General features: G+C 43.1%; 5 protein-coding genes and 1 long non-coding RNA gene across 19 annotated transcripts; 5 read left to right on the top strand and 1 right to left on the bottom strand.

The window, feature by feature from the left end:
- The first annotated feature begins 8,397 nt into the window (after nucleotides 1-8,397).
- On the top strand, nucleotides 8,398-9,862 carry LOC309339434. The gene is made up of 2 exons (XR_014155345.1): nucleotides 8,398-9,150; nucleotides 9,491-9,862. It is a non-coding gene; the product is annotated as an uncharacterized lncRNA (long non-coding RNA).
- Nucleotides 9,863-9,988: 126 nt separating this feature from the next.
- RNASEH1 (ribonuclease H1) lies at nucleotides 9,989-20,369 on the bottom strand. Of its 6 annotated transcripts, none has more exons than XM_081857336.1 (10): nucleotides 20,269-20,369; nucleotides 19,170-19,250; nucleotides 17,808-17,929; nucleotides 16,955-17,023; nucleotides 15,722-15,901; nucleotides 14,005-14,104; nucleotides 12,514-12,568; nucleotides 12,003-12,087; nucleotides 10,903-11,027; nucleotides 9,989-10,408 (listed from the first exon to the last, which is right to left on the bottom strand). In XM_081857336.1, exons 2-10 carry the CDS (start codon nucleotides 19,217-19,219, stop codon nucleotides 10,322-10,324), a joined length of 873 nt encoding a protein of 290 aa, XP_081713462.1. In that variant the 5' UTR covers nucleotides 19,220-19,250; nucleotides 20,269-20,369; the 3' UTR covers nucleotides 9,989-10,321. The 6 variants fall into 6 exon arrangements, with proteins under 6 accessions (XP_081713462.1, XP_081713463.1, XP_081713458.1 ...); XM_081857337.1 differs by having other exon boundaries at nucleotides 20,273-20,352; XM_081857332.1 differs by lacking the exon at nucleotides 20,269-20,369 and having other exon boundaries at nucleotides 19,170-19,489.
- Nucleotides 20,370-21,816: 1,447 nt separating this feature from the next.
- RPS7 (ribosomal protein S7) lies at nucleotides 21,817-28,633 on the top strand. Its single transcript, XM_081857489.1, has 7 exons — nucleotides 21,817-21,889; nucleotides 23,570-23,651; nucleotides 24,071-24,142; nucleotides 25,913-26,056; nucleotides 26,508-26,572; nucleotides 27,121-27,271; nucleotides 28,505-28,633. Exons 2-7 carry the CDS (start codon nucleotides 23,577-23,579, stop codon nucleotides 28,580-28,582), a joined length of 585 nt encoding a protein of 194 aa, XP_081713615.1. The 5' UTR covers nucleotides 21,817-21,889; nucleotides 23,570-23,576; the 3' UTR covers nucleotides 28,583-28,633.
- Nucleotides 28,634-34,701: 6,068 nt separating this feature from the next.
- On the top strand, nucleotides 34,702-55,717 carry COLEC11 (collectin subfamily member 11). Of its 3 annotated transcripts, none has more exons than XM_081857423.1 (7): nucleotides 34,702-34,999; nucleotides 38,271-38,420; nucleotides 42,799-42,870; nucleotides 48,983-49,054; nucleotides 49,356-49,409; nucleotides 50,924-51,019; nucleotides 51,144-55,717. In XM_081857423.1, exons 2-7 carry the CDS (start codon nucleotides 38,291-38,293, stop codon nucleotides 51,551-51,553), a joined length of 834 nt encoding a protein of 277 aa, XP_081713549.1. In that variant the 5' UTR covers nucleotides 34,702-34,999; nucleotides 38,271-38,290; the 3' UTR covers nucleotides 51,554-55,717. The 3 variants fall into 3 exon arrangements, with proteins under 3 accessions (XP_081713549.1, XP_081713551.1, XP_081713550.1); XM_081857425.1 differs by having other exon boundaries at nucleotides 34,704-34,999; nucleotides 51,162-55,717; XM_081857424.1 differs by lacking the exon at nucleotides 34,702-34,999 and adding an exon at nucleotides 37,722-38,172.
- Nucleotides 55,718-59,663: 3,946 nt separating this feature from the next.
- On the top strand, nucleotides 59,664-73,070 carry ALLC (allantoicase). Of its 2 annotated transcripts, none has more exons than XM_081857297.1 (12): nucleotides 59,664-59,738; nucleotides 61,578-61,727; nucleotides 62,643-62,693; nucleotides 63,426-63,513; nucleotides 63,688-63,813; nucleotides 65,127-65,206; nucleotides 67,226-67,358; nucleotides 67,731-67,886; nucleotides 69,670-69,743; nucleotides 70,093-70,201; nucleotides 70,762-70,889; nucleotides 72,148-73,070. In XM_081857297.1, the coding sequence occupies exons 2-12, from the start codon at nucleotides 61,638-61,640 to the stop codon at nucleotides 72,298-72,300; spliced, it is 1,188 nt and encodes a 395-aa protein (XP_081713423.1). In that variant the 5' UTR covers nucleotides 59,664-59,738; nucleotides 61,578-61,637; the 3' UTR covers nucleotides 72,301-73,070. The 2 variants fall into 2 exon arrangements, with proteins under 2 accessions (XP_081713423.1, XP_081713424.1); XM_081857298.1 differs by lacking the exon at nucleotides 59,664-59,738 and adding an exon at nucleotides 60,167-60,312.
- A 2,356-nt stretch (nucleotides 73,071-75,426) lies between these two features.
- On the top strand, nucleotides 75,427-134,947 carry DCDC2C (doublecortin domain containing 2C). 6 transcript variants are annotated; one of them, XR_014155152.1, is made up of 16 exons: nucleotides 75,428-76,199; nucleotides 78,667-78,718; nucleotides 80,007-80,083; nucleotides 84,551-84,682; nucleotides 85,570-85,707; nucleotides 95,295-95,343; nucleotides 100,861-101,014; nucleotides 101,636-101,736; nucleotides 104,268-104,327; nucleotides 106,675-106,713; nucleotides 111,133-111,190; nucleotides 117,348-117,725; nucleotides 122,245-122,382; nucleotides 122,741-122,785; nucleotides 126,947-127,192; nucleotides 134,034-134,947. XR_014155152.1 is itself a non-coding variant. In XM_081857155.1 (14 exons), exons 1-13 carry the CDS (start codon nucleotides 75,901-75,903, stop codon nucleotides 122,343-122,345), a joined length of 1,638 nt encoding a protein of 545 aa, XP_081713281.1. In that variant the 5' UTR covers nucleotides 75,427-75,900; the 3' UTR covers nucleotides 122,346-122,382; nucleotides 134,034-134,947. The 6 variants fall into 6 exon arrangements, 3 of the variants coding, with proteins under 3 accessions (XP_081713281.1, XP_081713280.1, XP_081713282.1); XR_014155153.1 differs by lacking the exon at nucleotides 126,947-127,192; XR_014155154.1 differs by lacking the exon at nucleotides 134,034-134,947 and having other exon boundaries at nucleotides 126,947-129,581.
- Nucleotides 134,948-288,358: the final 153,411 nt, after the last annotated feature.

Here is a 288,358-nt window from a genome sequence, read left to right on the forward strand (position 1 = left end):
ACTTGAACCGTCTGTAACCCGAGGTACCACTGTACTGTCTACACTGATTGGCAGAAGCTCTCCAGACAGGGCATGTTCCCAGCCCTACCAGGAACTGAACCTGGGATCCTCTGCATACCACAGAGATGCTCTTATCATTGAACTGTTGCTTTTGGTGGGTGATTTCAGTTGATAGTCAAGACCTTAGCAGAATTGGATGACTGCAATCAACAGTAGTCTCTGCATGGTCCAGACAGTCACGACACCCTCTACTGAAATAACTGGCACAGTGTTGGATAATACCCTGCCTTTTAATAAGATTGCATTATGCCATGCCACTGTCTTATGGGACATTTTTGGGAGAAGAAAGGGCCAAGGAGTAAACCCTACACCAATACGGAGTGGAGTCCCTAAGACGGTTGGATGATTCCTTTTACTCCTCCTTCCGGCAACTCCTGCAGCCAAGCTCGTGCCAGACGTATTGTTCTGCTTTTCCTTGGATCACATCAGCGAAGCCAAGAAGGGGGACTTGTTGTTTGGGCAGCACTGCCCAGGCTTGCATCCCAGAAAGGTCATTTCGGTGCTGCTAACACAGCAAAACAATGTGGGAGGCAGCAGTCACAAGTAAACCCAGGGCATAGTCAAACTCCAGTCCTCCAGATGTTTGGGACTACAATTCCCATCATCCCTAGCTAACAGGACCAGTGGTCAGGGATGATGGGAATTGTAGTCCCAAACATCTGGAGGACTGGAGTTTGACTATGCCTGGGTTAACCGGTTTCTGCAGCCACAGCAGGTGCTGTGATTCTCCAGTGGTTGGACTTCACCCCCAGAGGCACACGCCATTGTTCCTCAAGACAGACGGATGCCAACAATTGTGCAGTGATTTCTGCCAAAGCAATAACAGCGATTGCAACTCAGTTTTTATTGTAACCATTCTTGGCTATCCTTGCAGTGCCGGCAAATTATACATTGCAGTTTATGAATATGATTTCTATTTCCCCCCTCCCTCCCCGGGAATAGAGTTGAGAGATGACCTAACCTGGGTCCGCAAAAATAATCTCTCAAAGGACCTATTGATGGCATTTTACCATTGTACTGTTGAGAGTGTATTAACTTATGGTCTGTGTTTGTGGTTTGGGAGCTGCACGGTGTGGGGAAAAACAATGCTGTCCAGGGCTGTAAAGACTGTGGAGAGAATAATTGGGTGCACTCTTCCCATCTTGGATCAAATCTATGCTTCCAGGTGTCATAAGAAAGCTGCAGAGATAGTGCAGGATAGTGCGCACCCTGGAAATGATCTCTTTCAGCTTCTGCCTTCTGGAAGAAGGTACAGGGTTATAAAGACTAGGACGAGCTGCCTGAGAAAGTTTCTATTCAAATGTGATTTTGGTTTTAAACGCAGCACAAGGTAGTCTCTATGGGAGTATATTGTATTTTAAAATGAGGTATCAGAGTTTTTAGGGGGCTAACCAGGCTGGGATAGCTGGGATAGCAGGCTTGTTGGCTTTTGAATGTCTGATGTAGATTTTTCCTATTTCATTGTTCTGTATGGGACAATGACAATAAAGATTATCGCATCGTATCATAGTCATTACTGTGTTCTGGGAGTGGGTACACAAACACAATCCCCCACTACCACAGATTATGTAGTCAAGTTTCCTGCATTGGGAGATTGCAGGGGGTCAGTACACCTGGAGTGCAGTAGACAAGCCTCACCTGTGGTTCCCACGCCAGGTAAGTGTTTGTGTTTGTGTGTGTGTTTATTTTGTTAACTGAAATGTCTACAAGTGGAACTTTCATGAAGTGTACTAAGGTGTTATGCAACATACACAAATTTTAATAGAATCAGTAAAAGTATCTCAAAAAGCATAATAAAAAGCATCAGTTAAACAGTAGGTACAGGTGGGTTAGAGAGAAATTCACACTGCGAAAGCCCACCTAAACAGTTACCATTTTCAGAAGACATCTAAAAGAACGTCGGGATGGTTCCTACCAAACCTCTACTAGTTCAGCAGGAAGTAAGTCTCACTTTATTCAGTGGTTCTTAGTTCCAAGTAAGCGTGCATCAGAATGATTCCTCCCACCGAAACACACACACACACACAAAACACTGTGGACTAAGCCTTGCAACCTGTAACATTACAGGCTTTTAGCATGAAGCTAGAAGGCAAGAGCAAAGCTGGAGAGAGACTGGCCTTGCATTTCTGATGCCAGAAGGCAAAGATCAGGTATTACAGCTTCACTGCAGGGCATGTGTGTGCGTGTGTGGCTTATGCCTTTGATTCGGCTGCCACATAGGCAATCCAAGTGGAAAGCTGTCATCATATTGGGCCTGCTTGCACAGAAGAAAAGTCGGGTAGCGTTATTGCCTTTCATCTGGCAGGAGAGAAATAGGGCAGGTTGCCAGTCTGCGCAGGACCCCAAGAATTTATTACGCTCAAGGCTCAATCTATATACACACACATCTCCTTGAACATTAAATTCCAGACGGACATTGCTCACAGCAGGAGCCTAAGGAAACACCAAATGTTGCATCTCGGTGTTGTTGTCGGGGTTTTCCTCCCCTTTCCCTTTTCTCAATTATTTTTAATTCAGCTCCCCTCTCGTTTGCGGATTTCCAAGCATATGCCAAGCACAGCTTGCCACACATCAAATGATTTTTATTTTGCTGGTGTATCCAAAACTGACACAGGGCAGGATCAGAAGCGATCAGCAGGAGTGGGGGTGTTTTTTTTCCTTGTAAAACCCCCTCCCCCAAAAACCTGCCTGCTCCCACGGATGCCTGGAGGCCTGCATTTTCTCCAGCTCCCCGGACTGCTAGAAACGCGCCACGCGAAACACTCTGGCAAATCAATTCTGAGTCAGATGCTTCTCACAATGCTCCCCTCGGTCCCTCTAGGCAAAACTGAAGGTATTTCTTCTAAGCTAAGCAGGCCAGAAGGCTGTCTGAAAAAGACAGATAGGCAGAGAGAAAATGAGCTCTAAAGGTGCAAGTAATGGAGGGCTTTCTTAAATCTCTCGGCTCAAGCTAGAAGGCTGGTCAGGGGGAGCTGAGAAACAACAGTCAGCAGTAGGCCATCTTGAGTTCTTGTTTTCAGGTCTCAGAGCTCAGGTGAAGAAAGTTAAATACTGCAGTGGTAATCTTTTTCTTTTCTTTTCCTGGGCTAACGTTCTTTGAAACTATTGCTGGAGCGCTGAGCTTTTTGGGAAAACAAGGGAGCCTTAATAAAGGTAAAGGGACCCCTGACCATTAGGTCCAGTCATGACCGACTCTGGGGTTGCAGCGCTCATCTCGCTTTATTGGCCGAGGGAGCCGGCATACAGCTTCCGGGTCATGTGGCCCGCATGACTAAGCCGCTTTGGGCGAACCAGAGCAGTGCACGGAAATGCCATTTACCTTCCCACCGAAGGTATCTACTTGCCACCTATTTATCTACTTGCACTTTGACGTGCTTTCAAACTGCTAGGTTGGCAGGAGTAGGGACCGAGCAACGGGAGCTCACCCCATCACGGGGATTCGAACCGCCGACCTTCTGATTGGCAAGTCCTAGGCTCTGTGGTTTAACCCACAGCACCACCCATGTCCCAAGGGAGCCTTATGGCACTTAAAAAAAACTATGGGTGTGATGCACGTAATGAGCCTCATCAGCAGAAGTCCTGCACAAGGACTTCCGCTTGAGCAACAGGGCTTTGCCCCCTCTTCCCTTGTGCATCCCCCAAAATTGAGCAGGGTGCAAGGAGGGATAATCCTGAACAGCAAATGGAAATGCTTGTGCAGATGGAACAATTAGAAGCGCGCAACATTTGATTACCTCCCTAAGAAATTGTGGCATAAGCCAGCGGGTAACGAACATGTTGCCTGGCAGCTATTGTGACATTTCTTATCCCCGTCCTCTGGCCATGCTACCTGATGGCAGATGTAGTCCCATGGCATCTGGAGGGACTGAGGCTCCCTATAAGCTTTTGTGGACCAGAGTCTGCCTCATCAGATGACGGCAAGCGCACGCAGACACACTCATTGTGTTCAGTGAAGCTTTTACCCAAATAAATAGGCATTGAGTTACAGTGAAGTCCTTATTTTATTCAGCATTTTCAGTTACAATGCAGATTTCATCCCTCAGTGGTAACTTTGCAAGAGAGAGCATGGGAAAAATTGCAACCCATTTCCAAAAGATCTTCCACTTTTAAAAATGTTATTTAATAGATGTTTCATGTTCCTTTCAGATATATGTGAACCAAATCCTGTATTATAATACTGTTCCTTGCCTGCCTTTTCCACATGTAAATCTACCATGTGACTAGTGCCTTTTAAATAGCTAGCTATAGTGGCCAAGTTCACATGTTTATCATAAGCTAGGCTTAATAAACCGCAATGTGAATTGGCAGCATGCTGGTGAGCGAAGCCCATTTACATCTCCCTTCATGTGATTGAGTAAACAAACCAGGAATCACTTCTCGTGATGTCCAATCTGGGATTTTGTTGCTCCCCAAAACATCAGGATTTGTAAGCCAACAACCTCTGTTTAAAAGCTGTCCCCCCCCCCCCCAATCCTGCCTTGTTTGGATGCAACAAACCAGAATTTCAGGTTTGGACATTAAGCAAAGTTCTTCACTCTAACTAGTTGCATGAACTAACTACAGCTCCCATCATCCTTAACCATTTGTTCTGCTTCCTGGGGCAGTTGTAGTTCAGCAAAATCTGGAGAAGCAAAGGTTCTCCACATCTAACATTGTTGGCTGACATCCGATAGGTCACATCTAACGTTGTGGTTAATTAAACCAGGATTCATGGCTTGTTGCGTGTGAAAATACCCATTAAGTACACAGGCTTCAATTCAGAGTTTGCTCCTGCTGACAAAAAAGAAAGGAGGCAGCTTTCACCAATTTCTCCTTCCCTTGCAGCCCCTTTGGAAATCTGTTCTGTAAAGTTGAACGACCCTCCAGAATATTGCAGCAGGCTGGAGGGAAATATTATATTAAGAGCTGTTTTCTTCTTCTACCAGCAGGATTCTCTACTAGAACTAAGGCATGGATAGGCAAACTAAGGCCCAGGGGCCAGATCCGGCCCAATCGCCTTCTAAATCCGGCCCGTGGATGGTCCGGGAAGCAGCGTGTTTTTACATGAATAGAATTTGTGCTTTTATTTAAAATGCATCTCTGGGTTATTTGTGGGGCATAGGAATTAATTCTTCCTTTTTTCAAGAGTCTGCCCCCCCCCCCACAAGGTGAGGGACAGTGGACCAGCCCCCTGCTGAAAAAGTTTGCTGACCCCTGATCTAAGGCCAGTGGCGTAGCGTGGGTTGTCAGCACCCGGGGCAAGGCAAGTAATTAGCGCCCCTTAACCCGTGGATTTGCGCCCCCTAACCCTACCCCTAACCCTAACCCCCAGATGTTGCGGCCGGCCCCCCCTGCACCCCCCACGCTACGCCACTGTCTAAGGCCTTCCATGAATGAAAAGAGTCTTTCCATTTGCAGAAGACACACTTACAACCAAAGCCTTAATATTTAGAAGATGTGTCATGTGGATGTTTGCAACTAGTGACATACTAGCATGACGAAAGGCCACAAGCCTCCTGGAAGATGGAATTTCCCCTCAAATCTCTCTGGGAGAAAAACTTAATTGTTTGAGAAAATAAAAGCTGATGAATGCATAGGCAGCCTTATCTCTACTAATGCACACACAGAAAAATCTATTTTATTGCGTATTTTAATTATGTGTGGCCATGTTTTTATAACTGGTTTTATATTTGTGTACTGCTTGGAAGTCATTGTGGCAAGTAAGTAAGTAAACATGAAGGCTATAAACACATTTTTTAGATAGAGTCAAATATACAAGACAAGACAATCGGGAAGCTTGAGGTGCTCTTTTATTTATCACCCACCCTGATTACATACATCCTGATTTTACGCACATGTACTTGGAAGCACATGTACTTTGGGACGCAGGTGGTGCTGTGGGTTAAATCACAGAGCCTTGGACTTGCCGATCAGAAGGTCGGCAGTTCGAATCCCCACGATGGGGTGAGCTCCCGTTGCTCGGTTCCAGCTCCTGCCAACCTAGCAGTTTGAAAGCACAAAGTGCAAGTAGATAAATAGGTACCACTCCGGCGGGAAGGTAAACGGCGTTTCCTTGTGCTGCTCTGGTTCGCCAGAAGCGGCTTAGTCATGCTGGCCACATGACCCGGAAGCTGTCTGCAGACAAACGCCGGCTCCCTCGGCCAATAAAGTGAGAGGAGCACCGCAACCCCAGAGTCGGTCACGACTGGACCTAATGGTCAGGGGTCCCTTTACCTTACTTGGAAGCAAGACCCAGCCTGTTCACTGCGGTAACATGCACAGGACTACAGCCTCAGATCTTGACCAAGGCTGCGATCCTAACCACTGCAATCTGGGAATAAGCTCCATTGAATTCAGTAGGACATCTGAGTAGACATGGTTACGATTGCAGGACAACCTCTAGACTTTGTAGCCGTTCTCTATGGTGTATATCAGGCATAGGCAACCTTCATCCCTCCAGATGTTTGGGGACTACAACTCCCATCATCCCTAGCTAGCAGGGCCAGTGGTCAGGGATGATGGAAGCTGTAGTCCCAAAACATCAGGAGGGCCCAGTTTGCCTATGCCTGGCATATATCCAACCTTTCCTCCCTTGTTCAGATCCATTTCTAATTTGAAGCCATCTTTTGCACTACCTGCAGCGATTGTAAAATAGCCTTAAACCAGGGAGGCTGCACTAATGGGCCATAAACAATGAGAGCAAGCTGCAGAGAACTCCAGCCACTTCTATAGGAAGTGCCTGCCTTTTAGATGTTGGGTTGAGCCACATTTCTGCCTTGACTGCATTACATTCTATGGGGCAAGTCAAAATACAATACTGTGCCCCTTAAGCCTGTGTGACATTAGCTGGAACATAGAAGCTGGTGACTAAAACTGGCGAAACATCTCCTTCCTTCTGCCTGTAGATGTTTGGTTGGCACGAATCATTCCTGGCCACTTAGACATCTAAAAACAAACAGGCCTTTGCAACATCAGTTTCTTTTTATCAGCCAGTATTTCTTATCGACATTTGCAATTTCTATCCTCCATTTTTATGGTAGTGTCGTCTAATTATTTTAAGAAAAAGAAATTAAAGTGTATCAGAAATAGGAAAAAAACCAAACTTTGTGGGTTGTTTCTTGCTTTGCAACACCCAAATAAAAGAACCTTGTAAATATGCAGAAATTAGACCACTACGATCTATTTTGAACAAAAAGCAAAAATCATAGTTATAATGTGGTCTCAGAGGAGATCAGAATTGAGAAAGGAACCAGGCAAGGGTGCCCGCTTTCCCCTCTGCTATTTATTTCTGTTCTGGAGGTTTTGTTAAACATGTTGAGGAAAGAGGAGGAGGTTAAAGGCATTGTAGTAGGATCCAAGCAATATAAATTAAAAGCCTTTGCTGATGATTTGGTTTTAATATTACAAGATCCAGAAACCAGTGCAGTGAAAGCACTGGAGCTGATTCAAGAGTTTGGGCAGGTAGCAGGATTTAAATTAAACAAGAGCAAAACCAAAGTTTTAGAAAAAAAGTTAGATAATGAGGAAAGAAAAAACCTTTTTGAAAGGACAGGCCTTGTTTCGGTGAAAAAAGTTAAATATTTGGGTGTGAATTTATCGGTAAAGAATTTGAATCTTTACAAAGATAACTATGAAAAATTATGGAATGAAATTAAGAGAGATCTTGAGGTTTGGTCAAATCTAAAACTCTCGTTGATGGGCCGAATATCGGTGGTTAAGATGAATGTATTGCCAAAGATGTTCTTATTTCAAGTTTTACCAATCATCGATAATGTCAAATGTTTTAAAGAATGGCAGAAGGTATTGTCTAAATTTATCTGGCAGGGGGGAAAACCTAGAATTAAATATAAATTACTTACAGATATAAAAGAAAGAGGGGGCTTTTCCCTGCCAGATTTGAAGATATATTTTGAAGCTGCTGCATTCTGCTGGATCAAGGATTGGATTCAATTAGAGAATGATGATGTGTTAGACTTGGAGGGACTCAATCGATTTGGATGGCATGCATATCTATGGTATGACAAGGTAAAGGCCCACAGGGGTTTTAAGAATCATGTAATTAGAAAGGCATCATACAATGTTTGGACTAGATACAAAGATCTCTTAGTAAGAAAAACACCAAAATGGATTTCACCAATGGAAGCACAGGCCCCCCAAAAAGTTAAATATGGAAAACAAATGGTTGAGGTATTCAGATTTGTTGTTAGAGAATCAGGAAGGTTTTAAATTAAAACCATTTGAACAAATTAAAGATAAAGTGAATTGGTTGCAATATTATCAAATTAACGAATTATATAAGATGGACAAGAGAAATGGTTTTGCAACAGAAAAAAACAAATTGGAAACGGAGTTGTTAGATACTGATGATAAGAATATGTCTAAAATGTAGTTTGTTGTTGGAGTGGCATAGAAAGGATGAACAAGTTAAATCGGTCATGATTGATTGGGCAAGGGATGTGGGACATAATATAATGATGGAGGACTGGGAGAGGCTATGGAGGAAAGGGGTTAAGTTCACTGCATGTACGATGTTAAAGGAAAATATTATGAAGATTATGTATAGATGCATAGATGAAGTCGTCCACGAATCACAGTGCTTCTCGTGGTTCCAGGTTTCTTGATGACAATACAACATCTCCTCCTCCTGGTAAAATAAGCAATAACCTCAGCAGACGGGGAGAAGCTCTAGGAGGGAGAAGAGTAGCGGAATAAAACATCTGCTGTGTATTCTGAGCCATCACCTCCCAGGGAGATTGGCAAATGACTTCTGCCTTGCCAGTTCAAGGAGAGACAGATCAACAGCACCATGCTCTCTGATGGATGAAGGGGAATTATGAAGAGAGGACTGGTCAGGAGAGGTCATTAATAATCTCAGAGAACCATGAAAACTGTCAAAGTCAAATTGCAGGGTGGAAAAAAATCAAGACTTGGAATGCATTTCTCTGCACTATTATTGTCGATCCATTTGGAGAGGCACAGAGCTAAATAAGCAATGGCCACAATACAGTTGCTGGGATCCAGTTGGTGCCCTTGAATTTCCTGGGGGGCTTTTAAACCAGCAGCGGTCTGCTAACTCTAGAAGGCTATTTATTTACCATCCCCAATACAGTGGTGCCCCGCAAGACGAACGCCTCGCAAGACGGAAAACCAGCTAGACGAAAGGGTTTTCCGTTTTGGAGGCGCTTCGCTAAACGAATTTCTCTATGGGGTTGCTTCGCAAGACGAAAAAATCTTGCAAGTTCCCGCGGTTTTTTTTCGCTTTTTTCCCCTTTCCTAAGCCGCTAATCAGCTGTTCCGCTGATAAGCCGCCTCTCAGCTGATCGCTAAAAGCCGCTAGACCGCTAATAGCGCTAATCCGCTAATGGGCTTGCTTTGCAAGACGAAAAAACCGCTAGACGAAGAGAATCGCGGAACGGATTAATTTCGTCTTGCGAGGCACCACTGTACCCAGTTTGTGCTGGATAGTAACCCGTGAGCAACTTTTCCATGGCCATAAGGAACTGGGGAGGGGGGGGAATCACCCCATCCTCTGTTGGCATAGGTCAAAATGTGACACCCCCCCAGGCCTTTCTTATCAGGCCCTTGGGACTCTCTCTGTATGGCATACACCACCAACCCTACTTTACCCTCTGTGACTGGAGTGTATCTCTGAACTCCAACAATGCCTCTGGGTTGCCTGGTGGACTCTGTGCAGAAACAACTACCTATCTTAAAAAGTCAGAAATGTAGATTTGCTGCTCTTCCCATTTTTGCTTCTGGCCCCACCCACCAACAACTTGGTTAATAACAGGCTCCCCGCATGTGGATTAAAGTATGAATTGGAGCAGTTTTTTGGGCTGATTTGAGTATACTGTCTTGAGTTTGCTACTGATGTGTATTTGGCACATGCTGTTGTAATCTATGATTTTGGTGTTTGTTGTTATTATCTATTGCAGTTGAGATGCCAAGATGAAAAACAAAAACTTTTATTATAATTTTTTATATAAAACACAACTCTTGAATGTACATGTACTGTGAAAGAAATGACAAGCTCTGGCAACGCCTTACGTAAAATTCTGTGGTGTCGTAACTCTTCATAACCAGAATGCATCAAACAAGCATTTTGTTCAAGTATCTCTTGCCGTCTTTCGAATAATCCTAAGTATCCAAACCTGAGGCTTCTCAGTATCAAGAAATTGGATACGAGTCAGTAAAATTCACATTTATCCATCACAATCGCAGCCTGTTAAGTCAGAAATGTTGTTACTCTGCCCCCAAAGTCAATGGATATTTCTAACACATTCTAGGACGAGGACTTTCCAGCTCCTTTTTTTGCTAGTCGATCAGCCGCTTCATTTCCAGCAAAGCCAGAATGACCTGGAACGTGTTTCTGTTAACAGTAAATTGAACCAGTTACTACAACTGTACAATCATCTTCATTTTATGACTATCTCCCCACCCTCCACATCTCACGAGGCAGCTTTCAGTTCAAAGTGCCAAAAATGACTCTTTAAAAATGCCAATACTCAATTCTTGTTTTTATCAAAAGCTAGGGAATAGACATGCAAATAGTTTGCTACTGTTAAGGCAGTGTGTTGGTAAGACATTTTTTCCAGCCCCCCCCCACTCGCAAAGAGTTAGAAAGTAACATTGTATTTTAATTTCCCCCAAAAAAACTGGTGAAGAAAAATACACGGGTCAGAATAAAATGCTGTTTTCTGATTCAAAACATAACAAAACACAGGCCTTCCCCTGGACTAGTACCAAACACTTGCACATTTCCATTACTAAACAGAATTACTTGCATTATTTTGTTAACATTCATTTTTAATAGTATGCACTTGATATTGATGAAGTCTTGCCTTTTCAAACCTCCTAACTTACCCACTGGATATCCATGCCTTCCGAAAGATTAGCAAGCCTTTCAAAGTCCTCTCTGTTTGTTACATCTGTTCCTTTGTATGTTTTCCAGTCATTCTTCTTCCAGTTTTTAACCCAGCTTGTCATACCTATGTAAGAACAAGATGCATCTGTTGAATCGTGACTTTTTAAAAGGACTGCTGAAACTGTCCTCGGATTCTACCGCACATCTGCAAAATGCCATCCAGTTGTGCTGTTCAAAGAAATGCACATGGTGGCGAATCCAAGCTTGGGTCTAAGCAGGCACTGAAAGTTTGCTGTAATAAATTTGCAGCCCATTGTAAGTCATGCATATTCAATTTGACTTTGGGACCACCCATTTTGAGCACCGGTCTTGCCTGCCATAAGTTTGTGGACAGGGACAGGGACCCACTTCAAGCGTAGATAGCGGGTAACATCTGCAGATGTTCAGGTCTCTCTCGAAATAAAAAGTTAAAACCAGATGTGGATTCTACTGTTACCAACCCACTTCTAACCTTTGCTTTTGAGAAGGAAGTCACCTTCTGGGTACATATGGGTATTTATTTATCAGCTGCCAATATGAGTTTTAAACATAGGAAATGGCAGTCCCTAGCTTAGGAACAAATGCTTTAAGTTGACAGAAGATAAATCCAGAAAGGCAACGTTGGCTGGTAAATCTTGGGACTGGGGGGAAAAGAAACAGTATTTGGAGAACAGCCTCCTTTGGCCACAATTCTATTATTAAGTATTCTCCGGAGAGCAGCATTTGTTAGCTTTCAATGCAAACCCTTCCCAAGCCACTAGCTTTTAATAGAAAAACACCCAACACTCATTCACATGCCTGCTTACCACTAGGATCTGCTTAAACATCAAAAGCAAACATTCATTATATATTACATGCTAAATTCCTAGGTCTTGATCATTGGAAAGTTATTTATTTCTAGCCCACCTTTTCCTCAACGGTCTCCCAGAAAGGTGCTGGAAGCATCTGGTAAATAATCAAAATACCAAGTCCCATGCCCTGCACAAACTTATTTTCCTTTCAGAAGGCCATTTCACATGCTTTTTGCCTTATTACTTATTCCCAATACACAATGACTTACCTTCGATGGTGAACTTGCTGTCAGTATAGATTGCCAGTTTATTGATATTTTGACTCTTGGCTTGCTCTATTGCTTTGCAAGCTGCCTACAGAAAACATTTAAAATATACAACTCAGCAGAAAGGAAGTTGAACCATCAATACTGATGCCAAGTTTCAAAACTGTAACACAAAAGCAATGTAATCCAATTCTAGCACTGTTCGTCCAGAAGTTGATGCAAATTATGTTAAAGACAATTGGGGAGGGGGGGAGCCATGGCCAATTACTTAACTAGGTTTTACGAATTTTCATAATAGCTACATAATTGTTCTGCGTCACTAGCCTATCAATCATGCAATCTCTTGTTAGGATTTATGAGATAACTTTTTAAATTGTTCTTTCAATTTCTCCAAACTACGCTCTCTCTCTATATATATCCATGCAGTTCCCCCCTTGAAACAGACGTACATTTCCATTAAAACTAAAAGGCTCAAGCACTCAATTGTGCCAATTCTGTGTTCCATTTAACTTACATGTATTTCAGCCCTTTGATTAGTCTGCCGCCCAGGAAGTCTTTCACTACTATTTCTGTAGGAGTACAAAATACATACAACATTCAAGTAATTTTTCTCATGCATGAAACATTTCAAGGCTAATAAAGGGATCAAAATATATCTGTGACCTGAAAGACAGTCTGCATGTTTATAAGAATAGGAAAACCAATGTTGTTCTTCCTTCAAACCACAGATTTTCAAATTTAGTGCTACGCCATGTTTGTTTCTACCTGAATTGCTCATATTGGATTAAAAGAAATGCCAGAGGAAGGCTATGGCCCTTCTGTCCCCAACAGCCCCTGCCAAAAACCCATCCAAGGGTTAGGAATCCCTGTTGAGTGAGATGGGCTGAGGAACTATGGCACCGAGGGATGAAGTAGAAAGGCCGAAACTTGGACAGAAGCACCTCCTGGGAATGGAAATCCAATCCTTGCTATTTTAAAGTGTTATGTTTTATGTTATTCAGTCAGGCAGACCTCTTATTGCTCCACTTCGGGAGGAAAGTAGGGAGCCAAGTGGGCCACTGCCAGATCTCACATTTCCCCCAAGAGCAACCAGAAGGTTTGAATGGCTTCTCATGCTTTCAAGGCTGCCAGTGCAAGATGTGATGAGTGGCTAGTGCTCTTGGTTCTGAATGATTTAGAGAAAGCCCCTGGGAAGATGACCATGTATTTTTATTATTTTTTTAGCAGCCACTACTTTCCTTTGGTCCACACATTCGTCAAACAAGCCATTTCCTTCAAATGTGACCAAGGAAAGGACAGGATTGGTAGACAACAAATTGCTCCAACTCTGACCATCCACCTGGACAAATGACAGAGGCCATACTTTCCCTCTACATATCACAAGCCCTGAAGATCTTCAGCTGGATAGGAAGATACATTATATTGAATGCTTTGGAAGCGAATTCTGACAGATGCTCCTGGCATTAATTGCTTCTGCCAGGGACATCTCAGCAGCTATTCTGGACACCACTGTGCTAGCCTCCATAATGTGACTTCCTACCGGTCTGGTTTCTGGACATTTGCTTTGGTGGGCAAGGAGGCAGCCATTTTATCCGTCTGAAAAAGCATGAACTCCTTCAAGACAGAAGAAAAGGGATATGTCAAGACGGCACCATGAGGCTGACTCAGGCTCCTCTTTGTTGCTTAGGAAAGCAGTGGACAGTGGCCATGCACACTTTTTCTTCTTCTTACAGCCTGCAGTCTACAACCAATGAAACTATGCTTGGACTGAATTCACCTGGCTGAGTGGATGGGGCCAGGAACCTGCAACTCTTCACAAGAGCCAGAAGATTGGATCAAGCGGGTCCACCCTCTAGCCAAAGGTTTCTTCTGAAAATAGTATTAGTGGAAGGACAGAAAATACCATGTCCAGATGCAAACAACAATAGGGATCACCGCAAAAAAAAAAAAAAAATATTAGAATGGTTTTTATAGCAAGTTATTGGACCACTCATTTCTTACTTACAAAGGATGATCGGGTCCCCAATAGACACCAGTTCCAGCACGGGCTTTACGGCGCCCATTACTTGAGCAACACCCATCAGTATAAACAACTGCATAATCTCCTAAAAATGCAAATGGGACAATTAATTCAGCAGGAATATTGCCAGCTGGATGGACGTCAAGTATTTTAGTTCTGATATTTAAGAAAGGTGATCAGGACAACCCAACACACTACTGCCAAATTAAAATCTTATTGAGGTTCCCACAAAAATACACACAGGACATATTTTAGAACAATGAGTAAAAAACACACCATACAAACAAGCCATGTCCTGTTCCCAATGCAGACTGGCTTTCAAGGGACATAGCACAACTGAGCCACTTTGTTTTGAATTATTGTATTCAGAAAAAGATAGTGAGCTACCAAAATAGCTGTATGTCACATTAACATTATTGTTATTTATTTGATTTATTCATCACAAGATCTCAGGGAGGTTCACAGAATAAAAAGATTAAAAACACAAGTTTTAAAACATTTGTCTCCCATGGGTCTTTGACTCCATCAAAGAGTTATTTCATCTATTTACCAGGAGATATAAAGTGCTTTGTTATACTAAGGGTCATCATCTACTAGAACCTATTACACAAGTTTGTGAATTATTATATATAGTGCAGAAATCTGCAGTAGCTTAAGCAAAGGATAAATTGGATATAATCAAATATAAAATCCTATGTGGACTATTTAAGAGCTCCACACAGAATGTCTGGTACATTACTTTGAACTGTGAAGTAGCTCTCTCTTCTTTAAATGGAGGCATTCATATATCCCTAATTCAGTACAGTGGTACCTCCGGTTGCGGATGGGATCCATTCCGGAGGTCTGGTCAAATCCCAAGGTTTCCGCAACCTGACGACCACTTCTGCGCATGTGCGCAGGGCGAAACCTGGTAAAAAACTTCCGGGTATGCTGCGCGCACATGCCAAAGCTTACATAACCAGAGGTTCGACTGTACTGGAAAAGTTCTCAAGTGTAAAAATTGTTATCGGTCAATGTGTTAAGACCTGGATTCCAAACTCTGTACAGCCACTAATGGTGCAGTTCAAAACCTGGACTACTCTGGTTTAGTGCTGGGGCCACTGCTGAATCCACAAACTTGCTTCACACAACAGCGGGAGTGGAAGGTCATGGGGGAAGCAAATCACTGCACCAGCAAGTGGGCCCAAAGCAGTCATGTGACAACAGTGGGTGCAACTCAAGGGATCCTGGGCAGGTGAAATCCTTCCCTTGGAATACACGTTCCAGCAATTTCTATTAGCTACCGCTGATATGAAACCCACTAGTGGCACTTCTGCTTGCAGGTCGACAGGGACACCTCCATCTACCCACCCCCCAGCAAAGAGGGCTTGGATTGTGTCATAACTCACTAGGCAGAAGCTAAGTCAATTTCAATAGGAGTGACTTGTGCATTTCCAAGAGTAAGAAGACTGCAAAGCTCTTTTGCGTATTAATTATATATATGCAAAGAACTTCCAATGGGGGAGGGGGAGGGCTAATGGTTTTCTTTTTTCCTCTTGTTTTTCTTAGGTATTTTGGGGTTTGTTATCTTATATTTTTTATGTTGTGAACTGGATAGAAGGGCAGTGTACAAATTTAATAAATAATAACAGCTTAAAAGCTCTATTTAAATTTTTTTAGGAAACGACATTGTTTAGTCACCTGCTACAATAAAGCCACTTACCCATATATGAGAATTCATCTTTGCGTTCTGGAGGTGTGTAAGGTACTTCGGTATATTTTACACGCTTTCTCTCACGTTGGTTCTCTGAGGGCTGTTCATATGGTTTCTTGTATGAACTATAATCTGACCACGATGTTGTCTTCTTACCCTTGAACCTATTATTTCTTGGTCTTTCATAAGCTGCATTATTGAAACCGTAGAAGAAACAAAATGCAAAAAATAAAAAATCACATTTAAAGTATAATATTCATGTTCAAGAACCTTATACACCCACAATCACATAAATGAAGTCCCTCTAAAGTAATTAGAAAATAACTCATGAATTAACTGTGAGCAGGACTGCAGAAAAATGCATAACAACACACAGAGAGAGACACAATAAGGGATATATTACAAGGCTAAAGAGTGAGCAGTGCTAACTTGTAGAAGTATGCTTTCAGCGATTAAATGGAGAGCAGCACAGATCCACACAAAAGATGAGCTCATGGAAATCCACTGGCAATTTCTAGAACTACTTAGCTGTATCTACTACAAAACAATTAGGACACGGTCGTTTTTCCACATATTAGATACACATTACAAGTTGTGAGTGGCTTATGTAGATCTGTATTGCCTACTATACAGATAGGCAACCATTGAGAACTCTTGAACAGTGTGCCAGCTTCTCAAATGTACCATAAAGGAATGCCCTATTTGTGCTCTCGTGATACTCTGGATTCTCAACCAAGTAACACATTTAATGTAACTCTTCCGTTGTTTGGTGTAATGTACCTTGTGTTAAGTTGCTTGGAGACCTTTGAGTACCAAATGACTAACAAGTCTAACAAATTGCCATAATCAAGTAAGTTTTGTATACGAAACCTGGGGAATATTTTCATGAATCTGTAATTTGTCCTGACCTATCTGAAGCACTTGCTTATTTTTATACTCCCAACTCCTTCTATGTCCCTTCTCCAAGCACTCAGTCCATGACATTCAGCCACCAACAAAAATATGTGGAAGCACTGAACCAGTATCCTGGGCGAGAGCAATCCAGCGGTGGCACTGAAACACTGAATCTCTCTTTCTGGCAAATACCACACTGAGCAAGAATGAGAGACAGCCAGGTTGCAGTTTAGTAATGCAAAGCACATTAGAAAAGCTCCATCCAGAATGAAAGCAGAGGGGTGTGCAGCCTGGCGCATTATGCATCTGCTACAGCACTACAAACACCAAGACAAGTATGAGGAGCACCTTCTGTAACAACCGCTGGGTCATTAGGTTGTGATGCATCTGCATGTCCTGAATCCCCTGCCAGTGTGCCTAGTTTAAAGGGAACACATTGTATTATGTGACAAAGCAATTGCCAGTACAAGTTCTTCCTGTGCTAGATGATCTGCATACAAAAGTCACATGAACCAAGCTCCAATGCAACTGTAGGTTTATCGAAACTGCAATTTGATCTTACATGTTTCCTCAAAAATAAGTCCCACTGAGTTCAGCAGGACCCATTCCCAAGGAAGTAAGCAACGGAATGTAGTCTTCATTTCCCAGCTTTCTAAAGTAGCCCACGGGAATGCAACCATCTTCAATAGTTAGTCAAGCAGTACACTATCTAAAAATCTTGAACACTCTCATAAAGCAAAGAAATTATTTTAGTTACAAGGTCTTTCAGGCCCCTTATCTGATGCCTTTCAGATGTTGATGGACTCAAACTTGCATCAGCCCCAGACAGCATGACAGGGATGGTTTGAGTTGTAGTCCAACATCTGGAAAGCCGTATTTTCCCCACCTCTGATCTACTGCAAAATGAGATATGCAAGGGTCTAGACTTTCCCTTCTTTCAGCTGTAACTTCTCATCACTATTAATACAAATCCACCACTTTCACTTAAAACCAAGCCAGATCCTAAATCTTCGGTGGAGCAATTAGCCTACATAAAAAATATCCCAGAACTGAGAACTCAGCCTGTGCCATCTGGAAATACAGCCGACCAGTGACAAGTATATCAAGCTTTCTGTGGGAAGCATTTAGCACACCCACACTAATTACCAGAAGGCTACTCTTAAAATTTTTGCCAAGCACCAAGCCTTTACAGAGTGCTTACCACTTGAATGACAAAATGTACCTGTTGATCCATCATTTACGAAGTCCCAAGCATCTTCCTCTGTTGAAAACTTCTTGAAGCTTGCATATTTATATTTGTCAACTTGCTCTTTACATTCCTCCCTATAAAAATATAAAGCTATTATTTTTTTAAAAAGAAACGTGTTAGCTCCAATGCCACCTACTCTTCATTAAAGCAAATCTAGGGACACAAAGCTTTCCCCTATATCAGCTGAAGGGAAATCCTCACACAATTCTTGGAAGGAAAGTTTCCCATCCTCAAGAATCCACCATAGTTTTAGCCCTTCAAAGGAGAATGGTTGGGGTAGGCTATGCGAGCCGCATTGGGGCCTGGAACGATTACATAAATCTAACCATTTTTTGTTTTCAAAGTAACTTAAATGCAAAGCCCCACGAAACTAAGAGCACTGAACTAGTGTGAGGAATATTTGGGTTAAAATCTGCACATAGTTATGAAGCTTGCATGGAGTCAGACACCTGCTCTCAGTACCACCACCTGACAGGGTTGTTAGGAGAATGGGCTTTTTTTTAATATAAAAAAGGGGGGGGTGAAAGATAATGTTTGCTGCCTTGGGCTCTTTGGTACAGGCTCAGTAGGTAGAGAACAAGACTCTTTTAATCTTAGGGTTGTGGGTTCGAGCCCTGCGTTGGGCAACTATGCAACACAGATATAGGTACAGTCATACCTCGGGGTTGAAGTAGCTTCAAGTTAAGTATTTTTGGGTTGCGCTCTGTGGCGACCCAGAAGTAATGGAGCGCGTTACTTCTGGGTTCCGCCGCTCGCGCATATGCTCAAAATGACGTCATGCGCATAAGCAGCGAAACGCGACCCCCGCAGTTGCGTGCTACGTTTACTTCAGGATGCGAACGGGGCTCCGGAACGGATCCCGTTTGTATTCAGATGTACCACTTTTCCTTTCTCCTGTGATGAGGCTGCATTTTAATATTTAAATGTTTCAATATTTTAATGTTGTATTTTAATCGTGTTTTTAAGTTGTATTCATTCAACTTGTTTTTATTATTGCTTGTTAGCCTCCCTGAGCCCGGCTTTGGCTGGGGAGGGCAGGGTATAAATAAAAATTATTATTATTGCATAAATTTGATTCTCTCTGTACTTTCGACAGATCTGTTATTAATTAATATTATTGAGAGGCAACGCACACACTCTTGTAAAGCAAGAAAAAAATTAATACAATTTTTTTTTACTAAAAAGAGAAAAAAAATCCTGCATGGGGGAGGTGGAGCAATGACCCCCGGGGTCCCTTCCAGACTGGGAGGAATACGAAGCTTTTAGGCCCTAGGGAGAAGAGAGATTGGCCACTCCAGGTGTGGCTCCGCTTACCAGGTGCGATACACGCCGGTCCTCCTGCCCTTCCGCACCGCGTAGAACATGTTGCCGCTCCTGACAGTTCCGGGGCCGCTGCTGGGGAGAAAACAAGGATGAGCGAGTAAGGCCAGGATCCGGCGCAGCATAATAACTGCCGACTTCGCCTCTCCTGACCTCCCAGCTCCCCCCCCCCACCGCCCTCTCTCTGCCCGTCTTCGCTGTTCTCCTGCTCTTCCGCTCTCGGGGCAGCCGCGCAGGCGCATAACTAGCCGCGCTGGAGTTTGAGGGTCAGGCTGAAAACAACAACAAAGGCAGCCGACACTTCCGGATCACAAACGGAAGAGGGGGTGGGCAGACGCAGCAAGTAACCTCCTCCGCCCCTCATATGGCAGCTATTTAAAAGACGGATCGACCGGAAGAGTGGTGCTTTTCGAGTCTATTCTCCCCTAGGGTCCAAGCGAGGAAGTGACGACGCGGAGGAAACCGAACAGTGTTGCGCGCAGGCGCGTTTCCACCGCCGCGGTCTCCGCCTTCTCTCCTCAAACGCCTTGCAAAAAGCAATGGATGGTGAGGAAGGAAATCTCAAAAAGAGAGAAGCCTTAAGAGTGCGCATGCGCTGGCGCCGAAGGCGGGAAAATGAAAAGCGCCGGTGTTAACTCAGTGCACCTTACTTAGAAACAGCCAAATGGGACTGGAGACTTTTTTCACCAACAGCAGCTAATGGCTTTATTCTGCAAACACTTGAAAGCCAAACTTTCTAGTTCCTGGATTTATTGAGCCTCTGATGGACAGTAATTCTACACGTGTTTGCCCAGAAAGTAGTCGAAGTTTACTCCTGGGTCAACTCGGAATATATTATAGCCGTGGCTTAAGTGACGTCACACCAAAGGGCAGCAAGAGCACGATAGAAAAAAGGATATGACTGACTGCATGATTCACCAATCTAACCCACTTCTAAGCGCCACTGCGCTGCAATAGTAGAATAAGGCTGAAATCAGCCACGTGCTAGAAATCTTTGCCGATGGCAGGCTCTGGGCTGCAAACCCAGTGGCTTCACTTCGAACTGAAGCCTCCCTCCACCATTTTCGGCTCATCCACCCATGCATTCGCTCACCTGCCTTATCTCGCAGATCAGGATAGGCGTGAACTTCTCTTCCTGCTAAGGCACACAAAACGAATGGCGCTTCCTGGGCTTCCCTCTCTCCCTAAGGAGAGATCGGGAAAAACCACTGGTGAAACAAAAAAGAGGGGGGAACATGCACCAGGGTCTTTGAACGGTCGACTATACTTCCATGCATTACCCCTTTCACCAACAATGGTGCTTTCTTACTACCGATTTAGCAAATGCTGGAGGGCAAAGAGCTTCTATTGAAAAGAGGAAATGGTTCCTCGTCCCATTCTAAAATGTAAATTTGGAATGAGCATAGGATCTCTTGCAACCAGCAGCAAACTTGCATTTTCCGACCCACCAAATACCCTACCTCATCCTGTTGGTTATTGAGGCTCATGGCGATCATTTTAAATCTCCATTTGAGGCTGCAGTCCTTTACAATAAATATACACAGTTACCTTGGGGTTCAGTCCCATTGAACAAAGTGGGGATTATTTTTCTAGCAGGTGTGCATAGGGTTGTGATGCATGCGAATTAATTCATGCCTTCTTGTTGTTGTTTAGTCGTTTAGTCGTGTCCGACTCTTCGTGACCCCATGGACCAGAGCACGCCAGGCACTCCTGTCTTCCACTGCCTCCCGCAGTTTGGTCAAACTCATGCTGGTAGCTTCGAGAACACTGTCCAACCATCTCGTCCTCTGTCGTCTCCTTCTCCTTGTGCCCTCCATCTTTCCCAACATCAGGGTCTTTTCCAGGGAGTCTTCTCTTCTCATGAGGTGGCCAAAGTATCAGAGCCTCAGCTTCAGGATCTGTCCTTCCAGTGAGCACTCAAGGCTGATTTCCTTCAGAATGGGTAGGTTTGATCTTCTTGCAGTCCATGGGACTCTCAAGAGTCTCCTCCGGCATTATAATTCAAAAGCATCAATTCTTCAGCAATCAGCCTTCTTTATGGTCCAGCTCTCACTTCCATACATCACTACTGGGAAAACCAAAGCTTTAACTATACCGACCTTTGTCGGCAAGGTGATGTCTCTGCTTTTTAAGATGCTGTCTAGGTTTGTCATTGCTTTTCTCCCAAGGCCAAATACCCTATGCAGCTCTAATTTTACTTGTACAGTACCACGGATCATATATTATATTTGCAAAGCGCCTAAAGCGGTGTTTTGAAACAGATTGCTCAATTCTACCTCTTACTGAGCAAAAAATCAAACCGTATTCTTACAGGTATAGGCTCAAGCAGGCAACTTCCGACTAGACAACATTGGAGCGCTTTCTTTTTAAAACACCCATTAATGCGTGCGTATTTGTTCCCTTGGTGGATTTGCAACTAGGAAGAAGGAAAGGCATGGAAAGTTTACTTTTATTAATACAGCCGGCACAACCACATACTCCCAGTTCCCCAAATTTGCTCTTCAATACAGCACAGTATTGCCGTTTGGTGAAAGCAGCGCTTTATCCTCTGCCAGGAGTTCCCTCCCGCCGGGAAGCTTCAGAAGGGCGGAAGTACCCTTTCAATCCCAAGCTCCCCGGGACGAGAAGTGGGCGGTGTTGCGGCCCTTCCCGGCAGAGAATCTGTGGTGCTCTCGCGAGAACTCTTCCTCTTCCTTAGGCCGGCGCTGAGAGAGGTAGGCACGGCCAGCCGGGGCCTGCTGGGCTGCGTGGGGGCTTTTTCCCGCGGGGCTCCGGTGATACTACTCCGGGGCGACGGAAGCCCCCGCGCCTGGCCCAAGTGTCCGGAGATGCGTCCGATTCGCCGCCCCTTAATGCCCGATGGCTTCCTGGGACGGCGAAGGAGACGCATTTCGGGGATGGGTCAGGGGACGGTGGAAGGGAGGGGGAAATGACCCCCCAATTCTCTTTCTCTTGGCTGCTGGAGTGTCCACGGCTCTTCCATGTGCGCCTGGCTTTCGCAGAGTGTTGCACCGAGCACACTGCTTGGGACGCTCTGTGTAGTCTTATCAGCAGCTTTAACCACTAGGCAGGACTGTCTTCCGTGCCTTAGCTTTCCCGGGGGAGGGGCGCGGAGGCCGGTTCTCCCTCCCTGTCGTCGTCGTCCCCCCCGCAACCTCCAAAGGCAGCACATGGCCCGTAAGCTCCCAGTATGCCCTGCTCGAATAAGAGAGGGATGCAAAGCAGGAAGCTTTCGCCCCACAGTTGTCATATCTCCCCAATATTGCAGGGGAGGGAGACTTTTGCCTGGGGTGTGTGTGTGTGTATCTGTGGAAGTTGTTCAGACGTGGTCCTGCATGAATCCTATTTAAGATGAGGAGCCTGTGTCCCCCTAGGTGTTAATGGACTATGACTCCCAGCATTGGCCGTGTGTCTAGAAGCTGCTGGGCTGCAGGTTCCCAAAACCTGTGTCAGATGGTAGCTCTGCCTTCCCCCAAAAAACTATTTCAGGTGGTAGTTCTGCCTTGCCACTTAGCAATTCCAGGAAGAACTTTCTGATGGTAAAAGGTGTTTGGCAATGGAACAGACTCTCAGAAGGACTCTCCTTCCTTGGAGGGTTTCTAGCAGATGTTGGATGGCCATGTGTCATGGATGCTTTAGTTAATATTCCCACATTGCAGGGGGTTGAGCTAGAGGACCTAACCGGGTCCCTTCCAACTCTCCAGGTCCATGGTTCTATGACTGTGGCCCTTTGATAAAGCTTTAATAAGATGCTTAAGACTGGGGTCCTCATGCGCTTCTCTAGAGTCACTTTGTAAGGATTCTGTGGTAGCTGGAAAATGCATGTTGCTGCTCGCCTTCTGTGTGTGGACTGTTCTGCATCGTATTAATCTTTCATTTTATTTGTGTGCTTCATATCTTAGTAATTGAGAAAAAGGCCTTGTAATATACACTGCTGTTAATGAGCCTATATTGTAGATGTGGGGGCTGCAGTTCTGAGATTATGTCCTCCCCACAGACCTCCAATAAGATCCTGGCTAAACTTAAACAAGAATGTTATTTTGCTCATAGTAAATACTTTTAACCACTACACTTCTCTTTGTGGTACTTCTGCTAAGGGTGCATACAACATTTTAAAATGTGTACAAAGACTAAATCTTTCACTGCTTTTTTCTTAAGTAATATGACTGAGCCAGCCTTTAGAATTGGCTTCTTCCACCATCAAGGTTTTTCCTAATTTGATCAAAACAAAACAAATTCCTTCCAGTAGCACCTTAAAGACCAACTAAGTCAGTTCTTGGTATGAGCTTTCGTGTGCATGCACACTTCTTCATGTCATTGATGTCATTGTGATAGGTGGAAATCATTCTTTAAATCAGTACATTGAGATATTGATTGTTTCCTTTGAAATGCAGAAAGGCCATGTTCAGTTCCAGCGCAAAGATTGTGAAGCCCAATGGCGAAAAGCCAGATGAATTTGAGTCTGGTATCTCCCAGGTAAGTGCTCCTTTGAGCTGGTAATATAGGCTGTATTGCTTACAGAACATGTGAGGGTTGGAATCTGGAGGCTCCAATATGATGTCATAGCCCTATATTTTAGTATAGATGTTGTGCTAATTAACATTCAGCAGCTACAACCAGAGTATCTTTGTAAGCTGTTTGCAAACTCCTCTACTGTTGACCAATGTTTATGGGAACATTTGAACTATATGTATTTGATATGTAACTGAGGTAGTTGTTGCAGATCCTGCTACATCAACTTGTTAAATGTGACTTTGACAGAAGTCAAAGGAACATAGGTATTCAGTGATTTCCCCCCTCAAAACATTTTTTACAGCCAAGAACAACTATAGTTATTTTAGAATTGGTTTGTTGAAGATATTTGTTAACTTTCCTTTTAACTTTCCTCCCTCAAGGCTCTCCTGGAGTTGGAGATGAATTCTGACTTAAAGGCTCAGCTGAGAGAATTGAACATCACAGCAGCAAAGGTAGCTTTAAAAATGGTGTTTCTCAATGGTGCAGGCTCATTTTATAGGATGCTTGGTGTATATAAGCTACCATGTTGGTATTTAAAGTGATAATTGCAGTGTGTGTTAAGTTCTACAGCATTTTTCCGCCTGGAAATGTCTTTAGCGGACAGATGTGTAACTTCTTGTTGTCTCAGAGTCCAACATGGGCATCCATTGAGGTGGCTCTCGCATGGCTCTGCCCAGGTGGCGTATGGGAGCTTAGCTCCGTAAGGGGCAATGTCCACAATGTCCACAATGTTGGACATAAAGCTTTTTCCCCCCCAGACTGAAAAGGCTGGTGTGGGAGGCATCCTGTATATTCCTATAACTTCCCAGCTTTTACAGTTGCTGTGAAGACAAACCATGCAGGACACAAGTGATCAAACTAATTGGATGTGTTCAGGATGAGCTGCATTCATTCATTCATTCGGTTCATGGAAACCAGGAATGTTGTTAGGTGCACTGTAGTAGTTGTGTTTGCAGAAATTAGGGAAGCTGTGCTTCTCACAGAAAACAGGTATGGAAAATCAACACGCCACTCAAAAGTTAGGAATTTAAAAATACCTTAGAGGCCTGGTCATGTGCAGTATAAGCTATTATAAGCTTTCTTTCAGATGAGGAATCTGAAATAATGGCTATTTCATGAAGTTATGGCCAGGCCCTCATGAGTTCAGTGAGCTGTGTTGTTTTTCCATCCGTTGGATATATCACATTACACTGTTATTTTTCCTTTGGTGATGTACACTAAAAATGCACACAATCATCGCTAATGTTCCAGTTTTGAGAATCACTGGAGATTATATCTGGAACTGAACAATTATCTTTTTCTTAAACAGGTAAATTGGACTTCCATCCTATACCTGCTTGCTTGTATAAAAGTAAAGATGTGTAGGGTTGTGGTAAAGGCTGCCTTAAAGGATTCTGGAATAGGCTACACCGGGTTTGATACTTACTAATAAGCCAAGTGGATGTTGGTCTAACTTTTTGTTGGAGTTTATACAACACCTGAGGTGTTTGTAACCTGAGGTACCACTGTAGTTTGTTGGACAAGCGCTTAAAACACTTGGAGGTTTTCAGGTGTGCTTTCCTAGTTGATATATATATATATATATATATAAACAAGTGCCACTAAGTTTTATGGAAGAAAAGCACCACATTTATCAATATTAAATGCATGAATATATATATATATATATTCATGCATTTAATATTGATAAATGTGGTGCTTTTCTTCCATAAAACTTAGTGGCGCTTGTTTCTATTGGTCTGGCCTTAGGTCTGCTGCAAAATGGTGATACTTAGAAGTGCTTCTTAGGTTGTTGCCTTAAGAGCCAAAGAGTTTTTCCAAAAAAATAAAGATTTCATTATTGATCCTTTTATTTTTATTATTTCTTTCTTTCTTTTATATACCATCTTTATCTTCTAAGGATCTCAAGGTGTGGCTTACATGGTTTTCCTCCCCATCTCATTCTCACATCCACCTTTGGTAGTTTAGCCAAGAGGGGACATAATGTAATGGTAGAGCCCATGCCTTGAATGCAGAAACTCCAAGGTTCAGTCTGTGGTATCTCCAGCCGAATGACCAAGCTTATCTGTGACCCACCGCTGGTCAAGAGCAGATCATAACTGAGCTAGATAGACCAATGGTCTAAAGAAGATCCGTGTTTCATGACTGGAAGTAATCCTGCAAACGCTGGATGATATTTAAAAACTTAAACCATGTTCATTCCCAGTTCTGTTCTTGCTTAGGAAATTGAAGTGGGTGGCGGTAGGAAAGCAATCATCATATTCGTGCCAGTCCCTCAGCTGAAATCTTTTCAGAAGATTCAAGTGCGGCTAGTTCGTGAGTTGGAGAAAAAATTCAGTGGAAAGCATGTGGTGTTCATTGCTCAGGTAGGTGGCAGCTTGTCATAACTTTCTACAAAATGCTGGGTTGGTGGGGGGAGTGTTAATGGAGGTAGAACAATTATTTGTCTGTGAAAGGTGTGCTAAATTGAATCAGAACCCTGCAGTCTTGTACATACTTGGACACAAGTCTTGAACTGACTCCTACTTCCAGCTCTGTATATGCAGCATAGCATCACACAGGAACTAGGATCACAAGAGTCATAGTCGTATGTTTTTATAATTGTCCTCCATGAATTTGTTCCTGTCAGTGTTGGAGGCAGTATTCCTCTGAATACCAGTGGGTGGGGAGAGCACTATTGTGTTCAAGTCCTGCTTGTGACCTTCCCATGGTATCTGGTTGGCTCTAATACTCTTCATCTTAAATCTGGTTTGTTAATTCCATTCCTAAACACAAGAGAAATGTGCTGATATATGTCATGCTATTGTCTTTTAACAGAGAAGAATTTTGCCGAAGCCAACAAGAAAAAGCCGCACAAAAAACAAGCAAAAGCGCCCCAGGAGGTAATCTCAAATTTATATTATATGTGTAATAATCATGCCTTAATCCATTCAGTTCCGTTTGCCATGAGTGCACATTTTAAACCTTGAAGACTCAAGGAAGAAGACTGTTTTAATCTGACACTTGTGGGTCTCTGATCCTTGCCAAGCATTAATCTTGGGTAGACCCATAGTTCACTGATAGATGACATGTTTTGTGTGTAGAAATTCCTAGCCTCCTGGACTAGGTGGGGCAGTGGTTAGCCTCAGTATAAGGTAGCTCCATATTTATTTATTTTATACCTAAAACCTAAATGCTGCTAGATTTTGTTCACTACCTTATTACTGGCACTTCATAAGGTTTAGTCACCAGATCTGTCTGCTGTACCCCTGGGATTGGGTGAGGGTAGAAGAATTCATCCTGTGGGTGTTTACATGCTACCTACTGTGTTAGTATCCAGTCCACAGAAGTATCCAGTCTTTCTGCTTCTCTAATGATTCTCTGTGGTGCAGATGAAGGGAAAGTTGGCATTCGTAAAAGCATTTTAATTGTACATAATATTTCTGTTTAGCCGTACACTCACTGCGGTGCACGATGCCATTCTTGAAGATCTGGTTTTTCCAAGTGAAATTGTGGGCAAGAGAATCCGCGTAAAACTGGATGGCAGCCGGCTCATAAAGGTTCACTTAGACAAAGCGCAACAGAACAATGTTGAACACAAGGTAAGAAAGGGCATCTCTGTGGCGCGGTGGGTCAGTGTGTCTACCTGCTAACCAGAAGGTTGGTGAGTTTGAGCCCACCCAGGGATGGCTTGTGGGCAGGATTCCTGCATTGCAGGGGTTTGGACCCAAGCACTTCACGAAGCAAGCAGAGTTGAAACTGGCAAGGTAAAGGTAAAGGTGACCATTAGGTCCAGTCATGACCGACTCTGGGGTTGTGGTGCTCATCTCGCTTTATTGGTCGAGGGAGCCGGCGTACAGCTTCTGGGTCATGTGGCCAGCATTACTAAGCCGCTTCTGGCGAACCAGAGCAGTGCACGGAAACGCCGTTTACCTTCCCGCCGGAGCGGTACCTATTTATTTACTTGCACTTTGACGTGCTTTCGAACTGCTAGGTTGCCAGGAGCAGGGACCGAGCAATGGGAGCTCACCCCATCGTGGGGATTCTAACCGACCTTCTGATCGGCAAGTCCTAGGCTCTGTTGTTTAACCCACAGCGCCACCTGCGTCCCTTTTTGAAACTGGCAAAGATTACTGCTATTCCGGCTGCTGTGATTAATCTGTGTTCAAGCTGTTTGACAGCCCATCCCCTTGGGGTGCTCAAACGAGCCAGGTTTTCCACCAGCAGTATCTTCAAACAGGAAGCAAAAACTTGGGGAAATGTGCAGCTTTCCTTGGGTGTTCAGCGCTGTCCTTGCTGACTCTGTAGTACACTGCAGTACCGCATGAGAATTTGCAGTTTTAACAACCGGCATGCTGGCACATCTGTACTACCTGATTGTTAGTAGAAAAAATAGTATTGGTGTGTGCACCTGGCATCACAAGATGGAGCCATTTACGATGAACGATGGAACACAAATGGCAGAGTGATACTGGTCCACTTATTTATCAACACAGGCATTGTTCAGATTTTCTCATAATTTTGTCTGGAGTTTAAAATGCTGTGCTTCTATACAAGTGGAGTGACACAGTTCCATTTCACAGTACGGTATGGAAGAGGGACTTCACCTCCAAAATTCCATATGGCAGTGCCATATCTTTTCTATGGCTTCGTGAGCTCTTTTGGGAGGAAGAATGGGATAGAAATTCAAAGAATAAACATTTTCTAAGAAGTAAAGCCATGTACAGCACCGTTTTGAAACTCGCTGTGTATATTTGTACATGAACTATTGTGTCTGTAGAAAACGATAGTTTTCTGTTTACCACTTTTATGACTTCTGTTCCTTCCCTTTGCAGGTAGAAACATTTTCTGGTGTCTACAAGAAACTCACAGGCAAAGATGTCGTCTTCGAGTTTCCAGAATTTCAGCTGTAAAGTACAACAAATGATTGAATAAAACAGTTCAGTTGTTCATATATCATAAAAGTAATGTGTTTTTATTAAAACATTTGGAGAGAAAGAAAGGGGAAAAAAACATTTGGAGAGAATGGGAGTCTCTGCTAGGGTTTGGTTGTAGAAGGTTTAATGTCCCACACAACAATCTTACTACTGCCCAAGGTAGGTAACTGAAAAAGAGTTCTGGTATAATCTTTAAGACCCTTTATCCCTGGCTTTTCTGATAGAAAAAGGAACCAGAACAGTTTCTGATCCAGTGTTTCTGTATGAAACGACATTGAGCATGTCTTGATCTGTAGACCTTAGACCTGCCTGACTGTATTTCTGATATACAGCAGGATGCCAATGTACTTTTAAATGTTTACTGATTTTTAGTCATTTTGGCATTTTAACAGTAAGCAAATTGTTCAGCAGCACTAACAAGATTTCTGCTTCAATGGCTTGGGTAAAGGGAGAACTCTGGGTACCTAGGGTAGAGTTGAGCTGTCTTACCTTATTCACTGCATCACATTATTCCTTATAAACTTTGATACTGACCTGAGCCAGTTTTGCTACACAAACTTCACAGAAGAATGTTGACCTGTGAGCCATTTTTACAGTTCGGAATGGCAAATAGCTTTAGGTTTTAACTATTGAACTGATGCTGTAATGAATTTGAGGCTGCAATCCTGTACCCACATACCTGGTAATATGCCCCATTGAACTCAATGAGACTTGAAATAGACATGTTTAAGATGATCCATGAATGTAGTTCATGTAGGGGGAATGTCTCTTTATAGTAATGAAAATTGCCTTTTAAAAGTGTGAAGTCTATAGCCTGTTCGCATATATTCTGCATCCCATAAATGTCAAAACAATATAACATAGATCTCATCTATGGCTAGATGTACTTAATTCTGAAGTAATTTTAGTAGAATGGGATATATCAACATTCTGTTCTACACACTTTTGTAGAAGAGGAGTTTGGATCTGATATCCCGCTTTATCACTACCCTAAGGAGTCTCAAAGCGGCTTACAATCTCTTTTCCCTTCCTCCCGCACAACAGACACTCCGTGAGGTGGGTGGGGTTGGGAGACTTCAGAGAAGTGTGACTAGCCCAAGGTCACCCAACAGCTGCATGTGGAGGAGTGGGGACACAAACCCGGTTCACCAGATTACGAAATAGTGGCTGCTATCCAAAGGCGCACACCAATGAGGTTTTTTATGCTTTATATTTTAACGTCGGACCTCTGTATTGTATCACAAGCTACTTTCGAAAGGCAGCTTAGAATTGAAAGCGAGTTGTGTGCGTGGGGGGAATTACTATTTAAAAAGGGCAAGACAAACCCCTCCTGGCACATAGAATTAGCAGGCTATGATCCAAAGAGCTGTCCTGTGGGTTTAGTGTCTTCAAAATTTTGGTGAATATCAGCAGTCTCTTAAGTCTTTAGACACCCACATAATAAATTGGATTGTGAATTATCTCAAGGTCATCACCATTCACTGATATATGCTTAGTAAGACAGGAATACTTTGGACACTAAGATTTATGTTGGGATTGTCAATATGGAGGATTTGCATCTCTCTAAAGTTCCCAGGCACCCTTTTCTGTATATAGGATCTTCCTAAACTCTCAGCTCTGTAGCTACCCTACCACACTTTTCTCAGGCCTTTACTAAATATTCTACTTATATTGGACATGAATTTAGATAGGTTACAGCAAAACTTACCATAGAGCTATCCAAAACTAGCCAATCTACTCCCCTTGTGATGCTTCTGCTATATTCTTTCCAGGAATGTTCTATTAAGAATGTGAGAGGACTTTGAACTTCAACTTGGGTTCTGCTAATCGTTCTAATAGGGTTAGCTGGCCATGTTTTCTCCTGCTCTCTGCACTGGGTGATCAAAGAATTTCAGATCCTGGGTATCTGAATTGGAGAAGGAAAGATGCATGCAACATGAACTTGTCATCTTTCCCAGAATCGCTGCCAAAAGAAACTCTTCCAACCCAGCTGGCTGGTGTTTTTTTAGACTTCTTCAGTGGGAACCGTCGAGATACATCTTTGAATAAAAAACATGTTGCAAAAGAATACATCATGGACAGTCTCTCAGTCTGTAAAACTGCTTGTTTTGTGATCAGATGGGGTAAAGGGTTATCTTCCTACTTGGATGGTTGTAGTATTACCTGCTGCAAATATTCATAGTCTTAAAATCTGCTGTGAAGGTTCATGGTGGCGCTGTGGGAAGTCAATTATCTGCCCAAGTTTTTAATGAGTCTTCTGGGAATGCTGCTGTTCTGCAGAACCCTAGAGTCCATTACATAGCTGTGCCTTGACCTTACCCTTTTTAAAATAAAATCTTTAGGCACAAAATCAAGAATCTGCAGGAAAGCAATTGGATTCTTGGCACATGGGTGGTTTGAGCAACTTTATAATGACATCCCGTGCAAATTCTGCATTTCAGAATTATCAGTCGGTGCTGTTTGGATAGTGTACATTATAAAGAGGGGTTGAAATGCACAGGATTGTCAAAAGTATTACTTCATGATAGGTTCAAGTGATTGGTGGAAGAGTTGTGTGTAACCTCCAGCTACCTCTTGTTCTCACATTAACAGTTAATACGCCCTACTGAAGATTCTTTTCTTTGAAGGTGGTTGTGTTGAAATATGTCCTGAACCTGTAACAATTTTATTTCAACTTGTTAGGCTTTAAATAGAGGTATCAACTCTACCTCAACTTTGGGTGGTTAATAATAAGGGTTGTTAATAATAAAAGTTGTTTTTTATCCCTCTCTTGAGGGATAAAACTAGTCCACCTGGAATGAGACACTCCTTCAAACAAAATGTGATACTTGACTGTACTCATACTTGTGAGTAGACTCACTCATTTTTCTTGGTTGAGTGTCACCCAGATATTCTCTTAAGTTTCTTAAACTTATCCAAAGTATATCCATTTTAAAAATACAATATGCATTACTTTGAAAATGCCAAGCTGTTTATTTGGTTCCCTCTACATTTTTTAAAAAAATATTTTTGTCTCAGTACTATTGCACCGTTTATGGGCAGAGAGATCAATGCACTGGCGATTTGTATGTAACAGAGTCTTCAAAGGGGGGGGGGAGTGGGGACTGAAATAACCCAGTCACATTCTGCACATCAAACAGATTTATTGGTTGGTTGTGAGTGTCTTCTGATTCTTTAGGAACTACTTATATGAGTAAAGGGAAATTGTTGCTTTCCAGCTTGGCTCAGAGTTCCTGTGTATTTGAAACTAATTGCTGGAAAATACAGTAGCTCCCAAGCGAATGCTTCCACTAAGCTGATGCATATGGTTAACAAGTATTCATACTACAGTGGTACCTCGGGTTAAGTACTTAATTCGTTCTGGAGGTCCGTTCTTAACCTGAAGCACCACTTTAGCTAATGGGGCCTCCTGCTGCTGCTGCCGCGCCGCCAGAGCACAATTTCTGTTCTCATCCTGAAGCAAAGTTCTTAACCTGAAGCACTATTTCTGGGTTAGCGGAGTCTGTAACCTGAAGTGTATGTAACCCGAGGTACCACTGTATTTGATTCCTAATTGAGGAATCAAATCAAAGTCTGTCTTTGACCAGACTTGCAACCACCAGCTACCAGACAAATAAAGACGGCAAGGAAGAGTTTTTACTTGCTTTCAGAAGCTATTTCTATTTATTGTAACATCCTTTTTCTAATTCCGCATTGCTGCAGATACGATTCAACCGATCTGCATGAATCCACATGGGCAGATAATAGCTTTCTTGGGCCAACAAGCAATGGACCTGATTCAAAAATTTCCTGAAGGCTCGTGAGAAAGAAGAGTGCTGAGGTGTCTGTTCCTCTTCCATTTCACCGGCTGTTATATCTTGGATGTTCTGCACTGGCCCCAAACAAGACAGATGGAGACTTGGGACTTAAGCCCCTGGGAGGGTACCCCCAAACCAAAGGCACCTCAATTTTATCTTAGCAGTTCAAATCCTTCCAGAATATCATTACTATTAATCCATCTACTCTGAGAGATGAACTACTGGAAACTTTGTTCATCAAGAGAACATGTATAATAAGGCCTTTTTCTTACGTAAGTCTCTCCTATGATCAATGAATACCACTCAGGAGAGTCTCCAAACAGCAGCTGCTGACAGGACAGTAGCTCCTACTGATAATAGCCTACTATAATTTGGCTGTGCTCGTGGTGGAATATGAGCTGCTATAATCAGTTGCTTCTGGGAGTTTCTTGGTGCATAACGGGGGTTTTTTTCCCTACTGTGCTCTTTCAAGATAAGGAGAAATGGGAATGGGTGGGGCATCATTTTAATGGCCCAGTGTGGTTTATTAAAGGGTCAAATAGTAGTTTTCCACAAATATTTTGTGTCTTTATTTTTAGATGGCCGCAGCAAGAGCCTTAGGCTCCGGTCCAGAGGTCCTAGAGCAGTTAGTGCTAGGGTTATATGAATAAGCTGTGGCCTTTTAAAACATTTTCTCCCAGCAGTTGCCATTATAGTAGTACACCCTCCAAGTACACAAAGGGATCTATCTATTCTAGGTTATATTAAAGCTTGTGAAGACCTGGGGGCTTCAGCATTGCTTATTGGTTTTTAATCCCATGCAAATTGCACTGTGGGGAGCACACCTTTATTATAGTATAGAACAGGGTTTCTCAAACTTTGGGTCTCCAGCTGTTTTTGGACTGCAGTTCCCATCATCCCTGACCACTAATCCTGCTAGCTAGGGATGATGGGAGTTGTAGTCCAAAAACAAATGGAGACCCAAGGGCCTGCTGGAACCTGTCAGTGGCCCATCTAGTCCACCATCCTGTTCCCGCAGCAGCCAACCAGATGCCTTTGGGAAACCTGCAAGTTTGACCCGAGAACAAGAACCCTCACCCTGAGATTTCTAGCAACTGGTATTCAGAAGCATTACTGCTTTCCAACTGTGGAGGCAGAGCAAAGCCATCGTGGTTAGTAGCCACTTGATAGCCTTAACGTCAGGAATTGGTCTAGTCCTCTTTTAAAGCCGTTTTGAGTTTGTGGCCGCCGCTGCCTCCTGTGGGAATGAGTTTCACAATTTTGACTGTGCAGTGGTACCTCAGGTTACAGACGCTACAGGTTACAGACTGCTAACCCAGAAGTAGTATCGCGGGCTAAGAACTTTACCTCAGGATGAGAACAGAAATCGTGCGGCGGCGGCAACGGGAGGCCCCATTAGCTAAAGTGGTGCTTCAGGTTAAGAACAGTTTCAGGTTAAGAACAGACCTCCAGAACGAATTAAGTTCTTAACCTGAGGTACCACTGTAGTTTGTTTTATCTGTCCTGAGCATTCCAAAATTCAGGAAGACAAGACACATTCATGGCACCATATTGGTTCCAGGGCCTGTACCCAATACATAAGACTCGTAACCTCATGTCAGTACTCTTCTCCACTGTGTTGGAGGAAGGGACTGATTAGGACAGTGGCTTTCATCTCGGGAGGTGAAAAGGCTTTGACTGGCCTTGGAAAACGCAGCTACAAGTGGTGTGTTCGCAGGTGGCACAGAACTAACAGCTATTCCCACAGGAAGTGCCTTCTCTTAGCAGCCAAGACAAGCTTCAGTGGTGATATGATTATTGCACTTGATTAGGTTTTATCCTTGCTATTGCCTTGTCTTAGCTGTTGTTGGGAGAAGGCAGTCTGAATACAGTTACAATGTGCTGCAAGCAACATGGGAAACAGCAACTGCCAAGTGTCTGTGGCCAGGCAGAAGTGGTGCTGGTCAAGAGTTGCAGATGAAGTACAGCCTTCCCCACAATTCAGTTATCTCCAGTTTCTACACTATAGGGCCTTTTTAACACCCCTACCTATGGTCTGAAGTGGTACAGTCTATAATTCCACTACCTCGCTGTGTTTAATGTGTAGAATGTCTCTAAGCCACGTGCCAGGATTTGATGAGAACCACGGCCACGATGCATTTCTAAATATCCCGTCCGAAAACTAAAGGGAGACAGCAGAAGCTTTGCTCTAGCTGGATCCTGTTTACATTACTGCAACTGGCCAGACCTAAATGGTTAACCAAGGATTTCTCTTCATGGGAAGGAGAGTTGTGAACGGGGAGGCATTCTGCATTCCCCGAAAAAAGCGCATTGCCAAAAGAAGCAGCTTACATCATGGGTCGCTGTAGCGTTCCCACACATTTTGCTCCTAATTACTGTCCTGCTGGACAGCTGAGCTGTTTCAAACAGGAAGCTGTTTATAGATAACGCTTGCAACTGTTGGGTCTGATTTGCTGGATGTCGAAGAGCAGGAGACAAGTTCGCTTCAAATTAAAAACTATCAGGCTTTTGTAAATAGTAGCAATGAGGTTCATCTGCGCAGTGTCCCTCCAGGCAGAGGTTGTGCTACGGTGCCTGTTTTCTCCTCAACTGTAAGGTAGGTGATGCTTTGAAAGCCTGAGATAAGAAGATACTGTAGATTGTGGGGCCACATACACTTGCTCAGTGGAGTGGGTGGTAAACTTAAGGCTGGATTAACAGTGGTGTAGCGTTTTTGTTTTTTTTTTAATGGAAGCTAAGCTAAAGAGAGAGCATATTATGTTCAGTAGAGGAGTATAGTTTCTGGATTTAGTTTTTAACAGTTTTTGAAAAGCACGCATGCTGCAGTGTCTTTTTACAGATGGCGTGGTAGTCACTTGAATATTTACTGCAGTCTGTAGAGAGTGTAAAGTAAGCTCATAGGGTGGAGTTTGTGTTGAGGGGTAGCAGACCAAAAATGAGCTGTCTTCACAGCAGCTAACTAATAAATCTAAGGGGGAAATAGCACAGATAAATGCTAAGCAAAACCTTTCCCAACTCGTAATATGTCTTTCTAGCGTTGCAAAGGGATGGCAGCAATGTTCTCCACATTGCTGAGCTGCAAAAATTATACTGTTTGATTTTCTTTTTTCCTTTTAAAAAAAGAGTAAGGCATACTGAATATGCTCGGCTTAATTTTTTGCCTGCCACGCTGATGTTAAAGACAGCTAAGTCTTGCCAGGAAAAAAAGGTGGCAGTAATTAAAAAGGCATTGGCCAACATCTTAGAGGAAGGCGTGGTGTGATCTGCATGGGTGCAAAAAACATTGGAAACTTTTGGAACCGCTGAGATTTTCTAAGAGTCAGATTGGAGGGAGAGCGAGAGATGGAAACGAAGATGGAAAATGCTCTTTCCCATTGGTGGGTTCTGGTGGGTTCCCTTCCTGACCTGGCCTCTACACACCATCTTCCAGGCAGTACTTAATTAAAAAGTGACAGGCTTCAAGCCTGCCTATAAAATTATAGCCTCTGACTGGGAAATGATTCCAAGAGTGGTTGCTGGCTGTGAAGAACTATCTGGGACTGAGGGAGAAACTCTCACAGTCATCCGGCTCATTTTCCAGAATGGAGCCCAATGCTTGAAAGGAGCTCTGGAGGTGGTTCTAGGAAGCCCTGACTTGAATTAAGCTCTGCTTCTGAGAAATACCTATGGAAACAACAACAAAAAAGGGGGAGGGGATGAAAGGCCTGGTAGAAACCCCCCAAAAACAAGATTTAAAAAAAGAGTAAAAGAGGAAGGATGCTGGGTGATTAGGGTTGGTGGTGGTGTCAAGTCAAAGGAGAATAAAAAAGAATAATGGCCGTGGCAAGGGGGGGGGTGGTTAGTTGTGGAGAACTGAAAAGTGGAAGGAGAGGAGGACAAATGTATGTGGAAACAGGAAAAAAGACATATAAAGATCCCTTAAATGGTATCTGAGGTGTGTGAGAGATGCTGCGATGGCACTGTATTTCTGAGGTACCCAAGTCACCTCAGAATAATCTTCCAGTTCTGGGCGCTGTCTAGTAGCCACTGCTGATGGGAGCTACCTGGACTAGGAAGACTATAAAGGAAAGGAGGTAGGATCCAGGGCTCTGCTCCTAGCAATCTTCTCCTCACCTCACATTTGTAGAAAGCAAGCATGATATGTTAAGCTGCTCTGGAAGTGCCGTGGGGCCGAGGGAACTAACAGACCCGGGGGAAGGAATGAAGTTGGGATTAATCCATCTTTCCCCCAGCCTGGTGCTCTGCAGATGTTTGGCTTGCATTTCTCTTCAGCCCCAGGCAGTGCATCAATACTTGCTGGAGTTGTAGTCCAAAACATCTGGAAGGCACCAGGTTGGGAAAGGATGCATTTAAAGAAGGCAGTGGTCAGCTCCTACAAAAGCAAGGAGGTAAAGTAAGTTGCTTCTTGCTCTTTCCAGCCATTTCATGGCCAGGCCTAATATTAGGTACCAGTGGTTATTGGACACTTTGAGCCCTGCAGCCATGATGCTGAGTCAGTAGCCCCATTATTCAACCACCTGCGCCATCTATATTTTTGTGGACAGTCTTAACCATCCTGGATGGGCAGCAGTGCAGCTTCCCATATGTACTCCTCACATAATATTTCAGCTGCGTGCAAACAATATTTTAAGCCACTATTCTTCAACCTTGGGTCTCCAAATGTTGTTTTTCAACTCCCATCATCCCCAGCCAAGGATGACAGGAGATGTAGTCCCAACAACATCTGTTGACAGGTTGAAGAACAATGGTTAAAGCAATGTAGGAGGTTTAGTAGGAGGCAGAGTTTAGTCCTGAAGCCTGTTTCAGTGTCAGGGTTCAGACCTTAAAGCAAATTTATCAAGAAACTGCCACAGTAGTGAGTAACTGCACTGAGCCCTCTGCTGATCTCGGATTAGCGAGCTGGGCCTCTCTAGAAGAGATAGCAGTCCTCAGGAATATACACTACCTAAATGCACACCAGGTTTGACAGGTGGAAGCAGAACAGCGAGTTCCAGTCCTTTCCCCCAAACCCTACTCCATCTTCGTTCCCTTTAGTGGTGCCAGTGCCTCTTTTATCTCATAGAATTCAGTGGAGGCCACCTAGAACCAAGACAGCCCCAATCCATTTTCCCATGCTAATTCAGGAAGAAATTGATATTTGTTCTTCCTCTTGAGCTTGCAAACAAGAAAAGCAGTGGAAAACAAAACAATTTAAGGCAGTTTTTTCATTAGGTTCATCTCGCCCAATGCATTTGTACTTGGGATCTGTTCCTAAGCGGCTTTCATTTCCCTCAGTTGAACTCTCATAGCGGTTTTGAAAACGCAATTCGGGCCTCCCTAAGGGAACCGTGAGCTGACCTCTCCCACCGTATGCATTGATTGGGCTTGGAGACTGGCTGCCAGCCTTTTCCTCCCAATCAGTGCAGTATAGGACTCTGTGACTGCCTGCTGTGTTGTCTGTAGTGTGCGAGTCCCCCTCTCTCTTCGCCCTCCTTCCCTGGGGAACCTTAAACCTCTTCAGCCTTGCATTTCCATTTCTTTTGATCTGTTAGTCTGAACTTTTTTCCTGGGCTGAGGACAAGAGTGAGCTTTGGCTTGGCAAAGGCCCCTTTTCTCAGTTGCACTTGGGAGGTTTTGAATATTTCTTTGCTTTGCAAAGACTCTCTGACGAAGTCTGAGAACCCCCGATATAGCTTTCCTGCACAGTTAAGCAAATGATGTCCTGTGGAACTCTATATACCGGTACCACATAACACAAGGTACATGATAAGCTGCTTACATGCTGCAAAGGTAGGAGGCATTGGACTGTAGAACTCTGCAAACACCGCCTGGAACTACTGGAAGTCTTTGGAATTCCTTTTAACTGTTTATTCATTCTTTCCTTTTAGGAGTAAGGGACAAGCTCATTATGAAGGGTGATCTGGTTTTCTTTGTCTCTGTAATTAGCCTTGCCTTCCTGTCTCTGCCAACATCTGGATATGCTCAGCATATTGCAGAAGAATCCTGCTCTGTTCAGATTCTGGTTCCAGGCCTAAAAGGTAACGGGTGTATCTATTTTCATGACCAATGAAGTTTCCCCGATCCCACCCAGTCATATTTTTGTTTGCCGAGGTTGCTTTTGGGATTGTTAGGTGTTTTCCATTGGCTAAATGGAAAATGGGTTGTACCTCACAGTGGCTGGCAAGAATGCGTTTACTAGGAGTTTCACAAACTTGATCAGGAGAGTGTTAAACTGAATCCTGAAAGTGGGAGATAATATTTTAGAGGACAGGGGACACACCAAGTACTGGGGACAATAGCTTCATTGGTGTACAGGAAACTGGGTCAGTAGTGCAGAAACTTGCTAATGGGCAGGAAAAACCAATAAGGAAGCAGCTGGAGGAAATGATTTGTGGTTTTAGTTGTCTTTACACTAATGCACAGAACATGGGGAATAAAAAAGTTGAACTTGAGCTCAGAAGGTGGTAGACTCTCCTTCACTGGAGGTTTTTTATTAAACGGGTGGTGCTGTGGTCTAAACCACAGAGCCTAGGGCTTGCCGATCAGAAGGTCGGTGGTCCGAATCCCTGCGACGGGGTGAGCTCCCATTGCTTGGTCCCTGCTCCTGCCAACCTAGCAGTTCGAAAGCACAAAGTGCAAGTAGATAAATAGGTACCGCTCCGGCGGGAAGGTAAACGGTGTTTCCGTGCGCTGCTCTGGTTTGCCAGAAGCAGCTTAGTCATGCTGGCCTCATGACCCGGAAGCTGTATGTCGGCTCCCTCGGCCAATAAAGCGAGATGAGCGCCGCAACCCCAGAGTCGGCCACGACTAGACCTAATGGTCAGGGGTCCCTTTACCTTTATATATTTGAAGTGAAGTTGTCACTTAGATCACTGCTGATCAGCTGATGCATTCTTTAATTCCACCAGATCCTGGACTGCATCTCTGGTGATTTAAAGTTGCCCACCGACTAGGAAAAAAATAAATAGATGCCTCCTACATGGCGGTTTCAGTGCATTTAAGAATAGCCTGACATGCATAAATCAGTAGATGAAGCTACATGGAAACAAGCACCATCTTCTAAAGGTTGTGCAGTGAGCTGCTGATAAAGACACAGCTGCAGTCACCTGTAGAAAAGAACGACAACCTATTATGATGGTGCAACGCAAGGAATGAGAGTCTCTCTGAAGCATCCTTTTGGATCAACAGTTGTAGTGCTTGTGGAACATGTTTTTCAGAGAAACTACTTGGCATGTCTCTTGACTTCATTCTCCCTAGGGTTAGTTAGTATGGCCTACCAACCCTCCTTTTGCCCTTCTTTTAACATTTCCAAAACATTTTCTGGGAACTGTCGTGCCTGAACATTCTGCCTCTGACCTTAAGGCCACTACACTCAAAAAAGAGGGAAAGTAAATAAAGGGCCAGTTGGAATTAAACTGGAATTATTTTAAAAATGTGATGCCAGATCCCATGCTTTAAGCATTATGGCTTAGTGCTTTTTTTTTACCCAGCCAGATGGGTGGGGTATAAATAATAAAAATATTATTATTTATTATTACTACTACAAGAAGTAAACACACCTAACTAGCGTTGCAGCAGTTGTTAAATATTCATGCTTTGGTATTTTAGCAAATGAAGGAAATTTACATTTTGATTGCTTAATGTCTTCAACATTTCATTCTCAAAGTATAAGGACATCATTTTTTTGCATTGCTATTCTTGCCAATTGCCACCTAGTTTAATTTGTTGTCCCAGTGTACGTAAGCATTAATGCCTTCACATGCAAATGATAAAACAAATTCAAGCCAATAAAAACGCAGCACACAAAAAGGCAGCTTACATCTGCGGTGTGCACCCCTTGGGCATATATGTGCTTTAAGCTTATATCGCTGTTATGCCATCGTTACGGATTTGCCACAAGGGATCTTTGGAATTGCAGTTTGAGGCAGAGTTTTGCTCGAGTTGCCGTACTCCTTACAGATCTACAGTTCAAGAGGGAAGGATTATTCAACCAAATTTAAGCCAGTAGTATACAGTTGTGCCACGTGTACAGTCCGCCTGCAGAAATAGGCCCTAGTTAATGTGTAGCATGTGGTTGTTGGCATCATGGCACATGCGTTATATAGGTATGAGAAAGGCCCCTAAAGCACTATGCAGTGGAAGACAAATGTCTTTTGCAGTGAAGACAGGGAAAGGTAGAGAGGAATATAATGTGGCTGCTCCTTCTGTAGGAGGAAAAGGTGGCAGTACTCTGTCCCTGCCTACTGTGCATAAACTGGGCTGGGGTATGAGCCACTCTTGTGAAGGAAGAATGGTATATACTGAAATTGTGTGTGTGGGTGACAGAGAGACAGAGACCTTGCCCATTCTGCCTTTATATTCCAGAATGCCATTGCCCAAGCCAAAATGCTGATTTCTACACCTTGGGGATGAAACTATCCAAATGTAATGTCTGAATTTGTTGTTGTTGTTTAGTCGTTTAATTGTGTCCGACTCTTCGTGACCCCATGGACGAGAGCACGCCAGGCACTCCTGTCTTCCACTGCCTCCCGCATGTCTGAATTTAGTAGGATGCTTTTATTCAAACAGGTAGCACAGCACTTTAGAGAAAATGGAGAGCAGTGTTAAATTGGGACTAGTTGTCTCTTAACTAGATTTAATACAGTGCATATTTATAGAAAGGAATAGTCTATTCTGCAGAGCACAGACTAGGTAGATGGGGGCATTAATCTTGATCTACTGATGCCTCCTTTGACCTTGGAAGAGCATCTTAACTACTCTATCTTAGTTTCCCTGTTTGTAAAGTCAAAGCATTACCACTAGATAAAACTACAAAACCACACAGAGTATGAACAGTTAGCTTACGTTTCGGGGGGAAAGCCCTTCTATATATTGTCTATATAATGCTAAAAATGATGGTTGTTAGCATGCACAGGTCTGACTGTTTAATGAGTTCCAACAATCTCATATTCCTCAAATGATCAGAAAACACTGAACTATCTGTCTATCTCTGCCTGAGAAAGAAAGAAAGAAAGAAAGAAAGAAAGAAAGAAAGAAAGAAAGAAAGAAAGAAAGGGAGATGGGTCCCAAATCTGCTCATGGTTCCACATATCCTACCTAATTAGAAGCTATAATCATAATAGTGAAGGAGATTGATGAAGAAATTCAGTGAAGCACAAAATGGCCTGCGAAGGCCACAGCTAATATAAAATCTCTAAAAAGCCATCAGTGCCTGATCTAAACTGTCAGGGGGGTAGCTGGCTAGCTTAGAGGAGTGCTAATGAGATTTGGAGCCTTTCATCTGTTGGCTGAAATCCAGCTCATGCCCTCAGCTTCTCCGCAGCCTTGAGTCTTAGTACTTTGGAGCAATCATATTTCTTTTTCTGGAGGATGTCAGCGAGGTGCCTTTGATGCTACAGCAAAGTTCAAAAAAGTACCCACTTCACATCTGGAATTGCCCTGTGGCAGAGGCTGCATTCACACAAAGGCAAAAGGTGTCAGGCAACCTTGTTGGAGCCGTAGCTAAGGGCCTGGCTAGTTTTTCTAAGGCCTTGTACTGTATACACAGCAGTACATTATCCACATTTTCCTTCACAAGGAGGGCTATTGATCAATGAAGACATCTGAGAACATCCCAGAGTTTCCACTGCTACATTTTCTAGTGACCTATGGTACCATTTAAATGTTGCATTTCTCTAATGGTTAGTGCTTTATATTAGTTTGTTTGTGTGTGTCTGAATGTCTTATCATGTATTATTGTTGTTGTTTTGAAGTTGATAATAGAATGGAAACCATGACTAAATGCAGAAGCTCTGTCCGAAATTCACTAACTGCATTCCCATTGCATGGGTAACATGTATCTGAATGTTCTGTGACCATGCTGTTCTTGTTTTCCGAAACGGAACTTTCTGCATCTTTTTTTCTATTCTCTTTTGCCGTTCTCAAGACCTCATTAGGTTCTGAGAAGCCAGTTCTTTTCCTCTTCCATTTGTACTCTCTCCCTTTACCTTTGGCCTTTTCCCATTGACCAGGCTTGAAAGTAATTACCTTAGGGAAGAGACCTACGCTTCATTATATCTTTTTAACTCTTATCTGGAAAATCCCTCTGAAAACTTAAAAAATGGTGGAGTTCAAAAGCCGAGGTTGCTGAGCAAACACAACCAACCAGACCCGACACCAGGTTCTTCTTCTTCTTATATCTAGACATACATGCACACACTGACACCCAAATGACATTGAGTGATCTCATACTCAGTTATGCTCAGAGTGGGCCCTTTGGTATCAATTGCAAAATTATTTCAGTGGATCTGCACTGAGTTTGAATGCCGTCCACTCCCTATTACTTATTGTAATTTTCACTACAAATCAAGAGGCTTGTTCATATTGAGAATTCAAGCATGTTGTTGTTATTGTATCTCCTTTTTAACTACAAAACAGGGGATGCTGGAGAAAAGGGGGAGAAAGGTGCCCCAGGCCGCCCAGGAAGAGTTGGACCTCCAGGAGAAAAAGGTCAGTATTTTTTAAAGAGGGAGGTGATGGAGGTTACTCTTCACAAAACTGTTTATTTCCTAGTGCTGAGTAGAGGGTAATCATGTATATCAGGCTTTCTGGCAGTATTGTCAGGTCCAGTGTTCTCAAAAGAGAAGAAATGGCTCATAGCATCAGGAAATGGAAGAATTGAGAGCCAGGAACCTAACATTTCTTCTGCCTTAAGTTTTCCTGGCATCATAATTCCATCTTCTGTGATGCAATCAAAACCATGGGAATCCCTGCCCTGTCCTCCATCACTAGAGGAAGTGCTGCTAGATAAAGCGGCTTATACCTGTAGAAGCTATAAAATACAGTGGTACCTCGGGTTAAGTACTTAATTCGTTCCAGAGGTCCGTTCTTAACCTGAAGCCGTTCTTAACCTGAAGCACCACTTTAGCTAATGGGGCCTCCCACTGCCGCCACACCGCCAGAGCACAATTTCTGTTCTCATCCTGAAGCAAAGTTCTTAACCCAAGGTAATATTTATGGGTTAGCGGAGTCTGTAACCAGAAGCGTATGTCACCTGAAGCGTATGTAACCCGAGGTACCACTGTATGTGGAAATGATGCTGCTTTCCCTTGCAGCAAATATTTCTTTGTTTGAATACGATTCCTATCTACATTTTTTCCTGGAGCATATGGGAATTACGGCTGTTCATCATGAATCCTAAATATTTGTGATGAGAGCTTGTTCAGAGATAGTCTGAATACCAGTCGTGGAGAACAAACCACCTGCTCAGTGGCGTAGCTTGGCGGGGAGCCACAGGGGAGGTTGCCCCGGGCACAAAATTGATAGAGGCACAAAATTTCAACACCCAGTGCTGCCTCAATACAGCTGTCACTAGGCTCCATTGAAAACTGCTTCTCCATGCGAACCAGGAAGCGATCTCTCCAGAATGACTCTCTTCTGATTTCTGCGGCTGCAATCTCCTGGGCAACACGGATGCTGTTAGGCAGTTGAACGCACATGCATACTCCATTTTGTTTCCCTCCCTCCACATGGCCCTGCGTGCTGGCAACCCATGCTATGCCACTGCCCTGCTTGTTGGCTTCCTGGATGCATCTGGCTTGCCACTGTTGGAATCAGGATACTGGGGAAACCTCTGGTCCACAGACCAATTTGGCCTGGCAGGCTGTTGCTTAAAAAACACACCCCACCTGATGTCAGTTGAGTGACATGAGTGGTCCCACCCACCTATCAAAGTTGACCTATAGGTGTGGTGGGAGATAGTGACCAAGCAGAACTGAACTTCCAGTGGATCTGTGTGCATCAACTGATTGAGCAGGTACAGTGGTACCTCAGGTTAAGTACTTAATTCGTTCCGGAGGTCCGTACTTAACCTGAAACTGTTCTTAACCTGAAGCACCACTTTAGCTAATGGGGCCTCCTGCAGCCGCCGCACCGCCGAAGTCCGATTTCTGTTCTTATCCTGAAGCAAAGTTCTTAACCTGAAGCACTATTTCTGGGTTAGCGGAGTCTGTAACCTGAAGCGTATGTAACCTGAAGTGTATGTAACCTGAGGTACCACTATACTTCAGTTGTGCTTTTTGCAGAGTTCTGGCATGAGAGAGGGTTCTCAAAACCAAGATCCAGCAGGACCCTGCTTTCTTGTAATACCAGACTTAGCTAAGGAAAGGTATTTTTCACATTCAGGAAGCAGCCAGAGTGAACAGACTGTATTGCGGGGGGCCAGTAATGCCTGGAGCAAGGGGAGGGGTGTGTGAAAGTAATTCCTTGGCCGATCCGGCAATGGTTTATGTTTATAATGATGCTTTGGGACTCGCACAAGCATTTCTGTAATTCCATTTGTGCCAGGCCTGTAAGTTCTAAAATACTTAGGCTCTTTGTGAGTATTATTAAAAAGACATAAGAGGCTATTTTCATTGTAAAGAAATCTTATGAGAGAACAATTGCACACCAGAAACCAATTTATCTGACCCCTTTTATGTGACCTTTCTTCTGGACTTAGAGCACTGGGAGCTCTTTAAGAGAGACCTGGAAGGAGTAGTTAGAAAATAAATACAAAAACTAAATGTGGCATTTGGCTTTAGAGAAGGTATAAAGTTTCTGCCCCCCCCCCCACACTCAAGCTCACCATGACAACGGCAAATAGCTTTGCAAGAAACGAAAGAAATAGTTATGAACCTCTGAATACCAGTCAATGTTATACTTGTCAATTTTGTTGCATTATGATTTTTTTTTTTTAAGAATACACATACAATAATTGTTCCATTTTTAAAAAGAAATTGGATAAAACAGTAAATAGCAATCTTAAAACACAGGGCATCTAATTTCACCACCTTCAATAATAATGATATTGTTTGTTTATTTATTTATTTATTTATTTATTTATTTATAATTGCAAATTTAACAACTACTGTTGAGTACTATTCCTAAGAAAAGTTAAGGTTGCTTCTGCATAGAGTTCCAATGTAGAGAATGTCAGGTGACCCTCTGACAGGTCTAAGGATGGGATAATCTTCCTACCTTCCTCCTTTTGAATTTCCATTGCACATTTCAGCTTGCAAGAAGAGAGAAGAGCTGTCTAGGCTTAAATCAATAAGTGATACTAGCTGTAAGTGCTTTATGTTGAGACCCAAAGACGTGAGTGAACCTCAAGGATCAGAAAACACAGGACTACTGAAAAACAAGTCCTTTATTAAGATCAGTCACAGTTCAGAATGCATGATGCAAATTCTCAGGTTGGACAGAACTCTTCTTCAGGCAAGATATTTCTATAATGGTTTTTGTTTGTTTAAAGAGGGGGGTGTTTCTAAGCCAGAGATCCATGAAGGATCATGTTAGCTGGAAGTATATTGTTCTATTGTCTAATGCAGAGGTTTTCAACCTTTTTGAGACCACAGCTCCCTTGACCAACTACATGGTACCTTGGGTTAAGTACTTAATTCGTTCTGGAGGTCTGTTCTTAACCTGAAACTGTTCTTAACATGAAGCACCACTTTAGCTAATGGGGCCTCCTGCTGCCGCCGCGCGATATCTGTTCTCATCCTGAAGCAAAGTTCTTAACCTGAGGTACTATTTCTGGGTCAGCGGAGTCTGTAACCTGAAGCGTATGTAACCTGAAGCATATGTAACCCAAGGTACCACTGTACATTCTTTCTGCAGCACCCGTGTGGGGCTCAGGAGCCCAGTTATTTCATCTCTCGTCTGCAGAGATGGCAGCTTCTCACACTTTTTCAAACATCCTCCCTTGTGGAGTGTTTCCTCAGCCTCCTCTCCCCTCTCCTTGGGAGTCCTCTGGGCAGCCGCTGCTGCTGCCCCTGGTCTCTGAGCTGCCCCAATGAGAGGTGCTTCCTCACACTGCCCCACAGGGGCCTGGGGCTTGTCTGTCTAATCTCAACTGCAAGTGCTGGCAGACTGGCTGGCTGGGCTCCCTCGCCCGCTAGCTTGCTCTCTCTGAGGCGACCTCAGCTCCTGGCAACCAGCACCCCCTGACCAGCCCCAGAAGCAGCATTTGCCTGGGGAACTTTAGCCAAGGCTGCTGCAACAAACAGCTGTGCAAGCCTTTGGGAGGCAGAGATGCGAGAAGGAATCAGAGGAGAGAGGGAAGGAAAGAGAGACAGAGGCCAGTGTTGCCCATGGCACCCCGACCATCATTCAAGGCACCCCAAGGTGCTATGGCACACTGGTTGAAAACCACTGGTCTAATGCACTGAACCCTTTCACACAACTCAATTTTGTATTGAATATAGGGATTATTTGGTTGCATCTGTTATAAGAGCTTCCATCTTCCTACATGCAACTCACCCTGTCATATGTACACAAGCGTCCTATATAATCACTCTAATTTTTCCACGCATGGATGAGAGCTTCAAGCTGGGTTCCAAAATGTTGGCTGACGAGACTGCTGCTTCTGTTATCTAGTGACAGAAGACTGTTGTGAATTTTTCCTGCGTTCATGATGAGCATTATAGCAGCCTCAAATATGCCCACCAGAAGATGCCACAAAATTGGTATTGGTATCTCACAGCAGGAACCGAGATGGCTTTTCAGTTTTAATGGCAATGCTGTACAGCATTTTTACAGCAGAGTTGTGACAAAACAAGCCTCTTAAAAAATTGGCTGTCTCAGCTATTTGTCATGAATAAGGGACATACGTACAATAAGGCACAAACTGGATACAAATATTGCTAGCAATGCTTAAGTATTTGTTTTGTGTCCTTTTCACCGTTTTTTTCCAGGTTGACTCAGGGCCTGAGGTTGCAACCCTATACATGGTTACTTGGCAATGAACCCCATACTTCTGAGTAGACGTGTACAGGATTGCATTATAAAACAATTCGAGACTGAGGAGGGAAGCGTCCATGCACCCAGAAGCCTCCGGATTACTGTAGCAGCTACTGGTCAAGTGGAAAAACCATTCAGGCTCTCTGTTTGCACGTTCCGCTTGTTCACTTAAATCTGCCACTACAGGTCTTCTGCCTGCAGCACCAAATAAGAAACAAGATGGTTGTAATGGGGGTTCTTGGAATATAGCTCACCAGAATCCATGGTTGCTACAGCCTGCTGGGAGCTTCTGAGCAGGCGGAGGTTATTCTTAGGCAACCTGTGTAAACTGGCTACCTCCGTACCAGTGTGTGCTCTTCTTGGAATGAGATATACACAAAACAATCCATGTTTTTTCATTCTTCTGCTCACTTTTTGGGTGCTATTGAACTATGTTGTTGTTTAGTCGTGTCCGACTCTTCGTGACCCCGTGACCAGAGCACGCCAGGCACTCCTGTCTTCCACTGCCTCCCACAGTTTGGTCAAACTCATGTTGGTAGCTTTGAGAACACTGTCCAACCATCTCGTCCTCTGTCGTCCCCTTCTCCTTGTGCCCTCAGTCTTTCCCAACATCAGGGTCTTTTCCAGGGAGTCATCTCTTCTCATGAGGTGGCCAAAGTATTGTAGCCTCAGTTTCAGGATCTGTCCTTCCAGTGAGCACTCAGGGCTGATTTCCTTCAGAATGGATAGGTTTGATCTTCATGCAGTCCATGGGACTCTCAAGAGTCTCCTCCAGCACCATCATTCAAAAGCATCAATTCTTCGGCGATCAGCCTTCTTTATGGTCCAATAACATACATTAAAGGTGCACACACACACACAGTGAATCTAAACTCCTGCAACCATTTCTGTTGCATGCATAATAGAAAACCTGGGCAAATAATGAAAAAGATGGCCAGATACTGAAGTGTTGTTGACAATATTTATATCTGATTTGTGCTGCAATGTGCATATTTATCTCTTATTCATTAGAATTTGCTGAGGCAGCCAATTTTTAAAAGAGGCTCGTTTTGCCACAGCTCCATTGTAAAATGCTGTATAACGCTGCCATTAAAACTGAAAAACCTTCTTGTTTCCCGCTGTGAGGCTCCAGATAGTTATTTCGTGGTATCTTCCTGAGGGCTGCTGTGCACTCCTCGTTAATAAAGACTTTGAATGCATACAGGGAAAAGATCAGCCGTGTAGTCTGCTTAGCATAGATGAAATGAAAGGGCTGTAATCTCAGACCTGTGGTTGTGAGGGCATGATCTATTCAGTGGGGCTTGAACTAATTTTAGTCTCTGGCAACTCTGACTGAGGACTACATGATGCTTTCGGGTATTTTTTGATACATCAGTGAGGCCAAGAGGGGGGTATTGTTTTCTGGGTAGCCCAGGACCCCTATGTTATGTACTGAAGTTCTCACCTTGGGCCAGCAGGGGGATACTGTAGATAGTTATGCAAATGAAGGATCGAAAGTGACGTTCTGTGATTGGATAGTTTTAGAAAATGGCAACAGTTACATTGTTCTGGAGCTCTATATAAGCAGGCTGACTGAGCTCCTCAGATCAGTTCTGTTCCAGCTTACAAATAAAGAGCTGCTTGGAAGAATCGCTGTGTCGTCTGATATGTTCGCCCACAACTTAACACCCTATACATACTGCCCAAGCTTGGGCCCCAGGGAGATCACTTCTGTGTTGCTAACACAGCAGTTTGATTTCACCCCTCGAGGCACACTCCATTGTCTCTTAAGACTCTCTGACTACTGAGGGTATATGTAAAAATTTACATTAACTTTGTCTTTTGTTTTGTCCGTCCCCCCCAGGAGAAACAGGGGACAAAGGACAGAAGGGGAGCATAGGGAGACATGGAAAAATTGGCCCCATTGGTTCAAAAGGTATGTTTTCTTTCAATATTTGTTAGGCGGTTATTTATGAAAAGTTGTTTAAATTACATGTACAGTATTTTGAGTTTTTTTCTGCAAGGAACAAGAGATGATTGACCATGATTACGACAAAACCATATGCGACGATCATGACAAATAAATGAAGTTGAGTTTCCTTCACATAGGTCAGCATTGGGAAGGCTTAAAAAAAAACCATCCAACTAGTGTTCTGGTGTCAGTGTATAAGATAAAGGCTATTGTTTCTACTTGAAGCTATCTGCTGAGAAGCTTAACTTTATTTTCCCTTTCTTAGGAGAAAAAGGAGATAATGGGGATGCAGGCCCACCTGGTCCTAATGGAGATCCAGGTAAACCAACCATATTAGCACTGGTTTTAATGTATTAACATCCAATTTAAGGTCCTAATTAAAAAAATGTGTAATTATGTATAGTTTGTATAAGCTTGTATAATACGGTTTTTTAAGACAGAATATTTCAGCAGCCATAATATTAGATTAACCACTGAACTCCAGTGATATGCATACAGATGTGAATTAGCCCTTAGCAGTCCAAGTCATCTTTTTTGTACCAATGTGTACTACACTCTCTCAAATTCAGCTCATGTCTATGAACCAGTCACTCCCCCACCCCCACCCCAGCATAATTCCTACTTTGTATGGGATGACACTGCAGAATCTTAGTTTGAACACAATTGTGAATGGATATGAATGTCAATAGCCATTTCTATGATCTTAAATAGTTGCAGGAAACTGTGGGCTCTGTTTGAGTGCAGCCAAGATTTTCCTGGCTTACTACACGTGGTTGTTCAGGAGAAACAAATGATGGTTTGCATATAATGCTAAGAGCAGGCCTTGTGGTTTATATTGCTTGGCTGCAAAGTGAGAGCAACTGAGCAGCATCTACCAGCAAGGTGTTCGTTCATAGTCTGTCATGGTTTATTGCATACTATGGTTTACTGTGACTTACAGACCATCCCCTGTGATCCCTTTGTGTTGAGATGGACCGTGTTGAACACAAACAACTGTTTTATGTGTATGTACCAGCAACCAGTCGGGGGGGTTCAATACCTGCATGCTTACCGGGCATGGGCCGGATCACTCCCACAGAGATCCCCTGTGCGCTGGACCAGCACAGTGCAACGCTGGAAATCGTGTCTGCTCATGCCCAGATGCCGAAAACCACGCCTGCGCAGAAGCGATTTTCGGCGACTGGGCATGCGCAGAAGCAATTTCTGGAGCCCCAGAAGAGAGTCCCCGCGCCACGCTGCACCAGTTTAGTGCAGTGGGCGGCTTGGTTCAGGGGTGGCTCGTGGGTTGGCTAAATAGCCTCCGTAGGCTGATTCCGGCTCATGGGCCTTAGGTTGCCTACCCTTACTCCAGAGGGCTGGAGTAAGAGGATAGTAAGTTAATGGATAAAAGCTGTGAAATATGCACTATTTTGGGACACGGGTTAAACCGCAGAGCCTAGGACTTGCCGATCAGAAGGTCGGCGGTTCGAATCCCCGCGACGGGGTGAGCTCCTGTTGCTTGATCCCTGCTCCTGCCAACCTAGCAGTTCGAAAGGACGTCAAAGTGCAAGTAGATAAATAGGTACCGCTCCGGCGGGAAGGTAAATGGCATTTCCATGCACTGCTCTGGTTCGCCCAAAGCGGCTTAGTCATGCTGGCCACATGACCCGGAAGCTGTACGCCGGCTCCCTCGGCCAATAAAGCGAGATGAGTGCCGCAAGCCAGAGTCAGTCATGACTAGACCTCATGGTCAGGGGTCCCTTTACCTTTACACACTATTTTGGGTGGGCAGCAAACAGAGCGAGATGTTTTGTGCAAATGCCCATATGTAACTTGCACACGGATTTTCTGCAGGCATTCCTTGTGAATGTGGCCAGCTACGAACAGCCATTGGTAAAATGGATAATCAAGTGACCTTGCTGACGACTGAGTTGAAGTTCATTAAAAAAGGTAAGAATGTCCAGACAAACATTCTCCCCTTCCTTGCATGTGGGGCAATCTTGCTTGCTTAATCACTGGTTGATTGTGCTATGCATTAAGTTGGTTTATAGAAATGCAAGTGCTCACTTTTCAGCACTGCCCTCCCCCGCAGCTGTTGCTGGTGTGCGTGAGACAGATAATAAGACTTACTTGCTGGTGAAAGAAGAGAAGAGGTATATGGACGCCCAGCTCTACTGCCAAGGAAGGGGAGGAACGCTAAGCATGCCCAAGGATGAAAACACCAATAGCCTAATTGCTGCTTACATCAATCAAGCTGGCCTCAGCCGAGTTTTCATTGGCATTAACGACCTAGAGAAAGAGGGCCATTTTGTTTACTCCGACCGGTCCCCAATGCAGACCTTCAACAAATGGAGCAACGGAGAGCCAAATAATGCTTATGATGAGGAGGACTGTGTAGAAATGATAGCCTCTGGGGGATGGAATGATGTCGCCTGTCATATTACAATGAATTTTGTTTGTGAATTTGACAAAGAAAATGTGTAGAAATATGATTCCTGCCCCCCATTCCCAGCTCAATTTTTGAATCAAGCTTTGTGTGCAGGTTAGGCTGTGTGTCTGCACTATCAGTTTTTTTATGTACCGGAATAAGCTGGTGCAGTCCACAAATCCTGAACTGCTATCTGTTTATGGGTGGTTTTTGTGCGTGTGTGTTTGCACATAACACTAAGCTATGGTTGGTTTTAACCATGATTTATTTAATAAGCCATGGGTTGTCTCAGTTTCTTTTGTTTCTCCAAAGCTTGGCTTGTTTCCCAGCCTCTCCTGCCTTGTGATTTGTAGCCAGATGAGCATTTGGGGTGGGGTGCCCAAGCAAGCCATGCTTAAGCAAGGTTTTCACATAAAGCAAACCATAGTTAAAATGAGTCACGGGTTCACAAGCATATCATGTTTGTTGGCAGAAAATAAACCAGGGTTTGATTGCTGGGTTGGGTTCACCTGTTCAAACAAATTTATTTAGGCTAAACAAATCATGGTTTAGCAGTATGTGCAAATCAGCCTTTTATTTGAAAGTTAGTACCTTGTTGATGAGGTGCTAATCTTTCAACAAGCTTCATATTAGTCTGGACAAATATCCCAGAACACCCTCACCTCTGTCAGTGTTACAAAGCTCTTCTATCACTAAAAAAAAAAAGCAACATGACATTTTTATGTGTTTAGTTCAGGTTATGTGGATATCAATCCTGCAAAAAATCCTCATATCTGATCTGTGTGTGTGTGAGCGAGAGAGTGAGTGAGAGATCAGATATGAGGAGTTTTTGTAGGATGGATATCCACATAACCTGAACTAAACACATAAAAATCTCTCTCTCTCTGTGTGTGTGTGTGTGTGTGTGAGAGAGAGAGAGAGAGAGAGAGAGAGAGAGAGATGCATACACATTCCAAGATTAAGCCATGGCGTATGTCAAGCTTCCCATTCCATTTGTGTGTGTGTCTGTGTGTGTGTATTCTTAGCAAGGGTTTTCTTCACTCATATTCAGCACAGCTTTTTCTTTCTTTCTTTCTTTCTTTCTTTCTTTCTTTCTTTCTTTCTTTCTTTCTTTTAAGCCCTGTTTCATGTATTATCTTTGCAGTGCTCCCTCCCTTCTGTCATGAGGGTGACCTCAAGTACAAAGTGGAAATTCACAGCACAAGCTTCTTTTTCTTCCACAAAAAAGGAATTCCAATACAGTTTGCTTGTTTTAGCTTTAAGGATAGCTACCTTGTGGAAGGAATAGGTGCATGCCCACTTCTATACCATGCAATGAGGAATGCCTCCTAGCGCAACCTTTCACTGAAAGGATGAGACTCATTCATTTTAACTGGGCTGGCACAGGAAATCTTCCCAACAGATTAAAGAACAGCACATCGTCCTGGATAGTAGCAGGCACATGTGAACATGAAATATGTTAAGAATAGGACACAGGAATTAATGAAGGACAAACTTCAACATTAAGATCTATAACACGGGGTGCTGGTGTCAATCAACTCCAAGACCTACCCTAGTTACTTTTGTTGATAAAGTATTATAGTGGTATTTTTAGAAGTATATTATATTAGTATTGTACAGCTGTAAATATAATCTAGGTATTTCAAATATCAATATTCACCCTTCAGAAGGGAAGAGCAGAGTCAACAGAGACATGGTTTAAAGAAATATGGCTGTAATCCAACACAGAATTAAGCATAGTTAAATTGCTTGGAATCAGTGGCTTAAACTCAGTTCTGCGCAAGATCCCTAGGCAGAAAATATCCATCAAATCGCTTGTTGAGATTAATGGAGATCTACAATGAAAATGGAAGGTATAAATGTAGATTTTAGGAAGATATTTTTGAAGACCTATAGCCACCATTTCTATCTTTTAAAAAGCCTACCCTTCTATTGCTCACATTAAGTTCTGTGCTGGTTCATAATGATAAAATGTAAACTTTATCTTTTATCACTTTCTGAATCCTAATGAACTAGTTCCTTAGCTCTTCCATTACACAGTTGCTAAAGTGGGAATACAGCACTGATGTAAACCAGTTTAACTCTTTAGGCAGTGTTTAATAGATTATAAATTGAGTATTGCAAAATTATTTACAGAAAACACGAATATTACATTTTCCTTATGTACCCTTTGGCACAGAGTGGATCTGAGCATTGTGGCTTGATGGCCAGAATAATTTAGCAAAGTTAATCAAGTCCCAGCCTGTTGCAGTTTAAAGCAATCTCAGTAGCCATAATGCTACTCTGAATTACACATGAATCAGGTTGTTCCATTAAATCAGGAGTACATTTTGCACAGAACTGCACCCTAGATAGCTGCCATGATTTTTTTTTAGATATTTGCATGCTATTACTGTTTTCTTAAAAATAATAATAATTATCCAAGCAGGTCTTTGTAAGTTGTCATGCAACTCACGAAAACTTTTAAGTTATTCATATTCTGAAAGATGCTATAAAATTCATTTGCCCATCCTTCCGTTTGCCACTGTAGGCACATAGCTAAATGAATGCTAAGATTTTGTGGGAGTAAGTTGACTCTACAGACTTAATGAATGTTATCCATTTACAACAGAGGATGCAGCTGGTTGCACCTGACGTTTGGCCCTTCATGAAGTTCTATAGTTTTAATTATTATTACTGAGGCCTTAATCCCATGATAGAGTCAATCCAATTGAATTTCTTCTAGCCTGGTTGCAAATCAAGGGAGGTAGCACATGAAACAGTTGAAGTTAAAATTAAATTTGCATTTTATTTCCCAGTTCATCTGCACAAACAAATCCACCTGAAGCCAGATACAAATCCCAGCACTCAAGCAGTGGGTATTAATTCAGCTGGCTTCTCAAGATTGCTGGCATTGGAATTAAACTGAGAAGTTCATTAATAATGGGTGAACTACAAGACTGAGTCCAGTACATGAACAAGAGTTAAAATTGGATCACCATCTCTATTTGACTTTAGGAACAAGATTTATGCTGCTGTTCCCCACAGAGATAGTCATTGGTTTAAAACAGGCATCCCCAACCTTCGGCCCTCCAGATGTTTTGGATTACAATTCCCATCATCCCTGACCACTGGTCCTGTTAGCTAGGGATCATGGGAATTGTAGGCCAAAACATCTGGAGGGCCACAGGTTGGGGATGCCTGGTTTAAAACTTTACAGAAGCATAGGACAGCTGTTCACTTAACAAATCTATATTGCCAATCCTGCCTATGCATAAACAACTGCATCCACTTATTTAATAGATATAAAAATGTGGCTATTTGTTATGACTAGTTCACTTCTGCATTAGGCTTGCATTGCTGTGCTGGTAGAGTGCTTTCTAAATCTGTTCCCCCTTGTTGGGATGTTGTAACTTCTGTGCAGCACAGAGCTATTCCAGAATTTGCTAGCCGACCATCCATCACTAAGTCACTTATGATTCAAGCCCTTTTCCCTTTCTCGTTGAGGTTTGTAGCATTTCAAGTAGGGGTAAATAATCTTTCCCCATCCAGACATTGTTGGATTTCACTCCCATCACTCCCAGCCAGCAGGAATGATGGGATTTGCAGCCCAACACCATTTTGGAGGGCCACAAGTTCCCCATCCCTGGTTTAAAGCTCTCTGCTGCTTTGCTCATTAGAAATAACTTGGATACAAAAATGAATGTGGGGGCATGCATAAAATAGTGAATACTGGCCCATGTGATAACTTGGAATAACTGCAGTCTTATGCATAGTTGGTAGTGTATTCTGCTGAAGAAAGCAGGAGTTCCTTCACAGGGGATCAGACTGTAAACCTAATCTTGCCAATGTTGATTCAATAGGATTTCTATGTAAGCAAAAACAACAGGGTTGGGTGTATAATAGGTTTCCTGAAGCTGTAACATCCCAGAGACTATGACAAAAACAAGAGTGGATGATTACCTGTAACTTGATACTGACCCATTGATTTAGTTCCCAACATTTAAAGCTTTGAGGGTATACGTTTTCTGTTGCGTTCTTCAATATTTATGTTTAATCTAACCATAAGCTTCCTGGTAGCACACAAATGCAAGTACGTAAATAATTTATAGCGACTGGATTGATAAAGGATTTTTTGTTTGTAGCAATTTTGCTCTCAAAAATAAAAGTACGGCAAGCATTTGAAATTATTGTGTATCGTTTTGCGTTTAGGGGAAATAAATAAATAAATTTTATCCCAACTTTTGTTTCCTCTGAGCTTAATTTCTTTTCACTTGTTTCTACCAGCTTCCCCAAAGAGGTGGAATCCCTACAGTTTAATTACAACCCTAGAATTTTAAAAGAATTTAAGGAAAGAAAAAAATAACGGTAACATGTTTGACTCTACATAGAGTGTTTTTCTCCGTTAAGATGTAAATTGGCTGCAGATATACAGGTACCATGCCTTGGGACCTCAGATAAAGTTAAACTGAAGAAATTAATGGGAGGAAGTTCTCACTGCTTCCAGGAAGTTATCTGCGGACTCACCCACCCTGCCAATTTTGGGTGTTTCAACACCCCTGTGTTGCACCCCAACCCTCTAGAGAGGTGCAGTGTTCATCACTGTGCATAGGTTGCCATGTCTGAAATGTGTTTGTCTAGTAGACCAGCAGTTCTCAAACTTTTTTCTCTGGGCCACGCTTTCAGAATAAACATTTGCTCGTGCCACAACAAGTTTTTAATTGACAAGAAGCACAATGGAAAACAAAAAGGAACAACTCCTAGCAGTCACTTGATTTATAATGTAGAGCACAACTACTTTGTCATATAATCATGGGACACCCAGAAAATTTAAAACAATGCAGCAACATAAGAAATCATCACTCCCAACAACAACAGCAGACAACAACAACAACATTTGTACCCCACCCATCTGACTGGCTTCTTACATGCATACCTTAAGAATGTATATAAGATCAATGAGAGATATGAACTTGATTTTGCTGGGTAATTAATTTATATTAGGTCTCAGCTCTTCATAAACACAAAGAAGCCTTTCTTTTTCTGATCTTTCATATCTGTCAGAAAAGATATCTACCCATTTTTCTGCAAATAAATAAAAAATATTTTGATACTACACTACACTAAAATGTTCATCGTATTTTTTGCTCTATAAGACGCACTTTCCCCCTCCTATCCTAAAAAGTAAATGGAAATGTGTGTGCGTCTTATGGAGCGAATGCAGGCTTCGTGGGCTAAGCCAGAAGCCAGAACAGCGAGAGGCAGCGCTGCGCAGCGGTCCCTCTCGCTGGTCTAGCTTCTGGCTTAGCCACATGAAGCCTCCGCAGGGCAGCGGGGAGCTTTCATCTCGCTGCCCTGCGGAGGCTTCGTGTGGCTACCTGTGGCTTTTGCAGGAGGTGGGGGAAGGGACAGAGCGCGGCTCTCTCACTTCCCCCACCTCCTGCAAACCCCCCCAAGAGCCGCGCTCCCTTTAAAGAGCTGCGCAGAGTGTATGTATGGCTCTTGGGGGCTTCTCCCTCCTCGGGGAAAAGCCTGCAAGCGCCGCACACATGCTCCATGCAGCTCATGAAAGGGAGCACTGAGCAGAGCCTGGGATGCATACAGGCTCTGCTCAGTGCTCCCTTTAAATAATATTTTTTTTTCTTGCATTCCCCCTTTAAAAGCTAGGTGCGCCTTATGGTCAGGTGCATCTTATGGAGCGAAAAATACAGCAAAAGTTTCTTTGATTGCCCCTGAACGTTTGCTACCTTCCTCTGCCACATCAATGCAGCTTGCAACACGCTTTTGAGAACCATTGGTCTAGAAAAGCTTTGATAACATTCCAAGAGATAATGCACTACTGAAAAAACGTTCCTTTAGAAGTTATATGGCAGAGGGTTTTCTAGCAATGCCTGTGCAATGCAAACCACCGTGTTTCAAAGTGAGATGTGGATACATGGTGGTGGACACGCACCACGGCTCTGTAGCCAATTGCGTCTTCCCAGCACACCAGTACTATGTGTCCCTGTGTGTCCCTGCTCCCACCCCCATAGAGACTATAATGTTGTCACAACACATCTGTCTTATATGCTACAAACATGTCAGCAGTGCCAGCCCTGACTTAATCATTTTTGTCCAGCATGCAGTTTAATCATCTCTGCGTTACCATGCTGCCCTCTAGTGCCGTACTGGAAACAGTTGCTTTGAGTTTGCTATTTTGCACACAAGGCAGCCGGAACACTGATCTGAAATGTGGTGTTAGCCTTGTGTCACTGTTTTTCACATTGTAAGTACCACTTGGACTGGCTGCTAATGCATTATGCTGTCTGTCTGGCCAGTACCGTATTTTTCGCCCCATAGGGCGCACCGGCCCATAGGACGTACCTAGGTTTTTTGGGGGGGAAATAAAGAAAAAAAATTTATTCCCCCCCAGGTGCGGGGCTGGGGCGGGGGAAGCCCGAGCTTCCCCCGACCCCAGCCCCCAGAACAGGCTGCTATCCGCTAGCCATGGGAGAGTTGCGTGAAGTCGCGCAGCTCTCCCACGGCTAGCGGAGAGCTGCACGAAGCCCGAAGCTTGGGGTGTGCTGAGCTCAGCGCGCCCCAAGCTTCTGGGTGCAGGCAGAATAACCAAATTCAGGTAACGGGCTTGGATTCAGAGATGTCCTCCGTTGGCAGAAAAGCACTTCCACTTGCGCAAGCCTGGTCCCTCTGAATTCGTTCGGCATAGGCCCCTACTCCACCTCATTCCACACCATTCGAGTGGCAGTGGATATAATGGGCAGAGGGAGTCAGGAAAACCCTTTTTCATGAGAGCTTATTTGTCTCTGGATTCACCACACTGGCTCCTTTGCAAGATGTCACCCTAAAACAGTTCTGGAAGACCTTTGGCAGGTTTAAAGAATTGAAGTAAAGCCAAGAGTCACCTCCCAAAAAATCACAGTTAACACTAAACTAATATTTGGAAATTAGTTTTAATATAATATAAAATAGATTTAGGAGCCCATTTGTACCCGTTGCGGCAGTTCAGGAGATCTGTTGGCGCACGATAGAGAGTACCTATGCATGGCTTATTACTGAGGAGGATGCCATAAAAATAAGGATGAATTAAAGGCAAACACTCAGCAGGAAGGAGCAGAATTAAATAAGCCCATTATTATGCATAGGTGTTGCCTTGAAAAGAGGAATGAAAAAGAAATGCAATACGATAAGCTGTTTAGTTTAGCCATTTTTCATTTAAAACAGGCAGTGGAGGATATAATTGACTTAATATTTCGTATTTCATCAAGTGGTTGGATTTTACCTTTAATGGCTCTTAGCTAGCTTCTGATGGAATTTTGTTTGTGTTAAATTTTTCATTTTATTTATTTCCGGATTTTTTTAAACATGCAATTAAATTTTATAGGCACATGTGAATAGAGAAGAGAAAATAGAAGTATGAAGACTTCTCTTTTCATAGCTCCTGGACAATTTTTGGTTTTATGTCAGTAAAACGTAAGTCTCTCCCCCCCTGCCCCAGCCTTTTTTTAAAAAAAGCTGTCTGCTTTAGAGGCAAACTCGGAATAAATAAAAATATATATAATATAACATTAATAAATTCAAAGAACCTTGGATAAATCTTGGAAGAAATAAGGAAGAGCGCAGCAAATCAAGAGGGATTGCTCGTTGCAAACTGAATGGGAGCATGCGGGGAACCATTTGCAGTGCTGATGGTCTTAGGGACCTGGCAACTGACCAGCTTCTGATGCTGTCAATTTGCTATTAGGAGAAAAACCACCCAAGCCTCCTGTTTCAGCAGATGGGATATGTTGTTCATATATACACTCACGCAGTATTACTACAGGCTTTCTGCCAAGGCAAGTCCACGCTACATGAGAATGATCATCCTCTGGCTGTTGTGCTGCTAATACTGCAAAAGAGACCTTCCATTCCAGGAATGGTTCCAGGAGCAAAGTTTGTGAAGGCCAGGATCGTGGTAGAAAATATGAGTTTAAAATGTGTCAAAAACACCATGCTTCGTGCAATTTGCGAGGTTAATTTAAAATACGCTGCTTAAGTAAAAAAAATATTTTAGATTCATAAAGAGACTGCACATTCTTTTTGTATGTTTGTTTGAGGAAGGGGGTGGGCGTTTACATAGATCCTTTACAGAATCAATATAGTCTAATGATTGTCTACTGGTTGTGTAACCTGCTTATTGGGGATTGTCCACCAATCCGTTTGAAACACTAGTCTCTTCACAGTGCAGATTATTTACGGCTGTCGTGGACCAAAACTACTAATAGAGTAAGACTAATTGATTTTTATTCATTTCTCTTAAGATGTTATGGCAAATATATTTTAGACTGAATTATTTAAAAATATCCACAGGAATGTCCATATTTCATGTTTTTCAGTGAACTGTGCAAAGTTTCAATTCAGTATAATTTAACTATTTTGTTCCCATTTTTGCTACTGTGCCAAGACGACACAACTTGGCTATTTTACCTGTAACTGATTAGCATATAGTTATTAGAATATATAGCACTAGCTTTTACAACTGAACTGCCATTGCTCTGCATTGAAATAATTATGGTAGCACAATTAAACACATCTTATTTGCAGCCTTGTAATTAAAAACAAAAATCAGCATGGTTTTATATTAATAACTGAATAAAAGTAATCTTTTAACTGTTTTTACAAAAAAGAAATTGCAACCTTTCAGCAGTTCCACTTGGTCAGGAGGACGTCCAAGTATATAAACATAATATGCTTGGACTTCGAAAAAAGATACTGACAAAAGACTCATGAGTAACTCTGAAACAGTAATAATATCTTCTCAGAAGTAAGTCCTATTGAATTCTGAGGCGCTTACTCCCAGGTAAGTGGGGTTGGGTTGCAGGCTAAACCTAGCAAATATGGTAAATAGGGCTGGTCCGTTTTAGTTCAGTAACTGGCTAAACATAAAGCAGATGGAAGGAATAAACTTGTTTCAAAATGGAGGCAAGTAGACAATGAACAGTACAAGGATCTGTATTGTGGATGTGGACCAGTGTTTTTATTTAACATCCAAAAATGAGTTGGGGGTAAAGAGTGAACAGTGAGGTAGCCAATTTGCAGATGACACTTGATTATTCAGGTGAATACTCAAGGAAAGAGATCCAACATAATTTCTCCAAACTGAATAATTGGGCAACAAAATGGCAAACAAGATTCAGTGCCAGTAAGTACGTAGCACTCATTAGGGGGAACGATTTCCAACTTCATATATACACTGATGGGATGTAAGAAAGCTGTGAAAAAGGGAAATTCCATACTTGGGATCATTAGGAAAGGGATTAAAAATAAAACTGCCAGCATCGGAAGACATTTATATAAATCTATTGAGTTGCCAAATTGTGGAATGCTGGGCACACTTAAATTAAATATAATTGAGCTGGAAACGGTGCAGAAAAGGGCAAACCCAATGAGCAAATGTTAGAATTTCTTTCATAGGAGGAAAGCCTTTTCTTAAAAGGCAACAAATAGATGATCATGAATAGAATTTTAGAACATTACACATGGTTTTGACGAAGTAGGTAGAGAAAATACTGTTCTCCCTCTCTTTTAAACCTAGAAAGTAGGGCGTCACCCTTTAAACCAGTGTGCCATAGATTCAGAACTGCTGTTAAATTACAATAAATGTACAGAATTTGCTGCCACAAGATATGGCGACACAGCCCACTGGCTTAAATGGGTTTCAAAGAAGATTTAAATCCATGAGGTGAAATGATACTTCAGTTCTAATGGCCACAGCTAAAAGGGAACTCCAGAACGCCAGCCACATGGGGCCATTCTGCATTTACCATTTATAGTGGTGTAGTTGCTGTTTGATCCAGCGTTTGCCTGCTCCTTTTGGTCGCATATCGCTGTTATGAGCGAGTGAGTATGCTGCTTTCCTTTCCACACAAATTGTGGGTTGTGCCTGTACTGAGAAAATATCCGTACCTGTAGTAGCCTTGTGTTCCTCCAGCCAGTAAATTCTGGAGTTATTTATTTGATCACTATTATTTATTTAATCAAATTACAAGTTTGCTTTTAAGAAAGGGGGAGCTTAATGTGATAAGGTGGGGGTTTTTGATTTACTTTATTTCTCTTCCCTTTTAGAAGAGTAATATCTTTTTAACAACAACAACAAAAAATTTCAGTGTGATCTTTTGAAGAAAGATGACCGTTCATCTCTCTGAAAAAAAAGGCAATGTTTTACCTGACTTCCTGCATTTGAATGACTTGGGATGTGAATCTGTAGGAGGGAAGGTAAATTCAAAGAAATTCACCGAAACAAGAGAGGTTCATAAAAGTAGATGATGTTTAGCTTTTGTGCAGGGATTTTGAATTTTTTTTTTTTAAAAAATCTAACTTCTAGAGCTATAAAGTTGTTATCCTAATTATTAGGATGCCAAGATGTGTTTGTCTGTTTGAAAATATTTTGGTAAAAAACAATAGATTTCCATAATTAATTTTGATAACATTTTCAAATAAAAGTGCTGCATAAAATATTAAATCAAAAGCAGCTCCTTCCTGCAGGGCTACAAACACAATTGCACACTTTCAAGTGTAATGTTGATGTTCTTGTGCAAATGGTATCACAGGTGCACAAGTTTAAGTGTTATTGAGGCTATAATAATAGCAGTTGAACTAGGATTTGTGTAGCCTCTTTCTCACATACAAGACACCCATTGGATTTGCTTTTTGTGTTATGTGGCGTGAGCAAACTCGTGCAATTGGATATCATCCTACAGCACCTTAAGCAATTTAAAACCATATCAAATATAGAACACGATAAGTATAATAGCAATAATAATAATAATGATAATAATAATTCATCTGTAGCATTTGATTCATTTCAAGATATCCAATGTATCCAGCAAGCCATTCTGGTAAAGATTAAAAAACAGAATTCACTACTCATTGACCCCCCCCCCCCGGGCACTAAAAGTCATTGTGAACAAATGCAGTTTTAGAGCTCACATAAAAAACCAAGGTGAGGGCTGATAGTATGTCTCAGGGAAAGGAATTCCATAACTTGGGGGGCCATCACTGAGAAGGCCCTGTCCCTCATACCAGCCTGCCTAATCTCAAAGAGAGATTTCCAATGTTGCATGTAAAATAAAATTAGTAGTTACATGTAAATTGCAGCTGTAATTCATGCTTCTTTTTTATTTTGTAAAGGTTTTATTTGCAACGGATGACTTTTTTGCTCCTGCAGAAAATCTCTTAAAGGTAGGTATGCAATATCTATATGGCTCTTCTTTGGATTGCAGATGTATTCTGGTGATAAAGGCCACTGCGATCCACTGATGAAGGGTGGTATATAAATTTAATAGATAAATAAAGGCCAATTAACATTCTAACGCTTAAGGTATTGTTGCACAATTGCCTTTTCCAAGCTGTGAAAAGTTTTTTTGGGGGGGCCACACACTACAGAGTTTCCTTTCCTTTGTATAAGAATAAGCATTTGGCCAATTGTGGTAGTGATAATATACAGTAGTTAGATATTTTCAGACTCTGGCCTTAATGACTGTACATGGAAGAGTGTCTCTTAGGTGGTACTGGTGTGCAACATCACTTATTTCAAATGGCCTTACATTACAAGGGCTCCCCTTATAAACTAGCTCTGCTTCATTTGGGGTTGTAGCCCACCACATTTCTGAATTGAATTCCGTCCTCAATGGCACCACTATATGGTAGCTGCTGTTCATGTGCTAGGCCTTTTTCAGACTGACACCAATCTCAAGGGAATGGACACAGGCGTCTAGCCAGCCCACTAGCCCTCCTCTTGCCCAGTTTACTTTTAATTTGGTTCATTTCACATAACGAACACAAAACCCCCGAATCAAGGCATTCTGAAGCACCTACTATAAACATATAAACATTCTGTCAGCTTTAAACCTTATTAAAATGAAGGGCATAATGCAAGCACTACCTTGATCTTTTTTATATATGTTTGTTTAGAAACAAAGACCAGCATATCATGCAGACCTATTCACTGAGTTTGGGAAGTGGAGGGATGGATGGGAAACCAGGAGGAAGCGCATTCCAGGTAAAACAGCTGAACCGACATTTATTTATTTTTAGAAGACTTTTCTTTTCTGAGAGAATTTCTGAGATTATGGTAAGGAATCTTGTAAATAAATAGGATGGAAAATTTCCTAAATCTACATATATTAACTTTGGTTGGGTGTTGCAATTTAAAGGTTCTTCCTTTGCCTCTTAGGTCATGATTGGTGCATCATTCAACTGGGGGTGCCAGGTACGATTTATGGGTTTGAGGCAGACACATCTTACTTTGCTGGAAACTGCGCTCCTCAGATATCAATCCAAGCTGCTTGCTTGAAGCCAGGTAAGTTAAGATCTCAGGAACATTGTAGAGGTTCTGATTATGCTGTATCAGAACACGGAAAGGTGACAGGAAAGGGATCCTAGTCACGTTGCCTGAAACCCAGTGGGAGATGAGCATCATTGAGAGAGACCATACTTTTCTTCAAGGCCTAGGGCCATAGCTGTCAACTTTCAGATTTGAAAATAAGGGATCAGCAGCCTCACCTGTCCCGGGGACAGTCTACGGGTTATCTAACAATCCAGGATAGCAGCGGGAAGCAGTGCTGGAATATGGGAATTTCCCGCAAAAAAGGGGAAGGTTGACAGCTATGCCTAGGGCTAGAGCAGGCATAGGCAACCTTGGCCCTCCAGATGTTTTGGGACTACAACTCCCATGATCCCTAGCTGACAGGACCAGTGGTCAGGGATGATGGGAATTGTAGTCCCAAAACATCTGGAGGGTCGAGTTTGCCTTTGCCTGGGCTAGAGGTTACGAAAAGTCATGGAGGGGGCAAGGGAAGCCCAACATGGACCCTCAGCAGGAGGGCTTGGCTATTGGGAAAGTGTGAAGGAGACTTTTTCAGGTTTAGCTACCAGGCACAGGATATCTAGGGGCTAATACAGGCGCTGGAGATCAAAAAGCCATAGTAATGTTTCACCATTCATGACTCTGCTTGTTTCTAATCTTCTATGTGGATAGTTACTGGCACAGAGCTATGCTGACTATAAATGAACAGCAAGGGTATCCAGATATCTCAGTTGGTAGAGCATGAGATTATTAATCTCAGAGTTGTGGGTTCGAGCACCACGTCGGGCAAAAAGATTTCTGCATTGTAGAGGATTGGCTAGATGGTCCCTTCCCACCATACAATTCTATGATTTAATGTCTGAAATGGCACAAATGTGACTAGGAGAGTGTGCACTGATTATGATGCATTCATCCCACGTGCTGCTACATTGTGCTAATCCCAACCTCATCTGCATCACAGGGACATCCTGACAGAAGCTTTCTTTACCCCAACAATATCAATGTAGTAAACGGCAATGGTCGTGTTGGCAATGATGGAAGGGGGTTTGTCTCTCACATATCAGCAGCTTTTCATTTTTTCATGTTTCTGCACGTGGTGTTCAAGGTCATGTTTAGTTTGCTCTTTAGTCTCCCCAAAGGACCCCTGCCCCCTTTGCCCTACAGTAGATACCCTGTTGCTAATATAATATTTTACGAGATAAAATAGTGAATCTAAACAATTAGCTTTTCGGAAGTGGATGTGGAAGAGGTTTTGATTATGCCCATATTATCTACTTAAATTTCTGTTGGGCATATTGTCTTTGCAGAGGAGGTACCAGCGCTGCCAGCAAGAGGGAACAGAATAGGAACAGCCGCTTCGGATGAAGAGCTGAGGATTGTCAAGGAGGTAACTGGGATGCCTGTGTAGGAAAAGCACCAGATAACACTAAAATTACTGTGTTTTATCAAAATGTTAAGGCACATTATTTTAGACTACCTTCACCGCCTATTAGTGTGGAGCAGTACCTATTTATCTACTTGCACTGGCGTGCTTTCGAACTGCTAGGTTGGCAGGAGCTGGGACCGAGCAATGGGAGCTCACCCCGTCACGGGGATTCGAACCACTGACTTTCTGATCGGCAAGCCCTAGGCTCAGTGGTTTAGACCACAGCACCACCCGTGTCCCAATGAAATTGCCTCTTGGCATCTGCAAAATATGAAGGCGGGGAAAGGGGATAGGCTGCACCATGCAGATGCCACATATAGGGAGTGACTAGCAGCAACCAATGGTGATAAAGGCCTATTATGCTTCTTAACTCTATACTACCTTCTGCTTCTCTGAACCATCTCCCACATATCCCCTCTTTCTCAATTTATTTACCCACAGCTCTCTCTGCAGCTCTAATCTCTAAAGCCTACTTTACAAATAATGATAAGAAATGAGTTGTTAAACCACAAGTTAACTATGAGTTATCCCAGACCACCAAACAAGCCATGGCTTGTTTCTCCAAAGAGAGCCAGTGTGGTGTAGTGGTTAAGAGCAGTAGACTTGTAATCTGGTGAACCGGGTTTGTGTCTCCGCTCCTCCACCTGCAGCTGCTGGGTGACCTTGGGCTAGTCACACTTCTCTGAAGTCTTTCAGCCTCACTCACCTCACAGAGTGTTTGTTGTGGGGGAGGAAGAGAAAGGAGAATGTTAGCCGCTTTGAGACTCCTTAGGATAGTGATAAAGCGGGATATCAAATACAAACTCCTCCTCCTCCTCCTCCTCCTCCTCCTCTTCTTCTTCTTCTTCTTCTTCATGGCTTGTTTCTCCAAAGTTTGGGCTGTTTTCTAGCTGCTCTTGCCTCATGGCTTTTATAATTCAGTGAGCGCCTGGAGTGCCAAACAAGCCAAGGTTAAGGAAGGGTGATGGGTCCCTACATATCACCAAGCCATAGTTAAAACAAACCAAGGTTAGTAAGCCACCAACAAACCATAGATTCAGATTGTTGGCAGTAAACAAACCATTGTTAAAGCTGCTGGCCTGGGTTCACACATAACACTATGCCATTTTTTAATTAATGCAACATTTGTAAAGGGGAATATACAAGAGTTTGTGATAGCGTATAAGCCTATGTGCATACAATTGTTGTATGTGCAAAGGCTCTGCTTCAATCTGTGGATATCAGTGGTGGGGCTAACACAGAGAGCAATGCAGGGGAGTCCAGCAACATTTCTCACTATGCACAGAATACATAAAAGAGAGCATGTGAATTGTGATGAAAACATTCTCCTATCACCGCTCCTGCTTTTGATGCACTTAGGTAGATCTTAGATATTTCTATACTTGTCAAATGGCTATAAACAACGGGTATTTGGAATTTCCCTGGAGTAAACAAGTAAACACGATGGGGACCACAAGTGGCCTATGGGGTTGTGCTATGAATGGCTGGTTTACCAGATCACACCTATCTACAAGTTTGTAACATTAGTCACCTACTAAGCTTGCTCGAAAGCACATCAAAGTGCAAGTAGATAAATAGGTACCTCTCCGTCGGGAAGGTAAATGGCATTTCCGTGCACTGCTCTGGTTTGCCAGAAGCAGCTTAGTCATGCTGGCCACATGACCCGGAAGCTGTATGCCGGCTCCCTCGGCCAATAAAGCAAGATGAGCGCCGCAACCCCAGTGTCGTCCCCGACTGGACCTAACGGTCAGGGGTCCCTTTAACTTTACCTTTAAGCTTGCATTAAAGAGGCCAGTTTTAGTGGCACTGCGCATTTCAAAAGTTTTACATCTGAGTTACGTAAGCACCCTAAATATTTTAAAGGTAGTCTTATTATGGGCATGGGGCCACCTCTATACCAGCTCAGGTGTATTAAAAAGAAATCTAAGTAAAGTTATAATTTCCTTGAAAGTTAACCAGCTAATGAATATTTATTTTTAGATGAGGTCAGATGAATGGACTTCCTTAGTTCCCATCTCAAAGATAAAATCAGGAAACCTTGATGCTGCCCACAACTATTTTGTCGCAACTTCGAAGCAAAAATGGACACACTTAAGACTCAACATATATCCAGGTAAGATCCCTGTCAGAGGAAAGGAACTTGTGACCTTGTTGCTGAGTGGCAAGTCCAGTTATCCCTGACTATTGGCCATGCTGGCTGGTACTGATGGGAGTTGGGAGACAATGAACATCTGGAGAACCACAGCGATGGAGCTGCACCACAGCTGTATATGTAACACCATTTGCTTGCATTCTTTCCTTGTTATTTCTGTCTCTCCCTTAACAATCATCATAGCATATATTAAGTTATATTCGTCGTATATTATTGTAAAATGTAACTACTAAAAATATAGAAATGTGCATATGCATTATTTTCTCTAATCAAAATATGTGCATCCTTTTCTTCTGGCGTGAAACCAGAATTAAAACGCTTTCCCCTTCCCAGATGGTGGAATTGCACGTTTAAAAGTGCACGGTACAATGCAGAGAGAATGGCCACTCTCTGGCCTGAACCACTTGAGTGATTTGGTGGCAATGGTGAACGGAGGTGTCTGTGTTGGATACAGTGATGCTCAGTTAGGCCATCCTGGGAATATTTTAGGTAAGAATCACACCAGGCTTTGTTTATAGCCACTGATTTGGTTTCATGTAATGCAGTGTGAGCATGATGTTTTCGTGAAATTAAGCTGTCAACTTTTTAGTGAACCGCTAAACAATCCCTCACAATTGTTGTTTATGGGAATAATCCATAAAATACTACGCCCATTAATGGCATGTATGCTCAGTAAACCCAGGTGAAATAAACAGGCATGGTGCAAGCAGTAGTGTTTGGTGAATTCCATTCTGTTTTAGCTGAGAGTCCAATGACATTGGTTAAGCATGATATTTTGCCCAGCTGAAAATAGTTTCTCCAGTTTATAGGTGCAATAGATGAATGGGCAGAGCAAGGCAGAGAATTTTGGATATAATTTTTCAGATATATTTTTTCATACTCATTTCCCCTAGCATCAGGAAATTGCAGTGGGTAGTGGTTCACACAGCTTCCTTCTGAGGAGAATGTAATTTCTGGTATTTCTTTTTTCCAAGACTTATTACAAAACAGGGGAACAGAGAACCACTAGTCTTTAACACAGTATTGGTTCCCCTAAACAGCCCGTTCTTGGATTCCTCTTGTTTCCCAAGACAGCTTTTTGCCTGGCAGTTATAAATCTTCAGCCTCCTTTGCTATTTATAGCAGAATTCCAAACACATGGTCATGGAAAATGAAGGTATATATATATATATATATATATATATATGAACAGAGTAAACATCATGTCTAGATGAAGGATTTATTAGAAAGACCCAGCTAAATAAGGTATTAATATATATCTGCAATATGGATGCAAATCAAATGTGATCTACCATGAACACTAAATTCTGGGTTGCAATATTTAGTTATTGAATTAGTTTGATTAATTAATTGAAAACGGTTTTGTCAGCTACAAACATGCCTGCAATGGTTCTAGGGGTTGCTCGTGCGTAAGTCGGCGCCACGCTTGGCTGAGTTACCTGGGTGAACCCTTTCTGTCCGGACAACCACTCACCCGTGGCTGTCTCAATCGCTGGCAGAATCCATCAGTGGGCGTTTCTTGAACTTCTTCCAGCAAAGAAGCTCTTTGATGCCTAGTCTCCGCCTACTCTCCCTGCGCGGAAGCCTTCTGCACAGGGAGGGTGTGGGCAGCGGAGGACCCGTGCTCTCCCCGCTGGTCTCTGGCGAAGAGTCATGGAGCCACCTCGCCAATTCCCCCATCTGCCCCCCTTCTCCACTAGTGTTACGCTGATTTCCTTCCCCAGAAGATGGGCTGCTTCTCTCCCTCCCGGTACGCTCTCCGGAATCCCTCTGGAGCCCTCCCTCTCCCTCTGGCTCCGATGGCAGTTCCCTGACAATGCCACTTATTAATTAGGGAACCCATAAGCACAGGAATGTGCTTAATGAAAAATTTGACACCCTTGTATTTGAACAGCAGATCGATATGCCATATCAGAAACTCATTTTGAAACTTCACTCGAATTAATGTTTAATATGTACAAGTCCAAATCCCTATTGGGTATGCAGAACTAATTGTGTGGTTCTTTGGAACCTGGCTAAAGCATTTTTCCCCCTTGGAAACTGTTGTTTTATTGTTAAAGAAATTTAATTAAGAAATCATCATTAAGTGACCAATTACATTATTTACAGTTAATTAGCTGAGGTTTATCTCATCAATAGATAGCCCTACTAAATTCAGAAAAAAATCACTTTAGAACATATAAAATTGAGGAATAAGGTGATTCATAGTTAAGACTTTTGAGTTATTCTCTCTATATAGTGTCTCTACTCTTTTGTTTTGGTGACTGGTTAGGACCAGGAAGAGCAAAGTCCATGAAAGATGGATGGGAAACAGGCAGAAGTCTGCAAAGGCCACCCATTTTAAAGGTAAGAAACAAATTATTTATAACAACTCCTATCCAATTCCTAAACATAATTCATACATGGAAGAATACTGATCTTTAGAAGCTGCAATGAATGTAAGATTTTCAGTATTCTTCAGCTATTTCTTGTCATTAAAGTGTTTTATTGATCTTTATGATGCCTCCCACAACAAGAAACACAAACAACAGTATATTGAAACAATACGTTTCCAGACAAAATGCAGTTTTTTGAGCGAAGGAGCTAACATGGAAACTGCTGCGTATTGGAATCCCCCACAAATGGATATTAATATATGAGTGGATTACGAGGGGGAATCAACCACTAAAAAAAAGAGTCTTCCTTTTAATTCCAGCTTGGTGACAAAGGGATCTTACTTGTACCAGGAAGTGAATGGGCAGTCTTTCGATTGGGACATTCAGGTGTTATAACGCACATAGAAATAGACACCAGTCACTTTAAAGGTACAAATTTCTTGTTATGTTAGTCTTATGTCAAACCCTCTTTACCTAAATAACTCTGTGAAAAGTTTACTACTATTCAATGTGTTTCCAAAGATTTTGGTCCAAACAGATAGATAGATAGATATGGAAGATTTTGTTAAAATTCAGCAGATTTTGTTATACTAAATCGAGCATAATGAATGTTTTAAAATTTTGTCCCTCCTTTCAAGCTGTAAGAGTCAGGCAGATGTTTTAAGAAGCAGGCTGTAGTGGGTAATATTCATATTTCACCTTTGAAAATGCCACAGGGTACTACTATATAATCTGTGCAGTATGATCCTAAGCATGTTTATTTTTTTGGGGGGGGGGCCTCTTATCACTGAATTCAGTGGAGTTTTACCTCAGCAAGTGTGCATAGGGTTCCAATCTTAAAATGCAACCATATATCTCTTTACTCAGAAGTAATACTTACTGAGTTGAATGGGACTTCTTCCTGGGTAAGTGTATATAAGATTGCAGCCCTAATTTATTTGGAAGGAACTATTAGTATATCACATTCAATTATTTTATTTTACTACTAGGAAACTTTCCAGATACGTTTAAACTTGAGGCCTGTATTTTGAATACAGAAGAAGAAAATGAATATAATGCACAAAAGTGGACTTTGAAGCAAGGTCCAAAATGGAACACACTGGTACCTGCAACAAAGGTCAGCTTTGAATCTCTAGATCAACTGAATATGAATATATCTATATTATGGGTGGGAAGCACTTTACAAAAAGCAATTATGAGTTCCAGAAAAACAAAAGCCACAAAAATACAACACCCACAAAGCGTATTCTCCTTCATGGAGAGCACGTGTTGTGGTGGGGTCTAACAGGACACCCCCTCTTGGTTGCTGGGCAGGACCATTTGGATGGCCATGACTGTGATTGGGCCAATTTGGGTTGTTGGGGGGATTTTGATGCTACCATTTAGAGGGTTGGCCCGAAGGTTATGTATTCTTGGCATGTAGCCTTTTTCAGTCTCTTTTGCTGCATGCATCGGATCGCCCGCCCACCCTTCCTAATTTAGGGTTGTTGCGTTTGAAATTGCTATGCCTGTCATGGGGTCATCTGCTTTTGGGGCAGGGACCCGGTAGGAATTTTGTCCATTTGGCAGATTGGCTGGTACTATTTGGTTTTCGCCTACTGCGTAGCAAATCGTCACAACTCGTAAGGTTGCGGTTAGGAATTGGTTAATTTTTGGTTGGTGGAGGGGATGTGGTTGGCAGTGCCTGCCCCTCCAATGCTGCTGCTGCAAGGGAATTCCGGAAGGGCTTGCCATGCTTTCATCCAAATTCCTAGTCTGGGGCTTGGGCCGCCCAAGCCCCTGGGAGCATGTGGGGAGAGGTGAGGGTCTGGTTCCCAGCTCCATTCTCTCCCCGATATTGTTTTCCTTTACTGGCTTTCGCTGGAATCCGGAAGTCAGTTCTGTCCCTGGACGGGGACAGATAGTTGGAACCAATGCCTACGCAACCATTCACATTTATGTACAGTGGTACCTCGGGTTACATATGCTTCAGGTTACAGACGCTTCAGGTTACAGACTCCGCTAACCCAGAAATATTACCTCAGGTTAAGAACTCTGCTTCAGGATGAGAACAGAAATTGTGCTCCGGTGGCGTGGCAGCAGCGGCAGGCCCCATTAGCTAAAGTGGTGCTTCAGGTTAAGAACAGTTTCAGGTTAAGAACAGACCTCCAGAACGAATTAAGTACTTAACACGAGGTACCACTGTATTTTAATATAGTTGTGGCCAAAAATATGCCAAAAATCTTAAACAAAAGTTCTGTATGAATTTAGATTTATTTAGGGGGTGGGTGGGGAACCTCGACACACAACTAGACAAAAAATATAAGATTGGAATGAGAATCTTGTCTGCAACTACTATTACTATTACCAAATTTATTGTCTTCTTTCTCCCCCAGCTTAAACCTCATACGAGACATTTTTTTGATGGTACTGCCATAAAGATGCTGGATGTGTTTACTCATGTGAAACTTACTTTTGCTCCTGATGGAGGTGTAAGTAGGATGCGTCTCTGGGGATTTCCACGGGCCCTGCCAGACATGAGGAAGTAAAAATGTTCTCAGGAAAAAGGCTCTGCAGAATTTCACTCATGGTTAATACAAGCCCGAATACAATTCATCTATCTGCATTCATTGAATTATACAGTTTTCCACATCATTGGTTCAAATGCAACAATTTGTTACGGTTGTACAATAACATCATTTCTGTAGCTGAATGAATAATTTACATATATATTTGCTAACAGGTTATCGGATTTGGAAAATGGTATTATTTATTAAACAATGTTAAGAGGCAATGAATGCAGCTGTCGGACAGATAGAGCACATAAGGTAGAAAGGTTTTGTTTTTGTTTTTTAAAGCGCAGTTACATATCAAGCCAGTTATATTGTTTAGAGTGTTGGACTAGGATTTGTGAGACCCGAATTCAAATCTGCACACAGCCATAAAGCCTACAAGTTGACCCTGGGCCAGTCAGATACTCTTAGTTTCTTGCCTCACAGGGTTGTTGTGAGGATAAAACAGGGAAGCGGCAGAACTGCATTTGCCACCTTGAGCTCCTTAGGTGAAAGGTGGGATATTAATGTAATAATAAATAACCAGGACTGACCCAAGACAGTTTGCTGCCTGGTGTGTGGCACTGCAAAAGGCCTCCCCTGCCCTGTCAATGTCAATAGTACCCAAAGCAGAAAATCACAGTTCTTCCATCCCTGGCAATAAGAATAAAATTTAAAAAAACTAATAATTTAATGGGACACAAAATCACCTACCTGAGGTTTTCCCCTCATTCTGCCTTGTGTGAGGACCAGCCCTATTCATTAAATAATAATAATAATCCTATGTGTAATCTAATTTTCAGTTTTGCTTGCATTAGTCCGGAATATCCAAAATATGATCTCATATATGATGCCGTTTATCACAGCCTTATTCTATGCTAACTTGGAATAATAAATAATAATAAGAATTATTCCTGCTTAATTTGATTGAAGAATTTGAGCAAGTGTGCTTAGGAGTGCAACGTTAAGTGATGCTGATCACAAATAGCTGAGAGATTCTGGAACTATTAATTATCAAAACAGAGAGCAAAACTGCATTGAACATCTGTGCAAGAATATGTTTCCGTATGTTTGAAGTTTGTGTGCTAAGAATCAATCTTGCATTATTATTATTTTTTGCTTAGATAGTTGTGCCTATCTTTTCGTTTGCCATCTAAAATTGAATTATGTTATAATAAAAGAATACTTACCCTTCCTGGTTTGTACATTGCATATTTTATATTCTGTGCTTCCATCTTTTCCTATTGACCCAAAAAATGTATTTAACTTTTGTTGGTGCTTCTGGTTGTTTGTTTTGTTTTGTTTTGTTTTGTTTTGTTTTGTTTTGTTTTGTTTTGCTTTGGAGATCTCCTACTCAATCACCTTTATTTGTGGTTAACTTTGCCCCAGACATGGGTAGGCAAACTAAGGCCCGGGGCCCAGATCCGGCCCAATTACCTTCTAAATCCAGCCTGCGGATGGTCCTGGAATCAGCGTGTTTTTACATGAGTAGAATGTGTCCTTTTATTTAACATGCATCTCTGGGTTATTTGTGGGGCATAGGAATTCGTTCATTCCTCCCCCCCCCCAAAAAAAAATATAGTCCTGCCCCCCACAAGTTCTGAGGGACAGTGGACCTGCTGAAAAAGTTTGCCGACCAGAGCTAAAACGGTGGAGGTTGGAAAACGGATGTATAACACCCCTTTATTCTAGTAAGAATAAACGAAAAGATTTGATGAAAATAAATAGGCCTGCTTCTCTGAGCGCTCCATGAATGGGAGAACACCCCTTTTAGAGCCAAGTCACATGTAATAATAAAATTAATATATTAAAAAAAAAAACATGGTTAGATACTCAGTGTGGTATTGAACTGGGATTGATTTAAGAGTAGACCCAATGAAATTAATAAATAGGACTAAGCTTGGCCCACTCTGGGTAAAACAGAGTTGAATCCCAGGGCCGGATTTAGGTTTGATAAGCTACTGAAGGTAATGGGGCCCTTTATACTTCCAGCTGTCCTTTGGCGACAACAAATTGTTGCTGTTTTTTGTGTTGAATATATGCTAAATGGTAATTTATGGACCTAACAGGTATCTAAAGCTATTTGCCACTGTTGATGTATGTAGGTATATTTTATTTGTTTTTTATCTTATATTTTGGAAATGTACATCCAGATATTTTTTTTCTTTAAATTTTTTGGGGTCCCCCAAGAGAGTGGGGCCCTAAACTATAGCTTGTTTAGCTTATGCACTTATCGAAACAAAAATAATAGTAATAAAAAACAAAACAAAAAAATCCTTCCAGTAGCACCTTAGAGACCAACTAAGTTTGTTGTTGGTATGAGCTTTCATGTGCATGCACACTTCTTCAGATACGGCTATGCTCGTTTACCTAGGAGTCAGCCGCAATGAACACGATTTGGCATTGCACTGGGAGGCTTAAAAAACGTTTGCTTGCTTGTATCCCTCTCTCACACAAAGTCACGCCCTGAGCCGGCCTCCCCTTCCAATATCTTGCTTTCCACACGATCAGGTCCCGGCTGATTCTTGCAAAAGAAAAAAAAAAAAAGGGGGGGGGGAGATCTGTTTCCTCCTTATTTTGAAATGCCCTCCCTTTCCCACAAGTGCATTTGCGTTGCTCCGAGAGATCTGCAGAAGGTTGTGCAGATTTAGCAGGGCTGGCTCGTCGGTTGTTTTCTCAGTTCTCTCAACGAAGGCAGGAAACACACAACTTGGGTTTTGTTTTGTTTGCATCAAGGAGAGGGCATAGCAATAAGCCCAGGCGGGACGCGAGGCAGCAATCGATCTGTGTTGTGTGGGGAAAAGAATCAGGAGACGGTGACCAGGAGAAGGAGAGGGGATAACTTTGCACCCCCAGAAAGGGGGGGGGGTGCGTAGTTGCAACTCTCTGAGGAGACAGCAATGAGGAGGAAGAGGAAGGCGCTGCGGGGTTTTCACCCTTTTATTTTAAACTGGAAATGAAGCGCGCGGTGAGTGAGGACTTCTAGATAATGGAGAAACTCCCGAGGAAAGGAAGAGTCCTTGGTTTGAGGGGAGCTGGTCGTTGCTGCTGCACGTTTTCCTTGACCCTTAATAAGTGGGGCAGGCGGGTCTCGCGCTTCCCGCCTTCCAAGGCTTCGGGATCGCGCGCAGCCCTCAGGGCGCGCCTGGGAATCCCTTTGTAGCCTGAGCCACCTCCCTCCCTCTCCCAATGCGTTTCCAGGGAAACCCTTGTGGGGACCTATTTTGTTGGCTGAGGGCTGCAGTCACAATCCTGCCACACACATTGCGTGATGTCAGGCTTTTATGTATTGGGGGTGTGAGGCTCAGGTGGGAGAGAGAGAGAGAGAGAGAGAAAGTTGCCCCCTGGAAGACTTTGGGGTGGGGTGGGGTGTCCCCACTTTGGTGCCACTATGAAGTAGGTGGTTAGAGGTCTGAACAGGGGATCTGCAGCCACCTCCTCTGCCCCAGTTCCCTTTGCTTTGGGGGTGTATGGGAGGGGTCCTGGATTTGATTTTGGGGGTTTCCTTTTTTAAATGCACTGCTGTATATTTTGTGTTCTTCCCCAAACGCCACTCCTCCCCAGCCCTCGCTGTCTGTCTGAACTGGTGACTTCAGTATGGTGGGAGCGACTCGGCCTCGAGCCGTCTATAGCTTGACAGATGTCACCCCTGCCCGGACGATTTGGGTGTACCGTAATGGCGACCCCTTCTATTTGGGAAGGAAGTTTGTGATCAACCACCGCTACGTGCCTAACTTCGAAGCCTTCATGATACAACTCAACGAAGGCGTGGCCACACCCTTTGGGGTGAGGAACATATACACACCCCGCCAAGGGCATTCGGTGATGGACCTGACCGACATTGAGCAAGGAGGCAGATACGTGGTTGCCGGCAGGGAAAGGTTTAGGAAACTGAAGTAAGTATGAAGAGGTTTGAACGGAGGCGATCAGGAACAATTTGGGTGATGCAGATGTAGTCTAGTGTATCAAAATGTGCAGGAACTCGAGATTTCTCTTCAATCGGAAACCGGAGTGGCTTTCCAAGACATGCATATTGTAGAGAATTTTCAAATGTTAGCGTTGCGTATGAAAGGATTGTCCCTGTATTTCCTAAGAAGATAGAATTGTAGAGCCTGGAAGGGATCCAAAGGGTCATTCCTGTGCAATGCAGGAATCACAGCTAAGGAATCTCTGAGGTTGACAGCCCAGCCACATTCCATTACCTAGGCTTGACACCTGAGTGTACTACACCAGAAAAAAGTACCTGTGTTGCAAAAGGTTTTGTGTCCCCCTTTCATCATGTGGACTTTGCCACCTTGATTTGATTTTGCAATTCTGGCCTTTCAGGTAGCTTACACGCTTTACAGAGACTGAATGCATCCAAACCATACCTGTGTAAAGGTAAAGGGACCCCTGGCCATTAGGTCCAGTCGTGACCGACTCGGGGGTTGAGGCGCTGATCTCCCTTTATTGGCCGAGGGAGCCAGCGTACAGCTTCCAGGTCATGTGGCCAGCATGACTAAGCCGCTTCTGGCGAACCAGAGCAGTGAACGGAAATGCCGTTTACCTTCCCGCCAGAGCGGTACCTATTTATCTACTTGCGCTTTGATGTGCGTTCTAACTGCTAGGTTGGCAGGAGCAGGGATCGAACCGCTGACCTTCTGATCGGCAAGCCCTAGGCTCTGTGGTTTAACCCACAGCGCCACCCACGTCCCTGTGTCGACATACCCAAATAGGGACTGGCCTGAATACAGGACTGAGGAACCTGTGGCTCTTCAGATGTTGCAGGACTGCTACTTCCTTCACTGATCAGAGTTGAATGTAGTGCAAAAACATCTGAAGGACTCCCTGTTCATTACTCTTAATGCAAACAACTTATTTTCCTGCTTTGTGTCTTCTCCCTTTCCAGTGCTCTTTGATGCTGTTCACTATTATGCTCTCCGTTGCCAATACTCTATCCTTTCCTCCTTCCCTCCCTTAGTTACGAGCCCAAAACAAGTCTGAAGACTCTTATGATTACTTACTATTTCACTAAAGGGTGATTGAGTAAAAACATCTAAGATTTCCAACTTAAATGTGAATCTCCTGTCTGGAATACAACAGTAAAAAGCATTATACCAACGTGTTCCTGACATTGTTCTTGCTTGGTGAATTTAATGGAGAGAAGTGCAGGCAGAAATTGGAATCACTCACAGATAACAATTCTTTGAATACTGAAATGCAGCTTTCAAGGCCATTTATTTTAATTCTGAGCAGCGGTTTTGAGTAGGCTGTGTTTACATTCCTCTCTATGTTGTAAGTGCAAACCCGTTTGATCAGATTTTTGTTTGAACCTACTTATGCCCTCACAAATGCAGGATGACTGCTGTTTGCATTTGTTTATTAGTGTTTCAGGGCAGAGGAAATAAAATCCATTTCCTTGCTCTTCTCAGAGTTCAATACATTTGGAGTAAACATGGAATGCAGAGGTTTCACTGTAGGTTACAAGTCTGTAAAGTGCCTATAAATTTGTGAATTTGGATGCCTGTGAAGTGACTATTCTTATACAGTTGAAGAATTGAAAATGACACCACACCACAGTAGATTTAGAATAAACTGAAAGATCCCAAGCACGTTCTGTTTATGGGTATGGTAAAGTACAGTAACTTTACAGTGTCATTTTTCATTTTTTTATGCTTAAGCATTTTCTATGAGGCAGTCATTTGTGGAAAACTTGAATGTTTCTAAAACAACAGTCTTGTAGAACCTTAAAGAGTAACAAGTTTATTATTTACTTTACTTTATTTATTTATTGAATTTATATACCACCCTATACCCCCAAGTCTGAGGGCAGTTCACAGAATAAAATCAGAATATAAATACCACAAAATACATAATCAAAATAAAAACAAAACCACCCAGGAACCCTCCCCCTCAACACTTTTTAAAAGGGCATAAGATGTCAAAGGAATGTTTTTGCCTGGCACCTAAAGGTGTATAATAAAGGCGCCAGGCAAACTTCCCTGGGGAGAGTATTCCACAGACGGGGAGCCACTGCAGAAAAGGCCCATTCTCGTGTTGCCACCCTCTGGACCTCTCGTGGAGGAGGCACACGAAGAGGGGCCTCAGAAGATTATCTCAGGGTCTGGGATCCCCACTTCATCTAAGTCAGTGAAAGCTTATACCATTTCTCTCCTGCTCTGAGACTTCAAAATGAGTTGCTCTTTCAAAGTCATATGCCTGGTGTAACTGGTGGTACAGCAGCCTCTTTTTCTGTTCTTACATTTGGACTAAGAAGATTCAGATAAATCAAGGTCCTGTATTCCGTGAGGCCAAATTTTTTAACTAAATTTGCAAGCTGTTGAATAACATTTTGTTTATTCTGATTATATTTTTCCTTTTAAGTTATTTCAGTATAGGGGCAAAGAAACCTCAAAGAAAGAAGAGGGATGAGGTGGTGAGTATTTGATCAGTGGCATTTTCATTTATTTGGCAGCAGGAAACGTTTGCTCAGTGTTCCTAGCACCAACTCATTAAAAAAGACAAGTTCAAGGCACCTTTGAAATTATGCTAAAGTCATGCTCAACTTCCATAAGCTCCAGCCAGCATTGCCCCAATGACCAGTGATTTTTAAATCCCTGGAGGACCGCAAGTTCCCCACCCTTCCTTTAGACCAGGGGTAGTCAACCTTTTTCGTGGGTGGCGCTGTGGGTTAAACCACAGAGCCTAGGACTTGCTGATCAGAAGGTCGGCGGTTCGAATCCCCGCGAACGGGGTGAGCTCCCGTTGCTCAGTCCCTGCTCCTGCCAACCTAGCAGTTCAAAAGCACATCAAAGCGCTAGTAGATAAATAGGTACTGCTCCGGCGGGAAGGTAAACGGCGTTTCTGTGCGCTGCTCTGGTTCGCCAGAAGTGGCTTAGTCATGCTGGCCACATGACCTGGAAGCTGTACGCCGGCTCCCTCAGCCAATAAAGTGAGATGAGCACTGCAACCCCAGAGTCGTCAGCGACTGGACCTAATGTTCAGGGGTCCCTTTACCTTTACCTTTAGTCAACCTTTTTTCTTGATGGTAAAATTTCCTTACCGCCCACTAGTGCTGGAGTAACATGTGGTGTAGAACCCCCTACCGCCCACCTGGAATCCTGAAACACCCACTAGTGGGCGGTAGGGACCAGGTTGACTACTCCTGGTTTAGACTAACCATGATTTGTTCAAGTTTATGCAAAACTGCAAACAGTGGGTAGTTTAAAAGTGGAAGCAAAGAAAAGAACCCCCACTGTCTTTCGATGCTGTAGTTTGCCCATAGAGAGACCTGTAAGGTTGGCCATGGAGTAAATAGACAGCTGTTTTAGGGAGATTTTAATCAGGAAGACAGCACTGGGGTGGAAAGGCTAACCTCTCTCCTCCCGTATACCTGCGGTCCCAATCCAGATAGTTCACATGCATGGAACATCTGTTTTGCCTTGAAGCGAAGGAACTTCCTCCTTCTGCCTGATAGTGACTCTCCTGCTGTGCCAAACAACAACTTTCAAAGGTTGCTGAAAAGGCAGTGGTTGTGACACAGCATGTTAGGAAGTGCAAATCATATATAAATTGGGACTTCAGGATCTTTGTAGATTTCTCCAACTTCTGAGCAAGTGTAGCAGCTTAAATTATATCATTCTATTTATATATACTGCCCGCTTTAATTATTAAATTTTATAAACCTGTTGCATCATACAATTTGAGTTTCACTGTTTTTGCAGATTCGACCTGTGGTCCACAGTAATATAAAAGTACCTTCCAAATGGCAATCAAACTATAATAAGCCACTAAATATTAGGTAAGTATATGGTTGTTGTTGTTTAAAAATAGTGCATATATTATGAACAAATCCTCAGATGTTATCAATGTTCTTCTGAAATAAAAAAAACTATAAAGATGGCTAGAGTGTTTGATTAGGATCTGTGTTCAAATCCTTAGTTAGGCATGAAGTTAACCAGGTGACCTTTGGCTAGTCATTGCCTGTGTCCGAAACATCACCGCTAGGCACGTCCAAAGTCTGCTTTGGGGGCTTAATTCAGCCAGCCGGTTGGTTTAATCTGGCCCCTGTGGCAGTTTATTTCCTGGGGTAAAATCCTAAGAAAACCTCAACAACTTTGGCCCTTCACTTCATCAAATCTGGCCCTCTTTGAAAAAAGTTTGGACACCACTGCATGGCATAAAGCATGGCTCACCATGCTCAAAGACTGGGGACAAATAAACAACAACCCCCATCTTAATGTTACCTATGAACAGGTGCAGGTAATCTTGGGCCATCTAGATGTCCCTGAGCAATTCTCATCATCCTTGGCTGTTGACCATGTGCACTGGTCTTATGGGAGTTGTAGTTCAGTAACATCCGAGGGCTGGAAGTTTCCCACACTTGCCTCAGAACAAGGGCTGCAAACGGGCATGACAGTCTTTGTTCCCTTTGTATGCTAGTGGGAAGGAGGAAAACTATTGGGGCACATTCATGGTAAACGATTAACTGTGGTTTACCATGTTATGCAGATGGGCCTGCTACCTCTCAGCCTAGCCTATGTCATAGGATTGCTGTGGAGAGTGCTTTTTTTTCTAGAAACCTAACTCACCATGATGTTACAGTAAGTGCTACTCTTTTTAACAACAACAACAACAAAACAGAGGTTCCAGTACCGCATACCCTTGAGTACCCCTTGGGAAAAAAAGCACTGGTTGTGAGGAGAGAATCATGTATGCCGTCCTGGGCTCCTTGGAGAATGGGTGGGATAAAAATACACAGAATAAATTACAGAACTTAAGTTTGTCTCCATGTGAGAGGAGTTTTGCAGAGCATTCTGCTGTCTTTAGTTCTTTTGTAGTACAAGGGAAGTAAGCAAAGTACCAAGCTTTCACAGTGTTTCATCATTCACAGCAACTTGTATTTGAACAATTTGTATTGCTTATCTGGATTGACGAGGATCATGTAAAGACGATCTAATTCTCACTTTTTCAGACTTCTGAGTTACGTAAAGAAAAAGGGCAGGGATGGGTGTGTTTAAAAGTACTTGAAAATGGGTTGGGATATCCTTGACCAGAAGGACTAACAAATGCCTTCTTTAGACTATTCATATTTATTATTGGCACAATATATTTGTTAATAAAATTCATTTTAATTTAGGGTTCATGGTTTGTATCTATGCCCTGAGAATTCCACTAGATGGCCCCAAATATCCTCTGATAGCAACCTCTGTGGCTTTTAGAATTTTGTTTTAAATATAAGCAGCCAAATATAAATGCTTGACTTGAGAGTTAATCTGAAATCAAGCTGGATTTGAGTTTGTTGGTGTCTCTGGTAACGTCTCTCTCTTACATAATAGATGGTGGTTCATATTTATGGGTGGATGTTCTGTATTATTTTGTTAATACTATTGCTACAAGTCTGTCATTGCCTTTTGCTTGAACAATAAAGCTATTTGATTTGAGACCAGAATTGTATATCAGATCATGGAGGTTTGTACCTTGCAATTTTGGGTACATAGCTGTACTATGGATGATATTTGAATATTTATAAGATAAAAATGCACTTGTAACCACACACACACAAAATAACAGTTCTTGTAATGTGAATTAAATATCTGTTGAGGTCCTGTTACTTGTGACGTTTAGGAACTGTATTCAACTAAGTTGTTACCTTTAATCAGAGTTGACTCATTGAAATTGATGAACTTAAGTCTGTGCACACATTAGTGGCTTAAAACACATCAGGGTTGCTTTCTCTGTGTGTTTTACAAGTTCAGTTTACCTATTGCTGTGCACATTAGCATGGCTTGATGTGTATTGAAGCCACGTGCTGTATGCCCACACCAGTAAGTGGAAACTGGGTAGTGATGTCTTCACCTTATGGAATTGCCCAACTGTTTCCCCACACAGTTTCTACCCGTGGAAATTCATAAGAAAAGCTCAAATGCACAGACCCAGGTTTCAATGTGACCATGTTCAAGTTGCCTTGAAGGTGGCTTGGGAGAAAAAACACCAATACGCAGTATTTCACTAAAAACTACAGGATAATTCTGGGCAAATTTATGTGTTCACGGATTCAAAAATGAGTGGTGGTGGCACAATAGAACGAGTAAAATCATCATGTCTATTAACTTCAGTGGATTTAGTAAATAGGATAAAATGGGAGAGGCAGAGGCGTTTATGCTGACTTAATTTCTTTAGAGGAAAAGGTGGAATATAATTGCGATAAATTATTAGCTTAGAAAATCATTACATTCTTTGATGTAATAGGGAAGCATTTCGTTGGAATGAAGCAGAGAGCTATAATATCAAATCCTCAAATATACTGCTAACTAGCCAGATTGTGATCTTTGCTGCCCCAGAATGAACCTTCTCATTTTCTGTCTTATCTCTCTGCAGCCTTTAGGCCAGGGGGTAACAGGTTAGAAGCAAATATGAAACACTCTATTAGAAGCCAAATTAACCAGCTGAATGGTTAGCAGAATCTTAAAATCTTGAGCTCTGCAGCTCTCTTAGTTTCCATCAAGAAAAGCCAGTTTATGCATAAAAGACTTCTTGAGCAGGGTCAGCTGTAATGGGAATACTGTAGACTGGAAAGAACACCTTTGAGTCAGTCTCTCACCCCAAACGTAATGAACCATAGCACTTGACAGACTTAAAGAGGAGCTTCATCCAGGTGATGATCAACACTGTGTCTGTAAAGATACAATTAAAAACCAGGCAACATCTAGCACAACATGTTACTATTGCTACAACAGCATATAATTAAGTGGTCCATCAAGACCCTCAACAATTCAGAAGTGATCTGTGGGGAAAAGTTTGAGAACCACTGCCATAGTTTTATTGATACACTCTGTGATGCCAAAGCAGGATGTGAAAGTAGGTTGGCGTCAAGTATACAGTGCTGGATCTTTAGCACTGCTTATATTATTGTATAGTTAAAGCTATGGTTTTCCCAGTAGTGATGTATGGAAGTGAGAGCTGGACCATAAAGAAGGCTGATCGCCAAAGAATTGATGCTTTTGAATTAAGATGCTGGAGGAGACTCTTGAGAGTCCCATGGAGTGCAAGAAGACCAAACCATTCTTAAGGAAATCAGCCCTGAGTGCTCATTGGAAGGACAGATCCTGAAGCTGAGGTTCCAGTACTTTGGCCACCTCATGAGAAGAGAAGACTCCCTGGAAAATACCCTGATGTTGGGAAAGATGGAGGGCACAAGGAGAAGGGGATGACAGAGGACGAGATGGTTGGACAGTGTTCTTGAAGCTACCAGCATGAGTTTGACCAAACTGTGGGAGGCAGTGGAAGACAGGAGTGCCTGGCGTGCTCTGGTCCATGGGGTCACGAAGAGTCGGACACGACTAAACGACTAAACAATAACAACAACATAGTATTGTAGTCATAGTTAACCCAGCCTTATATATCAGATGTGTTGCTTAGCTTTTCATATGAGAGAATAGAACTACTACCCCTTTCGTAGTAACATGCTTTAAGGAAGTTAACAGCAGTGTTAAGAAAAATCCTTTCAGCAAATCTTGTTGCTGTATTGTGTGTGTTGGCTCTTCGTTTGATTACACTATTACTGTAGGAGGAATGATGCCCCACTACACAGACACACTTTAAGCAGGGGAAAATAGAGGAGTGGAGATTTGGAATAGCCATTCTCCAAAAATATATAGGTACTTCAACTGGCTTAGTGTCTGTCTGTGATTTATCCAAACTTTTGCTTCTTTTCAAAGCTTTTGCAGCCCAGTTCAAAATCATATTTACTCAGAAGTAAGTCCCATTGATTTCATTTATACTTAACTTCCAGGTCAGTATACTTAAGATTACAGCTTTAGTCTCAAAGTGGTTCCATGGATCTTTGCAGGTAGAGGAAGAGCCATTTTCTAATGTGAGCTTCGCTGAAGAAATCAATTGATTCTATTATCTCTTTAAAAGGATTGTGGTTTATTTCCTCTGGGAATTGTTGAGGACATCTTTTGTCGGTATAGGAGAAAGTAATTGAATTTTCAAAGGCTGTATCTTCCTTGGGTTCTCCAACTGAACGTATTTCACTTTTGTTTCCCCTATCATGTCAGATGGAAATGGGTGAAAATATACAATACTATCTGATGAGTTAAAATGTTTTGTCGAAGAGGTTGAGATTTGAAGCTTGTCCCTGAAATGTAACTAGCTGGATTCCTAATGAAACATATTCTTATCAAAGTAATTTTCTAAAAACAGTATTCCCCCCGCCCAGAATTTTCCTTACTTAGAATAGCTTGTTCATATGTCTTCCTGATAGTGTTTTCACAAACGGAGACATGTTGATACCACCTGTGAAAATTCTCCTCCCAAAGTTCACGCTGAAAAGTTGGAATGGTGTCCTTGGACTGATAAATGAAAAAGTGTCTTCTCGCTCTGGGGGTATCCATAGGTAAGCAGTGCTTATGTGGCTAATGTCATGTGTACACAACTTCTGAACACAGTGGTGGGAGTACACCAGATGCAGAGTAGACGGGATTGTATACACAGCCTTAGATTACTTTAAAAGCAGCTGAGTCACATTCATAGTGGCTACTGGCTATTGAAGCAAGACAGCAAGTATCTGAATGCCAACTCCTGAGGAGCAACAGCAAGAGAGGTATATTGCCCACATGCCCTACTTGTGGGCTTTCTATAGTTATTTGAGTGGCCAGCGTTGTGTCTTCACTGGGCCAGTGTAGTCTTCATGGGTGTAGCCAAGATTTTTGTTGGGGGGGGGCAAGCCTTTTGTTAGGCAGAGGGCCTTCTCGGTGATGGCGCCTGCCCTGTGGAACGCCCTCCCATCAGATGTCAAGGAAATAAACAACTATCTTGACTTTTAGAAGACATCTGAAGGCAGCCCTGTTTAGGGAAGCTTTTAATGTTTGATGTTTTATTCTATTTTTAATCTATTGGGAGCTGCCCAGAGTGGCTGGGGAAACCCAGCTGGATGGGCGGGGTATAAATAATAAATAATAAATTATTATTATTATTATTATTATTATTATTATTATTATTATTATTGGGGCAGGCCTCTTGTTTGGGGGACAGAACCTCAGTTATGTATTTTTATTTATTTGTATTGATTTAGGAGGGGCAGCTGCCTTTCCTTGCCTCCCCCTTGGCTACGCCCTGGTAGTCTTTGAAAATTGCTTCAGAAAAATGGAACCAATTTTCTTGGTTTTTCCAAAGTTATAATTAAACAAGCTGCTAGTAGAGCTGATAATTATGCACACTGGAGGGACTGTATTCTGTTGATAGGTATAATATACTTACTTTTTCAATATGCATTTCTTACAGGCTGTTTACATTAAATGGCCAGTCTGTACATGGATCTGATGAGCTAGAACATAACCATTTTTACGTTGCATGCGGCAAAGAAAAATTTCAGCCTTTGCCGTACTGGCAGCATCCTAGAGTTCCAGAAGATATTCGGCGGTGAGCACAATATTAATGATATAACTTAATTGATGTTACATTGCTGGGATATTAAAAACTGACATTATACCTCCTGTCACCCCCCCAACCCCCCCCCCCTTTGCTTGGGTTGGTATAAATATTTTGCTAATATGGATTTCAGCCCTTTTAGTGGAAGTTAGTGTTGCTAAATTGTTGCTAAATTATTCCAAATTCTATTGAAATCTGTAAACATTAAGCACCTGAGTCCTGTTTAACCATCTTAGAATGTTGCTTTCTTTATTGTAGGGAGTTTTTAGAGACAGGACGAACCCTTGTTTTCTTAGGCATTTGATAGATTGACTATCATATTCATGTCACTTGGGATTTAAGTGCTAAGCATTTTTGGGGGGTTTCTTTTAATGGGAAAGGGCAAACGCTATAGGACAAGTGACTTCATAATAGTTGAGATGCACAGGAAATATGAAATGGTTTGGAAAGGTTTACATATATTGAAAGCAGCAGCTTGAGCCCACAGCAATCCCATTGCCTCAAATGATTGGTTCATAGCACTTCTATTTTACACCAGTGGCGCATATATATATATATATATATATATATGCAGGTTTTGGTGTCCTCGGGTGTCTTCCCGTGTAAAAGTTGGGGTGTCTAGGCGACGTTTCGACGAGGTCTCACTCGTCATCTTCAGGCTGGTGCTTTCGGCTTCTTGTTACTGGAACAGAGCAGGATCTCAGTGTTTGAGTTCCTATAAATACTGTAGAGGGGGTGTGGTGTATAGCCTCCAATGTTCTGGGCAGAGAGGAAGTTCCCAGGCTAGTGTGCCTTTTCTTCTTTTGTTCCTTAATTACTTGAGAGATATCTTGAGTGATTTCTTGAGTGATATCCTGAGTACCACTTAGGTGGGTCATTAGGTGTGGATTAGTTGTTAAAGTCTTTGTGTCTTGACCTCTTGAACTTTGTGAAGAGTTTTCCTGAGAAGATGGCTGTACTGTACTTAGTTGTGCTCTGGCTTGGCTTCGTGTATAGGGGCGAGCTGTGGTTTTGTGGCTTGTGTCAGCCAGATCTGTGTAGGGATTGCAGGGGGGTGCAGCATCCGGAGGTGCCACCATGGATTGGCTACTGGATGGTGTCTGTAATTCATCTGTGGAGAGGGTCTGGGTTTGGGTCTGGTGTGGTTGATTGGTGTTGGCGTTCTGTGTGCCTCTGGATCTGGTGTCAGTTTTTGTGGGGAGGGCTAATTTCCAGATGTCTGGCAAGCGGGATGTGTCGTCACGCTTGTTCATGTTGTGAGGGTGTTTCTCTATCTCGATGGCTTCCATGATTATTCTCTTGTGGTGATGTTCCGTGTTAAAGAGCAATTTGGAATCTGCAAAATTAATTTCGTGTCCTGTTTCTTTCATGTGTTGGAAAAGAGAGGAAGTTTTTTCTTCTTTTTTGACGGCATTCTTGTGTTCTGCGATACGTGCATTTATTCGTCTGTTTGTTTGTCCAATGTACGTGGCTGGGCAGACTTTGCAGGGTATTTCATAGATCCCTTGGTTTTCCAACTGGATTTTATCCTTGGGGTTTCTGAGGATATTGGCTATTTTTTGGTTGGTGCAAAAGGCTGTTTTGATATTGTGTTTATGGAGGATTTTGCTAATTTTATCTGTAGTGCCCTTGATATAAGGAAGGAGGGCCATGCCATTGTTTTCTTCTGTGTCTTGGTTTTTGGGGGGTGTTTCCTTTTGGATTAGCTTCGTAATCCTGTTTTGCTGGTATCCATTGGCAATTAACACGTTTGAGAGATTCTGTAACTCAGTTGTCAAGTGGTCTTTGTCAGCCAGGCGTTTGGTTCTGGAGATGAGAGTCTTGGCTACGGAGTTTATTTGTGCAGGGTGGTGGTGTGATTGTGCATGTAAGTAGCGGTTGGTGTGTGTTTTTTTCCGGTAGATAGTGTGTCCTAGGGAGCCATCAGGTTTTTTGTAGATTAGGACATCAAGGAAGGGAAGTTGGTTGTTGGCTTCTATTTCCATAGTGAATTGTATTTTGGGGTGTAAGTTGTTGAGATGTGTGAGGAAGCTATCCAGTTTTTCTTTCCCGTGTGGCCAAATTACAAAGGTGTCGTCAACATATCTGAGCCAAAGTTTGGGTTTGTGTTCTGACTTGTCTAAAGCATTGGTTTCAAAGTGTTCCATGTACAGGTTTGCGATGACCGCCCAAAAACCAAAACACAGAAGAAAACAATGGCATGGCCCTCCTTCCTTATATCAAGGGCACTACAGATAAAATTAGCAAAATCCTCCATAAACACAATATCAAAACAGCCTTTTGCACCAACCAAAAAATAGCCAATATCCTCAGAAACCCCAAGGATAAAATCCAGTTGGAAAACCAAGGGATCTATGAAATACCCTGCAAAGTCTGCCCAGCCACGTACATTGGACAAACAAACAGACGAATAAATGCACGTATCGCAGAACACAAGAATGCCGTCAAAAAAGAAGAAAAAACTTCCTCTCTTTTCCAACACATGAAAGAAACAGGACACGAAATTAATTTTGCAGATTCCAAATTGCTCTTTAACACGGAACATCACCACAAGAGAATAATCATGGAAGCCATCGAGATAGAGAAACACCCTCACAACATGAACAAGCGTGACGACACATCCCGCTTGCCAGACATCTGGAAATTAGCCCTCCCCACAAAAACTGACACCAGATCCAGAGGCACACAGAACGCCAACACCAATCAACCACACCAGACCCAAACCCAGACCCTCTCCACAGATGAATTACAGACACCATCCAGTAGCCAATCCATGGTGGCACCTCCGGATGCTGCACCCCCCTGCAATCCCTACACAGATCTGGCTGACACAAGCCACAAAACCACAGCTCGCCCCTATACACGAAGCCAAGCCAGAGCACAACTAAGTACAGTACAGCCATCTTCTCAGGAAAACTCTTCACAAAGTTCAAGAGGTCAAGACACAAAGACTTTAACAACTAATCCACACCTAATGACCCACCTAAGTGGTACTCAGGATATCACTCAAGAAATCACTCAAGATATCTCTCAAGTAATTAAGGAACAAAAGAAGAAAAGGCACACTAGCCTGGGAACTTCCTCTCTGCCCAGAACATTGGAGGCTATACACCACACCCCCTCTACAGTATTTATAGGAACTCAAACACTGAGATCCTGCTCTGTTCTAGTAACAAGAAGCCGAAAGCACCAGCCTGAAGATGACGAGTGAGACCTCGTCGAAACGTCGCCTAGACACCCCAACTTTTACACGGGAAGACACCCGAGGACACCAAAACCTGCATTCCTGTACCCGTGAAAATCTACGAAAGCAAATATATATATATATATATATATATATATATATTATTAATTTTCCATTTCATAACATTTAAATACATCCTTGTTATTCACATATGTTTTTGCTTATATGAGCTAATCGACTTCCCTCCCTCCCGTCTAATGGTTTCCCTAATTCCCTAAGTGTTGTTAACTGTTTACAAATTTCCTTCAAATATTGTACAAATTTATTCCAATCTTTTTGGAAGGCTTGATCGCGCTGGTTTTGGATTTTCCCGGTCAGTTTCGCCAGTTCTGCATATTCCACCAACTTTATCTGCCACTCTTCTATTGTTGGTAATTCCTGCTGCTTCCATTTTTGGGCTAAAAGAATCCTTGCTGCCATTGTTGCATACATAAATAATTTCTGATCTTTTTTCAGGATTTCTTCACCTACTATACCCAATAAAAATGCTTCTGTTTTTTTTTTTTAATGTACTTTTGTACATTTTCTTTAACTCATTATATATCATTTCCCAGTAAGTTTTACTTTACTTCATGTCCACCACATATGATAGAAATTTCCATCCTTTTCTTTACATTTCCTTATTTCTAGTCTTATACATATTAGCACATTTAGTTGGTGTTATATACCTTCTATACATCATTATCATAACCTTTTCTTTTAAAGCACCACAGGCAGTAAATTGAATTCCTTTGTTCCATAACTTTTCCCATAACTCTTAACTGAATATTATAACCAAAATCCTTAGCCCATTTTGGATATGTTTACATTTCATGCTAAACCATGTCTTAGCACTGCACACACTGGTTGGGCTTCCACCCCACCCCTGCCTTTTCTGCCCTCCTTGCATCCACCCGTAAAAAAACACACACACACACAAATCCAGCCACTGTAGTCTGTTAAGGATTTCTGGGAATTGTAACTCTGTGAAGAGTAAACTACAATGCCCAGAATTCTTTGAGAGAGAGAATGTGCTTTGAATGTGCTTTAAAGGCATAGTGTGTACACACTCCTAGTAGGAGCACTTTGGCAGCTTTGGGTGCCAATTTCATTTAAATTTAGTCATTGCATTCAAACCCAGGATGGTGGTTTTATCACTAACCTCTGTGGTTTACCACTAACCTCTGTGGTTCTGAAGCTGGCTTGTTCTTACAGAGACCTTACATTTTAGTATTTATATCAGGCTTCCTCAACCTCGGCCCTCCAGATGTTTTGAGACTACAATCCCCATCATCCCTGACCACTGGTCCTGCTAGCTAGGGATCATGGGAGTTGTAGGCCAAAAACATCTGGAGGGCCGAGGCTGAGGAAGCCTGATTTATGTCATAGAGGTGATAGATTCTGCATGGTAGTAAAATCAATGAGGAGCAAATTATAGATCTACTTCAGTGCAAATCTTCATTGAATAAAGTGCATCATGGTTTGATTCCTCCCCCTTTTTATTTTTACGGGAAGAAGTTTTTAAACTGTTAAAAGTTTTTAAACTGAGCATAGTTAGTGGAAACCACTAACTACCATCAAAGTAACAGGGCAGGGGGTGCAAAACAAACCCAGAAAACCACAGGGAACTTGATCTTGCAGACAGCGCAGCACAAGAGATACTACTTTGTGAAAGAATTGAAGAATGTTGGATTCATTTCAATGGATCTACTAGCCAGCAGCTGTTAGGATCTCTTCTTCACTGTTTTTTTTTTCAGAGCTACCCTCCTTTTTTCCCCTTTGTGGAAGAATCAAGCAGTGAGTCTGAGCAATTACAGCTGCTCCCCCCCCCCTTTCAGAGCTCTTGCTCTGACTGGACACAGGAAGGGAGCTGGATGTGTTGAAAGCATAGCGCAACTCTTGTGTTCACTGTTCTGGCCTGGCTGCCTCTCTGAGTGAACTTGCTTGAGGAACATAGGATTCACAGAACAGTTGGAAAGGGGATCCCAAGGGTCGTTGAGTCCAACTTGCTGCAGTGCAGTAATCTCAACTAAAGCATCCATAACAAATGACCATTCAGCCTCTGCTTATGAAAGTACCACCTAAGTCAGGCATCCCCAAACTTGGCCCTCCAGCTGTTTTGGGACTACAATCCCCATCATCCCTGACCACTGGTCCTGTTAGCTAGGGATGGTGGGAGTTGTAGTCCCAAAACAGCTGGAGGGCCAAGTGTGGGAATGCCTGACCTAAGTCAACAGAAATGTGGATGTGATGGCTGAACCTGAGGAATCCCAGCCTGCACAGGAGTCCCTGCCTCCGGGACCAGCTGAGCCGGGGCTGGGGCTTGAACCTGAAGGGCCCTCACCTGTGCCGAATCCTCAGGAGCAGACACCAGCTGAATCTGCTCTGGCTCCGGAAGTGATCGAGGACCCATTGCCTGCAGGTGCTCCACTCTCAGCCCCGTCAGGGGAAGGTGAGGTTGCCTCTGGGTCCGGTAACCCTCCAGCCTCTCCTGAGCTGCAGAGGCTCAGGGCAGAGAGGTGGAGGGAACTAAATTCTCACAGGAGGAGTGCTCGCCTCCAGGCCAGGAGAGGCGAGTCACCTGTGGATCAGACCGCCCTATGCCTCGGGGCAGATAAAAGCCAGCCAGCTCAGTCCCAGCTTGCGGGAGCAACATTGTTGGTAACCTGTTCTTGCCGGCACCCTGTCCTGCTCTTCTGCCAGAGTTCCTGACCACACCTGACTCCTTGCCTTGGACCCCGCTTCAGCCTTGACGGACAGCCTCCATACCACACCCTCGACCTTGGCCTGGACTCAGACCATGCCACACGGTAACCCCCCAGGACCAGCACAGTGGAAGAGATTTGTAGGCTTGTTTCAACCTGGCCAGCATCCTTTGCAGGCACACTGAAGGCATGTTCTAGAAGCCTCTATGCCATAGTGTCTAGGGCTCACAGGAGTTTGGGTTTTGCAGAAGAACCAAGGACAAAGTCTAAAATGCCAGAGTGACCACTTCCAGTGTTTTTATTGAAGAGCACCTGTGGGACGGACTCCACAGCAAGGAGATGGCTTAGTCCAGTGAGGGACTGTCCGCACCCAAGCTAAGATGCATACATTCATTATACAATGGAATAGCATTTGTCACACGGGAAAACAGGTGGTAAATGCCCAAACATTGCCAATGTTTCTCCTCTTTGTGCCCAACCTCCCAGGCCCACAGATAAGGGTACCATCCAAGCTGGCCAATTAGTGGAGATCATAGCAAGCTATGTATGAGCGGCATGCTACAGCTTACTACCAATTAAGGATGGGGTCATCTTGAGTACCAACATGGCGTAAGCAGAGCATCTGGAACAGTCCACCATGTAGCTGGCACCTGGTGGGAGCTCTTCTTTGCTCTTTTGCCCCTCAGCAACTGTTATCTAGCCATATTGACTTGAATTAGTTCAGATGGCCAAGTATTTTCCCATTGTTTTTATTCCATCCCACAGTAATGTTTGTTATCTCACCACAGTTTACTTTCTGTGTCTGAAGCTGGTTTTGAAGCGATCAGACGTCCTTTCATCATACGTCAATAACTCTCCCCACAATGTTGGGAGAGTTTTCTTGGTCTGTGGTTCAGGTTTTGTTTCCACCTTTCATACTGATCCAATTAGGCTTGTGTAAAATAAAACAGATATTCTTAGTGCTTGTTCCCCAACCTAAATGCCTTCATCTCTTTGCTTATGAGGTTATGGTTGAGGGCAGCTCGTTTTCAGGAAACACTTGTCATAGAGCATTCTTTAATGTATTTCCATTTGCTCTGAGTTAGCTCAAGAGCTGAATCTTGAAGGTCCATTCCTGAAGGTCAGTCAGACCATCTTGTTAGAATGCTTTTTTTTTTTTTTTTGCCCCAGTCACTCTCTATCAGATTCCTTTAGCTGAGAGACATCAGGTGACTGACTTCTTGGAGCTCTGCCCACACTTTCATTAAGCCTCCTTATCTTGATATAGGCCATGACTTAGATCCTTCTTTGTAAAAGTTATTCACATTCTCTCGCTCTCTACTTAAATACAGTCATACCTCAGGTTCCAGAGGCTTCAGGTTGCATTTTTTCGGGTTGCGGATGCGCCAAAACCCGTAGTACTGGAATGGGTTGCTTCCAGGTTTTGGTGGTTGCGCATGCACAGAAGAGCTAAATCATGCTTTGTGCATGAGCGCCGAATTGCAACCCGTGCGTGCACAGATGCACCGCTGCGGGTTGCGAATGCTGCAGGTTGTGAACGTGCATTCCGCACGGATCACGTTCGCAACTCGAGCGTCCACTGTAATGGTTATTCATTCGTTTTGTACTCAGGGTTATGCCCAGTGTGTTTTTGTTTTGTTTCTTGTTTTTTTGTGGGGGCGCAACCTTTGTGCAGAAGCTCTGGACTTTGTAGAAAGCTACAAAGGGGCCGAGTTGCACAGTTATGCAGACTACAGCCTTACTATTTTCAGCCATGGTTATAAATAGAAAGGCAGTCTGTCCCACCAATTAAGCTTATTGCTTCAGCTGAGTGTAAACTCTTCCTAGAAACTGCAGTAGTGAGCGACAGTACAGGATGCAGGCAGGCAGTAGCCTTGTTTCTGTAAATATAGTAAGAGCTGCATTTTTATTTTTATTTTGTTTAAAACTTATGGCAGAATTATTGACAGCAGATCTGCTTCACTTAGCAAATTCTTCTGACGTGGAGGTCAACAGCTTTCTCTTTCTCTTATAAAATAGGGCAGTATTCCTTCTTTACATCCAAAGTTTTGCCTCATTAGACAGAAAGTGTGGTCTGTGATCTATTCCAATATCCTGAGTAAATTAATTTTCATGTTTAAAAATATATAGCATACATTGTTCATAAAGAAGCTTTTGAATATGTCTTCCTTCAGTCTTCCTTTTTCCTGTTTCACCAGCTTCCCTGCCCCATGTTTTTTTTTATTTTAAAAAAACGAATCATGGATATAAAATCAATTATGCCTGATCAATAGATGGTATGACATATTCTTAATTTGCACAGTTTATTCCAGCTGCAGAATCTGGGGTCCTTTCTCGCAGAATTTACAACATTTGAGACACAGAATACATAGGCCACTCCCTGCTTTTGGCACTGCATATGATAAATAAATTGTAATTCTGTACCTATCTGCGCAGACATTTGTCTCACTGAAGCCAGAAACTATGGTTGCCTGCCCTAAATGATTGCAGCCCTCCTTTTGTATTCAGTTTCAGAAATAAGGAAAATGTTAGAAGATGGTTTTGTTTTTTGTTTTTTTAATTGCTGCTGACTAAGAAGTGTCATGGTCTCTAAGAAGTGGCATGGTCTCTAGTAATCACTCCCTTCAGAAGCAAAATGTTTGCACCCTTAAAAAAGTATTATATTAAACACCCATTGAGAATTTGAGAGCCAGTATGGTGTAGTGGTTAAGAGCAGTAGACTCATAATCTGGGGAACCGGGTTCGATTCCCTGCTCCTCCACCTGCAGCTGCTGGGTGACCTTGGGCCAGTCACACTTCTCTGAAGTCTCTCAGCCCCACTCACCTCACAGAGTGTTTGTTGTGGGGGAGGAAGGGAAAGGAGATTGTTAGCCGCTTTGAGACTCCTTCGAGTAGTGATAAAGCAGGATATGAAATCCAAACTCTTCTTCTTCTATTTGTAACTTCAAGAAGCCAACTGGATGTTGGTGCCTCTTAGAAGAATAAATGATGGTGGAAGCATTTACATGCTTCCAGATATCGATAAACAGTTTTCTAAGCAGAAAGAACATGCCTAGGGGAAGTTGTAGGAAGGAAGCTTCTACCCATAACTATTCATCACATGGTTTGTGGACTGTGGAAGTTAAGCACCAAGCACCAAAGGATTTGAACCAGGTGTGTTAGAGACCACGCAATAGTTCCTTAGTTGTTATCACCAGGAGTGAGTGAGCTGCAGGTACTTACAGCCTGCAGAGTATTGAATTCACTTGATTCCATGAGTCTTTAGGGTTAGCCCATCTTATTGGTCCACCATTCTGGACCAATACAGAGAAATATATTAGCTGTTTTCAGACCATTGCAAAACATCAAACCAAGCAATATGTCCTGGCTTGTCTGTGGGCAATTGGTTATTGCCTGAGATAGACCTGCAGTTATCATGTAGACTAGGGATGGCTAACCTGTGATTCTTCAGATGCTGTTGATCTACAGCTCCCATCATCCCTGACCATTGGTCATGCTGGCTAGGGCTGATGAGAGTCAGAATCCATATGGGCAATACTTAAGTTTGTACTACCTTTAAAGATAACGGCATTTTAAAACAAGATGGTTGTACTATTGAGCTTTACACTTATAAATATTCACGTTAAATAAATTACACTTTATATTTATAGGTATTATTCTAACACACCTGGACCTCTAGAAAGGCCCCCTCCGAAAAAGGTAAGATTATTTATAATGGCTTTTTAAACATTATTATATTCTCTCATCTCCTCACATTTAAAAATGCTGCATCAACAGCTGCTCACTGTCGAACAGACAAATTTCGGATGAATTCAAGTTTGGCTCATCCAAATGGATTTCAATCTCTGGCCCAACTTCAAGGATTTGCAAGGCTCTGCTGTCTACATGGAACTCTGCATGGACAATGTGTGTGAATTACTATACAGTGGTACCTCTGGTTATGAACTTAATTCATTCCGGAGGTCCATTCTTAACCTGAAACCGTTCTTAACCTGAGGTACCACTTTAGATAATGGGGCCTCCCGCTGCCACCGCATGATTTCTGTTCTCATCCTGAGTTAAAGTTCTTAACCCGAGGTACTACTTCCGGGTTAGCAGAATCTGTAACCTAAAATGTTTGTAACCCAAGGTGTTGGTAACCCGAGGTACTACTGTAGTTGGGATCCAAAGAACTGTACAGCGCAGTCTGTGCTGTGAAGGAGATACTGCCTCCTGGCTCCCTGGCCACAGTGCCAACTGCGTTCATTACTCCGGTAGCTTTGAACAGCAGATTGTGATATGCCAGAGATCTCATCTTTAAAGGTGTGTGTACATGGAATCAAAAATCCTAGGGCATGCTTAAACTGTTAAGTGTGGTTAAGGTACCGTTCTTTTCCGTGTATAAGACTATGTTTTTTTACTCTAAAATGATGTTCAAAATCTGGGCTCGTCTTATACACTGTAGCTCTTTGAATCCTATCCATTGCCATTGGCAAGAAAGGTGATGACCCATTTCATGCTTGTCCAGTATGTGTGCAACCGTTCAAATGCACATCACCCCAACCTGGAAGTGGCCTGAAAAGCGGGTGGCACAGGGGCAGAGCTGGCTTATGCATACTCTACTAGCACGTGGGGGGGGTCTTTCCCCCCCTTGTTTCATTTTCCTTGTAATGTGTGATTTGCAAAACATTTATCACAGTTTGTTTCCCTGCAAAATTTCTTTGCGCTACAATAATACTTTATTTCAAAATTGTCTCCTTTTAATAGCTAATATGCAAATAAGAAGGAAAAGATCTCTTTAAAATACCTTCAATTGTGTTTGAACGCTACAGTCTTGTTCTTTATATTATTATAGGCTTTGGGCCATTTTTTTTTCATGTGGGTGAATCTTGTTACCTGAGCTTGGAATTATCTGTAATAAGAAGAAGTAAAACATGAAGAAGAAATGTTTTAAATGTGATACGGCAAACAGTAAAAAGAAGCAACTTTTATTAAAGAACGTGAGTTGCCTAAAGCCACCAAGTTTTGGGTTGAACTGAGGTATTTTTTCTCAGTCCTAATCATGCCCAGCCACTAGACTAGGGGGGCACCAACTTTTTTGGACCAGCGAGCACATTCTGAGTTTTGAGAGGCTGCTGTGGGTTCCAGTCACAAAGGGGGGGGGCATAACTCAATTAGGCTGCTTTTGGGAGGCATGGTGTCTCACACAAAATTAGAGAGGGGGCAGTCATGGTAAAGCTTTCCCCTAATTGCATTTCTATACCAGAAGAGGCTTAACCTGTTGAATTTCTGCCTGCCTGTACAGCTGTTAAAGGCAAATATGCTTTTCTCCAGTGCCAACTCTGAACCAAAGTCCAGACTGTCACTTAAATGGGAGAGATCCCCGTAAAACGTGAACTTACTTCTGAGTAGACCTGGATACCATTGGACTGTGACTTAACTGTACAGTGAATACTTAATGAGTGCTTGGTCTTTAGCTGCCTAAAGCTCTCTGCAGAGTGAATCACATTTGCCTTTTGTGGAGATTCATATTGCCTGGCGTTCAAATGCCTCACTTTTAATGCGCCTTCAGAGTGATGAGGGTATTTGGTTCTAGTGATGTCATAAAGGCACTAGCCAGCGGTCTGCCCTTAGCAGTCAATCATACACCTGTAGTCTTCTATTTGGGATATGTTTTCACAGCCACCAAAGCAAAAACACCCACCTCATTCTGAAAATGCTATGACTAAACAGTCGGTAGTTGCAATCCTGTATCCACATACCTTGGATCAAGCCCTGCTAACTTCAGTGGGGCTTATTTTTGACTTGATATATAGGTTTGCTTGCTTCGTTGGGTCAGACTTGCATGTGAAACCTTATTTGTCCTATAAAAGACATCCTTATCAATATTGCTTTTTATTGACTGAAAGGAAGGCGAGTTATAGGTCTTCTCACCCAATATTTCCTTGTTTTCACATTTTGTTTTAGACTTTGTATACTGCTTTTCACCAAAAAGCAACATTTAACTAAAATAGTAACGTAATGTAGTAATGGAACACTTTGTCATTTTCTTGGAAAGGAAGTAAAGAGTTACAACTTGTTTGCTTGTTTGTGTGTTTAGATATATAGCCCTCTTATCATATGGGCTTAAGATGGATAGTAACGTATTAGGTTTTAAAAGTTATATAATTAAATTCAGAGCAGCAGTGGGGAACTTCTGGCCTGCAGGCCTAATCCAGCCAGCCACATCCTTCAAGCTGCTCTGCTAGGCCTGTCCCAGAGCCTCACCCACCTATTAATCACCCCATGTGATTTTATGGCTTTTGGGGGGGGGGTGTCGTTTTATGGCTTTTACCATTAGTCATCTTGCCATGACTAATGGATCATTTGGTGCATCTACCATGTTTTAATCATTAGATTGAAAACAAGCCCTTAAAGAGCTGGCAAAGTAATAATGTTATCTTTGATCTTAGCACTAAGCACCACAGCACAGCACTAAGATAAGAGAGATAAGCACTAGAATGAGAGGGGAGAGAACATAGTGCTAAGATCGGGAGAGAAAATTCCTTTGGCAGAGGAATCTTTGTAGCCACCTGCAGACATGTGCTATAGTGGAGAAAGAGCTGGAAATGTGCTCTGTGCGCGCGCGTGTGTGTGCATTTTTCTTTTTTTAAGGATTCATTTTGTTTCGCCCTGCTCACCATTGGAATGTGGCCCACATTGTCACAGATCGTGAAAATGATAGAGATCTTCATCAGGTTTTGCAATGGATAAAGCAGGCTGTAGCTCATGTTGCAGAATATGTCGGTCGTAGTTCATGCCACAATAAATGTGTTAAGGTTGTGTGTGTGTGTGTTTTTAATGCAAAAGATCTCTTACAAGTAAATTTATCTTCTGTCTTGAAGTTGAGTCATGAGAAGAATTTCCAAACTATGTAATAAAGATGGTGGTGATTTATATTGTGTATCAGGGGGCCCTTTAATTTTTTCTCTCCGCATGGTGTGATGTATTATGTGCCACAGCACTGATACTACTGTACCCTCCCTCATGCCAGTGCAGGTAGCCAAGCCTAAGCAAATCCCAGGCATATGTAAGAGACAGATATCACTCAGCTCACAGGCAGTGAATCTGTTATAGACTCAATCGGCGACTCCTGGCTTTGGACTGTAATGTGTTGGTAGTTCCATAAAGTGGTATTGGGCTCTCATGCATTCTTCGAATTGTATGCCTGTGAGATTGAGAAGAGGGTAACATAAATGCAGCACGTTGTCTTTGCGAATTGAAATCTAATTTGTTTACCTGCTTATTTCAGTTTTGTATTAGGTATTAGAGTCATGAAGAGTAATAAAACAGTAGTTAAAAAAAGGCTTTAGGAAACAGCAACAGGGAATAATTTGTTTACATGTCTTCTGCTGCTGCAAAATGTCTCTGTTAATATTAAAACCTGTAATAAAAATGCAAATAGTGGTGTTTGCATATATTTTAACACTTTTGTTGATTTATTGAATGCATGTGTTTTTACATTAAATACTAGACCTAATTTGAACATTTGCCTGCCTGCCTGCCTCTCTCAGTATAAGTATATGTGTGTGTTTGTACACAAACACATATACATACATACATACATAACATAAGTACTAAAGAGAAACTGTAGGAGGTGAAAAAAATAACATTAAGGGAAGAGAGCTATATCAAAGGAACTTAACCAATAAAACCCAGCAGTTTAATGCATTATGCCAGATGAGTAAAGTCCAGAGAAGAATGTTTGCTTCAGAGCTGACATTTCAGATTAGTAATTCCAGGGACAGGGCTGTATCTCACAATAAATGTGAAACATTCCCTGTCATCAGTCAAGATCATGAAGAGGCTGCGCTAGAGTTCAAATGTTAGCCAGTCTTCCATTTTAATAAATGCTCAGATTAAATGTGTGCTGTATGATGAAGTATGTAGGCTCCCACTCAAATGATGAGATTCACTTGGGAAAACAGCCAAATGTCTTCTGGTTTGCCTTCCACTTTGTTATGGTGAGAGAGAGATTGATTTTTAGAATAGGCTGACACTTTCCTTCATGTAGGTTTGCTGAATACCCCAGTCACTTGGCCCTTGAAAAGCTACTTTTTTTTTGCTATCTCGTACAACTTTGGTATCTCATACAACCTTTGTGTACTTTTTGAGGTTTTGAATTGTTTATGGCTACTTTTGTTATGCTTGTCATTATGCATTTGATAAATGTGTTGTAAGCTGCCTTGAGCATGGTCTTAACTTTGGATAGGCAGCATACAAATAAAATGGTTGATTGACTGATTGATAATTTTAAAATGTATTGAGATTATTGCAGTACAGTGGTACCTTGGGTTAAGAACTTAATTCGTTCTGGAGGTCCGTTCTTAACCTGAAACTGTTCTTAATCTGAAGCACCACTTTAGCTAATGGGGCCTCCCGCTGCCGCCGCGCCACCAGAGCACGATTTCTGTTCTCACGCTGAAGCAAAGTTCTTAACCCGAGGTACTATTTCTGTGTTAGCGGAGTCTGTAACCTGAAGCATCTGTAACCCAAGGTACCACTGTAGGTCTGTATAACAACTGTGCTTTGTTTGAAGCAGTAATAGAAACTGAGATATGAAAGCTAGGAGCTAAATGGCACCTTAAACCTAGGTTATGGGTGAAACTCCTTGTCACAAAATGTGCCTAGAACAATGGGAGTTTCAAACACTGAAGTACAATGTCTCCGTCAACTGCAAAGCTATGAATTTTCACATAGCAGCTTCTGGATCAGTCCATTCTTCCATAAAATGTTAGTTTATAAGAGAAAGAAAAACTGTACCAGGCAACTCACTAAGGACTTGTGTTCGGTAGGTTCCAGGATCTATGCCAGGCATAGGCAACCTTTGGCCCTCCAGCTGTTTTGGGACTACAACTCCCATGATCCCTAGCTAACAGGACCAGTGGTCAGGGATGATGGGAATTGTAGTCCAAAACATCTGGAGGGCCGAAGGTTGCCTATGCCTGATCTATGCAGTGTTGCTGAAAGCCGAGTACTTATTGAAACAAGCCCCCGACCCAAAAGGAAAACAGAGTGTTGGGGAAAGGGCATTTGCCTTCCGGAATAGCTTATATAACCAGAGGCAGCTGCAGCTTGAGATATTTTGCTGCCCATGAATACTGAACTGTATTAGTTTCTGAATCTTTTAACAATGTTGTTAGAGTAGTCGTTTGCTGCAGATCTAAAGGAATAGATGTTCTTTGGATGTTCTTTCAGCCTCCTACAGAACAAGCAAAACGGGGAGCCGGCATGCAGCCTGCCATACCACCATCCAAACGAGGAGCAGGAGATAGGTCTTCAGTTTATTACGCAGAACCCAAGAAGGCAAGTCGTGACGCTGAGGCTAATAAGCACCTGACATCCGATGATGGTAACACAAAATATTGTATCTGGTACCTAAGACCCCATAGTTAAATGCAGGCAGATTTGGTATTGATGTCCTGGTTTACATATTATGCTTATCTTTCTCCAGTTGTAAAATGTACATAGTCACTTAAGCCAAAATACTTGTATTCAGTGTAATATGTGCACCAGAGAAACTAAGCCTTAAAAAAAGAAGCTTATTAAGAATCAAATGCAAACCAGTGCATATTTGCAGACATTACAGGTCTTTTTCAATGTTCTCACTGAAAAAGTTTTTAAATTTACAATTACAGCATAATTTCCATATTCTTTTACTAGATAAAAGCTCAATATTTAGTAACTGTTAATGTCTCTCTTATTTATAACACGACTCTTGCAACTTTGCATCATATCATCTTCTGCCTCCTTTTTATTATTACTTAATTTGAAGTAAAACATTTCAAAATGATGAAATTTATCAGACTGCTGTTATTCAAAAATATTTATTGTATACAAACATTGCCCTTAAAGAAGTAATTGCTTTTTAGCTACGCCTAAATATTGTTATAATTTATTTATGCTGGTAGTTTTCACAGTGTGGGGTAGATAGTGATTAATACAGATATATTTTAATCCTGTTTATTTTCAGGACGTGGGGTCTATAAAGCTCGTAAACCCCCAGAAGAAATTAAAGAGGCTCAGCAAATACAAGAAGATAAAAATTTGCAAGTGGAAGTACCTGTTGACCAGGTAGATTTAAAGTACATTTCTTCTTTCTGAATGAATTGATTATAACACTTCTCTCTCTCTTTCATCTGCTTGTGCATAGAAACAAATATTGGGCATGACTGACTGGCCGCAATGCAGCAAATTTCAGTGCATTTAAATCCCATTGACTAGGATGGATGGAGTCTGCCCTGTGTAAGGGCAGAAAGCAGTTCTGCATACACAAAAGGATGGTGACTGCAATTTTACCTTCTGGCTGCTTCCCCATCTACTATGTTGAATTCATCTCTCAGGGGTCCTCCAGCATCTAGTGTTGGGTTTTGGGTAGAGCAAGGGGCCGCAATGGGAAGGAGGAAGAATAGAATAGGCCTGGTGATATGCAGAAGTGCCCTTTAAAGGTAAAGGGACCCCTGACCATTAGGTGCAGTCGTGGCCAACTCTGGGGTTGCGGCGCTCATCTCACTTTATTGGCTGAGGGAGCCGGCGTACAGCTTCCGGGTCATGTGGCCAGCATGACTAAGGTGCTTCTGGCGAACCAGAGCAGCACACAGAAACGCCGTTTACCTTCCCGCCGGAGCGGTACCTATTTATCTACTTGCACTTCGACATGCTTTCGAACCGCTAGGTTGGCAGGAGCAGGGACCGAGCAACGGGAGCTCACCCCGTCACGGGGATTCGAACCGCCGACCTTCTGAGCGGCAAGTCCTAGGCTCTGTGGTTTAACCCACAGCGCCACCTGCATCCCCTTTAGAAGTGCCCTTTAGATTTCAGCTATTAGATTTCAGTTGTAATTTCAATGGAAATCTTACGTGTATACTTAAAGCTTATTGCAATTGGTAAGACAGAATTGCTCAGATCTGGCTAGATTGTAGTTCTGGATATTTGAATGTGTGTTTTTGTTTTCTGCCAAAAGTAGACCACTATTTCCTGTTCTGTTAAACCATTTGTTTTCAGTCTTTCCAGATTTTGGATGCACCTTTAGCCACAGCCTGAAACGTCAGGGTTTTAATTTTAAAATAAATAAATCTTTGTGTCCCTTTTTTTCTCTTTCTGTATTTCCCCCTTCACTCACCGTCTTTCTCAGAACAGATCTGCACTGTGGATATACTGGTTTTAAAGTCAGTAAGGGACGTGGGTGGCGCTGTGGTCTAAACGACGGAACCTCTTGGGCTTGCCAATCAGAAGGTTGGCGGTTCAAATCTGAAGAGCGGGGTGAGCTCCCATTGCTCTGTCCCAGCTTCTGCCAACCTAGCAGTTCGAAAGCATACCTGTGCAAGTAGATAAATAGGTACTGCTGCAGCAGGAAGGTAGACAGTGTTTCCATGAGCTCTTGTTTCCGTCACGGTGCCCCGCTGCACCAGAAGCAGTGGTGAGGTCATGCTCACCACATGACCTGGAAAGCTGTCTGTGGACAAACGCTGGCTCCCTCAGCCTGAAAAGTGAGATGAACACTGCACCCTATAGTCGCCTTTGTCTGGACTTAACCATATAGGGGTCATTTACCTTTTACCTTTACCTTAAAAGTCATTCCTTCCTTTTAACAAAACTGGGGAATGGCACTTGTTACTTGTATGTGCATCAAGAGGGAAGGAAGTAGAATTCCCTTCAAAAGATGTTTAACATCCCTGCTGTATAAACGTATACTTACCCCCCAACCCACATATACTCAGCCCTTCTACTCTTTTTCTAAAAGGAAAAGCAGATTTTATGATGCCACGGATGAAGCACTCCTATGACCCACTTACTGAAAGCCAATGTACCATTACAGAGCAGGTGATGGAAGATGCCTTTGTGAAGCCACCATCTCATCCAAAGCCCTGCTGACTTACTGTGTCCAGGGCAGAAGAAGCATTCAGTTGTGAACTCTCACCTGTACTCCAGAGAGCCAGTGTGGTGTAGTGGTTAAGAGCGGTAGTCTTGTAATCTGGGGAACCGGGTTCGCGTCTCTGCTCCTCCACAAGCAGCTGCTGGGTGACCTTGGGCCAGTCACACTTCTTTGAAGTCTCTCAGCCCCACTCACCTCACAGAGTGTTTGTTGTGGGGGAGGAAGGGAAAGGAGAATGTTAGCCGCTTTGAGACTCCTGAAGGGGAGTGAAAGGCGGGATATCAAATCCAAACTCCTCCTCCTCCTCCTCCTCCTCCTCTTCTTCTTCTTCTTCTTCTTTTTCTCTGAAGTGAAGCAGTCTTGTCAGAAGTTTACCACCTCATTTACCATTTGCAAAAACGGGACCTTAGGTCCATTTTACTGTTTGAGAGGACTTTACTCATTTCCAGGCTGTCACATTAAAATAAAGGTAAAGGACCCCTGACAGTTAAGTCCAGTCGTAGACGACACTGAGCGCTTTACAGCTTGAGGGAGCCAGCGTTAGTATTGTTACGCCAGTTTAGGATGGCAAGCTTTCTTTAAGGCATAACTAGTTTGTTTTCAAGAGTGGGGACATGGGAAACAAGTCGATTGCTTGATTTTTTTTTCCTGATTTGTCATAAAATTACATAAGAGCATTTTTCTTTTCTTGTGTTCATGCAAATCTTTATTGGAATGCATCATACTCAAGGCTCCTGCTGAGGTTGTCCACGATGAAGACATTTATGCAAATTGGAGTACAGAAGAAGAGGTTAGTTTTGTTTTTGCAGTACAGTGGTGCCTCGCAAGACAAAATTAATTCGTTCCGCAAGTCTCTTCGTCTTGCGAGTTTTTCGTCTTGCGATGCACGGTTTTCCATAGGAATGCATTGAAAATCAATTAATGCGTTCCTATGGAAACCGCCTTCCCCCGACCTCTTCTGGCGGGCGGCATTTTAAAATCGCCCGGGACAGCGGAGGACTTCTCCGCTGTCCGGGCGATTTAAAAGCCCCTGGGAAGGCAAGCAGGGGGGACAAAGACTTTTGCCCCCCGCCTGCCTTCAGAAGAGGTCCAGGACAGGCTTCGCGGACCTCTCCGCAAGCAGCGGGAGCGCTCCTTGCGGAGAGTTGCCAGCGCGCCCAGGCTTCACGGCCCCGCCGCCCGGCTTCGGGACATCGTTCCGATGCCAGGCGGCGCGGGGAGGCTTTCTCGCCCCGCCGCCCGGCATCGGGACGATGCCCCGAAGCCGGGCGGCGGGGGGAGGCTTTCCCGCCCCGAAGCCGGGTGGCGGGGGGAGGCTTTCCCGCCCCGAAGCCGGGTGGCGGGGGGAGGCGTTCCCGCCCCGCCGCTCGGCTTCGGGACATCGTTCCGATGCCGGGCAGCGGGGGGAGACTTTCCCGCCCCGCCGCTCGGCTTCGGGACATCGTTCCGATGCCGGGCGGCGGGGGGAGGCGTTCCCGCCTCGCCGCCCGGCATCGGGGCATCCTTCCGAAGCCCGGCGGCGGGAGGAGGTGTCCCCGCCCCGCCGCCAGGCTTCGGAGGAGGTCCGAGGACAGCGGGGAAGACGAGCTGCGCTTCCCCGCTGTCCCGGAGATTTCCCTATGGGCTGTCGTCTTGCGAAGCAAGCCCATAGGGAAATTCGTCTTGCGAAGCGCCTCCAAAACGGAAAACCCTTTCGTCTAGCGGGTTTTCCGTCTTGCGAGGCGTTCGTCTTGCAGGGCACCACTGTATTTGAGAACTTTTTTATACAGTTAAAATGGAATCTTGATCCTGGGGTGTTCCTTGCCGATTTTTACATCAGTCAAACAAATTAACTTCTTAACACCCAAAGCCATTCATATTGTGGCATTTGAGATGGTTTAGTATAGCCCCGGAAACTGCATTAGTTCAGACCTGCTGAGATCAATACTTTTATTTAGAGGTGTAGTTGTATTATTTAACGTAGACAATAAAAACCATTTGTAACTACTAAGTATGCTTTCATGTCAGGGAATGAAATAAGGGAATTCTCCTTTAAGCAACTTTGATAATCAGATGAAACTTCTCCACCCCTAAGTACATATATAGCTGGAATTGCTGAGCTCCTGTCGCTATCACTCAGAATTGTGTAAAGTTCCTAAGATATAATGTCCATTCTCATTATGACAGGCTGCAACTACATTTAGGTTTTGTTGGAGTCCTTTACTACCTGTTTGTAATATGTTTGTAAACACAATGTGTAAACACAAATATTAAGCCTTTGCTTAATTTTAAGTAACTGCCTCCGCCATAAGCATTGCTAGCATACCATTCAGATGGTTAGAGGGCAAATGGGGTAAGAGCCCCATTTTGTTATAGTGCACTTTACAGTTAATTTGAAACTGAATTTGAGATGGTAAGAGACCTGCTGGATTTTTTTGGGGGGGGGGGGGCACAATCTAGTGCTGTCCTCTGTTTTAAATGTAGCCATGCAAACGCCTCTAAGAAAGCTTACTTATATCTAGAGATTTCTGGATATAACCTTCCGAAAACAAACCTCCTCTTTCACTATCATGGAGGTTCCATTTTAAGCATATGCATAACTTACTTTTTCAGAATTTTGCTTCATTCTCCGTTACCTTTCGATTATTAAAGTACTTTTAAAAGTAGTACTTTAATAGTGGTATTTTCCAGATGTATCTAAGAAGCTTGTTCATAAAAAGAACCTGTATTAAAATAAAAATCTGTACTCACACAGTTGTGTGTGTGTGTGTGTATAAAATTATTTTATTTTGACAAACTATAAATAAGAATAAAAAATTTGCACTCCATGACTGAGACCATTCTATTGTAACTATCCAACCTCCCAAAATTTCAACACCTCCTGCAATGGTTTGACCCCTTTCTCTTTTAACAGTACAAATTCTACAGACACCCTCCATATCTCCTCAGAATCATTTTTCCTGCACATTCCCTGTCTTACCTTAATGTCACATGTTAATTTATCATTAATAGCTATACCCCACACCTCTTTATACCATTCTTCCCTTTTTATAATCTGGTATATATTGTATAGTTTAGCAAAGTTGTACATTTTAGTTGAATGTTTAGATAACAGTAGAATGAAGAATTAATGATTGCTTGTGATTGTTATCATGTAGGCTGAAGAATATTATCAAGACGTGAAACCTGAGAAAAAGGTCTGTTTTAAATACCCAAATATTTCAGTGTATAAAAACTATGAAACAGCAAGAGTTGAAGTACCGAGTAGGGGGAATTGGGGTGCCCCTCTTTCTTCATAACGAGCATTTGCCCAAGTGAATTAGTTTATCAATTCAGGAGGTACAAAACCATCTTTCATGTCTCCCCTATTATACAGAAATGATGGAGCCCTTTATATAAAATATATATTTCTCCCATCTATTCAGGCTCAGATAATAACAAAATAGGAAAGTGCTTATAGAGTGGTCTGGTCATTTGTAATACTTATGCGGACTTGGGGGAAGCACTTGGGATAGAAATTGCTTAGGATCACAGCTTCCTTACACTGATCTGAACTGAGCTCAGTATTCCCATTTACCCAAGCCACTGACTTTCTCTGTATTATATTTTGGACTTGGCTTGGGGCCGGGGCCCAGGTAAGCCCACCCCACATAACTGATCACATGATGCAGTGCATCCACACCATTTGAACGGGAATACCCATCAACTTTGTGGGGACACGACCCCCTCAAATATTTTATTGTGAGGGCTGAAGCCCCCACGGCCCCTAGAAGTTGGCTCCTATGGGGCCTGAGTTGTCCTTCAATTTCCCATTTCTCTTGTGGCCTCCCATATCATCTCTCACGCTGTTTTTCCAACCCTCCTGAACAAGAGTTTCTTGGGGCTGCAGGGGGAAGAAAAGTTTGGTAGAAATTGCCTCCTCCAGTGGCAGCATCCCTGAACAGAGTTCCGATCATGGGAACATGGGATCGGAACTCTGTATACTAAGAGACGAGAAGGATGGGAAAATACTGGTTCATGCTGCTGAAATGGAATCACTTCAACATATCCGTGTAGTTAAGCACGCTACATTAATATCGGACTTAGAAAATTAAGCACATTGTTAAAGTTGAAAAATCATGAATTCTTGGCTGAAAGAGTGAAGAGCAGTGGGCAAATAAAATATATTACAGATTTGCTCTGGAAGCAGTTACGAAGTAGTAACTGCTAACATTAGATTAAACAAGCTGTGGGTTTTAATATATGCAAAGATTTACAGTAATAATTTAGTGCTATTGATTTCTTTAGCAATCAACTACCAGCAAAAGAGTTTTCTTTAATTAATAATGCCTGAACTGCCAATAAAGTGTATATTAAGTATTTTCTCCGCCAGTGAAATTTTGTTAAATCAAATATGTATTGATTTTATAATTGGCTTTCTTATTCATTGCTCACAAAATATATTTAAGTTGATATCTCTTCTTACTTTCTTGATACAGTTTTGTGGCTATGGTTGAAGTATTTTAGAACTTCGCTTGAAAATAGGATTGATATTGACCGAACCAGAAGTATTAAATGCTGTCAAACAGGAATGCATTGGGGAGAATCCTCAGTGTTAAGATTTTTGGTCCAGGGCTGCAACTTTGCAAACAGTGGGATTATGCTTATCTACTCAGAAATAAGCTCTGTTCAATGGAGCTTGTTTCCACTCGGCCCTCCAGATGTCTTGGGACTACAACTCCCATCATCCCTGACCACAGGTTCTGTTAGCTAGGGATGATGGGAGTTGTAGTCCCAAAACATCTGGAGGGCTGAGATTGCCTATGCCTGGTGTATAGCATAGCAGCCTTAGTAGTGTAAGTATGCAGAGAAAAAAATGGAATTTAGCCAGTGTGTAACAGGACTGCAGCCTAGGGCTTTATCTGAATACTTTGCTTTATAACTGTGGAAAATGATTAGAACTGTATTTATTATATCTGATGACTTTACGTCAGGAAAGGTTGATAAAAGGTGGATAAATGGGTTTTTACTCTGAAATGCAGTGTGTCTCGATAAAGCTGCTCCCAAACATTTTAGGGTAGGAGTTCTGGTACACATGACCAAAGGATTACTGGATTGTATCCTCCATGTTAGCTCAAAACATGTCATTAATTTTAAAAGTTACTAGTTTGTCTGGAATTCAGGATGCCTCACACAATATTTTAAAAGCTGCTACGTTCAAAAAAAGTCAATTCTCTCACGCAGCCAAAGCTGAATCACCCATTCAACAAATCTTCACTTCCTTTTATCAGTCCGTTCATTGGGCTTTGAAGAACGGAGTCTTAACTATTACATAACAAGCATACATTAGCAATTTGTCATTTTCTAGCAGAGAATGCCTCAGTGCTATAATAAATCTTGCCAATTTTTAACTGCAGGTGCACCTTGTTTAAGACATTACAAAAGTGGATTTATTACGGCAATTATTATGCTGGTGTCTATGAAATATACTGAAATTTCATAGGGATTTGAATTGCTAGATTGTTCTACCCTGTGGTACAGTCTGTCAGCTTTTATCACATTTAAATAAGTTGGACTTAAAATCTGTATCCTATGAATGACTGCTAGCCCATATCTATCTATCTATCTGTCTGTCTGTCAGTGGCGTAGCGTGGGGGGTGCAGGGGGGGCGGCCGCACCGGGCGCAACATCTGGGGGTTAGGGTTAGGGGGCGCAAATCCACGGGTTAGGGGGCGCAAATTACTTGCCTTGCCCCGGGTGCTGACAACCCACGCTACGCCACTGCTGTCTGTCTATCTTTCTGTCTGTCTGTCTGTCTGTCTGTCTGTCTTTCTGTCTATCTGTCTGTCTGTCTGTCTGTCTGTCTTTCTGTCTGTCTGTCTGTCTGTCTGTCTGTCATCTCTAACTATCTATGCATCCATGCCCCTCCTATTCTCATGCTGTGTGTGAGAGAGAACAGCTACTGTTGCTTCACTCTGTCACGTGATAACGATTGTCATGGCTTGAGCTGTATGGAATTCTAAAGAAATTCCATACAAAGTGCAGAATATGTTCAGCTTCCTCACCAAAACATCCTCAGATGATTGAATTAATTGGTTATAGATATCAGATGGTTTGATGTAGACGTTGAGTGTGTATCTTGAAATCAGCTGCCTGACTGCTGCTTGGTGGTTGAATGGAGTTGAGCAGGCTTAAGGTTGTTCTTCAACGTGCATCACATCTGAGTGGCCCACAAGATTGCTGAGAGCGAGTGCTAAGGACCGTCAGCCCCCGAGTTTGGCATCTGGACATGAAGCACCCCACAGGCTGCCTTAAGGGAATGCTCCATGACAGCAAAGCGGGGGGTAGGAGGCAGCCAATGCCTTTCCCAACTCAATGCCTTCTCTGCCAACTAGTTGTGGTGATTGTGATGACGTAGTAGGCAAAACCAGCAGAGGTTAGTCTGCAAGGAGAATTCCTCTCTGGCCTCTGAATACAGTGACCAGTGTAATCCATAGCAAGGTCCAGCAACAGCTTTAGGCAGCTCGTAAACCACAAAAATGGTAACCCTGGCAGTTGGCAGAGCCACAGAAACACTTCTGCGCCTCTTTGCCATATCTCTGGAGCTGGTAGTCAAAAAGTTTATCTCTGAGCCTGACGGAACAAGTTTTGTGGTGAAGAAGCCAACCCACAGCTGCCCGTTCATTGTCCATTTCTGCGTCTCACAGTTTGGCTCGCAGCTGTGGTTCATAAAAGGAGAGCAGTTTCCTTTCTGGGTGGCATCTATTATCTCATCATTTTTTGAATGACATGAAATAATAATGGATATTATTGCATTGGGCATGCTCATTCACTCGGGCTTTGAACTCTTTGCGATTGAGCGCTTCACCAGAGTATTCCAGTACAAAGGTGTTGGAGGGTAGGTCTTTTGCTACTCTCCCCACCTTTATTTTCCGTCAGAATGACTTCAACATCTGTGTGTTGCTTTCTCTGAAACTGCTGGTTGGAACAGGCATCTTGAGGAATCTTGAGGAACATTCTATCATGAGTAGACGGTTAAGACAGTCTTTTCCAAACGCCACCTCTCCTTGAGAAATGTGGAAGGAGAATAGGAAATCCAGCCTGCCTGACTGGCTGCCGAAGCCACGGCACTGCTGGCCTTATCAGGGAGTGGACCAGAAGGAAGAGGTTCTTCCTCCCCAGCCCCTAGCAGTGGCGTCCCCAGCCCCCACAGGCACTTCCCTAGCAGTCAGTGCAACAAGAGGAGACAGAAGCGCCCTCTCCAGCCAACATCTGGACCCACAACAGTTGCTTCCAGCAGGAATGAGCCTTTCTGCAAATTCTCCCTTCCTGCTGCAGCCCTCTCCTGCCTTAGCCCCATATTGGCCTAGAAAGACTCCCTACTCTCAGGAGAAGGGGAAGATGAGAAATCTCCCTGTAAGTGAAACTCCACTTATGGCGCTTAGGATTCAAATCCTGTACGTGTGTGTGTGTGTATACACACACACACACACACACACACACACACACACACACAGACATACACACACACACACACACACACACATAATTAATATTGCTATTTCATACTGATGATTATACTGTTTTGATGATCTAGAGTATTTTAGAACCTTAACTGATGTTGATTTTTGTTTCAGGAAAGAAAGGGCGTTTTCAAAAAAATGTTTGGATTCTTCTTCAGATCAAAGAAGAAAGGTATGTCAGAAATTTATTTACAAGACAAATATGCAGTAGCAAAGATACTCTACGGCTAAACTATTCTACGGTACCATTATGTTGGGATTACAGTTTTGTGTCTGTGTGTCTGTTTTTAAAAAAACCAACAATGTAAGAATTACCATGCTTGGCTAGACCTAATTCTGCCTAGCTCAGCATTCTTTCTGCTGACGTTGGACAACCAGATACATGCTAAGCATAATTCTGCAAGCAAGACGTAGTTCCACTAGTCCCCCTTTCTTGGTTACTCCCCATCATCTACAGAATTTGACTATTTCTTAATATGAAAATTATGCTCGTGGTTATCATAGTTTGTACAGTGGTACCTTGGGTTAAGAACTTAATTCGTTCTGGAGGTCTGTTCTTAACCTGAAACTGTTCTTAACCTGAGGTACCACTTTAGCTAGTGGGGCCTCCCGCTGCCGCACAATTTCTGTTTTCATCCTGAAGCAAAGTTCTTAACCTGAGGTACTATTTTTGAGTTAGCGGAGTCTGTAACCTGAATCATCTGTAACCTGAAGTGTCTGTAACCCGAGGTACCACTGTACTAATTATTATCATGACATTCTTTGGCAGTAGGTTCCACAGGTGAAATATTTATATATGTGTGTGTGTGTGTGTGTGTGTGTGTGTGTGTGTGTATAAACTAACCAACCCAAACCACCCTCCATTGTTTGCCCTAGATTCACTGCTTGTCGGTTTCGTCAGAAATGTTTTGAAAGCGAATACTTTTACACTCTGCACATCATTCATGATTTATTAACCTCTGTCCTTAGGGCAGTTTTTGATGCCTCAGAAAGGCAAACCCAGATCTGCCATTGAATTGCATGCTCAGCACAGCTACCGCCATGCATGATTTCCTGATAAGCATGCATGCATTTGTCACTTTAACTCTTTAATTGTTTGCGTGGGTATTTCAAAACAGAGGTGCATCTAAAAGTAAATTGTGTGGTGTGGCCCTAAGTTGTCTTTTTCAAAAGTCAGACCAACTGTTGAAACTAGTGATCCTCAATGTGTTTAGGTGCTGAGGCTGGAAACCTCAAAACAACACTCTCATTGTCATTGATCAGGAAGGAGACTTAAAATTTGGCCTCTGAATTTTCATGCACAACTATTTGCATCTGGTGTTTGGAGCTTGAAAATACGGTTCCCTTTGTGCTGAATTAGCAGTAGCAAGGCTTCCACCAAATCATAAAACCCCGTAGCTGGTAGATCTTGGCTGTGGGCTTGTGCCTTAAATCTCACTGTTATTTTCCTTTCCTTTCCTTTTCTCTCTTCATTTTTTGGCTGATAAATCAATATGCCTAGAATATACAGGCAGCCCTCCTTTTACACGCATTTGATATGTGCACAATTGTGTATACGTGTATCGCGTCAAACCTGGAAGTGACCCAGAAACATCATAAAGATACCAATGAAACATCACTAAAAGCAGGGTGGGATGTTTGCTCACTTTTTCACTTATACACGATTCCGCCAACGCATGCGGTACCTTGGAATGTAACCTTCATGTACACAGGGGGGTTGCCTGCATCTCATATTGTAATTTATATTTGTATATTGGCATCTGTCTCAAGAGACAATGGAGTGCGTTTCTGGGGGTGAAATCAAACCGCTGTGTTAGCAACACCGAAGCAAGCTCCCCGGGGTGCCAGGAGTGTGTGACAGTCCTGGACTGCAGAGACAGCAAGACCTCCTTGCCCCCCAGTCTCGCTGATGTGGTCCAAAGGAAAGGAAAGCAATACGTTTGGCACCAGCTTGGCTGCAGGAGTTGCCAGAAGGAGGCATGCAAGGCGCCATCCAACTGTGCTGGGACTCTGCCGGATTTGTGTAGGGCCGGGGTCAGCAAACTTTTTCAGCAGGGGGCTGGCTCACTGTCTCTCGGACCTTGTGGGGGGCCGGACTATATTTTGAAAAAAAGAAGAATGAATTCCTGTGACCCACAAATAACCCAGAGATGCATTTTAAATAAAAGGACACATTCTACTCATGTAAAAACACGCTGATTCCCAGACTGTCCACAGTCTGGATTTAGAAAGCGATTAGGCTGGCACCGGCTCCCAGGCCTTAGGTTGCCTACCCGTGGTGTAGGGCTTACTCCTGAGCCTTTTCTTCTCCTGAAGATAGGCTGTGGAGGTTTAGGATCAGGGTTTTCCTTCTCCTAAATGGGCTACCTTCCCAGGTTGACAAGCCCTATCTGCTCCTCACTTTGCTTTAAAGCACGTTCAGAAACCATTGACCATTGGACCCACTACTGGTTTTGTCCACTCAATCTGCTGGATCTCGTCTTTGCATTCGTCCCTGAGGGTTTGAGACCCATCAACTACTCTCACCTGGTTTAGCTGGCCAGTCAAAAATCTTTGCAGCTGTTCCATTACATATGTTTCCTTTCCCCCTTTAACAATTTATTCTTTGTAAAATACATTTTCTAACAAATAAAGTACAAATACTAACAGGAGGGAGGCAGGCTTTAATCCCTCTGGCCAGCTGTGTGTGGATCTTTGCCATGCTTATCTACAGCAAGTTAAAACTAAAAATTGGAGGTGGTAGCTCATAGCATGTTAGGCGTGGAGGTGGGGGCTGCTTCAGATAGGTCTATGGGCCCTTTATACAACACAAAACTATAGGTTTGTAATGCTTTCCAGTGCAGGGCTTGCTCCCATTCCTCCTAAAGTTTTGATAAAGGAAAAGTCAGTAACTAACATTAAATAACCAGATAATTTAGGTAAACTCCCGAGAGAGTGCTTCTCTTATTTGCAACAGTGAGCCAGGAAAATACTTACAGCCTCTTGATTTAAACAAGCTGTCTCAGCAGTTCATCTTTACAGCTTTAAAAAAAGAAAGAAAGAAAGATTTGCACTTGTGAGTGAATCCATATTCTGACAGCATTAAATGTTGGTTGTTTCTTCCGAAATATTTTCCAGCAAAGTATGGTAACCTATTCAACATGAGTCTTAATGCCAGCCAATTCATTCATTCTTGAGAACTATTATCTTTGTCCTGTCATAGACTCGTTTTGTCAGCTGGGAAGCTACAGAGTTATGCATTTTCTTCTTACACATGAATGCTATCTTTTTTGGTGAAGTTATATTAATTAACTGGCTTTTCATTGAAAAGCTGCTGTAGCTTCTGGACTACAAAAGCCTGAGAAATTCATTTGGGTAATACTAGATGGCTAGAAGTCTACATTTTTGCAAATGTCTTGGTTTTAAGTATATGGTCTAATGCAGTTTCTTTTCCCTTTGCGTGAGGTACCTTTGGTGTATTTTTTGTGTGAGAGAAATCTATCATATATATTTGTAGGGGGAAACACATATATAAGAAGTCAGGCTGCATAATAATGCAGTTCACTGAAAGCAAGCAGCTGAAAGGAAACTGGAAACCCAAGAGTTAGTCTATCCTGGCAGTGCATTCCCTTGATAGTATTCACTGGAGACTCAACCAGACCTCTGGCATTCCTTTTGCTTTTTGTTGCCTTGCTTCTGCCCTCCCTGAACAGTAGGGACAGAGGGAAGCACGAAGCCTTGGCGTGCAAGCACACAACCACGACACAGCACTGAGTACCAACCACCACTGTAGAAGTTGAGTCACAGAAATTTGCTCACTGTCTCTATGTCCCGTCTTTGACATATGGTGATATTTCTTTGGTTACCAAATTGCCTGGGTGAGAAGCAGTGTTGTATATCCATTGTCATCTTCAGTTCCCGATGAGCCAGCATATCAAATATGAAAGAAGCATAGGTAGGATGTCAGGATTCTCATGACAAAGCATTGCGACTGTAAATGCTCAGTGGTTATTAACCAGTTATTTTCTTCACCGTCAGTCATGAATATACAACATGGTATCAACATGAATTGCATAGTGGTGAGCTCACAACCAGCAGCACATTGCTCAGCCAGCATTCTCCCTGCAAAAAGCTGTGCCAAACCAACAATAGTTATTGATGCATTAGGGCAGTGATGGCCAAACTTGGCCCTCCTGAAGTGAAGGACATGAGGAAGGAGTTGATAATACAGGTGAGCAGCGCACAGGTGAGCTGCAAGCAAGCTGCTGGACAGCTCTGTGGAGGCTCCTTTTATTGACACAATATGCAAACCCAGTCAGATATATTTTGGGCTTTACACATCTTCCAGTCCCGAGATCGTGAGGTAGTACAAAGCTATTCTGGCACCTGTTTCCACTGTGTCATTTCCCCCTTGCACAGTGTATGACGAAGGAGACAAAGACCTCAGAGACAAAGGTCACAGACAGGACACCGCAAACTACTGAGACTGCAAAAGGTTCGACAGAGGGCAAGATGTTCAGACAGCTGCAGCTTCGGCTTTATCTGTGAGGAGTGTTCCCCGCACCCCAAGGTAACGCGTGCAGGCAGCTGAGGCTGCTCCGCACCCAGTGATCATTCCTACACCCTCCAGCTGTTTTGGGACTACAATTCCCATCATCCCTGACCACTGGTCCTGTTAGCTAAGGATGATGGGAGTTGTAGTCCTAAAACAGCTGGAGGACCAAGTTTGGCCATCACTGCATTAGGGCATCACCTCATAGGGAGACTGTATTCTCCCACTCCACCCCACACCCCAGATATAAGTAGTTTAGAATCGGTTGATGCTGATGATGAAGTCAAGATGTGCCAGGACTTGTAATGCTACAATGCAGTGAGAAGACAATGTCAAAACTAACTGACTAGATAAATATAAAAAATAGATAAACTGGAGTGTGAAACATGGGCGATGTTATTGCTGATTGGACAAATATACTCAAGGACTTCACTTACATCCTTTAGTCAACAGCAGAGGGAAGCTGAGTCCATGTTACAATATTGTGTATTCCAGAACGTGCAACACTTGGCAATTTGAAGCTATGGGTCTAGTACCTGCACTACTGCAGAGATTACATCCTTGTGGAAAATACAGCATGTGTGATACATTTCTTATTATGGGACACTGTGAGGTGGATCACCCGATATAGTTATCTCCTTACCATTCAAATGAACACATCTCAGAGCAGCAGTGGATGAGCTGTTGGATGCAACTACACCACCTGATGATGGATGATTTTGGAATGGATGTTCATCCATGTGCCAGTTTATAAAATAGTCACGTGGTCTTTCAGGGGTGATCTCTGACCTACGCTTGTGCCGTCTCAACACGCTCGATCACACTTCTCTGTGCCATTACAACTTTGCAAACCTTCATGCATGAAAGTTGCTTGTCTTACTGAATGCCTGGAGTTGAAACTGCTGAAGATGAAGAGCATACGGTTGTTGGATTTCAGTGCTAGCAAGCAGCCATTGTGTCTCCTGGTCTTCCGAACTATGAATATGCCCAAGAGGTGGTATATCCTGTCTTAGCAAAAGAAACAAAAACCAGCACAAGCTCTCCACTTCAGACATTGCTCTCCAGCCTATCCATTAGTTTCATACCAAAAAGAGTACCATGCTTAGAGAAATCCAAAGAGCTCAAAATATGCTCTGTTTGGGAGCAGTGGCACACTGGATCATTAGTTACCTATTTGTCATTTTTTCCTGGATGAGTCTGGGCACCATTGCATAGTAGGGGCACTTGGAACTGGCTCAAGAAAGCTTTGTTTGATTCATCTAGAATTCCGTACCTCAATTTTCAGGAGGATCAAGAACATCAGAAAGACTAATAGACCTTGCAGAACTGGTGGAACAAACAGCAAAAAATAGGAAACCAACATAATGGACTATTCATGGAAGGATGAGTATCTGAAAAAGATATCATACATGGATGAAATGGTGAGCAGGATATGCAATACGAGCAGCAGAAGAAAAATGATAACATTAAATAGAAGATATGTCTTAGGAGAAACTTTTATTAGAATGCAGTATGCAAATAGGATGGGATTAAGAACAGCATGCAGGGAAAGGTGGGAAGTCAAATTTTAAAGAGAAATGTATAAGAAATTTGAAATCTGGAATTTATATGTTAAAGATTTTAAAGTTTAATAAAAATTTGGCACACACATAAAGAACATCAGTAGGGCTACTCAGTCCTTGATCATCATGACCTAGTGAGATGAGGGCTCCAGAACCTTGCATCACTGCACCACTTAGCTCTTACTTCCTCATTACCTGGACTCCATTTCATTTACAGTTACATTTTTTGTTCACAGGTGAGGAGACCTTATTAGCTGGAAGTGCTGGGTCTGTGGTAGGAACTGACAGCCACACAAGTAATGTCTATGGCACCACTCAACCACCCCCTGTAGCTGAAGTGCCACTGAGTCCCTCTACCAGAATGGACAGTAAAGAAAATGAGGGAGATACAGACAGCATTGGTTCCCCAGAAATGGAGGGACAAGACGCACCAGCACAACTTGTACCTAAGAGGAGGGAGATGCAGGAAGAAGATGAACCATCACACCTTGTACCCAATGAGAAGACAGGACATAGTGATCAGCCAGAGGACCAAGCGGACTCTGTCAACATGCCAGAACAACAGCTGATGCAGAATGATGCAACTGGAGATGTAAAAGCCATCAGCCAGGATGGTGAGTTGCCACATACAGGGAGAATGCGCTGTGCTGTCTGCCAGAGCAGAAATGGGATGCCGCTATGCATATGCTACAACCTTGGTCCCACCCAACTCTGCAACTCTATGATTCAGTGATTCTAACTGTTATTGATAACTTTCAAGTGAAGACTGTGCTCATTGGGGAAGTTGCTTTGTTCTCTCTCTCATGGGTTTTGTTTCAGCCGAAACTTGCTGGAAACTCAGTTCCAGCACCTCTCAGGTGGGCGCCATTGCCATTATAAGAGAACAAGGGAAGGTGTTCATGGTGAGTTCTGGCACCTCTTTTCCTAGAAAAAAATGACACTGCTCTCACTGATGGCCAAATCAAACTACGGGAGTTGGCAAATCAATCTGGTTCGGAGTTAGGAATTAGCATTCATTTGGAACTCTTTCCCTTCCAGATACTTTGCCTCCTGTTAATGAGGATAGCTAGTTTACACCAGACCTGCTTTCTCTGTACGGCTTTGCACAGCCACCTGTAGAGCAAACTTGAAGGAGCTTAAAGGGTGTGCTTGGGCTGCCAGCCAGATTGGGCACCTAGCTAGCACTTTGGACTTCTGACTAATAATGGTACACAACAGCTTCTCCCCTCTTATTTCGTTTGATTTTTTTTTTTGCTTCTAGTGTGTCGAATTAAATACGGGTATAATAAATAGATCAGCTCAGAATATATTGTAGTGCATAACGTTTACTTTTCTGAGTAGAAGTCTCCATTTTCTTCCTCCTGCTCCCTACCCCAAAAATTCATTGCATTCCTTGAAATATCTCTAGTGTTGGTAATCAGCACGTTTGGTCTGCTGGCTTAGGCAGAGATGCTAAAATACCCCCAAAATTCATTGCATTCCTTGAAATATCTCTAGTGTTGGTAATCGGCATGTTTGGTCTGCTGGCTTAGGCAGAGATGCTAAAATACCCTAAAGTTAATTTTGTAATGCACGAACCCTCACTATGTTAGAATCCGTGTAATAATGACAACAGCCTATTTACTCTTCCTCTCACACATAGTTTTCATTTCTTGGTTGATTAACTTTAGGTAGATAACTGAGTATTATGAATGTAATGAGAAGAAGAAAAAATCCATTGTGCTTTCAATTACTTTCAATAGTGAAAAGGTATAATTATAGAAGCTAGGAGGGTAAGTCCTCTGTATTATTTTGTTTATATTGCAGATGAAGCTGCAGTACTGTGTTTTCCATTAGAGTGGCCTAACGCTTTCCATCAGAACATCCTATTTTCATTTCCGTCACCATGTTGTAGAAACATTTCAGGTCTGCCTCAGGCTGCAAACTTCAGCAATAATGATTATGTCATTTCCAGGAATGTGATTATGCGTAAAAAAACCCAAACCTTCCTCCTGATAGGCATATGCCTTCTTTCACTGAGCTCTCACGCTTCCACCCATTGGATCATGGATTTATTATTTATTTCATCTCACTTTCTAGCTTCTGTCATCCGCAGGCCTTGGGGCAAATCGCAGCTAAATAAAAAGAAAAGAAAGCTTTGCCACACCCAGGGTGTTGTGTGCAGATGTTTCCAAGGCTGCATTCTTTGTGTACTTCAAAGTCCACTTAAAAGGCATGGGGCTTAACTACAAATTACATATACTTATACACTAGCATGCAAGTTTTCTAATTTTTAAGCATAGATGGGAGAGGGTATCGACCATTCTTGCTTATGTGTGCTGCTATAATGATTTTGATTATGGGATTACATTTCCCCCTCTAAGGGATCACAGAGATGTTCTGCAAAAAAGGTATTAACAATAATCTGGGAATGAATTAGCATTTTATAATGAATGAGCCGTCAGTTGAAGGATTCTGCCTCATTTGTTGAACATGCTGGAAGGTGTGTAGCAAATGAAATAGGAGACCGCATAGGCCGACGGGTAGTGGCTGTTTGTAGGTTAAAAATGTGAACGGAATAATGTAGTACTGTATTAAAATCCCCAGTCCCATTGACAACCAACCTACAGAGACCTAGGTTGTTCAGTCATGAATTTCTAGGTAGAAGTAGACTTCTTTAAAAAAACAACAACTGAAAATCAGTGCCCCGCTATGGCATGTAACACAACTTATCCCATATATTGATATTGTTATGCTGTTTTTCTCTGCCAAAAAATGGCCAGTGATTGGAATCAAGGAAATCCACAGTGTTGTCAGGGCGTAGGGTAATTTTTACTAGGCATTGCATGAAGCTGACATCACACTGTAGACACACTGTTAACAGGATCATTAATTCTCTTGTCTCTGGTGATCTTGAGTCAGCAGCTGTCTCCCAACCAAAATTATCCTCACAACAATCCTAAGAGTTAAAATTGATTAACACACCATCTACACCACCATTAGGTTGTCTGGAGCAAAGGCAGAATACAAAGGAACAAATCAATAACTCAATTTCTAATTTTAACTGATATTTATTTGCATTGTATTGAGTTCCTTGAACACCACTTAGAGACGACTATAATTAAGTAGTATATAAATTGTTTAAATAATAAAAGAATTAAAAATATTGCTAAGCTTGAGTACAACAGGGAAATTTATTTAATTCAACTTTTCCTTGTCTCTTCCTCACGTCCTCCTGGATGCCTAAATATAATGTGGGACTTCCCCCCCCCCCCTGAAGTTTTGTTTACAACTAGACATGTAAAGTTGGGGGAAGGAGGTATTTTTTGTCCGCCATTTTTCAAAATATTCATCCAAAATATTTTCTCACGGAATGAGTGAAATGATTCGTAACGTAAGACTCTACCCATTCCAAATCTATAGTATGAAAGGATGAGAATTGCTGTGTAGATATATACAATAGTTAAATCCAAATGCTTTTGTCTACCCAGAGGGTTATTTTTATGAGAGGAGCATATAGGGCAGCGGTTCTCAATCTGTGAGTCCCCAGATGTTGTTGGACTACAACTCCCATCATCCCTGAGCTCTGGCCTTGCTAGCTAGGGGTGATGGGAGTTGTAGTTCAACAACATCTGGGGACCCACAGGTTGAGAAAGGCTGAAATAGGGCCTTCGTTTTCTTGTGAATTACTACTTTCCTTCTTCTGGTGGCCTTTGATCTACTGTCTTGCATTTCTTGCCCTTTTGATCTGTCCCTTCTTCTTGGGATGGTAACCCAAGTAAGGGAAGGTCAGAAGTTCCTTGGAGCTGAATGTGTGTCAGTTCAGGACCACAGACAGTGCTCTTAACAGCTGAGGCCACATTGCATCAGCAAGGCCTTGAAATAACTGGCTGAGTTTTACAGCAGGGCTAGGTAGATACTGACCGGAGCCCTTCCCCAACGATGACTCCTAGCCAGTTAGATGGGCTGATGTCTTCTGCAGCCATTAGCTACTTCAAGGTAATGGGGTTTTAACCTCTGTGGAAGTCTCATCAGGGCTCCCTTGATCCTTCAAGGAGTCTGTGGGTGTTTAATCGTTTAGTTGTGTCCGACTCTTTGTGACCCCATGGACCAGAGCTGCCAGGCACTCCTGTCTTCCACTGCCTCCTGCAGTTTGGTCAAACTCATGCTGGTAGCTTCGAGAACACTATCCAGCCATCTCGTCCACTGCCATCCCCTTTTCCTTGTGCCCTCCATCTTTCCCAACATCAGGGTCTTTTCCAGGGAGTCTTCTCTTCTCATGAGGTGGCCAAAGTATTGGAGCCTCAGTTTCAGGATCTGTCCTTCCAGTGATGTCAAACTCTGCACTGTAAAGCTTCCTAGCCAACCAGCAGTACATGGACGGAGAGGGGTGGGAGCATGCAGGACTGGGCAAAAGCAGCTGGACTCCCAGTGCTCTCACCACAGCCACATGGAGAAAGAAGGTGTCCAGTGGGAGAAAAAGAGGAGTTTAGAGTGAGGTACTAGTTGGGAGTTTGGGAATGGAGGTATAGCAGTAATAGGAATGCTGTACTAGAGTGATCGGGAGAGTCTGGGACAACAGTTCTAACATTAGAGGAAAGATGGGTAAGAAAGGTAGGGAAGACAGGCTAAGGAATCCTAACACCAATGTGGTATTTATGCTGTACAGAGGGTCACAGTGATGATGAGGGTCTCTGAAGTCTCAAGTCAGTGGTAGGAACTAACTGGCACTACTCTGAAGCAAGGGTGTGGCTTGGAGTCTGAGAACTTTCCATTCATGTAAGGCTGTTTGTGCCCCCCACCCTGCCCAGTTGTACTTACAAGCTACATACATAAAGTGGATATTGGCTGCAAAAAGTTTCCAAAGAAACTCGCAAAGTCTGGTGGTGTTCTCATAGAAAAAAATATAGTTTTGGATGGTAGCAAGCAAGGCTCCTATTGCCTGAAACCAACTGAAGGCGTATGCACCTTTTACTTATAGAGGTACTTGTGTTGTGAAATAATCTTCATGTTAATTTATTGCATTTACAGTTATCGAGAAATACAGTTTAGTCAATACTCGGAAGCACCGAGTTCAGAGGAGAGACACTGTTAACTGCAAGACGAATGTGAAGCTGGCTTTCATATTTGAATAAACACTTATCTAATTTTTAGATCAAAATGAAGAAGCAAACGAAGATTCGAGAAAATTAGATACAAAAAAACTGTCTTACGATAAGAAAAACGAAGATTTTGATGCATATGATTACAACTGAGTGGGCTATTTTGAACACCTTGCCATCTGTTACAAAGGTACAGTATATACTCATTGTGTATCGCACAAAATTTGTAAAAAATTACTACATTCCAGTTACTAAATCTAACTTTTAACTATAGATACAGATATTGCTTAATTATTGTTAGTGATTTAGTATAAAGATGTAGGGAATGGCCCATAGAACTGATTTTCATAAGTGTTTCCTTATTCTTAAAACAATTATGGGTGTATTTTAAGATGGCACTAGTCTAGCCCTAGTCACTGAAACATTGTCATTTGTATTTTAGGTACTGAGGGTGCACTGTATGGCAGTTAAATCTGTATGAAATATGACAGTAAAATATGAATTAGTAGCGGTGTTTTGTGTAATGCCATTTTCCCCTTTTTTTTAAGGATTTTAATGTTGGAGCTCATGAAACATCTTGTTTATCACTGGAGGTACCATCCCTGTCATTTAAATATATTTAAAGAGTGCCAGTTTTCCAGCACAAATAGAAATGTAAACTTTAATTATGGATTATGTTTTCCTTATTTGTTGGTGAATATATACTGTTCCCCATTAAGGTCTGGTGAGAATGAAGGTCTTAAAATATTTAGCAAAACTGCAGCATGCAGCGATTTTCACTATCCAAGTTGTTGACGATTAATTCTTTTTATAATTTCCTGATGAATTATTTTTTTCTGTCTGCCTAATCAGCTGTCCTGCTGTGAAATATAATTGCACTTGCACGAAAATTACCATCTCATGAGATGAAGGAGTTTGATGATTAAATTTGGTAGAATGAAGTAATAACATTCAAACACTAAAGTAGAATTGGCATGCTGGTCCCTTTGCCGCAGTTTGATGGCATTTCTAAAAGAACAGAATATGTTTTAGGAACAATTCAGTTTGACACAACTCACAACAGAGCAGAGAAATTTTAAAGTAAGGCACAATCTCTTGGAAAACGAAAGAACTTCACCTCTGTTAAATAAAAAAATACCAGCCTTGATTTGTGGTCATGCAAATATAGCTCACCAAGGGTGTTTTTTTAAAGAAAGCAAAACCAAAATCTCTCAAGTCTGATAACAAAACATATTCGCTGGTATATGCAATTACTAAACTGCATCTGAAGTACAGTAGCAGCCTGGCATTCGTATCAGTAGGAGACAGACTTCTGTTCAAATAACGTGAATTATCTGTTGTTTTATCCACAGAGAGCAGATACAGTTTTCTACCCATATTTTCCCAAATGATAAGCCCTAGTGTTTTTTTCTCCTTGTCATTTTTTAACGAAGTTCATTATTTTTGAACTTGTAGCTCTCTCCCCACCCTCTCCAAATGAAATACAAATATTTGATGCAGAGCTAGACAAATCCTAGATGAGAAACAACAGGCTCAAGACTACAGATGTGAACAGCTTTTGAAACTATTTATTTCTCAAGCTTGTCTGTCAAAATGTCCTTGGTATCTACAGAATAAAGCGAGTGGCCACCATGTTTCATTAGATAATGCCTAGGAGACAGAGCCAGATTCAATACTTCACACAATCTAGCTCTTTCTTGCTGATTATTCCCCCTGAAAGGAGAATATCTAAGAGCAGTGCCAGAAGGAAGGAGGGTGAGACAAGCTAGTAGCTGCTCTTTTTACTTGGAGGGCATCATTTTCACATAAAAATTGTAACTGAACCAGGAATAAGACTGCTGCGGTCCCAAGGTGCTGCTTACTTTTGTAGTTATTCCATCAGAATTGAGTAGACTTCAGGGAAAACGTGTGGGTGTGTGGTTTGCATACCCAGCAGATGGGTTATTTAGGAGTGCCTTTTAACAGCTTTGGTTGTAGGACAACCAGAGCCATTTCTATGCCAAGATAGCTTGGCTGTTTTGGGCCCTAGCGTTAGTAACTCCAAGTTTGAAACCAGTTACCAGCGAAATTTAGACAGGCGCCTAACATAGTGTTGTTTAGATACCTACGAAACACACTTTTGTTTCAGAAGGCATTTTTCGTGAGTTGTGGCCCAGTCATGTTTTGGACGTCTATAGAAATGGTTTTGTTATTTTTAGAAGTTGGTTTGTGTGTGTGTGTGTGTGTGTGTGTGTGTGTTTCATCTCATTTTTATCTTGTTGTATACCACTTTTATGGCTTCAGATCATAGAAGCCAACTCGTAGGAGCTGAGATCCCTTCGCATCCCCCCAATAAAATATCTGAGGTACCCCCCCAAAAAGTTAATGGACATTACCATTCAAATGGTGTGCACGCACCACATGTTGTTACTGATTATGAGAGGTGGGACATACGTGGGTCGTCCCCCCAATATTTTATTCAAGTTGGCACCCCTGCATCAAATTATGAATGTGAAAATATATAAGTATACTACCTTGGCTCTTACAGAAATCTAATGTTTGGGACAAAGCTTCTCTATCTCCAAAATGCACTTTTTCCTTCTAGACCTGGCTCCACAATATTGTTTTCTGTATTGAACAATGTTTTTAGGCTTTCTCAGACTGCTCATGTGTATGAGGTCCAAAGTCAGGGTTAGCTTGGCAGTAATATATGAATCAGTGAAAGCTTGTGTCAGGGAGTAAGCCAGGAGATGAAAAACGTTGCCTTGCTGACCAAGCAAAGTGATGCTTTTGGTATAACACATGCTGATTGGCATCTTCTGTTTTGTTTCCTCATTTGTAAATAAAACATATTATTTATTTTATTTTATTTTATTTTATTTTATTTCTACACTTTGCAGTCTCAGGGGAGAACACAGACCAAATCAATAGCCAGCTTAGCTCATTGTGTGAGATATAAAAATAAAAACAATATAAATTTAGAACAAATTGGCAAGCACTTACTGAATACAGTCATACCTTGCTTGTAGAACTTAAGCTGTTCTGGGAGTCCATTCGACTCCCGAAACAGTTCGAAAAGCAAGGCACGGCTTCCAGTTGGCTGCAGGAGCTTCCTGCACTCAATCAGAAGCCGCGTCGGACATTCAGCTTCCAAAAAACGATCACAACCTGGAACACTCATTTCCGGGTTTGCGGCGTTCTGGAGCCAAAACTTCCAAGTACCAAGGCGTTCAGCAACCAAGGTACGACTGTATAGCAAGGACTTCTTCCCCCACCACCTTAATTTTTGATTTTGTAAATTCCCTTTGAAATGGAATGCAATTTTGCATTTAATTTTGCAGACATTTTGTAACTGTAATTCTGCATATGTTCTATTTAATTCCAGACTTTTAAACATTTTGTAAAATCGTAACTATTGGTGTTGTTTTTCATAAACGAATTAAAAATCAATATAAAGCATAATTAAAACCTACAAGTTAAAAGCTAATCTGATAACAGTTACAACAGTATGCCTGTAGAAGTACTTATATTTTTATTTTCTACCCTTCAGACAAGTTTGAACTTCTCAAATCAAACACATACACACACTCATGAGAAATAGATAATGTAGCAGGGTCTCTAATTTATAAGGTCGTCTCACACTTAGCGACGTGTTTATTAAAACTATAAAAAAGTCTTACAATAACTAAACATTAATGAAGTGAAAACGCTTCCATGCTGTAAGAGGGATACCCTTTTGTGTGCATTCTGGATATCCTTTAACAGCACGTATGAAAAAGCTGAGCATGCAGTTGCTGTTTTCAAATATCAATTTATTGGCAAAGTAAATGTGGGAAAGCTATTGACACATCAGTGGAGTAGTCCTTGCAGCTAGATAATGCTGTTGGGAGTCATTGTAGGTGAAGAAGGACTTTCTGACAAGGTAGCAGAGATAAACAAGATTATGAATTATCTATAGAGCTCAGTTGGCTCAAAAGCAGGCTCACCTGACATTAGCATCTACATTCTGGGATGGAATCTGAATGGGAAAACTGAAGTGGAATGCAATGACTATATATATATATATTATCACTGATTGACCTTGGTGTGTTTGAGGCTAAAAACTGGGCCTGAGCATATGGAGGTGATTAATTTGGTAATAATAGTTTGGAGCTGCACATAATGAGCAACCTGTAGCAACATTTCCTTACCTCTGGTGTTCCATGTCCTGCATCTGTTTCTTTGTTAGTCAGCAGTCACCTGTTTGTTTTATTATCTGATATATTTCTTTTCAGTACAGCGGTACCTTGGTTTAAGAATAGTTTGGTTTCAGAACGATTTGGTTTACAAACTCCGCAAAACCGGAAGTAGTGTCCCGGTTTGAGAACTTTACCTCGGTCTAAGAACGGAATCCGAACAGTGGAAGGGCACCAGCGGTGGGAGGCCTCATTAGGGAAAGCGCACCTCGGTTTCAGAACAGTTTCGGTTTAAGAATGGACGTCCGGAACGGATTAAGTTCATAAACCGAGGTACCACTGTATTTGTAGCCTTCCCTTCAGCACAAGGTCACAGGGTGGTTTACAGCTTAACACAAAGTATACAACAGGAAATACCAACATACCTAGCTTGACGAAACTTAAAACCAGCCATTTCAAAATACCTTGCGTATCTTGAAGCATTGGCATCATCTTGGCAAGACTAAAATGTTTCCACCTGCTGCTGGAACCCACTCAAAAGCAGGAGCTTGCCTGATCTCGTGCTCCCTGCTTTACCCAAACCTTTTTGCTTGCCATCAGCTGCCAAAATTAGTGTACTGATTGGTTCACAATAAAAGAGGCCAGTTGACCTTGCTGTGCTGGAGTTTAAATTCCCTGTGGACATGCCCCCCTTCGGCGTTGAATGGTTGGAGAAGCTCGGTTGGAGAATGGTTGGAGCAGCGCCAACAGCACAGGGAGGCAATGGCAGGAAGCCTGCCAATCTCCATCCCTTGGCCGGATGATGCAGGACCCAGGGCCTGGCTGCAACACCGCCCACCAAATAAGGTAAACGTACACATCAAACTAACACCTTTATACAGATTTACAGAATTTTTTTCAGGAGTTAGGGTTGGCTCAGTTCAAATGATTTAAGTGTGGTGGTGATTACAGCGTCGTGATATTTCATTATGGAAACATTTTGTATCAGATGAGCTCTTAATAAAACTTAACTTCCATGTGCTCTCAGGAAAACGAATTTCCAGCAAAGCAGCCCTATTCTGGGGTGCCAAGCATTCTCACTGACACGTTCAGATAAATTACAAAGGGTTTACCAGCTTGCCTTGTGTCATAACGTGCCTTAAGAAGTACAGTCTGGCTAGCTCCTCCTAGGTCAGCCGTTCTCAACCTGTGGGTCCCCAGATGTTGGACTACAACTCCCATCATCCCTGAGCTCTGGCCTTGCTAGCTAGGGATGATGGGAGTTGTAGTCCAACAACATCTAGGGACCCACAGGTTGAGAACTGCTGTCCTAGGTGATTGGTTGGCGTATCTGTGGTGCTGGCAGTATTACAGGTGCCACGCAAGTCTTGTTCTGCAGTTGTAAGAAATTGAACTTTGAGTTTGGCAGCAAAGGTGCCAGCCTGATGTCGATAAGGAGGTCCATTGGCTGGCAACACAGCTGTCCTCACTGTACCTGCTTGAAGCATTTTTGTTAGGTAAGTCCATTAAGACATATGCTGAGAGCCAGTGTGGTGTAGTGGTTAAGAGCGGTAGTCTCGTAATCTGGTGAACCGGGTTCTCGTCTCCGCTCCTCCACATGCAGCTGCTGGGTGACCTTGGGCCAGTCACACTTCTCTGAAATCTCTCAGCCTCACTCACCTCACAGAGTGTTTGTTGTGGGGGAGGAAGGGAAAGGAGAATGTTAGCTGCTTTGAGACTCCTTAAAGGGAGTGAAAGGCGGGATATCAAATCCAAACTCCTTTTCTTCTTCTTCTTTAATATATTTTAATGTTAATTTTAATTATTTCAAAATGCTTTTATTGGGTAGCAGTTTTTATTGCCGATTTTAATATTTATTGTAAACCAGTTGGAGAATTTATTACAATCACGTAGTATGTAAATTTTCTTAAATATACTAAATATGTCGCCGTGTCATCTGAAATTCCTTTTAGCAATTCATTGAGAAGACAAATACTTCTGGTGAAGCATTAATGCTTACTACCTTTCTCCAGTAATTACTACAGATCTAGGGAAACAGGACAAGAAGTTTTGGTTCCCAGGAGAAATAATTTATCAGAACAGCTCCCAGTGATTTCTGAAATTGATTTTGAAAAGAGGACTCACAGTGGCATATTAAACTGTTTTGAAGTATTGTTAGCTGTGAAATGGAGTTCCAGTGGGAAGTTTGGAATGCCTCCCCCCACCCCCAAGTAATGCAATGGTATATATTCTTCTGCCTTCACCCAAAAGGAAAGCAGTGCACAACCTGGTGATAACAGAATGCATGATGCAAGGAGGGAGCTACAGCCCACAATAGGAAAAGAGTTGGCAAGGGAACACCTAGCTATGTTAAATGAATTCAAATCTCCAGGGCCTGATGAGCTGCACTTTAGGGTATTTAATGAGCTTGTGTATTTAATCTATAAACAGATTACATCTTTAAGGGGGGGAGGGGAGAGAAGACCTAGATAACTACCAACCGGTCAGCTCGACATTAATACCAGGAAAGGTCCCAGAACAGATAATTAAACAGATAGTATGTGAGCACTTCGAAAAGGATGCCATAATTACTAAGATCTAGTGTGCCCTGTTGGAAGCTTACAGCGCCTGCTGTGGCTGCAGAGACCGATACAGGAGAGAATGTTTTCTTGCAGCTGGGGCAGATGAAGGTTGAGCTGCTACAGATGCACTGTGGCGTTTTTTCTCTCTGCGCTCCTCCCAGTGGTCATTTCTCCTCTGGTCATTGCTATGGATGATGAACCTGACTGTCTCCATGCACTGCGGTCATATGCAAGGGATTCTCACATGGTGGAGTTGAGGTTGCCAGCCTTCATGTCATGTTTGCAGAAATATTTGTAATGCAGAGTTGGTCTGGTGCCTGAAGCCAGCTCCCTGTAAAGCACATCCTGGGGACGTGGGGTGTGGATCCTGCTATCTTCCATTCTGTGGATGTGACCTGAGACAAGAGTGTGAACATACTGTGAATGTGGGCTTGGGAGAGCACATCTTTGAGAGACTGTTCTGCCATGTGATGCCTAAAATCTTTTCCCATGGGGATTTACAACTATCCCACATGGTACAGGAACACCATTCCAAGATGCAAACTTTGAATAATATGCTGCAAACTGTTTTGATAGCCTCTGGAACTTCCCTAGAGAATGTGTGTGAAAAAATAACATTCTTCATATCCATTATGTAGGTCACATTCTGATAATATTAAATTAGTGTGTGTGTGGGGGGGGGGAATAAACATATGAGTCACCAATTAGCCAGTTAGATTAAAGACCCCTTACTGGTGTGAGTATAAAAGGAAATGAGGATATATTTTCATTTTTTATAGTCCCTCCAGTGAACGGTCAATTAATCTTGATGATGATAAAACTGCTAAAGTGTAACGGCATAAGAGTCCTTGCTCAGTGATGTATGCATTTCACTCCAACCTAGTTCAAACATAGGCTCTCTTCTGACTGATAACCGTCAATTTTGTGATCAGAGCCAGATACATCACCACGTCGTTAATGACAAAATATCTAGCTCAGTCGCAGACAAAACAAATCTTTTAGATTAGTTTAAACAAGAATCCTATCCAAAAAAATAAACACAAGGAACCTGTAAGCTATTTAAAAATAAAATCCTGAGAATTTTGGAAAAGAGCTATCCAGTTGTGTCCTGTTTATTGCAGGATGCAGTAGCAATTCACTGGGGGCCCTCCAGATAGATTATCGTAAATGACATTTATTTTCTAGAGTTATAGAAAATGTGCTGCCATCAACTTGGGAAGGTAGCCCATCTAGGAGAAGGAAAACTCTGACCTTAAATCTTGTGGGATATCTTCGGGAGAAGAAAAGGCTATGGCGTAAACCCTACACAAATCCAGAGTGGAGACCCTAAGGCGGTTGGATGGCGCCTTGTATGCCTCCTTCTGGCAAGTCCTGCAGCCAAGCTGGTGCCAAATGCATTGCTCTGCTTTCCTTTGGACCACATTTGGGAGGGAGGGGGAGATCTTGTCATCTGGGCAGCCCAGGACCTCCATACACACTGACCAGGCTTACACTCTGGTGGGTAAGTCACTTTGGGGCTGCTAATGCAGTGGTTTGACTTCACCCCCCCCCAAAAAAGGCGCACTCCACTGTCCCTTGAGACTGACGGATGCCAACAAGCTGTCATGTATAACTGTGCTAAATAGGTTGCACCCTTCTTTAGAAATGGGGGTGGGTGGGTCCATAAATACATTTCCTGCACATAGAAATCTGGCACACCAGGCTCTTCTCTCTGATATGCTAACTTTCCATGGGCAGGATATTTCTAGTACGTGAGGAGCTTGAAGCATAGAAACCTCCGCTTGCATTAAGATGTGGTGCAGTCCGATGGGGAGCCTAGCTTCAGATATTTTTTAGGATGTCCTGCTCTGAGACTTGCCCACATTGTTTGTGCAGCTTTCACAAACATAGAAGGCAATTTGTGCATAGTTTTGGGGAAGAGTAGGTTGGGTTGTGTGCGTGCATGCGTGTACATATCTCTGCCAATTATTCTGATGAAATTGCTGTGTTAATTCAGCTTTAGTCTCTCATCTGCAATGAGCTGCATTTGTTTTCGCTCTTGATGCTGCTGTTTGATCATGCTTTCACACACTGTTTAAATATGAAGCAAAATCAGCATGCACAGACTCTGACAGATAATCTCTTGCATCCAGAAGCAAGTAAGATGGAACAGAGAGGAGCTATATTCAGCCATACAGAACTAGATTTGAACAGCGCTAGTTGCTGTTTGGTTAATAGATTCGTATCAGGCATTTTATTCACTGAGTAGCTACTTTTTACATGCTGCATTCTAAGATAAAGAAGGAAGAATGGTGTAACAGCTACCAGCAGTCAGTTTCCAAAATCCCAGCCTGAACCAAACATTGCTAAAGCTGAGCATGTGGATTCTGGTGACAAGAAAATAATAATAATGGCTTTGGGATTCTTAAGCTACCAGGTAGCTCTTTTGGTTATGATCTGAACATTTTCCTGAAAATGTACCCTAGAGGGGGACCACAATCCCACTCAGTCCCTAGGTCAGAAAGCAAGATTCTACCAAGATAAGTTAAAGAGAAAAAGAAATGAAATGCTACCTGCCTTTGAAAAAAACATTTTAGAGTTCATCCTCTACCAGGTGGCTCTGAAAAGAAAAGTGTACCTTCAGAAATCAAGAGGAAATGCAGAATGAGAGGAGACGGCCTATTACCATTTCTTAGATATTAATAGAATTAAATATGAGCAAAATTGGGAAAGCAATATATTTCTCTCATATAGTAGCTTAGGGCAAAACGGACCTAACGGAACTAAGTGTTTGCTCTCTTATTTTGGATTGGGTGCTTGTTGAACCAGAGGAGGAAGAGCTCGTTTTTCTAAGGGTCATTTCTGAAGTTAACTGGTTTTCTTTCCCACAGCTTACCTTCACAATGCACACAAATACTTTCACATTATTTTGTTTCACTGAGAAATGACAGATGCTCATTAACATGCAATTCAGTCCCACAGTTTCCCAGGGATCATTTTCTCTTCATTTCCCCCTTCTGCAAAGAGCTTTATAATCCACGAGGTACTTACTCCAGGACAGACTTACTGTAGTCAGTAGGCCTCCCCCTGCATAAGAAATAGGAGGTTTTCTGTTTTCTCTAGCGTATCTCTGCACCCGTTCACATCCATGCCAAGCACACAGAAACTGTGGAATTGTGAAATCCGATCAGTTGCTCAACATACATTCAGCTTACCTTTGAGAAGTATGGTCAGATCATGTTGCAGGAAGAGGCTAATTGGTTACCTCACTGGTGTGTGTGACTGTAAAAGGAGTAAGGTCAGGCAATTAGATTATGTTATGAGTCACAATTTCTGCGCTGGCTTCAGCATTTTTAGAATGTGCAATCATCCATTTCGGCATCTGCGAATTGAACATTATAGGACCAGAGTTCCCAAACTGGTCAGCTGTGTGTCTGTGAAACTAGAGTGGAAAACCATACAACATCTAACACTTTGGCGGGGGGGCGAGTTTGGGAACCAGTGTCACAGTATATAGAAGTGTTTCCCAAACTTGGGTCTCCAACTGTTTTTGGAGTACAGCACCCATCATCCCTAGAGAGCAGTACCAGTGATCAGGGATGATGGGAACTGCAGTTCAAAAACAGCTGGAGACCCAAGTTTGGGAAACACTGGTTATATATAATTGAATCCGCTCGATGGTGGTGAGCTCCTGTTGCTCTGTACCAGCTTCTGCTAACCTAGCAGTTCAAAAGCACACCAGTGCAAGTAGATAAATAGGTATCATTTTAGCGGGAAGGTAAACGACGTTTCCATGCGCTCTGGCACTAGTCATGGTGTCTTGTGCCAGAAGCAGTTTAGTCATGCTGACCACATGACCTGGAAAGGCTGTCTGCAGACAAACGCTGGCTCCCTCAGCCTGAAGTGAGGTGAGCACTGCACCCCATAGTTGCCTTTGACTGGACTTAGCCATCTAGGCGTCCTTTACCTTATATGATCAGTGTATTTAAAGTATGCCTTTAAAGGCTTATTTTACCATGGGGTAGGCACCCACTATTTTATCACACATTTCCCTTACATGTAAGTAGAGTAGCTCAAGGCATCTGTGCTTTACCTATCTGTTCTACTAAATAAGATGCAGGTTGCAATGAATTCCTTGTTATCTTGAACAATCGAACATGAGAACCAGTCGGGTCCACTGGGCATAGCATGTGACCTGGGTCCACATTCCTGTCCCTTCCCATCCTTCTCTTCTGCCAGTCTTGCACAAATCTCTCTGCCACTGTTTACCAGTGCCTGGTTGTATTATTATTATTATTATTATTATTATTATTATTATTAGTGATAAATCTCCAACTAGTTTGGAAGTCACACTTGGGTTGTGAGGGCATTCTTCCCCATAACAAACCTTTTTAGCCCAAGTGTTACATTTGATCATTTGTTATGCTGCTGACATTCCTGAGTTCTGCAGATCCCTTTGCTAATTCTCTAATATTCTCCCTTTGCTCTTACCCAAACTGCATAACCCAGAGTTTCTTTCTAAATAAGATGGAAGCTATGATTCAGCAATATCCAGATGGCCTGCAGGTTGCTCACCCCTGCTCTAGGCTGCCAGATGCGACTCCCTACCCTGGGGCCACCAGCACAAGATGGAGAACTTGGCACTGAAGTGTTGCCAGGGTTGTTCACTACAGCCAAGAGAACTGAAACCCTGATGTGACCATCAATCTCTCATGTCTTTTAAATGCTCAACAAGAGCTGTTTTTCAGCGTTTAGGGCATGGGTAGGCAAACTAAGGCCCGGGGGCAAACTAAGGCCCAATTGCCTTCTAAATCCGGCCCGGATCAGTGTGTTTTTACATGAATAGAATGCGTCCTTTTATTTAAAATGCATCTCTGGGTTATTTGTGGGGCCTGCCTGGTGTTTTTACATGAGTAGAATGTGTGCTTTTATTTAAAATGCACTCTGAGTTATTTGTGGGGCATAGGAATTCGTTCATTTCCCCCCTTCAAAATATAGCCTGCCACACCACAAGGTCTGAGGGACAGTGGACCAGCCCGCTGCTGAAAAGTTTGCTGACCCCTGGTGTAGGGTTAAGCTAATAATGGATGCTTATATATTATTATTATTTTATAGAAAGCACTACTGATGAATTTTCTGCATTTCAGATTTGGATTCTGTTTGAAAGGATTTCTACGTGCCTCAAGCCCTCTTTGAAGTACTAGCAACCTCCATTAAAAATCTTATTTAACACAAAGAAAACCCGTACTTTAATATTTGCTGAGAGTGCAGTTGAAATTTCCAATAGTTATTAATCATGGTGTGTGTTTTGTTGTTTTTTTAAAAAATATAACAGTAGCCTTTGAGCATGTACACTGTGCTCACTTTATCTTCAAGGTGTCTTTGCAATACTAATTAATCCTCACATGCTTGAGATTTTGTGCTGGCTAAGTACCAATCACCACCAATCCCAATAGGATGCATCTTCCAAAAGCTTGTTTGGAGAAGAAAAGGCAGCATTCTGTGTGCAGAGCTGCATCTGAAGTGAAGACTGTACTGGTGGCTGAAAGCTTATCTAAAAAGAACCATTATTTGCACCATCCTTATGGAGAGAACTTGAATTCTGTGGCATATTCACTAGGTGGTGCTCAACTTCGTTGTTTTTTAGACCGCTCTGCTTTGTTCTGTATTAAGTATGCTGAAATTGGACATTTTCATCAGAATGCTTAAGAAGATCAGGAACAACCTTTGAAACTTGAAAACGCAATACCGAATGGATGAATAGAATCCAGCAAGGCACTCATTATCATAAATACGCCATTTTTAAAATTATTAATGGGAAAAGAAAGTCCAGAATTTGTACTTAAATGAAGAGGTGAAGCCAACAAGCTAAATTAACATTTGGGAGACTTGTATACCGGAAGGAGCGTCTCCACCCCCATCGTTCAGCCCGGACACTGAGATCCAGCATCAAGGGCCTTCTGGTGGTTCCCTCACTGCAAGAAGCCAAATTACAGGGAACCAGGCAGAGGGCCTTCTTGGTGGTGGCGCCCTCCCTGTGGAACGCCCTCCCACCAGATGTCAAAGAGAACAATAACTACCAGACTTTTAGAAGACATCTGAAGGCGGCCCTGTTTAGGGAAGCTTTTAATGTTCGATGTATTACAGTATATTAATATTTTTTTGGAAGCTGCCCAGAGTGGCTGGAGAAGGCCAGCCAGATGGGCGGGGTATAAATAATAAATTATTATTATTATATATACAGCAGTGATTTCCAAAGCACACAAGACATCTGTGCACACTTCCAGCAAGGCACCTGTACACCTTTTGTAAGTATTTCCAGGAGAAGTCAGTGTTAAATGTTAATAACAAGGTAGCCTCGGGGAACTGAAAGAATCTGTATAATTTGCTCTGACATTTTTACAAGTGCCTACATAATATGCAGGAGTTGCGTGCTTGTTTGATGCAGGCAGGTATTTAGGGAAGGCAATGGTTTAATATAAAGGAATCAGAAATGAATGTCACTTGTGTTTTCACAATGGCAAACATACATACAAAATTAACTGGCTTAGAGAAAGATTGGCTTTTCCCTCACCCACCTGCCTCATCCCGTTTAAAGCTGACCATGATCCATTTTGAAACATCAGAGAACTTTTTTTTTTTACATTGTCAAGCAAAATCCTAATGGTCTTTGAGAGATGGGAAGCAAATAAGTTACCTATAAATATGCTTCAGTGTGTCCATACATCCTGCATAATGTTGCATCATGAAACTATGTCCTGATGCAAAAATATTGTCTGCTCTGCAGAAAACAAAATACTTTGGGGTGGGGCTCAGGGACCATTCTGCCAAGAGAGCATTAAAAGTCCAAATACAGCTCCTGAAACTGCAAAAACCTTACTTATCCATTACGGGCAAATAAATGGGACAGCTAGGTGTGGGTTTGGATTGCAACATTTTTGTTCCATGCCGTGGTGGTGGGATGCATTTTGTGATATCCTTTATTGATTTGCAATGAAACACAGTTTAGGGACACTGATGGCTGATACAGGTTTACAGAAAGTTACGCAAGCAGCATTTGCCATTTAAAACATCTTGGGTCTCCCAGAGGCTGCTTATTTTCCAGTGTAGCAGTTTGGCAATTTGAGCAATGAGGCTCACATTTCTTTCTCTTTCCAGATGGAGCAAGCTGTGTTTCAGTTTGCTCTTGTTTCTGTAGCAAGGGCCATGATATTTCTTCTCTACTACATGTCTCTGTGCTCATGTGCACATCTTCAGGGAGTTCTACTGAGCTACTGACATCCTAATTTTTAAAACACTTGAAGCATGGTGAGATTTTCTTTTTAGAGGATCTCTGGAGCTTTTCCATTACACTGCTCATAGATCCACCCTGATGCCCTTTAAAAAAGAAGGGGGGAAAGCTTATTTCCCTTAGGAATGCTACATGTCTGGATACATTACTTTCCATAGTTAGGGCAACTCTCCTAGAAACCTATCCTGTTTTCGAGGACAGCATCAATCTTGTCTCCCCTCCCCCACAGCATATCAGTTTAGAGTAGAATGTACAAAACATCTTAGTTTTGACAAAAAATAAATCCTGAAGATTACTAGGCCTTGGGATCCTGGGGTGAGAGGATAAGAGAGGAAGGAAGATATTTAAAAGAAAGAAGTAGTAATGAACATTATGGCTATAGAACATAGTGGACCCTCCGGATACGACCTTAATTCGTTCTGGGGGTCCGTTCGCCACAGCATATATGAACAGATTTCTAGTAGATCCACCATCCAATCCTAACAAAGGCTGCAGTCCTATGGACATTTAACTGGAAGTAAGTTGCCAGGAAAAATAGGCGCCATGAGCATATTATTTTCCTAGGACACCTAGGAAGCCAGGTGCCCTGGGAAAATTGCATTTCCTTTGGCTTCCGATGCTGGGAATGCTGTCGCAGGTATTTCATAGCTTGTTCATGGCATGCAGGGAACCATGTACCCTATATATTTGATGGGACAATTGGCATGTGAATGTGTCGTTTCCCACAAGCAGCATGTTATGTATGCATTTCACTCATATTTCTGAGAAGGACTGCAGGGCATATATAGTACATATATTTCAGTTACATTATATGAGAGAAGCTGCATATATGTTTGCATGATGTACTAGCCAACAAAACTATCCAATAAATTCACAAACATGATAGACATTAAGAACTTTCTGACATTCATTCCCATTATAGTTATTTGCTGTAACTGTTCCTAACAACAGTTATTCCCTTCTACACACAATAGATTACTGTGTCAAAAGATCTTTTCGGTGAGCTGAAGATGAACTTAGATTTTTGACAAATAATTTGCCTGGAGTTATCCTCTTGGAGTCTCGGCACTTGAGTACATTCCTTCATTATCCTCATTGATTGCTGATTTCCCATGCACAGCTCTGGTTTCTCTCCCTCCAGTCTGCTTGAGTTGAATGGTACTTGACAGTGTTGCACATTATTTGTATTTAACTTCAGGCAGGCATTGCTGCCTTGGAGACACTTATGGTTTATTCAAGGTTGAGATGATTTAAGAGAGGAACCCTCTTGCCACAGACAATCCTGCTGAAAGTTGTTTAGAAATATCACATATTGTGCAGCAACTCTCGGACATTCTTCATCAGATCACTGTTGTGGCAGTGAACTTAGTGGATGGTTGTGTGGCATTGATTTTGGGAAGTATGTGTGTTGGGACAGTTCATAGCTACAGAAGACTCTCGAAGATCAGAAACGTTTGATTTTTGCATGAGTGGAATATAGCCTACTGTACTAAGGTAAGTGGGACGTGGATGGCGCTGTGGGTTAAACCACAGAGCCTAGGGCTTGTTGATCAGAAGGTTGGTGGTTCGAATCCCTGTGACGGGGTGAGCTCCCGTTGCTCGGTCCCAGCTCCTGCCCACCTAGCAGTTTGAAAGCACGTCAAAGTTGAAGTAGATAAATAGGTACCACTCCGGCGGGAAGGTAAACGGCGTTTCTGTGTGCTGCTCTGGTTCGCCAGAAGTGGCTTAGTCATGCTGGCCACATGACCCAGAAGCTGTACGCCGGCTCCCTCAGCCAATAAAGCGAGATGAGCGCCACAACCCCAGAGTTGGCCATGACTGGACCTAATGTTCAGGGGTCCCTTTACCTTTACTAAGGTAAGACTCTCATCTTGCAGGGTTGCCTTACTCCATGTGTGCCCACTTTGACCTTCAGAACCGGCACAGTTTTTAGTGCCACATTATACTTATTCCACAGTTGTAAGGGATCAATTTTTCACTTTGGCAGCACCAACACTCGCTGCCTACTGACATCACGTGGACGCCTCCATTGTAATTTTTTCAATGTCTGCTTAAATCTTAAACTACTTTATTTTGTTTTAGCAATCCTGTCCAGACACGTGGTTGTTGATGTGTTTCAATATTAATTAAGAGATCAATGTAATTTCTTAATTTTAATTATCTTTAAATGTTTTAATTTGTTTTTGCTTTTCTTGGGAATTTTAATATTTCTTGTAAAGCGCTTGGAGGTTTTACTACAATCAGATGCTACATTAAAAAAGAAATACGTAAAACAAAACTTGTTTCTCAACCCACTTTTACCTCTGGCACTGCCCACCATGGGCATCTGAAAGGTTGCCCAGAAGGGAGTGTATCCCTTGGGCTGATACAGATCCCCATGTGAACATTCAGAATGTCTACATAGGAGAGGAAGGGGCAGTGTAGGAGAGGGTTACTAACAATTGAGACTCCCTCCTTTTACAGAAATTAGAAGGTGGCTGGAACAACACCCAGCTCATCCTTGTTGTTGTTGTTTAGTCGTTTAGTCGTGTCCGACTCTTCGTGACCCCATGGACCAGAGCATGCCAGGCACTCCTGTCTTCCACTGCCTCCCACAGTTTGGTCAAACTCATGCTGGTAGCTTTGAGAACACTGTCCAACCATCTCGTCCTCTGTCGTCCCCTTCTCCTTGTGCCCTCCATCTTTCCCAACATGAGGGTCTTCTCTTCTCATGAGGTGGCCAAAGTATTGGAGCCTCAGCTTCACGATCTGTCCTTCCAGTGAGCACTCAGGGCTGATTTCCTTAAGAATGGAGAGGTTTGATCTTGCACTCCATGGGACTCTCAAGAGTCTCCTCCAGCACCATAATTCAAAAGCATCAATTCTTCTGCGATCAGCCTTCCTTATGGTCCAGCTCTCACTTCCATACATCACTACTGGGAAAACCATAGCTTTTACTATACGGACCTTTGTTGGCAAGGTGATGTCTCTAGGTCATCCTTAAATGATCCACTAACTATCCTGGGATACAGTTGCAGTTTAAAAGGATCAGGTTATAGCCAGTGATAAGGGAGGACCTCTGCCTCGTTTCCTGGGGACCTGTTACAAGTCAGAGGACTCAATACTGAGCTTTCCTCAACCAACACTCTCACCTGGTATCAGTTGTTGAACATGCACAAGATCCGTCTATGAATCTTTTCTTTACCTGGTGTTTTCATTGTGGAAATCATGGAAGGTGACCAGATGGCCTCTTGCCAACTTTCACACAGCAGCAATCAAACGGCAGCTGGTTCTACAAAATTCAGCTCACGTCGCCAGAAGCTTTCTCTGTTTCTCAGCACTTCATGTGCTGCTCAGGTGAGATCACAAAGACTATTTGAAGGGCTTGCAGGTTGGAGCCATGGAAATTCTCCACTCAACGTGTTGAAAGCAGACACATGAATGCTTTTGATTAAATATGGAAAAGCTACATGGAAGCACTGGAGGCATTTATTTTGTTTTCAAAGTGTAACCCAGGGAAGGCAGAAGTCAGTACCTAGGACAACTGATAGCGAGGATGAAAAGGCTATTAGGCCACACAGGAACATGCTCTTTTTCCTACTATGTTTGAACACAATGAGCTCCTGAATTCGGAATATGACACATCTGTAAAATCATTGGGTGGTAGCCAATGTTCCTGTTCCACTAGTGCAAGAGGCTTTCACTTGTGGAATGGAACTTTCCTCTCCCCTGCAGCACACCTGCACAGCCTCAAAATCAGCTCCAGGGGGTTGGGGGACCCTCCAAAGGAGATTTTGTAGGTACACAGGGGAGGAAGAAGGGGAAGTCCTCTTGCATGAGTGGAGTTTGGCTTGCAGACCTCAGAGCACTGGTTTTGTGTGATATTACAAACTAGATGCTTCTCATTTGTCATAGAATTACGGGTTGAATCTTATAGCAAACAAGTGGGAACTGCAGCAGAATATGGCAATACAGAGTGCTCCTGTCCAGGAATCCAGCAAGCCATGTCCCCTCTCCTGGGATACTTCAGCAATTCTGCTCACACCCGCACTCCGTGTTTGCTGGTTATCCAGTCAAATGATTACATTGCCTGCAAAGCCCAAATCTGGGCAACAAAATGTGAATCTTGGTGGGTGGTGATCAAGTGTCTCTTTTTGGCAGCTACCGGACAGCCAAATTTCGTGGTGAAACTTGAATTAAAACGTAGTGGTTTCATGGATGCAGTTTTTAGCGAACCTTTGCACTGCAACATCCAAGTTCATGATGCAGAAACTGAGGCTACAGAAAGACAACCATATCCCTCCCTGGAGAGCTGCAGGTAGTTTGAAGGAAATGGCACTATTTGTGTATGATGTGATAGCGACATTGCAGATTTTTGTAAGCTCTTCCCTAGCAGGTCTTTTGCCCTAGGAACTTTTGCCCCAATCACATGAAGGGGTAAAGTAAAGGTAAAGGGACCCCTGACCATTAGGTCCAGTTGTGGACGACTCTGGGGTTGTGGCACTCACCTTGCTTTATTGGCTGAGGAAGCCGGTGTACAGCTTCCGGGTCATGTGGCCAGCATGACTAAGCCGCTTCTGACGAACCAGAGCAGTGCACGGAAACACCGTTTACCTTCCCGCCGGAGCGGTACCTATTTATCTACTTGCACTTTGACATGCTTTTGAACTGCTAGGTTGGCAGGAGCTGGGACTGAACAATGGGAGCTCACCCTGTCATGGGGATTTGAACCGCCAACCTTCTGATCGGCAAGTCCTAGGCTCTGTGGTTTAACCCACAGCGCCACCTGCGTCCCTAAAGCAATCCACTGGCAGTGGTGGGATGAAGGGGTAGGGTGGGCGAATATATGTATGCCTCTACCCTTTTGCATGCAATGCTGGAAAACAGGGAGTGTCATTCCTTTCCACATTTCCCCCTCTGATCCGATAGCGTGCAAAGCTAAATTCTGTCTGTGCTCCCTGTGAATTATCCAAGTGATAACCCTGGATTGTTTCACACTGCTTCACCATTTGGATTAAGCATACACCTCATCCACTTTTATATTTATTTTGATTTTATGCCACTTTAACTGTCATAGCTTCTCCCAAAGAATCCTGAGGCCAGTAGTTCGTTAAGGACATATCCCCCTCATAGAACTACAATTCCCAGAGTTTCTTGGGTAGAGGGACTCGATGTTAAACTAGTCTGCAGTGTAGATGTGTCCTAGTGTGAATTGACTTGTATTCGAGTACAAAATCTTTTGTAACAATCTCATTGAAGTTAATGGGTTTATTTATGAGGAAAGATATATTAAAGAGACATCTGGCATATTCTTGGGGGCTGGTAATTCAGTTATATGTTCCTAACCCCCTTATTTGTCTTTCTTTTACTAGCAAGGCAAACCACCCCTGACTTATAATGTGGAGTAAAGTTTCAGAAGCCTTCCCTCTGGACATTCTCTCCAGCTCAAATGCACACAACACAATAAACACTGTGCAGTGGCATAGTGTGGGTTGTCAGCACCCGGGGCAAGACAAGTAATTTGTGCCCCCTAACACGTGGATTTTAGCACTCGGGTCTCTTCCACTAGATTAGCGCGCCCCCCCTCAGATGTTGCGGCCAGCCCCCCCTGCACCCCCCACGCTACGCCACTGACACTGTGTCATATATAAGTTCAGAATTGGCCTCCGGGAACTCAGCACCCAACCTGACAGAGGAGGAGACGCACACTTTTGCCTTCAGAGCAATTACTTTTTTTCCTTTCTCATTTTGTCCTGCTAGTGTAATAAGGTTCTTCATTTCCTCAGTGTTGCAGATAGTAGCCGCAGGTATCAATGTGATCCATATTGCCTCCCGTCCTCTTGCACCTGCTGTATATCAATCCTAATTAATATTGACTTAGTCTGCCAGGAGCTCACCGTACAACTCTGAGAATTTATTCATCCACGGATGCACAATTTTAAACGCATTGCTAAAAAGCAAAGCAAAGCAAAGGCCTAAGTCCTCTCTGTGGGTGCTGGATTCCTCGGCCAGCCACCTCCTTCTGTTTACTTGAGCCGTCATGCTATGATCAGCAGTTAAAAGTTTAAGCGGCTCCCTCATTTCAGGGGCACAGAGACCCTTGAAATGAAGGAGGCAAAAATGATATACTAACATACAACTCCATAGGGCTGACACCAATCTTGAAGGGCCGGGCCTCGCAGTGACAGGCCTTGCTGGGACCTTGCTTTACTGAACACAACATTTATCATTTTTGAGGGCTTAAGTCCTGCCTAAGGTAAAGGGACCCCTGACCATTAGGTCCAGTCGCGGACGACTCTGGGGTTGCGGCGCTCATCTCGCTTTACTGGCTGAGGGAGCCGAAGTACAGCTTCCGGGTCATGTGGCCAGCATGACTAAGCCGCTTCTGGCGAACCAGAGCAGCGCATGGAAACACCGTTTACCTTCCCGCCAGAGCGGTACCTATTTATCTACTTGCGCTTTGATGTGCGTTCAAACTGCTAGGTTGGCAAGAGCAGGGGCCGAGCAACGGGAGCTCACCCCATTGCGGGGATTCGAATCGCCGACCGTCTGATCGGCAAGTCCTAGGCTCTGTGGTTTAACCCACAGCACCACCTGCGTCCTGCCTAGCACCTGTTAATTGTGTAAAGGCGGGAAATGTAGGGACTGTGGAAATCCTAGAGCTTTCTACCTCAGGAGTAACACCCAGTAATCTCAGTGGGTTTGGGCTGCGTGGTAGATGGACTTGAGGCGGCCGCTGTAACTTGGAATGTTATAGCAAGGTATATAAATGTGTGGTGGTTTTTTTGAAAATAAATAAACAACATCCATGAGCTTCATATATCGGAGCTGTCCGAGGGATGAGGGGTTATGTGAACCCTGTCAGGATGCTGAAGGCAAAACGCTGTGAGGGAGAGAGGCAGGATTTGTTGTTCCCCCTCTTTCTTTCTTTCTTTCTTTCTTTCTTTCTTTCTTTCTTTCTGTATTTTTCATTCTTCCGACAGGCAGAAATTCAGCAGGTGGAGAGGATGGGAGTCATTCAAATCAATGCACATTACTAACATAGATCCATGCATTTCTTTGCCTCTGCTGTATGAGCATGGCCAACACAGGGAGCAACCCAGTGCAGTGAATCGCTTTGACATCATTTCCAGCAGCAAGTGAAAAAAAAAGTTTGTTCCCCATCCCAACTCCCCTCACTGGTCCTGTCCCATATTTCACCAGAACAAAGGTGGCAACTCTATGCTTAAAATGCAAAGTTTTACATTGCAGTCAACAGGGCCTGCAGTGTGGACTTTTCAGTACTGATTGCTGTGACCTTACAGAAGAAACAGGGCAACTCTTGATGTTATATGATATTATTGTTTGGGGTCCTCTAGGAGGCTGAGGCGAGCAATGGCCCACAGCCCAGCTCCCTAGCTGGCCAGGTGAGGCTCCCTAGCTGGCCAGGTGAGGCTCACTAGCTCTGGGAGGAAGGTGTATGATTTCTCAGCTGGAGAAGGTTTGGAACAGGTGAGGGTCATCTGCCTCATCAAGCCCAGATGCTGCAGTCAACATGCAAAGTATGAAAGGGAAGCAGACCTGAGATGGTGGGTCTACTTAACTGCCCATGTTGATGGACCTCAGCTTGGATACTCCAGGATCTCTGTGGGACTGTGCTTGTGTGGGACTGACCTCCAGGTCCCCTGACCCCTGGATCGGCGGCAGAGGCGGGAACCTGGCCTGACAGCACTTGGGACTTGGTGGCCTGCCAGAATGTGCATTAAAATCTGCTGTGGGATTGTGCAGTCCTGAGAGACTTGCCACCAGGTACCCTGTGGTTCGGGACATATCCTTATATACTTTGTGTACATATTATCTGTCATTTAAATACTTTTAAAACATATTAATACAATGTGTCTAGTTCCCCTCCCCGATCCCCCCCCCCAGTGGCACATTATCAGCTTTCCAACCGCATAATTTCTTTTTCTTAAAAAATATAACTGCACATTTTATGTCCAGCTGCATTTCTCTTTTTAAAGAACCCTGCTACTTGGAGGTGTCATGTCAGCCTAGCTGTATGTCAGTTTTAGATTGTGAACACCTGCTGCATGAAAGTTCTTCCTTGAAAGCACAAAAAGTGGAGGGGCAGGCAGATTGTGCATCCATTTATTGCTGCTCCCAGGGTTGTTTTGATCAGAAGTCCAATTTTCTCATAAGAAAACACACTAGCCCTTTTTCTGGAAAAGCAAAACAAAAATAAATTTCAGGAAATGACTGGTACTTGAGATGAACTTATGTAGTGGAGGCTATGCCAAACAAATAGACTAATCCCAAACTACTAGCATTTTATTTTGTAATGTTCATTACATTTGCATTCCATTCTTCCTTCTGTCAGGTTCAGGCCTGCTTAGCTTCAGAGATGGAATCCAAGGTAGATATCACTCCCAGTTCCATATTAAAAATGTCTGTGGGGAATTCCCAGGGGAGAACCATTATTTTATTAGCACCGCTACTGAAACTCTTCATCTCCTCCTTTTGCAGTTGTCTGAAATAAACCAGCGGTACTGTGAGTGACAGCACATTGCAATATACAGCAGACTGCAATTTGAACTTGAGATCTCCCAATGTACCAAGCTTCCCCTAAGGTAAGAGTTCAGAATATGCTGGCTCTGGAATTCTGCTTCAGATTAATGTGCATTTGAAACCTCAACAACAACAAAAAAATCCCCTGTGTTACATCATGTGACTTTTCAAAATATGACTAACTCGGGGCATTGCTATGGAATTTACACCATTCCAGGCATTAAATGCAAAGATAAATGTAAAGGATAATTTTTTGTTCTGATGTCGTCTTACCGGGTCAGAAAGTCCTCTGTGTTTCTGCAATGTTGAGTTTTCTATCCATTTTCCCTCGAGCATCGGGTACTGCCACAGTGAGAGACAGAATGCTAGGTGATGCAGTGCTTATGTCTCAGTATCATCTGTTTGGGAAATAAAGGTTGTACTTGGAGACATAGACCATGTTAAATGTGGGATCAAATTGTTGTATGTATGTGTTACTGTTGTTATAGGATTATTAAAGTAACAGCTGCAAGGGGACCCAGTTTGGATCTGGACCATAGCACTGGTGGGATTTTAACCTTTTCCCCTTGCACTATTCTCACTATGAAAATTATCTCTTCCCCTCCCCGAAGCTGCTATTTGAGCTTGAAAGGGAAGGGCTATGGGTGCAAATAGCAATTTAACATGACAGCTTTGGCAGGCATTGCCTTTATGTTATTTATTTATATTTTAAATAAATGTTTTTATTAAATATTTTCTTGGATTGCAAGAAACAAACTTAGTTGGTCTCTAAGGTGCTACTGGATATTTTTTAAAATTTTTTAAAATGTATTTTGACTGCATCAGACCAACTCGGCTACCTACTGGAATCTAAAAGTACATAGAGCATCTCTGCTTTCAGTTCATAGGGTCCTTTATGCAGATCAGTTATAGTCGATGTGACACTCTAATGTTATAGGCGGTGTAAGGTTGGGGGAGAAGAGGGGGTGTTGGAAGAGAGGGGAGGTAGGAAACCTTTATTCTTTTGCATAGTGTATGTGCAAGGTATTTGTGTCAGCTTCTCGTGGGTATATTTCTATTCATTTATTAGTTTTTGTTGGTGGCGGGAAACATTGGGGGTACAGAGCATGGTTGGTTGCCTTCAGTTGACTGCAGTGAGGTTTTTGTGTGTGTGTGTGTGTGAGAGAGAGAGAGAGAGGGGGGGGTTGTTAGGTCAAGTTAGCGATATTGATTCGTATGCTGTTGGTGGGTTCTTGTTGTTGTCCTTTTGGGCTGTGTGTGTAATAAAGGGGAACCACGCTGGGATGAAGGCGTCCTCTTTTGTTTGGCCCTGTGCTAGTTTCAGTTAGTTGCTTAGCTTTTCTAGTAGGGCTGTTTCCCATACGATATGGTACCAGTGGTCCATGTTCACTCCTGGCAGGTCCCTCCAGTTATGATGCTCCTGGCTGCTGAGGTTGGATCTACACACATCAAAAAAACATTTCATGAAAATGCATTGTAAACCGCATAATGGGAAATCACTTTGCCGAAAGACAGAACTCCACAGCGCCATCTGGTGTCTCAGTGTTATAACAAATCTAAAACAATTTTTTTTTTTACTAATGTAGCTGATTCCTGAGAGTAGGTGGCTTCTGAGTTCTTTGTAGTGTGAGTGTGTGTTATTGTCTTGGAAGATATTCCAATACCTGCTTCTAATACCTGCTTTGTTATTTTGCATATTTCTTGTAAGACAGATGTCCAAAAGGGTTGGCTTTGGGGGCAAACCCACCACTTGTGGAATTATTTTATTTTATAGGCTGCCTTTCTGGGCAATGCCCACCCAAGCTGTTTTAGAACAATATAAAACAAACAAAAGAGGAAAATGGTGATAGAAAAGTGTAAACCATCCAATGCTATCAGCTGCCCAAAGATAAGAACCGATATGAGCCAACAAAACATAAGATTTTTAAAAAGCAGCCGCAACCACAGTCCACCCAATAATGTGGGGTTTTCTTTTGTCATCAGAAATGTGGTGCTTACCTTTCTCCCAGCAGTCACATAGCCACTATTAAATAGAAAAAGACGTATAGGTGTGATTAAGCATTTAAGATATTGCACTATTTAATGAGATCTGCTTGATGGATGTATTTGGGGTTAAAATGTATTTTAGTGCAAATCAGATTGTGTCATAATCAAAGTCTCTCTCCTGCATCCAAACCATATCCTGAAGCATAAGGTTTTGCCATTTTTGCCCAGAATTCTTTGAAGGAAATGATGTGCTTCAGTTGTACCATGCTTTGAAGGTGTTGTGTGTACCATTTTCCAGAAGTATTCATTTTCCTTTATTTCATGTTGCCTTATAACTAAGCCTAACAGGCCTTATTACTGTAACACAGACAGACAGTAGGCCTAAGAATGTGTCCCAGAATCCTTTGCAATGTATCGCATGCATGAATCGCTATGGAACTGGTTACCTGAGACAACAAATTTGATTTCCCCCCCTGACCTAGAGGAAGGTTTACATCCTTCTATGAATTGGTGAGGCCTCGTGTATCTCGTGTACAGAGACGTGGGTGGCTCTGTGGGTTAAACCACAGAGCCTAGGACTTGCTGATCAGAAGGTTGGTAGTTCGAATCCCTGTGATGGGGTGAGCTCCCGTTGCTCGGTCCCTGTTCCTGCCCACCTAGCAGTTCGAAAGCACATCAAAGTGCAAGTAGATAAATAGGTACCACCCCGGCAGGAAGGTAAACGGCGTTTCCATGCGCTGCTCTGGTTCGCCAGAAGCAGCTTAGTCCTGCTGGCCACATGACCCGGAAGCTGTACTTCGGCTCCCTCGGCCAATAAAGGGAGATGAGCGCCGCAACCCCAGAGTCGTCCGCGACTGGACCTAATGGTCAGGGGTTCCTTTACCTTTACCTTTATGTGTATCTAAATTTTGCAAGTCCCTTTCACCCATCACTTTTAATTAACTACTCTGCTTCCTGTTCCTGTCTTTACACAGTCATGAGCTGGTAAGAGAAAGAAAGGAATAATATAAGAATACAGCCCAACAGGGAAGCATCTCTACAATTTCCCCTCTAGGCATGTGGTTTTGTTTTCTGGAGAGTAGGGGTCACTAGCATGCTTGATATTTTAAAGAGCCAACGGGGAGGGGGTAGAGGGGTGCTGTACCTGTTATGGTCACAAGGTGTCAGTGTTTCTCCACATACATATCAGCCTTTGCCTAGCCTACTTCCTAAGAAAGTTCATACAGTAAATCTGTAGATTTATGTCAAAACATGTCTTACAATCATTTAATTAGGAAGTGAAGTCTCAGTGTGGATCAGAATGGTGCCCTTCTTAAAGTCAGAATTATTTTAAGAGGTTGACATACATGAACAGTATTTATTTTAGTATTAGAAAAACTCTTTTTCAGCTAAAAACAACCCAGCCAATGAAACTAATTTGCCACTATGTGTAGCACATCTTTTAAAAACAACAACAACAAACAAACAAACCTAAACCAAGGATGAAAAAGAACAGAGGTGATATGCATTTTTACAGTCTAACATAATGCATATATTGGACAGTTAAAATAAATATGAATTGAACAAGGGCTACAGCCTCAAATGTCAACCTTTTCTGTCGAAAGTTAACTCAGATTTCCTACGATGTCCCATGACAATTGTGGCTATAACTCAATGAAGAAATTTACTGTGACAGCCTATAGATTGTTAACTTTCTTCCAAACTTGTGTCTAAAGTTTCTGTGGTTAATGGGGAAAACATTAGGACTAGTAGGTTCAACCAGTGAAAGAAATTCTCTCCCCATGATTTCCCAAAGGGTTATGGTTACTGACTCCTAAAGTTTGATTAATTCAGCAAATGTGCATTACCGAGCGAAAGGCAGGCTCGCAGCCGCTCACCCAGTACTTACTTACAGTACTCTGAATTTTGTTCAGCGCACTTCAGTGGAAGTGAGGAGCTTTTGACAACAAGGATAAATGGGAATGTTACAGTGGTGGAAAAAGCAGAATGCAAGGGTCACATTATACAGTGGTACCTCGCAAGACGAATGCCTCATAAGACGAAAAACTCGCAAGACGAAAGTGTTTTTCGTTTTTTGAGTTGCTTCGCAAGACGAATTTCCCTATGGGCTTGCTTCGCAAGACGAAAACGTCTTGCAAGTTTGTTTCCTTTTTCTTAAAACCGTTAATACCCAGGGTGCATTCAGGGGGTGCAGTTGCGACTTGACTTCGAGGAGCAACTCATAGCACGTGGTGTGGTAGCCTTTTTTGAGGTTTTTGAAGACTTTGGTGACTTTTGAAGCTTTTCCAAAATCCGTGCTTCGCAAGACGAAAAAACTCACAAGACGAAAAAACTCACAGAACGAATTAATTTCGTCTTGCAAGGTACCACTGTACTGAAACTTATTTGCTTCATAATAAGTAGTCGAGTCTGAAACACCCTGCTCGGGCTGAATGATTTGAGGTCACATGACAATAAACACATCTTTGATCCTGTCCACAAGCTATAGAAACAACATCCGAACTTGTCTTTAATTCGTTCGGCGAGTTTTTTCGTCTTGCGAGTTTTTTGTCTTGCAAAGCACGGATTTTGGAAAAGCTTCAAAAATCACCAAAGTCTTCAAAAACCTCAAAAAAGGCTACCACACCGCGTGCTATGAGTTGCTCCTCGAAGTCAAGTCGCAACTGCACCCCCTGAATGCACCCTGGGTATTAACGGTTTTAAGAAAAAGGAAACAAACTTGCAAGACGTTTTCGTCTTGCGAAGCAAGCCCATAGGGAAATTCGTCTTGCGAAGCAACTCAAAAAACGAAAAACTCTTTCGTCTTGCGAGTTTTTCGTCTTACGAGGCATTCGTCTTGCGAGGTACCACTGTATAGCTTTTTGCTTTAGCCTATACCTGCTATGCTAGGAGCCAATGAATATCTGTAGCACTGTTCAAGATGTTGTAGCTCTGCACAATGTCTGGATAGGAGAGGGCAAGTGAACGGCTTGCTTTCAGGGTACAAACGTAAACCATAATAGGCGAGACTTACAACAAAGTGCGTATCCAACTATGTGAGCTATGTGAGCGTTCCATCAGCATAAGGACTCCCCCTTTTGTCTCTCCGCATACCCCCTAAATCTGCTCCAGAGGCTCTCCAAAATCTGTTATGGGGCTCTAGGGGATGGCATAGGGGGTGTGCAAATGGGTAATGGGGCTGTGGGGGCGGGAGTCTTGGGCCTTGCACTGGCAGGATGTGTTATTGCCCAGATCCTCTATGATGTTGTGGTGGCCTGGGACTCGTGCTCAGACTCGGAACCAGAGGAGTCTCAGTCTGCACCAGATTCTTTGCCTCAGGCATCATCTGAACCAAGTCTGGGGCCTGATCTTGAAGAGTCCCAGTCTGCACAGGTTCCCCTGCAACAAACACCAGCTGAGCTGAGTCAGGGGCCTGAGCCTGCCCTGGCTCCAGATGCAGGGATTACCTTGTTGCCTTCAGCTGGGCCATCACTTACAGCTGCTCCACTACCGGTTGGGTCAGGGGAGGCTGAGGCGGCCCCTGGGTCTAGTAACCCACCGACGTCTCCTGAGCTGCAGAGACTAAGGTCTGAGAGAAGGAGAGACCTGAGTACTTGCAGGAGGAGTGCTCGCCTTCAGGCAAAACGGGGGTGAGTTGCTGGGGGATCAGGACCAGCCGTTACCCCGACAAAGATAAAAGGCTGTCGGACCCCGCCCCAGGTTGCGGGAGCAACATTGCTGTATGCCAGACCCTGCCTGAGATCCTGTACCTGTCCTTGCCTGGTTTCCTGCCTCGTGCCCTGCCTTGACCCTGTCGGATAGACTCCTAGTGGAACCTACGGATTCTGGACTGGACCTGGACCACGGTTCTCGGGTTAGCCCCGGGCCCAGCACAGATGTGTCTGTCTGGGGAATAGTTTTTTGGAAAGGAAGGTGACTTTCAGTGGAGAAGCTGATGGGGCTTGCTTAACTCTTCCCCCTGTTACTTCTCTGTTGGAATCCTCACAGCTTGCTTACCCCTAGCCAAGATCTTTCTGCAGGTTTATGTTGTTATCATAAGGCTTGCCGATCAGTATGCGTCTCTGGAATGTGGTCCAGGCCACAGAGCAGTAGTGAGCAACTTATTTCTTCTGAGGACATCATTTCCACATGCGCAATCTCTTAGCAGCCCCATGCCACCAGTGGAAGAGAGGCTGGAACCAAACGTGGATGAGACTTTCCTTTCTCTGCCACCCCCATTTCCGCCTCCTTGCCACTCGCATGAAATTAGGCAGCAGTTTGTCGAGCCCCGGCATAAAATTTGGCCCTTAAATCTGGGGAGATCGCAAGGTCAAGCCTTTCCTTAGTTATAAACTCATTATGAGGCTGAGGGGCATTTTGTAATCTGAACTCTTTAGCTTGCGATCTGTGAAATGGGAATAATAGTGACTTAATTTGCTATGGTAATAAATAAAAGGAAAGCTGGAAAACACATTTAAAAGTACTGTATAAATTATTATACAGAGCAGATGCTTCAGAGATTTACTACCCCACAAATTGGAGGAATATCATTGGCATCATGAAATAGCATAAATGTGAGCGAGTGCAGTTCTCGGTAACCTTGCACAAAGGGCAGTTTCGTCTTCCACCTTTGATAACATCCTCCCATGCATACAAACCAATACACTGCTTTAATCCGTTTACTTCTGGCATTTTTCTTTCCTTTTCCAGGAACATTGCTGGAGGTAGTAAAGAGAGAGCCCAACGCTTTACCTTGCCGCTTCTCGCTTGGGCACCTCGTTCCAATGAAACGTACCGCTATTTATAGCTCTTCTGTGTTTACTGGCTGTTAATGGGTCTGCCAGCCACTCCAAGATCCATTTCAATCTAATTTAGCCAATATATCCTATGGCTTCCAATATACTATGCTTTGCTGAAATCTAGTCCCAGTTAGCTTATTATGGCCCCTTTGGTCACTTCTTAAAATCAATGCAGCCAATAAGGCTTTCCTTGTGACTCATGATGCTGCTGTTTTAGAAGGCCCTGTGAGGCAAGCTAACACCCATGGAATCATAGAATCGTAGAGTTGGAAAGGGACCCAAGGGTCATCTAGCCCAACCCCCTGTGATGCAGGAATAAAGGTCAATTGTTCTGCGTGGGTGTTGGTGTGCCAGTGACAGGATGACTATCATTCGAAGGTGCTGCTTTGACATCTGTAGTTCAACCCCAGGACCCTATGTATTAGGACAGGCATAGGCAAACTCGGCCCTCCAGATGTTTTGGGACTACAACTCCCATCACCCCTAGCTAACAGGACCAGTGGTCAGGGATGATGGGAATTGTAGTCCAAAACATCTGGAGGGCCGAAGGTTGCCTATGCCTACTACTAACTATTACAACAGCAAGAAATATAATAATAATAATAATAATAATAATAATAATAATAATAATAATAATAATAAATTTTTTATTTGTACCCTGCCCTTCCTGGTTCAAAAACCGGGCTCAGGGCAGCTAACAACAAATTTAAAACACTTAATTGATGCAACAAAAAACAGCATAAAATACAGTATAAAACATGAATAACAATAAATTCAGAATTCAAAAATCAATTTAGGGGGAAAATTCATCCAATAAACATTAGATAATCACCAGGGCTAGCTGGCTAAATTAGTCCTATTTGGGCCAGCGTGGAGACCAGGGGAGAATTAGCTGTGGGATCCCAGAGTGGGTAATCTTCATAAAAAGGGGAGGGAGAATAAAAGATCAGGCTAAGTTCAAGTTGAAAGCCAGGTGGAATAGCTCTGTCTTACAGGCCAAGAGAAAGGAATTTAAATCCTGCAGGGCCCTGGTCTCATGGGACACAGCATTCCACCATATTGGAGTCATCACTGAGAAGGCCCTGGCCCTGGTGGAGGATAATCTAACTTCCTTAGGGCCATGGACCTTTAAACTATGATTTTTCATGGACCTTAAGGTCCTCTGCGGGGCATACCAGGAGATGCAGTCCTGTAAATATAGTGTTTATATTGCTTATATCTCATAGTCACATGCTCTTCAACATCTATGATGGCATTCATTTTGGGCCGAAGAAAGGAACTTTCAAATGCTCAATCTCCGGGTCACTTTGCTTTTCAAGGGAAGGGAGTGAAATTTACACACACATAAAGGTAAATGTAGCAGTTAAGAGTGTCAGATTAGGACTGGGAGACCAGATCTCAGGTCTTGACCATGAAGTCCACTGAATAAGTTTGGGCCGGTCACTATCTCTCAAACTAGCCTACCTCACAGGTTTGTTGTGGGGATAAAATGCCACCTTGAGCTCCGTGGAGGAAAAAGTGAGATATAAATGTAATAATACGAATGGTGAAGGTGGGTAGGATGTACACATCGACATGACCGAGAAGACATTACTGAAAATCTCTTTTGATAAGAGATTTGACAATAGCTGCAAATTTCTGGGAAAAATAGAAAGAAAGGTAGCAGTGCTTTATAACCTAGCCTGCTTCGTATCACATGTTGCTGGGAATCAGCTACTGTGCACTCAGCATCTTAATTTTATGAGTAGAGGAAAAAAACTTACTGAGAAGGAAGCTGGGAATGTTAAAGTGATTAAAACAACTACCTCTTTATTAGTCTACGTGGTACTAGTTTCGTATAATGAGCTGCATAATTATACAGTGCAAAACCCCCGATGCCTTACATTATAGGAATTAGATGCTTAAATTGTAAAATAGATCTGATCAGCCTATGAAAAAAATATTGCAGAAATAATCTTGGTTTTGGTTAAAAATAGTGACAGCTTCTTTGAAACCTTGTAGGCTGAAGACATGTGGGTTTAAGTATTTTAACAAAGGTGACCCACCAAGTGGAGCTTTGTCTTTGTTCAAAACGCAGTTGCAGATTCAGGTTGTCAGGAGCACTAAGTGTACTGCTTTCCCCAGTGCTACTGGTTCCTGGCTCACTGCCACCAGAGGAAAAGGTGGGGGAAGGAAGGAAGGAAGGAAGTGACAGAGAGATTGAGACCTCCTTTCACCCCACTATTTCTTCATCAACTGGGAGGGAGCAGCTGGTTTCTTCTCTGCCACAGATTGAAATCTGCACCAGAGGAGCACTTGAGGAAGGGCTCATAACATACACCTAATATCGGGGACGAGTGTTTCAACTTGCTAAAGACTGTAAGCCACATCTGACTATTAAATTTTCCAGCAGCATCTCTACTGATCTCTGCACTGGAAAAGAGAATCCCTTAGCATTTATCTTATAGCATCCTGGCAACATATTCATAATAATAATGTAATAATAATTTATTATTTATACCCCGCCCATCTGGCTGGGTTTCCCCAGCCACTCTGGGCAGCTTCCAACAAAACACTAAAATACAAAATAACCTATTAAACATTAAAAGCTTCCCTAAACAGGGCTGCCTTCAAATGTCTTCTAAAAGTTTGGTAGTTATTTTTCTCTTTGACATCTGGTGGGAGGGCGTTCCACAGGGTGGGTGCCACTACCGAGAAGGCCCTCTGCCTGGTTCCCTGTAACTTGGCTTCTTGCAGCGAGGGAACTGCCAGAAGGCCCTCGGTGTTGGACCTCAGTGTCTGGGCAGAACGATGGGGGTGGAGACGCTCCTTCAGGTATACTGGACCGAGGCCGTTCATAACAGCCAACTTCCAACTAATTGGGAAGTACCAATTATGAGTGGATGAGTGGATGAATACTAGGGTGGATCTACACACAGGGGAAAAAGCCCCACTATAAATAAATTTGGTCATAACAATAGGAAAAAAAAATCCCTATGGAAATTTGCGTAGAAAAACTTTCTGCTCTTTGGCACCATCTGGTGTTGCATGTTTATAACACATTCAAATCGTTGTTTCTTTACTAACGTAGCTGAGTTCCTAGTCACTGAACCATGGGAAAAGTCAGTTGGGGCCCAACCGAGTGGAGGCTGAGCTCGAATGAGTGGAGTTTGCCACATTGTATAGCTCTGTTGTAATTCTTTGTGCTACACCACTTCTCTCTTACCCCACTCCCCTTCACACACTTCTCTGCAGACAACATGTGGACTACGAACCACATGTTCCTCATCTCACTTTCAAGGGAACATTAGTTGTTAGCCCTGCTGTCCTGTGATCAGTGGCATAGTATGGGGGGCATAGGGGCAGATGTCCCAGTGTAGAATTGTTAGGGGGTGCAAAAATTCAACACCCATTGCTGCCTCAATACAGCTGTGTACTTCCATCACTGGGCTCTGTTGAAAAAGGCTTCTTCATGTGAACCAGGAAATGATATCTCCAGACAATGGAACAACTCTTCATTTCTTATCTCTGTGATTGCGATCTCCTAGGTGACGTGGACACTGTTAGGCAGTTGAATGTGCATGTGTGCGTTCCCTCCCTCCCACTTGCTCCCTTCCGCATAGCTCTGGGCACTGGCAACCCACGCTACACCTGTGATCTGATTGGCTTGACTTGCAAGAGCAAACTACTGCAAAAAACTGACACTGCTTGCCTCTACTTTCAGCCAGTTGTGATTACCTTCTACCTGGGATGCAGGCATACTCTAATGCTGCTTATAAAAATTCACCTGTATTAAACAAAAAGGGTGTGTAGTCCCAGAATGCACAATTAAGGACACCAGAAAACGCAAAACACTTCCCTATCTATGCAAAGAAATATGCCCCTCATTTTGGATTCCAGTAGACCAGCTAGCTATTTCTGTGTGCCTTTGCTTTGAAGAAAGTGGTGTTGGAGCCTGCATATGATTTGGTGTCAATGAATCTGTACAGAGTAAGATGAATGAAACAGGCAGGATGTGATGTGATGTGGATGTGCTACCTGACGGTGGCATTTCCTATTAGGTGCTCCATAGGTCTGTCTAGATCAAGTGTGGGGAACCTCTGGCCCTGCAGATCAAAGAACCGTAGAACTGTAGGGTTGAAAGGGATACCAAGGATCATCTAGTCCAACCCCCTTCAATGCAGGAATCTCAGCTAAAACGTCCATATGGATGTTGCTGAACTACAACTCCCATCATCCCTAGCCATTGGCCATGTTTACTAAAGGTGATGGGAGTCCGATTTCAGCAACATCAGAAGGGCCAAAAGTTACGCACTCCTGATCTGTATGTTCCCAATGGACTATAGTCCACTGTCCATTACTTCATTTCCAAATACCATATTTTTCACCCCATAGGACGCACCGGCCCATAGGACGCACCAAGTTTTTTTGGGGGGGGGAATTATTTCCCCCCCCCAGGCGCTTGTGGGGCCGGCAGCGGGGAGAAGCTCTCTTCTCCCTGCCTTCAGGCCAGGTCCGGGGACAGCGGGAAGATGCGCTGCACCTCCCCGCTGTTCCCGGAGCTTCCGGGGCCGGCAGCGGGGAGAAGCGCTCTTCTCCCCGCTGCCCGCCTTCAGACCAGGTCCGGGGACAGCAGGAAGAGGCGCTGCGCCTCCCCGCTGTCCCCCGACCTTGTGGGGCTGGCGCTGGGGCTTTCGCTGAAGCCTGGAGTCCGAGAGGGGTCGGTGCGTACCAACCCCTCTCACTCTCCAGGCTTCAGCGAAAGCCTGCATTCGCCCCATAGGACGCACACACATTCCCTTCATTTTTGGAGGGGAAAAAGTGCGTCCTATAGGGCGAAAAATACAGTAAGTGTCTCATTTTATATAAGGAAAAGCAGCTAATTTGCTCCCCACCAAACATCCAGTGTTATATCCTCTGATTCCAGCCTTACATTCTTTTTGAAAGTAGTTTATTCACCGAATTCTGCAATGCCATTCTTAAATCAGTTTTCATCAGCTGCACAGCGTTATGTCATACTCAGTATATCCATATTAGTCATTTCATCAGTTCTATGTTCCAATATGTACCAGTTCTGCTGAAAAATCTGAGTTGATTGAGTGCCTGACTTTCTGACTCATCGCCAGTTCCTCCTGCCACAAGCATCAGCCACATTTCTTGCCCCAACCCCCCTACCATGTTAGTGCAGAGGTGGTTTGGCCATCATATTAAAAGGAACCATGGCAGTAGTTTTGACACACATCCAAGAAGGAAATAATCTTGAAGATGTAGGCCTTCTACACAAATGCATCTCCGCCTTCATGTGGCAGGTAGTGCTGGATCTTGTTTAAATTAATTCTAGAAGATGAAATATACTTTAGCGAAGGGCCAAGGTGCAGGGTTGAAGGAAAGCCAAGAGATTGTGTCATGAATTTTTGGGAACCCTTTGCATCCAATAGGGGCTAAATTGATTTATTTTTTGGATGGGATCTTGATCTGTGGTGGAAAGTTTCTTGGAGTGGGGGGTGAGGAACAGCCTTCCAGCTGTGAGAAAAATGGCAGAGCTTGCAGCATAGGCAGAATGACACTTTGCAAAATGAAACTGAAATTTAAAAGCCCTCTTTTTAACATTCTTATTAAAACACGTGTTGGCAAGGGTGTACCTGCCAGATGCTTACTTCATGAAATAAACAGCTTATAATTTATAATGCTAGACATTATTACTCTATGATTTTGTAAAAATTAATAACTATAATCTCATAAAACAAAGTTTAAATGGACAGAAAAAGCTGTATTTGGCCAAAAGTGCATACCGTGCCCAAGAAAATATAATTGTAAACAATTGTTATTTCTGAGTTCTTCAAAATTACCTGTAATACCTAGTGCAAAGAAACAAATGGCTCAGTGCAGTGAGTGCCAGATCTTCATTCTGCTATCCAAAACCTGCTTCTTAGCAGAATATGCTCCAAAAAACGTCAAACTCAGATGGTGGGGTTGAGGTTCAAACTGCCTGGAGGAATGAGGAAGAACAGCAGGAATTAAACATGAAAAAGCACAAAATGTTGCAAAGGAAAGACATGCTGGTTTCTTACATTGATACTAATTACGTCTTTTCATTTTCCAGTGGGAGGGGGGCACTGCTTAAAAAAGAAAGAAATAAGATAGGCAGGACTGGGCATACCCTGAGAAATGTTGGATAGTCTCAGTTTACCTGAGCCCACTCTGCAATTAACACCTAGCAAATGAAGGTGTTGGGGGAATGAGAGGTAAAGGAAAGTGTTAATTAACTCACCCAAATACAGCTTGTACCATTAGACACATTAAACCAGTGCACTGAGATAGTTCACAAAGATTCCATAACCTACGGGACTGCCTCTCCCGGTATGCCCCACGGAGGACCTTAAGGTCCATAAATAGCAACACCCTAGTGGTCCCGGGCCCTAAGGAAGTTAGATTAGCCTCAACCAGAGCCAGGGCCTTTTCAACTCTGGTGGAACGCTCTGCCTCATGAGACCAGGGCCCTGCAGGATCTGATTTCTTTCTGCAGGGCCTGTAAGACAGAGTTGTGCCACCTGGTCTTTGGCTTAGAATCAATTTGACTCCCTCCCCCTCTTTCTTTTTCCTTTCTCCTCCTGTGAAGAGGCTGCATCCTATTGTTTTAATATTGTATTTTAACCTTGTTTTTTAAATTGTATTTTAATCAACTTGTTTTTATTATTGGTTGTTAGCCGCCCTGAGCCCCGTCTTGGCTGGGGAGGGCGGGGTATAAATAAATTTTATTATTATTATTATTATTATTATTATTATTATTATTAGGGCAGGGGGAATACCTTTATTAGGCCAACCAAAATGTCACAAAATATTTTGCAAGCCTTTGAGCTCTCCAGAACTCCTCATCAGGCTAAATGGTTAACACAACAAAGAGAGAGGGGAAGGGAAAAGGTTGGCATCTGGTCACAGCCTCAAGGTGGAATGTAGGAGGAGGCAGCAGACATGCAAACAAGGCGTTGTGAGGTGCTGTGGAGGCTTCAAGTTGTGCCAAAGGCTGCTGGGTAGAAGAAACACACAGCAGTTGACAGCATGTTACAATTTCCTCTGGTGCTTTGAAGGAGAAGTGTCCAAGAGAAGACACTTCATTACTGTCACCAGACGAAAGCCTGAGTCTAGGGGTGCTGCAGACATGACGGATTGCGAATGTACGTGAGAAGGTTGAAACTACCGCTGTGCCGGAACAGGCGCTCCAGTTTCTCTCAACTTTTCTCCCATTGCAAATGAAGCTTGCATGTTTCTGCCTCACTCTTGGAGCACTTAGGAATTTATTTGAAATTTTGGTGGGTGTAGGGTTTTGAACTTACCTGGAGTAGTCAGTGGGGTCGCAGGTAGGGTGACGTTGTTCACCTGCCTGCTGAGCACCAAGCATCACTGCTTGTTCCTGAGATGGGGAGGTGTGTGGAGTTCAGCACTGTGACAGAGCCAGTTTGGTGCTCCTTCTGCTGCACCATGCTGACCTCCACACACATCTCTGTTAGAATTCCTGCTCCATGACTGCAGTCATGGGATTTTTGTCTTTCACATGGCATGATATGTTTTGACTCCACAGAGTGGGATGTGACGGAGACAGGATGTTTGTGTTACTGTGTTCCGTGAAGTGGGACTATTGTCCTTTGTTCTTTTTCTCTTTGCTGTCTGATGCTAGAGAGAGAGGGAGCCATGTTGCAGTGCTCTGTGTGTGTTTATATGTAAATAAAGTAGATTAGCCAACATGCTGAGTTGCTGAGGTCTGTCACGCACATGCTGCGCAAACTATGCAGATCCCTAAGTGTGCTGGTGTCGGTTGGCATCGGTCGCTGTGATGTTTGGGCTGAAGAAAGCTTTTGAAGCTCCTGAAGGATTGACCAGGAGGGAGAGAATATGCCAGTCAGGCATGTGTCTCTGCCAGGGTCCTACTTGAGTGTAGGCTGAACTCATGACAATCTCTTCCTCAGATACCAGCAGTGATGCTCGGTGTTTGGAAAGCAGGTGAAAAACGCCACTCTACCTGCACCACCCACCAACAACTACTGCTGCCCTTTTGTGTGAGAGACATGAACCCTCATTGCAGAATTAAGCCGCAGGTAGCAGCCACAAAATCACCCCCCCCCCCGCTCTGTTCTTTCTCTCGCGATGCCATGCCCTGGTCCTTTCAGGCAACAGAAAGAGACAGGCTCCTGTTGGCTGCTCCACAATCACTCACTTTGTCCTTTCCAGATAATTGGGCAGATGTAACATCGCCGTCATCAGTCCTAATGAGTGCAGGTGTTCTCTTGTGTTCTGCAGTTTTGGAGCAAGAGTATTATCCCCATTGCGAAGGAATTGTTCACACTGCCTCTTTAAAGAAAAGAACGAGGTTTTGCCTTCCGCGGAGCTGCTTCACTGTAGTTCACTCTTGGGCAAGAAAGAAAAGAAATGAATAATCTGGACACAGATAAGACCTCTGACAGCAATCAAAGTAAATACTTGTGAGTTTTGCCCCTGGAGCTATAACCAGCCGCATCTGCTTTTTCAGGATGACACCACAGGAGCAATTATGTACTAGCCCCCTGTGTAATGCTCAATCTAATGACCACTCACAGGGAACATTACAATGTTACCCCTATGACATTACATTTCAAAAACGGGCAGGAAACATTCTCTTTTTATTTGCTGTAATGTTTAATGATTTGTGAAATCAACAGCCACAAAATCCAGCCTTTATCCATCTCTCCCCCCCCCACCCCCGGTCAGGTAGGAAGTTCAGATTATTCTTTTTATATGCATTGCATGGCCTTTTTATCTGCTCAGTTTGAGAGTTTTACGGAAATGCGCTGGGACCTAATAACCTTAAGCTCACTGTATGTGGGTGTCGGGTTGGGGAGAGATCTGTTTCCACCAATATTAAAAGTGGGTTGGAGAACTCATAAATGCTCTGAAAAGCAAACAAACAAGCAAACCACACAAAAGAGAAGGCATAATATACCAGGCAGGTACCTGTGTTAATGGTTTGGCATCACAGACTATTTAGCTTTCCGCCTGATAAATCTGCTTGTGGGTAAGAAATGACTGCCACTTGGGGTTTAAGTAAGTCCTCTTTTTTAAAAAAAAGAAGATGGGGTGGGAATACTGAAACTTCAGAGCTGAATCATGAGCTGAAGTCTGGAAGAAGAGAGGTACAAATTGGGCAAGAGTTGCCACCAAAATTTGACCTAAAGCAAAACAGTTGGAGATCCTCTTGAGGCAAAATGGCTGAAGAATTTGGAGGAAAGCTTAAAGGATCTCAATGACTAGTAAAATTTCTCAGGAAAGTCCCTCCTGTCCCTAGCTTCTCACAATATTTTACCTAAAACAAAATTTGAAATGAATGCTGATATTTCTTTTCAGGCAAAACAGTCGAAAGATTAAGAAAAGCTGAAATACTTTATTAGGTGTCAAAATTTATCAGGTACATTTGGCACACCTCCCTAGGCAAAATCCAATACGCATGTATGCAACATGGTATTCGGCATAACATTAGATAATGCCCATATCATTTATGCTTCTTCTAATACAGTGGTACCTCAGGTTACATACGCTTCAGGTCACAGACTCTGCTAACCCAGAAATAGTACCTCAGGTTAAGAACTTTGCTTCAGGATGAGAACAGAAACACTGCTCTGGCAGTGCAGCGGCAGCAGGAGGCCCCATTAGCTAAAGTGGTGCTTCAGGTTAAGAACAGTTTCAGGTTTAGAACGGACCTCCGGAACAAATTAAATACTTAACCCGAGGTACCACTGTACATGCGACTCTCAACTTTCTCAGGGGTTACGTTCTGGGGATAGCATGAAAAGCCAAAATTGTGAATACGTAGTCAAAGCATATTGAGTTCAATGGTGGGTTATCAGAGTTTTCCCCCCTAAACACCCCCTGTGACTGAAATTGTGTGCACACCTGTTTGCAACCGGTGGTGGGAGCACAGCAGTGTAAATGGGGAGTGTGTATACTGCCTCAGACTAGCCTGAAAATGTCTTGGTAAAACATAAAAAAAGTAAAGGACCTCTGACGGTTAAGTCCAGTCACAGATGACCCAGGGGTTGTGGCGTTCATCTTGCTTTACAGGCCGAGGGAGCTGGCGTTTTTCCGCTCCGCAAACAGTTTTTCTGGGTCATATGGCCAGCATGACTATGCCGCTTCTGGCGCAACAGAACACTGAAACCAGAGCAGCGCACGGAAACTCGGTTTATTTTCCCGCCGGAGTGGTACCTATTAATCTACTTGCACTTTTTGGCATGCTTTCGAACTGCTAGGTTGGCAGGAGCTGGGACCGAGCAATGGGAGCTCACCCCATCGCGGGGATTTGAACTGCCGACCTTCTGATCAGCAAGCCCAAGAGGCTGAGTGGTTTAGACCACAGCATCACCCACGTCCCTTTGGTAAAACATAATGGACCCAAATACATCTATTCTAAAAGCTACTATTTCTTCGTGTACTGAATGTTTCCAGAACAGTTGGTTATAATTTACTCTTATTATTTTTAGCAACAATAACACTCTGGTCTACTTTCCTAGTTAGGTGCCTGTGAAGATCTCTGGCATATGCTAGTCTTGAGACTAAATTACATCCTATGTGGCAGATATGTGATAGTTTTTTTTCTTGAATGTTGATGTTTGTTTTAAACAGCTGGGGTGTGCCTCCTACATACAATTGGTTCCATTTTCCTGATTCATGGGGTACAGGTGTGGAAATACCTTTTTTCTGCAGCTTGAGGTGTGGATACACATGTGTGTGAGTGTGTGTGTGATTTAGATCAGGGAAATGGCAAAGGGGAGGAGTTTAAAGCCACACCCCCATGCTGCTGCACCAACCACATGTGGACTTTTCCATTGCAGCTGGTTAATGTATACCAGGAAATCCAGCTTTCCTGTCCAATGGCTTGTGTAGACACAAATGTCATATATATACATATGTGAGTATGCTGTTGTTTCTGGTTTTTCAATAATTAGTCTGTTTAGACTTCACCCATGGAGCTCATATTGCTTCATGAAGCTCTTTGGCAGGAAACCAATGTTAGGTTCTTGGTCTTTTGATTTTTATATTGCAGATTAAAAATGAAAACGACTCCGTCTCTCTACAGTTAAGAGAGGCAATCAGCTACTAATGGAAATGTTTTGCACCTGCCAAACGATGATAGTCTCTGTGTCTCGACTGTCGCCGTAGTCCTTCACAAGAAGGAAAAGTAGGAATAAATTGAAACCATTGGGGGGGGGGGGGAGCTCTTTTAAAGCTGGGAAAGGAAAAGTGAGTGGTTAGTAAAGGAGGCAGCCTTGAGCTTAGGTATAGCTTGTTCAGAATCCCAGGCCTTTTCTGCCTGTTTCTTTCACTATATTGGCCTTTACAGCTGCTGTTGATTCTGGCTCTTCAGTTATGAACACATAGGAAACCTCTGTGACCACTTTGGCCATTGTGGGAGCAAGATGGCGGACTAGATGAGCCATTGGCCATATTCAGCAGGTTCTTCTTATGCTGGTTTATATTTGTCTTTGATGCCATTTTATAGCAAGAAATCCTGCACTGAAACCCCTCTAGCCTCTCTGTCACACATTAAGGCATGTGCCTCTCCAGTCAGCTAAACTCACATCCAAGCTGCACTTTCGTATAAACCAATCTCCCTTTTTTAAAAAATAAAATAAAATAACGTGAACACAACTTGAACGGTAAACAACTTATTAATGCAGATGATCAAATGCTTAGCTGGAGAAGAAGGATAAATGGATGGCTGAATCTGACTGAGATGGTTATAGATGAGGTGGAAAGAAAAAGACCAGACCCTCCAAGCTGCAACTCAGATTGGCAGAGAACACAGCGAGGAGAAGCCTTTTCTTCTGAGGAAAATTGGTCTAAACAGGATTAGATATTATATGTAGGAACAACCATGATAACAGATATTAAGACTTAAGGAGTTGCTAACGGAGCTACAAAGGGGAAATTAAAGCAGTTCTAAATGCAGAGCTGGGTGCACATTGAGGCCGTAGTTTTTTCTTACTAATCCGCACATAACCAGGACCCACTGCATATTTTATGCCCCTGGAAATTGCTTTTTCACAAACTAGTTTCATGAGAGCTAGGTCATAAAGAAGGCTGATCGCCGAAGAATTGATGCTTTTGAATTATGGTGCTGGAGGAGACTCTTGAGAGTCCCATGGACTGTAAGAAGATCAAGCCTATCCATTCTTAAGGAAATCAGCCCTGAGTGCTCACTGGAAGGACAGATCCTGAAGCTGAGGCTCCAATACTTTGGCCACCTCATGAGAAGACTCCTGGAAAAAAACCCTGATGTTGGGAAAGATTGAGGGCACAAGGAGAAGGAGACGACAGAGGACGAGATGGTTGGATAGTGTTCTCTTTTTTTAAAAAAATAATATTTATTAAGAGTTTAAAGATTACAAAAAGAAAGAAGAAAAAAGAAAAATTATAATACAATACCAAAAAACAACAACAAAAAAAACAACATAGAGCATTGAATTAACAAAACAAACAAGAACAATTAAAAAAAAATCCAATATTTTCAATCTTATCTTTCAATCACTTGTTTCATCGACTTCCTCACGCCTCCCTTTTTGTATTCCATTTCAATTAACTGTTTCAGCAATTCCTTTCCATCTTCCTCTGTTTTCTGTCCTGTAATTTATCTTAACATATTCTAACCTTGTTTTTTCCCTTTAATACATTAACAATCTATCTGTACCTAGTTCCTTATAACATTTCTGCCAAAGCCATATAACTTCATTCCACCATTTTTCTAAAGCTCATTGATTTTACAATATTTCTGTAAATAATCTTTAAATTTTTTCCAATCTTCTTCCACCGACTCTTCCCCCTGGTCTCGGATTCTGCCAGTCATTTCCGCCAATTCCATATAGTCCATCAACTTCATCTGCCATTCTTCCCGGGTGGGTAAATCTTGTGTCTTCCAATACTTCGCGGTGAGTATTTTTGCTGCTGTTATTGCATACATATAGAAAGTTCTGTCCTCCTTTGGTACAAATTGGCCGACCAAGCCCAGGAAAAAGGCCTCTGGTTTCTTCAGAAAGGTATATTTAAATACCTTTTTCATTTCATTATAAATCATCTCCCAGAATGTCTTAATCCTTGGGCATGTCCACCAAAGGTGAAAGAATGTACCTTCAGTCTCATTACATTTCCAACATTTATTTTCGGGCAAATGGTAAATTTTTGCAAGCTTGACTGGTGTCATGTACCACCTGTAAATCATTTTCATTAAATTCTCTCTTAGGGCATTACATGCCGTAAATTTCCTACCTGTGGTCCATAACTGTTCCCAGTCAGCCATCATAATGTTATGTCCAACATCTTGTGCCCATTTAATCATAGCAGATTTCACCGTTTCGTCCTAAGTATTCCATTTCAACAGCAAGTTATACATTCTTGACAAATTCTTAATTTTGGGATCTAACAATTCTGTTTCCAATTTTGATTTTTTTATCCAAGTTATATGCCTCCATTATTTGGTAATAATGGAGCCAATCTCACACTTTTTTAAAAATTTTTCAAAGCTCTGCAGTTTTACTCTGTCTCCATCTTGTTCCAAAATTTCCCAATATTTCAGCCATTTGGCCTCCATATTGAGTTTTTTCTGTGCCTTCGCTTCCATTGGTGACAACCATCTTGGGGTGGTTGGGCAGTGTTCTCAAAGCTACAGACATGAGTCTGACCAAACTGCGGGAGGCAGTGGAAGACAGGAGTGCCTGGTATGCTCTGGTCCATGGGGTCACGAAGAGTCGGACACGACTAAACGACTAAACAACAAGTTTCATTTTGAGAGCAGATTTGTTCCGCGCTACCCCTGCCTTAATTAAACCCTATGTCTAATTCACTCTCAAAGTGATTTGACAGTAAAAATATAATCAATAAATGCAATTTTTGGCACCTGTCTCTCTCAGGAGACAATAGAGGGTTGTGCTTTGGGAGGGCGGGTGAAGTCAAACTGTTAGAAGGTTACAGTGCCTGCTGTGGCTGTAGCGACAATCATAATCACAGAGTTGGAAGGGACCCCAGCGGTCATTTAGTCCAACCCCCTGCAATGCAGGAATCTCAACTGCTTCATCCATGACAGATGGTGCTCCAGCCTCTGCTTTAAAAACTCCACAACCTCCCAGGGGAATCCACTCCACTGTTGAACAGCTCTTAGTGTCAGAAAGTTCTTCTTGATGTTTAGTCAGAATCTCCTTTCTTGTAACTTGAAAACATTGGTTTGAGTCCTATCCTCTGGAGCAGGAGAAAACAAGCTTGCTGCATTTCCCATGTGACAGCCTTTTAGATATTTGAAGAAGCCTATCATAGCTCCTCTCTGTCTCCTTTTTTCCAGGCCGAACATACCCAATTCCCTCATCCATTCCCCATAAGGCTTGGTTTCCAGACCCTTTATCATATTGGTTGCCCTTCTCTGCACACATTCTAGCTTGTCAATATCCTTCTTAAATTGTGGTGCCCAGAACTGGACACAGTCCTCCAGGTGTGGTCTGACCATGGCAGAACAGAGTGGTATACAGTGGTACCTTGGGTTAAGAACTTAATTCATTCTGGAGGTCCGTTCTTAACCTGAAACAGTTCTTAACCCGAAGCACCACTTTAGCTAATGGGGCCTCCTGCTGCTGCCGCACTGCTGGAGCACGATTTCTGTTTTCATCTTGAAGCAAAGTTCTTAACCCGAGGTACTATTTCTGGGTTAGCGGAGTCTGTAACCTGAAGCGTATGTAACCCGAGGTACCACTGTACTATTCCTTCCCTTAACTGGGACACTATACTTCTGTTGATGTAGCCTGAAGTAGCATTAGCATTTCTGCTGCTGCACCACACTGTTGACTCATGTTAAACTTGTGGTCCACTAAGTCCCCTAGAACCTTTTCATAGGTACGACTAGTAAGCCAGGTGCCTTATATTTGTGCACCTGGTTTTTCCTGCCTAAGTGCAGAACCTTACGTTTGTGCCCATTGAAATTCATTTTGTTAGTTTGAGCCCGATTCTCCAATCTGTTAAGGTCACTTTGAATCCTAGTTCTGTCTTCTGCGGCGTTAGGAACCACTCCCAGTTTTCTGTCATCTGCAAATTTTTTACGAGCAGAATTACACGATTTCACATATAAAAACAATTATAGCGATGAAAACTATTAAAACTGCTCCCATGTGTAGAAATAGTTAAAAACAATTTCATAGGTAAAAGCAATTTCAAATCCAGTACAGACACAGACAGGAGTAAAGGCACCCTACTGAACAACTGAAGGTGCTCAGATTATTCAGAGATAATCTCACTTTCCAGTTCCAGAGCTCTGGAGGAGGACTGGTATTTATGCTGTTGCACTTTCCGCAGTGCTTGGAAAACCTTCCAAAGCACAGTGTGATGCAGCTAAACCCTAGTCCTCCCAAGCTCCCTTTGATGCCTTTTGCTTTAGGACCAAATTAGATGTAACCTGGGAAATCCACAATCAAATCCCTTGAGATCTTTTCTTTGCTTAAAAGCAGCCATGGTGTGGGGAATGGACCAGGAGTGCAGTGGGGAGGAGGTGAGGCTTAACCCTTTCCCCCTCTACCTTTTCCCCAATGAAAATCTTCCTCACTATTAGTCCCTAAAGGGGAAGCATAAAGGCTACTTGTATTATTATATCTGTCCTTTTCTCCTCTTTGGCTAATAATTGGGGAATGGTATGGAGTAAAAAAAATCCACTACTACTATATGGTCTCCCCTGCAGGTTGCTCCCCCCGTCGCTGCTTACTTTTTAAAATTGCAAATAGAAACAAAAAAGAAATAAACAGTGGCTCACATCAACAATAAGAATAACCCATCAGTCCTAATTTAAACATACAGTGGTACCTCTGGTTACGAACTTAATTCGTTCCGGAGGTCCGTTCTTAAACTGAAACCATTCTTATCCTGAGGCACGCTTTCGCTAATGGGGCTTCCTGCTGCGTGTGTACCTCTGGCGCGCGAGTTACATTTGCATCCTGGGGCAAAGTTTGCAACCAGAAGCAGCTACTTCTGGGTTAGCGGGGCTCATAACCTAAAGCGTTCGTAACCAGAGGTAAGTAAAGGTAAATGTACCCCTGCCCGTACGGACCAGTCGTGTCCGACTCTAGGGTTGCGTGCTCATCTCACTCAAGAGGCCGTGAGCTGGCGCCATCCGAAGACACTTCCGGGTCACGTGGCCAGCGTGATGAAGCTGCAGCTGGCGAGCCAGCACCAGCGCAGCACATGGAAACGCCATTTACCTTCCCGCTGTAAAGCGGTACCTATTTATCTACTTGCACTTAAGGGTGCTTTCGAACTGCTAGGTGGGCAGGAGCTGGGACCGAACGACGGGAGCTCACCCCACCGCGGGGATTCGAACCGCCGACCATGCGATCAGCAAGTCCTAGGCACTGAGGTTTTTACCCACAGCACCACCTGCGTTGTACCACTGTACATATTAATATAATCAGTGAGAGTAGGCCCTTTCAGTGGTGTCCCCTGCTGACCTGGGCTTTTGGCTCTTAATCTGAAGGGTGGCATTGTGGCCTCTTCCAGTGAGGTGGGACCAGTAGTCCTCCTGCCTTTTATTTGTATTGCTGTGCTTTTAGCTTTCTATTGTAAGTTGCTTTGGGTCAGTATATGAGAAACGTGGCCAGCAAATATAATAAGTGGCCCCAATAATGAAATCATCATGATATTGACAACAAATTATCAACAATGATGCTGATAAAAATAAGTTCAAATGGATATCCAAACAAGATGGTGATAAGATAGACCTTCACATGTAGAAACACAGCTGTTTTCAGATAAATGTGGGGGGAAACACCAGATGATTGAGCATTGCCTTACCCACATCATGTCTAGTTTGGATCTTAGGTATGAAGCTATGTTTAATCTCTCTTCTTGCCTGCTACTTTCCCAACCGTAACACACCTCAAGCCACTTTGCCCCCCTGAAGGGTCTTCAAAAAGTTTCTAGTTATAAATTCTACCCTGTCTGCTTTTCCCTTCCTCAAAGGTTACTTTATATTTAAGGGAAAAAATGACCAATGGAATCTTATTACAACAATACAGTTTTGCTGTATCAAAGCTTTGTGGAAAGAGATTTAATAATTTAAATTCTGAAGCAGTTACTTGATCAAATATGATTTTTACTGCCGTCCATCAATGTTTTCTTCAGTGTAGCAGCCTTTTTTTAAATTATACTTGCTTGGACTAAGAAATCCTTGGCATCTCCAGATGCTTTGAAGCCATTATATTCCCACCAGAAAAGAAATTCCATAAATTCTATGGTTAGTATGAATCAGTAATATAAAAAAAACTTCATTAAAAATAACTGTCAGGGGTTTTAGCCTCTGGGAACAGTAGCCCAAGACGTGGTAGCTTGATTTTCTTTATTCTTTTGCTTGACTACACTTTTTAATAATTATAAGGTTCATTAATGTAAAGCCAGCCATGAAGGATTTTGAGAAAGTTTTTTATTTGCTTGAACATATAGTAGCAGTAACAAGACTTTTTAGAAAAAGCTTTTGGGCATAGCCCATATTCTAGAGATATTTATTTTTCTGGAAAATGTTTCTCTACTATTTGGGTTTTTTAAATAACTTTTTGGGGGTCTTATAAACAAATATTATTTGAATAATAAATACTACAAACTTTCCAAGTCTTCTCATGTCCCGAAAATGGCATACCAAATTTGCAATAATATCTACAACATATGGTTCATTATTAGAGGTCATTGTATAGGTTCTTGGTTCACGAACTGGATAAAACAAAACAAAAAGGAAAAGCTGGATAGAACAAAATTAACAGGTAACATTCAACAATTTTCACTAATTTTATGATGGGAATTAACTCTGGTGTGAGCAGTAAAAATTCTAATCCAGATCGGGGGCCGTACAATCTTGAATGAAATGTAAAACTGAAATCTTTGGGATTTTCTTGGATCGTATGTTTGGAAGAGTTGTATATTTGGTTTCAGTGCACCAAAGGGCAAATTAAATCGAAACTTTTAAGAGATTTAAATTTTAATATCACAATTGACAAAATTATTCAAAATGATTTGGGCGCTAAAACATTTTCTTTTGCATTTGAGAAAAATAATCAAAAATTGTTGTGTTACTTATTCTTGCAATTTAAAATAAATTTAGCAGTTTCAAGTTTCGTTCTTTTCATTTTTTTCTACATGACATCTATTCTTGAAAATTGAAGTTTTTTGTGTGTGTGTGTGTGTGTGTGTGTGTACAAGTAGTTAGCCTTGCCTATGGTGCAAAATAGCCTGGCACTGGGCCCCTGGAAAGTTATCTTTGAAAAATGTTCCCCATCCATGCTTCATCCTTTGACCAGACAACCTTTCACAGGGAGGACACCTTCAAACAGAAGACTGTCCTCTGATATACCTTCAGACAGAGGAGTGTCCTCTGTAAAGTAGGATACATGTTCACCCTAGTTTTCACCCACTAGTTGGCCTTCCTACGTGGCCTGGAATGGGACATAACTTACCCAAGTCTGGCGTGGAGTTATGAGGATTGCTGTGTTTAGCTTACAGGAATCCCATGAGGATAAATATTAATTTATGAGGTGACTGGTTATTACAGCAACTGGTACCATATAAATCGCCTTCCTAGACCCCCACCCACTTGAAATAAATGCTGAAGAACTCGGCTTGTCTTCTCCCTAATGCTTTCTCTGCTGTTTGTAGGAGTAGTAATTTAAATCTTTCTTTTTCGAAAAGAAAGAAAGAAACCCAAAAACACAAGCTATAAAAATTAAGCATCTCTGTGACAAATTGACCTGTAGAATATAGGCATAATATATTGGAGGAACAAATTGACATTTACTGTTTTAATCATGTTATCACCCCAGTGGTAAAACAAACAGGAGTGTAAAATGATAATCTTGATTGTTCAGGTCTCAAGCCTTCTATAAAAATGCAGAAAATATGCAGCTGTGTTAATGGTTTTAGAATGCCAGCAGGCATTCGCACAGGGGGAGCCAGAGGAAGACGGCACCACTAAATGTCAGTTTTATTGACAAGAAGGAAATAATATCTTTAAACACTCCCCAAAAAGCGAGACTTCAAAGACTTTAATTAATATGCCACAGAGGTGCCACACTGGAAAAGTTTCTACAAAAAAACAAAGCAAAACAATTACTTTATCCAATTGTCTCATAAAAAGACAGAAACATCCCTGTAATATACACACTACATCCCACTTGCAAAAGGGGACACAAGCTCACTAAGTTAACCGCAAGCTTTGATTTTGTATGAATTTTAGCTATTGGCAAAGGCAGAAGTTGCAAATGTGTAGTTATGACCCTGTTTATTACTACTGCTGTCCAGATCCCTAAACAGATACGGTACTTTATGTTTTCTTTGAGCCTCTCAGCTTGGAATCCTTCAGGTTTATTGCTGTCGTTGCCAGAAATGATGAAAACAATCTGTACTGCATTGACATCCATAGAAAACTACCTACGAATTTTAAATTGCTAGATTAGACATTTTCTGTATAACTTAAGAGAGGAAGGGGCAGTGGCGTAGCGTGGGTTGTCAGCACCCGGGGCAAGGCAAGTAATTTGCGCCCCCTAACCCGTGGATTTGTGCCCCCTAACCCTACCCCTAACCCCCAGATGTTGCGCCCGGTGCGGCCGGCCCCCCCTGCACCCCCCACGCTACGCCACTGGGAAGGGGAAAACTGTAGCTCAGTGATAGGCAAAGTCCAGCAGAGTCTGGCTGGGTTGAGTGGAGGGAGGCTTCCCTCTGCTGCCCAGTGCAAAGGGGTTTGGATTCCTCTACCAGCGCTTAATTCTGCTCCAATTTGTGCTTATTTTAACAAAGGAGTTTACAATCTGTCAGGTGTGCATGCAGGAGCCAGGCCCTGTGACCAATAGGCCTTTGCAGGATTGGGGCCTTCTTAAGTTTGTTCTGAAGAGGCAAGGCGTGGCCTCACAGCACCTGGTGGCAAGAGCTGAAAAGGGATATAAGGTCAGCATTTCCCTTTGGCTCTTTGCCACAGCAACACGTTTCCTGCCTTGCTGTGTTTGGCTTCTTGCTTCCTGTTCCTTGAACCTTGGCTTCTTGACTCTTTGCTTCTTGATCCTCAGACCCTTGACTTCTTGACTCCTGGCTCTCTGACCCTTGGACTCTTGACTTCGGACTCTTGGCTTCTGAATCCTGGCTTCTGGACCCCTGTTCCTGCTCCCACCTCACCATCTTGCCCCCGGTACTGACTTCTCCTGCCGGGACTTCGATCGCCCGTGACCCGGACTGTGACACAATCTCTTAGTACAAACTTGCAACACACCTCTTCTGTTTCTTCCTCAAGACTTCCTGGTAGCCCAATGAGGAATTTAAGGTAACATTGGGAGATCCAATGCACCCTGATAGCTTTTTTGTTAGATTGGTGTGAGTTTTGGGGATGGGTAGTCTGTATGCCCGAGCCCCCTTCTAATTCTGGGATCCAGCACAGATTCAGTTCACAGACTAGCCTGGTGAAGTAAGATAACAAAGTAAGTGGCTTGGCACCAGAGGTGAAATGGGTGGGCCCCCTCTTTCAACTGCCTGGTAGTTAGAAAGACAAAAGCAAAGAGTTGAGTTGTGTGAGCTAGAAGTAAGAAGCTACAGGCTGGGCAGGTGAGAGACAGAACCATGCCTATTTTCTGTTGGAATCCAAGGCTGTGGCTATGAGAGAATCAAGGCCTTCTTGCAGTGTTAATGTTGTGCAGCCCTCCATCATAAACAGGTAAAGGCAAAGGACCCCTGACAGTTAAGTCCAGTCGCGAACGACTCTGGGGTTGCGGCGCTCCATCATAGGCTCAGGTGATATATATGTATGTGTGTATGTATAAATAAACCAATAAAGACACAGCAGTTTTCGCTACCTTCATCCCAAGGAAACTGACCCTTGGGAAGGTGCCTGGAACCCCTGGAATCTCACACTATTCAGATTCAAGTGGTTTGGAATGTGATCTATTCCCCCACCCTCTTGAATTGGGGTCATTTTGAAATGAAAGGGCGATATCCAGTGTAGTGTTAGCTAATGCGAGGGGGCTGCAGTGGAGAAGAGAGAAAGGGAAAATCTGTTCTGTTTATTGATGGCAATATTTGGATGTCCCTCATAATCATTATATCCAGTTATGACATTAAAGGGGTCTCTAGAATACCTCAATAGTCAGTGGGTTGATAATGTCTTCAGTAAAGGCGCAGGAGGGTTAGACTGGTTTAATGATTATCCTTCTTCCCATGAAGTTGTGGTAATTCTGTGAGCTGCAGATGGGCAAGCAAACAGCCTCACCAAACCATAATTCCCAGAATTCTCAGTGGGGTGGGGGTAAGTGGTATAGCACAGATATAATGTGGGGCTGAAAAGGCCATGGTAGATGTGTTCCAAGCCCAATAATAAGAAACTGGTTGTTGGTTTTCTTTGAAGTCAGTGGATGTTTCTTCTTTCAACTCAAAGCTGTGGTGGGCTCAGAAGTATAAAGTGATTGAAACAGTTTGCTTGGATATATTATGAGTTTGTGGGTGCAAGGCGCCTTAATCCCTGGATATGACAAAGGCTAAAATATAAATCAGGCTAGCTTCCTGATGAGGTAATCACCTGGGTGATGGGCCATTATGAGAACAAAGGAAAAGGGCACCCCCTTCAATTCTTAGATAGTTAGAAGGACAAAGCCTGAGATTTAAGGCAGAGTTTTGGGGTTCTGATGTGAACTTGAAGCAAAGCAGAGAGAGAAGGAGTGAGGGAGCACCATGCCAGATCTCTGATTGAATCCAAGGCTGTGGCCATGGGAGAAGCAGGACCTTCTTGGGATGTTAATCCTGTGAACCTCTCCATCGTAGGCTCAGGTTTTATATGTGTGTAAATAAACCATATATCATAAAGACACCACAGTCTCTACTGTGGTGCATTCCCAAAAGGAAATACAAACTCTGAGTGAGTTCCTGGCATCTCACACGGCTTGGATGTTGGAGTGGTGTCCAACAATATTATACAGTGTTTCGTTTAGCTCATCACACCCGAAGTGTTCTCCTGACTGTATACTTTTAAAATCCCACAAACATCACCTGAGATGAAATATCATACAGTTTTATGGGAAAGGTGCACTAAAGGTCCACAATAGCCTATTTGAGGATTACGGCACTGGAGTTTGAGGCTGGTGATTTATAAGGCTCTATTGCATTTGAGCTCATAATTATATTTGCCAATAAATTTCCTGGGCAAGCATCATTTGTAATGTTCACATCATTTTATAACAAATGTTGTTGTAAATGGCACTTTCCTCCCCCTCCCCAAATGAGAGACTGGCTTGTCAGAATGATCTAAGATAACATAAAAATGAAAACCACCATCCCCCATAAAAAATTACCACCAAAATGATATACAATAAAATTCATTTGGGCCTTTTCAGGGTCATGAGATGTAGGAAGTTCCGTGGTTTTCCATTCAAGTTATTGAAGGGAGGTAAACATTTCCTCTAAATATACATATATTTAAGAAAGTTGGGAGAGAAAATGAAGCATTTGCGAATTGCTTTGTACATTTCAAGATCTCTAATTACCTTTGAAATGTAATTCCAGCCATGAAAAGTGGTTATATATTACACTCTGACTTTTTTTTAACCTATGAATTTGAAGTGGGATGTAATTGCATATTGTTTAAAGAACAATTGTTTCTAAATCGGGAGGACACTTATTCTCAGGGGCTTACGTTGAGAATTTCTTCAAGCATTGCTGTATTTAAACTCAGTTGCTGAGGTGTTATAAAGGCCAAAAAGCCGAAGTCTAATAAAACAAAACAAACAAACAAAAACAGTACCGTAGATCACATGTTCAATTTGTGGCATCACTGATAAAAGGAACTGCAGTAGCAGTCCAGGAACTGCAGTAGCAGTCCTGGACAATAAATTCATCCAAGACTCATATGATCAGGCAGGTAAAAGTAATATTTCATAGATAACTTATGGAATTCATTGCCAGAGGATAAGGTGATGGCAACAAACTTAGATGGTTTTTAGAAAATTAGACAAATTAATGGTGAATAGGTTTATCAACAGTTATGGCAGGTAACTGGAACCTCCCTGTTTGATGGTAGCATCCCGCAGGGCTGTCCACAGAAACAAAATACTCACAGTGGAACTGACTTTGTTGGCTTGCAGAGGGGTTGTGTGGCTCAGTGGCTTGGATTGAGGCAGAGGGCTGCTTTACCTCATATTCTGAAGTTCTTGATGCCTTCTTGATTGATCACAATGGGTAATTAACCAATGCATATAACTTCTTCATATATTGGCAGAGTTGAATGAAATTTACATACATAGCTGCTCCTTCTGTGATGATAAAAAAAGGTAAAGGACCCCTGACAGTTAAGTCCAGTCGAAAACGACTCTAGGGTTGCGGTGCTCATCTCGCTTTACAGGCCGAGGGAGCCGACATTTGTCCACAGACAGTTTTTTTGGGTCATGTGGCCAGCATGACTAAGCCGCTTCTGGCGAAACCAGAGCAGCGCACAGAAATGCCATTTACCTTCCCGCCGGAGCGGTTCCTATTTATCTCCTTGCATGTTGACGTGCTTTCAGACTGCTAGGTTGGTAGGAGCTGGGACCGAGCAATGGGAGCTCCCCTTGTCACGGGGATTCGAACCACTGTCCTTATGATTGGCAAGCCCAAGAGGCTCAGTGGTTTAGACCACAGCGCCACCCGCATCCCTCTGTGATGATGAAGCTTGCCAAATGTCAGACAAATAATGCATGCCCCCCCCCAAACTGCTAGGCACCTTTAAAGATAAGGTTTTTAATTGACTTGCACAACAGCAGACTAAGTACAAAGTGCTGGTTTTGTTGTATAGAGCCCTACCCAGCTTGGGAGCAGGAGACCTCACCTCTTATATACCCAATCAATAGTTGTGTTCTGCAGGTCTCCTGCACATACCATCTTATCAGAAGGTCTTTTCCACAGCATATAGGAATCAGACTTTAAGGTTGGGGTGCTTACCCTTTGCAATTCCCTTCCCTTGACTATAAGACAGGTATCTATTCTCTTTTCAGCACCTGCTGAAGACCTTCCTCTTTCAAGAAGCCTTTTAACTTGAGTTCTTTCCCAATGGTTTTTTAATTATTATTTTTTACAGAACCACAGAATTGTAGTGTTGGAAGGGACTATGAAAATAGTCCAACCCCCTGCAGTACAGGAATCTTTCACCCAACATAGGGATTGAACCCTTGACCCTGAGATTCTCATGCTCTACCAACTAAACTATCACCAACTGAGCTATTGTTTTATCACTTGTTGTTTGCTACCCTGAACTCCACCTGCTGTCAGCCTGACATTTTTCATTTATGGAGAACTTTAGGGAAGTTACAAGAATAACATCAAACTAGTGAAAACAATTCCTAGCCGGAATTAAGATTGCCGGAATAAATATCAACAACCTCAGATATGCAGATGACACAACCTTGATGGCAGAAAGTGAGGAGGAATTAAAGAACCTTTTAATGAGGGTGAAAGAGGAGAGCGCAAAATATGGTCTGAAGCTCAACATCAAAAAAAACAAAGATAATGGCCACTGGTCCCATCACCTCCTGGCAAATAGAAGGAGAAGAAATGGAGGCAGTGAGAGATTTTACTTTCTTGGGCTCCATGATCACTGCAGATGGTGACAGCAGCCACGAAATTAAAAGATGGCTGCTTCTTGGGAGAAAAGCAATGACAAACCTAGACAGCATCTTTAAAAGTAGAGACATCACCTTGCCAACAAAGGTCCATATAGTAAAAGCTATGGTTTTTGCAGCAGTGATGTATGGAAGTGAAAGCTGGACCATAAAGAAGGCTGATCGCCGAAGAATTGATGCTTTTGAATTATGGTGCTGGAGGAGACTCTTGAGAGTCCCATGGACTGCAAGAAGATCAAACCTCTCCATTCTTAAGGAAATCAGCCCTGAGTGCTCACTGGAAGGACAGATTCTGAAGCTGAGGCTCCTATACTTTGGCTACCTCATGAGAAGAGAAGAGAAGACTCCCTGGAAAAGACCCTGATGCTGGGAAAGATGGAGGGCACAAGGAGAAGGGGACAACAGAGGACAAGATGGTTGGACAGTGTTCTTGAAGCTACCAGCATGAGTTTGACCAAACTGTGGGAGGCAGTGGAAGACAGGAGAGCCTGGCGTGCTCTGGTCCATGGGGTCATGAAGAGTCGGACACAACTAAACGACTAAACAACAAAAGTGAAAACAAACCTTAGAAACTTTCCTGCAGCACCGAAGAGGTGTCAACACCTTGAAACTGGCCCACTTCACGTTTGACTGTCTCTGATCCGGTGTTAAAGTGAAGGCTTCGCAAAATCATCAATTACATCAAGAATGACACCCATTAGCCTGTGAAACACATGCAAACCAAGTTACCCAACATTCACAAGAATAAAGAATGCGCTTATTGGGTGGGAATAGTACATTTTTCATAGAACAGCACTTTGGAGGCTGGAGCTATTCAGTATCCCACCGACAAAAATGTAACCTTGAAGAGGGACAAACAGAGCTGCCGAACAGTAAGGAGCCACTGGTCATTACTCATTTTACTTCACAAATGATTGATTTAATGGAGAGTTAATTAGGCACTTTGAAGTCCATTTCTACCTGTAGGAGAGTTGGCCCATCATCTCTTTAATAAAGTTTGTTGACATTGCAGACTGATTTATTTTATTCGTACCAGGAAAAAATTATACCCCTTTTCTGAACCCACACAACATTTCCTTGTAATATTTTAGGAGCTTTGCACCCTAGTGCTGTTAAGCGTGGTAATTATGTAATTGCACATCATTACACATTTTGGTGACATGATCACGCATGGGTTCCACTAATTGTGTAATTAGACCTAATTACAGCAATTGTGAAAATATATGGTAATGAGGTAGGGGGTGGGGTGGGGGAGCTTAAAAGGCAGGGGGGAAAGTGAAATCAAAACCAGATTCCATTAATTTGCATATGAATGCTTCAGAGAAAAAGATCATCCTGTACAAAAATAAAAGGTTTTCATTTGATCTTTGTTGCAGGGGTGGGCAGAAGGTAGACCTGGATCTACTGGATGATTTAAAATTGAGTGGCAAAGATTTCTAACTCTCAATGAAATGTCTCCCCTAATGCCCTAAATAATTGTGCTGAAATGAAGAAATTTTGTAAAAGGAGTGTGGGCTCCTTCCAGTTCTGGTACTCAAATTCCTGGGCTCATAATTATTTATTGCTATGTGTGTATGTTTTGCAGAAGCTCTGGTTGGTGTATCTCGAGAGTTCTATTTTATTTTTATTTATTTGTTTTATGAAAAGCTCTCACAAGTCTGCCTATCCCTCCTCTATAGCATGCTGTACTTACACTGAGTGCTTTCAACACCATCAGTGGTGCTGTTTTTCCAGAAAAAGAGGTGCTGGAACTCACAATGAACACCTCTTGTTCTCTTATAATGGCAAATGGCACCCAACTGAGAGGTTCCAGAAGCAAGTTCCAGCTGGAAAAAAGCCTGACCATCAGTATCTCAAACATTCTGTGTTTACTAACAGAGACCAAGAGGAAGATTTCAGGATTGTGATTTCAGGAGAGAGTGAGAGAAGGTTAGACATAATTTTGAACTTTTTATCTGACATCTCTCCTGATTCGAATGTTATGAATCGCCTCTGACGTGTCAATCACTGCTCATGTGGTTGACCACAAACTTGACATGAGCCAACAGTGTGACGCGGCAGCTAAAGAAGCCAATGCAATTCTGGGCTTCATCAATAGGAGTATAGCATCTAGATCAAGGGAAGTAATAGTGCCACTGTATTCTGCTCTGGTCAGACCTCACCTGGAGTACTGTGTCCAGTTCTGGGCACCACAGTTCAAGAAGGACACTGACAAACTGGAACATGTCCAGAGGAGGGCAACCAAAATGGTCAAAGGCCTGGAAATGATGCCTTATGAGGAACGGCTAAGGGAGCTGGGCATGTTTAGCCTGGCGAAGAGGAGGTTAAGGGGTGATATGATAGCCATGTTCAAATATATAAAAGGATGTCACATAGAGGAGGGAGAAAGGTTGTTTTCTGCTGCTCCAGAGAAGCGGACACGGAGCAATGGTTCCAAACTACAAGAAAGAAGATTCCACCTAAACATTAGGAAGAACTTCCTGACAGTAAGAGCTGTTCGACAGTGGAATTTGCTGCCAAGGAGTGTGGTGGAGTCTCCTTCTTTGGAGGTCTTTAAGCAGAGGCTTGACAACCATATGTCAGGAGTGCTCTGATGGTGTTTCCTGCTTGGCAGGGGGTTGGACTCGATGGCCCTTGTGGTCTCTTCCAACTCTATGATTCTATGATTCCATGATCACCCATTGTATCAGTGTTGGAGAAGTGTATTTAAGGAAGCTGTAGAGGGTGCGATGAGGAAGCAGAAGTCCAAGATTGTAGATGTACAAGTGGTTGCCAAATTTGAATTCCAAAAATATTTCCAGTGGTTATAGTTAGGGAAGCCAGAACAAGGGCAGTGCCTGGTGGCTTATGGGCAGAATCATGACAGAGAGCACAACTGAGAGGAATCTAGCTAGGCAGGAGTAGATTTTAATTTGGAAAATCAGCAGCAAAAGCCAGGGCTAGATCTGTTGCATCATGGGTGGAATCTGTCAGGATCTGGGTTTAATTAGCTTTCCAGACCCCAGTAAGTGCCAGCTCTAGGTTTGGGACATCATTTGACTGTTGGCGGGTCTCCCTCTCTGAGGAGCCCCATCAACTCATAGCAGCTCATTGCTTGCCCTTTCCTACTGGGGCCGAGCCACACTACTGCACAGACAGAGAGATACAGTGAGAGACCGACACTCATTTTCCTTGCTCCTGTCACTTGCTCAGAAGGGGCAAGTGAACAAATGGTGGCGGCAGTGGAAGAAGAGAGTTCTGGAATGGGCTCCTACCAGGGTGTGGACCTTGACTCCAGCCCTGCAGTGCTGAATGCCTGGCATCAGCCCTACCAGTATTGGTTACCTAACAGGATACTGGCTGGTAATTCTGCATGGAAGCTGCTGCTGAATCTTCCTTCCCTTTCTCCCCCTGGCGACTCATTGACTGAGCTTGTTGAGGCCTGGAATACCCAGCTCCTGGCAGCCATCGATGAGATCGCACCTAAGCGCCCTCTGCGACCCCGCAGAAACCGGGCTCCCTGGTTTACCGAGGAGCTCCGGAAAATGAAGCGGGACCTCAGACGGCTAGAGCGAGTATGGCGGGGTGCCCGTGACGGAGCTTCAAGAACATCTTATAGGGTTTTTATGAAAACCTATGAGATGGCAGTGAAGGCCGCTAAGAAGTCCTATTTCTCGGCCTCCATTGCATCCGCTAGCTCTCGCCCGGCGCAATTATTTAGTATAATTCGGTCTTTAACGTCCCTTGAAGGACAGCCAAATTTAAATAACAATTCGACACACAGCTGTGAGGCATTCGCGAGCTTTTTTGCGGAGAAGGTCTTGTTGCTCCGCCATGACCTCCCTGCCAATTTGGATACAATAAAGGAACTGGAGGCCCCTCGACTGTCCTCGGGTTCAGTATTAGACCACTTTGACTGGATATCCCCAGCTGATGTGGACAGACTCCTCCGAGCTGGAAAGCCCACCACCTGTCCTCTCGACCCGTGCCCGTCCTGGCTGATTAGAGCGTGTCCAGACGAGGTGCGGGGCCCCCTGGGGGATATCATCAATCTGTCTCTTGGCGCTGGGACATTCCCAGGGGAACTGAAGGAGGCAGTGGTGCGCCCGCTCTTAAAGAAAACATCATTAGATCCTTTAGATCTATCCAATTACCGCCCGGTTTCGAATCTTCCATTCCTGGGTAAGGTGATTGAGAGAGCGGTTGCTGAACAGCTTGGTAGGTTTCTGGATGAAACATCAGCTCTGGATCCATTCCAGTCCGGCTTCCGCGCTGGTCATGGGACCGAGACGGCTCTGGTCGCCCTAACAGATGATCTCCGCAGGCAGCTGGATCGAGGCGGGTCGGGGCTGCTGATTCTTCTAGACCTGTCAGCAGCCTTCGACATGGTCGATCACGAACTCCTAGACCACCGCCTTGCCGACGTGGGGATCCAGGGCACAGTCCTTCAATGGCTGCGCTCGTTTCTCTCTGGTCGGGGACAGAGGGTGGCGCCTGGGGGGGAATTGTCATCCCGCCACTCCTTGGTGTGTGGTGTGCCCCAGGGTGCAATACTCTCCCCGATGCTTTTTAACATCTTTATGCGCCCCCTCGCCCAGCTTGTCCGGAGTTTTGGGCTGGGCTGCCATCAGTATGCTGATGACACCCAACTCTATCTGTTGATGGACGGCCACCCGGACTCGGCCCCAGACACACTGATCAGATGCTTGGAGGCTGTGGCTGGATGGTTTCGTGGGAGCCGGTTGAAGTTAAATCCTTCGAAGACAGAGGTCCTCTGGCTGGGACGGGACGACTTGGGACTGAGGGGGCAACTCCCATCTCTTGCGGGGGTGCAATTAGTGCCAGCACCGTCCGTTAAGAGTTTGGGTGTAATCTTCGATACCTCCCTCTCTATGGAGGCGCAGATTGCAGCTATAACAAAGGCGGCATTTTTTCATCTCCGCCAAGCTAAGCAGTTGGCTCCTTACCTCTCTCGCCCTGACCTAGCCACTGTGATCCACGCGACGGTCACCTCCAGACTGGATTATTGTAACTCGCTCTACGTGGGGCTGCCCTTGAGACTGACCCAGAAACTCCAACGGGTGCAGAATGCCGCAGCGAGACTCCTTACGGGGTCTTCGCTTAGAGATCACATTCATCCGGTGCTATACAAGCTGCACTGGCTCCCGGTGGAGTACAGGATCAGGTTTAAGGTGCTGGTTTTAACCTTCAAAGCCCTATACGGCCTAGGGCCCTCGTACCTACGGGACCGCCTCTCCTGGTATGCCCCACAGAGGAACTTACGGTCTTCAAATAAAAACACCTTGAAGGTCCCAAGCCACAGAGAGGTTAGGCTGGCCTCAACCAGAGCCAGGGCTTTTTCGGCTGCGGCTCCAACCTGGTGGAACGCTCTGTCACAAGAGACAAGGGCCCTGCAGGACTTGACATCTTTCCGCAGGGCCTGCAAGACAGAGCTGTTCCACCTGGCCTTTTGTTAGGGCGCAGCCTGACTCCCTCCTTTGGCAATCTTTTCAAGACTTTAGCTTATGGTTGCCATTAATTTTGTTTTTAACTCATTTTTATAATGTTTTATAATGTTGTATTGTTTTAGTGTTGTTAGCCGCCCTGAGCCCGGCTTCGGCTGGGGAGGGCGGGATATAAATAAAATTTATTATTATTATTATTATTCCTCAACATACACATGGGAATAAACAGCTGATTCCTGCAGTTATTATAGGACTGCATCAGTCCTATGATGGCAGCCCTGTATCAGGAAGTTTTTAATGTTTTATGTTTTTATATGTGCTGGAAGCCGCCCAGAGTGGCTGGGGAAACCCAGCCGGATGTGTGGGGTAGAAATATTATTATTATTATTTATCATTTAGAGGCTGAAAAGGCTGTCTAAGACTCTGCATTGCCACACTGTCATTTAGGATTGCCATATATTGTGTATTATTAGAGGTACCCCTTATTCTAAAATGCTACCAAAAGTTGAAATTTCACATTTTGAAGCTATATATAGCCCCCCCCTAAAAACACTCAGTCTTTATGGGGGAATTCCATTGGATATCTGGGGATTTTTTAAAAGCAGTACAGTATGCCAGTATTCACTAGAATTATTTAGAGTTTACCCATTTCTCCCTGCCCCCCTCCTTAACTCCCATGTCATGTACAAAGGAGTTTTTTATTTGTACAGTGTTACTAAAGATAGCTAAGTAATAATCATGGTGCAGATAATCTTTTGTGGGAGCTGAGGGTCTGTTTCCCCCTTCAGCTTTATTCTGGCAGTCAGACATGTACTCTTACCGAGGTGAGAATGCCTTGGGTTTTGTTTTGTTTTAATCTAATTTTAATTGCATCTTCTGCTGGAGATCCAACCAAATAGGAGGTTTTAATTTCCTGGAGGAACACATCCCAGCTCACCCAGCATATGGAAAATGTCTCCTGCCTGATTGTATCGGCTAGGAAATGAGAAGATTTAATTCCTCTGGTAGCAGCTTTCTCTCTTTCTCTCCTCTCATTAAGCTTAGTCAGGAAATCTAGCTGTGAATTCCTTGGCCCCCTCATTTGTCCACCCTAAGCAGGTGACATGGTAGAATCTACCAGCAAGGAAATGCAACCTTTTGCAGGGCCCATCATTAGGCTGTTCAGCGATGTTTTGTCCCGGATTCCATTTTGTGTGTGACTGAATGCGAGTGTGTGGCTCTTCCGTTTCATTATAGCCGGAGGAAAGAATACGACAGGCCAAGAAGCTTCTGTAGTGTAAGCCCTGCGATGGCAATGTGGTTATACCAGGGATTAATTTAGCTCCCTGTATGCAGCCTGGCTCCCTGCTGTGTAGGAGTGGAAGTTCTTGGTGCTTTTATTTAGAAGCTGCAGTTTCCATTAAATTTAATCACTTCTCCCTGTGGCTGCAAATGGAAGGTGGCTCTGGTTACATTTAATTCTCTTCCTTGGCAGCTTGCGTGATGAAGGTGGGGCTTCTAAACAAGGGTGTCTTCGAAATGGGAACAGCTAATATGCACCAATGCTGTCTAGGTGAAGCTGAAAGTGCGTTAGGCCGAAGCCAACTGCCACAAAAATATGAAGCTTGCTCTTTTGTTATGTGTTTCATAAAAATAGACGGCTGCTACACAACTATCGGAAGGGGAGATGTGGCCAGGACGTAGAAAGACATCATTATCCCTTTCTTCTAATCTGAAGCGAGAAAACCCCCACACCAACAAGGGAAGCGCAAATCAGGCAATTTAGGCTTCTCTCTGTTTCTTTTTCCAGTCTGAAGTTCTGTACATTCCCACATTTCCGTATCATTTTGCAGTTTAACAAGCAAAAAAGCTCATCAGAATTCTGGTGCAAATTTCTTCAGTAGAGAAGGACATTTCCCCCTCCTTTCAACTCAGTACCCTCTGATTCCTTCTCCAGCACTCCTTTGCACCTCTGACACGGGGCGGATTGGAAAGGGTTGAAAGGATGAGCATGGGACAGGTTTTGCTACCTTTCCCAAGCTCCAAACTTCCGGAGACTTCCGGGATAGCGCGAACGGGTAATGGCGGATTCCCTCCGAGCTCCGGAGGGAATCGGCTCCGTCGAGGACGGGTCTTGCCGTGCCGGCGACACGGGGACCCTTAAAAACCGCAAGCGCGGAAGCTTGCGGACCTGGTAACTCGGTGGGCACCTCAAGCGCCCTCCCCGACCCGCGAAGAGCCTTTTTAAAGGCTGCGGAGTGGACTGGGGAGCGGCGTGGTGCTGAGAGTTCAGCGCTACCTCGGCGGAGCGAAGCCGCGAGCCATGACCGTAGAGCGCCGTCTTTCTTCCTGAAATTGGGACCGAAAAAAGCAACCCGTGAGTAGAAGGAAATTTTGGCACTAAAAGCTTTTATTCCTGAATTCGAGTACGATCGGGGGACGTGTCAAAAAGGAAGTCCACACTCCCCCCCCCACCAAAAGACTTAAAGTAAGGAGAGGAACACTAAGTCGGAAAAACTGTGGTGTTTAAAGAAAAAGCTTTCATAAATTGGATTAAAAAGTTAATTGTGCTGGAGTGAAGAGAGGGGAATTTCAGAGGTTTTTTTCTTTTGTTTTCTCTGGCTGACCCCCCCCCCCGAACCCGGGCAGCGCCCTGTGTGTGAACCCGAGAGAAAGAATAAGGAGTTTGACAGCTGTCAAGAGCTGTCAAACGGATAGTTAAAACCTGGAACTGTGCTACAAATATATTTTTGGATTAAAAGTGTTACATTAAATTCACTGGAAACAAACTAATTTTGAACAACAAAGTAACAGACTGTTGGAAAAGAACCATGATGGAAATCCCCCTGGAGGGAACTAAAGACATTGCAATGGCGGCTGAAGGAAAATTACTGGCAGAGATAAAAAAAATGTTTTTTTTGGTGGGAGCTCTGCAAGAACAGAGCTCGGCTATGAGTGAACAATTGACGACCTTCAATCTTAAACTAAGCAACTCTGTTGATGGAATTAACCGGATGGAAAAAGAACCTGCAGCTGCAGAAGAAGAGATAACTTTAGAACTGGGGGAAAAAGAAGAAGGAGAAGAGGGAGTTCAGGAGGAAGAGAGTAATCAAAAGTCTGTAACTTTTGGGAACAAAAGAAATGAAGAAGACAACCAAAGGATTACAAATCTGCAAAGAAAGATGGAAGTCCCTGGAATAACTGGAATATCGAGCTATAAAAGAATGAACAAGTTTGATGGGGACTTATTCTTTAAGCTGCAACAGGGGAGATTTGTTGATCCTGGACAGAAACTGTTTCTGTTTGATTTGGAAGGAGGAAAATATGAGGAACTGGGGACAGAATTCCTCCGAGAAGAGAAGACCAACAAAAAGGACTATAAACAAAATTGGTGGAAAGAGACTAATTGGGGCCTAAGGGCCTCCGATGTGAGAAATCCGGGTTAAAAATATGGGAAGGGGCAAAAACCGGGGTAGGGGAGGGAGGGGAGTGTAGGGTGGTAAGACTCTGGGATCTAGAACTGAAATATTATGATTTTTGGTTCAATATATGATTTTTGGTTTAATATAAAGACCGAGGAATTTGTGGGAGAGAAATTAGGCCGACCTTAGAGAAAGGATTCAATGTATATAATGGGATATGATAAGTAAAAATGGAAAAATGATAAATTTTAAGAAAGATATGAATAATATTTAAGAGAAATGAACAAATAACTTGCTGAGATACTTAATGAAATTGGAAGGTGGGTAGGGGGGTGTGGGGAAGTCACTGAAAGAAGGTAATGAATGTAAGACTATGAAATTACAGATGTTTTGTTTTGTGTTTGTTTTATATGTGTGTGTTTGTCTGAAAAAGCTGAAAACCCAATAAAAATTTTTATAAAAAAAAAAAAGCTCCAAACTTCCAACACTGTTGTCCAGATTTGGACATGTGGGCAGTGAAGCCAACCTGTCAATCATGTGGCATCAGAGTTATGTCATGTGATTGACAAACACCTGTCAGAGTTGGCCCATGGAATGGAAGCCAGAAAGATTTCTCACCCCAAGTGTAATCAGTTAGTGGGGGTTTGAGGGTGCAAGATCTAGGGGGTGGGTGGGGTTAATGAGGGATGGCTGGGGTTTTCTGGGGTTGGCAAGTAATTCAAGCCACATTACTTGGCTGGAGAACTGCATTGCAAAATTCAGGGAAATGTGAATTTCTAAGGTTTGGTTCTCTTAGTTTCAGAAAATGCAGTTTAGGAAGGTTCACCTTAAAGGCAAACTGAATTGAATTCCCCCCATCCCTAACACCAACCAAGTCTAGGTATATAGACACCAAGATTTAATATGCATGCATATGCCCTTATTTTATTTTTAAAATTCATATACCACCCTTCATCCGAACATCTCAGGGGGTTCACAAGCGTGTTTCAAAGTTAATGAATGTACATTGTGGAGATATGGCAGCATTATTCAAGAGTTCAAAACAATTCATGAGAGCTTAAATTGCTGAACCCACCCTAGTGTCCCCTTGTGTGCCAGACCCCTCCTCATCTTACCCTCCCTAGAATATCTGAAGGGAGCTAGAAAGTGAACTCGACTGAACACAAATCTCCTTCTGATCAGGGACCCTGATAAGACAGGGTGGGCACATCCAATTTCCCTCTCCAGTTTAAACTCTTGTGGGTTCTTTTGGGGTCTTGAATTGGGCTAATGTAGAGCCAGTCTGTTGCTGGTTGTGTGAAGGAATATATAAAACAAACTTGAGATATTTGGGGAATTTCCAAAAATAACTGAATAACAATGACCATTTTATTCATATGCTGCCCTCTGACTCACAACAATATATTTAAAATACAATAAAACACCAAACATTAAAACTTCCCTACACAGGGCTGCCTTCAGATATCTTCTAAAAGTCAAATCATCAGTTGACAACTGATGGGAGGGCATTCCACAGGGCGGGTGCCACTACCGAGAAGGCCCTCTACCTGGTTCCCTGTAACTTTACTTCTTGCAGTGAGGGAACCGCCAGAAGGCTGTGGACTCTCCTTCCTTGGAGGCTTTTAAGCAGAGGTTCAATATCCATCTGTCATGGATGCTTAAGTTGAGATCCCTGCATTGCAGGGGGTTGGACTAGATGACCCTTGGGGTCTCTTCCAACTCTACAATTCTATAGAATCATATGACTCTATTATCTTGTTGTAGATGGAAGTTCTTTGAAATGGCAGATGGCAACTCAGTAGGATCTACTTGTAGCAACATTGCTGTCAACTTAGATTTGAAAATAAGGGACCAGCAGCCAAAATAAGGGACCTGCAGCCTCACCTGTTCCAGGCACTCCAGTCTTCCTGTCCTCCTGCAGTCTGGTGAAACTCATGCTGGTAGCTTCGAGAACACTGTCCAACCAACTTTGTAACCAGAGGTCTGAATCACATGCACCACAAGGCCTATGCAACCTCAACTTAAGATGGCTCCCCGGCCTGGCTTTGCACTGCAAAGTTTGCAGCAGCATGTGCAACAAAATGGCGTCCAGCATTCAAAACCCCCCTCAGCTTGCATTAACTAGTCACACACAAGGCATGCAAGCTCCACCCCCCAGTCGTTCTTAGACTTCTTATTGGGTGAGCAACACAGCCAGGCAACACAGTTGGAGCCTCCCTCCTCCCTGGCCGGCAGGGAGGGAGGGAGAGGAGCTGCTTCCTTTGAAATTTAAGGGACATCATTTAAGGGACATTTAAGGGACATCCATCAATAAGGGACAGCAGTGGGACATGGTGCTGGAATAAGGGACTGTCCCTTCAAATAAGGGACACTTGACAGCTATGTGTAGCAAGCATTCTGGGATGCAGTATGGAAGTGGAGCCTTAATTAGAGATGCTGCTTGGGACCAAGCGTAGATCGCCTCAGCTGTTCTTGCCATGTTTAATTGACAGTGGAGCATTGTATTAAAAGGGAGGGTAGCTTCCCAGGAAAACCCCAAAATATTGTTGTGTATGAAATGAAAGCACTGAGATAATAGGCAAAGTTACAGAGCCAAACAGGAGCCACTGTAGATAGCATTCACTGGATGAGAAAGTGACAGAGTTAGGAGTTGCAAAAGCCACATTTCATTATTTGAGATTTCCCCCAAAATGTGGCCATGTAGCCTCAAAGGTTAGATGTTATACTCCGATCAGCTGACCTTTGAAGTGGGCATTAGCGTAAACCTCCCTTCCTTCCAGCTTTATTTGTTTACATTCTTGGGGCAGACACCTGAGGGATTTTATAATAGGGTTTTGCTTGCAAAGTAGCCAGTGGTAGTTGAATTATAGTTCTGCCGAGGCAGACTAAATTGTATAACTCCAAACCGAATTTTCAGCCATAAATCATCATAAATATTCCAAGACCAGTACCCACTGGCTATAATACAAGGGCAACACTGTTATTTTTTTTCCTTTTAAATGAGATGTTAAAAATGTGTTCTTTACTAGTAAGACATGTGGTTATTCTTTGTTATAGATTCTGCTCGAGCTGATTGGTTGACATTTTTCTGAATCTGAATCCATAAGATGTAATAGCTGAATCAGATTTATAATTGGTGCTATAAAACTACAGACACATTGTTTTGAAATATTTTGTAGTATGCAACTTCATAGCCAGAACACAAACAACAAAAAAATCTTGTGGTACTATAAAAGATGAACAAAATGGTTGCAGATTGAGATTCCTTTGGCAACTGTTTGCTTTATTAAATGCATTATAGGGTGCTTCTAAATAATAATATAATAATAATTTTATTATTTGTACTCCGCCCATCAGACTAAGCTGCCCTAGCCACTGGGTGGTTTCCAACATATAAAAACACAGTAAAACGTTATACATTAAAAAGCTTCCCTATGCAGGGCTGCCTTCAGATGTCTTTCAAAGGTTATATAGTTACTTATCTCCTTGACATCTGATGGGAGGGTGTTTCACAGGGTGGGCACCACTACCGAGAAGGCCCTCTGTCTAAACACCTAATCACTAGGTGTTTAGTGTGCAATTGCCATCTGTGAGTGGCACACATCTGTGTGGCATCATAACCCAGTCATTGTTGTCTTCTCTTTTCCCTGTGGAACTTCTAAATTTTCTGAGACTTTGAAAACACCAGCATCTATCAGTAGATAGATAGAGGAGCATGACCTCCACAGGTGTAGTTGAATTTAGCTCTGCTCTTCCAACTTCCAACTTTTTAAAAGGGCAGATTAGATATACAGTATCAAGATATATCAAGAAAGTGAACCTACCATGGCTCTACGCATCCTCATTATAACATTTGTGATAGCTGCCATTTTATGACACTGTTTTTTTCTTACAATATTTTTGTCATTATTCCTCAAGCATCTTTCAGCTACAATTTGTTTGAATGGAAGAGAGGTATAAGACTACAACTGAAATATTTTATAATACATATAATCTCAATATGTTAGCTGTTTTTAATTCTGAATTTTAAGATTGCTGTAGCCCACCCTGGGACTTGCTCGTGAAGGGTGGGCAAGATATTTAATAATCATAATAATTATAAAAATATCACACTACAGTGTTGTTTTATTCATTTTAAAAACTTTGCTGGTCACTGCCATTAAAAATGCTGTTAAAAGGCCCACAATGAGCAATGTTTTTTTAAAAAAATAAAAATAACTATTCACATTATTTTAGCATAGTGTTAAATCACCATAATATAAAAAATAGCATTATGGTGATACAGCGATATAATTCCAACATTTCATTTTTTTTTTGTCTCCCCAAAGTGTCTGCTGTAATAATTAAAAGACTGATTGTCCTTGCCACTCCCACACAATAGAGGCCAGAAGCTGGAGAATCAGACGATTGCCCTTTAAGAAACAACTCATCATAGTGGGTGGGGTTAACAGTGTGAGATAACTAGTCTTAAATAACCAACATATTTAAATCTATTTAATGGATGAAGGGGTTAAAACCATAGAGTTAGATGTACTGCCAGGCTTAGCTCATCTTGGGAGGGATTAGGTAATCAAGCCTCTGTTTTCCCCAGTCTACCTGAGAAGCTCAATATGTGAGGTCTGAGCTGGTTGCTACAGTTCAGACCACATGACTATTACCAACCTCTCTTGAGTTCCTGTACTAATAATTTAAGAACTTTCACCACAGTAAATAAGTTATTTTTCTTCTTCTCCTTCTTCTTTGGCAGTCGCTCATAGCTGAGTGAAATTATCTTCCATGTACACGGTCTTAACAGTGAGTCCGCAAGTGACTGTGGAGGCCAATTCTGGATCCACACGTCCTTCCACAGTGGGGACATAGGTTTCCGGGCAGGAGTTGATCACTGTGAGAGTTTGCCAAACGTTCCTTCCTCTTAGCATGTTTCTCCCTTCATCCTGAGTTGAAACGTCTTCAAAGTCCACGATACCTTAGGCTGTTTTCCACCTAGAGCACTTGCAGGCCAGTGTTTCCACAATTTATACTCCTTTTTTTTAGATTTGCCTTGAGAGAGTCTTTAAACCTCTTTTGTTGACCACCAGCATTTGCTTTCCATATCTAAGTTTGAAATAGAGTAGTTGCTTTGGAAGATCAGGCATCCAGAACGACTGAATCTGTATCCACCACCCATGTGCCAGTTCATGACGAGGGGCTTCCAGATTTCACGGTCCTGCCCCCATTATCATTTGTCGATCACCATGGGACGCTTTTAGGTTTGGGATGGGTTTTTGGAAGATGCCTGTGCATGAATTTGTTTTATGTGTGCAGATCAGTGCACACTGACCAACACACAGTCTTTGCAATAAGGCTCTATTGCAATAGTATGAGTATCACAATGACCGGTAGTTTCTTATCTGGTGCAGCCTTCATCTGCCTTCACAGCCATTGTAACATACCACTTCTCCTGCCAACCTAGCAATTCGAAAGCACGTCAAAGTGCAAGTAGATAGAAGGTAAACGGCATTTCCATGCGCTGCTCTGGTTCGCCAGAAGCGGCTTAGTCATGGTGGCCACATGACCCGGAAGCTGTACGCCGGCTCCCTTGGCCAATAAAGCAAGATGAGCACCACAACCCCAGAGTCGGCCACGACTGGACCTAATGGCCAAGTGTCCCTTTACCTTTACCTAACATACCACTTGTTATCTTCCACCTGTTCTGTTGTTGAGGACTTCTTGGATCATTATTTGTGTAGCTCCTCCCCATTGACCTTACCGCCTTGGGTGACCCTGCTGGGAGTACGAGACTCCCGATGGCTTTGCTCACAAGGGTCATAGGAACACACAAGCCCACTCACCACAACAAGGTGATGATCCAACGAGTGAGTGTAAATAAATACTGGGTGCTGGGTGCTCTTCATATGGATGCATTTTTGAGACACCCTTATGATGGAAGTAATCAGAGCTGGGTAAAACCTTGGCAAGCACATCACAGGTTAAATTAGAAATTTAAGTTGTGTGCAGAAGGTCTCTGGTTCAATCCCCAGTGTCTCCAGGTAGGGCTGGAATATCCCCTGCCGGAAACCCTGGAGAGCTGCTGCCAGTCCGTGTAGACAATACTGAGCTAGATGGAGCATTGGTTTTGCCTTAATATAAAAGGGCATCTTATGTTTTTGTCCAATATCTTTGAGGGGTAGTGAAGAAATTGGGATACCTTGGATCATTTTTTCTGAACCAAGCCAAGGACTCAGAAACCCTTCTTGCCCATGCTGCCCAGAGTTCATAGTCCCCAGAGGCCCTACCCACCGGCCCCCTCTCCCAAACTCCTTTTTATTCAATTGTTGATAGTGTGAGCAGCAGCAGGGACATCACCTGAATGTGTTGGGGTGCAAAAGCCAGCAGGAACTGTAGATCTCCCAAGGGCTGCTTCGTATATAAATCCCCCAACATTATGGTACTTTTTGGAGTGACTTCTGGTTATTCCTTTTTGCATGCAGAATAGTAACTCTGAGTCCACAAATGTGCTTCAGTGATTCCCCAACCCCTTTCTAACCAAGGGCTATAAGTGGTTGTTTTTTTTCTGAATAAAGGTAATCTCAGTGTAGAGGAAAAATGTATTTGTTTTTGAAGCATGGGCAAAAGAGTTTGTTTTCTCCAAGTGCCCAGGTTTGTAAGCCAAGTGTCTTGGGAAACCAGCTGTCCTGGGAGCCCAACAGCAGAGGCTTGGCTCTAGTAGATTATTTAGCACATTTCTTAGAAGCATTGGCAATGTTGTATAGTTGGGAGGGTTAAATACATGAACAGGAATATTTTTCTAAATTTAAGAGCGGGAAAATCCCAGCAGGTTTCTCAAACAGTGTTAATCTATGCAACACAAGGCTTCTTAATATACCCACATGGCTCCTCTTCCTTTAATTAAACAGGCTTGCAACACACTTGGAAGAAGCAAATATTTGTATCCACGTGCACCTATTCTTTTGACACAATTCCTTAAAAAGGAAAGAAAAAAAGATTGCTGACACAGTTCCTAGTTACTGGCTTGCTTTGAAATGCCAGAATAAAATCTGATACTGTTTCTTGCATAGAAGAACACTTTACTCCTGGGTAGCTCTGTTGGAAAATAAGTGCACTGCTTCCAGATTAATGCATTATTTGGCAGGGTTATGCACACTCAGCTGTTGGCCAGCCCACACATACGACATAGCAGATCTCAGTAAACAGACCTGCAAGTAAACAGGAATTTTCTTCTGTTGGAACAACTCATATTTCATTTAATTTTATAGCTAGCAAATAAACACATGCTGTCTCTTCCAATACTCAGGAGGAAATTAAAAAGGAGACCTTATAAATATAGATACGTAAATAAAATGCATTGTAACTCTAGTGCAGATGTGGTGAACCTTTCCCTCCTGGCCTCCGTTGAGGGCTGATTTCTCTCTGTTTGGGGCTGCATACCATCGGTGGGGGAGACTTAAGCCAGTGGAGAGTGAAGGCATTGCAAAAAAGGTGGATGTAGGTAGGGCACTCCCCCCCCCCCGCTCTCTCCTTGCCATTCCCATTCACCCTTTCTTGCCTCTCTTGCGAGCCTCATAAAACCAGACCAAGGAAGACATTGAATTAAGCTGAAGGCCACATGTGTCCCTGGCGCTGTAGGCTGCCAACCCCTGCTCTAGCATTGCGTTCTAATGTGCACAGGAAGTAGAATGAAGGGAAGGGATAGGCTGATCAAACGGGGGGGGGGGCGGATTTCCAATGAATCCATTAAGTTCTATGGGGCAGAGTTAATGGCCAACGCTTAGCAAGACTGCAGAACCTGTTCCCTGTTTTAAATAATAAATGTGGTACCCTGTTTATGACATTAAGGTAGTATAGCAGTTTTGCACAACAACCCAAGACACTGTGATCACTCAGAGCAGGGGCCAGATTTAGAGCTATCCCCAAGGTAATCACACCTCTTTATTTTCTCCGTTTAGAAGTGTCTTCGTTGCAATGGAGAGCTGTATTTTAGGACACCAGGAGAAACCCAGATGCTTTGTTAGATTAAAAAAGACAAGACTTCCATGAAACATGATTTCTACATGTAACTCACCTCATCCCTGCTATCAAAAAAAGATAGACCAGCACAACTGTTTAAAGTAAATGTTATGCTTTGGATGATTGTGTGTGTGTGTGTGTGTAGTTAAAATTCCAGATCCTGTCAGAATGCAGTCAAAAATCCACAACTCTGCCCTCATCTGACAACTACAGAAATATGATTAATTACTGGCTGAGAAAGTTATTCCCGGATTAAATTGACATTTGTTCATTCCCACCTCTTTCTTTCTTTTTCTTTTTTTAATAAATTCAGATTTCTGGATGATTAATAAACTTAGAGCCAGGTAATTAAATAATGTTTTACCATTCACAGAGCTGCTGCAAACAGTTCAAAAGTGCTATGTTGCTAGCTAGGGCTTCTTAAAGTCACTGCCTCTCAGAGTATCAGAGCTCACAAAAGAGGTGGCAAGAAGCTATGCAGTAGTATAAGCTCTGTGAGTGAGTGAGTGAGAGAGTGATTGAGTGAGTGAGGTTTACAGTGTGGGATAACCAGCCTTCAATAACCAACATACTAATGTCTAATGCATGAGTAGATTAGTAATAACATAGACTTTTCTACACAGATCTTCAAGTATAACCCTTATCAAACAAAGCACTCAATTAGATATATAAATATGGAAACCAATTAATTGGGAATTGGAGCTTCCCACATTAAGAAGAACTATCTTTGTGTGTCTGAAGACTATGACTTCTCTCCTGTCATAGAAAAGTACGCAAAAGTAAGTGTAAAGTACTTTTTTAAGCACCCTTTCCGAAAGCAGTGTTAGCCAGTTCTTATTTATAAACCAGACTTTGGCCCTAAAATTTTATTTGCGTCATAAGGGGAAATGATTTCTTGGGGTGTTTATGTGTTTGAGAGGTCAGGCTCATGACAGACAAAAGCATGAATGGGCCATAAACAGGGTATTGCAGCAGTGCCTGGACATCTAATAGTCTTGTGTCCCTAACCCATCAGAACAACCAGTGTTAAATTAAGGTGATTCTTTTTTCACACTCCTAGACCTCAAGACATTAAACTGACCGCTTCTTCCTTCATGCTCAAAACTCCTACTTTTACATTATTTGGAAAGGGATCTAAAATCCCATCACTGTTGAAGGAACTGGAAAAGAAAAGATGGGACAGTGTAATTTGCCCAGTCCTCAGGTTGCATTTCTGTACTCTTGGAAAAGTGAAGCAGGACAGAGGTAACAAACTCTTCCCCTCCTCCCAACCATTCCATCTTTTGACAGTGAAAAACAGTGAGGTGTGATGACCTTCCTCTGGTACTTGGCAGGAGCAGAGATGAAGTACCTGCTGGAAATTACACAAATTAGGGATGTTAATGTAGCATGTCTGAGTTTTGTAATTAGAGTATCTGGTTGCATTTAAGGGTCTTACATATATACGACAACCTTGCTGACTGTATGTGGACGTGGACTGAATGTGTGTTTGGAAAGGTTTTTCAGAAATCATTCCCTGGATTAATTTGTGTTAGGGGGTCACTCATGCTACAGTATGACACATTTCTGATTCAGCAATGTGCTTTCCCATTCATTCCAATGGAAAAAAGCAGTTTTCAATTGCATTGTTGGAGAGAAAGAGGCAGAGCACATGTGTGGAAAGCAGAACATTCCAGGTTGAATTCTTTCTCTGGTCAGAAAGGGCAAAGGAGCAAGAGATGGGAAGATCTGTGCCTGATACCTTAGAGAGCTGCTGCCAAGGAATACTGGGCTAGATCTATAAATATTCTGATCTGGGGAATGGCTGGGGGAACCCAGCCAAATGGGAGGGGTATAAATAATAAAGTTGTTGTTGTAATAATAATAATAATAATAATAGTAAAAGGTAAAGGTAAAGGTACCCCTGCCCATCAGTGCTAGTCGTGACCGACTCTGGGGTTGCGCGCTCATCTCGCTCAAGAGGCCGGGAGCCGGCGCTGTCCAAAGACACTTCCGGGTCACATGGCCAGTGTGACTAAGCTGCATCTGGCGAGCCTGCACCAGCGCAGCATAGGGAAACGCCGTTTACCTTTCCGCTATAAAGCGGTCCCTATTTATCTACTTGCACTTAGGGGTGCTTTCGAACTGCTAGGTAGGCAGGAGCTGGGACCGAACGACGGGAGCTCACCCCGCCGCGGGGATTCGAACCGCCGACCTTTCGATCGGCAGGTCCTAGGCTCTGTGGTTTAACCCACAGCGCCACCCGCGTGCCGAATAATAATAGTAGTAGTAGTAATAATAGTAGTAGTAGTAGTAGTAATAATAATAGTAGTAGTAGTAGTAGTAGTAATATACCAGTATACCTGAAGGAGCGTCTCCACCCCCATCATTCTGCCCGGACGCTGAGGTCCAGCACCGAGGGCCTTCTGGCGGTTCCCTCATTGCGAGAAGCAAAGCTACAGGGAACCAGGCAGAGGGCCTTCTCGGTAGTGGCGCCCGCCCTGTGGAATGCCCTTCCAGCAGATGTCAAAGCGATAAACAACTACCTGACATTCAGAAGACATCTTAAGGCAGCCCTGTTCAGGGAAGTTTTTAACGTGTGATTTTACTGTATTTTTGGTTTCTATGGAAGCCGCCCAGAGCGGCTGGGGAGGCCCAGCCAGATGGGCGGGGTATAAATAATAAATTATTATTATTAATTATTATTAATAATAATGAATTTATACGCTGCCCATCTGGCTGGGTTTCCCAGCCACTCTGGGTGGCTTCCAACCAAATGTTAAAAACACAGTACAGTGGTACCTCGGGTTAAGTACTTAATTCGTTCCAGAGGTCCATTCTTAACCTGAAACTGTTCTTAACCTGAAGCACCACTTTAGCTAATGGGGCCTTGTGCCGCCGCTGCCACGCGATTTCTGTTCTCATCCTGAAGCAAAGTTCTTAACCCGAGGTACTATTTCTGGGTTAGCAGAGTCTGTAACCTGAAGCATGTGTAACTTGAAGCCTATGTAACCCAAGGTATCACTGTACAACATTAAATACAGCATGATGTTGTTGTTATCTGGAATAAAGCGTCTTCATATGTGTTCCATTCCCCAATATTATTTATCTGTCTCTTCCTGGTGAGCTTTCTGCAGTAGCAATGTGTACACATCTGGAAGCAGCTAGTTAATTAAAGGTACACGGAATGGTTTCCATGGTTATGCTTTCAATGGTTAAGATAGCTTTCTAGATGCCAAAAGGATTTTGATTAGGATTAATCGAATCACCAGTTAACTGTACAGTGGACCCTCGGGTTACGTACCGCTCTGGATACATAATCTTCGGGTTCTGAAAGCAGCAAACCTGGAAGTGTATTCTTCCGAGTTTTGCCGCTTCCACATGCACAGAAGCGCTCTATCGCCCGGCACATATGCGCAGAAGCGGTGCCTCTGGTTACGGATATTTTGGTGTGTGCACAGACCCCCGAAATGAATTAAATTCGTAACCAGAGGGTCCACTGTATTATTACATTTGTAATCACAACAGTGCCCTCCCTGCACTTTGTTTTCAACTCACCCCTCCCTATGTGTCTCTGTGTTTATGAGGAATTGCTAAATTGTGGCCCTCTAGATTCCCATCATCCTGTTGGCCATATGGGTAGAGACTGATCAGAGCTGAGCTCCATCAGTATTTAAAGAACCACAGTCAAAACAAAATAAAAAAATTCCTTCCAGTAGCACCTTAAAGACCAACTAAGTTAGTTCTTGGTATGAGCTTTCGTGTGCATGCACACTTCTTCAGATAAAGAACCACAGGTTAGCTACCCCATATGTGTGTCTGCACAGACACCAGTTTATTTCTTCATTTGGTCAAAAATACTTCAATGCAGAAATACTATTGGGCTGCAGTTCTAGGCAGCACACGTACCTGAGAGAAAACACTACTGAACTGAGTGCAGCTTGTTTTGGAGTAACTGTGCATAAGATTGGGCTGTGTGTCAGGTTTTTATTTGTGATATTATTGGCCAAATACAACCGGGGGGCTCTTGAAAAGAAAGAAGTTGCTATATGGCCATAGTCCCTCTTTGTGGTTCCTTCTCTCTCTCACACACACACTGCTATTTATGCAAAATTTATATAGGAAATTGTTGTAATTGGTAATTGCAGTACAGTTTTGAGTTCTCTCACTATTAAACTTGTTTCTGCTTGTATCCTCTTCAGTTAATTGCAGTCTGGGGTTCGAAAGCCCCAGAAGCTGAAAAGTGTTATTAGCATGTATTGTTCCCTTTTTTCAAATTAAAAAAGGTGAATAAACTTCACTACACAGCTGGAAACATCACTAATTAGATACTGAATCAGTAATGGCCGCTAATGGCCACTAATGGTCATCACTAAAGGATTGTGAAAGATGCCAACCAGAACACATATCTGTGTCAGATTTTTTTTTTTTACTCATATCAAATACCCATTCATGTAAAGAGATTTTGGAGGAGCATCAGACTGATAGCTCTCTATATCAGTGGGAGGAGTGATTCTTAGGAAGGGTGTTATGCTTTGAAGAAACCCCCCATTTAAGGTTTGGGAGTTATGTATCAATTGAATTGAAGATATATAAGGTTTTAGGGAAAACTTAGACATGACATTAACATATCTGAACATCAGACTTCTGCCTGATGTAATTAAAATTTGAAGCATAACAATATATTTCCAATAATATAATATTAACAAAATTACAGTAACAATGGGTACAGTGGTTCAAGGAGGCATTGTTCACAATTCAAGTGGAGAATATATGCACCAGATTTAACAATGATCCTGGGGAGAGATGCAATTGAGGAGTGTTTTTGTCTTTCCTATCCTGCTTGAAAATGGGTGCAGGATTTGATGGGTGCAAGGATTGCACTGCAAGAATAAGTTATTTTGTCTTGTTAGCAGGCATCCTGTAGGACTGTCAAGATCAAGTATATAAATCTTAGTCATTAAACTTTTAATTATCTGAGGAAGAAGAAACCATGTAAAAAAATGTTCCTTGTTTGCACTTGCAGTTATTTTTTGGGTGTGGGAATGGATTCTTTGCTTTGGGCAGATAAATGTTATACAAACAGACCACATCATTTTAAACTAAAAAACAACCACAACTCTCAGCAGAACAGAGTGAAGAACAGGTGCCCAGGTGTCATGGGTCATTAACATTAATCTTCAGTGCATTATGAAGCATGTGGCAAAGTTGGATGAGTTCATTCACCAGTAACAGTAATTATGGCTCATTATGTCAGCATGAGAAAATAGTCACAAAGTACTGAACAGCCGTAGCTTCACGGATTCTATATATACCACCTGGATCCAAGCTTAGCTTTTGCTGTTAATAGTTGTGTAATCATATGATGGTTGTCATGAAAGGCTTAGAGGACACATTGGTTAGGAAATGGGAAAAGAACTAGGATTGCCTTTCTCAAACAAGAGCAGAACAGCAAAAAACTCCCATCTCCCTCCAGATACAACCTAAGTCTTTTTGGGGGTGTTATTTCCTCCCCTTGGGAGCAAGGAGCAGGGCTGAACTGAGTAGCCTCGCCCCTGATGGCGCATGCTCCTCCCCTGGAGTCTGTGCATGCTGTACACTGTGAATCCCTGTGTGGAGGCGACATTTGTGCATATCTGAAGGTGTGAAGGATTCTCCACTATCTGGAACACTTACTGATTAGGGTTCTAGATTCCAGGAATGACATTGAGGGTGCAGCTATACATGTGTTCAAGCTGTATGTGCAGATGTCGGGAAAGGAGTGTATTGAAGTGATGGCATGAGACAGGAGTTGGTAATGCAGGTGAGCTGTGCAGAAGCACGCTGGCAAGCATGCTCCAAGCAAGCTGCCGGCTAGCTCTGACGAGGCTCCTTTTATTAGCTGAAGTCAACAATTGGAAACAGTAGTGAGACCACCCTGAACTTAATGTGTTTTCATCTACGCACATTTCCAGCGTTAGCAAATACACGTGTCAGCAGATGCTTCCCTTGAATGTTTCCCCTGATACTTGATTACGTCTGTGTTCCCTGCCATGCTCCAGCCAAGCTGTATGTCTAGCAAACAAATTGTGAAAGGACAAAAGGTCAGGGGGAAAACCCTATATTCAAGCCAAGAAGGCAAAAGGTCAGGGAAAGCAGGTGCAACGCTCCTTGATATACTGTTGCACGGAGCGTTACCTCTTCAGTGTATGACATTGAGGGCAAGGCTACTCAGCATGTACCCACTTCTTGATAAACCACATAATGGCACTATAGCTACACAGTGGTTCCTGCAGCAGTAAGACAATGGCAAGGTGAAAATGAACATTGATGTTTCTCACACTTGCATGCTGTACAAACTTTCAGTCTGCCTGGTAGAACCATTATAGATTTGATATAAAATATAGATTTTGTTCTGTAGCTTTCATTAGAAATTTACAGAGGGTCTGTTCTGAAGTAATGACTTTGCTTAATAAACTATGGTTTATTCGGCTGAGAATGAGCAACGGGCCTGCCTGTGTGATAGCAATGGCACTTCTATCCTAATTATTTTAAATAATACTTTTCATTTACATCTGAATTGGAAGCTGCGCCTTCATGCTCCACCATGGCCAGGCTGATCAGAAATGAACATGGGCAGGCTGCAAGTGCTGTGTTGATTGGTAGTCTAATGCACTTTCACACCACTGTGGCTGCATAAAGTTGTGGCCAGCATGGGGGAGAGAGACCAGCAGCAGAGAGGGTACAATTGGACCTCTTCCATGATATCCACACTTCCGTGTTTTAGCGCTGAATCAGAGCAAACAGCACCTGGGTTTTCATTGGATTGCTATTTATTCCAATTTATCACTAAAGAGTGGGTTTTCCATGGGAAAGCAGTGAGACAAAGGCAAAACCACTTGAACCTATGCCTAGATTTCTAGGCAGAGGACAAGTGGAAGTGTGAATGAGCCTTCATGTTCAAAAGCTTTCCAGGTACTTTTCCTTTCCTTCTTTCACCCCTCACCTTTTCCTCCGAGACAATTACATCCCTGTTTCTTCAACAGAATACCAAACATCGGTTCAGCAGCAACAAAAACACGCTTCTACTGTTTCAACTTTTTCTGCTGTTGTGTATTTCTCTTAATTTCATCTGTCTTGCACTTCAGTTTCTTTTGTTTGGCAGGTGCAATGTTGTATAGTGTGCTGGGACCAGTCTTCCTTGTGATGAATTTCAACCCCCGGGGTTTTCCTGACATTATTTCCCCCCCCCCCAAAAAACCTTTCATTTTAAAACAGGATCTGACCACAGAACAGCAAAACTGTGTAGAACCCTAATTGCAAAAAGGTGACTCATGTTTTCCTGACTTCCTCAAAGCTAGTTGGAATTATATGTTTAAAACATGCCTACATATTTATGAACAAACTGGAGGAGAGGGTAGAGGAGCATAAAAAAAAAAGTCAGACTTTTGGCCCATCTAGCTCAGTAGTTTCTAAGGAGCTCCCTACCATTTCTAACAAGAATCTGTCTATCCAGAGATACGTGGGATTGAACCTCAGGCTTTCTGCATGCAAGCCACATGATCTGCCGCTGAGCTACAGGACTTTATCTCCTTTGATAAGAGTTTTGGTGGTCTGCATTTCTGAGCAGGTGACCGCTACTGTAACTTTGAGCATATGGAGCTCTACCTCTTTGTTCCAGCCTAGTGTTTTGCATACGTGAAAACTGCTTCATTGCTCTTTTACCTAGGTTGTTGAGGTTCACCATGTCACCAAGCCAGGAGCTGCTCTGATGCCCTGGCTGCTACCATTCCCCTTTGCTTCATGCCTTGTGCAGCCAGGTTTTTGAGGATATGGGGGCAACTGTGTAATAATAAGTGCTTTCCCCAGCCATTGTTGATTCCTCATGTTCTCCACACCTGTTCTCGGGTGATCAGGTACCCCCTGCTTTAGCTTGTCATGGTGTATATAAAGCAATTTCATCCCTCAGAGGTTCAGACAGTAGTGAGGCTTGGAGGTCACCAAGTGGTCATGATTAAGCATCATTATAACAATCTGTTAACTGCCTCACAACTACATCTACCTTGTATCGGATGCTAACTATACAAAGGTAGAGAATGGGCATTTCTCCTGACCATGGCTAATTGGCTGTCGGAAAGTAACGAGGAGCCCTAATGAACAAGGATTTAGCTATCAATTGTCTTAATTATCTGAGTGCAAACTGGCTGGAGGGGTGGTTCTGTAGTGGGGGCGAGTTCTTTTGTGTTTCTCCATCACCACCAATATCGCCCCACTGTTTCCAGGATTGCCCTTCAATAAGATGCTCTTTGTCCATGTTTGGACACCAAGGGGGCTGTATTGTCTGACACTGAAAAAATCAATTGTGTGTACACCATGTATGTTTAGATTTGTTCCATATGGTTGTCATGGCTACGCTTCCAAGGTATTGATTCATCCATTGGGGTCTCAGAGCTGGGTAGTGCTTGTATTGAGGCAGGAAGGAACCCTTTGTTCTGAAAAGCCTAGTGTGCATTTTTCCACAAGCCTTCTGTATACGAGCTCCTTTTCTTTCTCAAGTGCTTGTTCTTAAAGCCAGCCTGTCTTGTTATCATTCTTGAGTCCTTTATATATGAAAAACCCATTCCTTCATTATTATTTTTATTGTACCACGTTGATGTGTTCAAGTAAGAATGTATTGTTGTTGGGACAGAACACATTCCATACACACTAATATGAAAATACCCTGGAAGAGTGGGTTAGAAAATCTGTTCTGTTTGTGTGTTTGGCCATAAGTGTTAGAAAATGTGAGACAACCTTATATGAAATTTAGAAGTGGAAATATGGAAGGGAAACGTTCAGGTTGTATAAGTATGAATAGTATAAGTGAAATAACACAACCTCTGTTGGAAACAGCCCTTTCACATAAACAAAGCAGAACAAACCAGTCAATATTTATTTTATTTTTTTGGTCAGACTAACAAAGTCTGTTGTCTATACTGACTGGAAGTGGCTTTCCAAGTTTTTTAGGCAGGGGTCTTTTCCTTCGCCTCTGAAACCTGGAGGTGTCAGGATTTGCCTGGAGGTGTCAGGATTAAACCTGCAGTCTTCTGCATAGACTGCATTAGTTTTCTCAACCATTAAGCTATGATTCTTCTCTTAATAACCAGAGTCTTGTGGTGAGGTAGTCAGACTTGGACTGGAGGTCATCCAGAAAGAAGGGACAACTATTATTTTTTTAAATATAGACCCCACCCTTCCTCCCAAAGGACCCTGGAGCAATTATTCCAGTTACACAAGAGATTATGCAACTTTTTCTGTAAGCGGAAACATAAAAGTTGCCCTACAGCCAGTGGCGAAGCTGCATGCTCCAGCACCGGGGTCGGAGAGCAGGCGGGGGCATGGGTGGTGCACGCCCCGGGAGTGTGTGGCAGCCATGATGGTACCCCCCTCCCCGATGGTGTGGGGGCTGTGCGCTCCCCCCGCCCCCCTGTTCCTTCACCAGTGCCTATAGGCTGCCATTTCCACCCTCATGCACTATCCCTGCAAGACTCTCAGGGACTCTGTACAAAACAAAAGGCTGCTACCACAGGTCCATCTTTTTAGTGGCATATGATTCATAGTTATCCATGTAGGCTTCTGATAAGATACTTGTTTAACATTTCTGTGTAGGATTTGATCAGTTTCATGAAGTTTCTTGCCTGGGGAAAGCATGGGATATGTAAATGCAAGTATTTAAGTGTGAGATAGTTCTGGGCCATCTTGGCATCTATTGCCAAGGAATTTAGAATGTTGGGAATAAATTATTATTATTATTATTATTATTATTATTATTATTAATACCCCGCCCATCTGGCTGGGTTTCCCCAGCCACTCTGGGCCGCTTCCAAAAAAACACTAAAATACAATAACCTATTAAACATTAAAAGCTTCCCTAAACAGGGCTGCCTTCAGATGTCTTCTAAAAGTCTGGTAGTTATTATTCTCTTTGACATCTGGTGGGAGGGTGTTCCACAGAGCGGGCGCCACTACCGAGAAGGCCCTCTGCCTGGTTCCCTGTAACTTGGCTTCTCGCAGCGAGGGATCCGCCAGAAGGCCCTCGGCGCTGGACCTCAGTGTCCGAGCAGAACGATGGAGGTGGAGACGCTCCTTCAGGCAAGGACAGGGAAAAGGACAATTTTGGCGGCAGTGACAGCAGAGGGGAGTTAGGCCTGATGGAAGGAAAAGAAGAAATGGGTGCCTAGTGAATGAGAAGAAAGCATTGTGAATTTGCAGAGTACGTATATCTGGTGTTCGGAGGCTGTGATCAAGTGCTGGGGGAGGATAACGACAGAATATAAAAGCAATGGGAGAAGGAACTGCTGTAAGGTGCAAGAGGTGCAATGCCAGCCATGGGAGAAGCATGAGAACATCATCCCACAGCAAAAAAACATGGCATCATATAGGATTCAACTGGGGGAAATGACTGCAGTGTTGGTTCACCGTTTAAGAAAGGATACAGTCTTTGTAAGGGTATTATATGCTAGAGAGAAGTCATCCTCTCACTTACAATAAAAGATGTTCGACAAAGGTGCCTCTGTATGCTTCTTTCCCAGAATGCAAACTTGGAGTGTGGCCTTCTACCTGTGACATAAACCATACAGTGTTCATGCAAGCAACTTAACACGTCCAATCACTTCCAAAGGGGCATTTGCAGCCCTATTTGTATCATGTGTGGCTAGCTGCTGACCACTTTTTTAACCACTCCAAGAGGTCATTGCCTCTTTAAAGGAAAAAAATAAAAATAAAGGCAGCCCTTGCTCACCTCACCTCATTAGTAATTAAAAAAACCTTAATTTTGTACAGGTTTTATTTTTTGTGCACATTAAATGCAGAAACCAATGAGACTAGCTTTGACTGATCCATCCATTCCATGGAGATTCCATCAATCTACTGTGCAAACTGTCTAAATGAGTGTATACGAGTGTGTGGGGGTATGTAATTGTAATTCCCTAAATCAGATCCACTCTTCCAGAATTGTTGTTGTTGTTGTTGTTGTTGTTGTTGTTGTGTGTGTGTAGAGAGAGAGAGAGAATCATCAATAGAATAGAACCTTCTCCTGCTTCTAAAATAAAATGAAAGAGTAAGTTTCATTACCGACAATGAGTGTTTACCTCCTAATTTGTACCGGTTCTTAAGAATCATCCTAAAATATGCAAGTGTTTAAAGCAGGGAATTGAGACAAATGAAAAGCGTTGTGTATGTGTGTTAGAGTGAGGGTGGGGAGAGATCTATGTTAGAGGATTAATTCATGAAGCCTTTTTCAAATGGAATGCTCCACTGTTGAGCAATCCTTCATTATGCCATGTCATTCATTTTGGATTACATCTTTATGCATCAAGAGCATTTTGTAGTACATAAAAAACTTTTACAAAAAAATAAAACTGACGGCTTTAACAAATTGTGCTCCAGATAATACTAATCCGGTTTGTTCCCCTTTAAAGTATTACATTCCTGTTCAACAATGTGTTTCTACACTTGTACCAAGCTAGTTAAGAGATATATGGGTGAAAAGACAGATGTTGATGAATGGCTTAAATCTGAATCCATCTCATTATCTGTAACAAGTAAAGAGTGAATCTTTCTGTAATTTTAGTGTCTTGGCTTACAGAGCAATGTCATGAAAAATATTCTAGCCTGAGGTGATGATGATAACCTCCTTAAGTAGAAAGCGTTGTGTAAACAACCAGGTTGTAACCACCTCCCTTGTACCATTTGCTTCTGTCCTCATTTATAGTTGTTCATTTGGCGTTCAAGACTTTCCAAGAAATAATTTTGTACAATTGGGGGATGTAGCAAATCGCTATCCAATGGTGGCCTTCTATGCGGTGTTCCAGCCAACCGGCTATGCCCCTTCCCAGCATACTCCATCCCATATCTTCTGGTTTTCTGATTCCCCTCACAAGCAACCAGTCAGCATTCTGCGTCCACTCGGCATATTCAGTCCACATTGGGATGTGTTGTTTTCTTAATGGGGAGGTTACTGGGATCTGTGGGACGAGGGTGGCACTGTGGGTTAAACCACAGAGCCTAGGACTTGCCGATCAGAAGGTCGGAGGTTCGAATCCCCGCAACGTGGTGAGCTCCCATTGTTTGGTCCCTGCTCCTGCCAACCTAGCAGTTCGAAAGCACATCAAAGTGCAAGTAGATAAATAGGTACCGCTCCGGCGGGAAGGTAAACGGCGTTTCCGTGCGCTGCTCTGGTTCGCCAGAAGCGGCTTAGTCATGCTGGCCACATGACCCGGAAGCTGTACTCTGGCTCCCTCGGCCAATAAAGCAAGATAAGCGCTGCAACCCCAGTTGGTCATGACTGGACCTAATGGTCAGGGGTCCCTTTACCTTTACCTTACTAGAATCTGTGGCTCTGCAAGGAGTAAACTAGAGTCCCTAGGATTTCTTAGGAGAAGTAATGTCCTCTATATGTATGGTGTGGCTGTGCTTCCAGTTTACATAGGAATAGAGAGCCATCCAGTAAAAGAAAAATAGCAATAGCTTTCATGCAGCTCCTGTTCATTTCGGTGAGACTTTAAACAGGAGAAAAATGCCAGGGATTGAACCCATTTTATACAGGGAGCTCAGGAGAAGAGCGCCTTATATTTCCATACACAATAGCATCCACTTAATCCAAATCGGTTCCTGAGAGAAACTGTTAAAAGTTTCATTTTGGAGGTTCTGGCATCTGCATCTGCTGAATGATTTATTTCCAAGACATTAAGTGAGTATTATAGAGGGGGAAACACTGTTTGACCTCAGGCAAGCGAGTGTGAGACACGAGCCTGTTCCAGGTTGAATGTTCCTTTTTAAATTTTTCATGAAGTTCTCTCAGCAGGGGCTCTCTTTAAGCTCTGGAAAGAAGGGGAGCCTAATATCCTTAATGGTTTTCAACCCGGCTATCAAAAAAACATTTATTTCATCAACTTCTCCCCCCGCCCTCTTAATGCAGTATAATAACGCCAAATAGGTTTAAAAGCTGTCCATGGCAAAATAATCATTTTCCACCAAACAATGTTATATTAAATGCTTAATTATTCATTACTAACGCTTGTCATAGTGAAATATTGGCTCTGGTCATATTTAAAGCACCAGGCTGAATTTTCTTCCCTTGAAGGTTAATGGTTGAGCCTCTACTTTCATTAGCCTTCCTAAATGTAGCATACTTCATATGTCATAGTTTAGCTTTACTTCCCCCTCGCTTCTTCTCTCCTCCCCCCCCCATCCCTCTGGCATCTTATGGACTGTTTTTTAAGGCCTACTGCTTGATATCCATTTTGATACTGATATTGGGTTGGGATATTGAGGGGACAGGGTGGCAGTGAAGGTGAAACCAGATAAATAGAGCCATTCTTGGGCAAGATGTTAAAAATTGCAGTGTTATGTTGAGCATGCACCACAGAGTTTATTAGCAAATTATGCAACTTCCAGAATGCCATTTACTTATCTGGTATTGCATATATAAAATATGAATGGGTGAGCATTTTGCCTTATTGGGGACAAGGTCCAAGAAGGGCAATGCCAAACGTTTCAACTCTTGGGTTATCAGCATTACTAGGGTGGGGGGAGATGATTGGGACATCTGTCCCAGGTGCAAAATGGCCTCGAAGCACACATATGTGAAACTGCCTTATATACTAAGTCAATCCATCAGCTTTTGTAGAATTGTACTATGGACCCACAGTATGTAGACAAAGTAGTACTGTACCGTTCTTGTCCCAAAGGAGATCCCACTGGGAAAAGAAAAGCAGGTTGGTTTTTTCAGCACCATAGAGAGCTCCTAGTGAACAACTTGCTCCAATAAGGGTGACTTTTGAGCCTCTGCCTCACCTCTGTTGGATAACTGCAGACACTTAAAGGGCCAACCTTCTCTCTTGAACATAGGCACTTCTTTCTTTTCATAGCCTTCCACGTAGTATGCTACCTGCAGCAGTTGACAAGGTAATGTGGGAGGCATTACATTCCACAGGCCCTTGGGGAAGGAGCCCATGAGGGTCCTGGCTATGAATTTATGGTCTATGGTGCTGCAGAATTTAGTTTGTGGGCTCCTGCCAGCAGGCCTCAGGTTCAATGGAATACTGATCCATCTCAGAACTTGGCAGCTGGTCCACCTCCTCAGCCAGTGGCTCTGAAGTCTGTGATTTGGCATCCCTGTTGGATTTGGAGATCACAAGAAGTACTGCCAGCTCTGAGTAGAATACACTCTCTCAATGCCTAGACTTGATCAGAAATCTCCTCCACTCCTGAAAACATGATCTACAGCTCCTGAATTAGCTCCTGAGCATATCCTCATATGAGGATATGAAAATGGTACCTGTGCTGTTTCTCATTGGTTCTGTGTCTGCAAGCAGACAAGATTAAGTACATTCCACTGCTGAATGTTCTTGGTATAGAAGAAAATCATAGTGAATTGTGACCAGTTTTGGCCTGATTCATTCCATCCAGCTTCCGTTTTTCAGAAGGCTCAGATTAAGAGGGTCAACATTTTAGACTGCAGCACTAATTGCACCAGGAATCAAGACTGATTATTTTCAAAGCAACTACACTGGAGGATGTCTCAGAGGAAGATGATTGGTCACCATTGCTCCCAGGGAATAGAAGACCAAGAAATGTTGCAATTTGTGGAAATATATGAACTCAAGATTCCCTATATGATGGGAATCTGCTGACAATTTTCTATGCTTGAATATGACTGGGATGCCCAACTTACTACTTCAATGTCTACTCCAGCACACTTCAAAAAGATATAAGGCATAACTTTTATCAAGGAGAGCTCATCACATAAAGATTCACAAGTGTGTCATTGTTATTCCCCTGCCTTTTCATTATCTAAACTTCTAACACTTTGGCCACTTCCAGACTGTCACTATTTTTAGATGGGATTCAATCACATACCAGGAAATTCAGGCTGCACAATTTTGGCACTTCTGTTGCAGCATACCTCATTTCCCCATAATTGGACTTTTTCTGATAAAGGAATTGACATAAAAATGCACTTGAAAGTGTGAGATAACAATTGTTTGATGCAACAATGCATCATATCCCCACAAACAAATCAGAATGAATGTTCAATAAATAGTCTATGTCCTCTAACTTCCCCGCAAACAAATCAGTATGTTCAATAAACAAGTCATCTGGAAGTGACTTGTCTCATTTGCTCCACCAATAGCAAAAATAGCATGGCATTTGAGACTATGGGATGACCATTAAAATGAGGGCTCATTAAAAGGGTTTTTTTTGTTATCGACTGTTCTTCATAAGTGTCCGTTAAAGACAAAAGTTGAATCTAGTATTTTAGGCAAAACTAATGCAATGATAGCCTGCTAGTAAGGGAAGAGGACAACAACAACAAGAACAACTTTATTGTTTATAGCTTGCCCATCTGTCAGACATTAAAAACTTCATTGAACAGGGCTGCCTCCAAATTGCTGGATCTATTTAACAGTTTGTGTGGCTATGCCCTGTCAATAAATAAAATGGGGCTGGCTTTCAGGTGGCTTACATATTTTCTTCATCTACAAGTGGGTCAGGAACCACAAGTGGGCCATGACCTGACTTAAGATGGATCCCACTAGAGGCACTGTAACTCACACGCACTCACATGAAAGTGGGCAAGAAAAGGAGAAAGAAAAAGTGTAAGTCTGCGTTACAAACTTATACCACTTCTGAACTAATTTTCATTGTCATAGCTCAGCGGTGGTCAAACATGGGCCTCCAGCTGTTTTGGGACTACAATTCCCTCACTCACTTTTAACCCCCCTCACTCACTTTTAACGTTTCATATGAAGATTACTTAAACCTGTATGTCTCCAGTGTAGACATTCCATGAAGAATGGGGGGGGGGAGGGGAAAAGAGAGGGAGAAGATAGGGATATATCTGATGAAAAATATAAACCAGGTCCTGTGTTTCCAATTAGCATTAAAGATGGTCCTTCGATCTGAAAAGTTGAAACTGTGTAACATTAGTGGTTGCAATTCCTATTTATTTTAGTGGTAGTAGAAGAGATAACCCATTTGGGAATCTGGCTCACAGGATACAAAAACTCAAGATGTTCTCTGAGCCCTTATACATAAAACAGTCATGTTATCCTGTAGAAATCCATTCAATGCCTTGATCTATGATTCATACAAAAGGGAAGGAACAAAGGAAAGCTTGCTTTGAGGTGTAAATCTTTTAAAGAGTTTACCCATACATTTTTAAAATAAGAGTTAAATATATTCTTTCCTGGGCTCAGAATTGTTTTCTTAATCACCAATCTGCAGGCTTCATAATTTATGACATGCATAATGTTTAGGAAATGGCTGTTTTTTATTGCTAATTATAGAATGGGGGGGGAATCATAGAAGCATTTTACCATTTTTAGTGCACACATATCCTGCTTTTATTATTGCTCTATGATGCATACTGTTTGTGCCATGTTTGGGAATGTTGGGAAAATTTGGGTTTCTGTGAGAATTTTCCAGTAAGAGATCATCTAAGCATGTCTTCCCAGAAGTAATTGGCCAGATTAATCCACTAGTCAAGCCAATGTACTTCTATTTAAGCTAAATCCAGTCCTCTTAAATTGAATTTTAATGTCTTCCTCATAAGGCTTAGTTTCCATACCCTTGATCATTGTGGTTGCCCTCCTCTGCACACATTCCAGTTAGTTAACATCCTTCTTAAATTGTGGTGTCCAGAACTGGACACAGTATTCCAGGTGTGGTCTCACCAAGGCAGAATATTACTTCTCTTGATTGAGACACTATACTTCTGTTAATGCAGCTGTTGCATTACCGTGTTGACTCATGTTATGCCTGTGGTCTACCAAGAACCCTAGATCATTTTCATATGTACTACTGACAAGCCAGGTGTCCCGTATTTTATATTTGTGCAGCTGGTTCTTCCTGCCGAAGTGCAGAGCCTTACATTTTTGCCTACTGAAATTCATTTTATTAGTTTTGGTGCACTTCTCCAATCTGTTCAAGGCCATCTTAAAACTGAATCCCAATTCTATCTTCTGTGGAATTTGTTACCCCTTCCAGATTGGTGACCTCTGCAAATTTGATGAACATCCCCTTAATTCCTTCATCCAAGTCATTTATAAAAACGTTGAACAACAACGGGCCCAGGGCAGAACCCTGTGGCGCCCCACTCGTCACATTTTTTCTAGGATGATGAAGAACCATTAGTGATCGCTGTTTGGGTTCAGATAGTCAAAGAGTGCTCACTTATGGTTCATCATCATGTCTTTATAAACGACATAAATGGCATCTGTTGCATTGTTGTGATTTTCCTTGCCTTGACATGCATCTTATTTCCCAATTTCTGCTGTTTCTCTCTTACAACTATGTTGAAATAAGACACCATCTGTGACCTGTCTGTCACTTAAATAAACTGCACCCAAATGTGCATATTATTACACTGTAGTCCTGTAAGGATGGAGTGGAATACCTTTTTTATTTTTTTATTTTTTAAGGATGGCTTCATGCTTTAGGTCAAAGTCAGACTCTAGTGAGGGAAGCAGGGGTTTGGGGTTTTTTTTTTTTTGTTTGTTCTAAGTAAGAAGCCTTGGGGTATCTTTTGGTGTTCTTGTAACTGTTGTTAATTCTAAGAGTTCAGTTGCACTCCCTACCCCCTGCCCCATTGATAGGTTCTCACAATATGGGTTTGTATTGTTAAGGTTGCTTTTCATCTTCAGATAACTCCTCAGATTGAGTCCAGGATAAAGTTGCCTTGATTATACCTTTTATATGACTTTTGCCCCACTCTATTCCTTTTTGACCCCACTTTCAATCTGATAAGCCACACTGCTAAAATGCAGCCTTTTTGCTGGGGGTTGCCTCTAACTGGCCAGTTGCCTTAAAATCTCCTTCGGAATGATTCTACTCCTATAGAAGATATGCTGCAGAACAGCGTTTCCCCATCTATCTCTTTCATCTTTTCCTGGAACTGGGCCTCCAGCAGTTTCACTTTCTCAGAATAGTAATTCCGCTTTGGTCTCCTCCTTGGCTGCAGAGCTGAACTCTGCCACCTGATCTCTTACTTTAATCCTGTCATCCTTTAACTCTTTGTTCATCTGCATTGAAGTATGAACTATATACCTGAGCAAAGGAAAACGAACCATGGTTGTAATTTTACTGTAATCTGCCCCAGAAATTCCAAGAGAAGCACACAGTCGTCTATCCTTCCACCTCCATAAGTTGGCTGTCAAATTTGCTATTAGCCATACATAGGATCTTATAGTGAAAGGTGTGTAATAAATCAAATATGAAAATGAAAGAATAAAAGTTAATGATACTGCTTCTGATCAGTTAAGCCCTTGGCAAGGCATTATAAACTTCAGGGACATCTGGGAGAAAGCCATTTCCTCCAGAGCTTTGTGGGTTCATCTGCCTCAGAGAGTATGGGCTTCTCAGTCAAACCTAGAAGTGCTGTTTGGGTGCAGAAACGATGCTAATCGCAGACCCTCCAAGTGTCCCTATTTTTCCTGGGACAGTCCTGGATTTACAGAAGCCATCCCAGTTTCTGATTTGATCCTGGAATGTCTTACTTTACCTTAAAAGGTAAAGGGACCCCTGACCATTAGGTCCAGTGGTGGCTGACTCTGGGGTTGCGGTGCTCATCTCGCTTCATTGGCTGAGGGAGCCGGCATACAGCTTCTGGGTCATGTGGCCAGCATGACTAAGCCACTTCTAGCGAACCAGAGCAGTGCACGGAAACACCGTTTACCTTCCCACCAGAGCGGTACCTATTTATCTACTTGCACTTTGACGTGCTTTCGAACTGCTAGGTTGGCAGGAGCAGGGACCGAGCAACGGGAGCTCACCCCGTCACGGGGATTCAAACTGCTGAACTTCTGATTGGCAAGTCCTAGTCTCTGTGGTTTAACCCACAACGCCACAGGCGTCCCTTACTTTACCTTTACCCTATTTTCATCGGAGAAATGTTGTAGGGTATGGAGTTACGCGGCCCCCGAGCCAAGGAGATAAGTAACTATACAACCTTTAGCAGACATCTGAAAGCAGCCCTGTATAGGGAGGTTTTAAAACGCTTAATGTTCTATTATGTTTTTATATATGTTGGAAGCCAAACAGTGTGCCTGGGGCAACCCAGACAGATGGATGGGATATTATTTTTATTTATTTAGGAAGAGGAAGTCCTATTCATCAGAGAAATGTTGCAGGGTATGAAAACCAATTCTCCCAATGCTTGTGCCTGCACCACACTAAGCTCCCCTCTGCCTTGCCTCTCCTCTTTTAAGTAAATGGCAATGTGACATTGGGAACCCAAATGAACAACGTAGGCCTGACTGCTGACTATTACTTATTTTTTTGCACATTGCTGCCGATCCTAGTGTGCCTTATTGGCTATTCGTTTAAAGTTGCAGGGTCCTTCTACATTGTATTTTAATGGAAGAGCATGTATGCACAACTGACATAACTGTTTTAGGGATTGGGAACGGGGGAGGAAATGCCTTAATAGTGCAAGGCATCCCAGTAACTATGACCCACTTGCTTGCGCTCATTTCATTCCTCACTCTGGATTTCTGGTTTTCATCCAGCAGAAGTAATTTTTAATGTAATTGTTTAAGACACTGGCTGTTAAAATGCTCCCCTGCAGGGCATCTGCTTCGCATGCAGAACATTCCCAGGTGGGTTGGGAAAGAGCCTGATCTGACACCTCTGAGAGCTGCTGCCAGTCAGTGCAGATGAATGTTAGGTCTATCAATGGCTTGACTTGGTGTACGTCGGCAGCTTCTTGTGTTCCTAGGAGTTATAATCTCACATCTTGTTTTCTTTTCAAGTCTTGCCCTCCTGGCAGTTTTTATTCATGTCCCCATTTCACCCTTGACACTTAAACCCTTAAAGGTAACATCTGTGCTGCTTTGAGTTCCATTCCTGCTGCCTGTAAATCCTTCTATCTTTCCCCACCTACTGAACATTTCCTATGGCAAAGGTGACTACTCAGGACGGAAAAATGGGAAACCAGAACTGACAGATTAGCTTATCCCTACCACTACCCGTAAGGGATGCGGGTGGCATTGTGGGTTAAACCACAGAGCCTAGGACTTGCTGATCAGAATGTCGGTGGTTCGAATCCCTGCAACGGGGTGAGCTCCCGTTGCTCGGTTCCTGCTGCTGCCCACCTAGCAGTTCGGAAGCACGTCAAGTGCAAGTAGATAAATAGGTACCGCTCCGGCAGGAAGGTAAACGGCCTTTTTGTGTGCTGCTCTGGTTCGCCAGAAACGGCTTAGTCATGCTGGCCACGTGACCCGGAAGCTGTATGCCAGCTCCCTCGGCCAATAAAGTGAGATGACCGCCGCAACCCCAGAGTCAGTCACGACTGGACCTAATGGTCAGGGGTCCCTTTACCACTACCCATAAGTATAAGTTTCACACGTCATGCTTAAGGGGGACTTTTGGGGGGTGGTCTTGAGGAAGCAGTTGCCCTGGTAAGAGGCTCACACAATTGGAGATACATTTATTTTCCCTATAAGTTAGCAAATACCCCCCTCCTCGCATCAGAAGTACACAGCAAGATAGCAGCGTTATTCATCTTTCACTTGAACAAAGCATTTAGGTCCCAGCTTATTATCCTCCATGAGAACATAATACACCCTTATATTTATCATTTGGTAAGTTAAATTTGGGGGGACACGGGTGGCGCTGTGGGTAAAAGCTCAGCGCCTAGGACTAGCCGATCGCATGGTCGGTGGTTTGAATCCCCGCGGCGGGGTGCGCTCCCGTCGTTCGGTCCCAGCGCCTGCCAACCTAGCAGTTCGAAAGCACCCCCGGGTGCAAGTAGATAAATAGGGACCGCTTACCAGCAGGAAGGTAAACGGCGTTCCGTGTGCTGCGCTGGCTCGCCAGATGCAGCTTCGTCACACTGGCCACGTGACCCGGAAGTGTCTGTGGACAGCGCTGGCTCCCGGCCTCTAGGGTGAGATGAGCACACAACCCTAGAGTCTGTCAAGACTGGCCCGTACGGGCAGGGGTACCTTTACCTTTACCTAAGTTAAATTTATTTTTCCTTCCAGTGCTCACTTTTCAAAAAGGGCACAAATAGAAATATTAAATCAAGCAGAATCTGGATAGACACCATGAGATGCTGTACCATCAAGGCAAAGCCTTTTGGAGGCCACAGGAAGCATACTATGCAGAAAAGTGTTCAAAATTCCCCAGTGCTGCTTCTGATACCAATAAGCATCTTCATGAAGCATTTCAATATTTTTTTCCTAGAAATACTGACAATGCTGCTGTTGCGTTTGACAGTGTTGGCATCCTGAAAAATACTTGCTAATAGATTTGTTCTTTAGTCAAGTTGTTTTTAACAGGCACCATCTATAAATCAGTTTGCCAGATATAAAGTTTCAGCTGTCCTGATGTCACTGCCTTGCCATTTCATAGAAGTACAACATAAAATACACACAAATGGAAAGTTATTTTCATATTTGGAAACGTGAATTTTCATAAGCTTTGCAGGTGGGAAGCTTCCACTGGTGAAAGAAGGGGCAACTATTTTCGCCAGTTCCTTTTCCTCTGCAGCCCCCAGTCCCACATCCCACACTGATCTGGAGGGTCTCTTAAATCTTTTGGGGATGCAGGGCAGTATATCTGTTGGAGTTCCTACTTTCTACTTTGGAGATTTGATGTAGGAAATTTTCCCCAGGGTGTGCACTGCATTTGGATGAGATGGGATGCAGCTGAAGTTCTTACAGGACTAGCTAGAGAATTGGCCTGGCAGGGGCGCATGCATTGTTCCTGCATACCTGTGTGAAATACTTTGATCACAGAGTAGAGCATCTGCTTTGTATGCAGAAGGTCCTAGATTCAATCCCGGGGTCTCCAGGTAGGGCCTGGGAAAGATCACTGTCTGATACCCTGGAGAACCATATCAGTCAGTGTAGACAATACTGAAGCTCTGGCCTGCACACATGGGAAACAGCTGTGTGCAATTTGTAACTTGCTCATAGAGCTGCCACAGATACCAAGCTACATGTGTCAATGTGCCAACTTTTTAACTGCCGTATTTTTCCATGCATAAAATGCCCCCATGTATAAGACGACCCCTACTTTTTTAAAGGATGTGGGTGGCACTGTGGTCTAAACCACAGAGCCTAGGACTTGCCGATCAAAGGGTCGGCGGTTCGAATCCCTGTGACAGGGTGAGCTCCCATTGCTCGGTCCCTGCTCCTGCCAACTTAGCAGTTCGAAAGCACGTAAAAGTGCAAGTAGATAAATAGGTACCGCTCCGGTGGGAAGGTAAACGGCTGCTCTGGTTCGCCAGAAGCGGCTTAGTCATGCTGGCCACATCACCCAGAAGCTGTCTGCGGACAAACGCCAGCTCCCTCGGCCTATAGAGCGAGATGAGCGTGCAACCCCAGAGTCGTCTGTGACTAGACCTAATGGTCAGGGGTACCTTTACCTTTACTTTTTTAAAACCCAAAATTAAGAAATTAAGTTGCTCAGCTTTTGCGGGGTGGGGTGAGGAGGTCACTTCTGCCAATCGCTCACCCGCCTGCCCACCACTGTCGATTGCTTGCCACAGCCACTACCGATCGCATACCTCGCCACAGGCGCCAATTGTCTGCCTGCCCGCTGCCACCAACAGGCCACCCGCCCACTTGCCGCAGCCACCAATGGACTGCCTGCCTCTCCACAGTCACCAATTGCCTGCCCAATTGCCGCAGCCGCAGCCAATCACCAGCAGGCCTTGCCGCAGTCACCAATCACCCACCCAATCGCTGCTGCCGATATCCTGCTTGCTGCTGCCATTAATCACATATCCCCCCCCTCTGCATTTACTATCTGTGTATAAGACGACACCAAATTTTTGCCTAATTTTTTTATAGCAAAAAGCATCATCTTATACACAGAAAAATACAGTACTTCCTATGTTTCTAATACACTTTTGCTTGCAATTGATACAAAATGCATGCATGATATGCTGTCAGCCAGTTACTTGTAGCTAAGAGATGCTGCCCCCATTGGAGGCTGGCAGACAAAAAAAAAAAAAAGGCTGAAATTAGAAGCAAAGCAAATTTGTCAAAACCTGGAATGAACCAGAAGAAAAGAAGATGTTTATGGCATGTTGGAGATGTCAGGGCGGGGGGTAATGAGGGGAATATTAGTCCCAGTTGACTTGGGGTTCCAGAAAACCAGTACTTTTCCAGTGAGCAGTAATTGAAGAGAATATTATAACCTTTCTTTCATTTAAGAGAGACACTTTTTCACACAGACGCTGACAAAGATATTCATGCCTTCATCCTGCTTCTTACGTACCATGTAATCAGTATAGCATTTGCTCAACAAGTAGCACGGCATATGAATGTTGTCTTTAGTCTCTTTTTACTAGAAGGAGGGGGACAGCTACACAAAGAGAGTATAAAAATAAGCAGACAATGGGGAAAACTAAGCAAGAACCCTGTAACAGAGTGAGCTCCAGTTGTATTTCTACAACACAAGGCGACACTTAGGCTTCGAAAAGGATCCTCTTGGTGTCCAGGATTGATCTGCCCATTCCGTTTGACAGGAACAAGACAGCAGTAAATCAGTGGATTAACTCCTCATTAGAAAGAACAGCATCTGCACAGGAGTGTCAGGCCTAATGAGCACAGCAACTCTTCTTCAGTAGGTCCTGCTCCTATGAAGCAGTTGCAGAGACCTTCCCTAAGTCCCTTCCTCTCCAGGGTTTCCCCACGCAATCTAAGACTGTGCCTGTGTGACATTAATTTCCCCCTCTGCCCTCTTCATGCCTCTTCTGGTTCTGGGAGTCAAGGGTGAGGGGAGCTTGTTGCAGCAGGAGGTGGAGACACTAGTACCTCTTCACTAGCCCACCTCATTCTCTTCCTCTTGGCCTCCCTCATCCCACTCTCCTGCTTCTGCTTCAGCTTCTGGACTTCTCTCTTCCACGGATTCTCTCTGCTCACAAAACCCTGTTACCTCTTCAGTTTCCAACCCCTCCTCTTCCCAGTCTTTCCCCTCTTCTACTGGTGACTATTCACCATCACCATCCTACCACCAATCCCTGGGCTCTGGGTCTTCTTCCCTTGGGGGTTACCCAGCTGATTCTTCCCACCATTCCTCTATGTTCAACCAGTCCCTGACACCATTGGTCAAGCCTTCTTCTGAACGGACTGCAGAAAGTCTGGGAGCTTGCCGCAGTTCATGTTCCCATTTAATTTGCATCATCCTCATGATGTTTTCCCAGTTCAAGTGGCAGCCCTCTATTTTAAAACAGTAAACTCAGATTTTAATATTACGGAGGAAATTTGAAAAGGATATGTAAATCTAATGTAAAATTGCTTGTGTGCCAAGCCTCATTTTTCAATTTCTGCATAGTTTCTCTGTAATGGTTAAGGGCGATGTATTCGTAATCTGGGGAACCGGGTTCGTGTCTCCGCTCCTCCACATGCAGCTGCTGGGTGACCTTGGGCTAGTCACACTTCTCTGAAGTCTCTCAGCCTCACTCACCTCACAGAGTGTTTGTTGTGGGGGAGGAAGGGAAAGGAGATTGTGAGCCACTTTGAGACTCCTTAGGGTAGTGATAAAGCGGGATATCAAATCCAAACTCCAACTCCTCCTCCTCCTCCTCCTCCTCCTCCTCCTCCTCCTCCTCCTCCTCCTCCTTCTCTCCTCCCTCTCTCTCTCTCTCTCTCTCTCTCTCTCTCTCTCAGCAGTGGGGTACCCATGACCCTTTGAATGCCATTGGACTACAACTCTCATCATTTTTAAGAACATAGGAAGCTGCTTTATGTTGACACATTTCAAAATAAGCATGTTGTAAGTGCAATGTCTAGACTGGACCACAGTATTGATGCAATTCAGGTTTGCGTCATCCCTTTTGCTGAAGTGCATGTGTTTCTTCTCGAAAGCGACAGCTGCTTGTTTCTATTTCAAATATCTTGAGAAATATTAAGAAGGAAGTAGTTTTTTTTAGAGTTGGGACAGAAGATAAGCCTCAGATCAAACCTAAAGAGATGTGAGATATCAGATGGTAAACAGTCTCCCTTGACTTTCCATTTTGAAATGTTGACACAAATAGCTTTCAGTTTACCTGACTTTCCCTGTCAGATTCTGAAGGTGAACGTGCTCTCTTTCTCCCTCCACCCTCCCAAATCAGTTGTGATCAAAAGCAATCTGAGGTCAACCACGGGACAGTGATTGAATGGGTTATCAGCAATGTTGAGTGAAAGTGATTTGCTCCAGCTGCTGCATCTCAGAACCAGAGCCAGAATTCTGCAACATCAAAGAGACAGGAAATCTCCAGGAAGCCATAAGAGTGTGCTAATTCCTGCATTAAAATAACACGGGTGGTTCTCCCATTTTATTTATTACATTTTAGAATGGTAATGGCAATTCTAACAACCAAACAGTTAAGATTTCTTCTCTCGCGACAAACACATTTAAAAAATTGAACCTTGCCAAAGCAATGACCCTGTAAAAACCAAGGTTAAAAATGCTGGTCCAAAGAAAATAATTGAGAGTCTTATACAAAGTCCTGTGGATGGAGCAAGTAATGCAGCTACAACTTGTGCAATGCGAATGTTCTTCAGAATACTAAGGTGCTTCACATGCTGAGTAAGCAGGGAATGTTAAGCTGAGGCCACTTAAATAAGCAATTTTATACAGATAATGGGCTGGATCTAGACAAATTTAATTGCCCTTAGGTCCCATAGAAACCAATGCAAAAAGTTATGCATGACTTCCCGGAAGTCCCATTGATTTCAATAGAAACTAAGCATAACTAAGCCAGTAATTTTATTTTAATAGGTTCTGTTTTTCTTAGTTGATGGCATCTAAGACTGAATTCACCTGCACATATTGTTTTATATATTTATATTGTCTGCCACCCAGTAAGCAGTCTTCTCGGGGTGACTCTCAACAATGCTAAGTCATTAAAATGCAACAGCAAAGTGGTCTTTAGAAGATACACAGCATCACAAGCAACATTAAAAGTGAACAGATCCGATAAACTGGGGGAGGGAAGAGTCTTCAACTAGCATTGAAAAGAATATAAGGAAGGTGTGCCAGGTGAGTCTATCTGGGAAGAACATTCCATAACCAGGGTGCCACCACTGCACAGACTCTTCCCCCAGAATCCACCTGTTGTGCCTGGCTTGGGAGTGGAACCCAGTCAATGGCTTTCAAATGTGACCAGGCTATACCCTTGTTCTATAGTTTGATTACTTGCATGGGCAAAACGTTCATCACAAATCAAACACCACCGTGAGAGGTATAGGTATCCCAATACATGAGAGATGGAGAATTTACAGCCTTTGAGGTTGCTGGATTATAGTTAGCATCATCCCTGACCACTGGCTATGCTGGCTGGAGTTGATAGGAATTAGAGTCCAAGAACCATCTGAAGAATTGCAGGTTCCACACCTCTGATCTACACCATCTCAGAAGTAAACTCTATTGATTTCAGTGGGCCAGCCAGGCTTGTGCAGGTTAGATTGCAGTCTCAGTGTGCTTTCTAATAATTTGTGACTATGAGAGAGCTCCCTGTGTTGGAGATGCTATACTACGAAAATGGGTCCCAAAGTAGACCAGTCTAGTTTCCGTGGGCAGATGCAAGATATCTTGTGTCCTCTGCCATGTAATAACTGGACACTAACATGTCACGGTGAGCAATAGACCAGAAAACCACTGTCCTACCAGCTCTGAATAAAAATCTTGAGATTATGCCTGTTTACCCATTCCTGTCCACTATACTGCAGCTTTTTTAAAATTTTATTACAGCCATTAATCTCTGTGGCAGTGGGGAAACATTTTCAAGTAGCTATTGAAAACATCAGTATATTTCACCCTGCTGAATTTCTTTTGTGCAGCATGGCAAGGAACGCAAAGCAGGCTAGTTATGCACGGCTTGCCCTGTCTGATTCCCTTTATCCACTCTGTTCCCCGCTTCTTCCACCCATGCTGTTAAGATTTTTCCCATAGCTGCTCTTAACCTCACTGCAGTCTTGACTTTTCACCTCTTTGAAAAGTATGCAATTCCTCAATCCATCATAAAGCTACTGAACTTTTAGAAAATATAATTTTAAAGTTCACTAGTTTTCTGCCTCTTTTCCCTATATTTGCTGATGTATGTGGCATGGCCTTCATTTGCTTTAACAGCACCACTAAGTAATATAGCCATTCATTTATTTTTTCTTAGTAGATGGTGATCTCTGGCTACATGCATCTCACGCTCCTAATTATTATGGCCCAGTGAATAAACCTTGGGGAGTCTTGGGCTCACATGCTCTCTGCTTCCTCCCCTTGCACATATCAATCCTCAACTTCTGATTCTTGTTTGTAGCAAATCATCATTTACTGGTTCATCTGAACAGAAAAACTATGGGTTTGTGTTTGTCTGCAAACCACATATCAAAGCATGGTTTGTGATCTGGTTTGTAGGCAAGATCAAGCCATAGTTTGCCGATTCAGATTTATTATGGTTTGCTGCAAACAAAGATTAGAACCAGGATATTTTGCACACCAAGAGAAGGGGAGAATATTAACCCAAAACTTCTCAGGCTCATTAATGTAATGGTTTGGCATGGCTCCTGAAAGGGAGTACTTTCACAGTGATTAATTCTTCTCAAGATCTAGTCACAAAGCCAAGTCTATCTGTTGCAGTCATGGAAAAGACTTGCCTGTGATTTCTTGGGTTCTACCCACAGCAAGAAGGGACGCGGGTGGCGCTGTGGGTTAAACCACAGAGCCTAGGACTTGCCGTTCAGAAGGTCGGCAGTTTGAATCCCTGTGACAGGGTGAGCTCCCGTTGCTTGGTCTCTGCTCCTGCCAACCTAGCAGTTTGAAAGCACGTCAGAGTGCAAGTAGATAAATAGGTACCGCTCTGGCGGGAAGGTAAACGGCATTTCCGTGTGCTGCTCTGGTTCGCCAGAAGCGGCTTAGTCATGCTGGCCACATGACCCAGAAGCTGTACACCGGCTCCCTCGGCCAATAAAGCGAGATGAGCGCAGCAACCCTAGAGTTGGTCACGACTGGACCTAATGGTCAGGGGTCCCTTTACCCACAGCAAGGTCATACATGATGCATGTCATGTCCATAATATCACGAACTGTATAGGACAACAATGGCGTAACTGACACAGCAATTGTGTTTAGAAAAGGTAATAAAATAACATTAGTTTATATAGGAACAGTTCATATGAAACTAATTTCAGGACTTCCTCTGACAGTGGGAATACAACATAGCCATCTTGGCATCTAGCCACTGACAGCCTTATCCTCCATGAAAGCTTAACAAGTGAGGTCCTACTTGTGAGTAGGCAGCTCTGTGTGATTGGGATACACAGGTAGATACCAACTCCAGTAGAGTTAGGCATGCTATTTATTTCAGTGAGCTTAAGAATACCTCTCTCTATTCTGGAATGTGGACTCTGTGTGTGCATACATGGTTTGTCTGAAACATTTGTATTTACTGCACCTGGGAGCTGATTGTCGTCTTCATCAGCTCTGTTGAGAATCAGACATTTGTTTCTGAGCAGGAATTCAGAACAATGAGCTCATTTTTTCTCAGTGGCATTTTCGGGACTGAGGAGCTCAGGAGCCCTGGATAAATTCCCATCTGTTGACTATACTGAGGCCATTCTTTCAGAACCTGTCATGTCCAAAGACCTCTTTAGTCTTCATACACTAACCTTATATAGGACACAGTAAACACAAGGAGAGACCTCAAGGAGTGCAAGTCAATTGCACAAGGCAAGAAGTGCAGCCATTGAAGACTACTGGGAATAGTCCATTTATAGCACAGCCTCTTCCTCACATCCGAGGAATCTGTTTAAGATACACTCAGCAGTCTAATCAGTCTAACAGTAAAATCTGATGCATTGCATAGTTGCTGATAAATACAGAGTAAAAGCATTAAGGCTGCAGTCCCAACCCACTAACCTGGGGGTAAGCCTTGTAGAATTCAAGAGGACCTGCTTCTGAGTTAGGATCACATTTTATAAATATGATTCTAGAGTCAGAGCATATAAGCCCTTTAAAAATACATTTTATTAGGTTTTGGGGTATTATCTGAGTGTCTTCCTGATCTTGAACATCTTGCTGATCGTCATAGCTTGATTAACTGCTGTGTGATATTATATGACCCCCAAGGATTGTCACAGAATCATAGAGTTGGAAGGGATCCAAGGGTCATCTAGTCCAACCCCCTGCAATGCAGGAATCTCACCTAAAGCATCTGTGACAGACGGTCACTCAGTCTCTGCTTAAAAGCCTCCAAGGAAGGAGAGTCCACCACCTCTTGTGGGAGTCTGTTCCACTGCCTATCAGCTTTTACCATCCGAAAGTTTTTCCGAATGTTCAGTCGGAATCTCCTTTCTTATAACTTGAAGCCATTGGTTTGAGTCCTACCCTCCAGAGGAAGAGAAACCAAGCACGCGCTCTCTTCCATTCCTTAAGATATTTGAAGATGGTGATCATATCTCCTCTGTCTCCTCTTTTCAAGGCTAAACATACCCAGCTCCTTCAAGCACTCTTTATATGGCTTAGTTTCCAGATGCTTGATCATCTTGGTTGCCCTCCTCTGCACATGTTCCAGCTTGTCAACATCCTTCTTAAGTTGCAGTGCCCAGAATTGATAATATTGACCTTGTGAGCCTTTGTATTTTGGTTCATTTTATTTTTTTCATTCATTCATCAAAGTGCTGCGGTACACCTTCTGATGTGAGGACAGATGCAAAGAATGCATTCAGTTTCTCTGCAATGATGCGTTATAATGCATCAATTACACAAATAGGCATGGAATCTATAATGATGAAGGGAAGCTTACTTTTTCTGTTCAGCCTCAGTTCTGCTTTCTACCATTTACTTTAGCGGAGCCCATACCAACAGATTCATTTAACTTAATGAACTAAATCCTCACAGCATTTTTCCTTGCGCGTGGCAATCTTTTCTTTAATGGATCTTCTGTCTGGACTTCACATTACATCTGTGTGGGTTTAATGCACCAACATGGGGCACTTCATTACAAAACTCTCTTGGGGTGCTTAAGGAGATTTACAGTTCTGGATTCATGGATTCCTTTTGGTGCTAGCAACAAAGAATTTTATTCAGTACTTCCAATTAATGCCAAATTCTCTTGCACTGAGCAAGTTGGAGGAAGGCCAATTATGACAGAGCTCATATGTATTTAAGTCTTGAATGAATGACAGGCAGTTGATGAGGACTCATCAAATTGTGTTTAACACAACAGTCATTTTGCGTGCTTATCTAATGTTCCAATGAAAGGTGAGCTGTTTGAAGTGGCCTGCACAAGCTTTCCACAACCCCTTGTCAGAATATATCCCAGGTTCAGCAGGTGTGTAGATAAGTGTCATAATATTTAGTCATTAGGTGGCACTAGACTTAGTCAAGACATCGTGGGGAGCACACTGCCCCAAAATGTGAGGGACTGGGACTCTGAAAGATCCAGGGCCATTCCATCAAGCGGGTCAGGTGACTTGCATGGGAGCCCACCCCAGAAGACGGGCATCCTGGATTCCCACTGCAACACATTGGAGGGTAGGCAATACAGTGGTACCTCTGGTTACGTACTTAATTCATTCTGGAGGTCCGTTCTTAACCTGAAACTGTTCTTGTTCCAAACTTCATAAACATAGTTTCCCAATTTGGAAGAACAGGGAAACTGTGGTTCCTTGAAGTATCCTGGGGTTAATCATCCAAATACGGTATATTTCTATAGCCAAAGACGGCTGTACAATGTTACCTCAGGTTAAGTACTTAATTCGTTCTAGAGGTCCGTTCTTAACCTGAAACTGTTCTTAACCTGAAGCACCACTTTAGCTAATGGGGCCTCCCGCTGCCACTGCGCCGCCAGTGCACAATTTCTGTTCTCATCCTGAAGCAAAGTTCTTAACCCGAGGTACTATTTCTGGGTTAGCGGAGTCTGTAACCTGAAGCGTATGTAACCCGAGGTACCACTGTAGTTCTTGTCTAGCTTCCTTACTGGTTTGTCTTTGTAGGCCTGCCATGACAGCAGCGAGTATTGTCATGACCTTTACAGTGGCCCTTGAACAAAGAGCAGCAATAGATGAGTCATGGGTAACCTCAATCATGCTAGTTAAAAGCAGAGGCGTAGCAAGGTCAGGTGGTACCCGGTGTGGAAAATTTCTTGTCACCTCCCCCATTCAAGTTATTAAAAGAATGAAAAATAAGATACAGTCACAAATGTTGTTTTCTGGTTTATTTACTGAACATTGTGAGCATAAGCAGCTTTGGCTTAGCGGCTCAGGAGGTCGTCCGTGGTGCCCACATGCCCTAGAGCCCAATCGTTGTTGATGGCCGCCTCAACCTCCGCAGGCCGCCTGAAGCTGCCTTGGCCTCCCTGTGGGCTGCTGTTTCCTCGGCAGGCCGCTGCAGCGGCCCAAAAAACCCAACCTCTGCTGGCAGGGGGCTAGGGAAGTCAGTCTTAGCAGCATTGGGAAGTTGGTCATGGCAGCACCAGCCCTTTCCTTGCCTTGCCTTCGCCCCGCCCCTAGCCTGCAGCCGATTGGCCAGCTGGTTTGAGAGCGGTCCCAAGGCAAGGAGGATGGCATCTGGGACCTGGGAAGCCCCGCCCACCTCTCGGAGAGGAGCTTCAATAAGTTTTTTTTTAAAATAATAATAATAATCCCAGTTTGTCACCCCCCTCAGCGGTGTCATCTAAGGCGGCCCGCCCCTTCCACACACCCCTTCCTACGCCACTGGTTAAAAGGCATCACAAAGGCAGCTGGTGAGCTCTCAAGCACATTTCCTCAGAGCTGCATGTATGGTGCTCAAGTGATACAACCACTCAAGCTGCCAGTCCTTCAGCTACAAGGATCATATGGGAGTCCTGATAGAAACCTTTTCTCATTGCACCAGCTAGTTGATATATTAAGTGAGAAAAGTGTTTGTCATTTCGTTATAGTTGTTTAGTCGTTTAGTTGTGTCCAACTCTTCGTGACCCCATGGACCAGAGCACACCAGGCACTCCTGTCTTCCACTGCCTCCCACAGTTTGGTCAAACTCATGCTGGTAGCTTCAAGAACACTGTCCAACCATCTCGTCCTCTGTCCATCCCCCCTCTGTCGTCCCTTTCTCCTTGTACCCTCAATCTTTCCCAACATCAGGGTCTTTTCCAGGGAGTCTTCTCTTCTCATGAGGTGGCCAAAGTATTGACGCCTCAGCTTCACAATCTGTCCTTCCAGTGAGCACTCAGGGCTGATTTCAGGCTAGGTATTAAATATTTGTAGCTACAGCCTTTTTCCCTGACTGTGCAACCAGTTAGTATTTAAACAAGTGTACGTTTATATTTGCCTTCTTTGAATAGAATTTCAAAAAAATGGATTATTATAAACAGGTGACAACCACTGAGGGCCATGGATGCCAAGGCACCAACAATTTGTTTTACTGTGGGTGCCTCACCAGGCGACCCAATGCATTGCACTATGGTGAGGTGTTCCATTAGGCCCTCCTGCTGTGGGAACGATGTGTGACGTCACACATGCACGCTGGGTACCCACAATGTTGGGTGGAATCCAGTGTGCCTGTTTCAGGATGTGGGTCCGTTGCCACATGTGAAATAGGATATTTCAGATTGAATCTCGGACCTTCCACATGCAGAGCATGTGCTCAATTACCTTCAGTCCCTCTCCTTTGCAAAGACCTGCAGAGTACTCCCAAAGCTTGGCAGAAAATGTGTTTTGTTCCATTATGAAAACTGCATTCCTTTCCAATGGAAAGGAAGATAATAAAATGGAAAGAGATTAGCTGAGAGACTGAGAAATCTGTTTCTCAGTTGCTCCTCCAATCTGCATCAGGGGAGCAGCGTTGTTGGCAACTGTACAATCAGACCATTTGCACTTCGGGCTGAAAAGCTGCTGCTACAAAGGTAGCGTCGGTGGTGTTTTCATCTGCCTTACGAAAGGCTCAGCAGCCCTCTATTCATTGTGTAGCGGCAGTGGCTATAGTAAGGAAAAGTCATTCTGCCAGCGCTAAGTGGTACAGCTGTTCTTCCTGAAGTAAGGAAAGAATGAGGTTGCGCAAGTAGCTCTCTGGCAATTTTTTTTCCACCCTCAGCATACTGACACCCTTAATGGATTTGGATATGGAGGTGACAATTGGTCTAGTAAGAGCTTTGGGTACTATTCAACTAAGCTTTACTTGGAACTAAAAAACTGGCCACCCAGATGTCTGTGGGAAGCGCACAAACAGACCTGAGCGCGCAAGAGCACTCTCTGCTCCTGGAGTTTCCAGCACCTGGTGTTCAGAAGCATTGCTGATAGCCTTATCATCCATGAATTTGTCTAATCCTCTTTTAAAGCCATCCCTCGCTCCTGTGGGAACTAGTTTACCTATGCACTGTGTGGCGGGAGTATTTGCTTTTATGCGTCAGAAGTCTTTCAAGTTCAGCTTCATTTCATGTCAACGAGCTCCAGTATTTTGAGAGAGGGAGAAAACCTTTTTTTCCATCTATTTTCTTCATGCCATGCGTAATTTTATAAATTTGTGTAATCACCTTGATCATGTCAGTTGCCCTTTTCCGAACCTTTTCCTGCATTGTTCATGGTATTCCAAATGTGCTTTGCTGTTGTTTAGTCGTTTAGTCGTGTCCGAATCTGTGTGATCCCATGGACCAGAGCACGCCAGGCACTCCTGTCTTCCATTGCCTCCCGCAGTTTGGTCAAACTCATGCTGGTAGCTTCGAGAACACTGTCCAACCATCTTGTCCTCTGTCGTCCCCTTCTCCTTGTGCCCTCCATCTTTCCCAGCATCAGGGTCTTTTCCAGGGAGTTTTCTCTTCTCATGAGGTGGCCAAAGTATTGGTGCCTCAGCTTCAGGATCTGTCCTTCCAGTGAGCACTCAGGGCTGATTTCCTTAAGAATGGAGAGGTTTGATCTTCTTGCAGTCCATGGGACTCTCAAGAGTCTCCTCCAGCACCATAATTCAAAAGCATCAATTCTTCGGTGATCAGCCTTCTTTATGGTCCAGCTCTCACTGTGCTTAGATTTCTATAATGTAACGGCATTATGATATCGGCAGTTTTATTTCTGCTCCTTTCCTTACCGCGTATGCAAAATGCAATCTGAGTCCAAATGCAATACAATCTAAAACCATTCAAAATATCCTTTTCATAACATGAGAAGTCTAACTGCCAGCACAGAAATTAACTAAAATATTGTAACAGTAAAATGCAGCCAGACTGTGGCACAACAGCCCTAGTTTATAGCATCTCTTTATTTCAAGCAGCAAGACAGCCTCAGGGAGGGGGGGTAAGGTCTTCAGGACCCCTTTAAAGGCTACAATGGATTGCGCTTTAACTTTTGGCTGGTGGTTTTTTACAAAAGACTCTGAATAATTTGGAGAGACCCTGGAATTCAAAAGATGCATTTGGCATGTCATCAGAGATCAGTTAATAAGGCAGTTGTCTCATTATGTAATTAGGCCTAGTATCCACATGCCATTAGGGATTAACTTAATTACAGAATAAAGTTCCAGAGATGGGGGGCGGGGATGGCGGCAGCGCGGGGGCGGTTGGAGAGAAAAGAGCAACCTTAAGAAGGTGAACTTTTGTTCCCTGGCTCTTAGGTCAGTTTGATAGATGTTTTGGGGAAGAATGCAAAGCAATTGGAAGATACCACTATTGACAAAGGTTAGATGGCTGTTTTCCCCAGGGAAAGAGGTGGTGGTGGGGTATACTTAGCCCTTTCTCCACCCACCATTTCTCTTGTCTAAATTCTCTCTCTTTAGCTGGCTTTCTTAGAATCATAACTGGTTATCATACGTGGTGTGTGTGTGTGTGTGTGTGTGTGTGTGTGTGTGTGTTTGTATCAGACAAGCACTCTCATTCATCCAAGCACATGTGAAGGGACTGTGGAGGTTATGTCTTCCAGACCCTCCAAGTGTCCCGATTTTCCAGGGATGTCCTTGATTTAGAGAAGCCGTCCCGGTTTCTGATTTGATCCCGGAATGCCCCACTTTTCCTTAGGATGTCCCTATTTTCAATGGAGAAATGTTGGAGGGTATGGAGTTATCTGACCCCTGAGCTGTCTGAAGGCAATCCTGTATAGGGAAGTTTTGTTTCATGTTCAACATTTTCATATATGTTGGAAGCTGCCCAGAGTGGGGCAACCCAATAAGATGTGTGGGGTATAAATAGTAAACTTATCATGGAATGGAACGTCCTTATTTTCATCGGGAAAAGGGTATGTGTCTTCTCCCATCCTCGCAATAGGTATGCTGGTCATTCTCCCTGCCAGTGACACATTTGGTGAGCATGAGAAGGTCCTGTGAGCATACCAATGTGTGTATGTAGAACTTCTTCATGTAAGGGGCAGCTCTGGGGGTTAATCAGGATTCCCCCACTACGGCTATGCTCTTTGTGTATACGTTGTTGCATGCGTGGTTTCTCATGCCTACTGGAGGATAGTGGTTTCTCAAGGCCGGAGGATAGTATAGCTGACACATGTGCACCTTGATGAGAGAGGTGACACTGATGGACAGCTCTCCTTCTCAATGCCTCTTGCTCGGTATGGTCACCACATTTCCAGTTCGGGCCTCAAAGAAACAAATGGGGGAAAATCAGTATTTTCCTTATAAGTAACAGAAACATCTATCATTTGCTCAGCAAGTGTCAGTGAAGCGCTAGAGAGAGAAACAATTAACTTGAATAAGAACAGTTATTTTTAAGTTCTGAAGCTTTTAGATTCTTCTAATTAACACCTTCCTTAAGTAAATAATGACTTCCTCACCTTATCACTGCAAGATCCCTGCCATGCTCACAGTAATAGCATCTAAGAAATGTGTCTGTTTCATAATCACTTAAGCATAATAAATATGATGACGGTGATCTTGGGGAAAAACGCACATGTGAAATCTCGTGGGACCGTGAGTGGGTGAGATAGATGGTGTTTGGAGCTTTGGGAGTTTTAGGGTGTACCATCTGCCACTGTTTTTTTTTAAAAAAACTGGAAATTTCCCTATTCCAAGAATTAGAAAAAAATATTTAAATAGAAAAATAAACTGATTTAAAGTATGTTGTTGTTAAAAAGTTAGGAGCATTCTCCAGGTGGAACATTGTGTCAATTGATTCCATATTGATTACAGTGGTACCTCGGGTTACATACGCTTCAGGTTACACACTCCACTAAGCCAGAAATAGTGCTTCAGGTTAAGAACTTTGCTTCAGGATGAGAACAGAAATCAGGCTCCGACGGTGCGGCAGCAGCAGGAGGCCCCATTAGCTAAAGTGGTGCTTCAGGTTAAGAACAGTTTCAGGTTAATAACAGACCTCCGGAACAAATTAAGTACCTAACCCAAGGTAACACTGTACAGCCGTCTTTGGCTATAGAAATATACCGTATTTGGATGATTAACCCCAGGATACTTCAAGGAACCACAGTTTCCCTGTTCTTCCAAATTGGGAAACTATGTTTATGAAGTTTGGAACAATCTAGTGTTTCCATCAAAATTTAAATCATGGTTTAAGATCTTGGCTTGTTCCAAACATGGTAACCATAGTTCTCCATTTAGGACAAAATGGGAAGCTATGGTTAATTGAAGTTTTCCTGCCTTATTGTGGCATGCCGAAAAGGGAGAAGGGCACAGGCAGTACAACAATGGAGACTAAGGTGGCTTGTAAGCTATCTTTGCCTATGACATGTTAGCTTTGTATGTTCAGGGAGGCCAAAGCATGGTATGGCCTGCTTTTTTAAACTGAATGGGCAGGCCTGGTCCACAGCCCCTCCCAGTGCCCTGCCTTACCTGATTGGCCCATTCAAACTGGCTTTTTGTGTCATCCTGGCCAACTACTGGGGAAGGCTCCTTCATTCCTCAATGGTCGTACTAGAACAAAGATGGCCCTGGGAGCAGGCTGCAGCCATGCCGGGCCACAAACCATCACACCCCCAGAGTCCCATGTAAGCAGCCATTTTATGCAAGGAATCTGTCTTCACCAGCTGTTAAATATAATGCAAGTGAACATAAACAACGGGATATGATGACACAAAGTCAGTGTACTCCCAGAATCAAACAACCTTATTCATACTTAAACCCCCCACCCCCCACAACATTTTAAAAACTGGCCATTTTTATTTGGAGGGAGGAAGCAGGCACTCAACTGTGCTCCTGAAAATGATCTTACTCTGGTAGGAGCCCCAAATGTGGGGCAGAGCTGGAGCCAACGACAGACATAGCCAACACATTTTAGTTGTGTGCCTGGTTGACTTGCAGTGCCACCCTCTGCATGTGGGAGCTGGTTGGGGGGCAGGCTGAGGTTCATTCACCCTTAAGAACTAATCTCTGCTGAAAAGAGAGGTGCTCCATTGAATGAGACTTCTTTTTTAAAAGTGTGAATATTATAATGCATAGTTTGGCCCTAAGTGAGCAAGTTTTTCAGCCTTGAGACTATGCACACCAGTGGAGCATCTTGCATACGTAGAAAACCTGTGGCTTTGGGGCACGGTAAATGCATTCTGAAACTTCTGAGTTTTCTTCCAGCAGACACTTGATTACTTGGCCCTACCCTATAACTTAGACCCTGCACACTTACAGTCCTCCTAGAGGATGTAATTCTGTCCAATTTCTATCCAGTTATGTCCAATCATTCCATCCAATTTCATGGCTGTCTGTCACAGGCCAGTTGTTGAAGATGACTATAGAAAGTCGGTGCCAATGGGAGGCATGGAGAAAGGCAATTTTATACTCTAAGAAACATGTCCAATTTCACAAAAAATATCAAGTCATGCTGTTCTATGAAATAATTTTGCACAACATAAATATGATAAACAAAAAACGATGTGGCCATTTTTACAGGAGATCTATAAAGAAGGTATCTTCGTTTTTTGTTTTTTTAAAAAGGGGATTCATAAAATTGGCTAAAATCACAAGCATATTCCACACGGCCCGATTTCATTTCAGTATTGCTTGTTAGGCTCTATTTTAGATAGAAGCTTGTCCCTCTATGTGTCTATCAAGCAGCCTGCTCAGACTTGCCAAATGCAGAGGGCTAATCATTAGTAATGCATCAGCATCTCCCAGGATGCTCTTAGTCTTATACTTTGAACAGAACCTCTCTCTTGTGCACTCCTTTCAATGTATTTGCTGCTGAGAATTCAAAAGAGTTGCCTTGCTTTATGACTACATTATTTATGTCCGCAATCTATTGATAGCCTCCAGTAACTCATGAGTGGCAGAGCAAAGAACAGCAATAAATGAGCAGGTAAAGATCATTAATAGCGATGGGGAAGACCCTAAGAAAATCTGTATATCTCCTCTGCAATCAATGCAGAAAAACTGATTTACAGTGCTGAAAATTGTTATCCACCAGTGTTTAAGGTGTCTCCTCAGCCACACATTTCTTCCACTCGTTTTAATTTGCTTTTAGCAGATGATCCTCTTTTGGTTGCTGCCACCTTGATTCCTTTGACCTTTAAAATGTGTTCAACTAGTATAGGTAGCAAATGAAGTTGCTACCTTCTCCTAGGACAGAAATGCTGTGATATTCACGGGTGAGCAAAAAAAGGTGGCAATTATCCCTTCATAGTACTGGAATGAGGGTGGGATGAGAAGAGAAAATCTCCATGGGCCAAATGGCTAATGCTCTGGCCAGCTGTCTTTGCGTAGTACCTATGAGCCTGGTGTGCCACATTCAGGAAGCAGGGTCAAGGAACAAGACCAAAGGCTAGCCAAGGATATACGCACACACCAGAGCTCAGGAAGAAGAAGAGGAGTTTGGATTTGATATCCCGCTTTATCCCTACCCGAAGGAGTCTCAAAGCGGCTAGCATTCTCCTTTTCCCTTCCTCCCCCACAACAAACACACTATGAGGTGAGTGAGGCTGAGAGACTTCAGAGAAGTGTGACTAGCCCAAGGTCACCCAGCAGCTGCATGTGGAGGAGCTGAGACGCAAACCTGGTTCACCAGATTACGAGTCCACCGCTCTTAACCACTTCTCCACACTGGAAGACTTTGTTGTGTAAACACTCGACTGGGTCCCTTCCAACTCTAGAATTCTATTATTCTATGTTTCTACTTTCAGATGTGTCCCTGTGGCAGGAGCAATGTGTAGTTCAGTTCTCTGTACAACTCAAAAGAGAAATTAGTGAGCCCCATTGAAATCACTAGGACTTACTTAGATCATAGAAGAAGCCCTGCTGGATCAGATCAAAGGGACATATAGTTCAGCTTCTACTTCTACTTCACGCCTAGTTCTGAGTAGACATGGGTAAAGGTAAAGGTAAAGGGACCCCTGACCATTAGGTCCAGTCGTGGCCGACTCTGGGGTTGCGGTGCTCATCTCACTTTATTGGCCGAGGGAGCCGGCGTACAGCTTCCAAGTTATGTGGCCAGCATAACTAAGCCACTTCTGGCGAATCAGAGCAGCACATGGAAACGCCGTTTACCTTCCCATTGGAGTGGTACCTATTTATCTACTTGCATTTTGATGTGCTTTCGAACCGCTAGGTTGGCAGGAGCAGGGACCAAGCAACGGGAGCTCACCCCGCCGCGGGGATTCGAACCGCCGAACTTCTGATCGGCAAGGTAGACACGGTTAGGACTGCACTATTACATTTCCTGTTGAACCAACAAATCTTCACTTTTACTGGATCATGCTCCCGCAATGACCCCACTGGGAGTGCAGTGGGGTTTTTGCTCAGACTGGGGCCAAGCTTAAATGAATTATTTTGAGCTCAATTCAAATGAAGCCCTAAAAGAAAGCATTTCAGACAGGCACGTTTTGAATCGAACTGGAGGGCTCGCCAATCAGTGCTTGAGAATAATGCCTGACCCTCGCTGACAGGGATCCTGCAAATGTAAATTGTTTTTCTCAGCTTTAGAATACTAAATCACTTTATTTCAATTATAATGTAATCCCTAAACTCTGAGAGGGCAGCATTGATTAACCAGGACGGGAAATGTTAAACTTCTATGCACAGTAGCGGAATCTAATGTACACCAGATGAAGCCATCAGGGGCAGCAGTAGAAATGCCCTTGTCTTACACTTTTCAAAAGCTTCTGGTTCATTAGAATTCTTGCACTTCCCAAGGAAAAATGAAGGGTCAGAAATAACCAAGTGTAGCAGTTAAGTCTAAAAGCTGTGGTACAAATTACAGTGAAATAATGCCTGGGAGATTTCTTTCAAAACAGCTCTTAAAATACACAGCAGATATTTATATCTCTAACCCCTGCTGTGATGCCTCCCCCCTCTTTTTTTTATGTGATGACTAATTTAAATGTTCAATTTAAAGGGTTTCCCCCCCTTTGTGAACAGGAATAATGGGAGTTGATGGGAGCCCCGCTCTTAACTGACCATATTCCTTGAAGGTTATTAAATATTTCAAAGCCTAGCACAGAAATTTCAAGCTTCTCTTTTTTCCTTTCTGCTGCTCATTAGAATTCCTTCAAACTGGGCAAAATATGCTTATTTTCCCCACACAAAGCCCTAATTCTGGTTTCTACAGGTTCTTGCTTTTAGGAATGCTATTGTAAGTGCTAACATTTTCTGCATTTCTTTTTTATGCATACAGGTGGTTGTACCTAAGGACTTAAAAATAATAACCGGCTCTACACGCTTTCTCTGTTGGGGCTGTTTTACAATTGCAGTGGTCTACTGCTTCCCTTTGTCTAGTACACATAGATTATTTCCTACATTTAACTGCAGGATTCCACCGTAAAAATTAAACAACTATGGCATTAAAGGCCTCCCTGCCCCCAAACCCTAAACATGAACTATTGGCTGCTTTTCTTCTTTCTCTGACCCTCCCCTTACATTCCATTGCATTTCCTGTCTTGAGACTCAGCTACAAACTGCAAATAAAACGTTTTGAGTATGTTGTAAAGTGCAATATACAATTGTGACACTAGGTGGCAACTGTGAGCTATAGCAAATTCAAGGCATTTTTCAAAACGGTTTTTAAAAAAGCATTTTCACAACATTTTTAACATGTGTAGATTTCACCACAGATTCCACCACAGGTGGGGAGCCTGTTGTGTCCAGATGTTGCTGGACTCCAGTGCCATCAGCCCTGGCCAGCATGGCCAATAGTCATAGATGATGGGAGCTTTCGTCCAGCAACATCTTGGGAGCGGGGCAGGTTCTCCGTGACCTAAGCTCTGCTACAGTGGCAGGGGACAGGACTGTCAGGAACCGGAATGGCCTCTTCTTCTCAAAGAACTCCTTGGCACAACTTCCTGAAGAACAATGAAAATCTGTCATCAGTCCTCTTGTCTTTAGAATAGCTGCAAAAAGCAGCCATACTCAGCTTAGGACCATGACATGCACTTACAGAAATGGCTTTAACACTTCTCCCTTCATTATGTTTTCATACCCTCCAACAGTTCTCTAATGACAATAGGGACATCAATTGTCAGAGTCACCCGTGGTCCCAGCTCACAAGAGACCAAAGTCCACTCCAGCTTATGTACAAAAGCTTTTATTCAAGAACATCAGTAGCTTTAGATCCGAGGTCCGTGACCCTACGTCTGTTACCCTTAGACCGCTGAAGTCCCCTCTGACTCGCTCCCCCCTCGACACCAGTTTAAGAGGCTTGTACTGGTCCACCTCTTTCTCTCTTTCCTTTTCCGCAGGGTCTTTCTGCCCCCCTGTGTTCTCTCCCTTCGGGACTCTCCCGAGGCTGAATCCTCTGCCGCCTCCTCCCCCCTCCTTCGGGCTTTGGGACCAGGCTCCTCCCCAGGACTCTCTTCATTTCCGCGCGCCTCCCATTTTGAACTTGGCGCGCTTACGTTGCTCTTGACCTTCCTTTCGACAGTTACATTGCCCTCAATACTACTTTCCTCCCCTTCCGGCAGCACGTTTTGCCCTGATCTCCTTCCCCTCTCTGCTTCCTGTTCTGCTCCTTCTGACACACTGGTCACTCCTCCCCCCTCACTCCGTTCCAGCGGAGCAGCCGGTCTCGCTCTCCAACTCCCACTGGGGGTTCCCCCTTCCTTTCCCTGCTCCTGACTGCTTCCCCCTCTAGCTCCCCTTGGCTTGACCAGAGGGGCTCCCTTTTGGGAGTCCTCCGATTCACTGGACGGACTCATGGACAATCTTGGGTCATTGTCATCCTCTTCCTCGTCAGTCTGGAATCCTTCCCCCTCACTCTGCGTCTCTCTCCCTGAACCCCTGACATCCATAATAATAATAATAATAATAATAATAATAATAATAATAATGCCCTGCCCATCTGGCTGGGTTGCCCCAGCCACTCTGGGTGGCTTCTAACATATGCAACATTAAACCTTAAAAAAATGCCTATACAGGGCTTCCTTCAGATGTCTTCTAAAGGTTGCATAGTTACTTATATCCTTGGCTCGGGGGTCTCATAACTCCATACCCTCCAGTATTTCTCCGATGAAAATAGGGATGTGCTAAGGAAAAGATTTGAATCCCCGCGATGGGGTGAGCTCCTGTTGCTCGGTCCCTGCTCCTGCCAACCTGGCAGTTTGAAAGCACAAAGTGCAAGTAGATAAATAAGTACTGCTCCGGCAGGAAGGTAAATGGCGTTTCCATGCGCTGCTCTGGTTCTCCAGAAGTGGCTTAGTCATGCTGGTGACATGACCCGGAAGCTGTACGCCGGCTCCCTCGGCCAATAAAGCGAGATGAGCGCCACAACCCCAAAGTCGTCCGCGACTGGACCTAATGGTCAGGGGTCCCTTTACCTTTACCTTAAGGAAAAGTGGGACATTCTGGGATCAAATCACAAACCAGGACAGCTTCTGTAAATCTGGGCTGTCCAAGGGACACTTGAGGGTCTTTGTTTTCCCACTGAAAATTCCTTCCCTGCAGACTGTTTTTTCACCCTTTTGGGGAGTAATGACAGATGCGTGGAAGTTTCCCCTAACAGGACAAATAGCAGCCATGAGAGAAGAGAATTTTAATCAGAAATTCAACACGGGTTGAAAAGCCATGCTTGTTGTCATGATCCTGATCCAAATCAGTCCCTCCCTCGCATCCAATGTCTGCTTTTTTTTTAAACGAAAAAATGTTTTAATAGAGATGAGAAATACAATCACAGTTCACCGTATAGCCTCATCTAGTTTGACCCCGAGTTAGATAGCTGACATATATAGATAGCACCTGGATTCATTCTAGCAATTTCCAGGCCTTGCAGTGCCGAAGTTATTGATAAAACAATGTGCTGATACCCTTCACGCAGTTCCTAATTTCAAGGTGTGATGTTCCCGATTTCAGTGTCCTTGGTGATTGAAAAGTATGCCAGATGTGATCTATAAACAAAGCAACTCTGTTAAGAAGACAAGGCCAGCGTTATTAGGTTTAGCCAATGATCCAGTGCAGAAAATCCAGTATCCCTGTGTACTGAAGGACAAATACTATTTTAGAAAGGCGATCTATAAGACTAGAGAAAACATCCATGAAGTCAAATTGCTGGTCAGTGTAGAATGCCCACCAGATCTGGAGGTAAAATTAGCAAAGTCTTAACAATGGCTGTGATGCTGAAGTTCTGTATATAATTTACTTTTACAATGCAAAGATATGCTCTAATAACGTCCATGTAATTGCTTTGAACGAAAAGATCACATCAGAAAAGGCTCTGGTGTTTGAAAAGAGCAGAACTGATGGCAGTGCTGTGGTATAATATCCTACTAAAACACACTGTAGTATCTTGATAATTTTGATCATGAATTGTGCTTAATTACTTTAGTAGCTTGGAAGAGCACATCTTCTAGAACAGGTTGGAAATGCCTGCTTTAAACTGATACATTGGCACCACCTTTAAGGAAAGATGTATATTTGTAAATATACAGTAAATATGTGCTAGTTTCCAATGCGCTATCAAGGTATTAAATCAGCTGCCGGTGTTGCGGAGTTGCCTTTCCAGTACCAAGATTGCTGAACTTTACCTGTGGTGGGGCAGAATGGTGGTGAGGTCAGGACCATGCAGGCACTCTGGATTACACCTGGCAACTCCCTTTGTAGCAATAAGGGTCCCCCCCTTGATTATTTGCAGAGTAGGGACAGGTAGAATGATACTGAAATGCCAATGGATGGGGTGGAAAAAGTCAATCCATTTTTAAGTCTGACCCAGTCTCGAATGAGTCTGTATTGAAGTGGACCGGCATGTTTGAGCTGCAGTGGAATTTGTTTTCTGAGCCCTCGTTTTAAAATACCCAATCTGTACTCTTGACTTAATCAAAACAAAATAAAAAAATTCCTTCCAGTAGCACCTTAAAGACCAACTAAGTTAGTTCTTGGTATGAGCTTTCGTGTGCATGCACACTTCTTCAGATACACTGAAACAGAAGTCACCAGACCCTTCTATATAGTGAGAAGGTGGGGAGGGGTATTACTCAGAAGGGTGGTGGGAATGGGTGATTGGCAGATAGCTGTGATGAGCCTGTTGACGACTCTTAACGACTGCAATAGGTCTTACAGGAAAAAGCAAGGGGTGAGAAGGTGAAAAATGGCTTTGTCATGTATAATGAGATAAGAATCCAATGTCTTTGTTCAGACCAGGTCTCTCCATGGTTTTAAGTTTGGTAATAAGTTGCAATTCAGCAGCTTCTCTTTCCAGTCTATTTCTGAAATTCCTTTGTAACAGAACAGCTACTTTGAGATCTTGTATAGAATGTCCTGGGAGATTGAAGTGTTCTCCTACTGGTTTCTCTGTCTTGTGATTCCTGATGTCCGATTTATGTCCGTTTATTCTTTGGCGTAAGGTTTGGCCTGTTTGTCCAATATAGAGAGCTGAAGGACACTGTTGGCATTCTTATCTCATTATACATGACAAAGCCATTTTTCACCTTTTCACCCCTTGCTTTTTCCTGTAAGACCTATTGCAGTCGTTAAGAGTCGTCAACAGGCTCATCACAGCTATCTGCCAATCACCCATTCCCACCACCCTTCTGAGTAATACCCCTCCCCACCTTCTCACTATATAGAAGGGTCTGGTGACTTCTGTTTCAGTGTATCTGAAGAAGTGTGCATGCACACGAAAGCTCATACCAAGAACTAACTTAGTTGGTCTTTAAGGTGCTACTGGAAGGAATTTTTTTATTTTGTTTTGACTATGGCAGACCAACACGGCTACCTACCTGTAATCTTGACTTAATAGCAGGCATAGGCAAACTCAGCCCTCCAGATGTTTTGGGACTACAACTCAACATCATCCCTAGCTAACAGGACCAGTGGTCAGGGATGATGAGTGTTATGTACTGAGCTGAATAGGATCCAAAAGGCAGCAGTCTGATTGGTCCTAGAACAATGGATTCAGAATGCAGCAGTCTGATTGGTGCTAGAACAATAGGGTCCAGAATGCAGCAGTCTGATTGGTCCACAGGAGCCACCCAATCCAGCTCCAGGTGGAAGTGAATCCGCAACCTGATTGGCCTACAGGTGAATCCTGGAATTAGCCAATCATGTGGGGCCCATTGTGTAAATAATGTATATAAAGCAGACATTCTGGGGCAACTTCCATTCCTCCTCACCACTATGAGCTGAATAAAGAGCATGAAATCCACTCTTGACTCTGAGTATATTTCAATGGGAGTTGTAGTCCCAAAATATCTGGAGGGCCGAGTTTGCCTATGCCTGCTTAATAGCATTGTTGTGAGGGTGAAGTGAGATTAGAGTCCTTTTATGTTGCCCTGGGCCACAGTGTCACAGCACGGTGTTCAGGGCATGTGTGCATGTGCCAGGGGTGTTTCAGAAGCATGGAGGGTGGCTGCGCCAGCCCAAGTCCTTGCCGCTCATCAAGCCACGGCGGTTTGAGCTGGCAGTCTGAGGTGAAGGGAGGGTTTGAGGTGGCAGTCTGAGGTGAAAAGAGGCTCGAAGCTACCCCGCGATGAGAGCAGACCTGGGGGCTGTGGTGTCCTGTTCGCTAAGGAGGAGGTGGTTGCCAGAGTCTCTCACCTCTCCTTGGTGGGTGGCAGTAATGGCGGCACCCTTCCCCTCAGGGGTGGGGCACGCACAGGTTTCCCTTTGCTAACCATGAGGAGGCACCGCCATTGTCCCAGCCCTGAAGTCCCAGCCTGGGTGTGACTTGGCGAGTGGGAGAGCCTATTGTGGGGGGGCCTGCTTGTGCCCCCTCAAACTCTTTCAAAAAACTGTGCCCGGGGCCACAGCCCCTCTGGCCCTCCCACGCCATGCCCTTGCTGAGCCATACATTTAAGGCAGTATCATATAACTTTAAACAGTCATGGTTTCTACCACAGAATCATGGGAAGTGTAGTTTGTTAAGAGTGCTGAGAGGTGTTAGGAAACCCCTATTTCCCTCATGGACTTGCAGTCCCCAGAATCGTTTAACAACCAATCCCTCTTCCCAGGGAACTCTGGGAACTGAGCTCTGTGAGGGAAACAGGCAGAATACACACATGATTATTAATAATAAACATTGGCTTCTATTATTAAATAAGCTTTCCCATTGCTTTAGTTAGAAAAGAATGGCTCAGTCGATAATATATCTTTGAGCTGAAGTTGGCACCAGTTCAAATCTGCACTACAAGGTACACATATGGGATTTCTTTCTGCGAATTGCTCAATCGTCTTCAACGCTTTTTTTCTTTTAGTTCAGTCACGCTACATGGAATATAATGCGGTGTGGTTTTTCTCTGGGTGGAAAAAGAAATCCAGTTTCTTGTAACATAACTTGCAGGGCAAAGGAGGGTATTGTAAAGAAGAAGAAGCATCTGCAGAAAATGAGGTACTTTAGGATAATGGAAAGCAGATTACAAATAAGCCATCTGCCACACACATTGATTTGTACAGTACCTTTTTGTTCCCCTGCCAACATATCTTATGGGTGCTGAAGGTGTATTCACAGAGATAGGCACATACTTTCTGCGGCCGATGACCAGGTTCTGAAACTGCCCAACTAATTTGCATCTGCAAAGGTTCTCCCCTCCCCTTTTAGCCTTTTTTTATATACTTCCAGAATAGGCAAATCTGTGTATGTGTAACAGAGCAATCCGAACCCTGCTTTGTGCTGGACTGGGGGTTTGATTGACTGGAGGTGTCCCTCTGACCAGCTTTCCTGGCAAAGTCAACTTCCTGCCAGCTGTCCCAATGGAGAATCACTCCATTGCAGAGGCGCCAATTTGCATCCAAGATTGAAGGCATTGCATGTGTGTGACATCATGCATGGGGTGGGGCTGAGCTGCTCCAGGATCTGTTGGATCCTGCGACAGTCTCACTGCTGTCACATGATGGAACTGAGCCACTTGATTGCACAATATATTCATATATTTGCATGTGGCACTCAAAGCCTAGATAACTATTTTTATTAGTAGCCCTAGTTGGTGGGGTTTTATTGTTTGGAAATTCATATTTACTTTCATACCAAACAGTTTTTCATGTACATACACTAGAGGCCACCAAGGTCAAAATGTGTTTGGGTTTTGTGATATTTTGTGAGTTTTATCTGTTCACATTGTTGATATTTTGTCACTATATAAAGGTAAAGGGACCCCGGACCATTAGGTCCAGTCGTGACCGACTCTGGGGTTGCGGCGCTCATCTCGCTTTATTGGCCAAGGGAGCCGGCGTACAGCTTCTGGGCCATGTGGCCAGCATGACTAAGCTGCTTCTGGCGAACCAGAGCAGCGCACGGAAACACCGTTTACCTTCCCGCCGGAGCGGTACCTATTTATCTACTTGCACTTTGACGTGCTTTCAAACTGCTAGGTTTGCAGGAGCAGGGACTGAGCAATGGGAGCTCACCCCGTCGCGGGGATTCGAACCGCCGACCTTCTGATCAGCAAGCCCTAGGCTCTGTGGTTTAACCCACAACGCCACCCGGGTCCCTATATACTATGTTTTAATTCCTTTGCTTTGGAAATAAGATGTGCATTGTTTCAAGTATTATATTTCATAAAATGATTTCATACCAATTTATTTATATTAGTTTGTAACAGTAAATTTTTTTGATCCCAGTTCCAGCCCCCAATTACATCTTCAGTTTGTTGCAATTTATTTCCCTTTTTGTTCTGTGTATAGGTAGCTGTTAAACTGGGGAGAGAATCATATTGATATATATCCTGTATATTGGCATATGAAATATATAATATGCATATTGATATATGCCTTGTTTCACCCACTGCATAAATGGGATGGGGGCCTGGGGAATTCTTCTATTGTAAAGATTTCAACCTTTTCAATAAGCAATAAATACAATGAAAGCTATGGCCTGCAGACAATGCTTACATAGTTTAATTTGACAGAAGCTGACATGTCTCCACAGAATTGCCATTTAAAAGTTTCCATGGTCTTCCTCTGTGACATCTGAGCAGCCAATCCAATGGCAAGTGAAAGAGACCATGATACATGTGCTTGCCATGCAGAGAGAGCAGATCCTGTCAGATAACATTGGGAGCCATGTCACAAAAATATGTTACGGTAAATGTGAATTCTGACAATTCTAGAGAAACTTCATCAGCATCTGAAAACTCAGTGATGCTCTGTAAATGTTGACAGTCACTTAGGTGTGGCAGTCAACCTTCACTGATGTACATCCCCCCCAAAATGAAGGAACGAGTATCTATTTTCAGACTTTCACAAAGGTAATCAGAAATCACATTTGAAAGCCAACGTTAATGCAGCATACATAAAAATAAAATCCTGGAACCAGAGGCACCAATTTGCACCGCAGATTGGAGGGGGCTGGTGGTGAAGGTGTGCTTGTGACATCATGCGCGTGCGTGATGTCACACGTGTGATGTTGCATCGCAAAGTTGGGAGCAATCAGGGGCTCCTTCCACAGCAAGAGGAGGAGGAGGAGGAGGAGGAGGAGGAGGAGGAGGAGGAGTAGCTGGCCATGGAAGCCACACTGTGAATGGCTCCATGCTCAGCTCCACACTCAGCCTTCTCTGCCCCTGATTTTTTGGAACATTGGGGAACTTCCCTCCAATATATATGGGCAACATAGCTCAGCCCCCATAAGATGGCGCCCCTGCCTGGAACCATAGATTAGTCCATGTGATTTTCCTGCACCTCACCTAAGGGCTGATTCTCCATGGTAGTAGTAGTAGTAGTAGTAGTAGTAGTAGTAATAATAATAATAATAATAATAAATATATTATTTATATCCCACCCATCTGGCTGGGCTTCCCCAGCCACTCTGGGCAGCTTCCAACAAATTATTAAAATACAGTAATCCATCAAACATTAAAAGCTTCCCTAAACAGGGCTGCCTTCAGATGTCTTCTAAAAGTCTGGTAGTTGTTGTTCTCTTTGACATCTGGTGGGAGGGTGTTCCACAGGGCGGGTGCCACTACTAAAAAGGCCCTCTGCCTGGTTCCCTGTAACTTGGCTTCTCGCAGCGAGGGAACTGCCAGAAGGCCCTCGGCACTGGACCTCAGTGTCCGGGCTGAACGATGGGGGTGGAGACACTCCTTCAGATATACTGGACCGAGGCTGTTTAGGGCTTTAAAGGTCAGCAACAACACTTTGAATTGTGCTCCGAAACTTACTGGAAGCCAATGTAGGTCTTTCAAGACTGGTGTTATGTAGTCTCGGCGGCTGCTCCCAGTCACCAGTCTAGCTGCCGCATTCTGGATTAGTTGTAGTTTCCGGGTCACCTTCAAAGGTAGCCCCACATAGAGCGCCTTGCAGTAGTCTAAGCGAGAGATAACCAGAGCATGCACCACACTGGTGAGACAGTGCGTGGGCAAGTAGAGTCTCAGCCTGCGTACCAGATGAAGCTGGTAAACATCTGCTCTGGCCACAGAATTAACCTGCGCCTCCATGGACAGCTGCAAGTCCAAAATGACTCCCAGGCTGCACACCTGGTCCTTCAGGGGCTCAGTTACCCCATTCAGGACCAGGGGGTCCTCCACACCCACCCGTCTCCTGTCCCCCCAAAACAGTACTTCTGTCTTGTCAGGATTCAATCTCAATCTGTTAGCTGCCATCCATCCTCCAACCAGTTAAGCATGTGTGTATGTTGAAAAAGTGAACAGATGCCAGGCATCAGCTGTGGAACCATCAGTATTATTAGGAAAGCCAGTGTGTTTCTACCTCAGTTCTCCATAATGGGAAGACTAATGGCCCATCTCAGGAGTGTTGCGAGGATAAATGAAATAAGGAAGTGTTGTTACCTGCCTGGAACTTTATGGATCAGGTGAGCTGTAAATTAAAATCATGGCTGAACTTGTGAACTCCGGCAGATTTTAGTGGGGTTTAAATCCACAAGGTTGCTAGGTATGGAGCGGTAGTGGGAATCACTCTTTTACTGTAGAGAAATCTCCTTTAGCGGCTTGGATTTAGAGGCATTTTTCTGCTCGTTTGTGGCTTGTCTCTGCTTCCATTTCAATTGGATTTTGAAGGTTCGCAGGAGTGAACATTGATCTGAGGATCATTTGAAAATGATGGGAACTGCCAGGAGAGAATAGGTAAAAGAGGTGTTAGGGGCAGTACTTTGCCTTTTCCCTTCCTTCGTCACTCTTTTCCTTCTGAGGCAGAGCGACGATACATCTAAACATAAGAGCTTCCTGTGGACTGAACAGGAGATGCAGAATGTACCAGAACAGGAGCATACTCTGCTCTCCCTCTGCTGTCGCTGTTGCTTCCTGTGTGGATTGGCAGGGGAAAGTGTAGGGTTGTCACTCGTTCATACATTTCATGGATTGTCCCTATGCCCAGAGTTCTGTCTAGAGTAAGTAGAATATTAATATGAATGAAGTCAATCTGTATGTTTTTGTAATGATAGAATTCTTTGTCCAGACCATTTTAATCACCAGTATCCTCCATTTCAATAATACATGTTTTGAAGAAGAAAGGGCTTCTGGAGAGCAGCAGAAAACTTTTATTTATTTATTTATTTATTTATTTATTTATTTATTTATTTATTTATTTAACAACCCTCAAAGTAAAGTAAAAATGGCTGTTAAATACAAGAATAAAGAGACTATACAAGAATAAAGAGATAATCAACAGATAAAGTACAGCGAGACTAATTGGAAGTCATTTTTAATTTCTTGTTTTACAATCGTTCACATCATTGGGAGTACAAATGATGTTAGTTATAAGAATTGTGTTGTTTCATATATTGCTATTGTCTGTCAATTTATAGTTAGTTTATTTGATTGTATGCTTGTTTGTTTGCTGTCCTGGCTATTTTAAAACAACAAAGCTTATATATATATATATATATATATATATATATATATATATATATATATGAGAGAATGAATGAGACTACCACTCAACTATCTAAAACGTGACAGGTGCCCCCGTCCCTTCTTGACTTTAGGATTCTACCCCCTCAAAAAAAAAAAAAAAATATTGAGTGATGCCCTTCAACATTGTGACCCTCTAACCTTAGACCTCAAAATAATTCTTTTTGTCATTGGAGCTCCTAACTTCTATCTGTGACTGGTTCAGTGCCTCTGATTTGAAAGAACAGGTTTCAGTCCACCCCTCTAACCCTCCAGGTGGTCCTAAGTGCTCCAGGAACCTGATGACTGGGAATATTGGTTTGGCGCAAACCTTTGAGATGCCTGACCCTTCAACCCTGATTCTAAGGAACAGGTTTTGAGTCCTTATCATGCATCTGGTCCTCCTAAGGCCACTGTAGGGTGGAGGTTCACTCTAAAAATTCCCCAGTGTATCATGTTGAAGTGGCCACCCATTGCCCAGTCAGTAGGAATATAGGATATGAAGAGCTCACCATCCTTGCCCTATAGGATCAGGTCCTGTTGTGCAAACAGAAGTCCTTGAGTAGAGCAAATCCCAGACTCTCACTTTGGTGCTACCAGATGTATGAACTGGGACCATATGAGACTGGATATCTGGGGATTACACTGTGCTTGTTCTTCTTGTTTTGTGTCATTGACACCTTGCATGGGCTGGGCTGCCCATAATATACCAGGGTTAAGAATGCCAAATGAAGGGACCCATGACAGGATGGATTTGTAGAGAATGCTTGGGTGTACATGTGTTCTGAAACAGAGAGAGAGAGAGAGAGAGAGAGAGAGAGAGAGAGAGACTTGTAAACATGTGAAAGAAGGGCTTAATTGAAATGAAAGGCAATGAGGATACTTTTTAATTAATTATGGTAACTGCCATGATTCATGATAAACATAACAATTGCAGATGTGTTGTGGTGTAACTTCACAGAATCCTGCTACCAATGCCCTACAGTCAAACCACTTGGTGAAGTATTTATAAATCTAGCTGGGAAGTAGTGATTTGGTTGGTGATGAGTCACCAAATGACATTGTTATTACCTGTGTCCTCAGCCATTCCCCCACACTTGTTCCTGTTCAGATAAACATTTGGAAAAGAGAGCGAGAGAATGAGAATAATTATGATAATTCCATAATTTAAAACTGCTTCCTCTCTTACCCACCCTGGAAAAAGAGTATTATTTATTTTTAAAGCCCAGTACTTTTATATCTATGGAGCCAAGACGTTTCTGTGTTCATTCAATCTTCTGCAGAACCTTCCTGGCAGATATCAGCTTGAAATGCCCATTGTTTCTTGTCTGCAATCTCTCCCTTGCCGCACTAGCCCCTTCAATTAAGGTGAAGAGGAATGATTTTCTGCCAATGAAAAATGCTGTACAAGGAGGTTTGCCATAAGCCTCTGTTTTGGTGCGGGAGGAACATTAAATCTAGTAATTGGACTGAAGATTTCTGTGTCCTTTCAGATGAGCAAAATATATTGATCTCTGTAGTGTTTTTGCATCTGCAATAAATTCTTCAAAATCAGCACATACGGTATATGTTCCTGTTCTCTAAAAATTGATAATTGGGCTCTGGGGCTTTAGTAAATGCAGAGGCCCAGCCTATTAGTGGACATCTGGTGACTGTGTATTACTATTGCAAGTGTCACATTTTAAGAAAATATCTGAATTGCTATGATTAGGTTATCATACCGCTTTCAGTATTCCTTGCAAAGATATGCTGCTGAGTAAGTTTCAGAAATTCAAGAATGTTGAAGAGTAACAACATAAAGTTTTGGTGCAAAATATTGCTAATCTGATAGGGGACCTTTTTTTCATCCAGCTGGTTTTGATCAAGTGGACGCCTCTCCCAATGGTAGAGGAGCGGGGGTGATTTTTGCCTATTCCTCCTCCCCCCCCTGCAACCCAAGGTGCCTCCCAGAGAGTTTGGGGACCATTCAGAACAGGGTGGAAAATCAGAAGAACATGAGTCTAGCACATTTAATAAGGTGAACCTATCTAATTCACCTAGTGATGTATGGAAGTGAGAGCTGGACCATAAAGAAGGCTGATCGCCGAAGAATTGATGCTTTTGAATTATGGTGCTGGAGGAGACTCTTGAGAGTCCCATGGACTGCAAGAAGATCAAACGTATCCATTCTTAAGGAAATCAGCCCTGAGAGCTCACTGGAAGGACAGATCCTGAAGCTGAGGCTCCAATACTTTGGCCACCTCATGAGAAGAGAAGACTCCCTGGAAAAGACCCTGATGTTGGGAAAGATGGAGGGCACAAGGAGAAGAGGACGACAGAGGACGAGATGGTTGGACAGTGTTCTCGAAGCTATGAACATGAGTTTGACCAAACTGCGGGAGGCAGTGGAAGACAGGAGTGCCTGTCGTGCTCTGGTCCATGGGGTCATGAAGATTCGGACACAACTAAACGACTAAACAACAACAAATCTAATTCACACTTTTTGAAACAATATGTGAGCATAGCCATCCTTCCAAATTTGCATTTCTCTGGCCAACTAATGTGTACAAAAATGCATATACTAGGGTAAAGTGTGTTCAAAAATGCACATATTTGTGAAAATAGCATACAGAAATGGGCTGCATTAGGGAAAATATAACTATTGGGTAAAACAAACTTGGCAAAAATGTGTATATTAGGCAAAAAAAATGTATAGAAAATTGGGAGAAGTTTACACTAAAATGCTGATTAATTCTCATGAGAACTTTTTTTTAAAAAAACCAGCCAGATGTGGAAATGTGGAGAACTTAATTTAGGTATGTAAATCTGAGAAACAGAGAAAGCAAAACACATTCCCAGTCCTGTGTTAGAGGATTTCAGATTTGTGAAGGTCATCACAATGTGGTGGGCTCCATGCAGTCCACATGTCACTGGCAGAAGCCAAATGTCTGAAGCATGACAGAAGCCCCAGGCATGCATTACTCAAGTATACATTACTCTCTCACACAGGGTGCTCATGTATGGAAGAAAATGAGCTGCCAGGCTACTTATCCTGCCCCTAACGTTGAACGGCTGTGCTTTGAGTATCCCTGCATTGTGAATGCACAAACACATTGCGGAAATAAAATGCCACTATCATGCTGAAACACAAACGGATAATGTTACTGTACATTATATTAAAAGATTTCTATTTGTCTGCTTTCATGTCACAAACATTTTGCATTTCCTACTCCACAGATTGATTCCTGCCCCTCAGTGCTTTAATTTCTCTCTCTGAGAAATAACTGCACTTATCTCATGAATATGCAAAACTCTGGAGCCTTCTTGTGTCGAAGCCCATCTGTTCTGCAAAGCTTTCTTGAATGCTTGTCACATCATGCATCATTATAAGTATGCATAGTGCATGCCTGTTGGCAATCATAAGTAGGTAATCTGTATATGAAAATTTAAGATATTTGCTTAATACCTGTAAACGCCATCGCTTTACAAAGCCCGAGTTCTTGGAAACATCTGGAGCTAGTAGATAGTGGGTCAGAACTACAGCTGAGCTGAAATGATGCACCCATTTCCACATTGGTTTCCATCAACTGAAGAAGAAGAAAAGCAAGTTATATTTTGGGGTCTTTTTGTGGAGGGTGAGCCCCAGTTGAATTTGTAGTCTACATTCACCACTGGCAAGCACAGCATGATAATGAAAATACATAGCATTGGGTCATAGGTGTGCAATTCCATAGTATCTGGATCTTCCCATGATTTGGCATCTTTTTTTTAAAAAAAAAAATATTTAATCATTTTTTCAATACAAACAACAACAGCAAAGACACATACAACAAAAACCATAATAACAATAATAACACAATTTGACAATTCAGATTTGAATACACTGATATACCTATGACTACACCTTTTTTTGGGGGGGGGACGAGGGTGGCGCTGTGGGTTAACCACAGAGCCTAGGACTTGCCAATCAGAAGGTCGGCGGTTCAAATCCCCGCAATGGGGTGAGCTCCCGTTGCTCGGTCCCTGCTCCTGCCAACCTAGCAGTTTGAAAGCATGTCAAAGTGTAAATAGATAAATAGGTACCGCTCCGGCGGGAAGGTAAACAGTGTTTCCGTGCACTGCTCTGATTTGCCAGAAGTGGCTTAGTCATGTTGGCCACATGACCCGGAAGCTGTACGTCAGCTCCCTCGGCCAATAAAGCGAGATGAGCGCCACAACCCCAGAGTTGGCCATGACTGGACCTAATGGTCAGGGGTCCCTTTACCTTTACCTTACACCTTTTTAAAAACAATATTTCCCCACCCCTCTCTCCTCCCCCTACTTCCCACGATTTTGCATCATGAGCCTGTACTATTACTGTTTTGATAGCACAAGAGCCTTAGCGGTGCTGCTGCTTCTCATGGCCGCATGGAAGGCATCCACTGTGGCTGTTGCTCATGCTAGGTTGCCCCTCTTGACATTTGCACGAGGAAGAGCTGCAGCATGGACTCCTCCTCCATGGTCCACAATGGACTTACAGGCCAAAGACCTATCTCTAATTCAGCATCCTCTTGTCCACAGTGACAACCTGGATACACCTGGGAAGCCCACATAAGGGCAACCATCTTTTCTCACTGTGGACTGGAGGCCCCCGATGCTGATCTTAACATTAAGGAGGCAGTCTGCATATGTTTAGTTATTGAAATAATGATAAACTAGAATTACCACTGTTTGTTAAACCTTGTCTGTTGGGATAGAGGCTCCATGCAAGTATAGGTAACTTATTTCTTTACAAATTTATATGCAGATTCCTGGTGGGGCTCCTAACACAGGTTTGAAGCAGGGGTTTCTTGCAGTCTAAGGGATGGGGCAAGGGACATCTGGAGGATGAGGATGAGAGAGCATAGTAGTGTTTTATTTTAAGTTTTTCTTTTTCTGTAAAATAACATTAAAAACACTTAAAATTGAAGCTACAATCAACAGGAAACATACCAGAGGAATAAAAATGCACTCAAAAGCCAAAAAAGCAAAACAAAGTAACGAAAGACCAACAATCAATACAGAAAATACAAGAAAAGTCCATTTTTGTCACTATTTTTAAAATGAAAAATTTATGCTATGTTATAAACCACTTTATTATTATTATTATTATTATTATTATTATTATTATTATTAAGTAGTATGCAAGTCTTGCTAAATGAAATGAAATGAAATGCTGGACAGCCTGGAGGAATGAGAAAACAACAACAAGGGAGTTGCTGCCAGGTGAGTCTCACAGAGAGGTAACATTTGTACAGGAGCATGCAGGAGAATAAATGATCAAAGCAACAACATGAGAACAATATGCACTTGAACGAAATAACACAAAGGGCCACCTTTTCATGCCAAGGGCTGCATTAGCCCAGCGTGAAGATGTCAGCGCTGCATTCCAAAAGTAGGTGGGGGCATCCATACACAAAACATACGCTGCTCCCATATACAATCACAAACAAACTGGAGTTCTTCTGGACTTTTCGAACACATCACGGCTATTTTCTGCAAACATGGACCACAAGTACTTGCTTGAGGTTCTAACAACATTCCCAAAGAACCCTCCTTATTAGTAGTTCCTATTGCTGCAAGTGAAAGCTGGACCATAAAGAAGACTGATCGCCGAAGAATTGATGCTTTTGAATTATGGTGCTGGAGGAGACTCTTGAGAGTCCCATGGACTGCAAGAAGATCAAACCTATCCATTCTGAAGGAAATCAGCCCTGAGTGATCACTGGAAGGACAGATTCTGAAGCTGAGCCGCCAATACTTTGGCCACCACATGAGAAGAGAAGACTCCCTGGAAAAGACCCTGATGTTGGGAAAGATGGAGGGCACAAGGAGAAGGGGACGACAGAGGATGAGATGGTTGGACAGTGTTCTCAAAGCTACCAGCATGAGTTTGACCAAACTGTGGGAGGCAGTGGAAGACAGGAGTGCCTGGCGTGCTCTGGTCTATGGGGTCATGAAGAGGCGGACAGGACTAAACGACTAAACAACAACACAATTGCTGCAAGAAAGCGCAGCTCCAGCAGCTTACAATTGCTGCAAATGAACTAGGTTGCGCTTTTCTCACCTGCACAGCAGGCAACTGCTTCTGGTGCATCATAGACCCCCGTTGAGCGGTAGTGACTGTGGTTATCAGTCCCAAACAGAAATTGTACATGGCAGGTCTGAAGATGGTGGTGGTGATGACAGGTATGGCTGAATGGAGGTGGTGCAGCCTGCGAAGCAATGGGGATGTGGGACGGTTGGCTGAGACATATGAACTGCATCTTTCCGTCCACAAAGGGATTTGTCCTCCTGAAGCTCAAACCCTCTTAGAAAGCATTTTCTCCCTTAAAATGCTTCACAGCTACCACATTGATTTGAATGATGTTTCTAAGGCATGGAAGTCAACTGCTTTGGTGTGAATCCAGCCATTAATGAACACACAGACCAATCAATGGTAAAACTTCAAAGGTCACTGAATTTGCCTTTAAGGTCGATGCAGGGAATGAAACTATTATAAAAGCACCCAGAGTTCAGGAGTCAAATATTTATTAACACCGAAGGAAAGATTGAGTTGATTACATAGCTTCCAATAGGAAGGGATTCTCTTCTTTCAAATAAAATGCAATCAATATCATCTAACAAAGTAGTCCTCAATTTATTAGATTTCTCCCCACTTAGGAGGCCTCTGCAAAGTTCAATTTGCTTTATTGGCTTTGTGTTGATGTGCTGAAGTGGATCTGTGACACTGTCTGTCTTTAGTTGCTAACCATAGTGCTGCACGGTCCTCACTGCCGAAGTGCCCTTCATATTCCACAAAGTACTTGGTAGTAGAGCAACCAACATTGGCTGGCTCTTTTGGATGTGTAACAATCTATTCTTCAAGGCATGAACTCATTGTTTAAAATAAGGAAGAGCAATCTCTGGTCCTCCAGATGTTGGACTCAACTCTGATCAGCCTCAGTTGGTATAGTCAATGGGCAAGGATGCCAATGATGAGAATATAATGAAAATGATCTATAGGTGGTACATGACCCCAGTCAAGCTTGCAAAGATATATCATTTGCCCAATAACAACTGCTGGAAGTGTAATGAATGCGAAGGAACTTTTTATCATCTTTGGTGGACCTGCCCGAAGATTAAGGCCTACTGGGAAATGATCTATAATGAAATTAAGAAAATCCTTAAGTGGACATTTGTAAAGAAACCGGAGGCTTTTCTCTTGGGCATGGTAGGCCAAATGGTTCCAAAGAAAGATAGAACATTTTTTATGTACGCAACAACAGCAGCAAGAATTCTTTTGGCAAAGTATTGGAAGACTAAAGAACTACCTACTCTGGAAGAATGGCAGACCAAGGTGACTGAATTTATGGGACTGGCAGAGATGACCGGCAGAATTCGTGACCAGAGGAGAGAGACAGTGGAAGAGGACTGGAAAAAATTTAAAATCTATCTTAAAAATTGTTGTAAAATTTCGGAATGTTAAGATGTCAAGGGATTTGATATAAAGAATTACAGCTGAAAAAATTTAAGCTTAAGAAAATTTTAAAGAGAATTAAATATAAAAATGGATGAAGGATTGCTAAAAAATTTTAAAACAAGGATGCAGTGAAGGGGAGGTATGGGGAAGTCGTGTTATGTTTGTTTGTTTTTTGTTTATGTTGTAAAATTAATAAAAATTATTTTAAAAAAAAAAAAAAGGATGCCAATGATGGAAATTGTAGCCCTGGAACATCTGTTGGGGGCACCATGTTGGATAATCCTGGTTTGAAATTACTTTTTTTTATAGCCTCTAATTCCTGATTCTTGGAGTACTGCAGTATTGTGTAATACTTAAAGTGCAAAGGCCAGCAAAGAAGGAAGTGTTCAATTTCTGCTTATGTGAGATTTTATCTTGAGAGCATTTAGGATGTTGCCTTGCACGACACAATTAAAACTGTAATTATACTTTGTAATAAAATATTATTATGCAAATTTGCATGTGCTAATTACATGATTAGACCTACACTAATTGCATTATCTGCAAAAGACAACTATCAATGTATTATTATTTTTTTACAACCAGCAACAAACGCAAGACAAATTATGATAAACTCTAAAGGCATGATCCAATCCAGTAATAATGATAGAACAAAATGAGAGTGAAAGGTTTAATCTGAGGAGGTATTACTTGGCACTGAAACATATTCTTATCGCTGTATTTGCTCAGTGCAGCTCCCCTTGCTCCTTTACAATAAACAAGGAAGGTTTGGTTATGAAGGTTTTTTCTCCCTGCCTGCTCAGATTTCTTAAAAAAGAGGGAAGTGTCTTCTAGATAATTTTGTAGATGTTTATGCAGGGAATGCACTAACACTTGGGGGGGGGGGAGGCTCGGTTAATTTCATTTTACACAGGTTGTACATTGAAAATAAAGGTATTATAATTATTAATGTGGTGTAGGTGGAGAAGGAGGTTTTATACCTGAACTAGAATGAGTTTGAGGAGGGTAAGAGATTCTGAAGCAAATTTTCCTTCCTTTTCTCCACTGCTTCGTCTGTCGATTCTTGGACACATTTTGAGTGGGCAACAGGTATTTCTTGTATGCTTGCAACACTGGCACCTCTCAGGTGGTTGCCATTGCCATTATCAGAGAACAAGGGAGGTGTCTGTGGTGAATTCTGGCACCTCTTTTTCTAGAAAAATAGCACTGTACATGACTCTGATAGAGGTCAAGCAATATAATGTGGTGAAGGATAAGGGAGAAATCTCCTTTCATGGGAGAGTGCCACCTGCTTCTCAATGGCCACCAAAGGCTTGATGAACTCTGTTAAGTTGTGGGTGAACATATCAGACGACACAGTGATTCTTCCAAAGCAGCTCTTTATTTGTAAGCTGGAACAGAACTGAACTGAGGAGCTCAGTCAGCCTGCTTATATAGAGCTCCACTAGAATGCAACAGTAACCATTTTCTGTAACTAGCCAATCACTGAACGTCACTTTCGATCCTTCATTTGCATACAAACTATCCAATCACTGAACGTTACTTTCGATCCTTCATTTGCATAACTATCTACAGTATCCCCCTGCTGGCCCAGGGTGAGAACTTCAGTACATAACAAACTCCATAGCCTGTCTTTTAGCCAGAGGAAGCCGCATGAGCCTTCCTCTCTTAAAAAGGAAGCAGGGACAAAAACACTTCACTCACAAAGGGCAATGGAGTGACAGAAAAAAAGAAGATGTGTTGGTACTGATTACTGGTCAGTTATGTCAAGGGAAAAAACCACTGGAGTTGAGGAGCCCCTCCACCCTGTCCTAATTCTTTTCAGCCTTTTTCCAGTCTGCCATTGTGGAGCAGAAGAGGAATTTTGATTTATATAGACACACATTTTATTTTGCTGAATCTGGCGTTATTTATTTTTTATCTATAGCTAAACGTGAAGCATTATGAAGTCGCAAATCTCCCTCTGCCCTCAACAAGGAGTTGTGTGTCGCATACACAGAGAAAGCTGAAGTCATTTGTTCAGCTTTAAAAGCTGTAAATTTAACAAGTGCCATAGCCATATATGGAGAAATTAGCTTAATGCAGCTAATGTGTTCATATCCGCACAGTTCAGGCACTTTATGCAAAGGTCGGAGGTTTGTAATAACTCCTGTTTATGGTATTTAGAAGTATCGATCACTTTATATTGTGATACTCTAATTTGATGTGATGAAGTAAAGATGAAGGCAGGAAGGCATCATGCTGGTCAGTGGAGCCATTTTACTTCAGTTTTAGCATAATCACCAAAGCAACCAAAGTGTCTTTATTTTTCACAAATATATTCTTAATACAGTGGTAACTTGGGTTACATACGCTTCAGGTTACATACGCGTCAGGTTACAGACTCCGCTAACCCAGAAATAGCGCTTCAGGTTAAGAATTTTGCTTCAGGATGAGAACAGAAATCGTGCTCCGGCAGCACGGCAGCAGCAGCAGGAGGCCCCATTAGCTAAAGTGGTGCTTCAGGTTAAGAACAGTTTCAGGTTAAGAACGGACCTCCAGAACGAATTAAGTACTTAACCCGAGGTACCACTGTAACATAAGAAGAACATTAAAGCTTGCTGGATCAGGCCAATGACCCATCTAGCCTAGCGTCTTGTTCTCACAGTGGCCAATCAGATGCTTGTGGGAAGCTAAGTCAATGTAGCATGACAGTTGAGGAGACCATGTGAGCCAGGAGTAAGTATAGCACCAGAGAATTGCTAATGTAGGAAGTAAATGGAGTATGAATGAGTAACTTAAGTCAAAGACTTAAATCAGACTTCCCTCTTGGTGAGCATCTTTGATTTCAGTGAGTATGTCTTGAAAGAAATGTACTTGGTCCTAGTTCCTATCTTAAAGAGGAACTGTGTTATGATAAAAAGGACTATTTGATGAGTAATAACTCATCAAATCCTAGGACTACATATCTAGAACCAATTTGCTACCCAGAACAGTTTTTCATTAAAGACTAAGTGATATTAATGATGCCTCCTTCTGGTGAGAATCTATACCATATATAATATAATTGCCAATTATGTCCTATCGGTGGAAAAGACCAATATTTCTGCATCTGTGTAAAAATATTTGTTAACAACAGTTTACTAGGTCTAGGTGACCAGATTTTATGGTATGGATTTATATGTCTCACTTAAAACTGAAATATTGGGATGAGAAGAAGTAATTATGAAGAAATGTTTGGAAGCAGTTTATGTCTGGCTCTTAAAAAGCTTAAGTATTCTTCCCCCTTCACAAAGTAATGGATGGTGCATATCAAATGTTCATCATGGGGAAAAACATTCTCCTTAGTGAAACTATTTTTAGAAAAATTAATTAAAAATCCACTCAGTAGGCTGAAAAGGCAACTAACATAGTCAGATCACCTGTTATGCTTTTAATGTCCACTGAAATTTGCTAGATACGATGTATCTAGAAACTTATTTTTGCAAGTTAGCACTCAAGCAGGTGGATTTCAAAAATAAAATTATTAAGATAAAACAATAGTTCTTCTCCAGCCTTAGCCATGAAGATAGCTGTTGGGGGTTTGATACCTGGAAGCCAATTCTCACTTTCAGGGGGAAAGCTATCACTCAAGTAGGAAGTCTTGACCTCTAACACAAGACCCTAATACATATAAATTGGTGCCATATTGCACTCACAAACATAATCGTATGAATTGTCGATGTTGGATTATCATGTTTATGAGTACAACATATCACCATCTTCTATGCATTATTATATGTTTTGTATTTATGTATTTGTTGAAGAGAGAACCTCCATTGTAGAATATGCATGTACTGCCAAATTTAAATTTAAAAGGCACCATACACAAGCCCCACTTGCCAAAGAATAATCAGGAACACACTTTAATGCTGTGGGTTATTCATTTGCAGCTGTGTCTTTTCCTGCCCTACACCCAACACCTTACTCTTGTTCTTATCATTTGCCTCCCATACACATGTTTCAGGGTGATGAACAAATCGCACTCAAAACACCTTTAAAAAGCATTAAAAGGAACACAGAAGATGGCAACATAAAGTTTAGAGCAATACAAAGTAGATACCCATAGCAGACATATTTATTCAGCCTGGAAAGCTTCTTGGAACAAGAATATATTCATTTGTGGAGATAGTGGTGCCTGATGCATCTCAACAGAAATACTGTTCCACAGAAAAGGGGCTGTCACATAATTTGTTTTGGAAAAATCTGAGGTCTTACTGTTCTTCCATATCTAAGTGCCTTAGCACTCTACCCCACAGTAAGGAGTAGGTGGGACCACTTAAGATCCAGAAGGTTGAAAGAATAATTTATTGGAGGTAGCCTGGGGGGGGGGGATACCCATTTGGTGTCAGTGGTGAGAACAGAAAATGGTTGGTGTGGCTGGTTGGTTTGCCTCCCATCCATCTCACAATGTAGTCTACTTTCTATGCCACCACAGAGCCTGACCTGAAACTACTACATAAATTTGTAAAACTGATGGTGATTAATGCTAATGATTCAAATGATGTTGTGGGATTGTATCAGGAATCAAGAACCTGTGGATGATCAGATGTTGTTGGACTCCCAAACCCATCTGCCCCAGCCCAGTAGTCAGGAATGATGGGAGTTGTAGTCCATTAACACCTGGAAAGCCATAGGGCCCCCACCCCTAATACGTTGGCTGGATCTGTATATATAAGGCTGGGCTGTATATGTGACAGATAAATAGGAACCATTTTGAATTTTTGACCTGTTCTGTCCTTGTAGGCAACTAAAGGGAGAGTACCAACTAGAAAAGAAACCTTTCCCCTCTTTCATTTTGTAAACACAATTTTTTTTTCCTAAAATGAAAACAAAACATAACCTTTTGTACATCTGGTAACATAATGCTGCCTTCAGAAAAAGATTTTTCAGTCCAGCCTCTGACTTTGCTTGACTTGTAGAGTCAGGACTGGAAGAGTCAAAGCTGGAAGAGGCCACAGAGAACATGTTTCTCGATATGCAGATTTGGCAGACAGACAGTGCCATTAAGAATTTGCTGGTGGCTAACTGTAGAGAACGTGTTGAAAGAATATGTAAAGATGTAAAGGGCAGCTTGTAGTATACCTAGAATCAGCTAATTGAAATTTCATGGTGATTAGAGTTAGAGGTGCCTTGTTCATGCTAATAATAGCTGTTTTTACAGGGAGGTGGGAATACATCTTAAAGATTTCTTTTTTAAAAAAATACGGAAGCAAGGATTACCATAATATGTGACAGCCATGAGCTTAAACGACTTTTAAAAAGAGGTTTAAGACAAATTCATGGAGGGCAGATTAGATTTTAGCAAGGATAGCGAATTGGAACCCTCATGTAAAAGTAAGTATACCTTCGGGTATCAGATGGTCATCACATTCATGCTTTGCTCACAGGATTTCCATATACATCTAGCCATAAGAAAACAGAACACTGGATGTCTTATTTATTATTTCTATGATCATTATTTTAAAAGCCCAATAGCAAGTTATTTTTTTTTAAAGTAAAGCAAATAAAACAGAAATTGAGAAGATTAAAATATGGTAAACAGGGTCCAATCATAGGCGCCTGGGCAAAAAAGAGAGAGAGCGCTTCATAAGACGTCTGAAACTACTGATAGTTGCTGCTTCATGAATGGCAGATAGAAGGGTATTCTAAAGTACTGGGACAACAGCAGCAAATGTTCTGTCACTTGACATAGAGGGGGTGAAAATCTCCCAGTGAAATGAAGTGAAGTGAAGAGGTTTCCAAATTCCCAAGACACAGGACCCACGCTGGAAATTTGTGTGACCACCCTGTCCATTAAGGCATAGCTATGTAGATAACATAATGTGTTGTTGGCCCTCAGTTGTGTATACTCTCACCTCATACATGTGAGTATTCTTAAAGTAGAATTATAATTTAAGGCTAAGGCAAAGAGGACATACAAGAGATATGTATTCTGATTTATAAGCTCAGCAGGGGATCGCATGAAGCAGTTGTCAGGAAGACATAAGCGGGGGTGGGGGGAGGGAATAGAATAAATGCACTGACAGAATTTAGGCTTGCAGCAGACCTGCATCTAAGTGGATAGAATTCTTCCCACTGTCACCTTCTGAACTTTCTATGATAACCACGAGAAACAAATTTAAGATTTCACTCCTTACTATAATTAGAGGCCATTCTACTTTCCGTTTTTGAAAAGGCCTTTCGTGGATATAATGAAACCTAGAAGATATTTAGACTTACCAATGACTAGTAATTTAGAAATTAAAGTGCAGCCTTAGTAAATGACACAGCACAGTGCTAATAAGATTAGAAAGTGTGAGCCAATTTTCATATGCAGAAACATGTGGGAAACAATTTCTAATCCACAAAATGCTAGAAGGGCGTATTTAGTGTAATGGAAATTTGTATGTATATCTGCTCAGTCACACATCCTGTTGTCTCGTTAGCACCCTTTGGGTTCTGGACATAATTATATAATTAGAGGAGAGAGGAATTGGAGCTGGCTGGAGAAGGGGTGTGTGTGTGTGTGTGTGTGTGTGTGTGTGTGTTTGCATTTGCATACGTAATCAGGCAACATTTTCCCCCAGAGTACTCATCAAACTTAGAGCATGTACACATTGTGTTCCCTCCCGAGTGTTCTACTACAATAGATGTATGTACTCCTATATGTTTCTGCTAAGGGATGAGTGGAAGCCCCTCCCCTTTCCTAATTGTTTCCTTATTGTTGCTGGCAACAACAATAGCAATAACGCAAAGCTGCATACAAAGGAGCTTTAGCCGTTTAAACTGTTGTATTTGCAGAGTCCTGAGCACAGCGGAAGGATGAGGAGTACGTGCCACATACTTTACATTACTTTATTTACACTTCAAAGCTGAGAGATTACATACATGCATCTTGCTTCTGCCAAAGCAGAGAAGCATCCTCTCTCTTCGGAAACACAGAGAGAACTGAGAAAAAAACAGGAAACCAGTGTACGTCACATCCAGTCTCCTTTCCTGTGGGAAAACCCAACAGCACAGACTGTGGAATGTAAACACCTGTCTTGTGACAAGCACTTCGCTGCACAGTGAAGAAAGCAGAAACCAACATCCTCCCCCTTTCTGTGAACATCATTGGGCAGCGTGTTCGTACAATATCAGTACAAACCCAACTTCTGCACATAGGTACAGTGTTGATCCCTTGATACAATCTTGGACAATACATCAGCAGGAATTTCATTACCTGGCATATAGGACACCGTTACGAGTCCCTTCTGAATACGTTCCCTAGCATGTTGCAACTTCAATTGCAAGTGCTTCGTGCTTTGCTTACAACCTTCAGAATTCAGCAAAGCCAAACATGCTTTGTTGTCCTGGTAAACCTGGATTGGACATTTGACAGGAATTTTCATCTCTTTGCACAATTGTAACAACCATTCACAATCCTTAAGTGAATAAGACAGTGCATTCAGTTCAGCTTCACAAGTACTTAAGCTAACTGTTGTTTGCTTCTTGCATGACCAATCAAATAGACCCTGATTGTACATATAGCAAACTCCAGACGTAATTTTCCTGTCTGTAGTGTCACTTTCAAAACTTGCATCTGCAAATATCTCAAGACCACCAGACTTCTGATTGTTAAATCTCAGTCTGTAATGCATAGTGCCTTTCAAATACCGCGCTATGCGTTTCAGAGCTTTCCAATCCTTAACAATAGGATTGTTGACTTGTCTGCTTAGCAAATTACAGCTAACAGCAATGTCTGGTCTTGAACATCTGGCAATGAAGTTTAGCTTGCCTAGCACACTTCTGTACAGTGTAGTGTCAGAAAATGCTTCTTCAGTGTCATCTACCTGATAACCTGTTGTCATCGGTGTGTCTACAGGGTTAGCATCCATCAGGTTTAGTTTGCTTAAACATCAGCAATTTTCCGTGACTGGTGTACTAGAATGTTACCATCTTGATCTCTCTCTATTTCCAGAGATAGGTAGTTGTTTACCTCACCAAGATCTTTCATGTCAAAGTGCTCTTTTAGTTGAGCTAGGGCGTTATTGTACATTGTGACATCTTCCCAAAATAACAAAATATCATCAACATAAAACAAACAATACAGTTTCTTTTGCCCCTCCTCTTTGACAAATACACATGGATCAGCTTTCCCTTGCTGAAAACCTAGAGAAAACAATACTTCAGTGAGTTTTGTGTGCCAACACCGTGCACTTTGTTTGAGACCATAAAGGGACTTCTTCAGAGCACAAACAAATCCCTGTTTTACCTGTACGCCATCAGGTGGAAGCATATAAAGTGATTCACCTAGAGATCCGTACAGAAAAGCTGTATTCACATCATGGTGACTAATGTGTAGATTCTCCTCTGCAGCTAGCTTGAGCATAAGCCTAATGCTCTCATACCTCACTGTGGGTGAGTAGGTCTCGTGATAGTCTTCACCTGGTACCTGTGCAAAACCTCTGGCTACCAATCTGGCTTTGTGTCTGACTATCTTGCCATTTTGATCAGTCTTCGCTTTGAAGACCCATTTGCTTCCAAGCAGTTTCATTCCTGGAACTACTGGAACAAGCTCCCATGTTTTGTTCCTTTCCAAGGAATCAAGCTCAGCCTTCATGGCATTTAACCATGGCTCAGCATCCTTTGAATCCAAATCCTGGATTTCTTGGAAACTTGAAGGTTCAAATACCTTCTTGGAGCTTTTAACATCTTTTACTGCTATCTTAGCAAACTCATCAGCAAATCTCTTTGGAGGTCTGCCTTTTGTGGCTCTTTGTGACCTGCGAATTAGCCGTAGGTCTTCAACACTCTCCTCTTCCTTCTTAGGAGAAAAGTGACCTATTGTGAACAATGGTTCTTCCAATTCTTGATCAGAGCTTTCAGAGGGTCGCATAGAGGCTTTCGCACTCTTGAAATCCTCTGAATCACCCGATTCAGTTTCAGAATCAGAATCAGAACCTTCATCAGTGGGTGTGGGTTGTTGTGGCTGCTTTTGCTGTTGCCTATCCTCAGTCTCATCACTGTCATCTGGATAGCATTGGAAAATTCCCACATTCTCCCCCCACTTGTCATTGTACTCAACACTTCTTGTGAGTTTAATTGTCTTAGAGTCAGTCATCATTATTCTGTAAGAACCTTTCTGATAACCTAGAAAGATACCATGCAATCCATGCTTGTCTAATTTGGAGCTTTGTGGTGTGTGAACCCACATGTCAGAACCAAAAATTTTCATGTGTTTGATGTATGGCTTCTTGCCAAACATCTTCTCATACGGGGTACAACCAATCGCTGAAGATAACCTGCGATTATAACTGTAAGTGAAACACGAGAGAGCTTCGGCCCAATAACTCTCTGGAAGATTTGCATCATGCAGCAAGGTTTTTAACCCTTGAAGCAATGTTTGATTTGCCCTCTCGCAAAGTCCATTCTGCCATGGCGAGCGAGGACTAGACAAATCGTGTTGAATTCCTTTCTCAGTCAGAAAAGCTTCAAACTGCTGAGAAGTGAATTCTCCCCCGCGATCACTGAAAAAGTCTTTACCTTCTTGCCATGCACATTTTCCAACCAAGCACAGAATTCCTTGAACCTTGGAAAAGCCTCTGATTTCTGCTTGAGATTGTACACATAAATATACCTGGAAAATGCATCAATGAGAACCATGAAGTACCTGTTTCCACCCAAAGAGGGCGCTAGTGGACCAACCAAATCAGCATGAACAACCTGGTATGGTTCTGTAGCTTGCCTACTAGACACCTTACCTTTCGCAGCCATTTTCACCTTGTTTGCTGCACATGCCTTGCACTTCATGTGGTACCTGCAGGGTTTAATAGTCATACCTTCAACCAAGGCAGGCATTTTAGATACTGCCTCAAAATGCAAATGACCAAATTTTCTGTGAAAATCGTGAATACATTCTGCATGCAAACTTTTGTTAGAACCTGCAGTGCAACAAGTTTCATCCTGCACAACATCATCAAAATACAAAACAAACAAACGATCAACATATTCAGCATGTAATACATAATCATTTTTCTTTGTGATGATGCACTTTTTGTTCTTAAAGGAAACGTCAATTTTCCGTTCATTCAGCTGTCCAACACTGAGTAGATTGTGTTTGGCATCTGGTACATAAAGAACATCTTTTATCGATAAGTCCAAACTGTGAAGAACAACAGTTCCGTAGCCTTTACTGGGGATTGTGTGGTCATCCGCCTGGTGAATCGCACCTTCCTGCGGTGTAAAAGACACGAACAGTCGCTTATCGTTGCACATGTGGTGGGTCGCTGCTGAATCAACAACGAAGAAAGATCTAGACGTCTTTTGGACCTTTGCAACCTTTGGAGTGAAGCGTGAGACCATTGCCTTGTGCTGCGTTGTCCTGGACACCGGACCTTTGCCTTGGCCTTGGCCTTTTCCACGCGATGAGCTTTCGCTGCGCTGCTCTGTCTTGGCCCTGGGATATCTGCATTCCCTCTTCATATGGCCTAGACGTCCACACGAGTAGCATTTCACTGCCTTCAAAGCTTTGGCGCCATCTGGTGGTTCCACTGCACTCTGGGATGACGTCTGTGAAGACTCCCCCTTACCCATGCAGCTAGCACCTCGGCGGTCTGCTTCATTCTGAATCACGGCAGTATCACAGGCTACTGTGAGCTGAGCATTTGGCTGAACAGCAATCTGAGTGCCACAAGCATCAGCCAGCCTTCTGCAGCTAGCCATCATGACTCTGGCATTAGCCTTCTGCATCATCTCTGCTGCTTTAAACAAGCTGTGTTATACAAGCTGCGTCTCTGCTGCTTCAAAACCTCATTCCAAAGGCAAGTTCAAAAGTACTTTCAATTTTCCAGGCCTCCCCCAAGCCTAGGAGCTTGTGCCTTGAGCCTTTGCCTGTCCGCGGCAAACGGCACTAAAAGTTCAAAGTCCAGCCATAAAGCCATTAACTAGGAGCTGGCAGGCTGCCCGGAGCATGAGCACATACCTCTCATCAATCAACTTGACGTGCAGAGATATCGTCCGATCCGTCCCTCTGCATTCCTTTGCCGGCATTCTGAAGTCCATCCGTTTTCTGGGCCCGATAACCAAAAATGTTATATTTGCAGAGTCCTGAGCACAGCGGAAGGATGAGGAGTACGTGCCACATACTTTACATTACTTTATTTACACTTCAAAGCTGAGAGATTACATACATGCATCTTGCTTCTGCCAAAGCAGAGAAGCATCCTCTCTCTTCGGAAACACAGAGAGAACTGAGAAAAAAACAGGAAACCAGTGTACGTCGCATCCAGTCTCCTTTCCCGTGGGAAAACCCAACAGCACAGACTGTGGAATGTAAACACCTGTCTTGTGACAAGCACTTCACTGCACAGTGAAGAAAGCAGAAACCAACATAAATGATATACTGCAACACGTCTGCCTTCTGGTTTACTTTTACAAAATAATTTGGGGGACTCAGTGATACACAGTTTGCTGTAGTTTTCAGGTTGTATCTCACCCCGGAACTTTACACTGACTGGTGCATTTAAAAGTGCATTAAATTAATGGCACATGAGTCTTCAGAAGAGGTCTGAGGAGGCAATTTAAGTAGATTTGACTTTTGCTTGAGAATGTGGGAGATTTGCCTGGGAATCCAAACCAGTCTCAACCTCATCTCTGAGCTGCAATATTAATGGTGGACCATACTCCCTCAGCTCAGTCCAAGAACTTGCAATAGGGGGCTAACAGTGAGCTACACTGCGGGATTGTTTTCGACTACTGTCTGAGCCCAAGTTGCACAGTGGGGAGAAGAGCAACGAAAAGCATTGCAGAGTTGTTGAAGTCCCTCAGTTCAGCCCAACCTGCAACAGGGGTTTTAATAAGAACTTAGGGAGGGATTCAGTGTCAAAGTCTTCCAATCATTCAGTCAGTGCAAGCATTTCAGAAAATGAAAATATTTGCCCATACCTCATGGATTAGTCTTGAAAAACTGGGCTATCTCTGAGAGGCTCTGAGAACATGACTCAGTGTTCAACATCCAACATGATTATCTCCACTAGATTTTTGGCCTTGCACACATCAGTATGGTTATTTCTTAAGCTGTCTTTTTACAAATGTTTTAGAAAATCATTATCTTGAAGGGAACAACAACCATCGGCCTGGCCTTATGATCCAGAGAAAACATAGTGGCACGCCTATGTCAGGTCTGTGGGATTTAATGGTGGGGACATTTTGCTATTTTTGAATGCGTCCCCGCATTTCCAAGGAAACAGGATGACTACATCCTGTTTTGCTGTGAGGGCAGGAAATGAAAATGGCATAGAAAAATGTAACAAGACAGGAAGTGTTGCCTGGTTGCCTTGGCAATGCAAGGACACATTCCTCTCCTGTGGACACCTGTTCCAACGGGTGAACATTTTTCCCCTTTGTGCCCCTCCCCCATCTAAGGACGGCGAATATTAGCTGCAATTTCTGCACAGCTCTACTAACAACTCAATAATGTTTATTCACTCTAAAAAATAAAAATAGAATTGCACAGTGCAATTTTCTGTTACCTCGTCACTTTTATATCATGGCCCATCTTCTCAACATTATTGTGTGTTTTGTTGCCTCTTTAGGCTGAGTACTTTCTCAAGCAATGACTGTAATGTGCCTGGCTCAGTGGTTCTTGTTTTCAATTGGTCCCCAGATGCAAACACAGTAAACATGAGTAATATTATTAATAAAATGGCAGTTGGCACCCATTAGTACAAACTATCTTCTCTCCAGGCTATTAGGTCCCAACGGGCTGAGGTAGCAGCACAGGCTGACCAGCCAGTAGGGAGGAAAGGCAAAGCCAGAGGTACAAATTTGGCCAGCAGAGGTGCAAGCAGGGAATGTAGATTGAACCTGAGGTCAGCTAGAACCTTAGCATGAGCTAAGGATATGCTCTGAATTATGAGCAGATATATTGAAGGGCACTGTCCTTTAAAAAAAAAAAAAATCTCTCAGGTATCCTTGACAGGATGAAACTTGGCAGGCTACAGTTTAAATTGTGGGAAATGGACATTAAATACCTCTTTCAAACTCTGATACTGAGGACAAGAATGATTGTTATGGTATCTTGTGTTTTATTATACCTGTGTAGATTGCCTTCATATTCTAAATGAGTGGGCTGTCTGTAAAGATGCTTTATTCCATTATAAATAAATGGAATGTGTAAGAGTCAAGATAGCTAATTATCTGTTGAGGTACCCACAAGTGCAACAAAACAGCTTGTTGGCCCCCATTCATTTAATGTTTGTATAAATGATAGAATAACGGAATCATAATCCTATTGAGGCATTCCTTCAGTCACACAGTTGCAACTGGCCAGGGGTGTGTGTGTGCTCCCTAGTCCTGTCCCTTCTGCTGGCTTCTTCTCCTTCCATGAATTAGGGGTGTAATTTCTGCATCAGGGAGCTTTCTCTACACAGGAAGGCTCACCAGAAAATATAGCACTCTGGTACTATAAGTGCATTTAAACATTTTTAAAACCATCAGATGATGTTGTTAAGATGGCTGTTGAACTATTTGTAATTTCCAAGTTTTGTTATTTAAACCTTTTCATTTTTTTTTCATTTTATATTTATGGTTTTTATATTACATAATTTGTTACGCACTGTCCTGCGAGCCTTCAGATTGAATGGCAGAATATGAATTTAATAAATGAATGAAATAAAATTGATTGCCTGGATTCACTGTAAAGTGTGTTCTCCCTCATGGAGAGCACAGGTTGCGGGCGGGGCTGACAAGACACCTCACTGTTACTAGGCAAATGGTTTGGCCATCCTGTAAGCAGAGGCGGGCTGTTACTGGGGAAATCTAGATGTTGTCTTTTGTTGATTGACAGCCCTATTTGTTAAGTACAATGCTTGCAGCGAGGAACTTCCTCTTTTCGCTGCTTACTTCGGATCACCCGCCCTCCCTTCCCTAATTTTAGGCTGTTTGCTTGACCTTGCTATGCCTGTCATGGGGTTGTCTGCTTTGGGGCAGGGGCCTGGTAGGAATTTTGTCCATTTGGCTGATTAGTGTGTGCCACTTGGTTTTTGCCTACTGCGTAGCAAATTGTCACCACTTGTAAGGTTTGCGGTTAGGCATTGGTCTTGGAATTGGTTGGTGGAGGGGTATGGATTTAGCTGTGCCTGCCCCTCCAAAATGCTGCTGCTGCTTCAAGGGTTTTCCGTTAAAGTAACCCAGGGGCTCCCCATGCTTTTGTCCGAAACCCCCTGGCAAGGGGCTAGGGCCACGCAAGCCCCTGGGAGCATTCTGGGGAGAGGTGAGGCATGGTTCCCAGTCCCGTCTCTCTCCCCAGGTGACTTACCCTTGCTGACTTCGCGGAGGGTGCGAATGTCAGAGCTGTCCCCGTGCAGGGTCAGTTAGTGCTACCAATGCCTAAGCAACCACTCACATTGCTGTAATTTGAATAAAGTTGTGGCCAAAATTATGCCAAAAACCTTAAACAAAAATTAAGTGTCAATTGTGTTTTTCTTTGGGGGGGGGTGTCTTGGGGACCTCGACATGCAAACAAAGCAAAACAAAGAGAGTGGCTAAAGTCTAGCAGTTCCAGAGAAATGGGCTTGTACGGGTCTTTGGATTAGTTTTCTATGTAATACATGAAGGCTTGACCAACAGGACTGTGAGTCATGGTAGTTGGCATTTGAATCTAATAAATATATATATATATGAAACACTTCCTTTACATACAACAAAATATTATTGTGTTTTCAAGAATAAGTAAATACATAAGAGGAAGTTACCTGTTCAGTTGTGTATGTTGATACAAGTGCATCACACCATTATACTTCTATCACGTGGCAAACAAACATGCATAGAACCACTATAACAAATAAACAAACTTTATTAAGCACTTCCTGACACTGCAGTCATAGTGAAACCAGTGGGATTTATGCCTGAGTAAACATTGCTTGAAAAAAGTAATAATCCAAAACTGTTCGTTAAATAACAAAAAGGGCAATACATTTATGACATTTACACAGCTGGGAGAATGGCTCTCCCTTCCCACCTTAGCGTAAGTAGCTTGCTCTACACAAGGAGTAGAATGAAGCGGGAATGAGGTGCTCAAGCTTTGAAACATATACTTATTTTGTTTGTGGAGCAGAAATTATATGCCACTTTATTACAAAATATATCAGAGCAGTTTGCGTAAAATGGTATAAAATATTCATTAAGATAGAAATAAATACAGACTTAAAACAGTAGATGCACACACAGAAAAATTATCAAAATGTTAGGAGATGTACCAATTCAGACTTCAGAACAGTTTTTGAAGGCTCCTGTATATGAAAGAGCTATCAGAAAACTACCACAATGGGGAGTGGATTAGATAGGACCATTCTCCCCCGCATTCAAGGTCCTCCCCGCTCCCACTAGCAGTGTGTTGTTGTTTTTTTAGTAGAGAGAGGAAACGGCATTCAAAAATGGCATTCCCCACCTTCAACCTGCCTGAAGTGTCTCAAGTCTGTTTTCCCAACATGTCCTGCACACCCATCTCCATCTTCTGGCTCTGACCATTCCTCTTCCCACCGCCATGGCTGCCGCCTTGCAAGTGACTCCAAATCCCACAAATTGCTAGCCTCCTCTCTTGGGCCCCCTCCCAGCCTCCTGCCTCCACTGCACACTCATCAGAGCCCAGCCAGTCCCCAACATCAAGGGAGCTAGAAATCAGGCAGGCTATAAGGATAAAAACACACACAAAAAAACCCAAGAGCCTTCTGGATCATGCCAGTGACCCATCTAGTCCATCATCCTGTTCTCACAGTGGCCTACCAGATATCTGTGGATAGCTTGTAAGCAGGACCTCTGTTCCTGTAGTTTCTGACAACTGGTATTCAGAAACCTATTGCTTCCAACAGTGGAGGTAAAACTTAGCAATCAGGGTTAGCACCCACTGAAGAAAGAGACAATTCTCATATTGGTGGGGGGAAGGTCATGGGTTTCTCCAAAGATTTGTATTGGCACCTATGGCAATTTATTCATAAGTCCAGAAGTAACATGTAAGAAACATTAGAGGAGGGCTGATACCTTCAGGACCTAATTAGATGCATCTCAGAAGCATCAGCTGACCACTGGATAGAGGATGCTGGGGAGTAAATGCTGTCTTACAGTCCTTCCAAACCTGGGACCCTCTAGATGTTTTGGAGTCCAACTCTCACCAGTCACAGCCAGTACGGTCAGTCATCAGGGATGGTGGTTCTTGGAGCCCAATCAAGTCTAAAGGACACACGGTTGGAATATTAGATGGACCAAAGTGGTTCACCTCTGATGTCCTTGAGAGATTCTTCATGACAGCAACGGCTACAGTGAAGCTCAGCTGTTGAATTTTAAAGTAAGTCCTAGAGGCACAAATGTTTCATGCAAAGCCTGCTATGTTATGTTATTTCCTCAGGAACGGGTTCAGTAAAAGATCTTAGTAGCAGGGTCCAAGAAGAGAAATAATTGGTTGAGGAGGGAAGGTGGAATTTGTTTGAGAGGTCCATCTGGTCTCATTATTAGTGATGTGCACAAGCTATGGAACAGAAACCAGCTCTCTAAACTATGACTGGCCTGGGCTTAAATGATTTACTGCTAAGAGAAGCCCAGTAACAAGAATTCTTAACATGTGTTGATGATACCGTGCTGACATTTTTCAAAAGTAAATTTTGTCTTGGACATTTGTTCAGCGCATGCATTTGCTGCAAACTTCTATTTGGTGGAAGATGAAAGCCATTTCCCTCCCTGCCATTTAATAGGTTAGATTACAAGTGGTTTAGTCATGCTCAGCATATGTTCTTTGGTCTGCAAATGCTTTTGCTACCGGGGCTTTCCAGACTTCTGCTTTTAATTATTTAAAACACTGTGTGGCTTCCCCTGATGATTTATGCTTTCTCTTGGAATGAAACGGCTTGAAGGAAGGGGTTAGACATATTTCCTTTTGGAGATTATGGGCTAAATAACAATCGCACTTAGCGTTCATAGAGAGCACATTTCAGGCATTCAAAGCGTTTCACATATATTATCTCTGTCTTGCTGCACACACATTGCAGATTGGGGACTGAGACAGAGAGAACAGTGGCTTGTAAGGCTGGCTGTTTCCTACACCAAACATATAATGTATGGGTTTAAGGAAGAGCCTTTTTTAATCAAACCAATGGCCCATCTAACCTAGCATCCTGTTCCAAATATTAGCCTACTAGATGCCTATGAGGAGGAGGAGGAGGAGAAGATTTTGGATTTGATATCCCGCTTTATCGCTACCCGAAGGAGTCTCAAAGTGACCAACATTCTCCTTTCCCTTCCTCCCCCACAACAAACACTCTGTGAGGTGAGTGGGGCTGAGAGACTTCAAAGAAGTGTGACTAGCTCAAGGTCACCCAGCAGCTGCATGTGGAAGAGCGGAGAGGCGAACCTGGTTCACCAGATTACGAGTCTACCGCTCTTAACCACTACACCACACTGGTTATGAAAGCCCCCCCCCTCTTGTTTCTCCCTACAGCAAGAGCAAGGAACCACCAGCCCATTGTCACAGTTAGACTGTTTCCCCAGCAACACCCACCAGCCCCACACCTGATGTAATAGGTGATGTCTGGTGCAGGACAAGTAAAAACATGGCTACAAAGCAACCCTTGGAGACTTTGGAGCCAACTCCTATTGGCCGAGGGGTCTCTGGGACCCCCAATACAATATTTCAGGTGGCCGACTCTCCCCAAAGTAGATTGGCATTGCCATTCTTTTTCTTTTTTGAGTCTTATTTATTTATTAACGCTCTTATGTTACATTGTTAAACATTATGATATTACATCACAAGGCTTATTATAATATAATTTTCAGCATGTATACAAAGTTTATATAAAAAGTTTATATACCTAAAGAAAAGAAACAAGGACAAAAAAGTATTCCAAAATCATATATGTGGACTTCCTGTCTCTGTCTATCCCGTTGTATATTCCTTTTTTTTTTTTACAAATGAATGTACTCTTATTATTGTATATTTCTTTACATTTTTATCTAATACATTTCTATATCAATATGTACCCAATGTGTGTGATTGGCATTGCCATTCAAATGGTGTGCGTGCCCCATGTCATGTGATCGATTATGCAGGGTGGGGCTTACCCAATATTTTATTCAAGTTGGCCCCCCTGCCTGGAGACTTAGAGTGAACTGCCAACTCTTCCTTTGCAAGTGGGGCTTGCTGACAATGCTCACCAACAGATTAGTGCAGACAGTGAGTCACAATGGGGTTAGCTGCACCACAGAGTTGCCTTTGCCAGCGAGCTCCACCTTTTCCATTTGCAGGTGCAGTTTAAATCTAAAGAGACTTGTTGTAGCTGCTGATTGGCAGCTATAGTGAGCCCCTTTGACTTCCTCCTTTGTCTTTTCTATTTGAGATACAGCTCCTCAGATGCCTTCTCTGAAGACAAACGTGTGTATCTCTTGACCCTGAAGACGCTTGCAAAGAATTCATTGTGCAATCTCCCCGTTCTCCTGCAAAACTGCTGTCACATGTTTGCTGCCCAACAGTGCAAGCCTAACCATGTCTACTCAGAAGGAAGTCCTATGAAATTTAATGGGGCTTATTCCCAGATAGGGGGATACGGTTGCAACCTTCAGGTCCTAATGCCCTCCTTCCCATTTTTCACACTACTAAAGTATAGCAATAATTGTGGGTTGCTTTAAACCTTTAGGTATCTACTCCTCAGATTCCTTCTTGGCTGGCTTTATCGTGAACTAAAAATTGTTTTGCCAGAGTCTCTTTCCTCCCCCCTTCATTTGGGCATGCCTTCCACTTTTCAAAGGAAGACTTTGTGCCTTTTATGACTTCTTTGACACTGCTATTTAATCATTCTGGCATCCTTTCAGATTTGTTCCTACCCTTTCTAATCTGTAGCATACATTTTATGTGAGCTTCTATTATAGTGGTTTTAAATAACCTACAGGCTTCCTGAAGGGATTTGACCTTCCTGACTCTTCCCTTCAACTTCCTTTTAACTAATCTTCTCATTTTTTGAGAATTCCCTTTCCTGAAATTAAATGTGTCTTATGTTAGATTTTTCTAGGCAAGTACTGTGTGCATGTGCGCACGCACGCACACACACACACACACACACACACACACTGAATTGAACAGTGTTGTGATCATTGTTCCCAAGTGGTTCAACATCCCTAGCCAGATGGTGGTTACCACTCAGCATTAAATTAATTTTTTTTACTTTAGATCCATAGTGAACTGATCTAAGGTACAATCAGGTGCCACATCTTAAAAAAATTGTCTCTTTGACATGACTTGAATGTACATTTAAAGTTATCCATGGTTTTTTTTAAAATGTATTTATATCCGTGTTTACAAAATTCATCAAACTCTACAGCCAAAACTAATAATAATAATAATAATAATAATAATAATAATAATAATAATTTTTATTTTTTATTTATATCCCGCCCTCCCCAGCCGAAGCCGGGCTCAGGGTGGCTAAAAACAATAAAATAATACAATTCTAAAATCATTTCATTATAAAATTCATTCAGATCAAATTGGTGGCAACCATTGGGCTAGAGTTCTGTGAAGATTGCCAAAGGAGGGAGTCAGGCTGTGCCTAATAAAACTAATAAAATGTTAAACTAATAAAATGTTACAACAGCTATTCCAATGTGAGGTCACTGTGAGAGTTGGTTATATTTGCTAGTCATCTCTTAAATTCTACCTTATGCCATACCTTATTGCCCTGTGGAACGCCCTCCCACCAGATGTCAAAGAGAAAAATAACTACCAAACTTTTAGAAGACCTCTGAAGGCAGCCCTGTTTAGGGAAGCTTTTAATGTTTAATAGGTTATTGTATTTTATTGTTTTGTTGGAAGCCGCCCAGAGTGGCTGGGGAAACCCAGCCAGATGGGCGGGGTATAAATAATAAATTATTATTATTATAAATTATTATTATTATTATACATCACTTTCTCTGCCACTCTCTTCCTGCTGAAAAGCCTGGTTCCATAAACCAGGGATGCCCTTCTACATTTTTGTGCTGTGTTTGATGAAAGCATCTATACTCCTGCTTCCACCCAAAGCTTTCTTTGCACATGCAGTTCCACTAAGGGGCTGCTGGCTCTGCTTGCCAACCCTGCCCACCCACCACCCACTACACAGCCCCTATCCCCTCACAGCACCTTCAACTCCATCTCCGTCCCCTCACAGCACCTTTGTCCTCCATTCCTCCTGCTCCCCACACAGTTTGACCAAAAACTCCTTCCCTCACAGATCACCCCCAAGCACACCACCCTCCCCTCACTGATTGCACCAGATGCACACCCTGGATGACTTACGAAAGTAGTCAATATGCATGTTTAACTTAATCTTTAGAAATGCCCAAGGGTAGCTTCCCCATTCTCCTTACCAGGGTTGCTCAAGAACAGTTTTGTCCCCTCTGCCCAGTATTCTAGGCTACTCAATAGAAGAGCATAGTTCTACAAGGCTACATTAATCTAGTGCTGTAGGATCAGTGCAGGTTGAGTGTCCGGTGCTGGTGTGCTTGCTCGAGAGCAAACAAGCAAGACTCCGACCTGTCTTTTCCAGGCTTTATTCTTAGTGCAAACTATTTACAGTGAAGAGCGTTGTAAGTTCATGTCTGGCTCAATCGCTAGCAGAATCTGGGGGTGGTCGGTCCTTGTACCTCCCCCAGCATAACAAGTCTCGTGACCCCCAAGCTTCTCCTTCCCTCCCTGAGCCAAAGCCTACTGCGCAGAGTGGGCGCTGGCAAAGGGGTACTTCCCCCCTCTCTGGTTTGCTCAGGCTCGGTGTTGAGGCTCTCCCTAACATCTCCTGGTCCCTGCACCTCCTCTCCACTGGCGGTGGGGCTTTCCTCCTCGCCAGAGGAGGAACTGCTTCGCAAGATTTTCGGAGGTTCCCTATAACACAACTGCCCTTCCACCTCTCGCCTCTGAGCTGATGGCAGTTCCCTGACATTGAGCTTTACAGGCCTTCTTGTTTTCCCTTGTTGCACCTTTTCTCCCCTCTCCCACAGCAACCAGTTGTGGTGACAGCAACAGGGGTAGAGCAGGAAGGCTTGCAAAGCCTGCTCATCACTCTTTCACCCTCCTGCTTCCTTGTTGCCTCCTCCTGCTGTGTTGCTGTCCTGCTTCATGGCAAATTACTGTACGGTAATGCGGCTCTTAATTGGCACCTGCCAGTTCTTTTGCTCGAAGTTGCAGACCATCTACAGAATTTCAGAAGTCAAACAATCAAGAAGGGTCACAATGAAATATTGTGGTTTGAACAAATCACACCTTCTTCCCGTACATAGATTTGCAGCTGCTGTTCAGGTTCTTTTTGCTTCCTCGTGTTATGAAGCATATTAGTAAAGTGGGTCAAGATTTTGGGAGGCAATCAGCCACACAAATCTGCTTTTAAAATGCTGAATAGGTGCTACTGGGACACTTGCAGGTCGTCATTAGGCAAAAATTACTTCAAATCAGGTGGACCCAGCATCTGGCCTTACGATCACAAATCCAAAACAACAAGCCTCCCATAGGAATATAACTAGGATGTAAAATAATATGTGCCTGAGCTAAATTGACTTCCTTATTTAGACTTTCTCTTTTTTTGCTGATTACAGATAAAAAGTATATGTGTATGAGTGTGTGTGTGTGTGTGAGAGAGAGTACACTGTGCCCCCCCCCATCTGACTGGAAATATAAAGCGCTGCTGTTTGAAGTACATCTGCTGCTCATTTCAAATGTTAATAAGAATAGACTTTTATACTTGCCACAGCCCCACAAAACAAACTATGAATAGTAGTTTGGTTTTTCAGTTTTCCCTCCAACAGTTTTCTACATTCTGTTTAGTTGTCATCACTTACACTCTCTTCTAAGCATGATCCCTAAATTTAAAGAGGCAAAGAAGAGGTGAAATGCTGTCTGAGGAACCTGACAGTTGTGAGGGAAACTTTGGCGACTGAAGGTATATATTTAGACCAGGGATAGAGAAGATGTGGCCCTCCAGATGTTGTGGAACAAAGTATGTGAGAAAACAAAATATCCCTATTTTTTTAAATGAAGAGCTGATCCAGAGACATCAGAAATGCAAAAAAGCAAAAACAAAGCATAGCCCCAAGAGCTGAAATGGCCTAGGAGTTTGGAGAAGGCAACCATAATTGATTTATACCGGACCACACAATCATTTTGTGCTAAAATCTTTGCTTCAAAGTCCTATTTTCCCCCTTCATCTTCTAAGCTTCATGTGGCACGAATGGACAAAAGGCAATCAATTTCTCATTCATTGAGTTTTACTGTAGGTATCATTGCTTGTCTTAAGCAGGGCAAGCGTTGCAGCTACTCCTTCCTTTCTGTAGGTCGTATTGACCTGTGTCGCCTGCAATTATCTCCTCCTCAGAGATGCACATTACCATTCAATAATTTCTTGCAGGCAGAAAACAGTGGGTAGAAGTGAGCAATTGCCTTGCTTTCAAAAGTAGCAGCCGCAGCCGCAACAGCTTAACTTCATCCAGTGACACACACAGAATGGTCCCAGCAGCATGCGTGACTTTTAAGATCATGCGTCACTTACTCACCCTCAGGGCCAGATTTAAGTTTGATGAGGCCCTAAGCTACTGAAAGTAATGGGGCCCTTTATATGTCCAGCTGTCCTTTGTCAACAACGAATTGCGGCTGTTTTTTGTGTTGAATATATGCTATATGGTAATTTATGGACCTAATAGGTATCTAAAACCATTTGCACATGCAGAAATGAGCAAACCAGTGATATTTTAGAGAGCAGGCTAGCAGGCGGGGCCCATTACTTACATCATAGGAGCCTACAAAACACTGTTGCTGTATGTAGGTTTTATTTTATTTGTTTTTTATCTTATATTTTGGAAATGTACATCCAGTGTTTTTTCCTTTTTTGGGGGGCCCCCAAGAGAGTGGGGCCCTAAGCTATAGCTTGTTTAGCTTATATGTAAATCTGGCACTGCTCACCCTGCTTCTGTACCTTTTAACAGCTGCCTAAATGTAAAGGGACCCCTGACCATTAGTTCCAGTCGTGACCGACTCTGGGGTTGCGACGCTCATCTCGCTTTATTGGCCGAGGGAGCTGGTGTACAGCTTCCAGGTCATGTGGCAAGCATGACTAAGCCGCTTCTGGCGAACCAGAGCATCACACAGAAATGGCGTTTACCTTCCCGCCGGAGCAATACCTATTTATCTACTTGCAATTTGACGTGCTTTTGAACTGCTAGGTTGGCAGGAGCAGGGACCGAGCAACGGGAGCTTACCCTGTCACGGGGATTCGAACCACCGACCTTCTGATTGGCAAGTCCTAGGCTCTGTGGTTTAATCCACAGTGCCACCCGCGTCCCTGCTGCCTACCCCACCAATAATATTAAGTACTTGACACTTTCTTTGCACGGAAAGGTGCTGAGAAGAGATTCAACTGCCCAATGCCTTTATGTTAGACTGGGGTGGAGGGGCCCTCCAAGGGCCAGATTTTAATGTGGCCAGCCTTCCGAGGGCCACATTCCAACAGTGGGTGGGGCTCAAGGCTGAAGTGGGTGGAGCAAACACGAGCAGGGAAAGGTCAAAACAAAAGCAAATAAATAGAAAAGGGAATGAATATATAACAAATGTAAAAGTAGAATGAAGCAAGCGGCCAGGCACACACATGTGCATGCACACACGCACACGCGCGCACACACACTCCAGGTTAAAATAATGCAGATGCAGGGATAGCTCACTGCCTGCAGCTTTCCTTTTCATGAAGGGTCTTTCTCTGTTTGTGGAACACTGGCTGCAAGTGAGCAAGCCGAATTGGTGGTGTGGGACTGGAAGGGGAAATTATGTGTCTCTCCGCTCCTCTGCAGACATGTAGTCTCTGCCAATAGGAAAGAGGAACATATGGGAGAATACCTTTGCTCTAGTGGGGACAGGACAAAACAGCATCTTTCCTTGTCCTGGGAATAGTATTTCAAACTGTGAAGCTGCCTGGGATCCTTAGTGCTTTCTGCTCCAGGGGTAGTCAAGAAGGTGGTCTCCAGGTGTTGCTGGACTCCCAACTCACGTCAGCCCTGACTATTCCAGATAAGCCTTTCTGGATAGGGCTGATGGGGGTTGGCATCCCAAAAAAATCTGGAAGGCACTACGTTGGATTCCTTGGTCTGCTCTGATTGGAACCCTCTCTCTAAGGTTTTGGGCAGAAATTGGTCCTGTCCTGTTCAACCTTATCAAATGGATTTGCCAGTCAGTGAACCTAGAACCTTAGTGTCACAGGGAAACTTGACAGGAAACACAATTAGCAAAAAACAGAGAGGGACAAGGCCATGCAGCAAACTTACTGATAGCAGCTTTTATTTAGACTCAAAACGGAAACACATAAAGACATGCCGAATGTTTCCACAGCATGAGCTGTTGCCCAGAGCGTCTTGCTTCTCTCATCTAGTCTATTTTCTATGTATCAGATCCCTGCCTTTGGCAAGTCCCAAGGGACCCTCTCTGTTTCAGCCTGGTTATCTGTTCTGTTACGTGGAGCAATCGTCTTGTTTTGGGGGGCAGGGAGGTGGAGCTGGCAGACTTTCAACAGACACACTATCAGCTGGTGCTGGTGTATTAAGTCTGACTCCTAGCCTTGCTCAGGGCTTGTTTGTCCCTGTTCCTCACCCTCCTGACTACCATCTTCCAGTATTTCCCAGTTTTCTTCCTCCTCTGGGGTGTGTCCTGTCTCCCACCAACACGAACCTGGGTCCCAACTGCCCCCTCTTGCAGTTGCCCTGGGGGCCCTCTTGGTCAGGTGGTCTCCAGCATTCCTCCACATCTAGCCCATCCCTGACACTTAGGCATGTGGTCCCCGAAAGACCTATGGCGTCTCTGTTTGCATCTTCAACCCATGCTTGCCATTGGTTACTTTGTTTTATAGTTTGTGGGGTGGGTGGGGTATTTACTGTGACATCATATCATCCCACGTTCCTTTTGCACAACAATTTGCAAATGTAAACAAGGCAGAGAGATTTTATGAAAACAGAAGCAAACACATTTGCTCTATCACTGCACTGCCTTTATTGCATAAAGCCCATGCATGCCGTACATTTATTCCCAGAAAATGGCTTACGTTATGGCCTAAACAATTATCTTTCCTGTTGTCTGGGCCATTAAATTCATGGGAGCATTAGCACAAGAGGCTTACATTCTGAATATGGGCGCAGCCTAGGTTTTTTTAATCACATAATTTTACCTGTTGACATCCCCCCACCAGCCCAACTTGCTGGGTTTTTAATTTCCCAAAATGAACTTCTGTCCCTGCCACAATAAACTTCTCACACTGTTTGACTGCACCCTTTGAATAAGATAGTGAACCGCACTGTAGTATTATATTAGTAGAATTGGTGTTTTATGTCAGATATTTTCTCAAAACTGAGATACTGTACTGAATGGAGGAGAAAACCATTGTATTTCTGTCTTGCATTTTAGTCTTCATGTAGAAGCTCCCAAATGCTGATGACAACTGTGGGGGGGGGGGGGGGGGAGAGAGAGCAAAATTTATGACTACACCTTATCAGCAAAGCTCATAAAACACAATCAACAAGCTACTGCCTCTATTAAAAGAATATGTTAAAGGCTGCTTCAAAAATTCTTTATAAGAGGAGATGTTGGTGAGAAGCCTACTGACCTGACACCTGCTTGTCAAAGCTGATAACATCTTAGTTCTTAATTCAGATCAACTTAATTTGAACAGTTCCCCTTTCTTTTCCTCTCAAGTTCCTAGGCATTTTACATGAGAGTCTGTCTCGTAATGTAACATGCTTTTCATAATTACAACTTGATTTCTAATTAGGGTGTCCGTGTGCCTTACTTTACAGAGAACAGTCTAATTTTTGAAGGCCGATTAAGACCGAGTCCAGTTCAAAAATTTTAAAAAGCATAACATAGGAGAGCGGGAGCCTAGAAGTTGCTCCTTAACAGTTAGGACCTGGACAGCCGGCACTGGATTTCTATTTTAATTATACGAATGATTTCTAAAGATGTACAATTTTTATGCAAATCTGTGCTTTCTTTTGCTGCCCGCCCACCCCCTTTTTGCTGATGTGGAAGTGATGGAAGTGAAAGCTGGACCATAAAGAAGGCTGATTGCTGAAGAATTGATGCTTTTGAATTATGGTGCTGGAGGAGACTCTTGAGAGTCCCATGGACTGCAAGAAGATCAGACCTCTCCATTCTTAAGGAAATCAGCCCTGAGTGCTCACTGGAAGGTCAGATTGTGAAGCTGAGGCTCCAATACTTTGGCTACCTCATGAGAAGAGAAGACTCCCTGGAAAAGACCCTGATGTTGGGAAAGATGGAGGGCACAAGGAGAAGGGGACGACAGAGGACGAGATGGTTGGATAGTGTTCTCGAAGCTACGAATATGAGTTTGACCAAGCTGTGGGAGGCAGTGGAAGACAGGAGTGCCTGGCGTGCTCTGGTCCATGGGGTCACAAAGAGTTGGACACAACTAAACAACTAAACAACAACAACAACAACAAGTGGTCATCCTGTTCATGATTTCTTCCAGGACCACCCAAGCGGTAAATGTCTGGATGGAAGGTCACTGAAACACAGCATTTCTTAAGGAAGTAGCTGATACGAACTTCCATGAGGATACCCTTTGACAATAAGCTGTCTACATAGATAGACAGCTTGCATTAGCAACTAGAATTTGCACAAATGAGTTAGAGTCAACAATATCCCAACTAGCTCTGTGGCTAGCACCAGCGACCTAGATCCATGTATGAATAGATGCTGAGGATGAGAGAGAGCAAACACCTAAGCTAGCCAAAACAGAAGAGACTACTGGTGCATTAATTTTGTAATTGAAGCCATCACAAAAGTCAACTGAGTATGCTAAAGATGGTTGAGAGCAACTTTTTAAGTTTTAAAGCCATGTGCTGATAAACTTTTGTTGCACCATTCCCAGCCACAATGGACTGGCTCAGATGTAACAATAAGTCACAATTTATAAAGGTGAGATGGAGTACCCCCCCTTCATCTCCTCACATCCCTGGCTCCATCATTTCTGTTTTGTTTTGTTTAAACCAGTTTCCTGTTACATCCCAACTGTGGTATGGTTCACTAACCAGGGTGTGAAAACAGTAAAGCAGAGACCTTGTCATGTTCGAGGCACCCATCTTCAATGGAGTGATTTGGGCACCTGGATACAACTGCTAGACCAGGTCAGTCTCCTCTGAGGCCAAAGGGCATGGAAAAGGGGCAAGCTGCTTTCATTTGGGCCACTTTTGATTCATAGGCTAGTCTTGGAGGGCAGGGGGTAGAATGGGGAGCCGCTTTGAGCTCAGGTATATTTCATAATGCTCTGTGCTGATGTGGGACTACTACAACTATAATTAAAGGGGGTTCTGGATCTTAGTACGGCAACAACTGGATTGCTTTTACTCTGATGGACTATCAGGAGGGAGAGGGAAATACAAAGAGCAGAAATTAATTCACAGGCTAATGATTTTTTAATTAGTATTTAAAAACTCAAACTTCAGCAGTATATGTCCCTGTAGGGAACTGTATAGAATAATCCAGGTAATTAGACCAAGTGGAGATACTAAAACAAACTTATGGATATATTGCAATAAAAGATGTTTGAAGGTCAATAGAAGCAATCAAAGCAAGGGTATAAAATTATTCGATGATGATAAGCCCTTGATACCATTAGGGCTTTTTCCTCCAGAAACTATTCAAAAGGTCAGAGCTTTCAAAACAGAAGATAAAACATGTATTACTCCCCCTCTCCCCATTTTGGTTAAGGGTCCTGCTGAACTTTAGATGAAAGCAGGCAGCAATACCTATTTTAAAACATTTGTTGCTGTGAATTTGTTTCTTTCATCATTTGCAGGGGATGGGGAGTGTGACTGGCGCACAATTTCTTTGATTGTGGGATAATTATGTGCATTTACAATTAGCTAACCAAAGTGATCAACAATAATATTGCCTTAATTCCGAAAATTGTGTTTAGGTTTCCTCTCTCCTTTACGTTGTTGTTATTGAAAGGATGCTTTGTAAGTGGAATGTGAAAGGAATATTGCAACAACAGCAGTATTGGTTTGGGGAAGTTGTAGCTTTACAGCCAGTCAACCCTATAGTGGCACCTCGGTTTAAGAACAGTCCTGTTTACGAACAATTCAGTTTACGAACTCTGCAAAACTGGAAGTTGTGTCCCAGTTAGTGAACTTTACCTCGGTCTAAGAACGGAGTCTGAATGGTGGAAGGGCACCGGAGGTGGGAGGCCTCATTAGGGAAAGCACGCCTCGGTTTAAGAATGGCTTTGGTTTAAGAATGGACTTCTGGAACGAATTAAATTCGTAAACTGAGGTACCACTGTACAGTGGTGCCTCGCAAGACAAAATTAATTCGTTCCGCAAGTCTCTTCGTCTTGCGAGTTTTTCGTCTTGCGATGCACGGTTTTCCATAGGAATGCATTGAAAATCAATTAATGCGTTCCTATGGAAACCGCCTTCCCCCAACCTCTTCTGGCGGGCGGCATTTTAAAATCGCCCGGGACAGCGGAGGACTTCTCCGCTGTCCGGGCGATTTAAAAGCCCCTGGGAAGGCAAGCAGGGGGGACAAAGACTTTTGCCCCCCCCCGCCTTCAGAAGAGGTCCAGGACAGGCTTCGCGGACCTCTCCGCAAGCAGCGGGAGCGCTCCTTGCGGAGAGTTGCCAGCGTGCCCAGGCTTCGCGGCCCCGCCGCCCGGCTTCGGGACATCGTTCCGATGCCAGGCGGCGGGGGGAGGCTTTCTCGCCCCGCCGCCCGGCATCGGGACGATGCCCCGAAGCCGGGCGGCGGGGGGAGGCGTTCCCGCCCCGCCGCCCGGCTTCGGGACATCGTTCCGATGCCGGGCGGCGGGGGGAGACTTTCCCGCCCCGCCCGGCTTCGGGACATCGTTCCGATGCCGGGCGGCGGGGGGAGACTTTCCCGCCCCGCCGCCCGGCTTCGGGACATCGTTCTGATGCCGGGCGGCGGGGGGAGACTTTCCCGCCTCGCCGCCCGGCATCGGGGCATCGTTCCGATGCCGGGCGGCGGTGGGAGACTTTCCCGCCTCGCCGCCCGGCATCGGGGCATCGTTCCGATGCCGGGCGGCGGGGGGAGGCGTTCCCGCCTCGCCGCCCGGCATCGGGGCATCCTTCCGAAGCCCGGCGGCGGGAGGAGGTGTCCCCGCCCCGCCGCCAGGCTTCGGAGGAGGTCCGAGGACAGCGGGAAAGACGAGCTGCGCTTCCCCACTGTCCCGGAGATTTCCCTATGGGCTGTCGTCTTGCGAAGCAAGCCCATAGGGAAATTCGTCTTGCGAAGCGCCTCCAAAACGGAAAACCCTTTCGTCTAGCGGGTTTTCCGTCTTGCGAGGCGTTCGTCTTGCGGGGCACCACTGTACAACCTTTAATAGTCACTCCTCCCGAGTGATCTCCAGGAAGAGTCAGTTTGTGGAGGAGTGGGCTAGGGATCTCTGAAGTTTATTCATCAGCCCGTGGTTGTGCATGGTTATTTGTTCCTTTTCTTTGGGAATGGGGACTCTGTGATCTTCCAAAAGTTGCTGAGCTGCAGCTCCCATTATCCTCGACCACATGCATTATTGGTGGGGGCTGGTGGAAATTGGGAGTCCAAGAACATCAGGATGGTCACAATTCAGCCAACTCTCCCTTGAATAATTAACATAACAGAAAGTGGCAGCAAACCCACAGCAGCCCACACAATCCACTCAGAAATCCAAGCTCCGTTGAGTTTAATGATGCTTTAGTGCTTGAGGTAAGCAGGTGTAGGCTTTGCAGCAGAATCCTCAGTGATTTAAGTGGAAGGACAATTAAACCTATTCATCAGCTTCGGTTCCTATAACAATCATGCTCATTCCAAGAGCTGCTACTATACACAGAAGAGCACACATGACCGGGAGACTGAGATGGTGCTTGCCTGGGGAGTATGGATAAAGGGAAGTTGCTGCCTGGTTATTTTTCATTACATATATCCTCTATTACACGTGCCTTCTGTTTTTCGTATCTTATCTGATAAGTTGTAAGACCACACAATGGAGCAGTAGCTCCTACACTGCTAAGGTTACCCCTGGATCATGCCTCTCATGTGTCTAAGCTTTCCTGAAGTAGAAGTGGGGGTGGGGGTTTCAGTCCAGTTCTCATTTAAAAGCAAATCTGCCTTATTCACATTTCCTGAAATGTACTTTGCAGAATTTTGCAATGCATATACTATGTAAAGGTAAAGGTAAAGGGACCCTGACCATTAGGTCCAGTCGTGACCGACTCTGGGGTCGCAGCGCTCATCTCGCTTTACTGGCCAAGGGAGCTGGCGTGCAGCTTCCAGGTCATGTGGCCAGCATGACTAAGCCGCTTCTGGCGAACCAGAGCAGCGCACGAAAATGCCGTTTACCTTCCCGCCAGAGTGGTACCTATTTATCTACTTGCACTTTGACGTGCTTTCAAACTGCTAGGTTGGCAGGAGCAGGGACCGAGCAACGGTCACCCTGTCGCAGGGATTCAAACCGCCGACCTTCTGATCGGCAAGTCCTAGGCTCCGTGGTTTAACCCACAGCGCCACCCGCATCCCCATATACTATGTAAAGGGCCCATTAAAAATTATATTGGTGAAAATAGCATACAGAAATGCATTATAGTATAGAAAATTGCTTGCAAAATTGTATACATTGGGCAAATGCATACCAAAACATGTCTATTAGGATAAATTTGTATTAAAACATGGTGTTACACTTGGCTTGGTGCGAAAGCTCTAGCTGGTGCAAAATGCTATGGCTTGGAGTGTTAGTAGGGACAGACTACTGCCAGCACATTACTCCTAAATGTCTGCACTGACTACGTATATGTTACTGGACCAAGTTCATGGATCTTACATTAATTTACAAGGCCCTTGCAACCTAGGATCTAAAATGCCTTATGAACAGTGCTATTTTTCTAGAAAAAGAAGTGCTGAAACTACCCATGAATGCCTCTTTGTTCTCTTAGAATGGCAATGGCGCCCACCTGAGTGGTGCTGGAACCCCATCTGAGAGATGCTGGAACTGAGTTGCTGTGAGTCCTGGCTGAACGGACCACCTGATTCCTTTTATCTCTGCCTGATCACAATGGTATTCAGGAGAGTCACTGTTAGTGCTCCCATATGGCTTGGAACGCAGGGTTCGAAACCCCCTGGAACCATAGATTAAGTATGGGGCTCCAGTTCTGTGGAAACCACCCCCCTCCAGCTGAGATCAGACACGCCACCTCACTGTTGAACTGCTGCCGCCTAGTGAAGACCTTTTAATTACCGCAGGCATTTTAAGTACATTTCCACATTTTTATGGTTAGCTTTAACTGCTTTTACCTATATATATGGCTCACTGTACGCTGCTTAGAGACTAAGATATTGAGCTGTATATAAATGGTTGCATATATATCTATTTAAAATGCTGACAATTTTCCATGAGGACTTAAAAAAAGTTACAAACTGATCTTGGACGCTTTCTGGACTTTACTAACTACCGTAGTTGAAGGGTAATTCTGTGCCTTAAGAAAACACAATTAGCATTTTCAGAGTAGAAAGCAATGAGCAATTAGATATTCTGATTTTTTTTTTACTGATATTCTTTTCCTGTTCTTAAACGGAAACATTTATGTGTTAAATTATCGGGATGATTACAATCAGTAGTGTGGAAACTGCTTTAATTTATCTTGCCTTTACATTAAGCAACTGACACTGTAATTATTACTCCCATTTTATAGATAAAGAACTGAGGCTGAGAGGGTCAATTTTCCTAGCCCACCAACTAAGTGACTTTAAGGGTGGGTGAAGAATGCATTTAATTCTCTATAGTCCAAATCAACAACCAATAATTCATTGACCCACGCTGATTTTACCCCTACGATTTATATTTTACTGTGAGAGAATTTGTGATCATTTAAAACAAACTTGTGTTAAAACAATGAAATACTGTTTTGATCATTTTGATAGCTGACACACAAGCATTGTATTATAGTTTACAGGGTATTACATTAATATAAGAGTTTTTTAAAAGCCTACAAGCCAAGTTGTCAACAGCAATCAGAAATACGCTTTTCAAAAGTAAATTTGAAAGCAGTGTACAAAGCCAAGCGTTTTATCTATTTTTTTGAAGTGAGGCTTCATTTAATCTGGCTCCAGCATTCACTGCCACAAAAAAGAGAAAGAGAAGTGTCTGTATGGAAATGACTGAGATCATCAGTTCAAGGTCAGCTATCTAAAATAGCTAATGCTCCAAGGCATTAAAAGGAGATGAAGGGCCAATTAAGATTAAAAGATGATGAAAACCAGAAGTAGTCTCTTGGCTGAAAAGGAATAATTGCCTTTCTAGGGTTATCCTTTGAAAATGTCACATTTAGGCACTGACTCAAGTTACACAGGTTTAGAAGAGGGCACCTTTTAGACAGCTACACAGACATTTATATACCATTGCAAAAATAAAACTTATCTCCTGTGTTGAGCCTTCAAGGGCTGCAATCTTATGCACACTTACTTAGTAGTAAGTCCCACTGAACTCGGTGGAGACCTCTGATTAGGAATGGGCATATCTATCACTTCTTGTGTCTCTTGGTGTCTCATTTTCCTAATCTTAAATTCAGTTATCTGTGTTTCCCCATCAGTTTGTGGAATTTTCTTTTTAAAATGTACTTCTGAAAACTCATCAGCATTTTAGTGTGAATTTTCCCTACCGTACACATTTTTGTGGCCTATCACACACATTTTTGCAAATCAATTTTCCTTAATGTAGAGCATTTTTATTTGTTATTTTCACTAGTATATGGATTTTTATTCAAATCCCTTCTAGCATATGCCTTTCTGTGCATTTTGCATGGTTGAAGAATTTTCCCTGGAAAATTCAGAGAGGTGTGAGTTTCTAAGGACGGCAGTATTTGGGTTCATGCATTGTTTACGAGAGTGTGAATTAGATTTTGTTGTTGTTTAGTCATTTAGTCATGTCCAACTCTTCATGACCCCATGGACCAGAGCATGCCAGGCACTCCTGTCTTCCACTGCCTCCTGCAGTTTGGTCAAACTCATGCTGGTAGCTTTGAGAACACTGTCCAACCATCTCGTCCTCTGTCGTCCCCTTCTCCTTGTGCCCTCCATCTTTCCCAACATCAGGGTCTTTTCCAGGGAGTCTTCTCTTCTCATGAGGTGGCCAAAGTATTGGAGCCTCAGCTTCAGGATCTGTCCTTCCAGTGAGCACTCAGGGCTGATTTCCTTCAGAATGGAGAGGTTTGATCTTCTTGCAGTCCATGGGACTCTCAAGAGTCTCCTCCAGCGCCATAATTCAAAAGCATCAATTCTTTGGCGATCAGCCTTCTTTATGGTCCAGCTCTCACTTCCATACATCACTACTGGGAAAACCATAGCTTTAACTATACGGACCTTTGTCAGCAAGATGATGTCTCTGCTTTTTAAGATGCTGTCTAGGTTTGTCATTGCTTTTCTCCCAAGAAGCAGGCACAAACTCAACCTGTTATTTCTTCCTCAGCTTGAACTGGATGCTCTTGAACTGAAGGGTTGTGTTTTTGGATTGGATAAGTTGAAGTGTATTTTTCTTCTTCTCCGGATGATTCTATTTCAAATATTATCTCATTTGTTGGTGAATAATCTCTTTGGCAAGTGCGCCGCAAGTCAAGTCCAAAAGATGACGAGGTACTGCTGTAATGCACGTTATACTGCACATGCATCAGGGTTTTACCCCCCCCCCCACTGAGCCACAGATCATGCGCTAAAGCTGTGGTAGACAGCTAAATTTGAAAATAAGCTTGATTCTCCGATGTTGTACATTTCATGGAAGGGATCTGACTGGGTCTCTTTCAGTTATCTCAGGTGGATAGATCACTATTCCTTCTTGCTTAAGGAAGCATCCATTTTGTGGCCATCACAAATGGGATAGTCATTTGCACGGTGATGCCAGAGCCATTATGACACTCCTTCAGTGATAACATATTAGATTCTTAATACAGTGGTACCTCGGGTTACAGACGCTTCAGGTTACAGACTCCGCTAACCCAGGAACAGTACCTTAGGTTAAGAACTTTGCTTCAGGATGAGAACAGAAATCACACAGCGGTGACGCGGCAGCAGTGGGAGGCCCCATTAGCTAAAGTGGTACCTCAGGTTAAGAACAGTTTCAGGTTAAGAATGGACCTCCGGAACGAATTAAGTTCTTAACCCGAGGTACCACTGTAGTCTCTTTAAGTCATTTAAGGAGAACATTGGGGGGGGGGGGCTGTGCCAAGTAGCCCCTCCCCTTTTACTCCATACCTGTCATAGCTGTCAACTTTTCCATTTCTTTAAGGGAAATTCCCTTATTCCAAATAGGATTCCTTGCAAGAAGAGGGGAAAATTGACAGCTATGATACCTGCAAAGAGATGAGGAGCTTTTATGCGTACAGGTTTCCAAGTTACCCTGTACCAGGGCTTCCTCCCTCCAGTTGTTTCCAAATGTTCTTCTCCCATGAACTTATTTTCACTTAAGGAGGGCACGGGCACGGGCGTGGGTGGGAGTGAGGGAGCCTTTGCCAGGATGCATAGAGGAAGATGAGAGATCCTTTGCACAGGATTCCATGTGGTATGGAACCCTCAACCTCTGAAGACTCTCTGCTGCCCTTTACACATTTTTGCTGTATATGTGGGGTGCGGGGGGGGAGGGGCTATGTAGACCTGCTCCACTTCCCATCCCATGCTGGCTCAATGCCCAAAGAGGGCTAATGTATAGCTGAAAAGTAAGGTGATCTCCTTGCCAGTCAGCTAATATGTTCTTCATCCATTTCAGAGGACGCAGCAAACCTTTTTTTTTAATCTGGGCCATATTTTCAAGTGCACAGTCCTGATTCATCCTAATATGTGGATTGAAATGCACTGAGCTTTCAGATATGGAAGTAGGGAATAATTCTTACCAGTAAAGGACTAGTGATCCTTTTAGATCCCAAGTAACCATCTCATTTGTACACCTGCTGGGTTCAAATTGGCTACTTCTCAGGAGGTAGTGTTTATTTGCTGACATTTCTGCTTCTGGGTCGATGAAAGAAACTATATTTTTCAGTATAGTTCTCAGCTAAAAAGATAGACCAAAATGCATGTGAAAATGTATATTTTAGGGTAAATTGTGAACAGTAATATGCATTTTAAAGTAGGAAGTAGGAAGGAGATAATGTGAACTTTTGTGTATGTATATTTTTAAATCACAGATTAACTGACATGGACTTGCAATAGTCTTGACCGAGCCAATTCTATTTTTGATGAATTGCAAATGTGAAAAAAATAACTTGTGCTTGCAGGTGTGTACAATCTGTTATTGTACCAAGTTTACCCGGCAGTCTTTTTGAGTTCTTGGGTGGATACTGTAACAGAACATTGGTAGCTAAGGGCTTGAAGGCCATTAAGAGTTGAGGGCCATTGAAACATTACCACAACTCTCTGGCATAATGATTTAAAAAGTGCAGTTACCCTAGGCTTCTGGTGGTCCTAAATCAAAATGAGCCATAGATTCACCCACCAATGGCAACATTAAAGTGAATTAGAGTTACTTTGGGGGCGGGTGTGTGTGTGTGCATATTAGATGGGGCTGTGGAATGTATTGGAGAAAATGGTATAATTTAGACATAAGTTAGGGGGGAAAATATTCTGAAAGTATTTGAGGCCTAAACTGCTATCTCCATATGAGTTTATAAGTGAACAAATAATGCCTTTATTTCTGGATGAACTGTGTTTAATTGGTTCCCTTCTTAAGGTTTCCTCTTAACAAAACTATATTCGTGAAGTATTGCTGAAAGAGTGAATAGGGACTACGTCTCTTTCAGAAAGTGTTGCGTGTTCAGACCCAGAGACCTTCCCCCCCCCCAAATAAATTTACACAGTACTCAAATTTTAGTTTTGGTTTTTGGCAGAATTTAGGCCACAACTTTATTGATTACAGAAGGTGAGTGGTTGCATAGGCTCTGGATCGACTAGCTCCCTGCACTCTTGCAGGCAGTGCTGACCCAGGGCACCAGCATAGGTCAGCCAAGGGTGAACACCCGGGAAGGTGAAAAGCCAGGAACAGACTATGTTCACCTCCCAGATGCCTCCTGGACTCAGGTACGGGCACAAGCCCCTCTCAGGGATTGACCAAACCAGTTGGGTCCCTGTATTCCTTTAATGGAATACCCTTCACATAGGGATGGCGAGACCGCTCCCCCATCCCTATCATCTGAACCAGTGCCTATCCGCCACATGAGCTCCGCCCTCTCCGCCAACCACTCACACCTGTAACCAATCCCTTAACCCCACTGCCACGGAGGTCAGCCACAAATCCTTCCCAATCACAAACAGATGAACCCCATCAAGCTTGTAAAGGGACGCATCATGGAAGGTAATGCCCAGGTGACGGCTCACCGTCCCTGCCCAAGGCCAGAACCCTTTTGGCCACAGTGCTCTGGATGCGCCTCTTGGCCCTCTCAGTGGCAGCTGGGCATTGGCTATTTTGCCACACATGTCACTGCCATCAGTGACCAAATTTTGAGTCCAGGAAGAGCTACCTTCAACTCTTGCAAGTCCGCCTGCATGCGGGACCGCAAGCTCAGCCCGGGGGCTTCTGGCAATTATGCCCAGCTGCACCACCGCGGGCATGCCTCTGCAGACATCTTCACCCGCACCACTTAGGAGAAGCCCCTCCCATGGCATTCCTCGTCTGGACACCCAAGAGACACGCACATGGTTGGGAAGTCCGAGCCTGCATCTGAATCCAGACTCCACTGCCCTCCTGCTGGCCCAGTGGACAATGCTTTGCCCGACTATCCAGACGTGCAGGGCAGGTAGGTGAACCTAGGAGTGAACAAAACAACATTAATAACTGCACCTCAGTGCCGCATCCAAACATAAGAAGAGTTTGGATTTGATATCCCGCTTCATCACTACC

This window comes from Podarcis erhardii (assembly GCF_964252035.2).
Source record: "Podarcis erhardii genome assembly, chromosome: 3".
NCBI classification, from domain to species: domain Eukaryota; kingdom Metazoa; phylum Chordata; class Lepidosauria; order Squamata; family Lacertidae; genus Podarcis; species Podarcis erhardii.

Bases quoted from the DNA above. Each gene is read 5' to 3' on its own strand.
- DCDC2C (XM_081857155.1), top strand. From the start codon at position 75,901: ATGGTGGGAGCGACTCGGCCTCGAGCCGTCTATAGCTTGACAGATGTC. The intron at 95,344-100,860 runs GTAAGATTATTT...ATGTTCTTTCAG, and splicing joins AAAGGCCCCCTCCGAAAAAG to CCTCCTACAGAACAAGCAAA. The intron at 101,737-104,267 runs GTAGATTTAAAG...ATCATACTCAAG, and splicing joins TGGAAGTACCTGTTGACCAG to GCTCCTGCTGAGGTTGTCCA.
- RPS7 (XM_081857489.1), top strand. From the start codon at position 23,577: ATGTTCAGTTCCAGCGCAAAGATTGTGAAGCCCAATGGCGAAAAGCCA. The intron at 23,652-24,070 runs GTAAGTGCTCCT...TCCTCCCTCAAG, and splicing joins TTGAGTCTGGTATCTCCCAG to GCTCTCCTGGAGTTGGAGAT. The intron at 26,057-26,507 runs GTAGGTGGCAGC...GTCTTTTAACAG, and splicing joins ATGTGGTGTTCATTGCTCAG to AGAAGAATTTTGCCGAAGCC.
- ALLC (XM_081857297.1), top strand. From the start codon at position 61,638: ATGACCGTTCATCTCTCTGAAAAAAAAGGCAATGTTTTACCTGACTTC. The intron at 63,814-65,126 runs GTAAGTTAAGAT...TTGTCTTTGCAG, and splicing joins AGCTGCTTGCTTGAAGCCAG to AGGAGGTACCAGCGCTGCCA. The intron at 65,207-67,225 runs GTAACTGGGATG...ATTTATTTTTAG, and splicing joins AGCTGAGGATTGTCAAGGAG to ATGAGGTCAGATGAATGGAC.
- COLEC11 (XM_081857423.1), top strand. From the start codon at position 38,291: ATGAAGGGTGATCTGGTTTTCTTTGTCTCTGTAATTAGCCTTGCCTTC. The intron at 42,871-48,982 runs GTCAGTATTTTT...CGTCCCCCCCAG, and splicing joins TGGACCTCCAGGAGAAAAAG to GAGAAACAGGGGACAAAGGA. The intron at 51,020-51,143 runs GTAAGAATGTCC...CTCACTTTTCAG, and splicing joins GTTGAAGTTCATTAAAAAAG to CACTGCCCTCCCCCGCAGCT.
- RNASEH1 (XM_081857332.1), bottom strand. From the start codon at position 19,417: ATGCGCCTGCGCGGCTGCCCCGAGAGCGGAAGAGCAGGAGAACAGCGA. The intron at 15,902-16,954 runs GTGCTCCTCATA...TCAATAATGCAG, and splicing joins CCCAGCGGTTGTTACAGAAG to CTTATGAAAGACCAAGAAAT. The intron at 12,569-14,004 runs GTAAGTAAGAAA...GTACTCCTACAG, and splicing joins TGGGGACCCGATCATCCTTT to AAATAGTAGTGAAAGACTTC.